The sequence below is a fragment of the Hirundo rustica genome, chromosome 2, assembly GCF_015227805.2.
Source record: "Hirundo rustica isolate bHirRus1 chromosome 2, bHirRus1.pri.v3, whole genome shotgun sequence".
NCBI classification, from domain to species: Eukaryota; Metazoa; Chordata; class Aves; order Passeriformes; family Hirundinidae; genus Hirundo; species Hirundo rustica.
Window position 1 is genome coordinate 78,968,346 of NC_053451.1, and position 246,392 is coordinate 79,214,737.

Genomic DNA, 246,392 nt, shown 5'->3' on the forward strand with positions numbered 1-246,392 from the left:
CCAAAGCATATTCTCGAGTTTTTGCAGGCACATCATAACAACTTGTGTTTGTACAGGCAGTCCCAGGGACTTGAGCAGCCTTCCAGCTTGCCAGCAGCTCCTTGGCACATGTCAGGGGAGTGAACATTGCTTCCTAGTTAAAAAAAAAGGGCATTGGTGTCCATGCTGCAGTTTAATTTGTTTTCAGAGACAGTCCTCCTTACACAAGGCTAGGTGTGGGGAGGAGAGAGGAAAGAAACCAATGGGAGGAAGCAAAACACCCTGAGAGCAGTGAGGCCCTGGTTCCTGGAGGACACCTAAGGGTATTTGGCTTTTAAAGGTGTCATCTGTCGTTAGAGCCCATGTGATGTGGGAGAGCCCCAGATGTCACACCCAGAGTCAATGCTGATGCATTTCCTAAGGTGTGGAGGAGCTCTCAGTAGATAAGGCACACAAAGCCAGGGCAGGTGAAGGTTCCCACCAGTCCCAGCTGGAGCAGGTGCCACCTCAAGCTCAGAACATGTTTCCCTCACGTTGTAAGGGAATCTCCCACAAAGGCTGTAGACAATCAATAAGAAAACCTTGATAATAAGCCCTGTGGTTCACTGGACTGAAATTACCAAAAGCCAGTGCAGCTCTACTGCGGGTTTTTGTCCATTTAATAAAATGTGTTTTCCATCTCGCTCTGGAAACACATGACGCCAGAGATTGAAAGCAGGCCAGGAGAAGCCCTAAGGAAAACCCCACTGTAACTATGGGATAAACTCCAGTGCAGGCAAGTTAGGTGCTGATTAGAGACCATAAACACTTGAATAGAAAATACAGGGCTGGAAATAGAAGCCAAGGTGCTGGAAAATCCATTTCTCATAGGAACCACAGGAGAAGGTGAACTGCAGCTGATAGAAGCCTCTGTTTGGCACCAGATGGCCATGGAAGGCTCCTTCATGTACCATTTATTGTAGAGGGGGATCTGGGGACTAATTCTTAAGCCAACATTTAGGCAGAGCAAGGATCTTGGTGCATTTCAGCCTTGTTATTCAGGCATTAAGTGAAAATCAGGAAGACATACACGTACCCAGAAAGCAGGTACTGTGGAAAAAGTTTTAAACTACAAGCTAGTTAAAGAAAAAAATGTATAGTAAGATGATTTTGGACATCCAAGTTAAAAATGGTTCCCACCAGTGCTGTCTTTATATGTTATATACCAAACCCAAGAAATAAAAGCAATAGATTCATGTTATTTTCTAATTTGGTGATCAAATGGTGAGTCTTTACTAATATTATCCATTGCAGCTTGGGCTAGGCTGCTGGTAAGACCTATTCCAGCCTTACCTAATTTCTGATGAGAGTTTGAAAGCCACATGGATTGACAGAATTCAATTAATTAGAGGCCGGTTCTAAAGATCACAGGTTTGCTATCAACAAGAAAGTTAATCCTAGTTAATGCCTCAATCGATCACAAAAATAAACAGTCAGAAAAAATCAAAAGCCCCTCCCAGCAATCACTCAAACACTTTATTCTTTTTGGAGCAATGTCAATGACTTCAATGTTTAGGGCTTTTGAATCTACCTAGGAAAATTAAATTTTGTGGCATTTTGACAAGTTGGGGAATTTTGAAATAATTGACATTTTTGTGGTCTAGAGCTTCTTCACAACGGGAAGCAGAGGGGCAGGCATTGATCTTTTCCCAGTGACGACCAGCAACAGAACTCAAGGGAATGGAATGAAGCTGTGTCAGGGCAGGTTTAGGTTAGGTTTTAGGAAGATTTTTCACCCAGAGAGTGGTTGAACACCAGAATGGGCTCTCTAGGAAAGAGGTCACAGCACCAGCCTGACAGAATCAAAGAAGCATTTGGACAATGCTCTCATACACCTGGTGTGATTCTTGGGGTGGTCCTAATCAGGGTCACAAGTTGGCCTCTATGATCTTTGTGGATCCTGTCCTACTCAGGATATTCTATTATTCTATTTTTCTATGAAAACACGACACATTTGTTTCTTGAATGAAATCACTGTGTTTGTGTGGGTGAGATTCAGGATCTCCGGACTCACCCACTTAAGCTGAGATGTCTGCAAAGTAGGTGACTTTGTGTGAAAAAAAAATTGAGCTCTAATATTCAGATGCAGACACTGGAGCTGAGGACAGATAAACATTCTGGAACTTAAGTGGATAAAAAATAGGAAAAAGTTACAAACTAGTAGCCTGGACAGTGAATTTAAAAACTGCACAGGTCTGTTTGCTGTTATTTCTTAGATTTGGGACGTAATCCTGCTCTGATTTAAGTCAACGGGAGTTCTGCTATTGAATTCAGAGGGACCAGAATCAGGCACTTTGTCTTCTCCAAACCTGACCACTTTATTTGGAAATATAACTTTTTAAAACACACACTTGTCTCTTAAAATGCTACAAAGTAAAGCAAGCAATTACATTAGGCTCTACCTGAAGCTCCAGAGAATTAATACAAAGGCTGCTTGACTCTTGCCAACTTTCACTATTACAATTTTACTAGCACCATATGCAGCACTACCGTACCTGCTTGTTTCACTTAATAAAATCATTGAGGTTTGTTTTTGTTTGTTTTTGGGTTTTTTTCCCCCCCAAAGGAACATGCAATATCCACAAACAAAAGCTCCAGGGAGCGGGTACCAGCTCAGACGCCCATATGGTCTTAGTATCAAAGTAACCAGAGAGGGAACAGGTCTGTTTGCTCAGCAACCCCACCCTTTTTGCAAACATGTGAGAGCTGGCTCAGGAAAAGGTGCTCTTTTGGGTGGTTTCTGCTGCCTGCTGTCATGCAAGAAACTGCAAAGTGAGATTTCCAGTGCTAATTTCAGCACCCGTGTAGCCTAAAAAGAAAGAAAGAAGCTGTGAGGTAGGGGGAAACTGGCTGTGTCAACTTTGAGACCATGGAAGGGTCGGGGACAATTTCCTAAGGACAGCCAGGAAAGTGTTTCTTCAGAGGAGAGTTTTAACCAGAAAAAGCTAAGCCTGTGATTCTCATTTGACTAATTCCAATGCAGGAGGAGAACTGAATGCAAATTACACGTACAAGGCTTCGCATAAAGGCCAAAGTGTCTGCTGAAGCAAAGTAAAAGTCAGTGAGGGATTTTTCACCACCAGACTTGAAAATATAGTGACTTCTTGCTGAAAGATGAGTTTTGAAGACCCAAGATTGTGCCAGTGTGCAACTTTGACAGGCACAAGTACATTAAGCTGTGACTACTGCAAGGCACAACCACGTGGAAGTCAGATATCAATGACTTTAAGACACTGACTAGCTAAGGCTGACAGGTTTGTTTGCAACCCTGGTTCTGAACCTCAGCATAGGCTAATGCACACTTGTAAGTGCTAGGCTGAGACCAGCCCTCAGGAGATGGCATCTGGCACAGCTGCCCTCTCCTTCTGGCCAGCTGAGCTGACTGATGGCTTGGGACATGCTTCTCTGTTGCTCTGGGAAAAAGAACTGCAGAATCCCAGAAATGTTGGCTGCATGAGACTGCTGGAGCTCACCTAGTTTAATCTTCTGTCAGAACAGGATTACCACAATCACCATACCATTAAATTAGCCTTATCTAGCTAAATCATAAAAAGCCTCTAAGCAAGGAGCCACCATCACCTCTCTGGAGCATCTGATGGAAAAGGCTAAGTTGAACATCTCCATCTGCCATGTGCGCCTGTTGTCCCTTGTTAAGTCCCCTGACATGACCAAGAAGGGTTTGGATTTGTCCTTTTTGTACCTGCTCTTCAAGCAAACCTGCTTTGGGTTTCCCTCTACTGGGGAAAAATAAGCCCAGTTCCTTCCACCTCTCTCACTGCATCTGCACTCCAGACACTGGACCGTGGTGGCAGCCCTTAGCTGGATCTTTCCAGTTTTTTTCACTTTCCCCTTGAGGCAGAAGTCCCAGAACTCCAGCTGTGGATGCACCAGTGCTGGGAAAGGGAAGTGCATGTGCCAGATGTTTGAGCCACAGCCTCATGTTGCAGGCCAATGCATGGTGCAGACACCATTGTATCTCCATCCCTGTTTCCACCGCTGACTGCCAAAGGGGACTAAACAGTTGATATAAACTAGGAGAAACAGAGTGATTTTGGTTGCAGCTACAGCTTTGGCTCAGTATCTGTATCTAACTTTCCATGCTTACTCAGCAAATGAGAGCAGAGCCCAACTTACATCCTCTTGTTCCTCGAGTTTGTCTTTCAGTCTAAGACGTAGCAAAACATAGTTTTATATGCTAATTTCCTCATAGTAAACCCTTTACTGTATGTCATTCATCGATACCAAGCGGTGTACATGTAAGAGTAGGCTAATATTGTGTGTATATTACCAACTTTATGAGTTAAAGAATTACAATGTGCTTGCTTTATTTAGGTGGTAAACTTTTTTAATGAGTCTGGAGGGTCCTTTACATAAAAGTAGTGACTCTAGCTTGGAATCTCTTTCCATGTTTATTAGAAATGTGTTTTACTTTACCATGAAAAAAGCCAAGGAAACATGCAGCCCTAAAGTCTAATGAAGTAGTTACTCGTGCAGTCAAAGTTCATAAATTTAAAACACATTTAATTTATAAATTGAAAACATAGCTTGCACTGGCTTTTTCAAGAATATTGCTTGCCACAGGGGTTTTAGAATAGTTGCTGGGCCATGCATGTTACCTCTTTTCTTTCTAGGCCAAGACTGGATCTTCATGATTTGCTCACACTCATGGGTTTTTGTTGTTTTTATTTTAATAAAAATCTTTTCAGAAAGGTATATCTTTAGAGAATTAAAAATCATAACCCATCCAGCAGTATCAGCAGTCTCTTTGTTTTCAACTTAGGATTTGCTTTTGAGCTGACATTTCGAGAGCTCTTTCTCCTGGTGAGAAGCCCTTTGTCCCTCTGGAGACTCATCTTCTCAGCTAATTGTGAAGAGAAGTCCCTGCAAAGGCAATCTGAGCTGGATTCCATTCTCACACCAATAAAACCTCAGTGCCAGCCTGGGTGAGGAGCCCAGCTCCCAGGAAAAGAGAATTTGAGGAAGAGGGGAAATGAAGATGCTAAATCCCCACTTTGGCCCTCTGCATTCCACAGGTTGCTCATCCATCCCTTGTGAGTGACTCTGGCTGCACAAGCTCCACCATGACTTGTTGTACTTGAAAAGCAGTCTCAGGTACAAAACGTTGCCATAGGGATGTCTGGCACACAGCAGTGCTCTGCCTGCTTCAGGAGGAGATGAGAGTAGGGTTCCAGTCTTATGCCAGCTGGAATTTCCACCAGACATCCTCACTGGGCACACTGCTTCATGTCGGTGCCTCTGTGAAGTGAGCCAGCAGATAGCTGATGGCTGCAGGATCACTGTTTGTTGACTCACATTCACAGAAGGTCAGTTCTGGAGTTTTGGGTCACTTTACATGGATGCTATAGAAATGACAATGTGCCTACGATAAGGGAAAACATCAAACCCACAATACCTAGAATAGCAGTGATGGTATTTAACTGTTGAATCTTTAGATTTACATGGACAATTCCCCCGAGCTTCTTTTAGCAATATGGCAATGCAGATAAAGAATTAAGGGTAGCAGGGCTCACCCTCTCTGTTTCCATGCCCCTAAAATGAACAATTATACCCAAGCCACTTCAGAAAGATATTAGTGTGTCACCCGGCCTCAACATCCACTTGCCACGACGTCCCTTGCCTGGATACTCACCAAGTCCCTGTCCCCACACTTACAAGGGCTGCTTCTGCATGGCTCATCCAGATGACTCCATCCTCAGTCGAGCAGGCGCCTCCAAGGGCTTCTGCAGAAGGCAGCTGTGAGAGGATGCCCTCCCAGTGAATGATGCAAGTCCCTGCTTTGGCTCACCTTTTCTCCCATCTCTTTCCACCCTAAGTCCCGCAGCCCCTGCGCCGCTGCCTGGCTGTTGGCACACACCAGGCCCAGCCAGCGTTGGGAGCAGGGCCAGTAATTGGAAAGGGGAATTGCAAAGCACCAAAGCTTATCAGCTGGCAGTGAGGGAGCGTTCAGCAGCCACTTCAGGGGCCAGCCCAAAGTCTGGAGTGGGTTGGCAGCCTTTTGTTTGGTAGCATGGGGCGGACACGCACGGCTGCTCCGCTCCGATCGGGCACGGCTGAGGTTAAAGCAGGGTGGTGGCCCGCTGGCTGGTGAAGCCTTCTCCTTCTGCTGGGGCTGCCGTGGCTGTGGAGGAGAGCAGTGCTGGAGCAGGGAACAGCCATGGCACAGCACTCAAGGAGCTCGCGCTCACCGAGTGAGCATGATAGCCTCAGGCGCGGCTTCTTGGCACCGGGAGTGCCACCAAGCACCATTACTACACACAGAAGTAGCAGCTATTTCCTTATATATCTTTTACTCATTAACCAGAGCTTCTAAATATAGCCCCGACTAGCAGTAGCAAGAGACGGTGGGTGCCCTCTGTGACTGGGTCTTTGCTGTCTGCCTACCTGCAGCATCTTCACTTTGTTAGGTGCCCTCTGCTCTCAGCCCTGGGACACACAGATAATTGACATCAAAGGTTTCCTGCTACGCACAGGAAAAGCATGCAGTCCCTGGAACGGAGCCAGCTTCTCCCGTGCTCCTGCCAGCCCTCAGTGCCCTGTGCAGCCCTCCCCTTCATTCCTGAGTCAGCTCCTGACCAAAATATATCACTCTCTGGGGGAAACCAGGCTCCTGGTGGAGCCAACATGGGTAAAACCCCTGAGTTCAAAGCCTGACTCCTTTGCAGTTGTTCTCACTCATTACCTGGGATGGGTCTATTGGGAGCTCTCCGTTCTTGGCAGGGGAGGATTGAATCTCATCAGGCAGGTAAAATGGAAACTATTGCCTTTGGTGGGAAACTTTCAGGACATATTGGGAATATCTGACATATGATTAGGTTCCTGACTTCAGCCTTGGCTTGATGGCAGGTAGTAGAATCTCCGTACCTGCCAATTACTCACTGCCAGCCAATGCTTACCCCTTCACTCAGCAATTTATTCAAAAAAGTGGGAAGCTGGGGAGGAGGGAAGACATCTCATGTTCCTGGATGCATTTTGGGCTGCATCCCATCTGTAGCTTCTGCAGGAGTTACATGCGTCCGTTCCTTCTCCCAGCTCTGTAAGAATTGAAAAAGACAATCAAGGGAGAAAAACTAAATGACTGTTTGCACTTTGTCAGATGAAGAAAGAGGTTATGGATGTTTAATAGTCTGTTGCTATATTCTAGGTAAAGGAATATGATTATGACTTCTTGCACACTGAAATATGATCTCACTTGACAGCTTGATATTAATTTAATTTTTTGCCCATTTCTAACAAAATGGGCTTTACAATGCAGTAAAAATTCTAGGTAGTTTCCAAAACTCCTCAGAGCAGCCTACCATGAAACTTCATAATCGTTCTACATGAATTCTTCAACTCATCCAGCTCAGCATGATTTCCTTGAAATAAGTGGATGACCACACTTTTCTATGCCTTGAATTCCTTCTGTTATAGTATTTGGGGTAGGATAGCATTTTATAGAGAGGAAAAAACCTTGTAATTGGCACAATATGCTCATCAGAAGTAACCTGCCTTTTAGTGAATGGCTTCTCATCCATCCTCCCTTACCCACAGATCAGTTTTCACAGTAGCTGGGAATCTAACTACCCATTTCTTCTCTCGGGAAAACTGTGAGAATAAAAATATGTCAGTGAGCAAATATTTGGTGGGAAAGCCAATGAAATCATGTTCTTTTGAGACAAAACTCTCTTTACTTACAGCTGAGTAGACAGAGATTAAGTTATAAGGAATCCAGGCTCCTTGCCAATTCATCCCCATCTGCTTGTCAGGAACAAATGCTTTGTTTTTTGGCTCGGTGAGGGAGCAAAGAGCAGGAGAGAGGACAGTGGGCCATGGCCATGACCTCCCACAGGCACTCCCCCACCCACAGGAGTTGCTCTTGCCTGGGACCTTCAGCACTAATACTCCATGCTAGTGACAGAGAGAAGTGGGCACCATTCAGGAAAAAAACCCCCTCTGGATAAAAAATAAATGAATGAAGATGAATATATGAGGCTTAAGAAAAATGAAGGTGGGTGTGGGAAATCAGTGTGTCACTGATAGGAGCTAAGAGACTTCAGGGGGCTCTCAGCAGCTGAAAGAATTGATTGGTAGTGCCTGGAGCTGTGTTGCTGTGTCACTAGTATTCTCTAAAAATGTGAAAAATTAGAAGAGCAAGTGCAAGAACTCTACCACAGCAGCAATCTCAGCAATCCTATGAAGTTCAACAAGGAGACATTAGAAAGTTCTGCATGTGGGGCAGAATAACCTCAAGCCGTGCAGTAACAGCTCTGCTGTAAAGGACTGGGGGCTATGGTGGGTGACAAGAGGAGTATGAGACTAGAATGTGACCTTATTGCAAATAACTAACTCAGATTGCATGATCAGAGTGCAGGGAGGAGGGTGGGTAGATTGAAGTGGATATCTGCATGGCACTGGTAAGTCTGCAGGTGGAGTACAACATCCAGTTTTGGGACAATTGTCTCAAGGGGGATGTGAAATAAACTGGAAAGGTCCAGCTAAGGGGTACCGCTATGGTCCAGTGTCTGGAGTGCAGATGCAGCATGAGACAGGGGGAGCCCAAATGGTGATGGAACAGCAGCCTATGTCTGCCTGAAAAGAAGGTACAAAGATGACAGATCCAGATTCTTTGTGATTTCAGAGAATGTAACAAGGGCAACAGGCACACATGGCAGGTGGGGAGGCTCAGGCTTGGTATTAGGAAAGCTTTCTTTCCCCGATGCTCCAGGGAAGCGGTGGCAGCTCCTGGAGAGTTCTCAAACTTGGCTGCATAAAGGCACAGCTGGCCTGACAGTGGTGGTAGTGCTGCTTTGAGTGGGGTCATCTTCAGGGAGCTGTCCAACCAACATTTCTACGATCTCATTTCTTAACATGAAGTTATCACTGTAGGTACTGCCTACTTCACCAGCACAGATGGAATTTTAGGAGAAGCTGCAACAATCAATGCAACACTATGTAGACAACTTGCTGCAATCCAAACATGTCACCCAGCCTGAATCAATGAGGCTGCATATTCAGCTGCATGTATTTTCCATTCAGCCAGATCACACAAATACAATTGTGTCCTTCATGAAGCTTTTCCCACTGCACCCAAGGTGCTGAGGCACTAGCTGTTGATTTTCTGTAATTGCTTCCAGATTCACCATTTTTGGCAGGCCAAGTCAGCACAGATTGCTCTTTCTTTTTTTTGTTCTTGGCTTGCAAAACTCCTGAAGCACTCAACATGCTTCAGGCACAAATAGAGTATCAAGAGGTCTTACAATCCACATGAATCCATAGATTGCTACATCAAATGCATTATCAGCCTGCCAGACTACCGCTCTGCACTTACTCGTTTATATCAAGGAGGAACAGTATGGAAGCTGATCCTTGCTGAAGCAGAGTTGTCAAGCATCCAACATACAACATACTGGCCAGTGTACCCACTTTCAGTATCTGTGAACACAGCTGCAGCACCATGTAATGTCACAATAGTAATTACCCTTTCCACACTTGAATTTTCTATTATTTTCATCTAGGAGCGTAACTGTTTTGCATGTTGCAAAGTCCTGCTGTTTAGGAGACCATTGAAACTGAAAAAGAAAGCTGACTTGCAAAATTCTTGGTGTTGCCAGATTTGGGGTTGGGTTACTTTCCATTTTCTCTATAGCACTGCACTGTATTCCTGCTCATCCAAAGCCAAGAGCGGCAAACACCTCTTTTTGAGCAGTGCCTTTTCAGACCTACCCACCATTGTAGGAGTGTTTAGAGATGATTTTCATTACAGGTATGCTGAGATTTGCATTTTTAGCTAATTCACATGTCAGGTGCAATTCTTTTCATCACAGCTTCTATTTCCTGCTCCTGCCTATTTGCACCATGACCCATACATCCCATGTTAAGTAAATGTCCTGAGGGGACTTTATGATGCTTGTATCCCCAGTTGTCTGTTCTGTCTATGCTGGATTTTAAGTTCTACACCTTTAAGACTGGTTCCAAGAGTGAAGGGGGAGAAAGAAGAAGCACAGAGTTTGTTTTTAGAATTTGCCCTCGCTCATCTGCATTCTGCTCCTGGACTGTGCTGTCTGCGGACAGACAGTGAGAGAGAGCCCTCCTCTGCTTTTAGTTAGTTCTTACCTAGCTGAGGCAGAGAATTTTCCTGGACTAGTTTTGGTTTTTTTTCTTTTTCCTGGGACTGTTTAAACCCGTTCTGGACTGAAAAACCCAGAAAGCACCCAGATATCACATCTGCAGCCCACTGGGGCCCAGGACAGCATTTTCCAATGCTGGAGGGACAGATAAGAGTCTGGGTGAGCTGAGCTACACCCCACAGCAAGGACGTTCTCAGTTTGCTATCTCACTTCAGAATGGCAAGAAGTTTTATTTTTTTATATTATTCATTTTTATACTTGTGAACACTTTGCTTGTGGAATAAACAGTTTTTTCCACTTTTCTCTAAGGAGACTTTTACCCGGACCAGTTGGGGGAGGGACGGCTTGAATTTGCTTTCTAGAGGGACCCCATTTGGAAGTTTCATCCCAAATTTGCCCTAAACCAGGACAGTAAATCTCCCAGGGAATGTACTGTAATTTCCAGAGAGAAAAGGTCACTGAGAGAGCCATCTTCATTTCACCAGAACTTCCCAAGCATTTCTGTCTCTTTCCTATGTAAATAATATGCATGGATTTTTTCACAATCCGATCAACATTCTTCCCATCAATCATAAATCAAAGAGGCAGTTTTGCATTTATCTGTATTTTACACAATCTTATTATCTTTGATGAGATATGGAAGACATAAATCAGCATGTAATTCAAATTGCCAGCATTCCTCTGGTTTACAATGAATTCATAATATAGACTAGCAGAGATAATAATTCCCCTACCTGGTGTTTTACCTCAATTTTTGACATCCTAATCCCATTGATTGCTAATTTAATTAAGTTTTACACTATCCTCCATTCTGTTATTGACTGGGATGTATTTACAAAAAAATTTTAAAGCATGTGATACTTTAAAAAATATCTCAGCAGAGAACTTATACAAAAATCTATAGGAGGACCTACCTCTCCTTATGCACTCTTTCCCCTGAAATACCTAAGCACTCCCAACACATCACTTTGAAAAGAGTAATGAGGGCACCTAAGAAAGAAATTTATTTGCAAATGAGGCCACATAACCTTATTAAACCTGTTTGTGTGTGGGAGCTGGCAAAACCACCTCTTGCACCACCCAGTAGAAAAATGCACATCTTGGTTGTTCCTAATCATTCAAATTTGGGTGCTTAGAAACCCCACCCTCTAAAAGGGAATTAATTATGGGAGGAGTTGCAGTAGGTTTGCTTGGTTTTTTCCCTCACTTGGGAAAACAAAAAGCATCATGCAAAGGATCTTAATATTTCTGTCTGCTTAGGGCAGGTTTGTATCGACTGATCCAGCAAATCTGGTTCTGTTTGCAGTCACACATCTTGCTAAGAAGGCAAAGGCATCTGCACGAAACGACAACACTAGATCTGTATTATTGTTCTAAGTTTTTAGTCTAGACATTATTTTGTTATTCTTAGAGGAAACAAAGTTACTCCCTTTTTCTCCACCTTCTCTCTCCACAACTTTCTTCCTCTTATGCCTTCCACATACTTGGTTGATTCCTTGCCTCCTTTTTTCCCCACTCTGCAGTAGTTTAACGAAGACCACATCCCCCTAGTTTAGCCATCAGAGTGCTATATGGGAAGCTGTCAGAAGCCTTCCTTGTACTGCCTGCCTGCAAGCCACCCTTTATACCACCTTTTTGACTGTCAGGTCATCTTCCTAGGTGGTCACACTGGCCTCTCCCCATTCCTGCTGGGAGCCTCCTGCATCAGAGAGCTTTTTCATCCCGTCTTCAGCGCCTCTTTTAGGAGCTGGGAGTTCTCCAGGGCTCCCTTTCCCATTAAAATTCCTTTCCACAAGACTGCATTCACCAATTCTTTGAGTGTGTTGAAGTCTACTGCTTTAAGTTCATTAGTCCACTGCTTCTGCTCGCTCCTCTCCTGAAACTCAAGAGCTCAGCTGATTTGTGATCCTTTCCACTCAGATTACCTTCCTCAGCAGCAGCAGCCTCTTATCCAGTTTCCCCACGTTTCCCACAGCAAACCACAAGCCACCAGGTACAGCTGCACACACCTCACGTCACTGCAGCAAAAAGCTACTCTTTATCCACAAAACTTCAGGGATGGGCTACACACTGTAATTGCCTCCTGAACACGTATCTAGGACAGTTTCCAGTGCTGTGGGGTGTATCCCACAGGAGTTACAGGCATCGCTTTCCCATGTTCCCTGCTGCACGCAGGGATCTGGTTCAAGGTGTAAGCTCACTGCAGTTAAAGAAGGATGCTTGTGGCTCTGCAATCAGACTCCTCCATGCAAGCAATTCCACTAGGAGCTAGGAACCAGCTCAAACACTTTGGCTCTGGGCTGTCCCCCCACCACGTCCCAGTAAGCCCTAGGGTATAACTGACTGGAAAGAGATGAATGTGGGAATTTCAAAGTGGTGTTGGCAACCCCGTCCCCGAACCAATGCGCTTCTTTCCCCAGTAACAGGCAGGCAGATATTCAGATGCAGATACTGATTTTGCAGTTCTCATCTTGGCTGCTGAACTTCTCTCTGAAGCCAAGGAAAGTGGCATCAGGAAACCAGCAACACTGAAGGACACACACATTGTCTTAAGACAAAAAAAACTCAACAATACACACACACACACACACAAAAGCACATATAAATCTGAAATGCAGAATTCACAAAAACAAGAAAAAATAATTTTTGCCTGGATTTCTCCCAGAAACAGCCACAAAATTCTCTGTTAGGCTGATGATCAAGAAAATTATCTTTTAGTCCTACCCACATCATCTTACGTGGTATTTTAAACATAATATTATTCACGATAATTTTTCACTTCTAATTGCAATGCCCTTTCACTTCTTTCACTTCTAAGTGCCAAGCTTACAGGAGCTAAGCAAAACTCTTCCCAGTGTCAAATTCTCTCCAATTTAAAGGCTAGTTGCACTGCATTACCATTTAACAAACATCCTGCTTTTTCTGGTTCTCTGTCTTGCTTTTGCTTTTCTCCACTTATTACTTTCTTTCCCTTCTCCGCTTTCTATTTCAGGCTGTCAAGGAGGAAGCAGAGTCGAACTCCCACAATAAAATGCTTCACCTGCAGAGCCTGCTGAGAGTGAAATTGATAAAGGACAGCACCAGCCCAGGCAATTTCACTCACAGCGGGCACTTGCAGGTGAAGCACTACCATAAAATGGAGCAAGGTTACTTGCCTGCTGCCTCCCAGCACAAGTCACCAGTTGATAGCTGCTTGTTTCATGACCTTTTCAGTCGGCTCCTGCCATGCACCGCTTGCTCTGACCCCAGTGTGAGAGGCAGGAATCAGCCATGCAGCCCAGTGTTTGGAGGCAGGGGCTGAGCCCAAGTAAGTGCTCCAAATGCTGAAAACTTGGCTGAAGGCTGGCCTGGCCACAGGACTGCTCAGGCCACCTTCCCACCCGGGGGATCCTCGAGAGGATGCCTGCAGTCCCACCCACCCCTTCATGTAGTACAGCAGTCCCGCAGAGCTCTCACCACTGCAGCTGCCTGGCAGGACATCGATGTTTCTGTAACATCTCGATGGGGTACCAGCCCGATGCCTGATGTCATTTAAGACAACCTATGTGATCACACACGCAAAGCAACCACGCGGAGACGAGAGATTTGCAGGGCAGAGATGTTCCTCAGAGAGAGCCCAAGGCCGAGCTAAGGCCCAGAGCCTCTCTGCCTGTTCATTTCTTACTTTTTATACATTTGTGGGTCTGGCTGTGGATTGGCTTCTGGAGTTATCACCTCCCAGCCGAATGGCCAGACCAGCTGTCAGTTACAATTGTTTTCAGGTTAGAAATATGCAAACAAAGGACAGGGAATGAAAAACAAAGGATTTGTTTATGTTACATTTGTGAGAAAAAGCAAAGACTGCTGCTAATATTGTACAGAAGCTAAAGAGACTGACTCCATCTTATGAACAATCAGAAGGCTTTAAAAAACTCAGAAGAACCAGGGTGACAAACCTATACATCATTTTAGCTGCTGGTTCCCATGGATTTCAACACAGGTTTTGATCCCAGGGGGTACCACTCTCACTGTCACTCCAGCATTGCTTTGCCCCAGTCCCATTTTCTTCACTATTTGAAAAGCTTGTGATTAAAGAACAATTTTAGTCAGCTGAGGATTTTTTAAATTATTATTATTTTTAATAGGAATGTTCCTCAGAGCCTGACAAATACCAGGGCTGATGTTTCTTCCAAGACAGGTTAGTGTAAGGAGTGTAAGAGAATTGTGGTGATGCAAAGTAGGGAAACTGAGCTCTGCCATCTACCCCTTTTTTCAATACTAGGACTCGGGAATGAAACTCAGAATTTCCGGATTTGAAAGAAAACCAAATAAACAAACAAACTTTTTGCATGCAATTCATCATGTATTTAACAAGGTAATTACACTATTTTATACCCAAGACCAAAATACTTTGAAATCTAACCAAGCTTAAGTCTTTCAGGAGAACAGTTATAGTTCACTTAGATCACATGGATAAAGCAAGCTTAAAAGTTACAACAGATCACCTTTCTCATACTTCAGGGCATAAAATTCCAGGCACAGAAGGGATTATTGAGAAACTCCCTTTCTAAACAGTGCTTCTTATGGAGTGCTATGTAGTCCTTGCTAGAGACTTGAGTACCAGGCAGTGCCAGACATGTGGCAAAGCAATTCCTGCAGCACTGGTGGGGGGAAAACCATTGCTACAAATATTCTTTCTATAAATACCCATCATACCATTTACAAAATTCAAGGACTGAAATGAAGACCTAAGGAGCACAGTGCAAACTCAATGTACTTGAATCCCCAGCTCCTAATTTGGAGCATAATTCTCAATTGAAATTAGTGGTAAAATAGGAGTCTCAGAAGGATTTAACTGCCTCAATGCCTTCATGTTTTGATTTCCAGTAGATGCATCTCAAATCAGCTCTGCAGCCTTCACTGTGCTGTTCCAGAAGGTTTCTCACAGTCTGAAGTGCAAAATTCACCACCAGGAACTGGCCTTGGGTAAAACCTTTATCAATGACTGTGGCTGATTACAAGTGTGATTATTGACATGCAATGCGAGGATACAGGGCAAGGACAGAATGCTTCAGAAATGTGGCCACAGATTAACTGCTAATAAGCAGATGGTCTCTGTGTGTTCCTAGCTATGAGCTAGAAACAGATTATAATACCTTTTTTAAAATTATTTTTTCCCAAAAGGTCTAATTTGACTCTTGTCAAAGATCCTGAGCAGTCTCTTCTTTAAGGAAAATAATCTACAGCAGATTCTTCTTTTCCCAGTTGATAGAAATCAGTGACCACTAAGAGTGATTTAAGTGATTGAAAACTTAAATAAGCCTGTGCATTTAAACTGACAGTAGAACTATTACTTGACCACGCTCACTGCTGAACTCACAGCTCAACCGATTTGGGGGTCACAGAGCTATAAAAAGAAAGCATTTCCCTTTGTTTTATCCACAAACATACCACAGTATAAGGGTTTGTTTCTTCGCAGGCTATGTCATTTGTACTGATGTTAACGGCATTACATTTTTACACCTTAATTAGCGCAGCCCGAACCACACCCGCTCCAAACACGGGAGATGTGAGCCAGGCAGGCCGCGATCTTCCCTCACTTCCTTTAGTGCCGGTTTAAAACCCACCGGGGACCTCACAGAGACCTTCCCAATAGCAGCAGCTGAAAGGAATCACGACCGTAGCTGCTCTGGCTGGTGCCACATGTCCCCTGTCCCTCCTGGAGGAGCCTGCCTTGTGTTTGCTGCGGGGCATCACCACCGCCCTCTTGGCACACTCCTTTCCCCAAAGGTTCTGCCCCGTCGTTCAGGCAAGGGAGTCGGCTGAGCTGAATTTAGCTTTAAAGATACTGTAATTGTCTCCGTGTTTTCTTTTTAGATGTAATTCATTAGCTGTTTTTACCTGAGAGAGCTCTTCTCTGCCTATTTTACTCAGTCCTTTCTCTTTTTAACTCAGAGAGTCAGGCATTGGAGCGATTGCAAATTTCTAGTGCCCTGTGCAACAGAGGGAAAAAGGACATAGGCCTCCATAGCATATCAAAATGCCTGAAAGGATTTATGTTAAATATTAATTTGAAGCTGGCCATAAAATCACAGGAAGTGCTGAATCTAATGCCTGAACAAAGATTAAGGAAAAAAAAAAAAAAAAAAAAAAAAGTGCCACAAAACCAGACTTGCAAGTCATAAAAGCCAAACAAAATCAGCAATGGCACAACCAGATGAGTTTCTACACACCTTGTGACTATTCAGAACACTGCCTTGTTTACTTAGGTAATGATGTGGCTTCTGTACAGAAGGACACGTTTTTCCTGAGAGTCTCGACTTGGACCTTGTGTGCCACCAAGCCTTGATGAAGTCTTCGCCATTACTTCTCATTTTATAGAAAAATGGCCAACCTACCGGTGTAGGGTTTTCTTAACAGCAGAGGATTTCCCCCTAAATATGAACGACAAATATGAAATTTGTCATTGCTAGTGCTGGTTGTCTAGGGAGAGAAAAAGAATGCACTTATTTACAAAACTCTGTATTTTAGTTGCTAGGGGAGCTTTGAGTACCAAGGTGCAAACAAATTGTTTATATTAAAGTTTAAATAAAATTTAAAAAAAAAAAGAAGTTGAAGTGACAATTAGCAGCAAAATGGACATCAGTTGTACCCAGTTAGCACTGTAAACATTATGCAACATAACATTATTTTGTCCTTCTGGTACTAAAATTGCAACAGAATTGTAACCTGTAGTGGGGGAAACAATGGTGTGCTTGCATTTGCCGCAGCAAGGACTATTTGTCTGTTCCAGAGCCAAGTGAAACAGCCTCACAGCTGGGCTGCCAAGGTGCCCAGGCAAACGAGAGAATATGTTAGGAGAAGGCATTGGATACTGAGCTATAGGATATGAGGGACTTTGGGGACTTTGTTGCTGCAATTAAGAAACTGTGAGAACTATGAGTACTCAGATGAAGAAGGCACCCCTTGGAACCCAGACACGAGCAGCAAAATGTGAGAACAACCACAAGAATAGCAAAAGTTATTCCCAACACTTTCTGATAAAAAGAAGTGGTAACACTTTTCAAGGAGTGACACTTACGTCCCCAGAAGTTTCCAACTGCTCTGTATTCTTATCTTTGTATTTTCTTATGACAATAATTTACCAGGAAAAAAAAAAAAATCGAAACAGAATGCCCTTTTGCATTGTCTTCTGTTGGTTCATTAGTCTCTGAAACAGTATTTTTTCTTGCATGTTATTTCACAGTCTTGCATAACCTTGAAATTTCTGACGATAAAGCCTATGATACTTGTTCTTCCGGTATTAAACCACACCTCCTGAACTGTAACCTATGGCTGTAAAACTCGTAGCAGGGAAATTCAAGAAGAGAAACTCTCAAGCATGTTCCCACTGAATTTCTCATTAAATTAGAGAGAATGGGTTTTGCCCAGCTTCAAACTGGATCTCAGGGACCATGGCCATTCCTGGGATTGTAACCCATGGTTATAGTTGCTCCAAAATAACACAGCCTACAAACTATTTTTCCACATCACCTTTGCAGAGCAGGGAGGAGGGAGCCTCACGGCATATGGTACCACATTCACAGAAATGCTGTTTGGACCAACTGACAGAGCACTCCTTAAAACAGCTCTGAGTCAGCAGGTTTTGCAGTCACGAAGGCAGAGCAAGAGCAGAGATATAAGAAGATCACAAAGCATTTATGCACACACCGCAACTCCTACTCATGGTGCAGCTTTCTGAGCGTTCTCAAGGAAGAGGAGGACTAGATGGGCAAAGGCTTTTAAATATTCGCTCATGCGAAGGAATGGAATTAGGCCCACAAAAGTAATTTGCTTGGAATATTAACCTGGGAAATGGGAGATACATCCGAACTCCCTTGTGGCAGAAAAGAAACTGAACTTGGGTCATTTACAACCTGATTATCCTAACCATGAGTAATTTTAAATAAAAAGAGGGAACTGGGATTTCTTCTCCAGCTGTGCTTGTCATAAAGCTTGATCTTATAATTGTGCTCTTAGGATATCTACAGGATGAGACAAGTAGGAATTGGAATGAGAAAGGTAGATGAACAACATATATTTTAAATATATGGAGAGTTCAAAAATATCTAATGTATATGCTATAAATTAACATGCATTTATTTCAAACTTGAACAGTGGTTTGTGTAATGTTGAAAATTCATAAAAATTTATTAAAATAACCTTACCTAAGGACTACATGATGTGCTCTAGGTGCTTACTCAACCCCGTAGCTGGTCAGATGCTGTGTGAATTGACCCACCTGAAGCTTCACCCTGCCTAGACAGGTTGGTTACTGTAGGATTGTGTGATCAACAGATGTGTCCCCTTAGCCCTGTAATAAACAGCAGAAATGAAATAAAAGATGTTGTGAGAACCAAGGCAATTAGTGGAAATGCTGCAGCAAAAAAGTAGTTTTTCATGAGAGGGTGTTGTTTGGAGTTTCTGAAGCTGTACAAACCCAAACTGATGGAATGCTTTAGGAAGTAGGGAAAGGTAAAATGATAATCTGAGCCAAGTCCTCTCCTACATTATCAAAACAGCCTTTTTATGCCTGCCCTTCTTATAGGGTGGGGTTTTTTTGGTGGGGATTTTTTTCAGTAGATTTTTGCCAGTGCTATATGACAGCAGCCATCAGTGATTTGGAGGGAATGGGGACACAGGTTGTTCTGAACACTCAGCTGCAATGGACAGCCACCACAGCCAACACCTGTGTGTCTGTCTGTCCACTTGCCTGCCTCCTCCCCAGCTTCACTCAGATAGCAGTGTGTCTCACCCCAAGAATTCAGTTTGAAAACCATGAAGAGTGGTCCACCCACAAGAATTAAAAACCAAAAAACCCGTAAGAATTAAAAAGACCAAAACCAGACAGGGATGTTGTCTGCTCTGGGTTCTGGTATGGGCAGTATCATGCTGTGGTCATAGGTCACCTGAGTCTGGAGACCATCCTGCCTCCTTGACCATCCAGCCTTCAGGGGTGGCTGCTCCCTGCTTAGCTGTGTTGTCATTAATTCCCCACAAGAGCCCATGGGAAGAGGAATAAAGACTGGATTTTCTATTTTAAAGAGATTATATTTTGCATGATTTTTTTCATATTTTTGAAAAAAAACCACCTCACTCTCCGTGCCCCCCCCCCCCCCCCCCCCATTTCCCAGTGACAACCATATTCTGCTGCATCCAGAAGAAGCTCCTGTTTTGTTTCAGTGCTTTGAAATTATATTCTAATTACCCATTCCTCACTTAGGAACTCTTGAACTGAAAACTATTGGGCATTCAACTGTGTTGGTAAGAGGGGCTGAGCATGGTAGTTCCCTCCTCCCAGTGAAACCCTTGAGAATGAAGAAAACACACACACACACACAAAAACAAACGAAAAACCCAAACCCAGACAAAAAATATTCTTCAAAAATACACAATTTATTTTTTAAAAGACAACATTTATTTTTAAAAAACCAAGGACTGCAGGACGGGCATGAAGCCAATGCAGCCTGACTGGAACAAGTGGATCCAGGCTTTGTTGGGATTGACTGCCCAGGTGCGAGGGTCCCAAATGGCAGCTGAGGACCATTCCTATCTATCACCTGTGGACATTCATTCACAGGATCACCGAATGGGACAGGCTGGAAGGAACCACAGTCCAATCTCCCTGCTCAGGCAGGGTCATCCCAGAGCACGGCACAGGATCGTGCTCAGATGGTTCTTGGGTATCTCCAGTGAGGGAGACTCCGCAGCCTCTCTGGTCCGTCTGTTCCAGAGCTAAGTCATGGGCACAGTAAAGAAATCCATCCTCGTGTTCCGGTGGAACTTCCCGTGCATCAGCCTCTGTCCATTGCCCCTGGTCCTATTGCTCGGCACCGCCAAGCAGAGCCTGCCTCCATCCTTTTCGCACCCTCCCTTAAACACCGATAAACATTGACGAGGTCCCGTCTCAGCCCTCTCTTCCCGAGGCTGAACGGGCCCAGCCCTCTTAGCCTGTCCTGGTAAGAGAGACGCTCCAGTTCCTCGATCACTCTTGTCACCCTCCGCTGGGCCCGCTCGGGGAGCTCCCGTCTCTCTCGTCCTGCGGAGCCCAGAACCGGGCGCAGCACCCGTGCTGCCGCGAAGGCCGGGATCCCCGCCGCGGCCCCGCCGGCACGGCTCCTCCCGCATTCCCGGAGCTCGGAGCCGCGCTGCCGTGGCAACGGGGGCGCCGGACGCCCCGGAAGCGAACGCGCGCGCCGGCCCCGCCCCCCGTCGGCGCTCGCTCGGGCGGCCCCGCGCGCGGCGGGTGACGACGTGTCGCACGCGCGCGCGAGCGGGGAGCCGGAAGCGGCGCGGCCGCGTCAGGGCGGGCGCGGGCGGCGAGAGACGGAGCCGCGATCCCGCTGCCGCCCAGCGACCCCCGGCCCCGCCGCCCGACATGGCTCTGCGGCGGCTTCTCCTCGTCTTCGCCGCCTTGGCGGCGACCGCCGCGCCCGCCGCCGCCTTCTACCTGCCGGGCCTGGCGCCCGTCAACTTCTGCGAGGCCGGCAAGGAGAAGCCCGAGTGCAAGGTGAGCCCGGGGGGCGCCGAAGGAGAGGCCTGCGGTGCCGCCCGGGTGCTGCGCGGCCTGGGTGTTGTTCCCCTGGCGCGGGGGCTGCGCAGCGGGGTTTGTCCGGAGGGTTCGGAGCCGCCTCGCCGTGCCGTGCCGTGCCGTGCCGAGGCTCCCCGGCGGCGCGGGGGCTGTGGCTGCGGGGACTCGGAGCGGGGTCCGGTTCCCGCTCTGCTCGAGTTGCTCGCAGAACGGTTAAGGTTGGAAAGGACCTCTGGAGATCGTCTGGTCCAACCCCCTTGCCCAGGCACGGTCGCCGGGAGTAGGTGACACAGGAACGCGTATGAATGTCTCCAGAGGGGGAGACTCCGTGACCCTTTGGCAGCCTGTTCCAGAGTGCTCTGCCACCCTCAGTGTAAAGAAGTTCCTCCTCGTGTTGAGGTGTAACTTCTCGTGGTTTTGTTTATGGCCGTTGCTCCTTGAAAAGGAAATTGATGAGACAGGGGACCCAGGGGAATGGCAGAGGTGCTTGCCTGGCTCAGCTCTGGCCTCCTGGGAAGTAACAACGATCGTTCCGAGGGAAGGAGAGAGCTGTCGGCTCGTCCTGTGAGTTACCGCCACGTCGGGGAAGTAGAAAGCTCCGGCCGGTTATCTCTAGGGCCCTTTCAAATCCCTACAGGAAGGCTGCAGCAAGTAAGGATGGCAGTGACAGGTCATGCCGAGGGGAGAGTGTGTGATTCTTGGCAGGAGTGAGCAGCTGGTGGCTGGAGCAGAGATCAAAGTAAGCATCGAGTAACGCTTTCCTTGCTGTGTCTTCCTGCCTTCAGGAAGTTGAAGTGTAGGGGCTTCTAGGCCCCAGAGTGTCAAGTGAAGCTTAAACTTACCTTCATGCCTGCAGAAGTGACATGCAAAGTTTATAACCAAATAACTCATTTGTAAGGATATTGGTGGGGAGCATTAATGTAAATCTCCTCTGACAAAAGATCATCTTTGCCTCTTTGGAGCATCTTTCGAAGTTGTTTCCTGCTGCTGCAATGGAAATTACAGCAGACTATGCTTTAATACTTGAATGAGAAAGTTCAAGACCGATCAGTTTTATGATCCGTGGTCTTACTACTGTAGAAAGTGGCTGTTTGGCACTTTCTTAGCTCTCAGCTTCTGTGTTACATGAAACACTGGTTCATAATTCTTCAGAATAAGAGCCTGCTTAAACTGTATGCTTTTGGTAAATACCATGTGCTGACTTTATCCTTCTGCTGTCCTGAATCTGCAGAGCTGGGAATAAGCCAAGCACATAATGAAGGCACTTCGGTTGTAGTAGTAAAATATCCTGTGGATATTCTTTATAGAAGCACAGAAATGGTGTTTGGAAGTGGCCTCAGCAAGTCACATACTGCAGCCTCGTGCCAACAGCATGAGAGGACAGAAAGCACCGCTGTTGTCAACACTAGATCAACTCAGCTCTACCTTTGTTTAAGTAAGCTTTGGAAGCATCCAAACATCCATCTCCTCCCTGGGTGACCTGTTATAGTGCTGCACCACCCTCTTGAGGAATGGGTTTTTTTCAAATATAGGCTAAAACTTTCAAGATGCCGTTTGTGTCTTTTCACAACATCGCTGAAAACATTGCTATGTGTGGGTTATTCCTGTTTTAAGTTTGTAGAAGAAAGGTTTATTTTTTTAAGTCGGGTGGACCGCATAGCCTACTATCTTTTGTAACCAACCTGAGACATTTATGGGGTGATCTTTCTCAGATGTCTCAGCATCCGTATTCCTCATGTAACACGTACAGAATGTTTGTCTTCTGAGAATTTTATCATTTAATAAATGTGAGTGGGGTGCTTGGGTATTGTAAACGTACCACCAGCAGGCAGCTGAACACCTCCACTGCTGTAGTAATGCAAAAATTCTTCCTGCAGTTAGCTACCTCTTATCAATTTCCATATTAGACGTAGGCATATGGACAAGTCTACAGCACTCTTCACACCTAATTCTGTCCATGTAGTCTGCAGCTGAATGTCCTCTGGTCCCTGGTAAAGAAAAACGATAAATGTTTGGATTATTGCTGTATCATATTTATATAAGTGGATAAAATTAAGCTTCCTTGGACAGACTTAGTTTTTTACATTTCTCACAGAATTTTTGCAGTTATCACTGTTAATTGCAATGTCAGTAATAGTGAATTTTCCTCTGCCTGAGAATTTTGATCCACATGCCAGATCTCAATACCTACTGTTTGTCTGTTATGATCGCTGTGATCTCCTGTGCTGTGTTGAGGAGATGGGATGAGATGTTGTTAACAGGGTGTGTAGCTAAGAGCAATGAGACCCATGGCTTTCCCCCTTTCTCCAAGTTTCTTGCTAATCTGCTTGGGCAAGTTATTTTGGCTGCGTCTTCTGGTTTTGGTTGGATTATCATCAGAAATGGAATGGGATCTATGCAGACTTAAATAGTAATTCTTGCCTGAAGATTAAGAATCCTTACTCAGTTTTAAAAAATACTGATTGCTCCAAAAATGTTTGGTGTTGTATGGGAAATGGTTTATCAAATATGCTGATCTGCAATAATGCATGTAATTCTTGGGAAAAAATGCAGCATTCATGTAAATCTCCTCCAATGAAAAGGCCATGGTTCTGTGGCCAGCTGAGGCAGTCTAATTCCCTGCTGCTGAGAGTGAGAGATTTTGTTCCTGTCTTCCCATGGGCAATGTGTTCCTGTCCTCTGCATTGACCCAGCTGTGTTACACGTTATTTTTTGAGCTTAACATGGCCCAAAGCTATCCAACTTTTTGCCAGTTTAGTTTCCTGCTGTGTTAGCGAGTAGAAGTGGCTTACAGTATCATGGCAAGTGTGGCATGTATCACTATGCAGAGGTGAGCAGCAGGTCTTCGTGGCTTAGGGCAGGGGAAAGATGAGCCTCAAGGTGTGTCTTCACTTTGTGGGTCATGCCAACAGCTCAGAGAACTTCCTGTGTCTCCCAGGACTGCATCCTGGCTTGCACATGGAAAGCTAAAATATATCAGTAAAACAGTACCCAACTGAAGTATCTGAGCACAGATACATGTGAACATTTCCATCTTTTCTTTTCCTCCAGAATTTCTTGGTTTGACTAAACTTGAGTGAATTTTCATAGGGAGGAAATGCTCTTCTATTGGTAAGAAAATAGATGGCTTGATGTTGAAAGGGATAGGGCTTGTTCTTGAGGGCATTCACCTTTGTTTTGCTCTTCAGCTCTTGTTTGATTACAGAGTAAGACAGCTCAATTTGTGTTGTGGTTTAACCCTAACTGGCAACTAAGAACCACACAGCTGCTCGTTCCCTGTTGACCCCAGTGAGATGGTGAGAATTGGGGGGGAAAAGTAACTTGTGGGTTGAAATAAGAACAGTTTAATTGAAATAAAGTAAACATACTCATACTACTAATGATAGTAACAATAATAATTTTAATGAAAAGGAGAGAGAGAGAGGGTAATAAAACCCAGGCAAAACAAGTTGCAGAATACAATTGGTCACCACCCATTGATGGATTCCCATCCCAGTGATCATCCCCTTCCAGCCAACTCTCCCAGTTTATATACCAAACATGACATTCCACAGTATGGAGTGACCCTTTGGCCAGCTCAGGTCAGCTCCTCCTGGCCATGCTCCCTCCCAGCTTCTTGTGCTGCCAGAGCATGGGAAACTGAAAAGTCCTTGACTCAGGGTTAAGCACTGCTTAGCCGCAACTAAAACTTCAGTGTGTTATCACATTATTCCCTCATTGAATACAAAACACAGCACTGTACCAGCTACTAAGAAGAAAATTCTATCTCAGCCAAAGTGAGGACAGCCTGCTAAGGCTACTGTTTAAAAATTTTTTGGATAAGCCTTTTGCTGTTTAAGCCTTTTGGATTGGTTTACTGTGCAAGGAGATAACTGCCAAAAGCAGTGTAAGGCAAACGCTTGAAATTTATTGGAGCTGCAAGACTAGAATAAGGGAAGGGATTTTGAGACAGAGGGAAGAGTGGGAGACCTCTCCCTTTCCATAGAAGTGGGCTCGCCCATCTGTAATTAATGTATGTAGACCAACTGAAACCACAATAGACTGAATTTCAGGTTCTTGCTCAAGAGTTGATAGTTACTGAAAAACTTTTATAGGAAGGTAAATGTGGGTGTCCTTGCCTTCTCTTTGAAAATAGGTTCTGTTCAAACTTACAATGTATCAGTCTGAATACCTTGTTGAAATTCTTATAGTTCAATTTTTAGTTACTACACAGATTAAATTGTGGAACATCTTAATTACAAGGAGAAGTACTGGTCTCATCTGCACTTTCCTTCGTGTTCTTTCATGACCTATTACGCAAGACTTGTGGTGATGACTAATGTGGCTCTAACTTGGTACATTAAACTCAAACACTGGCAGCTGTGCTAAGGATATTACTTTTGTGCATGATTTCCTGCTATCTTGTAGCTGGAATGGTTACTTAGCCTGTAAGTGTTTTTGTCGTGTGGTCACTGCTTTTGTGATGGTTAGATAGTGCTTTACTTAAGCTCCCCGGGGGGTATGGTTCATTACACATCAAGATGTATGATTACACAAATCTTAACGTTTTCAGCTTTCCTTAACCTTATTCAAGCAAATCTATTTTTATATATCCATGGGAATTGAAGAAGTGCTTTAAATATAACTGCTGATTATCTCTGCTCTTTCAGTCTGGAATCGAGCTGTTTGTGAACAGACTTGACTCAGTTGAGTCTGTCCTGCCCTACGAATACACTGCGTAAGTATATTATACTGTTTGTGCCATTTTAATTATCTGTTTTTCCAAAAAAGTGGATTTAATTTGCCTAAAAGTATTATATACATCTGTTACAGCAGTGTGCCACTGAGGCATGGCTATTTATTTTACTGACATAAGTTTACAAAGACAGAATTTTGAATGAGCAGATGGATGCCTACATTGCTTCCTTGGTCTCAGTTGTCTTTGCTCATACTTTAGTGCACGAATTTATAGGCCCCCATGCAGGTTGAATCACTGCTGTAGTGTAACTTAAGGTTAAAATATTTGTGTATAAATATATGCTACTTTACTGCATTAGTTGTCACTGTAGATCAAAGTATTACCTCTGTCTTTAGTAGCCGATTCCAGATGAGTTAAAGTGGTAATGAGGTGCGAACATCCTATCAATTATCTTAATGAGGTGTTAAATGTTTTTTTTGTACACATCATAGGAGTGCACAAAATGTATCAGTGCCTGGTACAACTATGTAGTTTCTGCTATAAAGAATATTTTGAATATTAATATTGAAGAGCTTAAGCACCAGTTATGTCTACACTTTAAAGAACACAAATGTGATATATTTAAAAACAGACTGGAAAAACGTGGAGGATGTGCTATTAAATGTGTCGGTGAATAAAACTGTAATAACATGTTTAACAATGTTTATTGTAAGGGAGCTGTCTCTGTCTGTGTTATTATATTGTTTGGCTTAGTTTCCCTCAAATTCCAGAATCTGGCCTGCATGCTTTTTTCTGAGTCATTATTAAACTCTAGACGAAGATTTAATTCTTGTCTAAAATCTAATATTCAAATAGGAAACTTCTAATTACCCAAAGAAACTTACATTACAATGTTCTGATTAAGAGGTTTGATTGTTGATTCTGCTTTGTCTGGTTTATTTTCAAACCAGGATACTGATTTTCACACTTCACAGGTTAAATGAAGAAACAGTTGTCTACAGGGAAAGCTGTATAGTTCCTTCACTTGTGATGAACATGTTGTTTTGAGAACATTATTTGCAGCTGAGAATATTTTATTCATTTTTATTTTCTCTAATTCAGGTTTGATTTTTGTCAAGCAGAAGGAAAGAAGCGTCCGTCTGAAAATCTTGGCCAAGTCTTGTTCGGAGAGAGGATAGAACCGTCTCCTTACAGGGTTTGTTCTCTGACAGAGTGTTCAGTGATGTGTGCATTCAAATGTAACCAAAGGAGATCAGAATCTTGAAGATGATTTTTCACAAGGGTTTTATCTGAGAAAGCTTCAGCATCTGAAATTTCACACGATAGAAATCTGACAGTTTAACCTAATTGTAACTGCTTTGCATCGTGGTGCTGTAGCCTAAACTGCTGTGCAGGATATCTTCTCTCCTTGGGATCTGACAAAATCTGATTATTGCTGCTCAGCACTCTTGTTTCTTGGAAGCAGATCTGAAAATATTGCATCCATAAAACAAAGGAATTAAAAATGATGTTAGCTTGCTGCTCTTTTCTGGTGACCGAAGCTCTCACATTCTCTTCTACAGAGGTAGTAGGAGAGAAAGTTATCAATTGAAGCTACCTGTGACAGCATGGCTACTGTGAGGTCGAATGACTTGTCTGGTAAATCATGACAGAAAATGTGTTTTAGTCAGTAACAAGGAGCTCTTGCTGTAGGGCTCCTGCAGTGAGCACAGGAGTGGTTTATAGCACGCACTGATATAAAAACCTCCTCTGGAGGGTTAATGTACCTAGTCTCAGTAATTTGTTAGGTGTTTTCATTATAATAGTATAGGCAATGAAAGGTATAGGAGAAATTGTTATATACTGAAATAAGGTGGTTTGTTACCACCTTTTTGCTCATGAGTCTTTCATTTTTCTTAGTTCACATTCAACAAGAAGGAGACATGTAAATCTGTTTGTACAAAAACATATGATACCACAAAGCCAGAGGATAAACAGAAATTAGACTTTTTGAAAAAAAGTATGCTGCTGAATTATCAACATCACTGGTAAGTTGGTTTAAAAATTCAGAGATTGGTTAATGTAGTATGTTGGTGGTAATTTAGTTTATACTTTTGTATTTGCAAGTTAATACAGATGGAACATTCGATATGTGCACCTAATTTTTTCCCCTTTTGTTTTTGCATAAAATGTTGTATTGTTGGTTGTCTTCATAAAAAAAATTACCTTCACTTGAAGGATAAGCACTAGGAACAATGGAAATGAATCTGTTTCTAAACAAAGTTTTGTGCTTACTGTAAAATACTGCTGCTTTTTTTCACCTCTAAATGTAGAAGTTAGTCGTGCCTTAGCTTGAGGAAAGTCTTACAGGACCTTTATCTGTTGCTATGTTGACTTTGTTTTCCTTGAAAGCCCTTGCACTCACCTTCGAATGCTGTGTCCAGGAGACAAGATCAACAGTTCTGAAAGACTTTTACGCAATGTTTGTTTCTTGTCTATGAATGTGGAAGGGAAAGGTGGCCAATGAAAACTAATTAATGAAATAATTTTTGGGAATGCATAAATACTTGGACCTTTCCTGTTCGCTGAGCCTCTTTGTAACCATCTGATTGACCTTGGAGCTTGCTGGGGCTCTTTTCAGCTCAGACGTTGAATCTGATGAGCATTAAGGGTGGGGCAAGGCTGAATGTGTGTGCTGAATCTCAGGCAGATTTTCAGTTTCCAAACACTGCACCCACATCTAAGAACTGGGAAATGTTTATCAGCAGGCTGTCTTGACACTTGCAATACCCTGCCACGTTATCAGTGTGTATTTAGTGCTTGACATGTTGGCATGCTCTGCCAACAGCAGCTTTCAGGTGCAAGGATAGAAGGAACAACTTGGGCGTGAGTTCCTGAGGCATGTCTTTGCAAGGAATGCATGAGCATCATTAACTGATGTCACTCAGAGGTATGCCCTAATTCCAAATATGGGCCTCCTGCTTTATGGGAACAAATGTGTTAGTCTCCATCTAATTGGATTTAAACTTTCTTGGTATTTTAGTAAAAATGCAGGTTAAGTGTTGCCACTGTCATTAACTATTTTTCTGTAATGTCATATTCCGTTCCTGCAAATTTGAAACAGATGGGAAGGCAACAAGTGCATTTTCTACTGCTTTCAGGAGCTAATATGGGATACCCTTTTGTGAGGATAAACTGTGGTTCACTGACTTAAATTCTGGGAAGCTCTTGAAAATGAATGTAGGAATTTGATAAGTTACGTCAGGAGAGTTCACAGGCAATGGTCATATGCTCATAGGTGAACAAGGAAGCCATAAAGAAACTCTGAAATGTACAGCTACTTTGGCAAGGATTTAAAGTGTATATGCCTAATGCTAAAATAAGTGGAGCTGCAAACATGCTGGACTTGATTATATTCCTCTTAAATACTGCATATGTTTGTAATATTTGCACCACTTACCACTCAGCCGTAATGCATGTGAGTCTGGCATAAAAGACTCAGCTGTAAAAGGTTGTGTATGTTTTGGTGCATAAGTTAAAAATAGCTTCCCAAGGCTATGAGGCTTGAAAGAAATTAATCTTTTTTAGGAAAGCCCATAACTTAAGCTGATATAAGCTGAAACATAACTGTGTAAAACTAATCATACAAAAAAGTACTTCCGACTGGCTTGGGTTTTTTTCCCTGCGGATAAAATTGTTTAAAAAATATACTTAGTGTATTCAAGTATACTTTTTTCTTTTAACCAGGACTGTTGAGATTTAAGTAAGATATGAGTCTGGTTTTCTGTGTGAAAACTTCCCTTGAAATTTAGGTTATTTCTTAGTTATTTTAATGGCATTTTTATTTTTTTTTTTTCATTTTTTTTTTTTTCTTTTTTTTTCTTTTTTTTTTCTTTTTTTTTTTTTCCCACTGCCCTAAAACTTTAGGACCAGTGAAAAATCCCTGGTTATGTCTGTTAGTACCCCTTAGCCACAGCTTCACAAAGTGGCAGTGGTTGGATTTTATGATTAATGATGGATGCTCCAGGAGCATGGTGCAGAGGTATGTTGTACAGTGATCAACAAGGTAGCATAAGTGAGGGTTATTATCCAGCTTCAATTTGTCATGAAATTCCTGGGGAACACAGATGGTGCAAAGTACTTTTAAGGTTTCAAAAGCCACTTAATAAGATTAGGAACTGACATACTGAATTGGACTCAACAGCTATACTGATATCTTGGCTGACAATGTTCATCACCAGATGTTCTTGAGAGACATATAAGAACACTGTTGAATAGCGTATTTGCTCCACATGTATAATCTCTTCAAGTCATTTTAAATTTGAAGATTAGCTGTGAAAAATGATTTGCTACTTAAACTATCAATTTGTTCCGGCATTGCTGCTTGAAGGCAGCTCAGTATGTCTTTGCTGCATAGATGCAAAGGAAAGCCTTTATCCATACCAAACTTACTTGGAATATGTTAATGTTGCTTTGATTTGATTAGGAGATGAAAACACTAGCAAAAGTGAGCAATTGCTCTAGCATATGTTATGGAGATAAAATTTCAAATATACCAGCACAAAATTGTTTGCATGGAAAAGACCTCTAAGATCATTGAGTCCAAATGTCTGGTGGATTGACCCTGGCTGGATACTAGGTGCCCACCAGAGCTCCTTCGTCACTCCCCTCCTCAAGTGGACAAGGGAGGGAAAATGTAGTGAAAGGGTCAAGATAAGGTAGGGAGATATCACTCATCAACTACTGTAATGGGCAGACTCATATTAGGGAATTTAATTTATTACCAGTCAAATCAGAGAAGGGTAATGGGAAATTAATCCAAATCTTAACACTCCTTCTCCCCACTACTCCCTTCTTCTAGGCTCAGCCTCACTTCCAGTTTTCACCACCTCCTCCCCACAGGGGCACAGGGAATAGGAATTGAGTCAGTTCATCGCACACTGTCTGCCACTCCTTCTTCCTCAGGGTCAGGACTCCCCATAATCTGCCCTTGCTCCAGTGTGGGTTGCTCCCATGGAAGAGTTTTTAATGAACTTCCCCAAGTCAAGTCCTTTCCATGGGCTGCAGCTCTTCAATAACTGCTCCAGTGTGGGTCCCTTTCATGGGGGGCAGTCCTTCAAGAAGAGGCTGCTCCAGCATGGGTCTCCCATGGGTTCACAGCGAGCCTGCTGCAGAGTGGGCTCACCTTTCCGTAGGGCCACAGATCCTGCCAGGAGCCTGCTCCAGTGTGGGTTTCCCGTGGGACCACAGCCTCCTTCAGGGCACATCCAGCTGCTCTGATGTGGGGTCCTCCATGGGCTGCAGGTAGTTTATCTGCTGCCCTGTGGTCTTCCATGAGCTGCAAGGGGACAGCCTGACTCACCATGGGCTGCACCACGGGCTGCTGGGGAATCTCTGCTCCTATGGCTGGAGCATTTCTTCCCCTCCTTCTCCACTGACCTTGGTGTCTAGAGAGTTGTACATATTCCCACTCATCTCTCCAGCTGCAGATGCTGTTGTGAAGGGGTTTTTTTCCCTTTCCTAAATCTGTTTCCCAGAGGTGCTGCCTCTGGTCACTTACGGGCTTGGCCTTGGCCAGCAGGGAGTCTGTTGAAGCCGGCTGGCACTGGCTCTCTCAGACATGGGAGCTCTTACAAAAACTTCTGATACCCCCCCGCCAGCCAAAACCTTGCCACACAAACCAAATACAAACACTAACCTAACACTGCCAATTCCACCACTAAACCATGTCCCTAAGTGTCATATCTAGTCTTAAATGGTTCTGAGGTTGATGACTCCATCACTTCCCTGGACAGCCTGTTCCAATGCCTGACCACCCTTTCTGTGAAGAAAATTTTTCTTATATGTAACCTGAACCTGTCTTGGCACAACATGGGGTTATTTCTTCTCTTCCTGTCGTTAGTTGCCTGGGAAAAGTGGCTGACCTCCACCTTAAACATATGTCACCCTTTTGAAGATAGCAATATAATGTCTCTTGAGCCTGCTTTTCTCCAGACTAAACAACTCAGCCACTCATCATAAGGCCCTTCCCCAGTTTTGTTGCCCTTCTCTGGACACTTTCCAGCACCTCAGTGTCTTTCTAGTAGTGAGTGGCACAGAACTGAACGCTGTATTTGAAGTGTGGCCTCCCCAGTGCGGAGTACAGGGGGACAGTCCCTGTCCTGGTCCAGCTGGCCACACTATTGCTGATACAGGCCAGGATGACACTGGCCTCCTGGGCCACCTGGGCTCACTGCTGGCTCATGTTCAACGTCTCTGGACCAGCACCCCAGGTCCTTTTCTGCTGGGCAGTTTTTTTCAGCCTCTCTTGCCCCAGCCTGTAGTACTACATGGGTCTGTGGTGACCCACGTGCAGAACCCAGCACTTGGCCTTGTTGAACTTCATGCCATTGGCCTCATATAATATAGTCAAAGTGTAATGCATCTAAATCTAATTTGCAACTTCGTTGTACCGTGTAGTAGCATGGTGAAGTGAATAGGAATTGGTTGGTGCTGCTGCTGCTTGCAGCTGTGACAGTCTTTGGAATCTCCTGAAAACCTGGCAACTCTTGTTTTTGTAGGGCCTGTCTTCACCTTTTCTACTGTGTCAATATAAACCAAGAATACTGCAGTTTATTTCTGCTGGGTAGCTACCGGTAGGGATTATGCAGCTCTCTCCATGTTGCATGGATAAAGGCAGCACCTACCACTCTTTCCTCCCCTGTCTGCTGATGTGCTTTGAAAAGTAGTGCTAATTTAGAGGCTGTTCCAATATGCAGCAGATTCAATAGTGCTTTGTTTTTGTTATCTGAAGTCATAATTCCTGTGTTTAATTAATATTTAAAAGTATCTTTAAGACACTTAATTGTAAAGACATTCAGTAGCTTGATAAGTTGTACAAAATTATGTTAACTTTGAGTGGGATGTCCTTTTTTGGTTTAGTGATGCACAAAATGTGGCAATTGTCTAATGTCTTCATATATAAAGTTTATTAATATACCTTTGAAAATACACAATGGGCAATTAATGCTGGTAGATACTGAATTTTAAGTCTTCTTTACATTACATATTTTGGGGATTTCTCTTTTAGCTAATTAAAATACTTCATAAAACATAAGTTGGTGTAGGGTCTTCTAGTAGTTCCTTTTATGAACTTTATAACTTTCTGCAGCTCATCATGGGAATGTGCACTTGCACAGATATTTCATTGAAACTGGCCTATAAACCCCCCTGGTTTTAGGTAATGAGTATAAATCATGTGAGACAGTAATACAAAAGCAGCAAGTTTGAAAGTTATTATTTCCCCAGTTGTTTGATGGCTTACAAATTTTTGGTAATGCAAATCATCTAATTAAAATATTGCATACTCTTTGGTAGCTATAAATAAAATTAACGATTAGGAATTCACTTAAAGAAACAAATAAAGAAAAAGTTTTGAGAGCGCCATGAAAAATGTATATTGCAGTGGAAGAACAATGAGGAAACTGGAGAATTAATAATATGTGATGTAGGCTTTTTTTTTTAATTTTGTGTTTTGTCTTAAACATGAAATTGTCAATTTTAACTGGTTTAGAAAAATTGGTGATTTTGGCCATTTTTTAAAGACAAAATAATAAGAAGCTAAATTGTTACAGCTTTGGACTGGACGAGTTTTCTGCCTTGAGCTGTTTTTCTAAGGGGTCTTCATGAAACAGTGCACTGAATAGAGTGGTTTCAGTTGAAGAGCTACATGCTTGTAACTCGTTTGGAACTTGGATTGTCAATCGGTGCAGTTCCAGGGGTAGTAGTATTCTTGTAGGTAATATTCAGTGATGAATGGAGCAAAGTTAGATTAATGTTAATCTGGTTTTGTTTCCATTGCACTGTGTATTTTGAAAAATTGTGAAGTGTCACTCTGTCATTTTCAGGATTGTGGACAACATGCCTGTGACGTGGTGTTATGATGTGGAAGATGGTCAGAGGTTCTGTAATCCTGGTTTTCCTATTGGCTGTTATATTACAGAAGATGGCCGTCCAAAAGATGCCTGTGTTATTAATGTATGTTTGTGCAATTATATATTTTTAATACCCCTTTTTACTAATTTAGGGACTAGCATTTCTCCTGTGTCAGGTGAGTCCCTGCTACTTTAAGTTCCCACGTTGCCTAAAAATAGGCAAGTGGTTTTGGTCTCTGCAAGTACTACAATTTGAAAGTCTGATCTAAGCCTGAGAACCTTGTTTCTGATGCTGCATAGTACAGAAGGACTCTAAAAGATCAAGGGATGAGCATGCATAGCATTTAGTACATATGGAGGGTAAAGGTGAAGGAAAGCATGTCATCCTTCATTGCCTAAGAAATTGAAACGTTTGAAAGCTTGGACTTTACATATTTGTGGGATAGAAGGCTTTTCATGGAAGCAGTTTTGCATAGGTGTGTTTGTACCTCTGCATACTTTTCAAAGGTTTGCTTTCCCTAAAATTGGGAGCTGATGGAAAAAGACATAAGATTTCTGCATGAGCAAAGATTCTCTTGTGATAGATGATATAGTGGTGGAAGTCCAGATACGTGCGCTGAAAGCATTAGGGAGATAAGAATACACAGAAAGTCCAGGAAGTCTTTAGGCTACCACAGACCTCTTCCATGGCAAGATCACTAAGAACTTGGAATAGGTTTTTGGGTTTTTTCAAAATGGTTGGTTTTACCTAATAGATCTTACCAGAGAACAATTTCTGTGGTTACCAATTTTGTTTAATTGCCTCCAAAATGAGTTCGTTTCAGGGGCTCCATATGAATGGATGAATTTATGAGCAAATATGTAATCTGGCAATATTATTTTAATTTTAATGCTTACTTTAATAAAAGGAAAATAACCTTTGAAGGAATAGCTGATGTACTGTAGAAGAACGCTTCATTTATGTAACTATTCTTAAAATGTGGTGCTTTACAGAAAAGGTGGGGATAGAGCCCTTTAGAGGTACTAACTGAATTTCAGCAGACATAGCTGTTGAATTTCATGTGAGTTTAACGACCTCTCTAACTGACCAAGTTCCAAGGTGATGTTTCTCTTCACCTGAGGTTTGCATTCAGCATTCTTGACTGCTGCTTGCTGTTCATTCCTGTGCTTCTTTGATTTCAAAGGTGGTTCTGCCACAGAGGGCATTTATTTGCATTGTTTATCTTGGGAGGTTCTGTTTAATTTTTGAAAAATATACTCATTGTTTTAAAATAGCTGATGTTTATGAAATTATTCTGATAACAAAAGTTATCACATAGTTATCTATTCAGTTTGCTACTTAAATAGGACATCTTCAGTTAGAGAAGTTTATTAATAAATATATATTAAATATTTTAAATTATATTTTCTACTTTTCAATTGTACTAGACTGTTCTTAGCATTAACTTTTCTAATTTGCGCTTTTAATGCAGGAAGGCAATTTATAATTCCCAATATCTCACATACATATTTTAGGAGAACTTCTGACAGAAAAACTGTATGCAGTCTAAAATTCTGTTATGCAAGCTTCTGTATAAGGCTTTGATATGTCTGTGTTTTTTATTGTTTAATATAACCTTTTGTCATTGCAGTCAGAATTTCATGAAAAAGATACCTTCTATATTTTCAACCATGTTGACATAAAAATATTTTACCATGTTGTGGAAAATGAAGCTCTGGGAGCAAGACTAGTTGCTGCTAAACTTGAACCAAAAAGGTTAGTAGCTGAAAGTAACTTGTCATCAAAAAGTGATCCATTCCAAGACACTTGCTTTGATCTGGGAACCTGTTGCTAGTCAGAAATGCTTTCAGATATGTGACCTGTAGATTACCTCCCCTGTTGATTGATGTACTGTAGTTAGGACAGTCTCATGTAATTTTGTTCTGAATTTGATGGACCTTGGTGCACTTTTTCCTATTTGGACCAAGAAAAGGTAAAATAAAACCTGTAAGTGTTTGTGGGGTGTGATGAATGTGTGTGTGCATGCATATAGAGCCCTAATTTCCCTACCAAGGAGTATTCTGTCTTGTATCAGAATAGGGCACCAGTGCCTGCTGCAGGCTTGACTGGAGTGCAAGATTTGATGTCTTCAACAATCAGGATTTGAATAGAAAAATTTCACAGATAGACTCATCAGCTGTTCTGGTATCTATGTGGCTTTTACACAACTGGTGTCTGTTGTATTATTTCTTAGCATCTTGTCTTTCATGGTATAACTGAGCTTGTTGCATTGTTGGTTCAGTTGAAAGTTTGTGATTTTTTTTGACAGAAGTCAGTAATTCTGGTGGTGTAACTTTTTTAATGCTTTGGAGGTTCATAGCAATACCAAGGCTTCTTTCATTTTTGGTACTTGCCTTAGTGCCTGTGCTCTTTTTAGAAGAGACAAGTCTTGTTTAAGAAGTTCAAATTTCAAAATTTCCTGAACTTAGGATATGTTCCTTATGAGTTCTGAAATTTATGAGACATTAAGTACAATTCTTACATGTAAGGGAAGAATCCTTGGTATGCTTTTCTAAGATGAATGAATTCTTTCTTAAGAACGTTGTCAGTGAAGTGGCTTTCATTCTGTGTCTTTTCTTCCTGCAGTTACAAGCACACTCACCCAGACAACCCCGACTGCTCAGGACTACCTATGGATATAAGTAATAAGGCTAGTGGAGAAGTCAAAATTGCCTACACATACTCAGTTAGTTTTCATGTGAGTAGTAAGATTTCTGTGGTAGTTACCTCCTAAAATCATGCATTAATACTATGAGTTGTAAAGATGGACAATTAAAATTAGCTCAGCATAGTAAGTCTGTAGTTTTAAAACTTTATTCAAACTGGAATGTCAGAGGTGGCTTGGAATTTAACCACATATATTACCCTATTGCATACCAACACACAGAGTGGATGTGAAACACATATGTGGTTTTTAAAAGAGTCACACTTTCCATATCTGCCTAGGTTGTCTGGTAGATTATTTTTCAATCCAAGTTCTTAAGTCTGAGAAATTGTGTGTTTCAGCAAACTACTGTTGTAGGTAGGTTGAAGATTACTGTTTTCTCTCCTTCTCCTGCAAAAGCTGCCTTCTCTCTAAGGTCTTCCTCCCATGGAAACCTGCGAAAGAGTAGGAAGCTGGCAGTCTTTGTTCTACTACTCTACTTACTATATAAAAGAAGAGCAGCAGTATCTCAGGCAACTGCAGGCAGCAATGATAGCTGAATATTTCTCATTCTGCTGACAAACAAGAGAGGAAGGTTTTGATTATGTTTTGTTTTTCTGTAGATGGAGTTTGCTGGACAAACTGTTTATCAAAGTTTCCTGCTCTTTCTCAAACTGTTTCCATGTTACTCTGTGTTCAAAGTACAATAAATAGTATAAGAAGGGAGGTATCATATTATGTATATGCTACATAATTGTCTTTGGAGAAATTATATCAGTTACGGTACTGAAATGAATTTGTATGCCGAAAAGCAAGTATTTCTGGAAACCTGTTAGGCATTAGTAATTAGGAGTGACCTTGGTTTTATATTATTTTATTGTTTGTCCTTAAAAATTACATGTCCAGTTGTGTGTGTGCAAATGTCTTGTGCACAGTTTTACATCAATTGGAGGTAGTCATCTGAATTTCAATTGGGTTGACAGACTAGGTCACCTCAGGAAGACCAAAAAAAGGCAGTTTAGGTATGGGGGAAAATGCAGTTCTGTCCCAGACTCATTGATACTTGTTTAGAAATTTGTTGCTTGCTTTGAGACATGGATTTATTATCTCAGTGATCTAGATACATGATTTTGACTAAATTTGTTAACCCACTGGGTTTTTGTCAAAAACCTAGCTTTACTGGATAGCACTCTTGCCCTTGTCTGTTATAAATTACTGAAATAACGATCTATCAGACACCTAGCCAATTTTATTAGTTAATAACAGTGTTTATGATGTTTTTAATAGCCATCTTCACCTTGATTAGCACTGTCTATTCCTTTTTTCCTGTTTATTCTGCAAAATAAAACCAAGAAATGTTCTTTTTGAGGTGTTTCTCATCAATGAATGTTCATTTTGAGTAAGTTTAGTCTGTTACTTGGAGGAATAATTTGCTTCCCTCTGCTAACAGTGTAAATAGTGCAGTATCGTCTCCTCACCTGTCCTGCAGTAAAAGCTGTTTGTAATGGGATTGGTGGTTGGTACAGAAATAAGATTGTATGCAAGCAAAGGATAATTTGGGCAGAGCATGATCTAGAAAGTGAGGTATTATGCTGGAGACTGCATAGCTTAGTTTCTCAGTATGTGGACTTACATGTGCTAAATAATGTATGTTCTTTCATTATTCTGCTAGTCCATTCCAGATGAACTAATACAGTTCTTGAAGGGAGTACGCACAATTAAATTAATTTAAGCCTTAATGTCTTAAGAAGACACGGGTGCTCAAATTCAGAAAATATTTTGGTTTAGATTCTCAGGTCAAATCTTATGCTTGCTCTAGGTAGCTAGTATCAAACTATTCCCTGTAAGACATAGAACTTGAAATTTCAGTTAGTCACGAGATTTTAGATTGCTTTGCTTGAACATCAACTTTTAAATGTAAAAGTTGGATACTGACTGTATCTGAAGTTCATGTGTTTACTCTTTCAGGAAGAAAAAGCTATCAGGTGGGCATCAAGATGGGATTATATTTTGGAATCCATGCCTCACACTCACATCCAGTGGTTTAGGTAAGAAGGAAGTTTATTGTACTGAAGTGTTTACATTGCAGTTTGAATGATGATTTTAATCTTTTTTTTTTTTTTTTTTTTTCAGTATTATGAATTCACTAGTGATTGTCCTCTTTCTGTCTGGAATGGTAGCTATGATTATGTTGAGGACACTGCATAAAGATATTGCAAGATACAATCAGATGGATTCCACTGTAAGTCAAAAATGTAGCTCCTAAAATTTCTTTGGAATGTAATTTTTTCAGTTAAATGTGTAGCTGTAACAGGCTATTTAAATTGCAATTTACTGTATTAAGATAGATGTATTTCTTTAACAGGAAGATGCTCAAGAAGAATTTGGCTGGAAGCTGGTTCATGGTGATATTTTCAGGCCCCCAAGAAAAGGAATGCTGTTGTCAGTTTTTCTAGGCTCTGGCACACAAATCCTAATAATGACTTTTGTTACCCTGTGTAAGTAAACTGGGAAGGATTTAGTTAATTGTACATGATTTTTCACTGCTAACTGCACGGCGCTAGTAAAAATAGCAGTATTGTTTTTCCTAGAAATTTCATAAAAGTCATTAGAAACAGCTGAGGTAGTAGACATGCAACTTAGTATGCACAGATTTTAAGGTAACTGATGTACTGGCTTTAAGTCAAACATATAGTCTAAGGTTTCTAACATATTTTCTAAAATTGTGCATCTCTGCTTCACAGTTTTTGCTTGCCTGGGATTTTTGTCACCTGCCAACAGGGGAGCTCTAATGACCTGTGCTGTAGTTCTGTGGGTACTGCTTGGAACTCCAGCCGGTTACGTTGCTGCCAGATTCTACAAATGTGAGTAACAGTTACTGAAAATGACAAGGCTTAAGTTCATTAGCGTAAATTGCCGTTACAGACCTGATTTTATTTTGCTGCACTGTTTGTAGCTTCCCTTAGGGCAACTTGGAGAAATGTACTTACCTTAACAACAGAATACATGTATACATATACACATACACACACACACATATATATATATAAAAATAAATAAAAAACACTTAACGTAGTTACACTGGTTTTGATGTGATCATGCCTAAAGACCCTGAATTGCTCTTGCTGCTGTGTATTTGTGAAATTAAATAGTATTAGTCCTAAAGTCATTACGTCTTTACATCAGACCATTTTCTGCTTCTGTTTCCTGTCACTGCGGGGACAGTGTAAACCTGCATTTAGTTTTAGCCGTGGATGTTGCTTCGTAACACACACCTGCACCCCCAAATCTTGAACCTCGGTTGTTGCATGCCTGAGATTTGTGACCTCTTTTTAGCTAGCTCCCAGGTATTTTGGAGAATAATGCCTGTCAGATTGTGGCTGGAGAAGGATTGTTACGTGTTCTGTAGTTGTAGAAACCAACCCTGTGGTGTTTGGGCCCCTGACAGGAGTTAGTTGTTACCATTTTCCCTCAGTGATCCCAGCTATTGTTTCAAGACCTGTCTGCCTACCAGCCTCAGATGGTTTATCCCTTTATCCTCCAATTTATTTTAAGGTGAAGCGTGGCATTCCACATACAGCTTGTTTTAATTACCTTACTCAAGGTGAAAGGTTTTTTGACTGAGAGAGATGGATCTTTTGGACTCTTTACTTGTGAATATACGGGGCTAGAGGAGAAGTTTATTTCAGAACTTCAGCCTGACAGTAGATATTGGAGTTCCTCCTTCTAACCATTTTGTAATTTTCATGTGGGGAAAACCAGTGGGAAAAGTGAGTTTGTATCTTGTAGGGAGTTTTTACACAGTGGTTGTGACATGATAGTGAAGTATTCCTAATATCCAAGCCAGTTAGATTTAAACGGAAGGAAATTTTAGTCCTAAGAGCAGAATTGAGGATAGAATTTTTCTTTATATTGTGGTGTCTACTGTGTGTTTTGAAGGATATTTTGAAGTGTATTGATGGTAAATTGAATCCTGTGTCTTTGGTGTATTTATTAATGATAAAATTTCGTATTTTACTTTCTGAGAATCACTTAGTTGATACTTGAATGTCGTGTTTAACTGCTAAGACAGTGAATGATCCAGAGATGTTTTTTTATAACAGGAGGTGGCTTATACCCTGTTACAGAGCATGTAAACATGAATGGGAGTTTTTTTATAGTATACAAATAAAGTAATGTGAGGCATAAACCAAAATGCAACTGAAATGGATAACCGGTTTTAAAAGTTGGGGTTTTTTATTTAAAATTGCATTTAAAAAGGGAAACGTGATTTGAAATTAAATGGTTAATCTTAATAACTGCTGTCACGTTCTACCAAGTTTTTATGAAGAAATAGAAACTTAATTAAAATCACTCTAACCATAATCACTTCTGACTCTTGAAATAAAGAAGCATGTCATTATGGCAGTGCTCAGATGAAATTATCAGCTTCACTGCACTCCAGCAGGGTATTTTCATTTGAAAGTACACTGACTAGAATTTTTATCAGCATAGTGCAAATTCATAAAGATTTTCTTAATAAAGCTGTCTTTAGTCTTTTGGTGTCACCACTGCTTAATGCTGTTAAGACTCAAGAAAACATCACTACTTCTCTAAGTGTGTTAGTTTTGACTCTTCTGTAAGATTCATAGGCAAGAATTATTTCAAGAAAACTGTTGAGCTTGGTTTTCACATATTCATGTATCTTTACCTACTGAAACCTGCAGTGAAATGCTAGAAAAAGCTTAAATTTCTTAATCGCTCCAGGTTTAAAATATTTTTAAACACTTGAGAAATACTGCAAATCTGCTCCCTCCTTTTAGTAGATAAAGTAGTCAGAGACACAGTTTTAGTTGAATGCCTTTCCTGACCTTGGTCTGAGACATTTTCCTTTGAAGTTCTGTAGTTAAGCAATAGGATACAGAAACCTAATTTTATTAATGAATATTTAGTTTACTGTTTTAAATTTGAGCATGATAGCACATTATTTGAGTATTTGCAAGCTAAGTATAACAGGTAAATGGACTGGAAAATTAATAGTTGAGCTTAATGCATGTTTTAATGTCTGTCAAATGTTTTAATATACAGCATTTGGAGGTGAGAAATGGAAAACGAATGTCCTGCTGACATCATTCCTTTGTCCTGGGTAAGTTGAGAATACCGCCATGATTAAGATAATTAAATTGCTTCTCTCATGTGCATAGGTAATTTTTTAAGTTTCAGCTGCACAAGTAAATCTTACATTGTCCCTTTATTCTGGAAGCTACAAGAGTATCATGGTGCTTTTAACAAAGATGAATATGTTAGTGGCATATCATCCTTAGATTTTTTTTTTTTTTTTTTTTTTGGTAAGCATTTGTTTACTTTCACCACATGAAAAGGTTGATTAGGAAAAAGCATTATGAAGTAGTAAGTTTTAGACCCGCTTCTTCTTTGCATTCTTTTATCCTCTGGACTGTTTCTCGGACCACACTGTAGTCACTCTTATATAGTGTCATATAATGTATAACCACTCCAATAATTTTTTCCACTTAATCACAGCAAGCAGTCTTACCCTGAAGTGCAGTTAAGACAAGCATATATTTGAAATAGCTTAGTTGGAACGTCAGCGCCTGCTGGAGTTCAGTCCCACTAGATTAACAAAGAATTGCTTGTCTGAACTCTTTGTTTTCATATTTTGCATGTGTCATTTGGTTTTAGCAGAGATTCGTGCTAAAATTTTAAAACAGTGCCATTGTTTTGTCAACATTACTAAATGTTAAGAAGTATTTCTGTGCTCTAAGTGTGCTGTGTGTTTTTCAGAATTGTTTTTGCGGATTTTTTTATCATGAACCTCATTCTCTGGGGAGAAGGCTCTTCAGCAGCTATTCCGTTTGGTACCTTGGTTGCTATTTTGGCACTCTGGTTTTGCATATCTGTACCACTGACATTTATTGGTGCCTATTTTGGGTTTAAGAAAAACGTAAGTGTTTCTGAGATGTTGCTTTTTTACGTATATACATACATAAACTCACAGAAATAATTTTCTTTGTATAGGCCATGACTGAGGTAGCACCTAAGCTAGTTGCACTGTTGGTTCCAGTTCTGTTCAATTACTTTAGGACTGCGTTAGATACCCACTCTTGGTATTCCAAGGCTGTGACACATTGCAGTGATACTTCTCTGCAGTGATTTGGGTTATCATTGTATTTAATTGAGTGGCTGCCACAGATAAATGAGTGATTTGAGCATTTTGATTTTAATTAGCATCTATTTCACATACTAAAACAAGTACTTGACCCAGCAAGCATTAAGGGAAAGCAAATTATGCATTTCTGGGTTTCGTCATGTATTTCTTGTTTCTGTCTGCCTGCTACATTGAGGATGTATCCTGATCAAACTGCTGGAGTTCTGTGAAATCTGTTTGCATAAGTGTTCTGTAAATGGTTATCTCCGCTTGGCAGACATTAATTGTGATTTACTCCTAAACCAATCAATTTTACATATTTTTATGAGGGCTCCTTGTGACCAAACATTTCATAATTTGGTGACCAAATCATTAAATAATGAGATTGGTTCTTCTTTTTGCCCTTAAAAAACAGTTTACTATCCCCTGCAAATAAATTTCTATAAACACATTTGTGGGTTTTCTCCTGCATAGGAAGCCAGGGTTCCATCTCTGTAGATCTCCTGTAATGCCTTCAGAGAATATTATTTTAGTAGGCACTTTTAAAGTCAGTTATGTAGTCATTCTGTTTTTCTTAACCAGAATTCAATGGTTTTTTTCTGATAACAATGTTGAAATTCCATTAAGTTCCCCTGCGTTGTACAGGTGTGTACATCTTTTAAGGAAGGAAGATTTGATAAGCTAATAAGACAATGTGGTAGGTGTCACAAAAACCTGAAAATCAAATCAGAAAGGATTTGATACTTTTGATGTAACCTTATGAAAAGGGAAAGAAGCAAAGTATGCATGTATCTTAAAATGCCTTACATTGTTTTCTCCCACCATGCTGATCCATGCATGTGTCTTAAATTAGAATTAAATTGCCAGATTGAATCCTTTCAGTAAGTTTATCCTAGTGCGATTCTTGAAGTAAATCGTGAAAAACAACATGCAGGAATTTTTAGAGGGTGAAAGCACCACCACTACCCCAGCTGAAATGTGGTAAATCAGCTCAGGCTCTGTAACAGATGATAGATAGGCACACATTAAAAGGGAAGTCTAAAATATCCGTCACTATGTTTTCAGTAAGAGCTGTCTTTTAGCGAGTTTGCCAAGCAAGTGTCAGTAACTGAGCTGGGAGTAAAAGCAAATGTAGTGTAGCTGGGTACGCACATGCTCGAAGCAAAGACTAGACTTTTTGCCACCACTAATTGCAAAAAGAAAGCAAAAAGGTTTGAAATTTTATTTATTTGTTTGCTATTTTTGTCTAAAGGCTATTGAACACCCTGTTCGCACAAACCAAATTCCACGTCAGATTCCTGAGCAATCATTCTATACAAAGCCATTACCTGGCATTATCATGGGAGGGATTCTTCCTTTTGGATGCATCTTTATACAGTTGTTCTTTATTCTTAATAGTATTTGGTAAGTTCATCTTAAATTGAATTTTCTCTGTCATAAAAAGTGGTAAATTCTTTGCGCAAGCTTTTCTTCAAGATGCTTTGCCTGATTTTTTTGAAGATGCAGGGTTACCATAATACAGGTTCAATAAAATTTAAATGTTAGTATTTTTTAATATTTTGTTGTTTTAAAGATAGTCAGTGCCCGTTGTGCTTGTTGGGGTGTACAGAGAGGTGGCTGTGATATGCTTAGCAATTTACAGCTGACCTACCTTCAGATAGTTTGTTGTTTTCTCATGCTACTCTTCTGACTTCATGTGGAAGTGGCTCTGAAGCTGATGTATGGCATATAACTTGACAGCAGTAAAGTTTATTAAAATAAACTTGAGATTTTTTTGGTAGTTGTTACTAGGCTAAAAAAGTATTACTACTCATGGGAGGAAAACAAAGAACCGAGAACAAATTCTTGTGAAACCTTTATTAAAAAAAAAAAAAAAAAAAGAGTAATTATTTTAAAAAATAAAGCACCATAGACTAGCCCAGCATAAGTGAATTTTAATGTGAGCTCACTGACAAACTAATCTACTGTGAACAATTTGTCTTCCTTCTGGCAAAATTTAGTTATTGGATCTTGTTAAACTGTTTCTGAACCTTGAACAGGTGCCTGTACCCAACGCAGACAGCTACAGCATTTGACATTTCTTGTTTTGGAGCTCTGCCCCTTTGATTGAAATGTGAGGTGAAATCCAGGTTCTGCTGAAGTCAGTGGAAGAGGTCATGCTGACTTCACTGGAACTGTGATTTCATTATTATGTTTAGTCATTTCTTTCTCTAAAATCCCAACCAGGGCATGCTTTGGCCTTGCTTTCTCAGTGTTCTCAGACTGAGCCACCAGGGTTCCTCTTCTTTAGTTAGAAAATAAATTAGTCAATTGTATGGCTACACAATTGACAGTTTTTTAATAGGAAGGGGAAATACTTAAGGTGAAGGTGATGTTACTACATATGACAAAATAATAATAGCACAATGGCCATTTTATTTTTTTTTAAACTCCCTTTTATAGGTCCCACCAGATGTATTACATGTTTGGCTTCCTGTTTCTGGTATTCATTATTTTGGTTATTACATGTTCCGAGGCTACAATATTGCTCTGCTACTTCCATCTATGTGCAGAGGTAGGAAATATTTCCTCTGTTTTCAAATTTGATAATGTTCTAAGGATGCTTCAAAAATTTTTAATACTTCTGTAATTGAAAATAAGTATTCCAGAATTCAACATGAATACTACTGCTGGATGAGATGTACTCAAACAATGTCTTTAAAAAGTGAAGCAGGCTACTTTTGGTAAAACTTGTAAGAAATATTAAAGCCCTGTACTGGATATTGCTGAGTCAGATATCACGTCTTTATATTCTCACTCGCTGTTTTCTGAAGGTGCTAAATTAATCCATTAATTTTGTTCAATCAGAGTGCATTTTGGACATGCCCAACCTTGGGGGAAAAAAATCTCTATGACTGGAAATAAGTACATCTGGCTTATTTGAGGTTTTAGTATTTTGTGTATTTGCTATTAATCTTTACGTTATTTACCTCTAATTTTGAATGGTGTAATTAAAGCAGTATTGATTATATATAGTTCTTGTCCCTCTAGATAAAAAAACCCTACAAAAACTTACTTTTGGATAAAGTCATAATAGAGAAAGTAGCTCTGCATTCACTAGTAGGGTCAGTGGGCTAGAGGTGTACACAGTATTGCTCACACATTTGTATTTTTTCCTCACTCCCTCTAGGACTATCACTGGCAATGGCGTTCATTTCTCACTAGTGGCTTCACTGCAGTTTATTTCCTAATATATGCAATACATTATTTCTTTTCTAAACTGCAAATCACAGGAACAGCTAGCACCATTTTGTATTTTGGTTATACCATGATTATGGTTTTGATCTTCTTCCTTTTCACAGGTAAGTCTGTTGAACCTGAGTTTTGAATTTTAAATCTGCCTTTAGTTTTGCACAGTAGAATCCTTGGCAAAACTGATCTTGGTACAGAATTGTAAATTTATGATGGCTTTGATTTTTTTTCCAGGTGTAGCGTATTGCAACTATGTGATTACAAATTTTAATAAAAGAGATAAGTGAGGATAAGGCAAAACTACTGCTAATCTGAGGTGTGGCCTACAATTAGGTCTATAAATACATGATAAATACTTTTCCAGATTTCATTCTTATGATAGTCATATGGCAAACTCAGTTTTTTGATTAGGTTTTTTTTGAGAAGCACACTTCAAGTAACACACAGTCAAGTATAAAGTTACAGTGTCAAGATAAAAACTGCAGATTTTATGGAACAGCTGGAAGGAAGAGAGAGGAGTAAATGTTGACAAAGAATGCCTTTTTTTTAAAATTTGCTCTCTTCCAGAATGTATTTCCTTTTATTTCAATTGCATTGAAGTGGCATGGGAAGCAGACAGAATTTCTGTAACATTTTGTGTATAATTCTTGTCAGAACCTTGTAATCTTCATTGTGAGCGTTTGGAAAAATCATCTGTCTTAGGTGCTGCATTTCAATTTCCTCTTCAGTAATTGAGATGAGGTCACAAAATCTTCCATTGTAGTCTTCAGTCAGACAGAAATAGTCCTTGTTTAGGGGCAAAAAATGACAGTGAAAATGCAAGAAGTCTCCTTTCAAACTGATGCAAGAAGGCAGCAACCGCCAGCTCCTCAAAAAAATCTTAAAAATTCTGTATTCTACTTCTACAAAATGCAGTCCATCCTTGTATACTCTACCTTACAGAGCAGTACTTCTGAAACTACTTTGAACTGATCAATGGTTTAAATAATTTCAGGCTTCATGTTGATGTTGACTTTTAATGATTCCAAAGGCTTGTATATTCTTTTTGTATGGACACTATCTTTTGAGGTCTCCTAGACTACAAATGGCTTGTCATCAGGGCTCTTAATACAAATCTCACAATGATTATTAAGTAGAATTTTCATTTCCACAGAACATAGGAGAACAAAAATAATGAAAAAGAGAAAAGAACTAACAATGGTGTTAATTTTAAGTGTAGCCAAATATTTCAAAGACATTTCCACTTCAGCTAAGGAAATATTGAAGCTGTTTGTGCACTATGACTGAATGCAGATGATGATGAACAGGAGCAATAGCCTGCAAGGATTTTCTTGGGTCATTGCTTGTTAAAAGGAAGAAATGGGACTTGAGTGCATTACATAATCTCATTGAAAAGTGATCAGCCTATGTCCCAAAAGTGGTCAGTTTTATCCTCCGTCCTTCGTTTTAAGTCAGTCTAATGTATTTTGGCATTGCTTGCAGATGGTTTGTAATTTATACATCTCTATTTTTATTCACATTTCTGTACCAGTTTACAAGTCATTCTGAATGCATAGATCAGAGATTCTGCCTCCCTTGCTCACTTTTTCTTCTTTCTCACCCTGCTTTTCTCTTAATATTTACTTCCAGTCTGGGTGTACCGGTAGTTTTATTGGACTAAAAAATCCTAGGATGTGTGGTTGTTCAACTAGAAATGAATGTGTACTGCTGTATGCAGATCGATTTTAAATGCAGTGCAAACTTAAGTAGTGTAAAAAATAATAAGGCCTTAAGTAAGTGTAAGGTCAATTAATTTAGTTTCACCAACTTTCCCAACAGATGTTTAGAAAGTCTGCCTGTAATAGTAAACAGTTTTGCCCAAAACCAGAACTGTGTTTACCCTGTCTCCTTTGTTCACTCTGTCTACTTTGGATGCATGCAGTAATTCTGGAGCATACTCATGATAAGGGGGATTTACAATAATTTTCTATGCTGAGACTTGGTTTAGCTGCCTTTTTGCATCTCAGATACCCATAGAATTTCCATCTTTTGCCCTTATTCTTTCAAGTCAGTCATGTCACATGACATTGTCTAGAGGCATTAAAATGTGTCCTGTGCATCCCCTTTTTCCTTTGCTCACATGTTCACTTTCAGTTCACCAAGTGGCTGTGCAGCACCTGCCAGCAAATTTTGAGGGTAGGTTCACAAGCATGCAAAAGAGGTGGTTTATTCTCAGCCCCTTTCAGTTGCTTTTTGTGGCAATAATTTGTTTGTAATTGGGACAATGGAAATGCAAGTCGTCCTGTGCAACTAGAGCTAAGTTTTCAGTGTCTGTATGGCCTTGGTTTTTTTAAATTATCAATTTCTGTGTTGAAATCAGGGGAGGATACATGTGAAGTTAATCACACAGAATTGTAAAACACTGTGTGCTTAATATTTTTTTTATCTACTTCCCACAAGGTTAAGTGCAAATTACCTTTTAATTTGGGGAGATAATCCTGTTTCTTAACATTTAAGAAGAATTTTGTCCATTTAGGTTGATATGAATGTAACAGCAGATTATGTTCAGTTCTCTGAGATTTACTGAAGTGCTCTGAGGTAAGGATTTACAGAAGAAATCAGAGGTAGGGTAAAGGGACAGGCAGTTCTCCATTTTTTTTTAAACAAAAGAACATATTAGCAATTTAGGCAACTGACTTCCAGTGTCAGGATGATTAAAAAAAAAAAAAAAAAAAACCACTAAAAAGAAAGAGTCATAATTGTTGTATGAAAACTGTTCTGCTGCCGTTTACTCATCTGTGAAAAATTGTCAGGATGGGGAGGAAGGGTTTTGACGGTGCCCTGCTGCTATGTCGGTGTAACACATGCTTCAGGCACTTGCATCCATACTGCATTCCAGGTCATTGATCAGTCTCAGCAGGCAGAGTACCGGGAGCTACATGACAAATCTTAGATTCACAGCTGGGATCACAACTATGTATCATAGTAAATGAGTCAGTTAAACATCAGTAGTTTAGCAAGCGTAAAGTGAAAAAAAATGACCATGATATCATTCATGGTTACTTTCCAGCTTTTATAGAGAACAAGTTACCACACAACTTTTGTTGTCCCTCTTACCAGCTCTAAAACAAAGGAAGTTTTTTTCCCCTATAAAGAACTTCCTTAACGCTTGTATAAGTTAAGGATATGATTTTAGAAGAGGTACTTAGGCAAAAATCAGATAGTCTTCAGGGCTTTTTTCCTGTTCTGATTTTTGTGGGAAATTAAGGTTCCTGTAACAGGTGTTCTGAGCTGCTGTTTAATCCAATCTGATACAGACCGAATTTTGATGTAATCCAGTTAAATTAACAAAGCCCAACTATATTAACTATTTCACATTGAAAATAATATTTTTGTTAAAAGTTTCTTTTGGAGTTACACAATGAGAAGCGATTAAACTGTTTTTATTCTGCTAGAAGGACAGTAAGTTATCAAGGAAATGGTCTTCATCCTTCAATTTTAGTTCAAATCTGTGTGTACCTTTTGACTGTCTTGAGTGTTTCGGAAGTGTGTATTTTTAAGGTATATAACACATGTTTTCAGTAGGACTACAAGTTGTGTAGAAGCTATGCTATGGTTTGAAATTTGTATTAACTCAGTCTATTGAGAAGTAAAAATAGTGCTCTAGTTTTCCAAGACCTTAAAGTATTGCTGAGTAATGGGAATGCTGATGCTGTTACTATGTTTATTAAACATAACAACAATATTCTGACAGCTGAGCAGATCAGATAAAGTGTGTGTGAGTAGTCACTGAGAAAGGGTGAAATCTAGCAATGTGAAGGAGTGGGAATGCAGCATACTGGAACAACAAGAACAAATATGAAAGACAAATAACACAGAAACATCTTACAACTAGAGTCTTCCACATGATCTGTTCTGTGTTCCTGAAAATAATGAGATGGGTTATAGAGTAGTTCGTGCCTATAAGGACCAGGTATTGTCTGTAACTCTCCATTATCTGATCTGATTGATGTACTGAAGGCTAAGAACAGCAGATCATATATACACATATCCTGACTTATAAATTGTGGATAGAAATTAATGTCTCCTGTATCAGTGTTCTAATATGTTGGTTTTTTTTTTTTTTTCTTTTTTAGGGACAATTGGATTCTTTGCATGCTTTTGGTTTGTAACCAAAATATACAGCGTCGTGAAAGTCGACTGAAGAAACCCACGTAAAGAGTTAGCACAGAAGAGGTTTAGTCTTCATTAACCTAACTTAAAAACCTGGTCTATTTGATGAACTTGAGCTTTATCAGAAGTATTGGCATCTTATTCTTTGAGGATGATCTGAAATTCACCTACTTTTCCACTAACACGTTTGTATTGTGACTTAACAACCTGTTTTCATTCAAACCTTAATGAAGATCAGAGTTAAGATATTTATGCATTTGTAAATACAACTATACTTTAAAAGAAATGTTAAATTCTAATGGCAGAACAGAAATGGCTGTGTTACACAACTTAATGATACTTCTGATCAAAGTATGACTGTAAATAAGTTTTTCTAGCTTGGTAGGTGGGATGAATTATTTTTCTTTGAGGGAAACGAGAACTTTTTATTATGCTAACTTTGAAGGATGACTCTAAAGAACTGTTGCTTTTAGTCTGGATGTGATTTTTATTTTTTACTGGTGTTACGTCCATAAATATTCTGATTTCTGTGACTTAATTAGTTTGGGTGTTCTTGGCCTTTTAAACTATGTGCCTCTGAGTCCTTGAATTTATAAATTCATAATCTAATAAACGTTGTAAAAATGTCTTCATTGACTTATTACATATTATAAGTTCATAAAAATATGTAAATACAATTATACTGAAGACAGATGCTTAAAGATTGCATAGAGTATTTAATGGCATTTTCTATGGTTTAATGTATAGTGACACACATTTAGATCTGCAGGAATTATTTGTGCTAAATGGCTATAACATGGACATGTGATTGTGGCGCATGAGAACTAAATGATAGACACATTTAACAAAACCACTCTGCAGCATTAATCCACTCCTTAACCCAGAGACGTTTCCAGAGACTGCTATGGAGTTGTCACTATGTTGAGAAGATCTTAACAATGCATGAGTCAGCATTCTCTGCTGATCTTGCTTTTAGATCTCAATGATGCATATTCTATAGAGCAACTATTGCTGAGTGTACTTAATGTAGGTTAAAAAATAAAAGAAAATTACTATTTTTGCCTTATATTAAAAGACTAATGTCAATTTTGGATGACTGACATTAAACCTATATTTGCCTTTTTTTGGAAATGGAGTATTTTGTTCAAACCTTGTTCAGTAGTTTTAGACTCGTAACACAATTTGGCTGGTAAAATTTTATGAAAAATTAAACTTCATATACCAATTGCCATTCGTAAGGTTGGGAGGTTTTATTCTTACCAGTTTACTTTTCTAAAGGACCTTAACCTGATGATGCTTGAATACTGGACCAAAAAAAAATATCCTTGGTTAAGGTAAGTTGTCATTATTAACCTCCCATCAAGGCTTCAGGAGGCATTCCCACAATTGCAGTGCTCCACAGCCCTTCCCAGATGAACCACAGCACTTGTGCTCTGCCTGTCTCCAGACACAACTCTGCTCACATGTGGACAGGTTTGTTCTCGTGCCCCTGCCAACATGTAGTCATTAGGAAATGCTGATTTTAGGTAAATCTTCCATGCTTTATGTTCAAAATAGGAAAAGGGTGAGTATGGTAAGTGTTTGCTCTTTACTGCTGCAGTGAACTGTAGTGTGACTCTTGATTCAAATGTTTAAAACTATAAAAATTAGTAGTCTTCATATTCCTGGTTTTGTGATCACCTGCATTGTCACTGTCTGAAATCATCAGTAGTTTTTACACAAATAGGGATACTTAGTTTGAGAAACATGAATCAACTGCCTGCTATTGAAATTCAAATTCAAAAAAGCAGATTTTTTGGATGTATTTACAATTGCTGTTTAAAAATTAGGTTAATAGGAGTTAGATGAAGCCAGTGTGGTGTGTATGTGGGTTTGAAACTGATGGGTATATTTTTCTGTTTTTTTTGTTTTTCTACAGACTAGTTGACAGGTTGTGGCAACCTCTCAAGTATTTTATTTTCAACTTTAAAGTGTGTGAAATGTGTCACTATCTTTTGGAATCTGAACCTGCTGCATGCACAGCTTTTCAAGCAGCTTTGCTTTGTAATAATTGCAGCTGTTTTGCAATTGAAATGTTAAACTTTGAGTGTGGAGTACTTGAGACAATTCAGAAAGTTTAATACATCACAGATTTTACAGAAGAGCTGTTCTGAAGTTGTTTTTGCTCTTGTAACACATTACTGCCTCAGGTAATTTAAAATGTTTTTCTAGAATTCAGGCTTCTGGTGTGTGTTAGGGCATCTAAGCATTCTACTGTGTAGTGTTACCTGTTTTTCAGATCTCTTGGGAGGCCTGTTTTTTTGTCTAAACTTTCAAAATACTGAGCTTTTCCAAAATCCTACTGTATTACCCAGGATTTTCCTGTGCTTACACCATAAATGTCTGAGAAAATGTAAATTAGTAGGAGGGCTAAGAGGTAGGACAAATTGCTGAGCTGCAGGAAGACAGGGCAAATTTGGACAAAACACTTTAGAGAAGTGTCATTTTTTTTGGTGGCTGATAAATAATTTTAAAACTTACTGTTCACAGTCCAAAAAAGAGTGGCCATCACTTCCACATTTAGTCTGAAAGGAATGCTTGGTCCAAATCATACTTTGAAAACATGATATGGGAGCTGGTGTTCTGATTTTCTTTCTCCAGTAGAAATAAAAAAGCAGCTTTATGGCAAGCTGCCGCTCACAGTAAGCTCATTGGGCCATCTTGAATCTGTAGTTTGCCTTCTTATTCAAAAGCTTGGCTGTGTTTGGACACCCATGACAGTCCTCAGGTTTCTGCAGTCATACAGTTTGTGTGTGCCCTCAGCTGCTTGGCTGGATCTTATAAGCAATATCATAAATATTAGTTGACTGTGAACCATTCATAGTGTCGTGATGCTTTTTGTGCTATTTTCAGGCAAAGGGCTGTGAGAAATTACTTCAGGACAAGTCTGGAAGTGAGGACAAGAGGTGAAACAGGACAAAATTCTGGCAGGCACTTGAGGTGCTCAGTTATACTTATCTGAATATCTGTTTTGAAGGGCTGAGGGGCATCAAGTCCTGTTTGAACTGATACACAAATGAAAAAGGTGAAATGTGGATGTGAAATGTTGGTTTGCTAATACTGGTAAAGGCAAAACTACCAATCTCTAAGTAGGCTAGACAACATCTATATTTCAGGCAAGGTAGGGGAGAAGTGAGAGACCTTAAAAGGGAGTGGTTTTAGTGTACCTGACTTAAGTCAATGGAGTGAAATTGTGGCCAAATTCTTCTGCAAAGCTTTGTGAGAACGCTGGGGAGGGGCTGCTGTAGCCAGTCCTGATGACATGGGTGCTGCAGAGTAAGTCAAAACAGGTTTCTCACTGAATTGTTATTCAGCTGATTGAGATCCTGAGCTTCACAGGTAAGAAGTAAGTTATATGAAATTTTGTAATGGAAGTATGGTAAATCATTAAGAGCTGTAGATGTTTTTGTGTTTAATGCCTGATAATGCACAAGCACTGAGCATAGAATCACAGAATGGCAGAATAATCCAACGTACTCTTTTTTCCCCTTTTTGTTACTGTATTGGGGGGGTGGCTTTTGGTTTTGGGGTTTTTTTAGGTTTGGCTGGTTTTTTTTTTTTTCCTTTTGAGTGTTGCTGCAGTGTTTGGTTTAGTGTTCCTGCTCCAGGAATTGAGCAAGAACTTCAGGAAACTTACCTAGTGTGGGACACACATGTCCATGAGGTTTTTCCATGAAGTTCCAAGCTATCCTCTTTCTGTTTGGGCATCTTTGCTGGTTTGGACACCACCTTCATTTCTGGGGGCAGCTGTATCTCAGCTCCAACAGCCCATCATAACTGTTTTTTTTCTTAAAGGAAGGGAGACTACTTGTGTAGATACGTTCTTGTCTTGTCCCAGAGATGCTGCTTCCTACAATTCACCTCTAATTTAATTTTTTTGTTCTCACTACCCCACTGTTTCTCCTTATGTCAGACACTAGTGATCTGTTTATTTCCATATCTCCATAAATACATATTCCTAAACAGACTCATGAAATACTTCTCCTGTTAACTTACAGAATGACTTCAGGTACATGTGCCTACACAAGTGCGTGACACTTCAGATTAAAGCACAAACCTTCAGGGACTACTGAGAGACTTAATTTATCAGTTGATCACTGTACAGCTGCCATCATCTTGTATTTCTTCTTATGTGAAACATCTGGAACTTGATGAGATGAGAGTAGTTAACTGCTTGTAAATCAGATATGCCAGCAGATTACAAATGAAACCTGTCACGTCTGGGAAGTGGCACTTGCTAGCCACTTGCTAGGATTCCAGGACTCCCAATGAAAATGCAGTTGAAGTTCTCCCTTCCCTCTGAGGTATTTGAGCATAGCCTGCTGGCCACAGCACACACACACAGGTACTAGGAGCAGAGGCAAGGGGATGATAGGAGGGTTTGACCAAAGCAGTCTACTGGAGGGATTTAGCATTAGATCTTTATAAATATGCATGATCCAAAGTTTCTGGAAGTGCACAGCCAAAAATCCTGGCGAAGAACAGTAACAGTAATTACACAAATAATTTATCAGTGAATGTGCTAACATTGTGTCTCTTGGATGTACTATGGGTGCACTGTTAGCAAGGGCCCTCTAGAATTCACTGTATTTATAAAGCCTTGCCTTACAAGGATTAATTGTCCTTACTCAGGAGCCCGTTCTGATACCTTCAAACAGTTTCTAATTTCACTACAAAAGGCAACTTCAGATAGGAGCCCACAGGGTGTCCTGAGAGCCTGTCTAGCCTGGGCAGTGAGATGGGCAGAATGCCACATTCTAGCTTCTCGAGTTCAGTAGTGCCAGGGCCTTGTTTTCGAACAATTCATCATCACTGCTGTTTTGCTGATGCTGCTGCAAGACTCAAGACTTGATGTGGCTTGTGTGGGTGGTTTGGTTGGGGTTTGGGGTTTTTTGGGGGGGGTGATGAGCACAGTTTTGTTCAGGGTTTGTTGGGGGTTTTTTCAGTAATTATATCAAGTCAATTTCATCTCTCTTTTGGGGAAATTGTTCAGGTAGAGAAGAAGGCTTTCCTGATATTTTCCCAACTTCCCATGACTGTCTTTTGACTACAACTGTGCACTTAGTTGAGATATACGAAATCATTAAACTGACTTGGCTGCATGATACGAAGAAGGGAAATGTGCAACTGAGAAGAAAAGTGATGTCCCAGCAGGACAGGCACATGCACAGTCCAGCCTCTGCTTGCTCTCTGTGTTGCAGAAGGTGAGAAAATTTCTCATTCTCTGAAGGCTGGTAAAGGCAGGTGGGCTGTGTTCAGCTCCCACCTATTGCATGCACCAGTCATTAGTTGCTCTGGGATATGACTGAGGAGGTCAGCAGGCTTCCAGGATGGCCCGTCCTCTCCCTTTGTAGCCCAAGGACACAAGAAGCAGTAGGGTTGTGACATTTTTTCTCCAGTCTTGCTTAGGAGCTACGAAATGGAGCAATGTTTCCTACATTTTTTTGCAACTTCTCACAAGGAGCCCTTTCCACTTTTCTTTTGGAAACTGCTCTTATCTGCCCACTGGAGGAAGGCTAGCAAGACAGCTGAGAAGAAGTTGATGTTCTGTTGCTCTGTCTCCTGCAGGCTGTAGTGACAGCAACAGAGCTTAATCATACATGTTCTCCTGCTGCATGATGTCAGATCAGTGCAGCCCCAAGGCAGGTGGAGGGCAAGGAAAAGGAGAAGCAGTAGGTAGCCTTAAATTTGCTGTTTTCCCCAGAAAGCTGGGTGACCATAGTAACACTGGATAAAAATTAGAGAGAGGCTTCCTTCCCTTCAAGAAGGACAATAATCCACACCCAGGGGGCAGAGTCCAAAGAATGGACTAACATACCAGGAAAATGATGGTTTATTAAACTCAGGTCTTTTTGGTCAGTCTATTACTGTTTCAAGTGGGGGGTTTTGCTGGAGGAGATATCTTAGATCCAGAACTGAATTTCTAAGTAGACCGAGAGTAGCAGACAAATGTAGGCAGATTAAGAATGTGCCTAAATCCCCAGAGATTTTCTTGACCAGTGGATTATTTTGAGGTTACTGTGTCTATCTTTCTGTCTCTTGAAACAGCTTTACCAACAGGTTTGTGAAGGCCTGTTGCTGCACAGAATGGGGCAGAACTTGCAATCTCAGTTTTGTTGCATGGGACACTGTCTCCTGTCCCACTCATACCTGACCCTTCATAGAATTGCTGGTAAAACAACCTGAGCAAGCCATCTACCATGTACTTTGATGCAGAAATACATTTCTCATTACTCCAAGTGTACAATGTCCATATAAATACCCAACAGAAACCCCTAAAGTTTGGTGTAACAAAAAAAGAAAAGGAAAAAGGGTGGGGGGAAATAGGTAGGAAACAAATTTTCTAAAAAAGTCAAAGTTCTTGGGCTGCTAACAGACGACAGCGAGGACAAATACTCCCTCTTGCAGTTTTACTCAACTTTGAATCTCACAGCCTGAACAAATACAGATAAAGCTGCAGCACTGCTCGTTCATATACAGTATATAGCAGAAATCCATCTAGGTTGGTGCTTGTCACACCAGAAGTTCATGGAAGAACAAATAAATATGCTCTTAAAAGGTTTACAGGAATCAATAATAGGAGTTGTATTCAACACAGTTAAGCTTCAAAAGAAAATCCTGGGCTGTCTGGAATGAAAGGGAAAAGCAGAGGACAGACTTCCCCAGGCGCAGCACAAGCCAGAGGGTCCAGTTTGGTATGGACAAGTTCCAGCCCTTTGCATTTATTTGTGTGAATGCAAACATTTCTTTTTCTTTTACTTTTTAGCACAACTTCAATGGAGTGGTGAAGGCATAGGAAGAAGCGGGTATTTGCCTCAATATTTTGCCGGCATTGGCAACATCCACAACTGGAGTAAAAGAGATTGGACAGGGCTAACAAATTAGAGAGCAATAATTATTATCCACTGCTTTCTTTATAACTTTGGGCCATTTTTTCCATCATCTCACTGCCTGCCCTGGCAGCTCAACAAATTGGTTGGGTGTTTGTTGGGCTTTTTTCCTCCTCTCTGTTAGCTCTTGTTCATTGTCACAGGAACCTCTGTCAAAATCTCAGAACCTGCAGGTTTGTCTTAGCAATTAGCACCTATTTGTCTTTGGGAAGCAGCGTGGAAGGCTGTGGTAGAGGATCACAGATTGGTATCCATGAATAGGTAACATTACAAATTAGATACCTAAAATTTAGCATTTCTGAGGGGCCAGGTTTATTCCTGTTAACACTGACAAGATTTTTATACATGGAAAAGACTGAATTCATTCTATGGTCACCAAGCATAACTGTCTCATTTTCAACTATTCTGTTAAAAACTGAACAACTGAAGGCTACTTCTAAATATCCCAATGCCACAATGGTTAATGAGGCCAGCCGTCGTTGTCTGGGAGATACACAGACAGCTGTCATAGTAGCTGTCACTCACAGCAGCATTAAGTATAAACCACGGCATTAAAATAACAAACAGGAGAGGAAAGCTGGGCTGCAGAAGGATTATCCAGGGTCCTGTCCATGCTGAAAACACCACATGACCTTCTTCCCAAAATGGTAGGCATTGCCTGTCGCTTGGTTGCATGGCAGTGATTGATCCCTGGGTGAAACTCTGGAAGGCAGCCTCTTCTCGAAATTAGAATCTCTCCTGCTAGAGGTTTTTCTTGTCTGCTTAGAACACAGATTTCTCTTGGAAGTTTATTTCATTATTTCTGAATATGCTGATCTTTTTTTAAAGACTGTGCTTCCACCATGCATGACAACAACTTGACTTTCTGTTTGGTGTGTGGTCTACATCTGGCCAAAATTATTTGTCATTTTTACTTTCAGTTTAACTTAGGTTTAATTGTCTTGATGTAAGCCTCTTGCACTAACACTAAGCTGCTTTTGTTTTTACTTTGGATCCAATAATTTTAATGTTTCCTCCATATGGCAGTGAGTTTTTGAAGGAAAAAACAAGGTCTGAGATGAAGTTATTTGAATGGATTGAAATTTGGAAAGTGAAACTAAAAATATAGATAGGAAATACCAAGTTAATGTGACATAAATATAGGGAATTCCTGTGTGATATTTCAAAAAATTACAAAATTTTTCACTTCTTTTGATGCCTTATGCCTTCAGCAGCTGAATAAGCAGCACACCTACTCCTCTGGGGTGAATGCCAGAGAATAACAGTTATAAAATACATTTCAGCGATTCTAAACAATGAATTACACCTCCTTGTCAAAAGTATTTTTGTCAAGCATAGTTGGCCTGTGGGCTTATTCTGTGAGTGTGGTATGTTTTGTTAGCCAAGTTCCTTTACAGTCACTGGGATCATCAGCACAGGGAGGAATATGGATGGGTGTGTTGACCCAGCTTTTTAGTCCAGTAGGTATATTGGTAAATATTCCCTCTTTGAGAATATTTAACCATTTGTTAAATTGGTAAAACCAATCTTGTTTCGCCAGAATCTGAAATTGGGTCCTTGTTCAGTTGCGGCTGTGTCTTGCAAGGCCAGGCTGGGGGGGACTTTGCTCCCAAACATGGTACATCAGAGACTACATTCCAGTTAGATCTACAGGCTGAAACATTTACGTGACCACCCTGAGCTCATTCCATTTCAAACACACTTGGTTAGCCAAGATCTACTTAAACCAGCTGATTTCAACTAAACACCTTGGGGAGCAGTCATATGGTCTCTCCTCTCAAGTCACCCAGCAGGCAGCTCAGGGGGGCCTGCAGGTCACAGTATTCCACTTACAACCACAACTGGTGCAAATCTACCTGAAGCAGTCTCTATATCGCTTACCTGAAAGAACAACTCTTTTTTTCCCTGTAAAAAAAAAGTGTGAGACACAGGAAGTGGCACATTTCTGCATCTGCTTACACTCCTTTACTTACATTTAAATCTCAAGTTGCTCTCCCAGTTTTAGGTCTGGGCTCTAAGGTGGGAATTTTTTTAGTCCTTGACTGATCTAAGTTGTTAGAAGGATGTATTTCCTGCCATGTGATAGCCATGTGGCAATATCTGTAACGATGAATGATTCTGCTCTACTTGATGGCAGAAAATGTTTGTGTCATTAAAATCATTGTGAAAACAACTACTTTTCGCACATTGTCAGTCACAAAACTGGAATCAATTTAAATAGGGATTAAATGGAAAGTGTATTTCCAAGGTATTCCTGTCATGTCAGTCACTGTGACGCTACTGAGATGCAGGGTCTCTGTGTTCTTGGTGGGCACGATAAACGTGGATGACAAAGTCAGCAGATACTTCAGTTCAGGATCTGGGACCAGCACAAAATTTACATCTGCCTTATCCACATGGAGAGCTATAGAATATTCCTAGCTTAATTCTGCTGTGGAATATGGCATGGAGCACTGGCACAAGTCAGTGAGGGCACTATCTAGCAAATTCACTCAATGAAATGAACACAAAACCCCACAATTTGAACCCCTGCAAAGGGGAAAGGCAAATTTAGTCATTAAACTTCTAGCTGATGCAGAACATGGGAGGCAAGGTGCTTCTGTAAATTTGCAAGGGGTTCTGTGTTTTCTCAGTGGCTTGAGCCCTCCTGAGTGCCTGTAATGATCCTGAAGTAGTTCTGCTGCCACCATTAATGGTCTGTGCTTAAGGATAGAGTGTAATAAATTGTCCCACTATTCATCTGATGAAGAGTCCCTGCTTTTGGCTGGGATGCTCTGGTACCTGGCTCATTTGAGGAAAACAATTTCACTTGGTGTTTCACACATCAAAAACATTCACAAGATCTAATCACACTTGCCAAATCCTTTTTTCCTCTTTATAAAAATGAGAATATTACCTTATTGAAGTAGTGTGAGACACTAGCCTTTGGATGTTTAATGGTCTTTGGAAACCTATTTTATTTTGAGATCCACTGCTTTCTGATATGACAGAAAGCAGCAGCATTGAAATGATGTTTCAAACTCTATAAACAATAATATATTCCAAATATGCACTGTATTCAGAACATCTACTCTTACTTTCTTGATCTTAGCAAATTTACTGGTTGAGAAAATCTTACTGGAAATCACTGAAAGCTCTATTTCCTGGTTTCCTTTTTTCTGTCATTTTCAACTTTTGCCATTAAAGGATAATGTACTATGTATAATCTTTTATGCAGGAACTTCAGAAATGTTTAAAAATTATGCAGTCAGTCCAAGTGGTAGGTAGACTGGCTAGTTTCAAGTTCTCCATGACTTCTTTAAATGTTTCTTTCATCTTTTGTATTTTCTTACAGTGCAGCATAACCTCTGAAGCCAGTAGCAAGCAAATATAAATTGCTAGTACCACAGGGCTAAGTTATAAAATACTTTTTAACTAAGGAGATGTAAAGGCTAAGTTATACAAACCTTTACTTTAGAATTAGATAGAAATTGGACATTCCTTAAATGTTGCCTCATGGAGTGCAGTGCAGGTAAATCAAACTTGCTAGCTTTTTTTTTTTTTTTACGTATTTTCTCCTACAGTTTCCCGGAGCTGATTCCGCAGTTCTTTGGCCACAAGTGCTTTTTTGAAGATGCACTGAAAGGCTGCCATAGGTCCTTCTTTTCTTTCATTTTGACTCTAGGATATGCAGGTTCCCAGTGCCTGCTGCACAACCCTGGGCACGAGCATTCATGGCCTACAAGTGCCACAGTCATCCCTGCTTGCAAGTCACGCCTTGCGCTGGCTCCATTTGCCGTGCCCTTCTGCTTGGGGTTTCATAACCTTCTTACAAACCACAGCATCATATGCCCAGGGGCTGTGCAGATGTAGGAAGTGGACCTGAGACCTAACAGAGATGATCAGCTGGCGGATAGTCTGTGGAAGAGAAATATCCAGCAAGGCACGCTCGCAGGAGCCTAATGTCCTTGATATTAAAGTGTCTAAACCTCCATTCAGAAACATCGAGACTCTTCTGTAAAGTACAAGAGGGACTCGGACTAGCAGCAACAGGGCTAAAAATTAAAAACAAACAAAACTACTGCTAAAACTGGGATTAGAAACTTTTTTTTTTTTTTAATATGACTTGCAGTATAACTGAAATTTAGTATAAACGTGTTCCACCTTGGGCCAAAAAATGGCTCTATTCTACTTACCTTGTAAAAATCATGATTTCTATGCACAAATCTTTTTTACGTGTTGGCACCTCGCAAATGAACTTTTATTTTGCCTCCTAGTTTGCTTGAAAATGAGTGTCAAGCAGCGTTCCACTCTCCTTTACACATAGTGAGTTTTAGACAGCACTCCACGTATGCATATAAACAAACAAACACGAGGTTCTCTGCCTTTTAGACACACCCATTTCCCTCCCCCTCCAGCCAGTAAACAGCTTCTGGCTGCAGATTTGATCCTTTATGGAAGAGATTTTTAAGATGCTGGCTGACCTGTCCAGCACCCTGATAATCCTCAAATCATCTGCTCACGTGGAGTTGTCACCGAAAAGGCTTGTTGACAACCTTCTGTTGCATTAAAGACAAGTCTGTAAAACTGCCACTATCTTACTTAGTTCAACTTCACCACATGGTTGAATAAAACTTCTCCTTCTGACAATTTCACCAAGACAACTGACAAAAGAAGATTGTATGGAAAAAATACTTTTGCTTTCCAGCTCACTTTGGTTTAGATTAGATTGGCACTGATCTGTATAACAGTTTGTGAATTATTTTTTTTTTTAAATTTATGAGTTATTATTTGGAACTCTGTATGTCCATTCCATGCACGTTCTCATACAATACATTTTAAACAACCAAATACCATATTTTATATTTGTATGAGGCTAAAATATTTTAATTAGATTTATGTCAGTTATTCAGTTTTTATTGTTTTCATATACAGTGATTAATTCTCAGGTCTTAACAAGAGCTCGTATGGCAAAAAGTCAGTAATTTAGTGATGAAATAAAAACTGTGATATTATAAGCACCTATGAATCCTTCAATCAAATTTTGCATTGAGTAACAAATACTAATCTCAGCTAAACTGTTTTGTTACACATACAGCATGCTCTGATCCCAAGCAACTCCTTAATCCACTATTTTAATAATAGTCTATGGATTAAGGGATCTATACTGTATACTGACACAACGTATTGAGTTCAGGTTCTATAGATGAACATTTCTCTGATCTATTTTAATGGCACACAAGCCACCATAGCATTATGGTGTCAACAATCCTGCAGATTATCTCCTGGCTTTCAAAGCATCCTGCAGGAAAGCGTGTTTAATGGATCTCCAGAAAGGTGAAAACATTATCAAATCTATAGGGAGACGGGACTTTGAAATAAAAGTGATCCAATAATTACCAACAACTATACATAAACAACTATACATAAACAACTATACAACAACTACCAATACATAAACAACTATAAGATACACAGAGTGCTTTGAGTATTGAAATCTGTCAAAATAATGTCAAGAAGGACAGTCTGCTTTCTTGGCCCACTCCTTCTCTACATGTGCATCATAATTTTCTCTTAGCATCTTCATTTCCTCTCACAATTTGCCAGTATTTCATGTCGGAAACCCATCATGACGCATTTTACTCTTTTTTTAATTAACTTGTTCCAAATAGCCCCGTAGTCTGTTATACTCTTGCTTCTGAACTACAGTGTTTCTGTCTCGCTTTATGCCAAACTTCTGTGCCTGCAGCAGAGGTTCTCCAGCACCATGCAAAGGAGAAGAGTGTCCCCACCACCCACTTCACCTGGCAACATCACCATGTGTTTAAGGTTATTTTCCCCAAGCTCTGCCTGTAGTCAGGGAGAGGACACGCTCCTGCTGGAGTAGGAGCTGTTGTTGCCAGCTCCTAAGAAACCCAATGCAGAAACCACACCTCTTTTTGTAATAGATCACCTGCTCCCACCTGGAGAACTGGCAAGCACATCTCTCCCAAGCCTCTTACAAACTCTTGTTTTCCAGTTGTTTCCCCTGTTTCCACACCCCCACTTCCTTCTAATCTTTCCCAGCCAGCGTACAGAGCACCCAGGGTTTGCTCTACTTCCCAGCATGAAAATATTATGACTTTTCTGAATTCCAGTGATTCCATGGAGCCACTTTTCAATAATGTCCTCCCAAAATTGCATAGTACACAACAGCATCTGAATTGTATGGCAACAAATTCACTGCAATGTCCTCCTGATGTCTGGAAACAGGAATTCTTCACATCTCTTAGCAAGCATTTTCTTCAATTTATGTTCTCATAGTTAATACTCCCTGCACCTTCACCTCAGCTACTGGCCCCTTGTTTTTTCCAGATGTTCCTGCCTTTTTGACTTTCTTTTTCTATCTGTTGATGATGTTTACCAGTATCCCCAGCTTACTGGGGAAGGGAAGAGTTTGATTTCAAAAGTGAAGAACCAGACTTGGACAAGCAACCTCTTGAGAACACCTTGGATAAGCAAGGGTATTTACCTTTCCTGAGATCTGGAGAGTATCCAAGAGCATAAAGCTGTGGATTTCCCCTGGTTCAATAGGATGATGGTGGCAGGGGCTCTCTGCCCTTCCTAAGTGGAGGAAGCAGCTGCCTGAGTGGTGCTTTTGTGGTAGTTGAAAAAGGGAAGCTTTGAGCCCTTCAAGACCACAGAGAAAGCTTTTCTTGACAAAATGATCCTGTCTCAATATACCAGGGCTACTCAATCCATTTTCACCAAAATCCACCTTTTATCATGCTAAATGCTCCAGATGATGTACTCTACATGAATTTATGGTGAATTAAAACACCATGCACTGCTGAGATGCAGCATGTACTGCAATTCCATTGCACATAATGGTGCAATGAATAGACACTGGAAAATTAATTTTTCATCATGAAAATGCTAGTTTATTTCTAATTGTATAATAACACAGTTTGGGGAGAGGTTCTCAGATTTTTTTTGTTGCTCGGAAGCACATTGGTCCTTTGGCTCTCGTCCTGTGGGAGGAGACATGTAATGGGAGGGAGTGCTGTGAGCTGTCTGGTGGCACAGGAGGCACCGTAGGAGAAAGCTCCCTGGGTGATCTGTGGTCTTGAAGCCAGGAGGCAGCAAACACTTGGGCAGGTAGGAGTGCTGCCCAAAGCAGCACGTTCACCACAGCAGCACTGTGACACTGCTGGCCAGCAAAAACGAGTGCCTGTCGGAAAGAGGCACAGGAGCCTCAGTGAGACTGGTGCCGACAGTTATTTGTTTCCCGTTCTTGCACAATGAGCTGAGGAGGACATCCTTTTGTGCTCACACAAACACAAAGAGGAAGGCACAACCTGCCTCGGCTGTTATGATGCTCATTTCTCTCTTGAAAATCAAAGTAAATGTCAAGAGGACACTGACACGCAATAGCTTCAGGCAGCAGCACAGCTCATTTTTTCTACTAAGATTCCAATAAAAAGATTATTTCTATCAGCATGGTTTATTAATAGTTCTTTAGTACTGCTGTAGTACACTACTTCTTTCCCCCTTTCTCATTCAAAAATACTTGTTTTAGTCACTATCATACCATTAGAGATCATCATAGAATTAGAAAATGCTTGTAGAACAAGGACCACTACATATCCTGCCAAAATATTTGGTTTGCTCTTTTGTGGCAACCTTATTTGTTCAACGTCTCAGAAGATCCTAGACCAAGATTACAAAAAAGGTGTTTGAAATCTGGCAATTGAAAAAAATACTGTACATGAAATGTACACTGTGTTTGGTACGACGCTTTATTGAAATAAGGAAAACTTTTTACTGAAATAAGAAAAAAGGTAGTTACCTTTTTTTTTAGAATATTTTTCCTAATCCATTATAGTTGCTAAATGATTTTCACCAGCATAGTCCATGAGTCATTCGACCTTCAATTTATTTTCTATCTGAGAAATTGCAGGATCTTTCTCTCTGATTAATTTGTGTGCAGTTATCTCGTGTTGAGCTGAAACATTTGTGCAGATGAAATCTTGCAAGGAGACAGAACCCACAGAAGTATCGTAATTCTGATGTCCAGCCGAAGATGAGCTCAGCAATCCTTTTCTGCACATATTCTTCACGCACACACAGCTCCAGGGGTCTTAGCCCCAACCATACTGCTGCTATAGGACTCACAGTCTCTAAAGTACCTCATGCCTAATTCTTGAGAATGCCAGTCAGAGTTAGGCTCATAAATATCTTCTGAGCATCCTGGAAAATGTTACATTGGCTTAATCCAATTAAGGGAAAATTTAGCACCTTTAAAAGGCTTCTCATTTTTAAAGGATGAGACAAATGAACAGTATTTTCCCCAGAATACAGAAGGGAAAAGATGGTAATGAGATTTAACTAATTTTCTCTGTGTTCCCATTATCATTTACAAGTCAAAGGGATGCAACAGGCTAGGATACTCCAGGCTTTCCAGCACTGGTTGATGCAAAACCTAGTAGCTCAACTAATAATGCTGAAGAAAGGTTATTTGGACTTCTGACAAAACCTGAAAGCTGCTTATGTCAGCACAGCGTCCTGCCTCCCCCTGATGTTGTCACTCTAAATGCTGTTGCTGCAAGGAAGATTCTTCTCTTGTCTCTGGTGACCAGTGACAGGACCCAAAGGAAAGGCATGAGGTTGTGTCAGGGGAGGTTTAGTTTGTATATTAGGAAAAGGTTTTTCACCCAGAAGGTGTTTGGTCACTGGAGCAGGCTCCCCAGGGAAGTGGTCACAGCACCAGCCTGACAGTTCAAGAAGCCTTTGGACAATGCTCTCAGGCACATGGTGTGACTCTTGGGGATGCCCTGTGCAGGGCCAGGAATTGGATTTTGATGATCCTTGTGGGTCCCTTCCAACTCAGGATATTCTATGGTTCTATGATATGCATTTCAGGGGTTCTGCCTGATCTGGCTGTACCCCTGCTCACATCCTCTCCAGTCTGCTCCTCTGCTCTGCTCTGCTTTACTCTGCTCTCTCTACGGAGAGCCATAGAGAAACAATAGCCAAGAGGGTCTATCAAGTGCCACACATCTCTTTTTTTTTTCCCACTGCAGGCCATCCTCATCAGTGAAGTGGGGCAGGAGAGCATTATATACACCTCGAGTCTTGGAGCTGCAAAAGACAAGAGAGGTGCCAGGAAGGAAATAAAGAAGGGCAGAAATAAAAGAGGGGCCAGAGACAAGTCCAAGGCTCTCCTCCACCATCTCCTGCACTGTCATCCTTCATGAGGAAGTTCCCCAAGGAGGTAAGACTGGTAGGAGGAGAGCGCAAAGGGAAGGAGGCATCAGTGGCAGGAGGGAGAAGGAACAGTCTCTGCCACACACAGCTCACTGGAGCTGTGCAGAGAAGGGTTAACACTGCCATGCTGCTGGTGATTATGAAATGTTTGTTATCGCAGTGTGTCAGATTCAAGTGGTATCTCCCATGATTTGCACGCAAGATTACATACAGGAGGGAAGCTGAACGCAGGTCACGTTCACGGTTCAGCACAGCTCTGCAAAACAGCGTATTTTATTTTTGCTAGGAGGGGAAACTCACGCTTTGCTGACACCACTTCCCCAGTAAAGTGATGCTAAGCCAGACTGGAAAATTTCCACACAGCTCTCTGACAAAAAATTGTGTGTCAGGAAAAGAACAACGTTATATGGCAAAACACAATGACCCTAAGAAATAAAAAAACCATTCCATGAAGACTTGTGATGAACCTACATGGATGTGAACCTGGGTTTTCCAAGGAATGGGGGCACCGGTTTGGGTTGTTTCACTATCTGTCTCCTGTTTTTATAAAAGCTGTTGCAGTTGAGCATCTTGGGGATCTCTCTCTCACGGCCAGGGCAACATGTTCAGCAGTAGTAGGAGGGCAGCAATGAGAGATGACAAGACACAGAGATGGCACGATTCAAGCTGGTGTCCTTTGGAAACAAAACTGAAATATCCACAATTTTGGAGGAGCTTGCTGGGATTATGCTTTGTGGCTCCGGCATCATGGCAAAGAAAATTATATTATATGCTAAGTCTAAGTCTGGACTGACGGAAAATAGAATCAGAATCCCTATTTCCTTTTCCGGACCTTTTTCTTCTCACGTTTGTTTCTTTCCTACTCCATCCATTGCAACTTCCTATGTTTTTCTTTGGCCTTGTCTGTTTATCCTCTGCACGAACGAGCTATTCCCCGTCACGGCAGTCACCTGCACCCCGAGAGGAGCGGAGCCGGAACGCCCGACCCACAACACACTCCCGACGCCGCCGAGGCGCCGCGCCCGCGGCCGAGCGGGACCCCTCCAGGGGCCCGCCCCCGGTGACGTCACAGCCGAGCGCGGGCGGTGTGGGCGTGCCGCGGCGCCCCCAGCGCAGCCAATGGGAGCGCGGGGCGTGTGGCGGCGGCGCGATGGCGGCGGGGCTGTGCTGGCGGGCCGGGCTGCGCGCGGGGAGGCGGAGACTGTGAGTGACGGCGCCGCGCGCGGGGCGGGGCGGGCGCGGGACCCCCGGCGCCGCCTCCCCCCTCGGCCGTGGCTCCCGCCGGAGCCGCGCCCGGGGTCTCCCTCGGTCCCACTCGTAGGGCGGGGGGGAGGCCGGGCCCGGGGCCGCGGGGCTGGCGCTCGGGCGCGGGCAACGTGGGAATGGGAGCCCACTTCCTGCTCTAGTGGACGGTGTCCCTGGCCACGGCAGTGGAGTTGGAATGAGATGATCTTTGAGGTCCCTTCCGACTCAAAACTATTCCGTGATTCCTCCAGTTACCGGAACATTGCCCTTGCCCGCTTTGGTGCAGCTTCTATCTGGAGAGTGACCTTGGGTCCTTCCCCGTTGCACGCCCAGCCTCGGACCCAGCGGGCTCCTCAGGGCCACTGTGCCCCATTTCCCGCAGGGGGAACCGGGGCCGAGGCGGGCTGGATCCACACCGTTGGCTTTCCCGTTGTTTTAAGAGCACCCTGTGTCGCCTGCTCCATCGGTGGCCCAGCAGTAGCGGTGATGTGGGCAGAAGCGCGGCTGTCAGACGCCCCTCAGCATCCCTTATCCTGGGCCTTGGGACCCCCTGTGAGTCCGGGGGCTGTGGGGTCCCCGTGCTCCTGTGGTGGCAGTGCCTGGATGAGGGAAGGTTATGTAGGCAGCCTATGTCCACTTGTCAAGGGACAAGTCACCAGGTGCTTTCCCACAGGTGGGTGACTAGCTGTCAGGAAAAGCACGGATTTCGGGCAGGGTGCTAGGAGAAGCTCTGCTTTAAATAGAGGATCGTCACAGAGGTCATTGTGCAGGATCAGGCTCCAAGTGACAAGGGTCATAGAAGACAAAGGCTCTGTTGCGCCTTCCTCCTGGAGATGTGTGTAGGTTTGATGTCCAGCTTTCTGCCTGCAGCTGTGTGCCTGCCTGTTCCCGGTGGGCAGAGAGTGACTTCTGCCAGTGGGAGTGATTGATAGGTCTGTGCTCATTTAAGGCAGGTTTTCAACAGCACTGCCAAAAGGAGAACACATTTTTTTTTTTTTTTTTTTTTTTTTAGTATTGATATTAGGAAGGCAATCAAGTGTTAATTCATTTTAATATCAATATTTAAAGCTTTAAATTCTCGCGTTCTCTGCTGAGACCATGGTTCTGTAAATATTTTATAGCTGAGTGACAAAAGCCTATGCGGTCTGTAAAACTGTAATGTAGATGTTACTGTGAACATGCAATATTGATGCTGGTGTTCTCAGGGACAGCTGGAGTGCTTTGTGCTGTGCTGGAGGCGCAGTGAAGAGCCCAGTTAGTCCATGGTAGTCATTCCTGCCCAGAGTAACTGTCCTCCATAGCACCCAGGATCATTTTTCCAGCCCACCTCCTTCAGCATACTTTTACAGCCCGCATCTGGAGAAGATGTATGCATGAAGGTGCCTTTTTCCCCCCTTGTTTTCATGCCCTTTCCCGCATATTAGTGCAGAATCATAAATGCTATGTCTTGCTATTTCTGGTCATGAAGAATTTTGAATATTCATACTGTGAGGGGAAGAGGAGTCTACAGTGTGAGGGCAGTCGGGTGATGACATTTATGTGTGCACAGCATCTGTTCAGGGCTGGGAAAGGAGGCAGCCTGCATGCCTGTGGTGAGGCTGCTCTCTTCCAGCTGTGGCTCAGAAGGGGTTTCCTTGGCTGGTGCTGCTATGTGTTGGGACATGGCTGCCAGGCATCACAACACCTGCACGACTCCCAGAAGACGCAGTGGCCTTCCTGGTGGTGGGATTTGCCTGCTCCTTGTCATCAGTGCTGCTGTGGAGCCCAAGAGGCCACTGGGCAGGTAGGGATCACAGAATTTTGGGCACCCAAGCAGAGACCAGAGCAGGATGAGGCACGAGGAGTCCTTGCTCACCTTTGAGCTAGGCAAGCCATGGGACTGTGTGCACTTGGGAGAGAAATACAGGGATTTCTTCAAATGTCAACAATCAATGAACATGTTGATCGGATTTAATTAGCAGCTTCCTGGTGTTTAGCAGGAACTGGCAGGTGCCACTGGCTCCAGACTGTCCCACAGAGCTCTCTGTCCCACAGAGCTCTCTGCCGTGCTGTTGAGTTGGGACCCTAATTACAGCAGGTACCTCCAATGTGGTGTGTCTGCCTTTCCAGCTGCTGCCCCTGTGGAGCTGAGGGGAAGCAGTGCTGCCCAGAAAAGGTGGACAAAGTATTTGTGTCATTATCAGACAGGTACCCAGAACCCGATTTTCTTATTTGCCATGTTCCAGAGCCTACTGGGCTCTCCCTGCCTGTGAAAGATTTTTGTATTGGAAGAAATAAAAAACCCCCTTCATCCAGCTGCGTTTTAGTAACAAATGCAGTTGTTGGGTTTGTTTTTTTTTTCTGTTGTTCTCTCTTTGCTTGGTGATTATGCTGTAAGAGAAGAGCATTGCATAAGTAAGCACGGTCACCTCTTTGCCCTCAGCGAGCCAAGCGTACGAGAGGGTTTCATTATATGTATTCATTTACATGGCATATTTCTGGCAGATCCACACCCACAGGCCTGTACTAAATCAGTCGAAGGCAGCATCCACAACTCAGTGGAATGCTGCCGAGTATGGAATATGCATACTGTGAGCCTGTCGTGCCAAAGGTGCGGACACTGGCATTCCTGCTAGCAACAAAAGAATGTGACGAGTACTAACCCCGTGTCAGATCTTCTTCACAGACTGTGCCTATCTCATTTAAAATTTCTATCACTGGGAATTTCTTCTCTCATCACCAATTGCCATCCTCCCTCCCAGGAATCCACCATTCTTGTGTCTTGTGTTTCAGGCTCCAAGTCTGTGCGTGCTTGGTAAATTAGTGAAGATGCTGTTTTTCATGTATTGGACACTGGAGGGTGCTAATGGAATGGGAGCTGAAATTGTTCTAGCAAATTAAAGGGTTCCCCTTTGTTAGTTGTGAAATAGTTTTATTCTTTGTTGCAGGGTTTAAATAGAAAGACATGAATTGTGGTCCTTACCAGTAGCTGATCCCGTTCAGCACGTGTAGAGCTGTGACCAAGAATATCAATAAAGTGTTATGTCTGTGAGGGATTTCTTTCCTTAACCTCTATCAAAAAATTTACTCATTTTATGTTCTACACATTTTTAAGTGTGTCGTTTGAGATTATGGCCTCAGGGTGAAAATTATTTGAAAGTGTGACTTTTTAGTGATAAAAACACTATCTGGCAGAATTGTTGAGCCGTATGTGCAGAGTCTGCTTTTCTACAAGGTCACCTAAACTAATACTGTTGTGTTGCTAGTGAGGTGAGAACCTGATAGTAGCTCATGCTGAGGAGGGAGGGGACACCCTGAGCACCATTAATCAAGTCCCTGGCACTGTGATCCCGTCTCTGGGGGAAGACCTGAAGGAGCCTCAGTCTGCCTTCCAACCAGCATCGCTGGGCTGTGTGTGAGGGCACGTGTGGGATGGGGCCTTCCATCAGCCATCACTGCTAGGCCAGGTGAAGCACATTATAAAACTGAGCCTTATAAAACACAGCCTCTGGTGTTTCAAATTCACTCAAACATTTTTATCCGGTTAAAGTTGCACTGGAAGGTCTTAGAGTGAAGGAGGTATTATTACCTGTTCACTCTGCTCTGGCTCTGCTCAACCAGGTGTCTGCACTCCTTTGCTGTTGGCACAAAGATCTGGGGCCGATATAAGGTCCCTGTTGTGCACTCTGGCAACTCCACAGTTGGCATTAAGGACTGTGAAACTACTGCCCGAGCCAGTTTTCATCCTGGCAACAGTAGAGGTATGATGATGGATAATTAATGCTAATGAGAAGCAGGGTGCAAAGCTGAGTGTGTCCAGCTAATCACCACTGGCAACTTATCTGGTCTTCTTGTGCTGTTCCGGACAGTCCTGTGTGCTCTTGTACCTTTGCAAACTCATTACCCAGATGAAAGTCAGTATTTGTAAAATGAGTGAGCAAACAGAACTGCGTACAAATACATCTTCCTTAGAAGCCTTTCTTGTTTGATATGCATGGCAAATGAGTTACTCCTCTGTCTCATTCCTTTTGCAAATTACCTGGGCTGTTCTCTCTTGGAAAATGTTATCTTGCTGTACTATATCAGTTTTATTCTCTACCAGGTATTGAGGTTTGCTTACATATGGCTGGTTCAATTTTTATTTCTTTTAAAAATATGCAGTTTTTTTCGTAATTCCTCCTTGACCTGAAGATGTGTATGAGCACTGGAGAAAGAGCCCATGGATGAGGAAACCAGAATCTCCTGTTCTGTTACCAGTAGGGGCCTGCTGTTCATCTTGCAACCAGAAGCATGGACAATGTCACAGCAGAGTTGCCTGGGTGTTTATCAGAAGCAGCAGAAATGAATCCAATTAAAAGTTTTCACTTTTTTGCCAAGAGTTTTAGTATCTTACCAGAATAGGGTTTTAAGGGGATGTGAGCAGAAAAGCTTTTAAAAATCATTGTAATAAGTAGTGGTACCGAATACATTCTGTTTAAGAGTAGTCTTAAGCACACAAGTGAACTCTTAGGCAGACAAAAAGAGATCTGGTTGACTCTGCTTTTAAGAGAACACTACTTCTTCCATCACACCTCCTTGCTTACGAGCAGAGAGCCAGGGTACGCATCCTGGCATAATTTCCAGAACCAGCGTGCTAGCTGCGGTGCCAAAAGGATTTGAATTCGTGCATTTTATGTAGATGGTGTCCTAACTTAGGGGGGGCAGACCTTTCTCCAGGAGGGAAGGTATTAACCTTCCACCAAACCTCTGTGTATGATTGCGTTGAGTTTAAACACTGCCAACTGCGTGATGGCATCTTGAAGTCCAGTGCCACTCCTGCTCAGTGGCCCTGCATGGGGAAGGCGGGTGTGTGTTCCCATGGTGGATGCTCAGTGCCTTCCATCATTGACCTTTCACACACTTGTGCAGTATTTCTTGGCTACTCATAAAGGCTGGGTGAGTGGGGTCTCTGGAGTTTTCATGCCTGTTGGGGAGATTGGGCTGCTTTACTTGAAGTCTCTTGTCTTAAGAGCCATTCTGGTAGGTAATTAATGCTAAGAGCTTTGTCGAATTTCTGCTGATGAGTCCCCGTGTATCTCCTGTCCTTTGCACATCATGTGAGCTTCTGGTGGTGGTTTCTCCTGGACCCCTTTCTCACACCTCCCTGAGTTCTGAACCTCCTTGTTTGGAAAGGGGAAATCCTCAATTTGCCCTTATTTTGTCAGCTGGGCTGTGCATGGAGGTGTTTCTCCAGCCACTGCCCTTTTATGCACTTCCCTCTTCTGCCCCACAAGGCTGAGGAACACAGCAGGTCTGCAGAACTTTGACTGCAAGTGGGTCTGGAGGTCAGCTTGTGGTTACTTAGCCCCGGGATGTTGAACAAGTCTCTTTCAGGTATTTTCCCTTATTTTCTGGTCAGACCTGTATTTACTTCTCAGGTCTCCCTGTGCCCTTTAAATCTCCTGGCATCATTGTGTAAATAGGATTTGCCTGTCCCTGTAAAACAGGCATCCCTGTGGCCACTTGCCCTGCCTTCTCTAGCTCTTTGTGGGACAGAGCTGTCCAGTTGTCATTGACTTTGTGGCCAAACCCACCTTCTTCTCTGCCTTTTTAATTAAAAATTGTTGGCATCAGGGGCTCTGCAGCAATGAAAGGTAAACGATGAAACTTTGAAGAATTTGGGGCATAAACTTGATCTCTAAATTTTAATGTACTCATTGCACTTAAACAGTTGATACATTTTATTATTGAGCATTCAGGTGACCTAATTTCCCTTAGTACTGTACATTTAGCTTTATACATCTGCACCTAATTTGTAAAAAAGGACTTAATGAGAAACTTCAAACAGTTTAAATGTCAATTACAAAGAAAGCGAGGTTTTAAAGTTCCAGTAATCTGTCCATATTGGTCATCGAAACATGATCCCAGGTGGACGTTAATTCAAGACAGATGGCATTCCAAAGGCACAATTACAAAGAGCTTATATATTTTCAACACTAACAAGCTGTCACGCTATGTTGTAGCTACACTTCCAGTACTGTATAAGCACAATTGCTGCTTTATCTGCTGTAGACTCAGTAATAAAGGGGTTTGATTCCCCACTCTCGATATTGTCAGTGGGATTTTTGCGGGGGTGAACTGGAGAGTGGGTTAGTTAGTGTGAATATCTTTCATCTGCTCAGCCTGTTGGGTCAGGGGGTTGTGGTTTTTCTATGGTTTTTGTTAAGTTGGTGAAATGCTCTTCAAGGAAAGGAGGGGAAATATTGAATATGGGCATAACAAAACTATCTCATCACAGCTGTATTTCTATTTCCTGGCAACATTAATTAACTTCAGCCTTATCAACTGCTGGGCAATAGCTATGATGATTTGTTAAAACCCCCAACATCCTGGATGTTTTCAGTTAAAATGTCATTTGAAAGCCTTTGGAGTAATGCACATGTTACTTGGAAGTCCAAGGGATTAATAGTAGCTTGACTTGCAGTGGTGTAAATGGGCAGCAGCTTGGCTGCAGCCAGGCAGGAGTGCTACACCCTGGGAAGAAGGCAGTTGGAATTATTTTCAGATTTCTGAAAATATTCCTAGGCCCAAAGGCAGAGGAGCCAGGTCAAGGACGAAGCAAGGTCACGGTAGGGTTTCCATTAGACTGAAACATCAACATGTGCAGTAGTTGATCTAGAAGGAGATGCCCCTGGCCATGGCAGGGGGTTGGACTTGTTGACTTTTAAAGGTCCCTTCCAACTCAAACTATTTTATGTGGTAGGTGGCAAGGTTTGTTGTAGAAGGGCGATGTTTGGTGTCCAGTTAGTAGCTGAGGTGGGCAGTGATCTGTGTAACTGAATGACGAAAGTTAATCTGGCATAATTTCCACTGACTTCTTGTTTGTTTCTTGAAATCAGGTCACTAAAACGCAAGACTTGCATGTCTATGACTAGATGGTGTTTTAATAGGCTTTAAAAATTCTGTGCTGTTAGCAGCAAGATTAATAATGCTCCTCAGGAAGGTTTTTAAGCTCCTATGAGCACATGTGTCTTCTAAGAGGTGCTGAGAATTAAGAGCTTATATTTCTGCTCATTTATCTACTTTTCATTGGTAAGTGGAGAAGAAAGCAGAAAGGCTAAGATGTTCATCCTCGGAAGGCAGGAATTAAATGGTAAGCTTACACTTTAATTTTTGTTTTTCATTAATGAATGTTATATATAATATATATATATATGTATATTTTAAAGCATCTTATGTGGCTTCCATTTTTAAAGGAGTTGTAGGTGCTATTTGAAATGTGCAGCTCCCCAACAAGTGAATTGGACTCTGGAGCCACACTTGAAACAAAATACCAATTTTACCTGCAGTTTTACTAGGTTTCCTGGTTTATGCAGTGGCATTTGAATGGCCTCTAGTAATTGTTTTTAGCAGGAAAAAAATTCTAACAAAAATGAAAAACACAACTCAAAGCTCATTAGCACTGTATTTGGCATGCCATGAATCGTTAAATCTTTATATAAATGCAGAAGTAATTTGTAACAAGCAAAATCCTTTCTTTTTTTGGAAAGACTTTATTTTGACTTCTTGTTCATACTGATATGGTGCAGTATGTTTTCCAAACACTGGATATTTTTACCAGAATAAGGGCAGAACCAATCAATGTTTTAATTAAATATTATCTATAATCCTTGAGTGTTAGATAGACTTAGTTGTGATAAGTGAAAAGTATTAGGTGCAAAAGAAAAGACTAATAAATACTTAGATGGGGTCTTTTTAGCCTAATTTTTTAAACCTAATTGTGTGTTGTTCTCAAGTAGTTTCCCTTTGGATTTTCCCAGTGCTTATCAGGGGAACACACTGAAGTCTTTTTATTTAGATCACGCTTCGCTTTGAGAGTAACTAATTGTTCAAGTCCAAGGGAAACTTTCTTGCACCTGGAAAATTAGGAAAGCAAAAGATGTCCATATCCTTTCCCTGGTGGTTCTTCACCTGCAAATTTGAACTGCAATGGTAGTAAAAGTTTTGTGGACCTCATTTTATGTGAGATCATTAAGCGACAGGAGAATTCAGGACTAGCTGCCCTTCATAATTTAGGACACTGAAAGGTGCCATTTATAAGCTCAAAGTGCCTGCAGAAAGGCAAAACAGGCTTGTAAAACCCATGCTCCAAACACTGGAAGGGAACTGGTTTGTACTGCTGTTTGCAGCCTTGGAGTAGCAAAATTGCCAAGGTGGTGGGGTTTGGTTTTAAAAAATGGGAAAACACCTGCCTTTAATATTTCGTGTAATAACTTGAGTTTTCACACTTTTTGTGTTGATAACTCTTTTTTTTTTTTTTTCCCAAAACAACCCCAAAACATCCCAGGCAATGATCCCAGTAAAAACCTTAGCAGTTGAACTGCTCAGCTGTTGGACTTGCTGTCTTCCCTGTTACAGCCCACTGTTTTGCTGAGCTGTTAATTTGACTATAAAAAAACTCTGTCCTGACTTTTTAGTAATATTTTGCAACTGGAGACCTTTACCCAAGATATGGGCCAGGCATTTCGTAGGGAGAGCTCCTGCTCCTTATTGCTTGAGGAGTAGCAGCATATACAACACTTGAAAGGGGGTGATATGGTGATATGCCATTGTTACAACTCTTAACAGGCAACGTAATCTGCAAAATTCACAATATGCTGTGGCTTTACGGACTTAGAAAGCCTGACAGGCAGCCCAAGGAAACACTGAGCCCAGGGTTTTCTCTCAGAATAGGTATTGCTTTCCTTACCTGCTCCCCTTTTAATCCTCAAATAAGAGCTGGAGCTGTTGCTTTAAAGTTAATGACCAAAATGTAGCGATTGCTGCCTGAATGAGCCATCTGTATTCATAATCTTAAATGGCTGGGGATGAACTCTCTTCCAGTCAGGCCAGAATAAGCCAACTATTCATGGCTACATTAAAGTCCTGTTACTGAAGTTACCGGGGTGCCCATTTGCACCATCAGAGCCCAAATGCCAGTGGAGACAAGAGGTGACTGCACATCAAGTCTGCCTGCAGCATCTTTGCTTTGTTAATGTGGATTAGTTCCACACCTGCCTGCTTTTGCACACCTATTCCAGCAGCATGTGGCTGTGCAGTGTGGTATCCAGCCTCTCATCCCTCCTCACGTAGGAGCCAGTGGAATGGCTATGCTTTGGAAGCACATCAGTATTATTCCATTTTCTGACACTGCTTTTGTTGCCCGGATTGACGTGCTCAGGGCCCCAGACACTGCGCTGTGCTCATTGTGACCCCAGGCCTCTGCAGAGCCGACTGCAGGCCTCAAACCTTTATATCCACTATTAAAAGGCAGTTATGTGACTGTTTATGTTAGAGCCAGGTGCTTTGCTGCCTGTGGACATGCTGTTACTTGACAAAATTTAGTATTTTTTTAAATTTATGATCCAAATGTGATGAATATACTTATCTGAGGACCTTACTCTGCATAAATAGCTTGGCTGCCTTCAGCCACTGGTCAGATTCCTGTGGGGGACGTGAGTCAGGTTTTTCTGCCTCTCTGTAGAGATGTGTCCATGACAGCATTCCTGTTATTTCTTTGTTTCCTTTGTGAAGGACATAAGGCTTGTAGATGGCATGTCATTAATATATATATTTTTAATTACATTTTGGGGAATTTGTTGTTCAAGTTCTCTAACTTGTAGTACATTTCTGAGTTCTGTGGGTTCGTTTATTTAGGCTTTATATATGAATGCATGTTTTGTGGGCTTATTGCCTTAACCATTCACGTGTTCTGTTAAATCTCTAGTGATACTAAAGCACTGAAGGTGCTTTGGGTTGGGTCAACACCAAACAGTGACTTCAACATACTGGAAGTATAAAATCTCTTTTCTTACCGACTGATTTTTTTTTGAGAAGTTGATAGATGTGAAAACCATTTAACAGTTGGATTTTTTTTTTACTCTCCTGTTAAACTAAGCTACTGAGGAAATCTTCCTACTGCTACATGCTGCAATATGTCAGAGACACCGTTATGTTATAGTTGCATCATTATCTAAAGGAAAAATTAAGTGTGGGTTTAAAGTTGACAAGTGATGAAAGTAGCCCTGAGGTTGTCAATTAGAAAGCTAAGGCCTGGAACTGATAAGTCAATGGCCAGTCCCCTTCACACCCCCTGGCTTTGCTGCCTGCTCCCGCCTCACCCTGCAGCAGCTTTGCTGCTTGGAAGAGAAATAAAAGGCTCCCATTACTTTTTTTGTCCCAAAATTTATCTCACTGATCCTATTCACTTAAAGCCTTGGCTGATTGTGTTCTTAGTATGGACAGATAGATAAATGAGGAGAAATGTGATGTAGCAGATAGAAAATACAAACTCAAAATAATCCCTCTCCCTTTTTTATTTTTTAATTAGTTTATTTTTGTTTAAATGTTGAACTGTTAACATGGATTTTTCAGACCATCTTCCTGCAGTACACACAGCAAATTTATCAGCAGTGCATAATTTTAACTTCTACCGTATGTTTGTTTGCAGGTTTTAAAACCTGAAACTTAATGGCAGCCAGTTGGAACCCATGTGTGCCTGCTAAAGTGTGTTGCATGAGGGCAACATGTGTGGTTTTTTGTGAAGGGAAATACTGGTTACCAAAGTTTATGATATAATGTAATATAATACAAAGTGTTTCTATTTTGCTTGGGCAGGAGCGATCTAATTTGATGCCATTTCTCCTGGGAAACCCATGGGCTTAGATAAATAGATAAATCATGTCAAACAACAAACAGGACTTAGATTTTAATGATTCTTGGTGTGCCGTGTGGTGACAACAACAGTAACTTTATTAAAAGATTAGTATTACAGGTAGTTATAATTCAAACAGGCATTGTGCAAAACAAAAAATGTAATTCATCTCCATTTTTTGAAACTTCATGTACAGTGTAAGTTTTTAAGGCTTGTAAAAGTTTGCCGTTGGGCACTCCCTCTGCAGCCTGAAGTTTTTCTGTTATTGGCACTGCTTCAGTGGCAATGGAGAGCCAAGATTTTTTCCACACAGCCCTCTCTCAACCTAGAGCAGATAAGTAATAAACATGAGTTTGAGAAGGCAGTGTAGTTAGTAAGCACATTCAAGTTTTTGACCTTTCTGGTAGTTTCACTGTAACCAGCAAACATCTGTTGAATAACAAAAAAATTGTAGCTGCCACTTACGTGCCACAATCCAATGAAATGGTGCTCTGAACAGGACTGCTGCTCTGGAGTCCGTCTCTCCTCCAGCCAGATTTCAAACCATGGAGTAGATCTTTTTCTAGCTTAATTTGCAGGAAAAGAGATGTGGCATTGTGTTAAACAACTTGGCTTGAGATGGTGTTTGCTCCTGATGTACCAACTTTGCCCGAGACCCACAGGGTTGAGCTTTTCAGTACTTCCCCACAGAAGCAGTGCAGAAGAGGTAGTACATGATTTTCCAAATCTTCCTTCCAAATATTCCTTCTGTGCCCTACTTTAACTTACTCCTTGAGAGATATGTTTCACAGTACCCATAAATAATGAAAATATGCAATGACATTTTTAGAGGCTTTGTTTTCTTACACATTGTGACACTGGTGTTTCTAGAGCTACAGGATAACCTCTTGCGGTGGCCTGCTACAAGAGAGGTTATCTCAAGATGAGGAGCGCTGTATCTAGTTTAGCCTGGCTGGTTCAGGTATCACATCTACCAGAAAGTGTCATTCTACAGTTTCCTCCTAAGATGATCCTTCCCTTGGATTGCAGTTTTGTCTTTGCAGGAATCTCCTCTAGTTTTTTGAATGAAGTTCTGAAAGTTAATGGTGTTGAGTAAGAAAAGCTCCTATCTTTCTGCATTTTTCTTCTCTTACCTTCTTTCATACAATTTTACTCACTCATTTGCCCAGCAGGGCTGTTGTGCAAGGTACGTCCACATGCTGTAAGGAAATCTGTCAGCCAAATTTTGGTCGAGCCAGTAACGGCTCTACAAAAGGCAGACTGATGCCAAAAACCATCCATGTCTCTCAGTGAGTTGGACTGTGCTCCTCTGGGATTTTATTCCCGTTCCCATTTGGTTTTGCTATTGGTTAAGTGTTTTCTCACCCATGACACTCTTTCAGCTTGACAGTCCCCCTCTTGCCTTGTGTTTCTTTACTTTTGTCATGCTTTAAGCACATCCGTGTCTTTCAGTGTGGATGGTTTGACCTGTGTGCTCTTTGCTCACCAGTCTACACCAGTTGCTTCCAGAGCACATGAAGCACAGCATGCTGAACAATGCTCATCGTAGGGTAAAAGCTGCCCTACAGAGAGGGTACAGATTGAATTTGTCTTGGTCCCCCTTTCTCTACCTAAGGAGAAAGAGACTCATTTTAGGAGGAGAAGTTTATTTTTTGTCTGCAATGCTGGATGCACAAAATCTCTTTGACTCTAGAATTTGGCTGCATTGGATCCCATCTGTCTGAAGGTATGGAAGCCTGACGTCAAAACTTTTGATGCTATAAACTTTCTAAGGCTAAAAATCAAAGGGGCTCCTTTCCACCTACATACTGTAGCTTCTTTGCCAAACAGAACCTGAGCAGTGCTTCTGTCCCCTTTGAGTGCTCTCAAGCCCCATTTCACATTCATCTGGCCAGGTAAATATAGGAAATTACTTAGCAAAATGTGGTGTGGCATTTTCTAATATTTCTTTTAATTCCAGTAGAGAACCTTAAAATAGGGAAAATCTTGCCTTGATTCGGTAATTTGGAATGAATAGAACCATATCTTATGCACAACAAATCTAAAAAAAAAAAAAAAAAAAAAAGAAAGAAAGAAAGGAAAGGAAAACACAGTGACACAGTGCTTGCACAAGGACACATTCAGGGTGTGAAAGTTGACTTGGCATTTCCAGATTTGTAATTTCTGAGACAAAATTGAAGTGCACTGTGGTCTTTATGCAGTCACAATGGATTTCCTTTGAGTATACCTGAAATGATACAGAGCTCAGTTAAGTCAACCTCATCTTTAATGTCAGTATCATCATCTAAGACACATGCCTTTGGCAGCATGTCTTCCCACAGAAACTCAGCACTGGTGTTCCTGAACAAGATAAACCAGACAATGAATGTGCTCCCAAAGGGCTGCATTTCTTTGGGCATTTTTGCTTTGGGTTATTTTTTATCAGCTTCTTTGACCACTTTTGTGTGGTATATTAACCTGAAAACACAACCAACAAATGGCAGAATCTAAGAAACAAAAATACAGACATGATACTTTAGGTTTGTTATTGTAATCTATATATAATGACATTGATTATGCAACGGCAATGGCAAAATTAAAAAGTTTTGAACCTAAACATAAACTTCCTGGGGCAAACAAGCAACAGTTTGGGCTTTTCTGGTACTGTAGACTGCAAATATATTGGGAGACCTTGGCTTCAGAGACAGGAATATATACCCCTGCCAGACTGATCAGTTGCAATGCCTGCAGTGTGGACAGTGGTGCCTGCAGCATGTCTTCACTCCACAACCATGAAGGGAATTAGTTTAGAAAAGAAAGACATTGAAAATTTTTAACATTTTAGACACTACCAGATTCTTTTTCAGACCACTTTCAGCCTGTTTACAACTGATAAAAATTATGCTCTGGCATCTTTATATAAAATACATGAGATATAGGTCTTGCTGCTTTCTGCCACCAGTAATGGTAACGCTGGCATATTCCTTCATTAAAGGAAAAAATTCTGTAACTGAATGATAAGCAGAGAGCTGAAGTCAATGAGATGGCAACAACTTTGTGATCAAGAAATAAATAAGAAAAACAGTTTTCAAAATTTATGCTGGGTGTACTTATTCTTAAAAATATGCCTATTAAAATTATAGCAAATCCTAAATTTACTACAATCTGTTTAAATAATAATCCCCAACCAAAACAGAAACAGTGCTTCCAAGTTGTGGATTGAACCATTCAGCTGTTGAAAGTCAAAATCTAAACTCTGGAAACCCAAAGTATTTGAAGTATTGTGTTGGCTTTTGAGATCAGTAGCCTTCTCTGAAAGTACCAAGAGAATATTTTCTTCAATATATTCAATTAGCTCAGTTAAATGACTAATTTATTCAAACTTGACCAATTGGGAGTTGAAAGAAGCAGAAAAGCTTGTTCTTCTCTACCAATCTGTGAATAAAAGCTAATTATGAGAGGATTAGATTTGCTAATACTACAATATTGGAGGACATTAAGACCAAATACTAGATTGGTGCTAATTCTAGCTAATACCAAGTTATTTTAATAGATCAATTTTTAAATCTAATCACAATTTTTTTACAAGTCTAGCCTCTCTCAGATAGTGCTATGCAAGCAATAAACCATCTCATTGGATTTTAAATTGCATTCCAGTTTTCCTCCAAAGAAACATAAATCCTAAGTAAACACAAAGAGATCAACTAGTAAATAAGAATTGTGCCATACATGAGTTTCTAATAAAAACAGTAAAATTAATCTGGAAAAAATATATAATGAGGTATAGAAAAGTTTAAATATATATCAGCACAGCTACTCTGGCCTTCTGGCTAGCAATAAGAAGTGCCAAATTTAGTGTAAAAGCTATATTTAGTTACAAAGCAACATACTTTAGTGGTTACAAACAGAGAATTAACCTTTCTCCAAGAAAATAATTAAAACCTTTACATGGGAAAACACGCTTCAAATTAATTATCTAACTTAAGGTTTCCCATTTGATAATTTAGTTTATTTTTAAGAAAAATTACTTGAAGGATTTAATCCTGCTGAAAGACATCAATAACTGAAGTACCTACAGGTGAACATAAATATCAGTGCAAACTTGACATAAGGATTCAGAAATTCAGCCAAGTCAAGATAATGTGAGGATACAGTTTTTCAGTCCTGTCCATAAACATTTGGTACACGGGACACCCCACAATGAAATTTAATTACCTCTTCTGCTCATAGGATCATGAGAGAAAACCTTGCTTCAGGCACCAGCAGAATGAGGTAGGGAGCACAGGATGGAGTGTCCCGGTCATCACGCCTTTGCAGCAGAGACCTTGCTGAGTCCTGCTGCCTTTGGTCCCTGGTGTCCCAAACACTGGGACAGAGCCATCATGGTTCCTCTTCACCTACTGGTCATGTTGGAAGCTGTTCCTGTAAATGCCAATTCATAACCTGTCATCAAATGGCTTTGAAAAAACACTGCTTTCGGTTGCTGTTTAAAAATCATTTCAGCAATTCCCCACAAACAGAGTTCCCAGGAGGTACTGAGTTTCTGAGAGGTGGTCTTTCTCCAGCAACTTACTTGACAGGGTGACTGGATGACTCTTCCTCACCTCTCAGTCAAGATGAGTGACTGGAGCAATTGAGACCACTGCTTGGAGCAGTGCTGCCAGACCAAGACGCAATCTCAGGGTGCTGCAGCACCCCATTTGTGCATCTGCTGCTGTGTGCCTGGGTAGGTTCCTTATATTTTAAGCTCTCATGAATATGGGTTCCTCATCTCCAGCAGGTCAATAAGATAGCTGTGTAACTTAGAAGCAGCTCACTAGTAAGTAGAAAAGGAATTTATGATGACGTTTTGCTGGGTAGAATGGCCTGTTTCCCCCAGCTCCCCATTTTCCCCCAGGGTATTTCCCAAGGTAGCCCTGTATGTGCCCTGAGCCTCCAGGAGCCTCCTGCTGACCACTCCTGTTGCTGACAAGCCTGGGAGAGGATTTTTCTTAACTAGCCACCCAGCCTGGTGCTCACTACTGGAGGCACAGCAGTGCAGCAATGATGGGTTTTAAGGGATGAAAAGCCCAGATGATCATGTTTACATCCCCAAAACTATTAAGATGAACAGGCTACGGGTTCATCCCAGCCTCTGTTCTTCTCTGCAGTGTCCCTTACTGGGCTCTGGGATCCACAGCCCTGCTTGGGCATTCAGCGTGACAGCGATGAGGCTTTACATCTTTATTGAACTGTAACCGCCAGTGGAAAGGGCGCTGAGATAAAGGCTCTGTGTTACCTGCCCTGTGTGTCTGCCCAGGCTCCAGATTTTTAAATATGCTATTTCTTTGCAGCCCCTTTCAAGTGAAAATCCAGATTTTGCCATCCCTCCCTCAAATACATCCCCTGTGAAATTTAGCACAGTATTTAGGTCTCTCTGGACCGATTTTCAGGACAACTTGGACCTTGATTTTTTTTTCCCTTCATGTTTCTAAAACTGGCAGAAGAAGAACTTTTTTTTTAAGCCTGCATATGCTGCAATGAGTATTTTAAAATAAAGATTTTTTTTTTTTTTTTTTTTTTTAAATCTGTAAGCATGTTTAATGCTTGTATAAGGTGCCAGATTTTAATTACAGTTGGCATTTATAAGTGTGGTGCTGGCAATGGCAACCATATTGCTGAAAAAAGGCATAAATTTTGACACTGGCAATATGGGAACCCAGCATATGAGACTGTAAACCTCATTGCTTCCTGTTTTAATATGCTGCTTTAAGGGAAGGACTTTTAATGGTTAATATTTAACTAGAACATTTAGGGTTCGATATAAAGTTGTTCTCATTTCAAACTATTTAGTAATTTAGGTCCTATCAAAGATCAGCTTAGGTAATAACTTTCTATTAAATAGCCTTTAAATAAGCATGCTTAAAGTAGGGAAAATAAGATGCTTCATTACAAGAAATGAGGTTGGCATCTACCAGGTTTTCCATTAAGTTCCAGGTCACAGACAAATAAAGGAAGTATGTTAGAAAAAAAAACCTTTTTAAAAATAATTAGGGAGATGTCTGTTTTGTTCACCAGATGGAAAATCAGTAGTTGTGGGTGGTCTGTGCTGGATGGGGCATCTCACAATTGGCAGAACTATGCCTTTAACTTTTAAAGTCCTGGGACAAAATGTGAAAGTAATTGACTGTTCCGAATGCTCTCTCTCTGGATACCTAGAATGCTTTTAAAACAAGATTTGGTGAGTTTCTGACTTTTTTTCCTACAAATGCACAAGCTGTTGTGTCTAGTATTAGGCCAATTGGGTATATTTTTGGTAGCTGTTTAGTGGGGCTGTTGTCTTTTGTGTTTATGCCTGTGTGTGCCTGGACCTGCCTGCACACAACTGAAATGCCACAGCTTTACACTTAATTCTCCATTAACACAAGATTTTCATAATATTGCTGGTGTTTGCTGTGTTCAGGATATATATAGCTGTTGATTAACATTATTTGTTTCTTTTCTTTAGTTCATTCCATTTTAAGAAATTTAAATCTATCCACTTGCCAACATACTAAAGAAAACAAAGTTGCAATCTCATTTTCACAAACAAGAAGAAAATTCCTGATTTAAAATAATTCAGGCGTTTGCAGAAGTATTAAAAATCCACAGTATTTTTTTAATGTGAATAAATAAATCCAAATGTGCACTTGTGGATAGTATGTGTAAGATATGCATATTAATTACGGTCATTTATAACCATATTAGCATCTTTTTAATGCAGTTTGTAATTTTGCTTGCTGTTTCAGAACTCACACTTTATAATTTCAGATTAATTTGAGAAAACGGTATTTTGAATGTGGAAGATGGGTTAGAAAATCCTTGTATTCACATTAAGAATAACAGATTTTATTATCTGCACTGCCATCAGAATGTATTCTGTTCAGTGGTGACCTCTCAAAGAATGAGACAGAACCCATTTATATCACAGGAGGCAATTGCTTTATATTTACTTTACTTTACAGACAATTTTTTTGCAGTTATCTATATGAATGGTCACAGGGAATTGTGTGTGTGTGTTATATCTATATTGTAGCTTGTGTTAAACCGATCCCCACACTTATTATGTAGAAGCATTCTTGAAGATAAGTGAGGCACTCAACTTAGTGCCTTCTTTGTAAAATCCCTTTTGCTATGCATGACATGTAGTCTGTATTTTTTTCCTTGCAGTAAATTATAAAGCTTTTTTCTTTCCATGAATCTCCTTCCAAGAAAACACATACAGCCTAATAACACTCGCCTTGAGGACCGTGCATTGCCTCCACTACAAAGCCGTGTTTTCATTGAAGAGATAATTATAATATGGTTTAATGTTCTTGTCAACCCTGAAACACTGTCCCTAAAGAGTGCTATTCTGGTGGATGTCTTTTTGTAGAGAGCTGAATGTGGCTAAGAGAACATACACATAGCCACACACTTCTCTGATAAACCAGGACACATTTTTAATGCAATAAATGCTCTCTAGAAAGAATTGTATGTTTTCTAAGGTACTAATTCAGAACTGCATCCGCCACCAGATTCCACTGACAAAAATACAGAACATTTTCTTAAATTTATTTACTTTCTTCTCTCCCCATTCCCCATAATATTTATACACTTTAAATCCATATGAGAATATAAACTTACAATAATAACGAAAATGTTTTTGATGTGCTTTGAGGCACAGACTTCAGATGAGTAAAAATGCCCAAACTGGAACACAAATGGTTCTTCCCAGGCAACAAACACGCTTGGCTGTTAATATGCTGTAATTTTCTGCTTTACTTAGTAAAAACAGCAATTACTTATTTGTTCCATATCCCCCCCAGCACAGATGCTCCTCAGTCTGTCCACGTTCCGAGCACCAACGGGCTCTGTGCGCGGGGCCGCGCGTGCCTGCGTTGAGCGCGACGCGGGGCGGGTTTGCTCCCCGCATGCTGCACTGCTGGCAGCACGCACGCACTTGCCACGGATGCTGCTTTGCCACCAGCCCAAGACAATGGTGTGCTGGAAGCGGCTGGGGCTCGGAAGGCCTTGCTTTGAGCTGTCTCCCCTGCTGAAGGCGAACGTTTCCAGGTGCTTTGCCAAGCTGACCTTGCCAAAAGCTGGACGGTCACACCAGTTAAGGCTGAAGTCCAGTTGAAGACATCTTTAACATAGTTGTCGCTGTCTTGTCTTTTGTGGTGGTGTGGTGGTTGGGAGCAGTGTCTGGTGCTGCTGAAAGCAACACAGTGTGAAGCAAAAAGGCTTTGAGGGAAATGGAATCACGAGGTGGCTGAAGGCAATGCACAATTCCCCTTGGCTTCAGACTGTCTGGGATTTCCCCCTTGTGTTTCAAAGACCAGTTAAAGGCTGACACACCACAAAAAGTACATATGACCAAAAAAAACCCCAAAAGGTACGGACAACACGATTCCCTATCTCTTTACACTGTTAGTGTAGACAAGAAATTGTGTGGCTCAGCACAATGCAACCTGCTGCTGAATCAGGTGCCTGGGATCTTGAATTTAATACCTAATTATTTTTAAAAGCTACTGTAAAATGAGGAATATGAAAGAATATGTTAACGAATTGAAAGGTATTCTAGTAGGTATTTAATTAGCATAATTCTGGAAAGGTAGTACAAAAGAAACACAATCCCTGGCAAAAGTGTATCATTTGAATCTTCATTGCAGTTATCCCATCGTAAGCAATCAATTTGCTTGCTCTGAAACCAATGGGATTCATTTTTTCCTTTGAGGAGGAATTTAAAAGTAAGGTGTTAAATTAATATTGTAAATAATCTCTCTAGAGAAATTTTTCACTGCAAAAATTTCCTCAACAAGCAAATGTTAAAATGTTTATGGTGCACAGTTTAAAAATATCCTTGAGATTTTCCCCCACAGGTTTATATGTTCAAGATAAAAAGAATAAGCAAGTGTTTCTAGCAGAATCAACATTTTACCATCATGACAAGTATGTTTTGGTTTCCCCACTATTTTTCTTTCTTCTTCTTTTTTATTTTTTTGATGGAAGAAAAAAATAGCAAAAAATTACAAAACCTTAGTTAATGAATGCAGACAGAAAGGGGCACAAAAATGAAAAATGCCATTTTCCCTTTGCCCCTTCTTTTCATTGCTTTGAATTTGTTACTATACACACTACCTTTAGAGTTTGTTTTCTTTTCACAGGATACCCTGTGTTCCCACCTAATCTTTTTTTATGCAAATAAGCACTTAACATTTTGTTAAGTCTTGGATTTGGGGTTGTTTGGTTTAGTCTTTTTTCCTAAACTACCCCTTTTCTTTTTTGAACAAAAAAGTCATTGTGGGATCAATATCTGACAAGAAAAATAGAGGACTTTGCCAATAGATGAATATACATTAGTTTGGTAATTGCATTTCCTCTTCCCCCCCCCACCCCCCCACCCCCCCCCCCCCCGGCTACATGCTCGATTTATTTTAAATGTTGTTTTGTCTTGTTTTAGCTACGATGATGTCACTTATAAATCCACTGTCACATTAGATGCTATTGCAGTCACAGCTAGAGCTTGGTGATTTCTGTCCAACAGACAAGTATTTTTGTTGCTGTGCGCCCTCACAAATTTCCCTCTCTGAGGATGACTGTATGGAGGGATATCTCCCTCCAGCCTGTTTTGTGCAGTCCTCCTCCTGCTGCCCAGAAGCACTCATGCCAAGACAATGTTCCTGCTCTGCTCTTAACATATCCTTAATATTCCACTCACCTTTTCCATGGACCCTTGCAGATAAGGAATCTTTAAGCTCTAAATGCTCTCAGTGTTTTATTTAAAGTATTTAAAGTAATCTTGATTTCCAGCACTTGATATTTGGGAAGGCACTTAACTTCCAGTTCACATCCAAATGCTGATATGGAGAAAGCAACTGCATGGAAGGCTGCATTGTTGAATGCTGATGACCAAATCTGGTTTAAGTATGTAAATACTCTCTCTACTCTCTAACTGCATTTCCTCTGGAAATTCCCACTGATTGCATACCATTGTTGTGAAATGTAAACTGATTCACTGATATTTTCTTGCCTTTTAAAAGACTGGAACAAAATTTTGCTGAAGTTCTCTTTTGGTATTATTAACATTGTTTTCTTTTATGATTCTGGCATTCTTTCAGCCTCTGTATCTCCCTGCACACAGCATTCTTAGAAGTGTTGCTTTATAAGGGAAGCTGGCAAAGTCTGCAGCATCTCAAAGGAGCTTGATTAAGGCTGGAGAGTAAAATATTCAGAAGTTAAGAAATGTCAAAATCAAGATAGCTGGTGGAGTTAAGTTCAGCCCCCTTATATATTTGCTTGATAGCATAGTCTTTTAAAATCAAGATCACACACAGCTTTTTCCACAGGACCCCTGCCTCAGCTAGTGAACAAGATGGACGATGCTGAGTTAATGAGCAGTTATTCAATATTTTGTTTTCTCCTAATTTTTCAATGTGTAGCCCTAGGCCTTATTTACTGCACACTATTGAAACCCTGCTGTGAAGACAGAATTGGTAATTTCCTTATGAGCTTTTCTATGGCACTTATTGCTATAAATATCTGAATGCTTAACAAACGTTAATTAATTTATCTTCAGAAAACCTTCATGATAAAATGGGCTGGTATTACTTCTGTTTTACAAATAGGGAGCTAAGGCATACGGAGATGAGAGTCATGAGTGTCCCATAAATTTGTGTGCTTTCTTGTCAGCTTACAGTTAAGGAGGTAGGGATCTCTCTTCACCTGCACTATTTTACTTTTGAACATCCAAATATTTTTAATTCTGTGCCAAGTAGAAACTTCTAAAGAGACTCACAGATCATCATGGCAGTTGACTTCACTACACTTGAGAAGAGGTGGAAGTACTCTCCTTCTAAGTGAGCAGGGAATCACTTAAACCTAGACAAGGGGACCTACTGCAGAATACCATTCCTTAAATCACAGCCTTTTCATGGATTTAGTATCTTTACTGTGGCTTTCAGGAAAGTAGTTTCTTCTACTCAAGATTCAGAGCTCTTAGGCCTTCATGTTAGAGTCACTTATCTAAACTCCTGCATCCAAAAGCAGTTTGGAATTTGACTTAATTAGGTAAGATCCTTCCAGAAGAGGACAGAAACAAAAATGTTGACAGGAATGTCCTATTACTTTAGAAGTTGCTTAGTGATAAGGAGCAATGGCATGAGTTCATTCTTATTTTTGAGGTTATTCAAGCTTGTATTTTCAAAACACTGCTTTAACCAGTAATGGGTTAAACCATGACTTCCTAGATGAATAGGTAGAGGGATTTACTTGTTATGGGGCAGACCCAGTTTCCATCCTTGCTCCAATTAGTTATCAGAGTAATTGGTATTAATCAAGTATTGGTTACAGTAAAAAAGTAGCTTTTGTTTGAGTATCATAAATTATCCTCAAAGGTCATACTTGGGCTTCTGTGGATCGTCCCCCTCAGATGCAGTGAATTTGTAACTGTGTACCAGCGAGCAGCACTTCTGCTGTGTGTCCGCCAGGAAGGGCAAGACCTTAAAAAAACTTAAAATGAACACACAAACAAATAAAAAACCTCTCACATTACTACAGACAATAATCTTCCTTATCAGTCATGATTAAGGTCTGTCGCATAGAACATCTCTGCGGGAATATATTATTGAAGAGAGTTTCATAAACTGTGTGCCCTGAGGGGTGAATTTGGATTACACAGAAATGTTCAATCTGGCTGTTTCCTAACTTTCTGTTAGTTTACCTCACTTAGTCTTTGCAGAAGTATTTTAGTGGTTTTTTTTGCAGATTGCTAAGAGGAGATTTTAGCCTGAAATGATACTGGACCTCCACATAATTTGTCAGCATGTCTTCTGAGCTGGAGAGCACCAAACTGTGGGGACCAATGTGCAGGTAGTGCTGCAATATTTCACTGACCAATATGCATATGGTACCAAGATGTTGGGTACTGATACACTGTTGGCATCTTCTGCACAGGCATTTCGTCTCTTTCGAGTGGCCTGGGGTCCCTGGGCAACGGGCCCCTGCCACTTTTGTCCCCAGAGCATGGTCTGTATCCAGTGCTGTCTGTGGGTGGGAGGTTGCCATGCTGCTTCTTCAGCACAGACCCAGGGCAGGCAGACAGGAGCCTTGTCCTCCTAAGAGCAGGGGACAGAAAACAGGACCGCAGGGAGTGGAAGGAAATGGGGATTGCAGTGCCTTTAGGGCCCCTTTCTGCTGCAGTTTTTCGTCACAATATCTGAGCCCCCACAATGAGCAGATCACAGGAGCCGCTGCCTGCCAGAGTCTCTTTTACTGTCTAACAACTGAATTATAGCTGGTGGAGCTATGACACTTCTGGATTTTTCACATGGGGGGAATCTCTGCAACTAAAGATGCCCAAGTGCAGCAGGGCCACTGCAGTTGATGTGATGCTTTCTGCTGCAGAAGAACCTCACTCTCTGAAATTGCCTGTTACCACTGTAAAGTTCTCAGAACTTTAGCCCAAAGTGGACATGTAGCCCTGGTATTTCCTTTTCCTGCTTGCAGGGGAATAGCATGCAACTGAAACTGAGAACTATATGGCAACTTAGGCCACAGTATGATCCCACTGTAGATAGCCCACTTCCATGAGGGAAGCTGAATGTGAATGATGTTGCTGTGCTAAAGGAGAAACAAAACTTTCTGCAGACTTCCTGAGAAAAATGGCTATTTTTCCAGTCTGCTTAGGCTGCAAATTCTAGAACTTTAGAAGAATGAATTAAAGCTGTAGGCAGTGATACCCCTCTGCAGTGCTCAGGTACAGAGCTCACTGGATCTGGAGGTTTGAGGGGTTTTGACAACAAAAAGACCAATGTTGCTGATGCAGAACCCCTGCTATTGAAACCCCAGAGTGTTGGACTAACAAATTAGCACACAAGAAGTCTGCAATTGCGAAAAAACTCGGGTGTCATGACTGTAACAATTGTTTACATCTTTCTACAGCAAAAAGGCTGTTTAATCATGTTGAATTACAACCTTGTGTTCAGATAGTGGGCTCTCACATTACTGTCTTTGTGAAGATGAGTTGTCACTTCTCTGATCTAGGTTGCTCTCACAACAAAGAGACACTAAGGCTTTCTGTTTGAATTAGAAGAAACAGCGAAATTTCATTTGGTGCTAGGCTGTGCAACAGTTTCCCTAAAGTTGAGCCTTTACTAATTGGTACTGAAATTAATATGAATCTGTGTGAGAGAAGGGAATTCACAGCTAAATTTTAATTATTGCAGAGAAAGCAAGCAAAACTCTGCTTGGGCTGTGCAAAAGCATGGCCTAGAAGTAAAATGCTCAGCTCAAGCTTGTTAACTGGAACTGATGTCCTGGAACAGCAGCTGGTAGCTAGGTCATATCTGTGCACTTTGGAGCCAGCCATGCTGGTTGAGAGTGGCACTGTCCCCCTTCTCACTGCCGCTCCAGGAGAGGGGATGGCTCCCGTGTGTCTGCCTGGGAGAAGTTCAATACACGCTGATGGGGCTCACAGGGGCACTGATGCAGTCCCTTCCCACCAATGCGGCTCTGGAGGCAATCGCATCCGGCCCTGGGTGATCCCAAGCACTCCAGGTTGATGCCATCCCAGGTTAGGTTCAGGAGAGGATGTCTGCCTGCAGCCTTCAATCACTGAAAGCAGTAGGTGTCCTGTTGGTACACATTTTATGGCCTCTGCTTTGTACAGAGCTCCCTGGAAAGCATTTCATGTTCCTCTTCTCCCTCTCCCTAGCTGAATAGGCTTTCCTCCTACATGGGCACTCAGTCAATGGAAACACGTATCTATTATAATAAAAGTGTTTGTTTTTTATATATCTCCACGAAGAGCAAATTCATCCTCTGACTGATGGGCTACATCTCTACTAAGCTCCTGTTTAGAACACATTCAAGCTGATTGATAAACGTAAAGCAAAGTATCCGGGGTTTTGGAAAAGGACTCTTTTTCCTCTTGGCATTTCTGTTGTTTAAAGAAAAAATAATGGGTTTCTTTCCTTTTTCTTTCTTTGCTTCCTCTCTCTTCTTTTTTCTTATTTTCCTATTTATTTTTTTTTTTTATATTAGTTGCCTTTTTGAAAATAGAGGGCCAGTGAAAAGAAAACAATAGATCCAGCTATGCCTATATTTCTTTGCCTTCCAATTTTGACTGGAATACCAAAATAGCTTTGACAGTGGGATTGGGCTTTTTTTAAAATTTATTCTTCTTTAATTTAAAAAAGTCAACCAGCCCTAGCGAGTAATGGCTTTAGAGGACTCCTGGAGGTTGTTCGTAAGCAGCAGTAAGATGGTGATGAGATTCTGTAGCAGCACTTCATAGGCTGTACCCTTCTGATTTGCAAAGAGGTCATAGGGAAACACAGTGCTGAAGTCATACCCCCTGTGAAACGTGGAATTACTGCTCCCCCCAACATCAGCTGTTACTGTAAGGGGCAAAACCAACCACAACTGGAGGTGCAGAGTAAGAAAAGACGACGCCTTTTGCAATCTCTTTTCTGGAAGACTTGTAAGATTTGATTTATGTTAGCAAATGGCAATACATGCTGGGTTTTACAAAAATATTTTTTAAAGGACTTACAAAAACTTGAAAATCTGATGACAAAAATACAGGTGTCCATCTGATTCTTTGGCAAATGCTCATTTCCGCTCTTTTTCTCTTCTGGAACCGTGGCATTGTCTTTGTCCTGCATATTTAGAGGGACTTAGGCAGAAGAAAACAAGAGGGGCTGAACTTCACAAAAGCTGTACTTGGCAATTATCTTTGCCAGTGCTAAAGTCTATTAAGTGTTGATTTTTTTTTTTCTCCAATAAAAAGTAGAAATTAAATCCTACTGTGCCCATTGGAGATTTTTTCAAAGGAAGAGTTACTGATGAGCTATTCTTCCATGATTGTGCTGGTTTCTCCAAATAACAACATTGCCGTGTGTTTTTCTCAAAGTGAGTAATTTGCATAGCATGCTTTTGGGGGTTTCTGCTGCTGCCAAAGCTAATTTAATACTCATTAAAGTACTGAGCAAGTCTAATCCAAAGCCTTATGTGCTTTCAATGCAGGCCCATAAAATGTGCAGATTTGCACTTGCTGGGCTGCTCCAGGGAAGACATGCTGTGGAAGGAGGGGGCTGGTGTGCATCCTGCTATCACAGAGCTGCCACTGCATAAGGGGGAATTCGGACAAGATTCCCACCACCGTGGGCAGGGGCATCTATCTGTCCTCCGGTAGCAATCCTAACTGCTGACTGTGCAAAGGGAACTAGGGTCCAGCTCTGATGATGATGATCCCATCCCAGCAGGCTGCCCAAGCAATGTGACTGGAATTCCGGGAGGAACGGCTGGCTGGGCTGGTGTGATGCCACGGTTGCCCTTTGCCTTGCGCCCAGAGAGGTGCTGGGCTGTGCCCCTCACCAGCCCTGCTTTTCAGGAGTGGAGCCCGACACCAGCTCTCCCCTGACATGTCCATCTCGTGAGGAGTCTCTGCACTGCTTTTGCTTTACATGGGGCCAAGGATTTACCCAGCTTCTTGTAAGTGCCGAGTAATCCAGCTGCCCGCACTGTACACCATGGTTCGGGCCATCCTCCGCGAGCAGACGTCCGAAGGTGGCGCAGGCATCGTGCGAAAAAGCCACGCGCCTGGGCGATGCCAGCTGTGGCTTCTCCTGACGGCACGAGTGCTGCCGGGAGCACGGAGGGGCCGCGACTGCCATCGCCCGCGCCAGTGACCCCGTGGTGGCAGCTGCGATGCCGACTCCTCTTGTGGCTCGCGTGTGCACCCCACGCAGGAACGGTGCGAATTAGGACATGGCGGCGCCATAAACACCTGCGCAGCTGCGCGGTGGCCAGAGGCAGCCGGGGGTTACCTCGCTCCGGACGGGGCACGGACCCTGTCCCGCGCTTCACCTGCAGCTTCGCGGCTGTCTCCCCGCAGCTCGTGGTTGTTCTCCAGGCGGCTGCCGGCGGGCGCGGTGCGGGCCCGGCCGCGCGGGCGCCGCTAGATGGCAGTGCCGGCCCGGCGGAGCGGCCGCGCCCGGCGCGGGGCCTGCTCGGAGCCGGGAGCTTCTGCCGGCACCTCAGGGCCGCTCCCGGGGCACAGCTGCCTCCAACACTTTACTCTTTATTTACCTATTTGCTATTTTAACCGTTTATTAAATATCACGCTATTGGGAAGTATAGGTAAATTGTTCCCTGCCAGTCGCGGAAACAGCAGCAACGCAAGGGCGCTTTCCAACCAGCCAGGATCTCTTATGTCCCTTCCGAACCAAGCCATTCTGTGATTCCAGGAAAGCATTAGTTCCGAGGCTGTTCCAAGCCGGCCTGATGGAGAAGCAGAGACAAAATGTCAAGTGACGCTATCTAAATGCCATAGGCCGAAGTCCCTCGTGTTACAAACTGAGACGCATTGCCATTTAAAGCAATCACACTGTTAAATTACAGCAGAGATAACGGCTAGAGAATTTTATATGTGACCATAGTAATATAATATTTAGGAAATCCCTAATTTTCTGTTGGAAAAGAAGGAACAAGTCTCCTTGAACCACCACCTCCATGAAGTGGTGGCTGTCTGAGGCAGCTCTGCTTCTGCTGCTTGGTGAGATGTTCAGAGCCTACATGCGAGAGTGATTCATCTCTGTGCTTCTGGGTTGAGATAACAGCATCTCAAACCCGGCTGTTAAAGTTAACCTGTACACTGCATAAGGACAACAGATGGGAATTCTGGTGCAGAGCCACTGCAAAAAAATAAAAACAAGTTTCAAAGGGAAAAGGAGCTTGTATTTCTGTGTTTGAACCTTTGATCTTTGCTCACATCTGAAGGGAAGAGTAGATCTTCTGCTGAAGACACATGGTTTTGCATCTGTGAAAACACAGCTGTATAGAGCAAAACAAAACTGGTGCAAAACAATGGGTTTGCTGTGTCAGTTTAACTGGTGGTGCTAAGATGCTTTAAATATAGTGGGATTTTTTGTAGACTTTTTCAGAAAGTCTCTGTCTTCACACAATTGTTTGTTGAGACTTTACTCTGTGGATTTTAAAGTTCGTCAGTGATCGAGAGACAGCTGCTACCTAAATATTTAAAGCGAACTCATGGGAAAGTCTGGCGGTCTCTCAACAATCCTGTTTTAACAGTTTTAAAATATATATATATAAATGAGAGCATCAAAATTTACAAGAAAATCCACGCTGGAAAATTCACCTTGATTCTGAGAAAAAAAACCCAAAAAACACCACAATCCATCCATCATCAATGCTGAAATTCTTAACGAGGTGTATGCATATACAGCTATTTCATGGTAACATATTGCTTTATATGAGTTGCCCCAAAGCACCCCCTGAAAGTAAAGGGACGTCACCCGATGTCCTGAGTCACATTGTTTTGCATTTGAGCGTGATGGCAAAGCTGTTCCCGGATGCCTGCCTGTTGTCTCCTGCCTCCCTGCATTTGCAGCAACACATCGCTGTCCCAGCAGTGTTCCCTGCAGCCCTGCTACCTCACTGCAGAGCCCAGCAATACCTGTACCCCTGCACCCATCTGTGTGTCCCCCCAGCACTGCACGAGCACACTTGTGTCAGGAGCCTGGCAGCATCACTTGTTTTGTGCCTTAAATCCCTGCTCACTCCAGTTGGTTTACTACAAAAGACAAAGAGGAGCTAGAAATGAGGACCGCTAAATGGGAAGACGCAAAATTATTTCTTTAAATAGAAAGAAGTGTTCTCTTATTTCCTAACCATCAGATTCCTTTTAGGACAGAGAAGGAATCTGGCTTTGTTTTTCTAATTCTTGACATCATCACAACAACACTTTGCTCTTAAAATTGATCCATCCTGGAGCCTTACAATAAATTTTCAAATGTGTTTGGGTTCCTAAACATGCAGCTGGCACTTAATAGGATTTTCAAAAGAGCATAAGCAGGTTAGACATCCTCCCATCCACTGAAATCGGTGGGATTTAGGCACCTATCTTCCTCCGTCGCTTTTGAAAATCCTGCCAGGTGCCTGTCTGCCTCTTCAGTTGCCCTGGAAAATCTGGTCCCCATCTATCTCCGTGACACCACCCCACCCCACCTCACCCCAACGGCTCCCATGAATATTTGTCTTCCGTCTCTGTCTCCTGCACTCTGGCCTGTATTGATGCTGGAGTCTCGTCCTTTGTAGTTCCTAACACCAGGGACATCCCTCTCCTTTCTCTACACCAAACTGGCTCTTCAGCTGGTTAAAAGCTCAGCTGAGCAGCTATGACCGTTCCCATATTTTTCAAATTAGTTTTCCTCTCCTCCTAATGATTTTTAATTCTTTCTTGGTGTTGTTTTCACTGTGTAAAGCATTTGAGGGTGAAAGACACGGTGCAAGCGGGTGTGAATGTGAGGGAAACTGCCTGTTATGCCGCTGTTAGGCTTTTTGTGTCTCTAGGCTGAATGCAAGATGGGGAATTAATTTCTCCATCAGGCTGTCGTCCCGTCCCCCCCCCCCCCCCATTCCCTTGGAATGGTAAAGTGGTCAATGGGATGTATATTTAAAGACGAGAAAATTGTTTAATTTCTGTCTCGACTTCGGTGACTCACTGGCTCTCCTCGTGCAAGCAGTTCCCCATCTGTAAAATGGATCCCCGGGTCCCCGTTTGCACGGATACGGAGCACGGGTAATTAATTAGTGTTCGTGCAGCCCTTTGAAAATGCTCAGACAGAAGGTGCTGGAAGGTGCTGCGGGTTGGCCTGGGGCAGAAGAGGCTCACCCCGGCGCCCTGCCGCTGTCAGAGCCCCTCGGGGCGAGGACGGGAGCAGAGGATCCAGAGAGCTGCTGGCCAATTCCTTCGCCGGAGATATTTTCCATTTTCTTCAGGAGAAAACAAATTGGAAAGGGAGTTACCGGTGTGCACGCCTCCCTCGCCGCGTGTTGCCTTCTCCTTTCCCAGGAATAACAACAGCTTCATTAGCAAGCTGACAAAAAAAAAAAAAAAAAAAAAAAAAAAAAAAAAAAAAAAAAAAAAAAAAAGAGAGAGAGAGAGAAAGGAAAAATAAAGAAAGAAAAATACAAGGAAAAAAAAAGGGGGGGGAGAGAGAGAGAAAGAGAAGAACGAGAGTACTGAAATATTAATAACAGTAATAGTCCGGGTAGTGGAGAGACACAACAACTCTCGTCTTTGCCTCACGCAGAAAGTTTCCTCTTTGAAGTGGTTGCTTCCCTCCTCACCCCGCGGGAGGGAAGGGGGAACAATTGTGGAGATCTAAAGCCAGCCAGGAATGCTGAGCTGATGGCTTTCCTGCCTGCCCCCTGCCCGCACCCCTGCACACATTCCTCTCTGCCCCTGCCCGCAGCCTGACCGAATCCCAGCCTGCCCCATCCACATCTCTGCCCCCCCCCCCCCCCCACCTTCGCTACGCCCTCCCAGCGCACTGCCTGCCACAGCCCACACTCCTGCCTGCCACTGCCCACATCCCCGTCCACGTCCCGGCCCGCGGCCCTGCCCGGATCCCGGCCCGCGGCCCTGCCCGGATCCCGGCCCGCGGCCCTGCCCGGATCCCGGCCCGCGGCCCTGCCCGGATCCCGGCCCGCGGCCCTGCCCGGATCCCGGCCCGCGGCCCTGCCCGGATCCCGGCCCGCGGCCCTGCCCGGATCCCGGCCCGCGGCCCTGCCCGGATCCCGGCCCGCGGCCCTGCCCGGATGGCGCCCGGCCGTGCCCGTCGGGGCGGGCGGCCCTGGCCGCAGTTCGCGGGCTGGCCGGTGGGTGTCGCCCCGGCCCCGCTTTCCCGCCCGGCGTGGCGTGGGCGCGGGGCCCGAGAGGCGCGGGGTCAGCGCATAGCGAGCGGGGACCGTCCCACCCCACGGAGCGTCCGGGAAAGAGACATTTCCACACAGACGCGTCGCCCTTTAAAAGCGTCGGTGGTTTGGGTTTGGCTTTTTGGTTTTGGTTTGTTTTCTTACTGAGGGGGTTGTCGAGCTTTTTTCCCCGCGTGGGGAGTATTTCCCTCCCTTCTCCTGAGCGTGGCGGGCGCCCTCCGACTCGTGCTGCCAAAGCGGCCGCTCGGAAAGGGCGCGATTCCCATCACGTTGCTTTAGCAACTGTGGAAATGCCACCCGTAAAAGCGGAAAGGGGAAATTTTCCCCTTTCGAGGTGCAGGTGTGCAGGTGTCCGCTTGCCGTCGGCAGCGAGGACAAGAAATATTTACTTCGTGCTAAAGGTCGTCAATGCACGTGAGCAAGAACTCCTTGTCTGGCTTGGACCAGCCAGTGAGACGAATGGATATTGGATCTTTTGCAAAATACGCACTCGAACCGTTCTTATCCCTTGAAGTTTCTTGCGTGTCTCACGGGCACACTTTTTCCCTGTCTAGGATTGTTTTCCTAGAGCATTACTGTTTCTCCCTCTTATTTCCTCATTTAATAAATAAATAATAAAAAAAAAAAATTAAAAACCAAAACAAGAACAATAAACCCCCCCCCCCCCCCAAACCCAACAACTCCTGCGAAAAAAACTCAAAACAAAAAACGGGGGGGGGGGGGGAGGGGAGGGGGGCAAAAAAACCAAAAAAAACACAAAAAAACACCCACCCCAAAGAAAGCAAAACAAAAACCCAAAGAAAAATACTTTTAAACATCTCCCAATGTTATGGGCTATTCACGTTTTGCAATGTATTCCCAGTAATTTGCAACTTTTGAAAGCCGGGCATTGTTCATCTCAATTTATTGAAATGCACAGATATGTTAAATAGGAAGGGAAAGAATCCCAGCCCCAATGACTTCTGTTTGGCTGCATATGCAAAGAGAGGGCAGCTTGACTTTTCCCTCGGCGTTTGTTAGTCACATCCTCTTGGCCATTGTTTTGCTGTTTGTGCTGGGAATCCAATTTATTTAATGGTAAAGAGCCAGGGGTTGTTTGATGGGGTTGTTTTTTTGTTTTATTTTTGTTTTTCTTATTCCACTCATTCTGAGCTGCTCTGAGAAAGAAATTTTAAAAAACAAACAAACAAAAAAAAAAATTAAAAATAGCCATGCCAAGGAACAGCTCTCGAAGAGAGCTCTAGTTGCCTTGAGGGAGGGATCTCCTAAAGGACAGCATACAAAATATACAGCGTTATTACACTTCCTTAGTAATTTTTGGTTGTATCTTTAATTTTTGAAGATCTTAAAACCCATCCTGTGGATACGTGGTGAAAACTTGGCTGTTATTTCAGATGCTGGGCTGCATATACAGTACTTCTTTCCTTTCTATAAGCCTTAGGAGGTGGTCCCCTTGCTGATGTAGGTTGCCTGTTTCTTGAAACCCAAGTCCCCCAGAAAAAACTGTTTATAGCAACAGGCCTGTTTCCAAAGTCAAGGGGAGAAGGAGGAGGCATCACTTTCAAATTGCCTCTTTTTTTCTTTCTTTTTTTAGGGAAACAGAAACAAATAGGTTCCTTGTGAGAAAGGTGTGAGCTGCTTAAATTGAGAAAATGTCCCGTCTTTGAAAGCTCCAAAGTCCCAAAATTATTTTATTAAAGAGGACATCGAGGAACAAATTTCTGATGTTGTTATGGCAACCGAAATAGTTGGGTGGCAATGTGGGTATCCAGAACGTCAAGATTGTAAGAAACCAGCAAAATAAGGAGCGTGTTGTATTTGGAAAAACAAATTGAACGATGGTGGCCAAGTCTTACACTTCTTTCATTCAGTGTAATCCCCATTTTCTTCTGTCCAGCCATGCCGACAGTGCCTTAACGAAGGTGCCAGCAAGTCATTACAGTATTTATTGCTCTTAAATGTGACCCGAGATTTCAGTTTGTTATTTTTTGCCGTTGACATACTAGGATATTTCCTTATGTTTTATATTTAATCCTTCTTCAGTGCCTCCAACTTTTTTTCTTTTTTTTTTTTTTTTTTTTTTTTTTTTTCTTTTTCTTTTTGCTGCCTTTCTGTAGCGACACGTGCTCAAATCCCTTTTTGTCCCCGTGCTCCCTACCTCGCCTGCCACAGGACCGTCGGCAATCCCCCTGTAAAAACAGCCGGACGTGCTCCCCTTAAACCTCCGCGATATTAAAATTTCACCACTGCTTTCATTTCGCTCTAGCCGAGGGAGCCCTGAAACCGCAGTCCCGCATCCCCTGGTTTAGAAACAGTCAAAGTATTTGGGAAGATCCCGGGTCCTTACTGTAACACGCTTCAGGGACCTTTTGTACAGCAGCCGAACGGGATGAATTTGCCAAGTTTCAAATTTCAGGGGCAGGCAAGGCATTTGTAAGTCGGTGGTTTTGTTATTCTGGAAAAGTTCTTTGATTTGCACGCTTTTTTTTTTTTTTTTTTTTTAACCTTACTTTTAATAAAAAGGAGATGGAGTGTGACATTAAGCAATTTTTACAGCCTTAGCAGCTTTGGGCTGTAAACAAACAAACAAACAAACAAACCAAAAACGAATCCCGCTTACTTTAAGGCTCAGAAGTTTGCTGTCAGTGGGTCCTAAACTGGGGACTCGATCTTACGGGACGTTATTCAAGCAAAACACGGCTTGAAGTCTCGGAGAGCTGTGTCTGAGTAAGTACCCGGGAATCAGCCCCTCTGCCTGCTGGAAAAGAGAAGTGCTGGTTATCTCCTTTAAAGTTCTTTAAAAGAATGCGGTCTTTTAAAATGCGATCGCAGACTTCATCCCAAAGCTTTTGATTTGCTTTCAGATTGCCTTGCTAAGGCAGCGTTCCTGATGCAAAAACTGGAGAGCAAAAGAGAAATTAATGTTTTTTTGAGTAAGGCTGGGTTTTTTTCTTTTATTACGTGTAAAAACATCTCCCCCTCCAAATAAAACAAACCAAAAAAGCCTTTTATCGAACCATCTGATTTTAATTTGACGTGATTTTTGTTTCAAGGTTCCTGAAAAAATTAAAACATACTCCACTCAATGATTTGGGCTTCAATTTTCAGCATTTTACAATGTAAGATTACTTGACATTATTTAATTGGACATGAGGGTGTAATACAGGAATTTCCGTTATGTGATGGATTAATTGTTTTCCTAATACTTTAAAGGCTGAGATCCAAACATTTTTCCATTCTATTGCAAAATTAACTGCAATAAATCTGTCAGACCCAATTATTCATTTAAAACATTCCACACTGATTAAATCTGCACATTTGCCTGCGTGCAAGTGCGAGCAAGGGAGAGGAGGTGCGCGCCGAGGGGGGAGTCCAGGTTTATTCCCTCTCCTCGAAACGGCAATGGTCTTAGAAACGAGTCCTTTAAATTCAACCTGGAAAATGTGAATAGCTAAATAGTCTAGCGAGAGGACGAAGAATACGTGGATGCACGTCCCTGAGCCTCCCCGCCGTATCTCCTCCTCGCTGCCGGGTCCGGACAGGCAGAAGCGTCACGTTTGGACGTTTGATGCTGTTTGAAAAGATCATATTTTACTTCTAGTGCGGGTGGGGTTCTTGATTTTTGTTTTGTTTTTTTCTTCAGTTTGTTGATGTTTTCAAAGTCTCTAAACAAAGTCAGATGTGTTAACAGTCTTATTAACAATGTTAAAATGGAATTAACAGCTTGTGGATACCTCTGGAGTACAATAGCATGTCAGCCTACCCTGCCCCCTTATAAATCGCGTCCCGCTGTCTTTCTTTTGTTTCGTGCCCAATCAGCAAACTAAAGTTTTGTTGAGACAGAAGGGCAGTTCAAGTGTTCCTGCTCCGGCGGAGGAGGAGAGGCGGTGGGCTTTCTCCTCGGCCCCGGCGAGGCCCCCATGTGAGCGAGCGAGCGGGGAGACGGAGCGACCCCCAAAACTGCAGGCAGGGCTTTGCTGACCCGCCTGCCTCCCTGACCTCTGCCGGCCGGTTCTGTCAATTTAAAAGCCTTTCCCGAGGTTGTAGTTTACTTTTATGGGCCTTTCAGCGCGGCTACAAAAGCTTTTGTTTATTTTAGATGTAGCGCGGTTCAGATTTCTATTAATCTTCATATAACTTCGGTGGCTTTGCCTCTTCTGTAAGTGTTCATCGCTGAAATGGTGTTGTGCCTGGTCTGAGGCAGCCACCATCGGCTGGGTAATTACAGCGAGTTTGGGGACTTTCAGAAATAATTTGCCTCTGAGAGTGAAAATTAGCACCAACACATGCTGTTGTTTAACTCGATTTCACCATCATTTGGGATCAGCACGAAGGAAAGACTTTTGTTTTACCTTTTACTTGCTTGAGTTTTTACTTTTTCACAACAGAACTCTTTAGAAGCATCACCCAGCCAATTTCAGCATTCAGTGCAAAGTGAACATTTTAAAAAAATCTATTTTTTTTCGTCTGGCTAGAAATTAACCTTGGGTTAATTTGCATAAAAATTTATGTAAAGCAAGAGGCATTCCCCATAAGGAAAACTCTTAATTGTTTTCCTTTATGGTAATTATATTTTTATTCCTTTCCTCCAAGAATCTCCAAGTATTTACAATTCCTCCTAGAAGAGTGGACAGGCAGGCAAGCATTTCAAGTCCTTTTATTGGTCAAAAAACTGCAAGGCACAGACAGGTTGCAGTTCACCCAAGGACTGCAAAACATTCTCAAGCGCAAAATAAAAAATGTATTCCCTTTTGTTGGGGTACTCAGCCCCCATGTGCCCTCGGCCAGCCCCACAGGCTGCCCCAGCTCTGGCGGTCCCACCCTACTCGGCTCCCTGGCCCCGCAGCCTCCGCTGGACAGGGAGCGTACCCACTGGAGATGCACCTGCCCTCCATGGTGCCCCAAAGCAGGCAGTCTCTGTGTCCAAAGGCTGCTATCTGGAGCAGTAGTTTTGTCTCTGGCAGCCCCTTGTACTGTGCCCTCTCTGAAGTAATTTGGCAAAGCTGGACCTTGCTTTTCCCTTGCTGTCCTTGGGCTTCCCAGTGCTGGCTCCCACTGTGTGCCCACGTGCATCCCACAGACCAAGGTGCTCCACTTTTGCTTTCCATGTGGATAGCCAAGGGATTTTTGGGTGTCCAATGTCAGAGCTGCAGCCAGACTGCCTGGCCTTTTTCTCTTTGCTCTCTTGTGTGTGTTCACCCACAAACCGCAGCCTAAATCCCTGCTGCCCTCCCTTCCCTGCCCTTCAGTTTACACAGCTGTTCTGTAAAGGGAGGAGATGATACCAAATGCAGTGCAAATGGATTGGTAGCCTGTGGGCCATTTGATTCCAATCTGGTGCACACCAAACATGGCTTGCCCACCACAACACATGAAAATGTTTACTCTTTCTGCAGATTGTGTCCTTGAGAAGGTGTGCAGTGATGACGATTGAGTTCATTATTTTCTTAACTAACCAGTACAAAAACTCTCACAGGGAACCTTGTACCAGTTTTGCACGTATAAAACACAGTATATAGTCTTAACATGGAAAGAACCAGAGTGATAAAGATTAAATTATGTAGGAATAAAATGTATCTGGTTAATAGTATAGCATAATTTACTGTATTGTGAAAATATGATATTTAATAGGCCATCCAATAATATGAGAATATATAAAATATAATATTTTCTTTCAGCTTAATTGAAGTGCTTTGTGCCCATTTTTGCACTCCAAGGGTTTTAAATCAAGAATCTACAGAAAAAAAGATGCATTTTCATCTTATTTTAAACTTGATGGAGCTGACAAAACTGATGAACAAAGAAAAATTTATAAGCATGTGCTGGTTTACTCATAGAGAAAAAAATGCCCATTTTTGGGAAATGGATTCATTTTTATGCAACATCTGCTGAGAGAACAAACACATCTTTTGTCTGACTCCTAGGAAATTCATAAACAGTATTTAGTGAGAAAATATTTGTTGTTGATCGTAATGCTGTGTTACGAATATTATGTTAGTACTTTGCATTTTTTGTCATCTTGCAAAACCAGGGCATCTCAAAGTGTCTCAGATAAGCAATGGTCCCAGGAAAGGTGCCTAGGAATGCCAGGGCGAGCTCCACCGGTCACCCTCTGCGCATGGGTGCTACGCTTGCATTGGCCATTCCCATCACCAGGGCCTGGTCTGCCCATCAATTACTGTTCTTCTGTCATTATGGCGGTTAATCTCATTTATTTAAATAGCAGACTGACAGCAATGAAGGAGCACAGAGTCGCAGGGCAGTCCTTGCTGTCTCACCTATACGGGGCACCAAACTCAATCATCAGAGGTGCTGAGACCTTCCCGTGGAGTAACTTTGACAGACTGGTGCCTGCTGCCTGCTGCTTGCCAGCATCAGGCCCTGGCATCATTTTGTTGTAGAGAAGCTTGGTCTCCTGTGTGATTTTTTTCCAGATTCCTTAATTTCTCTAGTTATGCAGAGATCATCTTCCTGCTAGACATCTCCTGAAAGAAAATTTAAGAATAATCACATTTCCCCCTTCTTATTCCTATTCTTTATCATTTGTAGCAAATTCGTATTTTGTGAAATATAGTACAGTTTGTTTACTTTTAATGTGTGGCAGTTTTGTATATGGAGCTATGTGGAAACTCATCGTTTGCACTGTTATCTCGAAGAGCTCTCAGCAAAGCCCACAGGAGTTTGCATGAGTTTTCTGACCCCTACAAACTACACAACAAATTTTCTAAAAAGGAAAGAATAAGCAAATTCAGTGCCAATTACTTAAAAGCTATTTTAAATTACAGAATATATTATCTATTTGCTTACCCATTTGGGTCCAGATAATTCTCATACAAAAATGTACACTGAAAATTGCACCATAAGAACAGGCTCCAAGAAGTGCTACATTCTTAATCCAGAAGAATGTACCCGCATATTCCGTATTACAAGTGCAAAAAGATCTACTGAATATCTAGATACTGAAAAAAAAAAAAATCTTTCTGGGACTTAGCCTTTATGCAAATGTCTCTATTTGAAATAAGCTAAAATATCCTACAGTATGATGCTATCTTTTACTGAAGTCTAAAACTACTAACTAGTACTTTTTGGTCATATTTCCTCCTGGTATGTCTGGGCAGTCTCTTCCAGCTGTTGGACGTAGGCAGGATGGGAAGAAAGACTCAGTTTCAGTGAAAAGTGGCTGTGCGAGAGAGGTGGTGGTCACTTGTTGGCTGGAGAGGAGGATGAAGCAGAGTCAAACCCTTTGGAGAAGCCCCTTCTTTAAGACCTCAGAAAAGACCCACAGATGCCGACGGCAATCTTTCCTTTGCCCTTAACAGTAGGAAAAGCGAGCATGTGGCATTGGGGGAGGAGGAGAGGGTATGGCTTTGATGGGTGCCTGTTTTGGGGGTTTTCTTCCTTTGGGTGAGCTCCATACAGGTTGGATCAGTGTGGGGGTCAGGGTGTGTGACAAGGGCAGAAGCTGCCAAGGATAGAAAGTCCCATCTTTCCAGTGGAGCAAAAGAGGCACCTTGACACAGAGAGCACTGTCCTGAGCACTGGAGCACAATGGTGCTTGAGAACCAGTCATTGTCCATTCGATCACTTGCCTGGTGCTCAGCCGGGTGGAGGGTGGCACTCTGGCTAGACTCGCAGGAACTTCACCGGAGTATTCCTCACCTCTCTACTTAAATCCACCTGACTAAGCTTTTCTGGGCAAATAGTTGTGTTCATATTCAGCGTTCATCTGTCCTGGATGATTTCTTTATTTACCTTTGCCGTGCCAGGCAAGTTTTACTGAAGACATCCCGCAGGTTAACTAGTTGCAGGTGACTTTTTTGTTTCGCATGGCTTCTGGCCTTGCAGTGAGGTGGCTGGAGGGAGGTGCAGTTGAGGAGACTGCATTTCATCCACAGGCAGATCTGCCATGGGGCAGGTGCAGGTGAGCCGTGGCTTGGGAAAGGAGGAAGGGAAGTTGTGGGTGCTAGAATGGCACTTTGGCTTTGCCAAATCAATGGAAGAGTCCTATCACATCCATTCTTTTCTGTCACTTTATTTCTATGAAAACATACTCATAGTAGGAATTGCTGTCTCACAATGTGTACCTCTCTAGAATACCTCTCCAGAGATTTTCCCCTAGAGGTGTGATTCTTTAATAATGTATGCAAAATGTATGAGATACATTTTGAAGATGTAATACTCTCAAGTCTATATTCTTTCCTATTACAAGATGATTTTTAGATTGGAAACTTGAGAAAACCTTGTAAAGGAGGCTGCTGGTTTATTTATTTATTTGTTTCATTTCAGCTGAGACAGATGGGATTCTCGGATCATGCACTGTTAAGCCTTCCTTTGGAATTCGCGCCACTGTGGCCACAGAGCCCAGATGGTGCTTAAATCTGTCATTTTCTAACAACCCGACTTTCTTAATTTTATATCCAAACACATTGAGCATTCAAAGTGATTAATTACTGTCCAGATATGTCTGTGCTGCAGCAATTTACTCGTGTGTGCCAAAGATCATTTCGTTTTGGAGTAGGTAGTTTGGTGAGGGCTGAGTGGGTGGCGAGAGACTCACCAGCAGACGCTTCATGTTGGAGGTAGCAGCACAGTGCTCCTTGTATCGTCCTCCCGTGAGAGCAGCTTAGCAAAAAGTTTCTATAAGGAAAATGGAATTTTTGTGCACGTGGACATTTTACAGCTTCTCTGGGGAATTTTCACTATTGCATGGAAGTTTCAGTCTCACCAAATCTTCCATTTCCCACCAAAACGGAATTTTTTGTTCCCTGACATATACCAACATTATTTTTTCAGGATTTTAGTTCCAGACACTAGAGACATGGCCAAGATTATAATGGCCAGGTATCTAGCAAGAGAAAGCGGAAGAGTTTTCATCAAGAATCAGACCTTGCTCCAGAGGGTTTTGTTTGGGTGTATTTTAAAGTGGTTATTTTTCTGGAGGAGTTTAAATATTATTTGCAAGTTCAACACTTGCATCAATTTTCATTCTTGCAGAAGGCTGCCATCAATTTTTCAATTTTGGAAATGAGGGAAGAGCTGATGCTGCATGGCCCATGCAGCTCCAGCTTTACAGCAGACATCAGTATAGCCTGTCAAAATCCTTGAACCTGTGCTCTTTGACTGATCACCATTAGGCAACCACCAGAAGGTTAGTCTTGGATGTTACTGCATATTGTTTATTTGGTTGTGCGGGTTTGGTGCAGGTGGAAGTGCAGTTTCAAAAAAACCCAGAGAAGTGGGAGCATCCTCCAGCCTCAAGTCAACCAGAGTTTCTGGGACTTCCATCCCCCTTGTGAAAGAATTGTAGTGCTTGTGCTATGGTAAACATTGGCAAAGCAAATGGCTAACTCTTTCCATGCTGGGGGATACTGCTCAGAGTCAGGCTGTGTCACTTCCTCTTCATACAGTCTTTATACTTGCACAGTCTAAACTGTTAGTGCTGCTGTTTCGTGTCTTACCCATGGTGCACGCCACTGCTGAGGGCCACTTCATGCTCAAGAACAATTTGCACTTCCTTAAGGTGTAGAGGTTTAGCTGTGATGAGTTTGGGCTCTTCTGAAAAACCTAGAAAAGGAACTACTCCTCACCGAATTAATACACTTTAGAAAGAGAGTGAGAGTGTATTCAGTCTGAATGTTCCCGATTTGAAACATACCGTAGCTTCTCTTATTTAACCCACTGCTGTAGAAGGCTTTTGTTCCTCAAGCAGATACATCTTGGACTAGACATTTCCCTTGTTACATTTCAGTTGAATTTAATTACCATTAGTAATTACTGACTGGCATCACTGTTGCAAAATTGATAATAAATATTAAAAAGTTAATGTGTAGGATTAAAAAAAGAAAAGTCTTTGGAGGAGGGAGGTTCCTTACCACCAAAACCTGGTGCTGCATGATAGCATTGCTTCTGGAGCAGTGAACTTCACCTCTTTCACATCCAAATTTTCCTCCCATCTTCTAACACAGTCTAGGAGGTCTTACAGTAATTATACAAAGTAGCAACAATGCTTTGATTTTTTTTTTGGTTTTTTTTTTTTGTTGTTTTGTTTTTTTTTGTTTTTTTTGTTTATGATTTCATAAGGCGGGAGAAGGCTGAGCAGGCTCTGGTTTTTAGGAGGAGAAATTTATTAACTTTCTTGGCAAGGAGTTCAAGTTACTGTGTGTTTCCTCAGTCTCTTACTGGTGATATGGGTATCTGGCATGACATTTTTCAGACAGGCTAAGGGTTAAAAAGGATTTTTTCTGTCCTTTCTGGTTCGTACTCTGCAGTGTACTGAGAGGTACTTACAATGAAACCTTCTATAGCATTGAAATATTTGGTTAAATTTTAATGTAAGTTATAAACCTAAAGTTTATATAAAATGGATGGATAAGCCTTTAACCTAACTCCACTATAAAAAAAAAATCTGCTCTGCATAATTAGTATTAAGCTAGAATAATTCCAGTTAGTATTCCTTTTTTTTCCTGTTTTTTAATTTTTATAAATAATTCAACTTCACAGCAACTCTATAAGCTGTAAATAGCATCAAATTAATGAAATAAAATAAAATCAAATTAATTAAATTTAAGTTTCCATTAATTTAGTGAATCCCAGTGGTGTGGTGGGAACTTATTCTTCACTCAGGAGGTTCAATTCTCTACTCAGGTTGCTCCTGGGTACTTAAGTTTCAGGAGCCCAGTAAGTGCCTTTACTAAGCATCAGCAGTCACTTCTCTACTTTCTAGGTGCCCCTAAAATGTAATAATCATAGTTTCTTAGACAATGGGTGTGTCAGTTTTGTGAATTTTTTTGCTCTCATTTTTTCGATAGAAACACAGGCAAATTTACATCTAGCTCCAACCCTATTTTGTCCTTCCTGTATAGAGAAAAATGCTTTAAGTTCCATGGGAAAGCCCTGATTTCCATTCCCTTTATTTGTAGGTAGATATAGAAAATCACGGTTCTGTAGAAGAAATGTTACCAGGTGTGCATTTTTCAAAATACTTCACAGCAATTTCACTCTGAAGGAAATTTACTGCTGTTGACACATTAATATTGCATGTTTGGTTTTGACACAGAGATAACTTGGAATGTCTCTACACCATCTTCCTTAAATCTTGTTAGCCAAAGAGTCACCTGGCATTGTTCACCACCTTCTGACACTTCAAATGACTGAGTGTGTCTCCTCCTTGGTACACCTCAGGAAATCCAGAGGTTTGATCTGACTGCTAAAAATATACTAGTCCTTTGGAGAAGTAAAAGTTAAACCAGATTATCTAATCAAAATTCCAGAACACAGTAAAAGGTATGAAACTCCCAAGACCTTGGTTCCTACTCACCTTTAAAAAAGAGCCCACATCACAGACTCATAGAATCACAAATGGTTTTCGTTGGAAGGAGCCTTATTCCATCGAGTTCCAGCCCCGCTGCCATGGGTAGGGACGCTGTGTGCTAGACCAGGCCCTAAACACTTCCAGGGATGGGGCATCCACAGCTTCTCTGGCCAACCTGTGCCACTGCCTCACCACTCTCACAGTAAAGAGTCATCAGATTCATCTTATTTCAGATCTGTCAGCTTCTATTTTAGTTATTCAGTGCTAAAGGACAATATTCCTAGCAAAATCAAAAAATGTTAGGCTATGATGCCATTTTCACTAGTCCCCTGTCAGGGCACAATATAAAACTTTTATGGGAAAAACTTCAAAACAATTTCCTTTTTTCTGGAGCATACTTTTGTCATGGGAAAAAACATGGCGAGGAAAAAGGGTACCCACCCTGCCTAGGGCTTCTCTCCCCTTTCTGTGGGAGCACTTCTTCCCAACACCTCAAATGCTGGACTCTCCAGGATGCTGCTCTGATTGCAAAAAAAAAAAGCTGTCTTTCACAAGTGAGTCTTTTAAACCCTTTGCTAATGAGTTCCCAAGTGCTTTTTGGCCATAGATATTAAAGCTTGTGTGTTTGCGATTTCCCTGGCAAGCTGCCGTTCGTAAAAAGGATATAGTGTTTTCTTGGTCCTTTGCCCAAAGTAATTTTGCAAGGAACTGTAAGTGCATTTAGTACATGTCATTCATTGGAGAGAAGTCATTGTAATTGCATTTGATCACAATCAGTTTATGGCTCTTTTATCATGTTTTCGTGCTGCATATCTACTCAAACATCATAGCAAAACTTAATGGCTACTGTTTTACTTCTGCGTAAAACATTTTATGGCCTTTTTGTGCAGCAGACATTAGGTTTCAATCACCATTGCCCCATAGAGAGAGAAAAAAGTTGGATGAAGAACTATCAAAAGTCCTTAACTACATAAAATTTTATTTCAGGTCAGCTTCCCATAAAAGATATTAAATGTATTTTGTGGTTTCTTCTGCACGTTAACAATTTTGGAGGAGCTGCAATATTTTGGGGGAAGCAGTATGAAAGGGGGAAGTTAATTCACAGAAGATGTTTTACATTTGGGGTAGTTTTCCTTTGTAAAAGGATGAATTTGAATGTGGAGGGGGTGGCTGGAGAGTGCTGCTGGTGCATTCTTGCAGCAGCTTTAAAAGCTCACTATTGCCTCCACAAAATTCAGTTTAAATTTTTGATGTCCCATTCATAAAACCCAGCACAATTCTTATGCCTTAAATTATATCTTTTGCTGCCTGAGTGCTGCTGAACTTCCCAGCTGAAAAGTTTAATTAAAAGGGAAACTTTGACACGCTGCTGAGAAGATTAGTTCGCATTAGAATGGTGAGATAAAAGAAAATTTACTTCTAATCTAATTAACACCAATTAAAAGATGTAAAAGAATTTGCGTCAGCCAATTGTTAATTATGCATCAATTTGCCTTTCCCATGACAAAAAAAAAGCAGTACATGACCTGTTTTGTTTTAGGATACCTATAATGTGATGATATTGCCACAGTCATTTTTCATGTGAATTGGCTAAGATGGTAACACTTGCTTTGCATCATCCTGGCGCTTTGGTTTGTGTTCAAGACTTTAGCAGAAGGTTATTTCAGCTTAATTGGTCTGTAGCTTGACAACTGTATGTAGGGATGATGGAAACAAAAATAAATCCCAGTTTTACAGAAATCTATTCCATGCTTCTTCTCCTTAAATGTGATCGTTTTGACGTGTGAGACAGGGATATCTGACCGCTCTAAAGTTTGTCTGTGTATTTACATATGCTTATATTTATCTTGATTCACATTTTTAAGATTATGGCTGGGATTGTCTGGTAATAAATGTGGGTTTATTCCATGTGCTTTGACTATGCTTTTATGTGGTATGTAATATTTAGTAGAAGTGGTATGACTAGTGAGCTTCGCAGTTTGCTTCCAGGTGGAAGGCTGAAGGTATTTCATCACTGTATGAAAGGCACTTGATGCATGCTTAAAACATTCTTTTTTTGTTTTATGTGCATTTGCTTTCTTTTGTTATATTTTTTTGTTTCTAGTTTTGCTTTTGCAGCTTTACAATTTAAACAAGATATCGAGTTTGGTATGAACAAAAGGCCTAAAGAAGACTTGGGACTGGAGAGTAAGTCCTGTGAGGAGCATCTGAGGGAGCTGGGCTTGTTTAGTCTGGAGACAAGGATGTTCAGGTGAGCCTCTGCAACTGCCTGAAAGGAGAGTGTAGCCAGGTGGGGTCAGCATCTTCTCCCAGGCAGCAAGTGACTCCATGAGTGAAAATGGCCTCAAGCTGCAGTAGGGGAGGTTGAACATCAGGAGGAATTTCTTCACAGAAGGCATTGTTAAACATTGGAATGGACTACTCATGGAGGTGGTGGAGTCACCGTTCCAGCAGATACTCAAGAAATGACTGAACGTGGCACTTGGTGCCATGGTCTAGTTGACAAGGTGATGGTCAGTCAAAAGTTGGACTTGATAATCCCAGAGGTCTTTTCCAACCCAAATGATTCTGTGATTATGTGATTTTATGACTAAGCTGTTTACATTATGTTAACTACTTTTATTTTTACTGAGGTTATGATATTACTTTTTTTATTATAAAGATACCACTTTTTGGTAACATGACCAGACATATTTAGTTTATGGCCTTGGTTGCTGCTTGTGCCACTAGTAACCTGGAGATAAATTTAATACAAGTTTCATGAATTCATGTTTACTTTATTTTCTCTCCTAATATTTGTACTCACTGTCTGTCTGTGCAGCTGATGATGTAGATACAGTTTGCCTTCAATGTGGCAAGCCTAATTGAGTTATGAGAATGCCAAAGCTCTAAGCAGAAAGAAGGTTGTGTATGTCCAGAAACCAGCTACAGAGGACAGCAGTCTGAAAGAGCAATTATGTCAACCTGCTTTAGGAGAGACATTTGGAAAGGGGATTTTATAGCCACATTGTAAGTTGTGGGGACAAAGCGGACAGGGAACATGTCAAAGGAAATAGAAATATTTGTGTTACAGCACTGCTTGCAATCAAATGGTATAGAGTTGTAACAATGTCTTAATTAAGAATTGCCCTGAATTTGCTGATAATATTCAAAACTATAAGCAATTCCTTACCCCTGTAAGAATGTATCAAGTAACTGTTCTGTATGTCTCTGTGTTATGCCTTGCTGAGATGTTCTTTGTGCTTTATATCGCCTTTTGTGAGAAGCATCACAAAAGTTCTTTCTAAAGAAAACAAACCAGGAGCTAGAACATTAAGACCATATTATATATTTGACCAATCACTTTTATAAAGTCTGATGCAAGTCTTTAATCTGAGATCCTTGGAGAACGCTTTAGTTTTTAATATTTCTATGACCTTCTCCAGGGGACTAAAAAATTACTTTGAAGTAACAAAGTGGTGCATGGAGTTTTAGCAGTGTGATTCCCATTAAAGTCAGTAGGAGCCAGGTAGCTAAAACTCAACACAACTATGAAAACACACTCCTTGTGCAGTGTTAAGTAGTAAAGCAATTCTGTAACATGGCAGTGACATTTTACTGCCTTTGCTGGCTTTATAGGTCCACTTAAGGCTTGCATTTTTACTGAAGTTTTACTGTTCAGTGAAAATAATAAAAGAATATTCAAAAGCAGGTGTAAGCTATTCCTAGTAAAATGCACAGCTGTAAGGAAAAGCTGGCAAATTACCTATGTTTTTAATGTGAAATGACAACATCTATTTTGCAAACTCTAGTTCATCACCTGCAGATGAACTGGCCATACTGTAAGCATTTGTTTGAGAAGCCTGAAAATATTTTGCATACTCTCAGCCCAGGGCCGAAATCAGCCCTTGATGACCAATGGTGTTGGCAGGTGATAGGGACTTCTCATCTCAGCCATGCTCCTGTCCGAGGAGAGAGATGAACCAGTGCTTCCCAGAGATACTGACAGGCAAAGCAACCATCCAGAAGAGAAGCCTGATCTGATTAATACAGTTTCTTTCTGAAATATCACTCCATTTGTTGGATATTTCTACAGAATAATACAGAATAAGCATTCATTCAGCAGCTGGGGGCATTAATGCCTTTTTTTTTTTTTCTTTTCCCCCCAAAACCATCAGGGCAGTGAGAACCTCCAAGAGGGCAAATTTTTTCTATTTCATGTTATTTCACCTATGGACCAGGAGGACAAGGCTTTCTTTGGAAATTACAGCCATTTTCAAGACTTTCAACTGGAAATTCCAATATTTAACTGGAAATTCCAGTATTCCAGTATTGTCCTGTCGATTTGTGTTGGACAGATCTCAGGGAAGTGTGTCACCACATTTTAATCATTGTCACCACTTTCCAGTAGTGTGTTTTTACTTTCAGTTCATGCACTACAATTTTTAGTTTTGTTTGTCAAAGGTCTCCATATGTTGTATTTTAAAAGATCTGATTATACTCCAAACCTTGCTGCAATGTTTCATCCTGTATAAAACCTTTATGTTTTATTTTGCATTAGCCATGATAATCTGTCCTATGTTTTTTCTAGGAAAAAAAATCAGAGGTATTGGTTATTCTCATTAATATTCTCAATGAAACCTTTTAGCTCTTCTTGATTTGCAAGTACATAGCTTGATTCCAAATTATAAAATCCAATTGCTCCATGAAATGTTGTTTTTTTTTTTTCCTCCAGAGCTACATTCAGAAATCCATAGGGTTGTCCCACACCAAGGACCATTTAGAAATAACTGATAATACACTAGAGTATTAACTATGCTTGAGAAATGACAGTATCACAATATATAAGCAAAAGATAATTCTAAATTTTTCTGCCAAGGCTATCTTTTCTTTGTCCATGACTGTACAAGGAAAGCAACTGTCACAAGGAGCTGGCAATCAGAGCTCCATTCATCTCCTCAGATGTGGACTTTGTCCATGCTGACTTTTGTCGAGTCTGAAGTACCTGGAACCAGCACATCTCCTTAGCTTTCTAGTGTCCAAAATCAAAACACCCTCTAAAAAGTCACATCACAATCAAGTTGTTAAGTGCTGATGAAGTTTAATTTACACCAGGGTGAGACAAGAAGTCAGTTGTTCTATACATCTTTCCTAAAAACAGAAAGGAGGATTTAAATCTTCCAAATCTTGCATTTCACAGCAATGTCCAATAGCCATCTGGACAGCCTTTTAATGGCATCCCTACCTGGGCCTGCCATGCCCTCCTGATCAAGGAGCAGAGCTGTCTGCCAATGCTGCTGGCTGGGACGTGCTCCTTGGTGCACTATTAGCACACAGATGTTGCTTCTGAGAGAAGCCCTCCAAATTTCAGGAGATGAATGGAATACCTTATGAGGTGTACTGTCGCAAAAGGTTGTTGAGGAAATAAACTTATGGCTAGTTCATCTGTTCCATAGGAAGCACTGAAAAATCAAAATCAATTATTCCAGAATCCTGGGGCCAGAGTTCATCTCTGACTGACATGACAACAGCCTACAATACTCAAAAGATAAATCTAGCCATTAATATCTACTACAGCTTCTTGATATAGCCAATGACATGCCAACATTTGCATTTTCACCCCAAAATTGTGAAATGTGCATAATGCATCACATTACCTCAGTAGCACTGTGATTTTTGTAGAGCTGGGAAATGTATTTATAGTGTTTGAGTTATAGCATATCACATTTTATAGCATCGAGTGTTTTATCATTAACACCATTTCAACTTTTCTCAAGCTGACTGGAAAAATTTCCGGAATTAAAAATTCCTAAATTTTAAATTCCTAAATTCCTTAATTCCTGAATTTTTATTATGTGGACCTCAGCACAATTTACTGGGATCTCCCCTAGTGGTTTTTCATAGAGAAGCAGTGGTAATTTATCTCTAATAGGGGCATGGAGCTCCCAGAAGCCACAGGCTACAGGATATAAAATGACCCAAAGAGCAAACCGCAGAGACAAAAAAATCTGTGTAAAAGTGGGGTTTTGCAGCACTTCTGTTTTGAAAGAGGACTCTGCATTTGACAGTCAGAGTGCTGACTTCCACACGTCCATCATTTATGTGAAATAGATTCTCTGAGCTTTCTTGAGGGGTTTTTAAGTAGCATTTTCAAACCTTCTGAAGAGGCCATAATGAGAAAATATTGAGTTATAGTATAGGAACCAGGCACAAGGCCAAGGACTTGCTCAGCTTTCCTCCTCTGCAACCCCATGCATGTTTATAGTGACCTCTTGGGAAATGTATATTGATATTTCTTGCTACATGACAATACAAAATAACTCTTCTCGTATGGTTAATACAAGCTTACGTTTCTGTAATTTTATAACAACACAGTGTATTGAGAGTGCATCTGTATTTTCATGATTAATTCAATTACTAGAAAAATCTTGCCTTCGATTTGCAATACATAGCAAGCATGTGAAAAACAGAAGCAGTAGTAGTATCATTGCATTAGCTTGGTAGACTTTTCAGGCTTACAGATGTAAACAGCTTATGATTTTATTTAATGGATCATTATTTTGTCATTCATTTCTCTTTAATTGAGAAGTATTTTGAAGTATGCAGAGACTGAATTGAATTTTCATTACATACCTGGTCAGGGATCAGTCTAAATGATTCTTTAAGCAGTTTGGGGAAAAAAATACTCATTGAAGACTTGTTAAGTCGTGTGAGAATATGCATTAAATGCTTATCTCTCCTGTGGGTATGTAGGTATCAGCTACTTAGTTTACTGTGTGAGGTTTAATGCTTTTCTTCTAATTTCTAATGAACTTTACCACCAGACTACTTGATCATGACTAAGCCTATGAACAATGCAAATGGAATTGCCCCCTGATGGTGAGGAATGGGGCCCAGATGGCCTTTAAAAGGTGATAATTAGGAAATATAGCATATCTGAGTAGTTAGAAAGAGAGAAATTTGTTGAAGACAGTCAATCTGTTTGAAGCAATGGTCTTTCCCTTAATTATATAGATTTTCATTTAAAGCTGCTTTAAAGTAAATTTTCCCAGAAAATTTTATTTGCAACTGGAAACTAGAAACCACTGACTCTGCTACTCCCTGTTTTAAATTATCTGTGGAATCTTTCTGAGTCATGTTGTCTTCAAAATTTAGATGACAGGCTGGCTCTGTGTGTTATGGCTGTATTTTGGGTTGTTGGTATTCTTCTGCTGCAAAATGGCAGAAAAATGGGAAGCACCAGAGATACCGCTATTGGTATGTTGTAAAACATATGTATTACCAGAATTCAACTGTAAACTCTGCTGGATGAGGATTTACTTGCTTTTAGAATGATTTGTCAGTGTTTTGAGCGTTTCATTGCCTTTCGGGGGTTTCATAAAAGCTCAGATTTTTATTTCTCTATTTAACTTTATAACTTTATTAAAACACTGTCATTTGGAAATATATCGTTGCTTTTTATTACGGGATAGATGCTAATGAAATAGTACCACAGGTTGTTTAAGGCTTTCCATTTTAGCTCTCCCTTTACAGCTACCTTATGAAACAAGGTTTTATGTTGATTGTATTTGCTGTGTTGTGAGAAAAATGCCCTGTGGGGAAGGGACATCCATATTACAAGCTTCTGGGAGGATGCTGGGGGAAAGGGTCAAGTTCCCCATCAATCCACTGCTATTCATTTCCTACATTCAGTAAACCCTATCCCTGAGAGCGATGTGACTCAAGCACATATGAGAATTTCAGAGAACAGGTAAATAGATGTAAAGGGAGATGCATATGACAGATACCGGTTTCTTTAACATACATACATATTGACTTGAATTAAAATGTTGAACTCAAGCCTGTGTTAAGTGTTGAGCAGTAAAATCTGTTGGGATGGCCTGCTTGTCCCAAGCCTACATCATGATTCACCATGTCAGAAATAATTCTTCACTAAAAAGGTTTGGAGCCTTGCAATAAAACTGTGTTTTATTGCTGTGAGGCGGGACAGATGTGCTGACAAAGTAGGGAAGAATCTCCAGGAGGATGATTGTGTCTCGTACAATTTTTAATTCTGTCTCATATTTTGTGTTTTAGGAAACAGTACCATGTTCTGACCCTGTCACACTGAAATGGAAATACAGAGCTCAGCAGTCACTATATTGCCTGGGCCCAAAAGTGCTCTGATCCTCATTGCCTCTGTTACCCTCCCTTGTGTTATGTATTGTCCTTGGTTTCTAAATGCATTTTCCTCAGCTTCTCCTAGGCTGAATTGGATCATTGAAAGGTTCGGTTTCTAGATTTTTAAATATCAGTGCATTACTGGTTCCTCTTCTGCTGGATCATCCTCTTGCTAGGAACCAAAATCTAGCGCTAAAGAAAAGCCTGAGAAAAAAGCTATAGGAAAATGTTTTCTCCGTGATTTCTTTTGATTTTCTAATTTCCAAGTCTAAGGCAGTCTAGTGCATAGGATGATACCTACATTCAGTTATCACTTCTAAGTCTGGAAGTCTTACTGCAGAAAGTAAAAATATTTCCAAGACTTTGAATACAATTGTTTGATGATAGAGATAATATTAAATGGCAGTATTAATATGAAGTGCAATTAAAAACATAGTCTTTGTTACCAATTCACAATAGGTTAATCTGACATTGTTGATATAGATCCATAAATTGCTCCTCAGACTGATAGACTGATAGCTTCAAGTGGCTGCTTTTTTTTTTTTTTTTAATTAAGAATTTTGAAGCATGAAAGCAAAGTTTGTGAAATTCTCATTTTAGGAGACTTTTAAAACTATTAGCTATTACATGTAAAACAATGCCAGTTATTAAGAATAGCTCTGGCTGGCACTATTTAAATTCAAATGAATATAATTTTAGGAGACATGTGACTACTGAAGTGCCAAAAAACTACCAGCTGTAAGCATGTGTGTGGGTGGAAATAGTAAATCAAAACAACAGATTTTGTCCTCCCTACCTTGTGTATCACAGTATACTGTAAATAAAAGTATAATTTCAGCAAGGCCTGTGGGATTCACAGTGTGTCTGACCCAGGAGTGGTCCAGACACAGACCCCTCCAATAAGCATCCATAGCTACAGCCAGATCCAGCGTGCAAGTGAGAGCAGTCATGGTGAGAGCTGCCTGTGGCCCTGCATAATTTAGATGATTTTGTGGGTGTTGGAATAACGCTGCATATTCGGATAAAAGCAGTTTAGCAAACACACGAAAGAGGTTCTTGTTCTTCTTGAGTGTGAGTTTTCCACACGCTCAGCTTCACGTCCATCCGAAGCAAGCAGCACATACAAGTGCATGGGGTTAAAGGCGTGTAAACGGAAAGCAAAGGACACAGACAGTCGATGTCTGCACCTAAGAAGCTGTTTGCCTGTTCATCCATTCCAGAAGTGACTTTCCTTTTGACAAGTCGTGGTTATCTTCCCACCTTTCCCTCCTTATGTGCTGCCTACTCCAAGAGGCTGTGCCTCCTTCTCTGCCATAAGGGAAGGCTTTGTTGCCACCCCATTGTGTCTCCCAAGTCTCCTGAGTGCTGCATTTCTTTTTGTTCTGTCTATTTTAAGCCAACTAAGCAAATCTCATCTGCTAGGCATGCTTGCACTGCTTCCCAGTGCTTCAGTAGGGTCAACATTTTGGGTTCCCTTCTGCTTTGAATGGAATAGTTGGGGTTATTCTGCTGCTCTTTTGCAGCTGGTATAAAAAAGAAGAGAAAAAGAGACTCTTAGTGCCATTAATGTTGTTTGTTATTCAAAAGTGGTTTTAGTCTCTCTGTCCATCCCAGCCTAACAAAAAACTTCCAGAACATTCCAGATTCTGTCATTTAACAAGTAATTTATTGCAAGGTTAATTTTACATGGCAGGAAGTAGAAGTCAGTGGTGGAGGGTTACTGCATGGTGCTCTGATGTGATTCAGTGTGCTTGCTCTGTTTATTATAATTGATTGGGAATGGTTAAAGTACCTAACAGCTGCCTACTATATTGTGCTGATATTTATATGGTACTTTTATATTCTGTCTGAAACCATAAGCACAAAGGGTTTCTAAAGAATTAATATAAAACTTGCTTGTAAAATTCCAAGGTTTATAGCTCGATTTGTTTGGTGCAGACCTGTTTGGTTTCTGTGGGTGGATTCTACTTAACTCTGCACAATCCTTTTTTTATGTTTCTCCCATACAGAAAAACTCCAGGTTTTGAAAAGCTTAAAACATTTTTATATTAGTGAGACAAGCCTAACATCTTTTGGTACGGAATTATTTCTAAAGAACATTACAGGTATACATGCAAGATTAATGTGGAGTAGATACCCTGAAGTATTTAAATCGTTGGGTAACCAGTGGCCACTTTTCCCTAGCACTTGAAACCTTTTGTTTAAGATTAACTCTTTCAAAGCTTGCTTCTTTTTCCTTGAAACAGACAGCCCATGGTTCGATCCAGGACATGATAGCAGTGCAAACTAGCTCAGGACCTTCTTTTCCCTTTATCCAGTGACCACACTTGTCATGAGACAGGCCTCTTCTGATACTTGCTCCAAAGCTGGAGTTTTGATTTTGTGTGTTTTACACCTAACCCTGGGGTTGGGGCTCCTGGTTTCCTGCTCTGGTTGGGGTAAACCACAAGCTCTTTTCCTCATGAGCCTGTAGCCATTGCAAGGCTTTGTACCACCTCCATCCAGCTGCATCGGCCTTTTGTTGAAAAAGTACAAGAAGCTGAGGGCAAACCTGCAGCTGTTTTAGGTGTTGGCAAACTTAAATGTTGCAAATGTTTCCTTTTTAGCCTCTCCCACTACTACTGTGGTCACTTCTCCAATTTCAATGACTTCCTGGGAGCCACTGATTTCAGTCCCATAAAAAGAAAGCAGGCGTATTAGTCCCAAGTCAGTGGCTTTGCTAAGGGCAAAGGAGGTGTAATGTGAATTTTTTCCAGGTCCCTTCTTACTGCAGGAGGCAGTGGGGCTGTCTCAGACATTTCTGTCTCTTGGAAGGCTGCTCTTTCCCCAGCCCATAGCCTCTTGGAACTTGCCTTGCCTTCAGGACTGGTGCTTGATTGTGGAAAAATTGCAACAGGTGGGCCAGACCTGCCCCATGACAAACTGAGCATGGCTGAGAAGCAGGACTGCTTGGAGCTGTGTTAGCTGTGGGTGGCACTGAGCATTAATCCTACCTGATGCTGCAACCCCACTCAGTTGCCTTGCTTTGGTGTTGTGTCAGCTGGAGCACTTGAGTCTCTGATTTCCTCCGTGAATGAAGTTTCAATGAATTTGCACCTGCAACGTTAACACTCACAAGATTCTAGCATGTGTAATAATAATGCTGAGAGTATTCTAGCTTTGAACTGTGGGGTTCCCACATTTCCAAACTTTTGTCTGCAATCAGCCAGTCCTGAGATTCATCCTCTTTTAAAAATCACCATGTAGCTCTATGACTCTCAGAATGGAAGGGTGAACAAAAACCAGCATACCGTGTTTTATAATGCCAATAAATCCCAAGGGCACAGTGAGCATCCTATATGTTGACGAAAATGAAAACAGGAAAATACCCCTATGATTGTGGTTATTTGTGCCCATTTTCTCTTCATGGGCTGGATTCAGTTTTAGTTTCATGACTGCATCAGTGTGGCAAGGTCATCCCTGCTTCTTCCCACCCTTCCCAACTACCCCTCTCCTGGTCCGGATGTTATTACACAAGGTTAAACATATTCTTTCCTGGACATTTGCAAAAGAATAGGAAGAATACCTTATTTTCATGTCTATAGCCTGAATCACAGATAACTTGTGCCCTGTTAATAGAACTCATACTTGAAAATAAGGCTGTGGTTAATCAGCACCCACAGAAAACCTGTATTAAATAAAGAAGCAGAAGCAGGGCGAGATTAGAGAAAGGAAGAACTAATTGGTCACACAGAAGGAGCTCTTGGGCAAGTGGAGGAAGAGAAAACTCCCAACCAGATGCTCTCATCTTATTTTGTTTTGGTTTGTATTTGAACAGCTAACCCATGGATTGCAGACATGAAAATCAGAGACTAAGAATTTGTGGTCTGAGTAAGCAGCAAAGCTGCCTGCTTTAACACAGTGCTCCGTAGTGGGATATAAGGATTGTCTTCACTGGGAAAAGCAGGTTTGAGTTCAGGTAGCTAATATACATCTGCTGAGCTCAGGTAAAAACACAGTGAAGATGAGGCACTTGGGTTTTGTTCTGAGGTCATACCCTGACTCCACATGGAGTTAACCTTCTGACAAAAATCAAGTGCCTAGTTTCCACTGTCTTTCTACCTGCCCATATCTGCCATGCACAAGTTATTTCAGTGAGGGAAAGAAAAAAAAAAGGCAAGCTGCTTTTTTATCAGGGAGAAGCCTGAGGTGATGGAATCCTCAGCCTTACAGAAGTATAAATGACCAGGCTTTGATTCCTGCAGAAGGTTTAAGGCTGATTATTTTAAGAACCGTTGAAACCTGAAGCCGCAGCCCTCTGATTACAGTCCTAGTCTGTATTTGACATAGTGCAGTAATGATTTCTAACATCTATTTTAGTTTGGATTTAGGGAGAGAGAGGCAACCTACATTGAAGTATATTACCATGCTCTGACTTGTGTGCATTGTGTAGGAGGTTTAAGTCAGATTATTTTAAGAACTCAACAAGCCTGAAACAGCATTTTTATGATTATAGCTTTCCATCCCCCCCCCTCCTCCTGCATCCTTTCCACCCAGAGCAGTAGTGAATTCTAACATCTCTTTTAGCTGGCTTTAGAGCGGAGCCAGCCTACACGGAATTGGTCTCTTTTGATGCTACAGTATTGACTGAGGGGAGGGACAGATGGAACAAAAATCCTAATTGCCCAAACTTACAATAGGTTCCCAGCAGCAGCCACCACAAAAGAAATGTTAATGCAGTAAAAGGTAAATGGAAGGAAGCTAAACCCAACTTGTGGACAATTCAAAACCTACATCAATTTATTTTAAACTGCTTCCTGCAGTTTGTGAACACCTTCCTTGTCATGGTAGTATTATATTTGTTTTTACATTAGTCACTGCTCTGCAGAAGTCTTATCGTGCTTCTGCAGTTTGTAAAGTAACTGGAAAATGTCATCTGGGATGAGGAACAAATGACTTCCTATGGTCCAGGCCAACTCTCTTGAAGTTATTTTTTTGCAAATGGTCAACTTCCCTTACACAGTCTTCACAGCTGCAGCTGAACACTATCTTTTCTAGCAGTGAGAGTTAAGGTCATCTGCAAGCACAGCTGATGGCAGTAGTATTTTGATGCTTCAGCCATGAAATGAGGGGGCAAAATGTCATTACTCATCCATCTCACAACAATTTTACTAACATATCATTCATCACATTTATATTTGCTGTTTTCTGTTCCATTTCCATTTTTTGATACCCTTACCTGTACATTTGCCTTCTGAAATGTAGATCCTGTGGATGATGTTGCAATAAAATAAGAGCATGCTGTAAAGTGAAGAGTGCATTGCAAGAAGCATGTGTCCCTGTTCCATGCCATGGAAAAATTCCACTCATTAAACAGATTTTAAGAGTTAGTTTCTTTGGATGACCATAATTACCTTTTTTAATAATGTGTACGACTGAGGATTACTCTGCTGGTTCTTAGACTTTCAAACAAGGCATTAATTCAAGATACTACTTCAATATGCTTTTTTCTGGAGTGTAAAGGATCTGTAATCATGGAGCAAGCCCCCTTGTATTAGACCAAATATTTATTATTTGGGAAGCGGATCCATTCTCTAAAGAGACGTCAGTCATAAGTAATTTTCTTAACTTGTGTTTGGGATATTTTTAAGAGACTGTCTGGAGTCCGCTGTTTGAAAATTGATGGATTCCTGTGATTACACTCTCACGAGGAGCAAATAGCACTGTCTTTTAGAACTAAAAGTGGGAACTGATCCATATTTAACCCAGAACATTTTAAGTTTTTTGTTCCACCCTGTTGATGAAAATCATTCATGAAAAACAGTAAGTTTACAAGGCCTGTGACTGGAAACTAAATCCTGACATGACTGACTCATTACCTTACTGAATTTGGCAGTCAGGTTCCTCCCCTTGCCTTCACATGATCACACATCGCTCCAGCAAAGTCTCTCACGTGGACAAGAGCAGAGGACAAAGCCCTCAGCCAGTGGGCAAGGAAGAAGAAAGTTATTAATGTGATTGCGTATTTAATTAGAAGCTTTCTTAGTTGCTGGACATACAATTCAATAGACTCTGCCATCATGATACTTTTCTAAGAAAAATTAACCTCTCAGATGCAACTGTATTTGTCCAGCCATGGAGTCATGTTCAGTGACATAGTTGGTGTCTCCCTGCTCCTCTGCACCCAGAAGGAGGCAGTCAGAGTCTTGGAGATGAAGCAAGAGATGCCTTTACTTTTGCTGGTTCTTAATGTGAACATGCTTACATGAACATATAGGTATGATGATCTGTGCTTTTATTGCACAAAACCCCCCCAAAGTTATCTGTGTGGTTTGACATTATTCCTCATGCAGCTCCAGCTGGGTTCAAGATTTACAATTTAATTATGAAGTGCTTTTTCCTACTTCTGCCTGATTATTAACCCCTTCTTTGCCTGGCACATGCACCACTGGTGGGAACACTGTGAAAACAGCGTTCCTGAGGTCCAGTACCTGAGGTCCCTGGGGAGATACATCTGGTGCTACAAAGAGGTCACTAGCAGAAACATCTCCCCTTCTCCCATTTCCCTTTCTGCCTCCTTTTCCAGGTGACAAGGAGTGAAACTTGGGTTCTTGTGAGCCAAATTACTTTCATCCTGTAATGGCCCACTGTGGTGGGGTACTTGGTTTCAGTGCCTGGCAGCAGTGTCGCTTGCTGGTCCCCTCCACGGTAACAATTCAGGGTCTGTATGTTTAGTTATAAAAGTCAAAGGTTAAGTGATTTGGGAATAAAATGTCGCTTAATGCGACAGAAACACGACAGAACTGAACCCGCTGAGGCTTGCGTTGCTCCTGGGGTTTTCACTTTGCATGCAGGCTCAGTGTTAAGTAATTTTATTAACTGAGGAGGAGGAAACATATTATTCGCTAACATTTTTATCCTCATTGCAAAATTTATTGCGTGTTGCTTCATAAGGTTTTGAAAGCGACACAATTGTGAAGGCAAGGAAAGTAAAAATGAAACATGTTTGGGGTTTGTTGGTTTGGGGTTTTTTTTTTTGGAGGTGTTATTTAAAACATTGTGTGATTAGTTAAAAGATTAATTGTTGCTTGTGGCTAAACAGATGATAAATTTAAAAATTATATTATTACAGTGTGTCAGCACAAAAGCTCTGTGTCCCAAGTGTGTTGCCTTTTTATGTTTCTGTTGACAAGGTTCACATTTTATAGCACACTACCAGAAAGTGTTGACACATATTCAGATCACTGATTAAATGTTTTAAAAACGTGCCACTCAGAAACCAACCCTGATGGTCTTGGAGACCGGCATTTTAGGAGTCTGAATTAATTTCTCTTCATCAGTTAGGCTGTAACACAGTGAACAGTATTAATTAATTTATTTTTTTTTTCTTACACTGTAGTACATTACTTAGGAACAGAGCAAGTTGTAATATATTTTTAGTCACATATTTTTATGGTTGTCTTTAATATGGTGTCAAAATTATATGTTAAATAGCTACTCAGAAAGATACTTAGACATTGAAATGGGGGGGAAATAATCTTTCTCATGTAGGAGTATATGAAGGTGTTTTTTGGTTTGGAGTTTTTTTTGCTTTTGCTTATTGCTAGCACTTTGGTTTGTCTGTCTTGAGACCATTGGACAATATTAAAAAGTACAACTCAGTGTGTTGGTAATTACAAGCTGGAGATACTCTCCTTATTTTGAAGTTTCACCTATGACTTGTTCCAAGCTGATTTGCCACCTCAGATGTTTTCTTCTGCATGGAGTTGCCTGCAGATGATCAAGCCTCCTCCAAATCCACCATTCAGGTTTGCTCCAAAACTTTTTATTGTAAGTCTCACAGGTTGCTGGGCAGTTCCAATTCCCACTCCTTTCACAGAAGGGCTACTTCTTTTCACAGAAGACTCACGGAATAAAAATCCACTCCTGTGGATGTATTTGAGCCTCTGGAGCCTGAGCCTGAGCCCAGAGGGAATCCCAGCTCTTGCTCTGGGCAGCAGCTTCTGGGTAGCTTCTTCACTGTCTGTCCTTCAGACAGTGGTATTATAATTCTAATAATTAACCCTCATTAGAAGAGCATTACTTTTAATTTGAGATTGGCTGAAACTTTACCTGGTAACTTCTGTTTTTCTGAGGTTGTGGAAGTATGAAACATGCTATCTGTTAGTGATTGTGACTACTATTTCCTTTCTCAGTGTTTGTGACTATTATTTTAGGGGTGAAAAGTTTAGTCAAGTAAGAATATCCGGTTGACAAATTACTCTTGCTATTTCATGGAAAAGGAATGTTTAAAATACTATGAACATATTTATAATTATCTCATCTCCTGGTTCACTGGTAGATTTTATTGTGCCTATTATTGTCCATCAAACTCTATTCATATTATGAGTGCCACCTGTATTGTTTTGTTGTCTTGCAATGCAACTATTCAGAGATATTTTTGGTTTTATTCTTGAAAACAGTACTAAAATTTTGGGCAAATTCAGAAGCTGATTATCTGAGTGAAGAAGGAATTTTTAATTGCACTATTTATAGCCTTTTACATGTTTTGTTTCCAAAATATCATCCCTCATGAAAAAAGGTAAGGCTTCAACTTCAGTTTCTAGTGAAAACTCTCTAAACATTTTTAATTAAAAAGCATCTGAAAGAAGACTTCCTCCCATCTTTATGAATTGAAATAACATGTTGTGGGGCAGATAAGTTCTGTTTCTACATCTGAACGCCCTGGAAAACATCATATATGTGCTCAAATAGAGCAGATGAAACAGACCTATCAATCTCCCTTCTGCTCTTGATGTTGACTTGTCCCCTGTCTTCCTTTCCTGTTATGCCACTTAGGAGCATGTTTCAAGTGTCTGGACTGTGATACACGCCTCTCCCTGGGGCCATTGTGCAGCCACATGTACAAGTCCCTCTGGTCACCACTTCATCTGAGAGCCACCCTTCTTGTTTTGCTCCTGCCATCTTGAGGCTGCCACCCTTCTGCTTGTCCTCTCTGCCAGCAGGAAAATTGGTCAAGCTTATACAACACAATGTGTTGGGTGTGTATTGAAAAGAGAGAAACTGTGATTTTCCTCAGGAAGGTAGTTCAGTCCATCCCTGAGATAGCAGTGATAAACCATTCCATGCAGAGCTGCCTCTTTATCAACAGACTGCCTGAAGGAAACATAACTTGTGTAGGCTCAATATCTGATAATTAGTTGACTAAAGAATGTTGAAAGGCAAACTAACAAAATTCGGGCTCCATTAAACCAGTGAGGTTTTGATTTTGTTGAATTGAGACGTTTCAATGTAGTTCTTCATAGTGCTCTGGAAAACCCCGCTCTGGCAACTGTGTAAATGGCTGGGCACAGGGCACCTGAAGCAAACCTCTTGTTTGGTGAAGTGACATGACTGACCCAGAAATGCAGGATCAGTGGACTCAGCTTGGGGTTTCCCAAGATAAACAAGAAAGTATTGCTTCAATATTGGCTTAATTTATATTTTTGAAAAATTAAATACCTTCTGAGCCATAACAAATGGAGCCATCACAGCACTAACAGACATGAAAATGCATCCATCGCTCTGCTCATGCTACAAAAAAGCCTGCACCCAAACTCCCAGTTGGGTATTATTTCCTGGATTTACTACAAAAAGAACAATGCATGTTTATTAAAAACAGAGTGGCTTTTAGCAGCAGCAGTAGCTCCGCACACAATACACCAAAGCACAACAGGGGCCTTCTCTCGGCAATTGATGTGGAGAAGACCTTTGGCAGAGCAATATGGAAATTCACATTCAGCGGCTTGATTAATTTGGAGTTTGGAAGCCACCTTCCCGAGATGGATGACAGTGGCTTATTAAATAAATAAATAAGGAGCAAGCTGAAGTCGCGCCGGCGTTATAGCATCAGATTTATGTCATCTGCGCAGGCAGAAAAGGCCTTTGTGGCCGCTATTGTTCGGGCTGTCAGCGGAGGCCTTGGCAGCGGCCTTTTGTCAGGACTTGTGTCGGGGGTAATGATGGGGAGATGACGGCGGTTGGTCTGTTTGATGTAACCCAGTTTTATGGACGCCGGAGTTGGCATCCGCACACGCGGGCGGAAGAAAATAAGCGTGCCGGGGCGCCGGGCCCGCCTGCCCTCGGCTCCCCTCCGCAGAGCCGGCTGGGGAGGATGCCAGCCACGGTTCTGGGGCTCAGCCCGCGGCCTCGGGCAGTCACCCGGGGAGTTGAAAGGGGAGGAATGGCGCCCCTTGAGATCCAGGCCGTGTCTGCTACCCACCACCACGGCTCTGGAGCTGGGGAGCGTGTGCAGGTGCGGTGGGAATATCAGAAGCAAGCAGCGGGGTTTCGGAGCACGTGTGCCGAAAATTGTGTGGAAGTAATTAAGAGTTGTCTGGTGCAAATCATAATAACGTGGTATGTGATAGTAACCTGGCACACCCAGCATAGAAGCAGGGCAGGAACATTAGAAAAAGTGCTGCACCACAAGTTACTGTTTGACACTTTTAGAGGTGCGAAGGAACCCTAATTTAACATCTTTTCAGGAGAATCGATCTTCAACCCCTGTGGTTTTTGCTAAGATCTTTGTACTTTCGACTTGATATTTTAATGTCTTATCCTAAAAAGCAAACGACTTTAAAAAGCAAAACTTTGTTTGGAGTCCTGTGTGATTCATTTTCTCTACAGAAACATAAAAGAAGTTTATGTTGCTCATGTGGGAATCACTTAGCTCTTCCACACTAAACATGAGAAGTAGATAGATCACCGCAAGTGATCATCAAAAAAATATGAGCACACTTACCTGAAGGTAGGAGATAAAAAAAACATTTTAGAATCAACTAAGAGCAACCCACTTTATTATGCCACAAAGCCAATATCATTGGGTAAAAAAATTAAAGACTGTCTACACCCACTGAGAGTACCTGTCCAGTCTGAGCTCTGTGGCTACAGACGAGTTTGCAAGAAGACTGAACAGTTGCCATTCACATTAGAGATCTCAGTCAATGAAAGTCAGTTAAACTCCACTAATGCAGAATTGAATAACTGGGAATTTATCATAAATACTTCTTGAACTTCCTGCTTTGGCATTGCTTTGGATGGAGGCAAGTACCTAAACATGAACTGAGTTTGGTATCAGTGAACCCAGTGAGAAAGACTCGTCATCCAGAAGCTCTTTTTTGAGGGGTGTAGAGAGAGGGGAGAGTGTTAGAACAAAGTCATTGAGATTCCTACTTAATTTCTGAATAGATTTTATACAAAGTTCCACAGTCACAAACAAACAAACAAACAAACAAAGAGTAAGCCTGGATAAACTCTTAGTGTCTCATGGCACTACTAACTACATGCTAAAGAGATTTACCAGGGTGGAATTACAGCACACAAGTTTGCTATAAAATCCACTGGGCAGAATTTAATCTTCTTAATATAATACAAAATCTATAAAAGTACTGGTCATTATTCTGGATTATGCCCAAACTTTATTCTTTTTGGAAACAGGATGTTAGCTCTTTGTTGAATGCATGGAGAATAACAGAGAAAAGTGTTAAACCAACTTAATTGCTCTTAAGTTGGAGGGGGAGTTGAATTTAAAGAAGAAATACATTTTACTGGCTAGCATTGTCCCATTAGCTAGATGTGTGCTCCAGATGACCACGTTGCATGAGGATGTCAGAGCAATGTTTGCTAAGGTCTGTGATGTTACTAAGATTGCATGGTATAGATTTGGTATTAACTGAGATCTGTAATAAAGTAATTTCATTTAAGAAACTACACATTCTGTTCATCTTTATGTGACTGACTGAGTTCAGTGTACACAATGCCAATTTGCTTTGAAAAACTGTGTAGATTGGTAATACAGAACTGCTGTGGTAATCTAACAAGGTCTATACTACACGAAACGTTTAAAATTTTAGGGCTAAACATTATAGGTAAACATACAAGTCTTTTAAATTCATCTTAGATATATAACTTTGGAAAGTATTATATCTAACTAACTTTGGAAAGTATTCATGTTATATATCTTTAAATTTGGAATATATTTTAGTAGCATTACGTAGAATACTTTGTGTGACTTTTAAATAACTCCTGCAAACACAGCATCAGCTTCTCAAAGTGGTTGATGGTTGTCTTGCTGCAGTTTTCATCCACAGCTGGAACAAGTTGTCATCCACAGTAACCTTCTAGAAATAGAAAATCCTCTTTCCAAAAGGTTGTCTTCACTTCTGTGTGACTTCAGTTGGTGAATTGAGAGCTGTGGATATTTTGGAAGGAGATCTCATTTTTCAGCATTTATCTACCCTAATTTACCCAAGTAAAAAACCACAAAAACAACAAAAATCCGAAATTGTTTTTGAAACCTCCTTCTGCTGTGCATGCTGTGACTTCTCGTTATCTCTGGAGCTATTCTTGCATATGTCCAGTTGTAAGTGCAAATTACTGTTAGACAATGTCTTGAGGTGGTATTCAAAATGTTTTAAAGAAATTAAGGCATATATCAAAAGGAGAGCAGCTAGTTATGGTTTGCACTGAAAATAGCACACCAAAAAGCTGCAATGTTACTTAGGGTGAAACAAAGCCCATATTTTCATTTTGCAGAAATATCAAGAAGACCTTCTAACCCACTCAAATGTTGCTCATTCACCACGACTGTAAATATGAATACGGGCCAGGCAATCACAGTGATCACCAGTGTAATGTTCAACACCTGCACATATCCAAGATTTTGTTTGTGTTTGACAGGCCTTGGGTATACCATTCTCTGAAAGCCTTTGTTTATCATCGATATAGCCATGCAGACTCAGAGGAAGAAAATATATTTAAACAAGATGGCTCTCTTTAAATGTGTACCAGGAGTTAGCTAACATTTCTCTTTTTCCTGTCATGGATATCAATGGGGATTTTACCAGAGCAGTGTTTTATCAGGAATGTTGGGCATGTGGATTTCTAAAATATTGTCTTTTGATAAAATGTTCGGGTTTGTTTCCTGCTCTTATATTAACTATATGGCTCTGGTGTCCTATCAATCTTCTCAAATCTCCTTATTTTCTCTCTATTTGACTACATTTCCTTTTGTACTGTTTAATTCTGTAGGATTTGCTCCTTTCTTGTTTGCTTGTTTTCAGCAAATAGTTCCAGTTTCATTTCTTGGGGGATGGGAAGGATTTTTAGGTGAGGATTGGGTCCCCCAGATCACCATTTCAGTTAAAGCCTGAATTCTCAAGCAGCCCTTGGAGTGCAGTCAGACATACATTCCAGGAAACTATGTCCCACTAGCTGGGTGCAAAAACAGAGCAAGGCTGTTACCTTGGCATTTCCTTTTTAGATCCTTGCACCCCTCTCATCTGGCCAAACTGATTGAATTTTATTAGGCAAAAAACATTTAGCACCTTCAAATTGCTAAAATGTTTTTGCTAAAACTGTTTTCCAGATTCTTGATGTTAAGGGATTAGAAGAAAAATTAAATTCCAAAATTCCTCTTTGACCTATGCATTAATATATCTCAAGACCCAAAAGCAAACAAAAATTCATGGACACTTATGTCTGAGAAGCAATGACCACTGCAGGTGTGTACACCAAGTGGTAAAAGATAATTCCGAATCAGAAAACTGTTTGTGTTAAAACAATGCACTTGGAGGTCCTTCTACCACTGTTTTGTAATGTGCTGAAATGTGGGGTTTTTTTGCTTATTTCTGAGCTCAGTTTCTGTGTCCTAACCAAATTTTCCAAAAAGAGAATGAAAAAGAGAGAAAATCTTTCTGGAGTATGCCCTGACCTATAAAAGCACCACTCTGCAGGAGTTACAAATGGCTTTTTGGCTAAGTTCAGCAGCTGAAAGGGCCTCTACTTTTGTCTCCAGCTCCGACAATAGCTGTGGAGAAGAATGTCTTCTTTAAAATTTCTGAGGATCAAGCTGAACCTTCAGCTGCCAGTTTCATCTCTCCTCTTCCCTGCACACCCCATCCCCTCCCCCTGCCCAAAAAAAAAAAAAAAAAAAAAAAAAAAAAAAAAAAAAAAAAAAAAGTTAAAGGGCCTAATCCTGCTTCCATTAAAATTGATGTAACTTTATGTCTTGTCAGTATTTTTTTTTTTTAAGGTAGGCTCCTCTTTTGGGCTGCTGGAAGTATTTTTTAGGTTACTTTTCAGTATACTTCTAGGCTGAAACCAGGTTTCATATTTAACAATGCAATATAAAAATAGCTAAGGAAAGGAGACAAGACTTCATTTCTGTAAAAACTCTTTGGGTTTGGTAATAAACAGTAGGAAGGTGGTGTTTTCTACCTGGTTGAAGACAGTGTAAGCTCTCCTATTATCAATTCCTAGCTTCTGTATCTGGGCTGTGGGCAGCTGTCCCCCAGCACTGGGGATCCAGCACCAGCAGGCCCTCTGGAGTCGGGTAAGTAAAGCAGTTATTCCAGGAAACAGCTGAGCTGTCAGCAGGTCTCCTTGTTTATTTTCTTTGAAAGGAGTGCCTTGGTGCCTATATTTCTGATGTTCCAGTGGTACCCCACTTGCCCTAGCAGTGGGAGCTGGGCTCAGTCTCACCATCACTCTGACCAGATTCAAACTCCAAAAGTGCCCAAGTCATTCAGCCATTTGCTGTTTTGATCAAGGATCCCTTATTCTTCCTGTTGAAGCTCAGCAAGACAGAAATGCCAATAGCTTTTTATATGGCAGAAATGGACCTATGCCTCAGTCTTCCCTAAGACAGCTGGTATCCTGGTGCACAGGACTTGTTGGAGAACATGGACCACAGGGGAGACCCAGGATCCTCTTCCCTGGGACAAACCCATATACACAGTGACCTGCCCCTCCTTTTGTCCAGCCATGTTTTAGGACAAAGAGGTGCCTGTGAGGTAGCTCCTGCTGGACTGGAGATGTTCTGCACTAGGGAGGGGACCCTTCACAGCACATTTAGCTTCTCCATCCCTTGGTCCTCACAAAGAGCTGCAGAGGACTGAGGACAGCGGAATACAATAGGAAGGGTTAAAAGCCTCCTTACTTGCAATTATCTTAAATTGCTAAGACAGAAGCCTGTGATGTAGTTGTAGCTTTCGAAGTGCAAGTTGTTAGGGTAGCTTCTACAGTCAGTAAAGGGAGAGGGGTGCATTGGGAGGGCAGATCTTCCAACCCAAAGACACCAGGCTTTTTCTTTGTAAATACCTGATTTTCTTGGTTGATAAAATAGGGGTCACCTACACAGGTAATGCTTTAGATTACTGATGTGAGATGCAATGAAATCTGCTCCTGAATTGGTAAAGATTTAAATTGCAAAAGTTGTGATGCCACTGAAAAGGTAGCAGTCCTGAAGAAGCTGGGGAAGCAGAAAAATCATTCTGTGCCCAAAATAAGTCTCATGGTTAGCTGATGAACAAAAGAAAATATTATCCTCAAAGATGTGGATTTCCAAAGGACTGTATCTCTGAATACGTATCTGTAAATTTGTAGAACTGCTAGAAAAATACATTATGTTTTGCAGAGAAATGTAAAATGGGCATCAGATTGACAGATTTTGAGAGAATAATTGCAAGGGAATAAGGCCATTTTTTCATTATTCGTATTTTTCATATCAAAAGCACGGATCTTTGGTTTAACAGCTTCTGGGTTTTATTTTAAGGGGGAAAAGGACATATAGAGACTTCAGAGAGACTTACCCGGTAGCAACAACCATTTTGAGCAGAGGGCTGTGTTTGCTGGGTACAATGCAGTGTCATGTAGAAATGCTTAAATTACTTCTGAGTGAGCTAGCTCAGGAAGTCAGAGCAACGTAATTGCATTAAGTGCTCTACTCAAGCTAATGTTATTTTCTGCTTGTATCAGGACAGCTTTGATATGTCTGATGGCATTACATTAGGTGTGTCAACTTGCCTAAATCACAGAGTAATGCACGGTGCCTAAAGAGCTGGAAGACCAAGATAGGTGCCATGAAAGGAAGCAACTTAGTGCTTCTGACACTGTTGCAAACTCGCTTTCCTACAGCAGGGAAACATCACGTGTGTGTTTGCAGGTGCTGTATGAAATCTATATAATCTATTTCATATAATGTCAGGCATAATGTAAGGCCTCAGAGGAGGATTAAATCAGAAAGAAAAGGGAACAAAAGTGGGATCATTTGGCCTCCTAAGGCCCTTAAGGGAATAGAAATCAAGTGTAACAATGTGATGATTGTAGCTCCAAGTTGTCTCCTTGGTGTGACACCGTTGTGGGGCTCCCTTGTGTACCTACGAATTGTGGGATTTGTCTGTGCACCCCACCAGTGGTGGCTTTGGATGCGCCCAGCGCCGCTCCAAAATCACAGCTCACTGGGATAAAATGGAGAGCAGTGAATTTCTTTAAGGGTAGAGAAGCCCAGAGGATAATGCAGTCATTTAACTGCCTTGCCTGGCTTGATGTATGAAGTGGATTCTCGAGTAGTTCCCATAACATTTTGCTGGTGGTTTAATCATTACCAAGAGAAAAGCCTAAAGAATGCAGAGAACAGGACACTACACTTGTGGGTTTTTTTCAGGGGTAGTGTTTTCTTCTGTTTTTAAGAAACGCATGTCTTTGATGAGATATGGCTGCAGGCTACCATTTTACATTTTATGTCAGCTACCTTTTGTCAGTGCCTCATTATTGATGCTGAATTCTGTTTTAATTCACACTGCTCTGCTAATCAATTACAGCATTTATCCATTAATCAGGTGTTCTGACAGGGTCAATAACTGCTTTGCAGTTTTGTGGAGTGTTGGACGTTATCAAGCAAGTAGCAACAGTCAGTGGATTAGTTTAGCACCATGTTGTTTTCTCTGGCTGCTGGACTTTCAGGGGAGTAAACACCTAGTGAGGCTTCTGGCAATTATCTGGGTTTTTTGAATTCCTTGTCAAAAGTCTCATCTGTTTGCAAAATTTGTCCTTGCTGGTGGGTGTGCAAGAGCAAGTGCATGAATGAGTGCGCTCACGCATGTGAGCCTGCATGCACCCCTGTGTGCCTGCCTTCCTCCATCTGTGTGTGTACAAATAGATGTAGGTACCCTGTAGCCTAAATATCCACCTTATAAAACGTGCCAGTTCAGCTCCATGGTTTGTAACAACTATACTGGTGGTAAATCATCACCAACATTAAAGGTTTTTTGGGTTTTTTTTTCATTTTAGTAAGTGGTATAGATAACAGAGGGGGCAACACTTAATTGGACAGTTACAGTTTTGGTAGTTAAGTTAACCATCTATAATGATGGTAACAGGTTTCAATTATATTTTTTATGACAGATGTACCAACATTTAATTGTTTCTCGTCAAGTGTGGAAAGAAAAGACACTTCTGTAGATTTTTCAATTCTTCTACATGTCACTTAGCTGTCTACACCATTGTTTGAGCTCCTTTCTCTCATCCTTTTTGCAGCAATGAGTTGTGTCATTCCCTCATGATCAGCACTTTTGTTGTCTTTGTTTTTTGCTGTACCTCAGAAGTCCATCTTTTCTTTCATCTCCTTCCCATTCATGCATGAGGGAACAGTTGTGCTCTGTTGTGGGGATGTTCCGCTGGATTTCAAACAGTAGGGTTTCTTTTTATTCTCTTCTAAGTAGTACAATGGGGCTGAATGTCTGTTGCAGAATGCACACACTAATATGCCAGGTTATTTGGTTTCTAAGAAGTCAATAAAAATGCTACATTTAGGTTCAGTACTTGGCTTGCTTTTTTTCTGCTGTTTGCCTTTCGGTCTTCAGTTATAAATCTGTTTGTTTGTTTCTGGTTGTAAAATATAATCCTTGATATTAAATCCAAGCGTGGAATCAACAAACACTTCGGAAAAAATGTTACTGGCGATGGAGTATTTTCACACTAGCAGATTTGGCACACTCTGTCTTCCCTGATAAGGAAAGGAAAATTGCCGCCAAATCTAATTAATGGGGTCTATAACAGGAAAGGAGAGAGAGGGAGTACAGGGCGGGGGGTAGATGCAATCATGAGTTCATCTTGGCAAAACTTTCTTGTTTTTTGGAGACGTAGCTAGTCTTTGCATTTAAGAAAAGGTAACTTTAGTAGATTTCATTTTAAAGGACTTTTTTTTTTTTTTTTTTGCTTTTGCGTGTTCTTAGTTTATAAACACTTGTTCAAATCCACTTCAACAGCAAGAGGCTAAAGACATAAAAAGCTAGAGATATCTTCAGACACTTTGTTCTCATACTCAGGAACAATCTTCAAAATCCTTCTTAATGAGGTCATAAAAGAAAAAAAATCGAACAAGTGGTACTTGTGTACCTCTCTAGGATGTGTCATCGGGGTCACTTGCCACTAGGTTATCCTATTTAAAAAGGGATTGGGATAGTTCAATCAAGCATTGCATTAAGAGAGAGACTTTGATTAATTCCTTCTCTTCTCTATTGTGCTATAGATAATTTCAGTAAATTTGTGATACTTTCTTCTTAGTCAGTGTTGAGGCTTAGCGTTCTCAATGCGTCATGCTGAGTATTAGCATTTATTGGGCCTATTTGGCTGAAGTAAAGACGAGTGTAGGCTGCAGACAGCCCTCTAATCTTTGACAAGTGAGGCCATTCTTTCAACATTACCGTTATCTCAGGTCATAGAGAGAAAGTGTTCTCTTACAGGTTTGCTGCAGGAACAAATATGTCATGTAAAGGAAGGGGAAGAAGAGAAAGTAAGTAGGCTGATGATTTATTACAGATTTCTTTTTAGAAAAAATAGACATGACTTTTACGGAGAAAATTACTGTCTTGAATAACTTGTTCCTTTTTTTGACACAATGGGAGAGAATTAAAGGAAGGCAAAGCTGAGCCTTGTTACCAACTTGTGCCGTGACTGGAGACTTGAAATGCAGCAGAACTGCAACTCAGAACCCAGCTGTGATTGCATTATATCTATACTTCTTGAAACCTAACTTTTTATTTTTTAAAGCGATTGGCTTTGGTAAGAAATTTCCTTTTTCATTTAATTCTCCTTTAAAAAAAAAAATAGAGAAAAAACCTCAAAGGATCTGTTTTGACAATGAAGAAATCATGTTATGTCCTATTTCTCAATTTAATATGCACTTTTTTCCATTTAAATATAGGTCTTTAGATTTTGCATGATATGTCTTTTACTCATTGTAAAAAAATTCTCTCTTTATGTTGTTTGGTGTAATCTCCCTTCTCTTCCCCGGCTGATTTTGAAAATGTGCGTGATAGTTGCTCCGGAGATTCAAGGCCCTGTTGGGTGTACACATATTTAGGCACTCTTTGAAAAGTGGATTTTTGGCCTGATAGACCGTAACGGCTCCCAGGGAGCCACTATGGTCATTGTGTAAATCCTTCTTAGTTTTCGGTTTACTCACTTGATATACCGTAACGGCTCTTAGGGCCGTTATGGTCTTTTGTGGTAATCCAGCTGCTGCACATGCATGTGAAGCTTTTGTGCCTGAAAATCCTGGGGAAGTTTTGTTGGGAGCGTAGCGGGCACGTCCAGAATTGCTTCCTTTCTGGTGGGATGGGATGAAATGGCTGGAGGAAAAAGTGATGGCTCTTCTTCCCTTCTGTCTGGCAGTTGCCAAAAACGCTGGGGCACCTAAAGGACTAACAGCCTGCCAAAAAATGTATACAAAAAAGCCACAAAACCTACTGTTGGATGCACAAAATATCTTATGGAAAGACTGATTTGATTCAAAATGTTCATAAGTGTGTAACAGCTGATTTTTATTTATGCAGTTGTTTCATGTACGTCTAAGATGTGTCAGGCTTCTGCCCAGTGGGATTTTTGACAACTGAGTTATTGACCCTTGAAAACAGGGAGTTGTAAGTGAAAGGCTGATATAGTCGTAACTATAGCAACACTGTCAGTGTTCCTGTAATTATTAACTTTTTTTAATAAAAAAATTTAAGAAGCTGTTTCTTTTCTTAAAGAAGCTTCTATTACAAACTGATGATGCCACCATGGAGATGTGATGTGTTGAAACAATGCATGTCAACTAATTACTAAAATAATGAAAGTACTGCAAAAGTATCAAAAAGAACCAAACATCACTTGCATGTAAGAATGAGGCCTATCGGTTCAAACTGTTCGTACGAGACAGTGATGGCAGACAGGTTTAGCCATCATTTTGTCCAGTGTAAAGCTGTTAGAAGGTTTCGTTTTCATTACTTGTGCAACTTTTCATGGAGTGGTCCCCTGAGAGAGTCAATGTTTCTACTGAGGCTGCAGTCAGAGATTCAGAGATTTATTCAGAGTTAATTCTTTTTGTGCGGGACCAAGAGAATTGACTGCAATGTGTGTGCCTGCTCTTAGCATGGAGAGTGGCTACGATTCCCACAGATGCAGTTTTACATGGGCTGCTTGGCAGAGAGCACTTCAGGTTGCGATGCCAGTGGATTGTCAGAGCCTGTGCTGCACCTTCCCTCTGCTAAAAGTTGCCAGAGGTTACTGATCTCTATCCTGGCACGACTCTAAGCACATGAGACACATCTTCCTTGTACCACTTCCCATGCTTTTGTCCCAGCTCTTGCTCAGTGGAGGCTGTCAGCTGATGTGTTTCAGGTGGGACACCTTCAAAAAATGATGCTGCTGTTCCAGCATAACCCTTCACCCCCACGGTGACACAGCCAAAGACTGTCTGTCTCATCTGAGTATGGTTTTCCAGGATTATATGCGTACGTGTTTCAGGAGGAAATCAAGAGGGGGGGAAAGGACTGTCATGTTTCAGCATGATCTCCTGAGCTGAAGACCACTTGCAGAACACTGTTATGGTTTTCTAAGACATGTCAAGTCACTAAAGCTTTTATTATTGGCCTAGGGTATATTTGCATTTTATAACCCACCTTCTCACAAGGATGAGAAATGTCTGTTTCTGTATAAAACTTGCACACCTTAATATTTAATGTAAGCACAGAAAGAATTTAATATTGCCACAAATGACAGCAAGTCCTCTATTTTCTTATTCCTTATGGTTCAAACTATTGATAGTACTATATTTAATTGAGTTCTTTAATTCCTTCTGTTGAACAATCAGTCGCTAAGATTTCCTTAGCCAGGTTTTAGATAATGGCTTTTGTTTTTGCTTAGCCATCTGTCCCTGTATTAATTGTCCTTTTTCCCTAGCATTCACCCATAATTTTGGCAAACTGGTTCCTGAGGTTAATCTAAATTCCTTTTGCTTCATTTTCTATTGTTGGACACTGTTACCTTTAGCATTTCACACATTTAATAGATGCAGTTCTGGCTACTGAAAGGAAGTTCAGTCACTCGCACTGCGTTGCAGGGAGCTGAAGTTTCTTTATTTTTATGCAACATTAAGTGCTGGCAAAAAAATCTAGAGGCCTAAATTAAAATGATTGCTTGTGTGCAGAAATCATGTGTAGGCCAAGTAAAAGCATTTTTCTATTTTCTCTATGAAGTGAGGTGACAGGTCACACTTACAAGGTTTCGGAAGAGCTTCTTCTGGGATGAACATCAAAGCTCCCATTTCATTTCCATTCTCAGTGCTGAACCACTGCGTTCTGTGTGTCTTATACATCTCCTTCCCCAGTCTTTCACTGGAAGGCTCCTGAACCAGGCCCTGATTCAGGGTGGTGGCTAATCAGGTGTTATTACATGAGTGCTCAGCCTCTTCACATTATGCTGAGCTTATTGGCTGAATCAAGATCCCACTGTCTTTTTTTTGCTTCCTCCTCTTCCTCCCCTGTGCTTCCATCCTTGACTCTTCTTTCCACTGCTTTGTTCCTCAAAGACTTATGCCACTCTATCCATTTTCCTTAAGTGATACAGTTGGCCGCCCTGAGTTAATACATCTTCTCTGTCTCTGATGCTGCATCTGATGTCCTGCCTCACTGATTATTCCCTCACCAAAATCTCCACTGACCTTGTCCTCTTCCTTTTTCTTCCCTTTTTTTTCTTTAAATTACATCTTCACCTTGCTCTTTTAATCTTGCCTTTGACCTTGTTTTCCTCAGACTTTCTAAGCAAATGTCTATTATGTCTCCTTTCTTGCATCCCCGGTTGATGGTGTGGTTTCTTTTCCATGGTCTCACCTTCTTTCCTTGTTCATCTCCCCCACAGTCCTTCCTTGTCTTCTGTCATGGCTCAGTTGAGGACATATCCTGGCAGAGTCTGCCTTGCCACTTGCACAAAACCAAAACCCATTCCTCCTTGTGGTGCCCGAGGGCCATCTCACCAAGACCCTAGGCATTTGTCACCCCTCTCCTGGCCAGTTGGGCCATCCTGCCTTGCTGTGTGCTGGCTGTTCAGGACTGCCTCTCTTGCTTTGACTCACCTCTAGAGCTGCCTGTTGCATGTTGTCAGCTTCAGTTTTTGTGTCTGTGGTGGCTAGGTCCTGGGCTTTCCTCACTTCATTATTCTGCCAGACCTGGCTTCTTGCAGCTTGCAATTACTTTTTCATTCTCTTCCTCTTGTAGATGGTTTTTAGGCTTCTTCCTTACTGGCCCTCAAACATGAACAAAGTCTTACAAAGTTCTCCATCTTCCCTGTTTTCAAAGTCACCTTAATATTCCTTGTGGTAGGTTAAACATTGGTGTGTTGATAGCTGTTTCCAAGCAATGGAAAATGTATAGAGACTAATAAAAGTGTCTTTTGAATCAAGATGTGAATGTCTGTTAAAATAACAGGATAATAAATATACTACAGCCACCGGAAACCTTATTTGTCTCTCTAGCCACTTTAGTCTTCACTTCTCCATAATTCAATCTGTCCTGGTCTAGAATCTGTCTTCTGTTTGTTTTCTTCATAACAGGAACATTTTTGCAGAGGTTAGAAAATAGTGAAACAGAGTATTTGAAGATTAGTATAATTACAACCACATGCAACTTAACTACTGTTTATTTCTTTTTCAAGCTAACATAAGCCACAGAGGCATGAATAAATGTACTTATTAATAGTTATAATATCCTTTGTGTGTGGATCTAAATCTAACAACATCTTCAAAATGCTCAAGTTAGCATGTATGACTGCTGTCATGGTGGGAAAACAATTTACATTATGTCTGCTTAGGATAGGAACACAGTCTGTTTTTCTAAGGCCTCGACTGCGGTTTTCACAGCCCAGACTAGGCCCTTAGGAGAGGGAAGGAGAACATAATTTAGATTGGAAAAGACCCTTAAGATACTCATGGCAAGAGTATGCCCCACCTTATCCCGGCACTTCTCAAAAGGGAAAAAGGAAAGAATTATTATCTAGTCTCCCAACCCCCCACTTTTGTGGTTCAGTTTAATGCCTCTGGGTACTGCTGTAAATGCCTGTTTTAGGCATTAGTCTCTCTTCCCCACCATTAACCTGGACTGGTAGAGAACTGGTGAAACAGCCCCTAAATTCCCTCCTTTGCCTCCAAAGTAGTATGACCAGGGTCAAGAAAAAGAGAATATGGGAGTGTTCACCTTTTCGTGGCTAAAAATGTTGAGCTCCAAGAGATGAAGTGGAAAGAAGGAGTGTCACTTGTGGCAAAAAAAAAAACCCAAAAACATGTGACTTGTTTATTCTGGCAGGGATTTGTCAAAGACAGCTGTAATGTGAGACATGGCTTCAGTCTGCAGCAGCTGTAAATATGTGGGCTCACACCTGAACTTGCAAGATACACAGGATGCCCACAGTGTGTGGATGCAAAGTGTGTGATGCAAAGACCTCAGGCCTTACAAAAGCAAGGCAGGGCCATGAATAAACAATGGTGGAACAGCCTTCAGTCTAGTGTATATGGGCTCCTGGGGACCCTTTGTATTCCACTGGAGAATTCCCACTCTAATGTCTTTGCTAGATATGCAGGAACAGGTAGTTTATTCCAGCAAAGTATGAGGAGTGTTTGAGACTAAAAGTTGGAGAAAAAAGTTTTATTATTCCTTGGATTTATGGAAGTCAATTCTTTTTGCCACTTTCCACTGATCAGTGCTGCTGGTGTACTATGCCATGTTGGGTCTTCTTATATACATACATGTGTACATATATGCACATTTATATATGTACATTTATATGTGCACAAATACATAAATAGATTGTGTATGTAGATAGATACATACAGGCACTTAAAAATATAAACATAAGCATACACACATATAAATGTTCACTTCTGACTATTGTGGCTGCAGGCCAAAAGAAAACCTTACTTTTAAGGGTGGGCCTATTTTAATGTCTGCTTGGAGTCTCACATTCTGTTCTTGCTTGCACACAGAACTAGTGAAGTCATTGTTTTGCATCTTCTCCTTTAAAACACAGATGATACAAAAAAGGAGGAAGGCTTTGCCTGCTGGATGTGCTCTGAAGAAGAGAGTGGATATGCCACAATTTTTTTTTCACCACATCTGATGTTAATCTCTGTCAACAAGTTTTGCCATTACTGAGACATCAGCTCAACTAAACTGTTATTCCGGGAGAAGATAAAAATTGAAACATCCATGACATTCTTTCTGTCAGCAAGGAAACAGATGATGGCAAACAAAGCACCAAGTGATACTAAAACTGGTTCAAACCATCCACATTCCTTATATATAATACCAACTTTGGGAGGTACTGTTTCTTAATATTCTTACAGATTACTGGCATGCACTGTGGAATTAAAATGTATCTCAAGGCCTTTTCTCTAAAGTATATCTAAAATGTTACCCAAAGAAAAAAAAAGTTGGCTGATTCAGTAATGGAATAATTTTTTCTTTATCCAGGACAGGACAAAAGACATACATCATCTAACTGTCTTATTTCCTTAAGACTAAACCTGTTTTCATGACAGAGGTTGTTAAAGAAGACTTAAAGGCGAGCCAAGCCATGCCTTTATGCATTTTCACAGGGGTTTTTTTTTCTTCAGAAAGTTATATATCAGTGAGTTGAGAGAGTCTGTCTGTCGTTCAGTTTTTACACAGATGTGGAATGCTATAACACTTACTTAAAGAAACACAGCTGCTCATTTAAATGTCATAAAAGCTGTTATGTGGAAGTAGACTTAATCCTATTTCTCCTTATAGATTTTATTTTCATGTAATCTAAGACTTTTGCTCTATATGATGTACCATCATTATGAGCTAAAAGCCATTATCTTTATATGTGCAGATCGCAAGGGTGGCAGTGAATTTTTCTTCTTCACATATTTTTAAATAAATATTGAATAGCCAGTGTCAGGAATTTAGAGGGGGAAACCCCTCACTCTTAAACTAAGGCAGTTGGCAGAATTTCTTCTTCATGGGTCTCTCAAGTAAGCTGTGTGCTTGGTGACCTCTTCTGTCTCTTTCTTCCTTTCCCTGTCTGCCAATTTCTCTTCTCTCTAATGTCCAACTCTTTCCTCCCCTCTAGGCAGCCATTAAGGACAGGGCTGTTTTTAAAAATTTAGTTTTAAGAGAGGGGAACCAATGACGAAGATGTGTGTTGCGATGCAGTGAGATAGGAAATCCACTATAAAGAGAACGGTGATGTTCGGGAGAAAAGGGGCATCCTGTGAAACAAGGCCGTCAGTGAGGGGAGCAGCTTTCATTCTTCAGCTTTGCCTAAGCGTCAGTGGGCTTTTCATGTGTCCAGTGGCCACACTAAATATATGTTATAGGAACCATAACCACACAAGTAATCTCATAGGGGAAATACAGATAAGAAACTTCCACAGAGCGTGTAATAAAATAAGAGTGCTTGCACTTGCACTTGCACAGGCCCATCAGGTGCTTCCAAAAAGAGCTGCTACCTGATAATTAGACTTTTTTTTTTTTTTTTTTTTTTTTTTTTTTTTTTTTTTTTTAAATGAAAATAAAATCATACTGATTTACAGAGAAGGTGATTTTCACCCCATCTGACTTTCAGTCTGGATATGATTTTTAAAGCGTCCATGTTGATGATAAACCGACTATAAAATGGGATGGGACTTTCTAAAGTGGGGGATCTAAAACAGGGGCCTGGGAGCCATACTTTTAGGGCAGGTCTCTGAGTTTCCTGGGATGTGGCAAAGCTGATCTGAGAGTTCTGTGAAAATGTTAAGAGAATTAAATTATAATAGTAATTTAGGAAATTACTAAAAAAACAGCTATATGTAAATGTGTTCCTTGGCCAATGTTTATCCTCCATCACACATTCATATTATCTGCCTGGTGGGTTCAGCACCTTTATGGTCTCTGAGCTTGCCCACACAGCAAAGCTTATGCCTGGTAGGACCGGGTGTAATGATATGACTGATGTGTTCCTTGAAATTGGTTCCCTGCTGTGGGCACCTGGGGGTGGGGTTCACCTCCCCCAGGCATGCTTACCTCCTCAAGGGACACCAGGAGCTGCCTGAGTCAGGAGGAGAATTATGGCTGAATCCACCCTTGAAAGGTGCAGCCAGAGCTTTGACCACATCCCCCAAATATGCACCCATGGGGGTGGCAGGACCTGACCCATCAGCTCAGTAGAGTGAGGGGTTTGTGCCTTTCAGGGTAGCAAATGCTGATCACTCAATATGGGGAACTCTGTGGATAGAGAAGTGCTGAGCTTAAAGAGACTGGTGGATGCTAAATTTGCTATTTTTCATTTACTGACTTTACTGAGGAGGTGGTTTTGGAGGGCCATTGCTGAGTTAGGGTTTGGTGTGCCTGTTCCAGTATAATAAAATTATCCTTCAGCTGCTTATGTAAAAGATCAAAATGAGCTGACAACTGTCACCTATTTATCATTAATGTCATCATATTCATTGTTTCCTTTAAACCTGGATTCTGGAAATCTCACCTTTAGCTTATTTTTTATTTTTCAAGAAAATTTTTGTCTTTGAAAAAGCTTGAAAATACAAAGTCAGGGACACAGAACCAGAAAATAATGTTTCAATACACACTTTAAAACTATTGCAATTTTTAATGCATCATGTTGTTTCATGATTTTTTTAAAATTTTTGGTGATGTTAGCAAATAAAATATGAACAGCTTTTTTTCCAAGAGATGTATGGAATAAGGGGCAGATGCAGGACAAATACTGAAGAAAGTGTAGATGTTTAATTGTACTCTGTACAATAACAGTAATAATGTTAAATTTTGTAATGTACTGGAAAAGGCAGGGGGAAAAAAGAAGTTTCATTATTGGATAATAAAGCACATAAATAAAGTGTTTATTTACTGGAGATCATGAAGGTTCTGTCTTTATAATGTTTTTTAATCCACCCACTGCTACTAGTTTGGTATGTTTTAACATTGGATAATAGAACAGAGATATAGTTAAAGGCATGAAAATATAGAAGTCATAATTTGGGGGAATTCCTTGCTATATTTTGAACTTAATAAAATAAGAGCTGGTTTACAACTGATATACTTTTCAAAAGAAATAGGGTTGGGCTTATTATTGTTACTACCACAATCTTCACAGAAAGATTCCAACATTTTGCTAATATTGAATAGCGCTAACAGCACAGAAGATTCATTTGATCTTATATAATGTTTTCATGGTTAATAAGATTTGCATGTGACATTTTTGCATGATTATAAGTGCTGGAATGTCATTGCAGTAGGCATTAACTCCTGCGATTGAAGTTAAGGGAGATTTTTTTTTTTTTTTAATGGCTAATCAAGAGTTTAACTGCCTCTGGGGCATTTTAAGAAAATGTTATACTGTACTTAACGAACATTATACTACAAATAAGAATGATATTCCTGTAATTAAAACAGTCTGGATATTGCTTAATGAATGCTTTTCTTATCTTAATGTGTAGGCAGTAAGGATTCATGTAGTTGCCTTTATTAACTTGTGGAGTTAGTTAAAAAGCTGGTTAAAACAGTAAGTCCATATCAGGTCAATATAAAATGCTTATGTAGGGATTTCATTGCTCTTATAAATCCACTAGTTAAAAAATAAACACAGATGCTTGTTTGTGCCATCCTGAGCCATATTGCAGGGTAGTATTTCTGCCTGTAGACATTTCCAAAGTTAAGTGTTGCCTGGAGCACTGCAGGATTTGTAAGCATTCTTCTTTATCGTCTGCTTAGGAAATATTTTAAAATTTCCACTAGGCTTGTAATCAAGACTAGAGAGAGGTTGGTTTTCAATTAGTGTGGCTACAATTGCTGTTGAACTAATAGCATTGTATATTCATTCTTTTTTTCTGTCATATTGCATCAGCTTTGATGTAATTACAACATTTTCTTTTTTTTATGTAATTGCAATGCATTGTAGTTTTATGGTTCTGTTCTTCAGTGCTTTAATATTTACTAATTGCTTGCTAAATTGTTCTTCACTGCTCAGTTATTTGGCGCAGAAAACATTCTGAACAAGACCAGTTTAATACAAAATAATTCTTTGACTTAATAATTCCTCTGCATGATATAATAATTCTATAGAATAATGCTTGGCTAAACATAAATAATATTTTCACTTTTAATCTTATTCTGAAAATATCATGCAGCTTTGGGTTTTTCCCCCAGCTGAAATTGAGCATCTTTATACTGTTTAAAAGATATTCACCACCTGGATTGCATCTGTGTGCATCTAAGTCTCAATTTTGCACAAGTCTCTATATGAAAACCTGAAAAAAGCATGTTGACCCATGTATAGCCTAAGAACACATGGAAATCGATCAGTTTCATAATTCAAAATTAATTCCCAGTCCTGCAGGCACTTAAGCACATGATTAACTGTAAGTGTTTGACTAGCCCTTTTGATTTCTCTGGGCTAGGCACATGCTCAAGTGGGTTTACAGGAGCAATTTCAAAATGCAGAGAAGACTGCAATATTATTTTCTTTTTCCTATATTGTAAAAAAAATCTATGTTTTATTTAGTATTTTAATTTACCTATGTTTCTAAGCACAGGAATCATCAAAATGTTTGTGGCTTGACTGAGTGTTGACTGACGTATATTACAGATCAAGATAAAATTTGGTTTACCAGTGAAAAATTCTTAGAAGTGTGAAGGTACCTTGAGTTTGTAAAATATCCCCACCACAATCTTGAGGACAACAACGTATAATAAAAAAATCATAAATTCTGAAAGACCGGAAGTGGATGACAAATTCCTTCTTTCTTCTGACTTCTGCAGCACTAGAATATTGACACTCCATTAATCTTCTTCTAAATATTGTCAGTCACAACTTTAGTGTAATTTTATTTTAACTCAGATATAAATCAGAAGTGATTTAAAGGACTGTACTGTTTTCCATTTCTTTCACACCACACAGATATGGATATCTAACCTGCACGGGCTCTGGTGAACGTAGTGACTCTGTTACGGATGGCAAGACCATTTTAACAGGCAGGAATGGCACTTTATTGATTCTGACTTTATCAAGTGCCTGTTTCTTATTTTGTATATAACTCATTAGCAGCCTGCTCCTAAACTGCTCAGGAGTCTTTGGATGAGTTTGGGACTCGGACTTTAATCACATTAATTAGCGTGGAATTTTTGAATCTTGGTCTCGATCTTGACCTTGTACCATTTAGCCAATGCGCACACAGCTGGACCAGTGGCAGGGGCTGCAAGAGCTCAGTGTTGGGGATGCTCCCGGTGTCCTGGTGTGGGAACCAACGTGGAGGGAATAGAGGGGAGTGGGGAAGAAAAGAAGGGAAAAGCATGTTCAGTAGGAAAAGAAATTCTGCCTAAACATAGTTACCAATGTTTGTGTATGTACACTGAGATGGGTGGGTGCAAATTCAGTGTGTGAAAAGGCTGGGGCAGAATTAGGAGCAAGGGAAGTAAGTAGCTGATGGTAAGATGGAGGGGAGAACTGGAAGAGCCAAGAGGGGTTTTGCAGTGACATAAAGAACCTCTTCAAAGTTCAACTTTTCTGCAGAGGCCACCAGGATGGGTCTGACTGTATAAAAGTGCAACCATTGCAGGTGTATGGGTTTTATATAGTCACTTCCTAAGACAGATTTTGGCATGGGATGTTCCAAGACAGCTTGTTGCTTATATATGCCTGGTCCTCCCCCTGAATTGAAAGATTCTCAGCCTCCAAAGGCATGTTTTTTTCTTTGTGCCACACAGCTCTGATAACACTTTGTGCATATTTGTCTGTGCACAAAACCCAAAACCAAGTAAATCACAACAAATCAGACATCAACATCATACATCCAAAGCAATATCTTCTTACTTCTCACTTCTCAATACACACCTTAAAAAGGCATAGTTTTTTCTAAATCTCTTGATATTGGTATTGGATATTCATCTTTTTTGTGGGGTGTTTTTGTTATTTAAAACGTTTTGCAAATTTCTGTTGCAGCTGCTAGTTGCAATTCTGTTAAAAAATGTAATGCAAGAGTTTCCCTTAAGAAAACATACAGCTAAACAAAATTTTGCAAAATCTCTTTACAGTGTTGCAGATTTTAAAAATGCAAGTTAGAAACTGAATTAGTTGAATAAATGAAAGCTCTGAAAATTTTCTTGAAACAAAACCTGTCCATAATTGGTGTTTATTTCTATATCTTTGTATTTAGGAAGACAGGGAAATTAATTGTTACCTTAACTACGTGTTCCTTAGGTGCAAGTGGCAAAGTGAATGTGTTACAGACAGACAGAGTGCTTTTCCATCGCCCTGCAGTGCTGTGGGTTTGATTAAGCAGCAGAAAGCATCCCAAGAAGCCAGATACTTTGTCAATGGTAAAAGCAAAGCGAGATACGACTCAGCTCGAGAATACTTTATGGGCATGACGAGTTATTCAGAGTTATCCACACCGTAAGGAAGGGAGCAAAGGCTCAACTGTATGTCACATATGCTAAAGCTCCCCAAGACAGGACACCAATTAACCTTGGATGATAGCAAACACACACACACACACAGGCTGCCCGAGAGGAGCAGCCTGTTGCCATTAGTAGGAAGCAGCAGCCCTTGTCACCCTGAGCCATTATTTAAATCTCTTTTAAAATTCACTTTTTAAGTCAAAGAAGCGTAGCGCTCTCCTCTTCCTCACAAACAGATTGTTTTTGCTGCCCTGAAAACAGGAGACGTTAGTAATGTGAGAAGCCAGTGGTCCTTTTATTTTTATCCTAGCTGTCTAATTTAGCCATTTTGAATTGAGAAGAAAAAAATGCCTGATCTTCAGTCAAAGCAATTTAAGGCATGATGGAGCTCAGAGTGAATCAAAACAACAGGGTCAAATGTAGTTGAAAGAACATGGTGGGGTAAATAAAAGGTCTTTTTTTTTTTTTTACATTTAGTGCTGGTGGGAGGAGAAAGTTTGGTTAACTATTTAACCTATGATAGCCTTTTATCATTTTATGGCTTAGGGGGTCCATGATTTTAAGCCTTTGCCAGTAAGTTCCTGGTTTTGTATTCAGTCTTTTCTCTGGTACCCAGTTATATGACTTTACATTGATTTACTGAAGATAGGAAAAAATTGTAAGTAGCAGACAAAGACACGTGTTTTCCTAAAATTACTTTCCAGCAACTTTGGATTTGGTGCTCAGTTTTCATTTCCACTCACACTTCTCTGTGTCATGTTTTTGGAGGTTTTGTTTGTTTGCCTTGGTTTAGTTTGGGTTGGGTTGGGTTTTTTTGGTTTTTTTTTTGATCAGTGGGACTCTCCTTTCCCATTTGGTACAGCTCTCTGTTTTTGGCTATAATGCAATGTGTCCTGATCAGTTGGAATGAGTGCTTGTGAAAGGTCACTTGGAAGCCCCCTTTTCATTTCTTCCTGCTACAGTTTTTCCAGCAGGCAAGCGCTCTCAGGAGCAACCCCCTCCAATCTGTCCCTTTTGATATCCAAAGCTGGTTGTTACGGGGGTTAAATTTCTTAATTCGCTGAGTTTTTGTGAGCACTTCTTCAACTCGCCACTCTCAGTCCCTGCAGCTGGCTGCAGACTGCCTTTCTCCCTTAGGATGCTGTGGAAGTGTTAGGGTTTATTCTTTCACCTTCTTCACACTTTTAGGGGACCAGTTTTATACCTTTATGTCTTCCATCAGCTTCAGGGGAATTAATCTTCACATTACATCTGTGTGAGATAGTATCAGCCTTATGGTGGGAAGTTTAAAATCAGACAAAGCCTCTCCTGGTAAAGAAAACTGCTTGTCAAGAGATCTCAGCCCATGAGAGCTGGTGGCTTCTGCCTGCCCTGGCAAGGGCTTAGGTTTGGGGGGGTTTCTTAATTAGTTTTTTGAGGGTCAGGGAAATGACCGTACTGAGTCTGGAACAAAGGAAGAAATCAAAATGTAAAGCTGAGTGCTTGGTATGTTGATAACCCCCCAGTTTTAATTTCAGCATAATTGGATCAGGGTTAGCAGCAGTTGTTACGTAAAGTTCCTTCCCTTACATTTTATTCAAAAGTAAATATCATAACTCTTCGCTTTTAACCTAAGTATTTTTATTTTCTTTTTCCTAAAGAAATGCTGCTAGCTTTACCCGGATTTATTTCCAGTGCTTAGGAGAGCACTAAGGTTTTGGGGACCTGTATTCTGATGATAAAGCTTGTGACATGAGCTTTTGTTTTCCGTTCAAGGAAACGTTAGCATTTTTTCACATGTTAACTTTTTAACAATTACAAGGAATTTCTTTCCCTTGAAAACTGCTGTCCTTTTCTTTTTCCTCCCCTTTTCTCTCTTCTTGATATTTTTATTTCCCTTTTATATGGAGACTTGTAGATTTTGTCACTTCAAACGTTAGCTGTTCCTCCTCTTTTCTTTCGCTTTACAATACACACTAGGAGTTTTTTTTTTTTTTTTTTTTTTTTTTTTTTTTTTTTTTTTTTTTTGCATATTCCTTCCCTTTCTCTGTCAGATATTGTAGTTCACCAAATTTAAAACACTACAGTATTTAGAATCCCCGCAGTGCCATTTTAAGTATTTGGACCTGGAAAATGCCCCAAGTAATAACTACCTGAATTGCTTTTAATTACACAATATAGCTGCATCATTTTACTTCAGATTCTTTTTGATTGATGCTGTAAGGCAATTGTAACCATGGATGATGGGATTAAGTGCCTCTTGAAGTGACTTTAGCTTCTTGTGGGAACAAAGGGAAAGAAGAGAACACTTAGTCCCTTTTTGAGCGAACAGCCTTTTTTCACTTGCTATATAAAGAAATACAATTAACAAACATTATCCCCAGAGGTGAATTGAAATGTACATGCGGACAATAACCGCTCTTGACTGCAATTAGACATATATGATCCGAGGTATTTTGGCCATTCATTAGTGCTAATTGTTTGAGAAACAAGCCCAGAGAACAAATGATTAAAATGTTAGTGCCATAACCAGGATTATTAGCATGTGTGATAAAATGCATGTGCCGCAGCTGTACCAATAAAACTCTCCAGCGAGTCGCTTTGATTCGACAAATACTCAGCGCGGCTGCGAGCCCTTCGTATTTGCACAGGGCCTGCTGATGTTTATAACAAACAACTTGTATCTTCTTTTCTTAATTAGAAAGGATTACTATGCAAATTGCGGGGCTTTGTAATTCCGTAGAAGTTTCCTTTGTTTTTGGCAGATTATTTGTGTGCGGTGGTGCGCTACTCCCCGGTAAATTCAGCTCAGGAAAACGATGATGTTTTCTCCGGAGTGGTTTTTGGGTTTGTTTTTGGGTTTTTTGCACGTATTGCAGAAATAATTTGTAGGAGGTTTTCCTGCTCTAGCTGGGTTTTGTTCAGGGGGTGTTGTGGTTCTTGGATCACTTCTGTCCCTCTTCCACAGCTCATATCATGGTATGCAGTTGCAAGCACAGAGGTCAAAAATACGTGTTGTGGAAATTATCCAGATTTTTCAATAGTTTTAGTGAAATGTCTAAAAGGGCTCTTGGCTAACACTTTGCCAACACTACGCCGAAGATTGTAGAAGGAAAGATTTGGCCTATTGAGCAACGAGTATTTTTCTATGTGTTTGGCAGATCTTCCAGGGGTGATTCGATTTAGCAAATAAACAGAGAACAGAGGCACAGGTTAAAGTGCTGGAAATCACTTGTGCAAGTTCTTTACTTTGTGAGCTGTATGTTGTTGGCTCCAATGTGACTGCACAGGTGTGTGCAGTTAAGTATGTGTATGAGTATGAGCAATGCTGGAATGTAAAAATGCCGTTTACAGCAGGGAAATTTGCATAATTTGGGGTAATTTCACTGTTCGTAGTCACGCTGTATGGCTGCCATTGCAAACTGCAGTGTCTCTTAGTAGTCAAAGAGGTTTTCTTTTCTCCTTCCTGAGGATGAACTATTCACTCTTGGGTGAAATGCTTCTCAGAGGACCATGAGTAACTTTAACTTGCCAGCTACTTTTACATATTTGATGAAGACTTTAGTAGAGTGTTATGTTTGCTGAAGAAATTTAGCTTTATTTCCAAGACCCAAGCGCACCCAGCATGCTGCCAGATGCTATGAATGAAAATATGCTGCTGTAAAACAATTTAATGAGCATTACCCAATAGCCTAGTCCTTGTTTTAACTTACAGTGCTTAAAGGAAGAAACATTGTCTTAGCAAATTCACTTGGCTTTTGTCCATGTGTTTAGTTTAAAACATAGTCAAGCTTAGTTTGAATCATTAAAATACTTGGAGCCAGGAAACATATGTAAGATTTTCCTCCTCTTTATGGCACAGGGTTAACAGTATAATCGAGACTGCAGTGCTGTGTGGGTTTTTTGTCCTAAAAAAGCAACTGCTGGGGATTTTTTTATTCTATCAAAATAACAGAAGTCAAGATAATCAGGAGAGTGTTTCCTACCAGAGTAGCTAACTGCTCATACGCAGAGCACCCCAAGCCTTGCCACTGTTTAAAATAAGTCTATAGACAAATGGATCTATTAATTAATCCATGTCTTCCTCTGCTTTTTAAATTGTAGAACATAAAATATGACTTTGCAAGGAAAATACACAGTGATGATTAAAGAATATATGTCAAAGAATGTATGTTAAATGTGATACCATTTACTGCAGTCATGCCTAAAGATACTTGTTGAAAACTCTTATTTTATATTAATATTTCTAGAGGTCCTAGTTTTGAAAGGAGAAGGATTCTATGTTGGTCCACTGACACCAGTTCCTGCTGCATATATTTTTTTCCTGGCTATACCTTTTGAAAAAATTTTTTCTTCTTTAAAGCTAATAATTTGACACACCAACAGTATATTTTTAATAATAATAATTTGTGACCTGAGAAACCTGTTGTTTGAGCTCATGGCTAAAAGTTGTTTAGCTGAGGAGGAGATACCAATAGGCACCAGGCAGTAGCATCTCCAGCATTAAGCCTATTAAGTGATGGCATTTTAATGGATTAAGTCTATCACTTCTTTGGAGTCAGATGGTCTGATGAGGAAGCTGTTCTGCCCCTCCATCTATGCACAATTGCACAGACCTGGATGGTGACACCCGACTAAATCTGGTCCGCAGGTAATGGTGCTTTCACCTGCGCAACACTGCACGCCGTTTGCGTGTGGTATGCGGAGCAGGGCTGCCTTTGTGAGCGCCGCAGCGAGAGGGAAAACGGCTGGTCAAACAGCCCTGGGTTTGATGACAGCCCAGAAGAAATCCTGGGAAACATGTGTGACAGAAGATACATCTCATCTCAGCATGCTCTGAGATTATGGTGTTAGCCACGTCTATCAGGTTTCTGTCGGGTTGGAGGGTTGGTGAGAGGCAGTCATTAAGGGTGCTTCAGGGGCTGCTTGGCTCTAGGCTGGAGTTAACTATTAATGGGCTGAGCTCTTTGACTCCTTTGTACCCTTGGGAACCACAAGGCTGAAGCCATCAGAGAAAGAGAATAGAAACTAATCACTTTTGTTCTCTCATATATGTTTAGGGAAGGACTGCAGACTTCTTTACTGACCTCTGTGTCACACTGAAAAAAGATCCTCCTCTTCCCGTTTGAGATAAACCACTCTTCCACCTAGTCCTTGCTCTCCCGAAGTGTACTACTGCAAGAAAATGAGATTAAGTGGATTTGTCTAGCAGCCACTTGAGTTGCCACAAGTTCTGTTACCATCCCCACTTCAGGCTGAAGCAGGAAATGTGAAGTAGTTTGTGAGAGAGAGGCAAAGACAGTACTTTGGAGGGGCTCCGTGGATCTCAGTTGCGTGTCTCCGGGTGTTGATAGGACCTCCACCACCCGAGTCTTGAAGCTGTTGCTGTTATTAACAAGGGTAACACTGGCACTTTTAATAAAATGGTTTCTGTTTAACTGCCAAGGCGTTCCATTTCTTGAACTGAATTAAGCATTACCAGAAGAGCCTGGCAGTGGTTTTTGTAGGCTCTTAAAGTGGATCCACACAGGACAGGGAGAGATGCAGCAGGTGAGATGACGGAATAGTTTTCCTTTTCGATTTAGTTTACTGAGGTAAAATATGATAAAAGCTTTCTTCATACTTTTGACCCAAGTTCCACATTCAGCTTTTAGGGTGCACACTCTCTGGAAAGAGAGGGTTCCTCAACGGATTCAGCTTAGAAAGGCGAGTATTACAGCGGTCTGGCAGTGACATTCCGCATTGGCTCTGATTTAGATTGACTGAACTAATTTCCGAGCATTTGAGAGTGTTAGTCATGTTTGCTTTGAAGAAAACCCACGTGTATGTGTAGCCGTGTGCTGTCCAAGTCTAGCAACTCGGGAAGCATTATTAAGAGGGGCATAGGAAAATGATGCATGGGTCCCTGACATGATGCGATAATGACATGTTCAGCATGGTGCTAGGAAAGCTTTGCATTATTCAAAGTGCTGAATTATATACATGATAATGCATAGTGGTGTTATATGGTAGGATTATTTAATGGTGTGAGTGCCTTGTGCCTCATATGAAGGTAAATTGTCTAATTTTGTCCTCATCTTTGATGTAGCAGAATAGGCTTGGGGGTACAGCATGCAGTGGGGAGGAACGGGAGCAGGCAAGAGTGATTTTTTTTTTTGGAAGGCCAAGAAACACAGTGGCACCCTCTATAATTTATTTCTCTGTGCTTGTAATTATGAAGCAAAGCAAGCTCCCCGTGGCACTCAAGAACAGCCTCCTCTGGCAGTCCCACAGCCTCCAAGTGCACTCCTGCCTGGAGTGCGTTAGCTGGGCCCTCACCAGGAACATCTGCATGTGATGGAGACCACCCCAGACCTCACACCTACGGGCCACAGGGATGTTATCCTCTCAAGCCATGTGTCACCAAAGGCTCACACCTGCACTGAAGTGTGGCACACAAAGCATTTACAAATTCTGAAAGACGCCACAGCCAAAAACCTGCTGCTGATGCTGGTGGGTTTATGCATTCTGTCAATGGAAGTCTGTGCTGTGGATCTGAAGGTCTGAAGAGAGTGGCAAGGTTCCACACTACATGGGGTTTTCATCTGTTTTCTTCATTTCCCCCTCCATCCATATTGTTTATTTAAATTTTCCATGCAAATACATTTGTCGATATAATGCTAAGGTTGTAAAATGAACTTCACAAACTTGTGCTTGTTTTAACCAGGACCTCTGCTTCGTTCACAGCGTGGCATCTAGCTCCTGGAGGAAATGTGGCAGATAGCAGCCTCCTCTCCAAAGCAGTCCTAATCCATTCCCAGCGTAGTCTGCATCCTGCAGAGGAGTCCTATGACAAGGAAAAAAACAACCACCACCTTTCTGTATTTCATACTTGCTATAGCACCCAAAATGGGCAGTGTAATTAAGGCTGCGTGGATAAACCTCAGCCCTGGCAGGTCTTCAATTATGTTTGCAGCTTCTATTGAACACGGTGGTTTTGGAGTTTTATATTGTAATTAACTCTAATACTGATATCCCCCTAACTTGGCTCTTCCAAAGGGAAATATATATATATAAATAGCCCCAAACCAGCCACTATCTAGATAGGAATGTTTTGCTTTTAAAATATAGTCAAGTATTATTTACAGCATTGCTACCAATAATCTAATTTCAACAATATCTTTTACAGGGTGGATTCTCCCCTGCCAGCTGGTGTTCCTAAGCTTAGTTATCGCTTTACATCATCACACAAGTATGTTCCCAGGCGAGCTGTGCTGTACGTACCTGCGGATGATGAAAAGAAGATAAGAAAAATCCCATCACTAAATGTAGATTGTGCAGTGTTGGACTGTGAAGATGGTGTTGCTCTGAACAGAAAGGTAATTAAAAATTGTCTGTGTGATATAATCAGCACTAAAGAGAACTTGTGGAAAAACATTGCCTTTGCCTTGGGGAAGTGACAACCAGAAAGACAAAGATAACTCTTAAGATATACAAAGTAATGTCACAGTGATAGGCTTTGTGAAGGCGGTGGGAAAATCTGGTTACCCAGAACTCAAAGAGATCCCGTGTGAGTAAGCAGAGAGGGAGATTTGCAGGAATACAGAACTGGGCATAAGCTGTCATCACAGAAGAGTGGGAGATACTGTTATTATTGCAACACATTTCTTAGGGAAGAGGAAGAAACAGTCTGTAAGAAGAGAAGTGGGAAAGGAATCGTTAGTTCAGAATCACCAGGTGGGCGATTTGTTATTGAAATAAAAGCATCTTCAGATTGTGAGCAAAACAGCGTGTGTCTGAGTTTGAATCTTGGGGTGTTTGGAAAGATATACTTTCTAAAATATGAATTTTTGGGGGAAAATGCTGTTACGGATGTTTCTCAAGGAAGGAGAAGGTAGATCCTGAGCATATCAGTGCTTGGAATGTGGATGGAGAGGAGAGTGGGAGATAGATGTAGATGTGTGTCAAGTACCTGTGCCAAGTTTTTGTTAACATTAAACTGTGGAAAAAGAGAATGAATCTAACGTGCATTCAATTTCACTAGCAAACTTTTTTTTTTTTTTTTTTTTTAATATAAAGAAGTAACCATTTTGGTATCCACATCTTAGAATCATAGAATCATTTAGGTTGGAAAAGACTTTTAAGATCACTGAGTCCAACCTTATATGTAACTGCCAAGTCAGCCATCATAAGCAATGTGTACAAGAAATTGGTGCAAATGTTTCCTAGTGAAAGCTATTTCTCAACAGGAATGTAAGTTTGCTGTCACATTATTTTCATATTTGTTGGTTTTCCTAACTGTGTGTCCATGCTTCAGACTACAGCAAGCAGCGTTTACGATTTGAGTATAAATGTCTTGTCCAGAAAGTTAGGAAAACAGGCTTGAACATTTTCCCATGTCCTTTCAAAAATGCGGATGAAATTTAATTCCATTCTTTTTCTTGTGAGTTAATGCTTTCCAGAAAGACTCTCTTGGATAGTGCTCTCTTTAACCTTCAGCTCTTTACAGGTATGTTGGAAAGGAGAAGTTTTACAGAGTTTGCATGTACCTATTTTAATTCTGAAAAGTGAAAATAGCACTGCTGGAAGTTCCTGTGTGCTGCTGAAGATGAATGGGAAGCATTTTTCAGTTGCTAAAATTCTGTGTTGAGAGACTAAGATTATATCTCCTGTCACAGTGAATCAGCATTGTTTCATCACATTTTAGTGGCTGCTGCTGTAAGATGATACAAGATGTAGTTGTGTATCAAACGGAAGTATTTTTAGGTGCAGTTTAATTATATCAAATAATTTATTGCATAAGCATTTATTTGTAATTAAAAATGACAGAAAAACAAAACTTTATTATCAAGATGACAGAGTTGATGGTGGTGATTTCTCAAAGGTGGTAAAATTCTAGCTCTGTTGAAGTGAAGTTGTGCCACTGGGTATAAGATTTCAAAGAAATTAGGGGGAAAATTGGTAATGGAAACTTGAGACGACAGATGAGCCCTTCCTGAGCTTAAATGCAAAAAGAAAGCAGACAGGACGTAGAAGTGGGGACAAGCTACCAAGAGGCAAGAGAAAAGTGTGGTCCAGGCTCATAGGAGCAGAATGAGGAAGTTCAGAGCTTGCCTGGAATCAAAACTGGTAAGGGGTGAGCAGCACAGAAGAATTGGCTACTACAAGTGTATCAGCAGTAAAAATGAGAAGGAAAACCAGTCAAATGGATGCACTGCTCCATGAAACTCTAGGCTTTACTGTCAGAGTCTGCCCAGTCTCAGGCCTAGAAGCGAAACTCAGGGGAGGGAGGGAGCAGTCACAGTAGGGGAAGATGGAGTTATGGTCTATTTAAATAAGGTGGTCTATTGGACCAGACAGGACACACTGGAGGGCTCTGAGGGAGCTGTCGTGGGTCATCATGAAGCTGCCGTCTGTCATCACTGAAAGGTCAAGGCTGGGGGCTGTTCCTGAAGACTCTGAAGAGAGAAAGGCACCTCTGCCCAAAAGGCCCTGGGTGCTATGGTGCTACAAGCTGCACCAGGGTCAGGGACATGTCCTTGCAGCAAGGGTGGCCAACCACCCCTGGGGCCTTGCTGGCACAGCTGCACCCTGCAGGTCCAGGGAAGGGGTCTTTCCCCTCCACTTGATTTCAGCAGTCTCTTTGTGGAGTCCCTGTGCCAATCTGTGGATCCCAGAACAAGAGAGAGGCTGACCAACAGGAAGGAGCCCATGAAGGGCCATTAGGCTGATCATGGCACTGGAGGAGAGGCTGAGGGGCTGAGTTTCTTCATCCTGTAGATGAGATGGCTAAGTTTGGGTCTTGATGGATGCTTTGCTTCCTGAGAGGAGCTGAAGGGGTGCAGAGCCAGGCTCTTCTCAGAGGAGCTCAGAAATGGTGCAGGAAAAAAAAAAAAAAAAAAACAGGCACAGGTTGCATCAGGGGAGTTGCTGACTGGAGACAAGGGAAAAATGTCTTACTCATGCAGTTAGTCAGAGACCAGAAGAGATTGTCCATCGGTGGTGTATCCTCCCTCCCTGAGGGTATTCAAGCCTTGGCTGGATGAAGTTGTGATCAGCCTGGTGTAGAGCAGTAGTTAATACTGTTTTGAGGTGATCTCCTGGGATCTCTTCCAACCTGAATTAGACTGTGATTGCACGATTTAGTAAAGAAGCCTAATTCAAAGTGATTGGAAGTTTGAATTTCATTTTTAGATCTGCCACAGATATTCAGGAAGAGTTTGAGATTTAGGTTCTATGAATGTGAAGCTGAAATTATTATTGCTCCTGCAGCTTAATTAATTAATGTTTATGAGGTGTTTGGAGACTTTGTGTGAAAGATATGTCAAGAACATGCATTGAAGTACAGTGTTCAGTGGCCCGTTGCAAATGGGTCATTTCAAACTGAGGGGGAAAAAACCTACTAGGAAACACAGCAACATTGAGTCTGTCCTTTATTCATTATTCTTAAATAGTACTGATGAATTTGACTATTAATTGCTGTGTCTTATATTACTTAAAATGCTACTTTATGAACTTCCTTCCAACTGCTGCAGAAATGTTGAATTTGGGGAAAACCAGGACCTGACTGAAGGTTCACAGTGCCTTGGGCCAAACTTGCTTGTCTACTGATCTTCATTTGCATGAAGTCCAAGCAGCAAGTTTGAACCACATCTGATGGGTCTATTTTAACAAGATGCTGTGTGGTTTATATTAGGATTAAGTTAAAATTTGACAGATAATAATCTGGCATGTCAGCAGTTCTATTTGCTTGCTCATTCAGAAGGAAATGAGGAAGATGAGATTCCTAGTACTGAAACTGGTAACATTTGCAAAACTGAATTTGGTTGCAGTAGCAGCTTTGGAAGCTGCAGCCATAAAATAAAAATATTTAACTATTTTCTATACAATATTTTCTCTCAATGAAGTTTTGAAAGTTCTTCTTTCCTGTGCCTTACCCTCACAATTATGTTTTCTACAGAGAGCGCCAGAAGAGGGGAACCCATGCCCATACCCTAATCTCCTCACTATTTCTGTGCCTGCATTTCTTACCTTCAAGAGCTGCGGCACTGACCACAACTCCAGATGTCATGTCTTTCTCCTTCTTTTCAATCTTGTTTTCTATCTGATATTTTGACTCAATCAGAAAAACTGAAACAACCCCACAGCATCCACTAGGAAAAAAAAAATTCAGTGAATTTTCTGAGGAGAACCAGTGGGAAGAAATGGCTAAAAAGCAAAGTTGTTATAGTATGCTGAGTACTAACCCTGAATGTAGGGTTAGACCTGATCCTGGGTGTGAGTAGCACAGGGGCTTTCGCAACACCTTTGGGGCCAGGCAGAGCAGTAGGAGGTCTTCAAAAAGTCAGAACAGGAAAGGTGATAGGAAGATACGCTGGTGTTGCTGAAATTTTCTTTTACAAAGGTAGCTTTAGCCTTGCTGACCATACCCTACAAGTCATGGTGTTCTCAAATCCTGGCTGGGGATCCACATGCTGTTTTTAGAGGTTCAGATGCATAGTGTCACACGATGTAGACTGTCAGCTGCCTCTCAAGGCTTCTGACTCTGAAAAACATTGGGTATTTCTGCAACAGAAATTTAAGTTTTGATTGTGGGAACAATTGAATATTAGTAAAGGGAAGTTACCTTCCCTGAGGTACTATTCACAGATAAAGATAGGATTTCTTTGTCACTGATGTACATGTGAAGTTTCTCAAGTGTTGTTATACATTCAAAAGAAATTACTCAGAATTACGGGCTTCATGATGTTTTAAAGTGAACAGTTCAAATAAAAAATCGAAAACTGTAAAATTAGAAATAATACAGATTGCAGTGTTTAAAGGTCACAAATGCATCACACTCTTAGTTGCAAAAATAGCCTGTATCTATTTCCGCTCTTCACAGGAAGAAGTCTGAATATACCTTCATTTTGATTGTAAAAAATAAAAAGATTTTTTAAATGGCTGCATAGACAGGCTTGTATGATTCATATAAGCCAGCAAGCTGAATTACATCTTATGAAATTGAAAGATCTCTATGTAGGAGCTGAGTTGTCTCAAGGGCTCTCAGCCAAGCCAGCAGTCCCTGCTATAGCTTTCCTCTGTAGAGCTGCATTACTCACTGTGCTTGTAGGTCAGGTGGGTCTATTATCAGGTGGAAACGTTTTCCTGTTGGAGTAAGGAAGATTTCGATGTCAGTGCGTTCATTTTCCAAGGACATAGTGAGCCAAGATTTTGTTTTTAGTTCCCATGGGTTATGTAAAATTACTGCCCTCACAAGAGAGTTTTCTAGATCTGCATTTTTTTTCCATCAGGATCCTGTCTTGGTGGTGCTGTTCTTCAGAGCATCCAGGAAGTGTTAACTGCCAGGTCAGCTTAGCAAGAGAACAGTTGGGGTTGCTACTGTACTCTTTATGTATCTTTCTGAGTCCTTGGCAAGAATTTTGGAGAATTTTGATGTCTCCAAACCAATGCTGTTTGTGGCTTTATCTTGTTTGTGGTCTGCAGGGTGGTTTTGAAAAACTGGGATAATGCAGTGCACTCTGCAGCTCCCTTTAGTGTGCCATCAGGCCAGGTAGGGCACTCCCCCTCCTGCCAAAGATGGCCTTTGAAAATTCTCTCAGGCAAATTTTGAAAGTGCTAGGATTTGGCCTTTTCTTTCCAATGGGAATGCCAGTGTTATAATTAAGAATCAAAACAAAGCCCCATGTTCCCTCTGCTCATGTTTTTTTTTTGTATCAGAGGTGTAAAAGCAATCCCTTGGAGTGTACATATGGCTGAGAAACGTCTGTGCACTCCTTTAACATAAAACACTTGAAAATGGGGAATTTTATTGTTGATCCTTGAGAACTATATACACCTCATTCATCCAATAAAAAAATATTGATATTCAGGGCTGCACTGTAAAATTATGTCAGACTGATTAGAGTTTAAGCTCCTAAGCTTTATTTAATGTGAATTGTCATTATGTCTCTTTGTCTCTTTAGAAAAAATTTGGTCTTTCCTCCAGCACTTAAGCAAGAGAAGCTGGTGAAGAGGAAGCCTCAGCTCTGTCCTTTCCCCATGTCCTTTCCTTGAGAGGGGAATGGTGGCTCCTGAGCCTCTCCTGTTCTCCCCAGTTTCCTCAGCAGTGAGGGGAAGTTTGGTTGTGTTAAGGGGAGGTATAGGGAAGGACCTATTTGACTAATCTGAAGCATGTCCTCTTAGAATCATAGCATAAATGTGTTCCTACCTAATATCATGAAGCCACTTAAAAACTGGTCGTGCTCTGTCATGGAAGAAGGAAAAATCAGTTAATTCTTTTGAATTGTCTGTTCTAAAAAATAGGATTAAAGTCTGGCCACCTTTCAAAGTGTTCCATTATGAATAACACATATGTAAGAGATGACTCTTAGTTCATTAAAGAGCAGATCATCCACAAACATGCTGATTTTATGGAGATTTCTCCCTGTGAGAATGCCTCCTCCATCTCTCTAGTGATCTGATCCTGGGGTCAGAACGCCAGAGAGAGGGCATCCTTGCCTACCATTTTCCCCTTAATCTGATACCTTCTGACCTTTTTATTCCTTATCATTGATGACAAGAGTCTCTTGCATATAAAACAACACTTCAACTAAATTCGGGGGTGGAGATAAATACATAAAATGGGTCAGTGTGGTATACAAAAAAAAAATTTGAGGCTTTCTTTGTTGAGATTAATTTCCTTATTGATATTATTGAAGGATTTTATAGTATTAGTGGAAGAAATCTCCTGTTGGTTTCCATAAATCTCTAGTTACTTCAATTAAAACCAACAGTTTTTCTGTATTATATTATGATAATCTCTCTCTCTCTCTCTCTTTTTTTTTTTTTTTTTTTTTTTTTAATAAAGCCGTGTTAGGATTTATCAATGCTGCAGGTATTTCTCTAGGCTCATAGTGAGACTGTTAGCTAGTACTTCATAGGCACCGTTGCATGAAACATTGATAACTAGGTTATTTTACCAGGTCTTTGCTTTATTTATAATAAATTAGTACTGTACCTAATTGTATTCCTCCTACAGGGAGAAGGCTTGCTGATAAAGTGTGTAGAGAATGATTAAATGTACACAGGCGCATAGTAGGGTGACTTCTCTTCAAAAGATGCACAAAATTAAAATGGGAATGCTGCTTTCCCCAGTGGCTTGCCATTATTAAAAGTCTGAGTAGCTTGGGAAATTTCTTCTGTAGGAATTGGGGAGTCCAAAAGTCTCTCTGGTTTATTGTAGGGAAGCTGAACTGTATGGTGAAACTCTGCAAGGCCTTTTTGATCCTTGAAGAGTTCTGATGAATATACATTTTTATGGAAGTTGTAAAGTGTTTTCATTTCCTCATTAATCCCACCATGGTCCTGGAAGAACTGCCACTCCTGAGTACTGACTGTGACAATAAAAGTTTTTGTTCCTATTGTTTTACTCTACAAGCCAATCATCTTCCTTACATAAAGATTTGAGGATTCATAAGGAGATTGCAATATTCAGCAATTTTCTTCTTAATGAGCTCAGTAATGCCTGTTTCTCTTCGAGCAGAGCCTTTGAATTGCCAGTTATTTCTTTTCCACTGATTCAGATGTATCCAATTAAGTTTGACTCGGACATGTACTGATACAACTATTACTGCTGACAGAACGATGTCTAGAAACTTTGGGAAAATGTCTTGGCTCAGTATTAACAGAGATTTCAGACAGGAATACATTAATAGACCTGGGAAAATATTTTAAAATACACAGTTAATATTTGCATGGACTTGTAAGTCACAGTCCTTCAGCTTTTGTGTAGCTGGCTGTCTGCAGGCACATCAGCACACTTGGGTACTGAAGGCTAACTGCAGGACTAGAATGTGTTGCTACACATTTCTGGACCAAGTTTCAGTATTTCACCTGTTCTCGTAGCAGGAAGGACCTGGCTGCACAGCCATTGAGCACCTATCACTTAGTTTGATGGGAACTGTTGAGTTTCAAGTGCGCTTCAGAAAACCAAGCTAGGACTAAAAAGTTCAGTTTACGTGGGTAGCTGAAAAACAATCTGTGGGATCAAATTTGGGCGCTTTTTTGTGTGTGCAAAGCCATGTGCTGTGTTGTTGCGTTGTGTTGCATTTTCAGGGCTGCAATGGCACCAGTCTTGAGGAAACGATAAAGGTACTGCCCCTGTCTCAGTCACAGGGGTACTCAGCACTTAACACTGTTTGCTCCAGATCTCCTTTGCTTTTTTTGTTGGCAGCGAGTAGGCTGGAATGTGTTTGTGTATCCAAGTTTCTATTGCAGTTAATCTTGAAACTTAGTCTTGAACTTAAGATTTCATTATACTCTTGAACTTAAGATTTCATATAGCCAGTAGTCCACCCTGCTTATTCTTCCTCATTGCAAGGCCCACACTTCGAAAACAGAGTAGAAGATGAAGAGTGAGGAAACCCACAGACCCCATTAGTAGGGACGTGGACCAGAAAGTGGTAGGACACACAGAGAATACAGCCCTTGCCCTCTTTGGTAAACTTTTCTACAACTTCTCTCTGTGGTCACAGCCAGTGGTACAGTGGTCCTGTGGTCTGATTTGGGCAAGATAGGTAGGGAAGGAAAGGTGGAAATGCATGGTACTTTTCCCAGTGCATTGGTGCCATCAAAGCTGGATCTGTCCCACTGAAGAGTAAGAAGAACCTCTTAAGATACTCAGAAGATTATGGGGAAGTCTGTGGTTTATTTTACCAAACTGTTTAAACAATACATGTCCACCTGGGGTTTAGTAGTGTTATTAGGTAGTTATGTGGTGAGATGCTGGGTAAGAGAAAGTAATTTTTGATGTCAGGTGGAGAAACAGCATAACCATATACATGGAAGTTGCAAATGAAGGTGAGGGTGTGTGTTGTCATGGCTAGGCTTGGGAATGTTGGCAGCTGACACCTGCCAAGATTCCCCAAAAATATGATGTTTAACATCTGTATCTTTGGGCTCATCCACTATTCTTCTGGAGACCAGATAAAAAGATCCCAGCACTCAGTGGTGGTACCAGCAGTACCTATACAAAAGCCTCATTTCCTTCCACTGTATGTGCAGGTGTCCACAATACTGACGGTGCTATGGATTCTGCTGTCCTTATTCAGATAACATTTCACAATGAATTAAGGACATTTGTGTCTAAATTAGTAACTCAGAATTAAGTCCTTAGGGAGTTTGAGCTTCTTCCTCCTATACACCACCATATATTGAATTGAAGGCATGTGAACTGTGTTAGTTGCAAAATAAGCATAGAACCATCTAAAGCCAGCCTTTTATTTCCACCGTGAATCAAACCCATGCCATTACATCCCTTTAACTTGGAGTGGAGCAGTTTATCTCTGGTTTTTACATATTCTGTGAATTACTTTCTTCTCCAAATTCTGAAAGATTCTAAAGCTGTACTTTATACACCAAAAGAATACACTTTTGGTGCATAAAGCTGATACCCAAAATCTCTGGCTCACTGATAGTGGAGGGTATCCAGAGCCACAAATCTAATGTGCACTCACATACAGAATTAAACACAATATGCAAGTCTTGTGATTTTTCTAGTCCCTATTGTAAAAGCCATAACAAATGGGGATGGAACATTAGGAACTATATGCATTTTTTTATTCCCATCTAAACCTGCACAGCTCTGCTGGCTCCATAGTATGCAGTAGGCTCCAAGGGCTTGAGAGCTCTTAATGCATCCCTAGGTTACACATTGCCACGCCCAGAGTTTGGGCTTCCAAGCAAGAAATTCCTTTACAAAGGAGTGAAAAACTTGCCAGTTTTTTTCTTCATTATGGGTAAGTCAAAACATCCAGCTGCATTTGAAAAGTTGCTGTTTTGACAGTGGTTTTTATAGCTGTATGGAGCATGTGCAGTTGTTAGCATATCTAAATGTACTGTCCAAAGTATATTGTATAACTCTCCAAAAACAACTGCACACATTTGCAAAGCCAGCCTACAGATTCGGATGTTAATGTCAGCTGCTTTGCCAGGGTTGCTCATCTTTCTTTTTGGCTATAATATCACAAAATGGAGTCTGATCAGCACTTTGCATCTTTTTGAAAGCATAAATGAAATTCTAGTGTTTTCTGAGTTTGACTAACAATTTCTATCTTTAAGGCAGCTTGATTGCTCTGAGATTGCTGGTTTAACTCCTGCATAACATAGTGCTGCCTACTGTGGATCGCTGTAATGACTCTTTTGCTATCCTTCTTTCACTGCAGTGCAGTAGGGCTACCCTCTCCAGAACAATGTACTTACCAGTTATTTCAAGACTGGGAGAAAATAATTATAAATACTTTTCTTTATTTTGATCACTGAGCTGCAAAAGACCATAAATCCTTGGGTTGTTCCTCATTTGGGAGCAAGTGGTTATAAAGATCCTGGCTGTTCATTTTAGGATGATTATAAACCATGGCTTGCTCATTCTTTCCTCCTTACTTGTTACAGCCTCTTGCTACATTGCCTCAAAATAGCTGCTTCTATGCCAGACTTAAAATAACTTTATCTTCTAAGGTTTCACTGTACAATTGTGTGTTAAAAGGGGATATGTGGAACAAATTGGTATTTTCTTCCAGCTTAGTCAGGTTATTGGTTACATTTTAAGCTTTGATTCCACACAGACCAAATCTTCCACTCATTAACCAATTATTTTTAAATAGAATATTTATAGATCATAATTTAGTATGCATTTTCTTGAGAAAAAGGGCAAATTAATACATGTAAACATGGATGAATCTGTTTAAATACGCTGTCCACAAAATCCTTACAATATGTAAACAACATTTGTTATGCCTTGGAGATAACATATGATTGGACTCACGAGACCCTGTTTATCCTAGCAAACAGTTTCTTTTATAACTTCAAAGGGAATTTTATATATTTATGGCAATAGCAGGGTGTTAAGTGCAGCTAGATAGAAATTATACCTCAGCTATTTAGTTAATGCCAATAGGGATTAAATTAGATTTTATAGCTGTTAGTAGAAGTCTGTTTTGTACCTAACAAGTGGGATTTTTAAATCCTGGAAAGCATAATCCTATTATAAAACTGGCAGCTGAATTAACATTATCTAGGAAGCAAGTCTTCACGGATTAACATTTTTTGACATTAACAAAGAAAAACTAATGCTACAGGGATATTAGATGCTTTTCCCAAAAGTAGGGGAAAAAAAGAAAGTGAATATAGGACAAGATAAATGGCACAAATAGTGCAGGAAGGAAAAATGGAGTGAAATATGCATGAGGTGAAATCTGGGAGTGGTCATGTTCTGCCTCAAATACAAAGAAAATACACTGACTAGGAAGAGATCCCACAATTGATAATTCACATATAACCCACAGATTGATTTATACGTGCCTTGTGGCTAATTCTCAGTTATCCAAATGAGCATGGGATAGCTCCCGAGGCCTTCTCCTGTCCTGGGAGGCTGTTTGCATTCCAGCTCTAGGAAGAGACTGACAGCAGTGCAGAAAGATCACTCATCCCTTTGCTGAAAGGCCCATCGAGCTGTTCCACAGAGACCCTGACGAAGTTCTCCTTACACACTTTGAAGAAATTTCTGGGACAGTTGCTGTAGGCAGTGATAAAAGGCAGGAGTGGGACAATGAACTTGCTTGTCCTGCAATACTCAGACTGAATAGCTATAAGGGTAGGTACCATGTCATATTTAAATTTAAGAGGCTTTGTCCACATCATAGTTGCAGAACAAAACTTTTATTACCTAAAATTGTGAATTACGCATCTCCTGTAAATTAACTTAAAGGTTTTGTTGTTAGAATCCGAGACTTTGCTTAATCACAGTTGCAGCATTGAAATAATGAAATTAGTAATCTTCTTCGTGGAGGGCTAAGAAGAGTCCACTTAGTAAACTTACCAGTCACAAAAACATGACAAACAATTTCTTCTAGATTTTGCAACATCATATTCAATGTTGTTGATGCAATACAGATTTTACAGTAACTTCTTTTGGCTTCCATCTTGTCTCATAAATTTCATCTTTCTTATCAAAGAGATGTGCTGGCTTGAAGGCAAAACCAGCGAGAGACTCCAAGTCAGAAAAAAACAATTTAATAGGAGAGAAAAAAAAAAAATAAAATAAAATAAAACACATGCAATGGTACAAAAGATCACTGACAGAGTCAGAATACAACCTGAAACCGTGGTGGTGGCAGTCCAGATGAAGTGGTCTTGTTGAAGCAGTGTTCTTGCAGAAAGGTCTGGTAGCTCTTGTCCTCTGGGAATCCAGTGGGTAAGGCTGCCTGTGCTGTCCCAAGGCCCCGATTATATCCAGGTGGGAATGCTTGGCTCCTCCCCCTGGGCGGAGCATCTCACAATGGACTGATATCATTTTATCAGTTTTGCAATGGGTCCTTGATTGCCTATTAAACAGAGATAGCTCCTGGGGAGAGTTATCTATGAGTCATGCAGGACGGCATTGATGGGCCATTAACAGAAGATAGTCTGGAGGGAGGGGGCACGGGAAACAGTGGTGCACAACAACATTTCATGTAGATGGTGATAGAATACATACTTTGGGCACATTTTACATTGTAACCTAGGACATAATCCACCCCTTATTCTATGACCATCTACATTATACCTAAATTAATACATTCTTACAGCTAGATAGATAAATATACACATATACATAATGAAACCCTACACTCAGTTCTCACTTAAAATTAGGTCTCCCTGTGGTACACAACGGGTTTCCCCATCTTTCTGCATTACCCACCAAGTGGAACCAGGTCCTTGAGCAAAAACAATCCCACGGATGAGTCTGCCTTTGCTTGATGTGGGATTAATCCAAACAGTTTTTCCTAAGATGCCTTTCATGTGTACCACAGGGACTTTATCTCCATCCACTGTGTGCAAGGGTTCAGACTGGGCAGGACCAGCTCGATTGATTGACCCTCGAGTGTTGACCATCCAGGTGGCCTTTGCTAAGTTCAGTTCCCAATTTTTGAAAGTCCCCCCACCAAGCGCCTTCAGGGTAGTCTTAAGTAACCCATTGCACCGTTCAACTTTCCCGGCAGCTGGTGCATGATAAGGGATGTGATATATCCATTCAATGCCATGTTCTCTAGCCCAGGTGTTTATAAGGCCGTTCTTGAAATGGGTCCCATTGTCTGACTCGATTCTCTCAGGAGTGCCATGTCTCCACAAGACCTGCTTTTCAAGGCCTAAGATAGTATTCCGAGCAGTAGCATGAGGTACAGGGTAGGTCTCTAACCATCCAGTGGTGGCTTCCACCATAGTTAGCACATAGCGCTTGCCTTGGCGGGTTTGGGGAAGGGTGATGTAGTCAATCTGCCAGGCCTCCCCATACCTGTACTTCAACCATCGTCCACCGTACCACAGAGGCTTTACCCGCTTGGCCTGTTTGATTGCAGCGCAGGTCTCACAGTTGTGGATGACCTGTGAGATGTTGTCCATAGTAAGGTCCACCCCTCGGTCACGGGCCCATCGGTATGTTGCATCTCTCCCCTGATGACCAGACGCATCATGGGCCCAACGGGCTAAGAATACTTCTCCCTTGTGTTGCCAGTCTAGATCCACCTGTGATACTTTCACCTTGGCGGCTTTGTCCACCTGCTCGTTGTTGTGATGCTCTTCATTAGCCTGACTCTTGGACACATGTGCGTCCACGTGTCGAACCTTCACGGTCAGCTTCTCTACTCGGGCGGCGATGTCTTGCCAAATCTCAGCAGCCCAGATGGGTTTCCCTCTGCGCTGCCAATTGGCCTTTTTCCAGCGGTTCAGCCATCCCCACAGAGCATTAGCTACCATCCACGAGTCGGTGTAGAGATAGAGTCTTGGCCACTTCTCTCGTTCGGCAATATCTAAAGCTAGCTGGATGGCTTTAAGTTCTGCAATTTGACTTGATCCACCTTGTCCTTCAGTAGCTTGTGCAACTCGTCGTGTGGGGCTCCATACTGCAGCCTTCCATTTCCGGTTAGCGCCTACAATTCGACAGGAACCGTCAGTGAAAAGGGCATATTGTCTTTCAGTCTCCGGTAGCTCGTTATACGGTGGGGCTTCCTCGGCACGTGTCACTTGTTCTTCCTCTTCTTCAAAAGATAATCCAAAAGTCTCACCTTCAGGCCAGTTAGTTATAATTTCTAGAATCCCAGGGCGATTCGGGTTTCCAATACGGGCGCGCTGTGTGATGAGGGCAATCCATTTGCTCCATGTGGTGTCAGTGGCATGATGCGTGGAAGGAACCTTTCCCTTGAACATCCATCCCAGCACTGGTAGTCGAGGTGCCAAAAGCAGCTGCGTTTCAGTGCCAATTACTTCTGAGGCAGCTTGAAGTCCTTCATAGGCGGCTAAGATTTCCTTCTCTGTGGGAGTGTAGTTGGCTTCAGATCCTCTGTAGCTTCGGCTCCAGAATCCCAGTGGTCGGCCCCGAGTCTCCCCAGGCACCTTCTGCCAAAGACTCCAAGACAGGCCATTGTTCCCGGCTGCTGAGTAGAGCACATTCTTCACCTCTGGTCCCGTCCTCACTGGGCCAAGGGCTACCGCATGAGCGATCTCCTGCTTGATCTGGGCAAAGGCTTGCTGCTGTTCAGGGCCCCAGTGGAAATCGTTCTTCTTGCGGGTGACCAGGTAGAGAGGGCTCACAATCTGGCTGTACTCAGGAATGTGCATCCTCCAGAAACCTATGGCGCCTAGGAAAGCTTGTGTCTCCTTCTTGCTGGTCGGTGGGGACATGGCGATGATCTTATTGATGACCTCAGTGGGAATCTGCCGCCGTCCATCTTGCCACTTTACTCCCAGGAACTGGATTTCTTGGGCCGGTCCCTTCACTTTACTTCGCTTAATGGCAAAACCAGCTTTCAGCAGAATCTGGATGATCTTTTCTCCTTTCTCAAAGACTTCCCCTGCTGTGTTCCCCCATACAATGATGTCATCAATGTACTGTAAATGTTCAGGAGCCTCACCTTTTTCCAGTGCAGTCTGGATCAGTCCATGGCAGATGGTGGGGCTGTGTTTCCACCCCTGAGGCAGTCGGTTCCAGGTGTACTGTACGCCCTTCCAGGTGAAGGCAAACTGGGCCCTGCACTCTGCCGCCAAAGGAATGGAGAAGAAGGCATTGGCAATATCAATGGTCGCATACCACTTTGCTGCCTTGGACTCTAGCTCGTACTGAAGCTCCAACATGTCTGGCACAGCAGCACTTAGTGGTGGGGTGACTTCATTCAGAGCACGGTAATCCACAGTCAGTCTCCATTCTCCACTGGACTTACGCACTGGCCATATAGGGCTGTTGAAAGGTGAACGAGCCTTGCTGACCACCCCTTGGTTCTCCAGTTTCCGAATCATCTCATGGATAGGAGTCACAGAGTCTCTGTCGGTGCGGTATTGCCGTCGGTGTACTGTTGTTGTGGCGATTGGTACCTGTTGTTCTTCAACTCTTAGTAGTCCCACAGCACACGAGTCATCTGAGAGACCAGGCAAGGTACTCAGTTGTCTGATGTCTTCTGTCTCTACAGCAGCTATCCCAAAAGCCCAGCGATATCCTTTTGGATCTTTGAAGTATCCATTTCTGAGGTAGTCTATGCCAAGGATGCATGGGGCCTCTGGGCCAGTCACGATGGGGTGTTTTTGCCATCCATTCCCGGTTAAACTCACTTCGGCCTCCAATACAGTCAGCTGCTGGGACCCTCCTGTCACTCCAGAAATAGAAATGGATTCTGTTCCTACATACCTTGATGGCATCAGGGTACATTGGGCACCAGTGTCAACCAAAGCCGTATATTTTTGTGGGTCAGATGTGCCAGGCCATCGGATCCACACAGTCCAATAGATCCGATTGTCCCTTTCCTCTACCTGGCTAGAGGCAGGGCCCCCCTATTCCTGGTCATGGTACACGTTGCTTTCTTCCTGTAAATATGTCTCTGAGGTCCCTTCAAGTGGATCAGTCATATCATTCTTCTTATACTGTCTGGGGTTCTGTGCCTTTGAGACTGGAGCAGTGTTGGCTCTAGATGAGCTCTTCGTGGTAGGTGTCTCTCTCTTCAGTTCACGTACCCGGGCTGCTAAGGAGGAGGTGGGTTTTCCATCCCAATTCCTCATGTCTTCTCCATGTTCCCGAAGAAAAGACCAGAGGTTACCCCGTGGAGTGTATCCTCTCTCCCTGGCTGGTGGGTACCTGCTCCTAATGGCAGAGACTCTTGTTGGTTCTGGCGAGATGTGGTAAATTTCTTCCTTAAGTTCCTTTTTTAGTTTCTGATGGCCCTCTTCAATCAAGCTCCGGACTTGCTCAGCCAGCCTTGTTTCCACTGATGAGACATGGGTACGAAATGGGGCGGTGACAGTATCCTCGTAAATTCTTAGTTTATTGACCAAGACGCCCACCTTGTCCTCACCTTCCCTCCATTGCAGCGTTGCCAGGTAACGGGAGTACATCTCTGGTCCAAGCCGTGCAAATCTCAACCACATCTGCGATGTGCACTGGACATCATCTGGGCTTTTAGGAAATCTCTCGTCTTCTGAGAAAATGATCTCCAGCACAGCCAATTCCCTCAGGCATCGGGTACCTTGTTCCATTGTGCTCCATTTTCCTTGGTGCACCTGGAGGTCTTCTTTACAAAGGTATCTGTCCCTCACACTTGTTAGCAGTCGCCGCCAGAGGCTGAGAGTTTGTTGGGTTCTCCCGATCCCCTGGTCAATGACCACATCCCGAGACAGCGATCCCAGTTGCCTGGCCTCACTTCCATCCAGAATGGTGTCATTGGCTGCAGCGTCCCAGATGCGGAGCAGCCAGGTTAGGATGGACTCGTTTGTCTGGCGGGTGAATTCCCTCCGCAGGTCACGCAGTTCACCCAGGGATAGAGAGCGGGTGATGATCTCTGGTTCTGTCTCTTCTGCTGGGTGCGAAGGTCCTGCCACATCCTCATCAGTCATTATGCGGACTGATTTGCTCTTTGATTTCTTCTTCTGAACAGGGGCAACTGCCACTGGTTTAGGTTGTTCTGCTTCGGTGACAGTTTGTGTGGAGATGCTGATGGCACTTTTGGTTTCTTTCTCCTCTGTGACAGCTTGTGTAGACACTGACACTGTTGCTTTGTTTTTGGTTCCTTTCTCCTCTGTGATGGTCTGAGTAGATGCAGAAACTGTTGCTTTGTTTTTGGTTCCTTTCTCTTCTGTGATGGTCTGAGTAGATGCAGAAACTGTTGCCTTGTTTTTGGTTCTTTTCTCTTCTGTGACAGTCTGCATAGATGCGGTTCCTGTTTCCTCTACGACAGTTTGTGTAGACACGGATGCAATTGTTTTGCATTTGTTTCTTTTTCCCTCCTCCTCAAGGAGACGCTGCACCACCCCATGTAGTGTTTGATTTCTAAACATGGTGCAGGCCGTGCAGAGAAGGCAAAGCAGAACTAACAACAATATTATGCTGTCCTTGGCACCTAGAGAGAACTCAATACTTTTGAAAACTGCTGTGCCATACCTAAAAGACTGGAAAAAATCATTCTTTACCCCTCCCCACAGGGGCTGGGTGCGATTATTGAGAGCCCAGATGTAGCATTCTGGACCAGGACAAGAACACAAAATAGAGTATATATTCCGAATGATGCTCATTGCCTCAGAGGTTATCATACAATAAACATAATAGACCAATACAGCAATTCTGGTACCATACCCTGGTCTACACATGAGCATTAAGACCGGCAAATACTGCCCCATGTGTGGGAAAATGTAGAGAGCTAGGTATAAGATATATGAAAGCATGTTGAGCATCATAGCGGACAGCTGTTTCTTTTTTCCTCACTACAAAATTGTAATTCTGACTTTTCTCAGTACCTCCTGCCCCACGTTGGGCACCAAAATATATGTGCTGGCTTGAAGGCAAAACCAGCGAGAGACTCCAAGTCAGAAAAAAACAATTTAATAGGAGAGGAAAAAAAAAAATAAAATAAAATAAAACACATGCAATGGTACAAAAGATCACTGACAGAGTCAGAATACAACCTGAAACCGTGGTGGTGGCAGTCCAGATGAAGTGGTCTTGTTGAAGCAGTGTTCTTGCAGAAAGGTCTGGTAGCTCTTGTCCTCTGGGAATCCAGTGGGTAAGGCTGCCTGTGCTGTCCCAAGGCCCCGATTATATCCAGGTGGGAATGCTTGGCTCCTCCCCCTGGGCGGAGCATCTCACAATGGACTGATATCATTTTATCAGTTTTGCAATGGGTCCTTGATTGCCTATTAAACAGAGATAGCTCCTGGGGAGAGTTATCTATGAGTCATGCAGGACGGCATTGATGGGCCATTAACAGAAGATAGTCTGGAGGGAGGGGGCACGGGAAACAGTGGTGCACAACAACATTTCATGTAGATGGTGATAGAATACATACTTTGGGCACATTTTACATTGTAACCTAGGACAAGAGAGAATTTCAATAATTACAAATAAGAGTGTGAAATATCTATGTTGCCAAACTGTCCATCCTCCTCTGAAGGCAGTGTCATGAGGAAGAGCCTTGGAACCATTATTTCAGTGGGAAAACTCACATCATTTGGCATCAACAGGACCAAGATTTATACTCTGTTTTGTGCATTTTGCACCAATGATAAGAACCCTAATAGCAATGGGAAATAGTTGTTCACCCTCTGTTGTGGCTCTTTTTCAAAAATCTGTCCTCCAGATGTGTTTTTTTATTCCATGTGCAATAGACCGTAAGCCTGGTGCTTTAAAGCACACAGGGATCTTTTAGCCATTGCCACAGCCCTCTGAGATACTGAGAATATTCAGAGAAACGGGAGTACAATGTGCCTGTGATTTCTCACATCAGGAAGGACATGAACTTGATGTCTCCCAGAATCACACGGTCCTTGATAAAGGATCTATATTTCCTTCCCCCTTAAGTAATGAGCAATGCTACGGCATTTTGTTTCCAGGTTTGCTGTCAGAGTTGGAAGGTATACAGACTTGGCCCATAAGAAGGGTTGCTTTTTAAATGTTCCTCTATCTTCTCAGCTTGTGTCAATAGGCTTAGCTCTTCATTTTTCATATGGAAGCAGCTGTCAAATGAGAAAAAAAGAAAGATTATGTGGAATGAGGCTGTTATATGACCAGGGAGTTGCAGCCACATCACCTGACTGGATACTCATACTCAGAGACTGCCTTCAGTCTCTGGAACTGAGAGATGGAGATGCAAGGGAGCAATGGGCTTACTGAGCAGAAGACCCTTCCTCCAGATGATCCTATGCCTGCTGTGGCTGGCTGCTTGTCTGACTGTGAAAGAGGTCGTTAAATGGGGAGGGAGAAATGAAAGATGCTTGACTCTGCCACCCAGCACTCTTGTATCTGAGTATGTGTTTTTCTGGAGTAGATGCTTTGTAGAAGCTGGTTCGGGGCCAACGTGGAAAACAACAGCAGCATAGCCTGAGCATTGTCAGTCAGCGCACCTGACCTCCAAATCTGGCTTCATGTTGTCAAATTTGCTTATCATCCATGAGGTACAGTGGAAGTGCTGAGGAGAAAAAGAAATGCCCAGAAATGTGAAGGTGGATTGTGGTTTTCAGTGCTTGAGGCTGTTACAAGCAGCCCTGCACACATATGCTTTATTTTGTAGCTAGAGGTGATTCATGCGCTGAGCAACCTCTGAGTAGTGCTTGATGTGAATTGACAGAAACTAGCAGAAAGAGCAGCTGGCTTCTAGCATCTGACAGCAATTCCCATTCCTGCTCAGCAGACATTACCTCTTTCTACATCCACCTCTTCATTGAGGTGTGGTGCTACATAGTAAAACACTGCTTGGCTCAAGCCTTCATGGGGGTGATGTTTCCTGCAGGAAGAGCAGCAGCTCTTTGCCATAAGCAAGAGCTCTCGAAGACTTTGCACCCCCCCCCCCATTTTTTTTTTTTGCCATGGAATCTCTGCGATTTCATTGTGCTGATAGTGTTGAACAGAGCCACAAGTCTCACCTTTCAAAGCTACATAGTCTTGGAAAGCAGACTAAGCAGACAATAAAAATATTAGAATAATAATGTACATTGTGCATATTTAATGGATAGTGGCAGGAATTTCAGATAATGGCAGAAGCGACATCTATGAGTTGGTTGTGTCCCCTGTAGCTGGAGGTAAGGAGGCTCTCTTTTCCAGTGTGGTCCAAATGGAGGACAGGGTCTAAGGAACTGCTAGGGAAGCACATGAAGTGCTGCTAAGGAGCAGTGGAACAGAGCTGCAGCCTCTCAGCTCAATGAAATCTTGCCTGGGGCAAGTTTCACGTGGGGCTGCCCTTTTTTTACTCTCACTCTTCAAGAAAAGAGAACTTGTGCTACCTTTTTAATGGGCTAGTTACACACAGGAAGTTCCCACTTTGTCAGCCAGACCAGTGGCTTTCTCACACCCTGAATTCCATAAGTGCTTAGTAAACTTAGTATGTGTAGTAAATTTGCTATGGCTATCAAACCCAATTCCTTGAGTAAAGCAGAGCATTTACAGAATTGTGTCCTTTTTTATTTGTTTTACTGTTGAATGTATCTGGCAGGGGAAACTAGAACTTCCATTTGGGATTGTTTGTCGCATTAGCACATTTTATTTGAAGTTGCTTTATGCAGCAGTGTCAAAAGCTTTCTCACATCTTGGCTGCCCTCCACAGTCTCTCAACACCTCTCTGGAAGTAAGTGGCCAAGGCTGGAGATTGTATTTCAGGAGCAGCTTCACCTATGCTGAGTAATACTCATGAAATCATGGTGGCAGCTACTTCTCTCCTGTCTTCTTCTTTACCCAGCTAGGATCAATAGATATCATGAACTATAGACTTTGTCTTACTTCATCATGCAGCTTTCCAGTTTCAGGTATTTTGAAGCATCCTTAGCACTAGAACAGGTTATAGTTGCCTTGAGTTAACTTTGGACAGCTGCATTCAAGAGTGCTATTCCCAGCCACACTGGTAATCCCTGAATGTGCTCTTAAATGCTTGAAAGTCTTCTTTTGTGTCTACTCAGCTATGTTTCTGTCCTCTTCTGGTAGCTTGTTGTCTCTTTCATGTCAAGGTTATCAGACATGTATCTTCTGTCTGAGGCCCTTGAGCAATCAAAATTTGCCTAGTATGTGTCTGACAAGAGACATATACAAAGCACATAACCCATGGCCTTTTTTTTTTAAAATGGCTAGGATAGAAAAGAGGAAATAATGGTCATGTCTCCATGGGTAGAAGGCTTACTGAAAGCTGATAGATCAGGGTCAGAGGGGAAGCCAGAATACAGGCGTGTCTTGATGGTGACTGATGAAGGAGAGACTGTGGACAAATATTTCTTTAAACAATTGAAGGAAGTATCTCAAATTCTTTCTTACTCTCATGGAGAACTTTAACCATGCTAGAACCTACTGACAGGAGTATGTGATGACCCAGATTTCTGGAACGCAAGAAAGACAAATTTTTGGTGCACGTGCTGAGCAACTAACTGGGGGAGATGCTTTGCTGGAATCCTGAACGAAAATGAACTGTCAGTCAATAGCAGTTTTGACTGCAGGAGCTGTCAGATGCTGGAGTTTATGATCCTGAAGGCAGCGAGGAAGGCAAGAACACAAGACTTCAGCTGGTAGACAGAACTGATTCCACATTAAGCTTCCCCTGAAGGCAAGGGAGCTCATAAGGGCTAGTCAGACTTCAGTGACAATCTACACAAAATCCAAAAAATAATCATCTGAAGGGTGGAATAACAGGCAGGCATGACAGACAGCCAGCTTGCTGAACAGGGAACTTTTGATTTAACTCAGACACAAAAAGGAAGCATACAGGAAATGGATGCAGGAATGGGCTACCAAGGAGGAATAGTGAAATATTACCTGGGTATGTAAGCTTGGAATGAGGAAGGCCGAAGGCTGGCTGGAGTCAACAGCCACAGCTGGCCTGAAGGAAGATGCTGACTGAAGACAAAGGGAATAAAGTCTTTCCCATGCAGGTGGTCAGACATTGGAAGAGATTGTTCAGAGCACAGGTCTATCCTTGCCCCACAGGGATATCCAAGCCCTGGCAGGGTGAGGCCCTTATCAGCCTGGTGTAGAGTGATAGTCAATCCTGCTTTGAGGAAGCAGACGGATGAGGTGGTCTCCTGAGGTCCCTTTCCTTCCTGAAATAGACGTGTGATTGCATGATTTTCTTAGTGGTTAGAAAACTTGTGCAGGAAGTTAGGAGCACAGGCCTATTTTTCCTTATGTGGAGTGATGACAGCAGCACCCTGCTTGCTAAATAAAACTCTGGTGCTCCATCTGTATGTATGCATCCCTGTGGCAGAGACATCCTCCACCTTGCTTTAAATAAGAAGATATTAACTGGGCCACCGACCAAATCTAGGCCTGAAGCTGACTTTCTTGCTTAGTGGTCAGGACATGAACCTAAGAGAAGACAGACCTGGATTTACATCTGTGCTCCAAGGTCAGCTTGTACATTTTGGTCCATGGCTGTTTTTTTCAAGCATCACAGTGCATGTGTCCCTGTGGGGTTCTATTCCTAGTTTGCTGACATCATCAAGAAATCATTCTCCACAGGCATGAAACTGGTACCGTCGCTATACTACTAGAGAAATTTTCATTTATGTGTTTTCCTAATAGCCTGCCAGCTCCATCAGCAGCTTGCCCTGTTTAAAGACCTTGAAACAATTTGTGCAGCTTTTAATTTTCTAATGCATTTCTAACTGTAACTGGAAAATTATATCTTTTACTTATAACTGCCAAGAGCATTTTTACCCTCACTCTGCACTCTTCCCTCACCTGTTGCAGTTCAACAAACAATTCAAGCCAGTTCCTCCTTTTGTTGGATGTGCCTGGATAGACACTGGAAGGATCAGAAAAATTAAAAAACAATGTGCTTGAAATTGCTGAATCCAGCAGCGGGTTACTACCAATTTCACCATCAGTGAGACTGAGCAAGTGTTCCCCAGATCTCATTAACAGGTCAACTTACTTTACCATTAGCCTGAGAATTACCACCTTTTACTATCCATAGCCATATATATTGTTAGCAAATTAAAGGCAAGATTTCTCAAAGACAGAGATTAAAGGAAAGAAGCTTGCTGTTACCTTTTTTCTCAACAGAAGTTGGGTGTTAGGCTGTTCTTCCAAATTCTGTTCGTCTACAGATGTAGCTATGACATGAACAGTGTGGTGTGCTTGAGCATTTTGTACGATTAAAACAGAGACTTCACTACATGTTTTATTTGCAAGTAAAAATTCAAAGCACTGTATCACTCAGCTGGGTTGACCCACATGTGAGTGTCTGCATGTGCAGCATGTTTTACCAATCCTTCTGTAGAAGGTGATGGAGGAGGAGGAGCAGCTCAACTGGGTTAAGCACAGTAGATGGTTTAGATAGGAGCTTCTGGCTACCCTGCTGCTCTTGCAGTTGATTAGCTGTTTTCAGTAATTATGCATTTCCATCAGGGGTGCAATGGTTATCACCTCTGGTAATGAGATTACTCCCATTTCATACAAGTGTAATGTTCTGCCAGTTCCCTTTTGGCACTTTACATGTTTCCGTGGCTCACGCTTTCAACACTTGCCGAGGTTGCACACCATCTTCTCTCCTATGGACCCATCGAACCATGCAAATGGGTTCCCCAGCATTTGTCAGTCTTGGGGAAGTAACCTGTAGGCCTGCCAAGGTAGCCTCACAGCATGTTCAGTAAAGAGCTTGCTTTGCAGTAACCACTGTGAACTAGTTCCGGGTTTGTTTTTTGGGGTGGTTTTTTTGTTGTTGTTGTGGCTTTTTCCCTGGTGGCTGCACCAGGCTGTCAACAGAGTGGGAATTACGTGTTTTTCACTTATCTGAAAGCATCTCTGTAACCCATGACATAGAATCCCAAAGCTTGGCTTTGTATCCCATTCACAACAGTAGGAAAAGGCATCATCTTTTCATCACAGTATTGAAAAACTTGCCAACTTTGCTTGGATTTCCTAAATACAGAGTATTCATTCCCCAAAGCACTGTTAAAAATCATTATTGTCAATTATAGGACAAGCCAGAGAGGTGGATGCTGATGTTGCATCTGACTTAGACAAATGATTTGTCCACTCTTCTGGTGCAAATTTCCCTGGAGTTTTTCTAAATGGCAAGAGAGAGAGATACCCTACAAAAAGAGAAGTAAGTCATTGAAGAAGGTACAAAATTGTAATGCAGGATTCTGGAGCATAAAAAAAGAGGAAGGAGTCCGCAGTGAAACATTATACTGCACAGAGCTGCGGATTCCAGGCATTCCTTTTGATGGAGCCTCTGAAGGAAGTATAGAGGCTGTGTATCCCTTTTGAGGCAGCATTACAGGTCACAGATCTGGCCTAAACAAAAGTATTTTTTTCTAAACTTCTCCTTTCATTTTCCTCCTCCTCATGTCAGGACTCCAGCAGAGTTTTGTAAGCAGTCCAAGGGCCATCCTGGCAGCATCTACCTCCCTGCCTCTGGGGACTGATTCCAGGTCATAGATCAGAGGGAAGGTATACTTCACAGAGTGCCTTGGCACAAGCACACCTCTTTTCATGGGGTTTTTTGGGGGGTTTTGGTTGGGTTTTTTTTGTTTGGTTTTTTTTGTTTGGTGGTTTTTTGTTGTGGGTTTTGTTTTGTTTTGTTTTGGTTTTTTTGGGGGGGGGGGTATGGGTGTGGGTGTGGTTTTGTGTTTGTGTGGTTTTTTGGGTTTTTTTTGGGGGGGGGTTGGGGGTTTTTTTGTTTTTATTTTTGTTTTGTTTTTTGGGTGTTTTTTTGTTTGTTTGGTTGGTTTTGGGGGTTTTTTGTTGTTGTTGTTGTTGTTTTTCTCCCAGAGTGTGGCATGAAAAGGGCAACACTGTAGGCTACCAATCAACCACCTCCTTAAAATAAACCCTATCTTCACAGTATCTTTCATGTAGACATCCCAGGGAGTAAGCTGCATGGTGCAAAGAAGGGCATCTGGTTTTCACCCTGTTCTGGAAATTGAGTGAGTACATAAATGCAGGTTTTGCCAAGAAATATAAATGCAAGTGCTTGAGCAGCAGCCTTGGAGTGTGGAGACATCCTTGACTCTCCATGTGGTTCCAGAAGCCATGTGACAAGTTCCTTTAATGCTTTTTGCCATTAAAATCGATCCAAGATCCCAAAAGATAAGCTATGAAATTCCCCTTCCGTGTGAAGCTGCCAGATTTCCAAAAAGAAAGAATCCTGTCAGGAGACCAGAAAACAGTGCTAGGTCTGCAGAAAACCTCTTCTTATCACTTCCAAAAAAGGTCTTCATCCTGAAGGTGCTGCTAAAACGAAGTGCTTCCAAGCAATGGCATTTTGGGGATAAGACAATGAAGGTGCCTTCTTTAAGAATGGGAAGACCTGAGACTACCACACCAAGAAGAGGCACAAAGGAGCTGCCAGACGAAGCCTGCCACTCAAGGAAGCAGTCTCCTCCCTTCCTACTTTTCCATGTATCATTTCTTACCCAAGGCCCGTGTTTGCAACATGCTAAAATTAAACAGGTTGGTGCAGTTGCTTTCTTTGAGCTTTAGAGAGTCGGGCTTTTGGAGGCCAGGCACCAGTGTGACATTAAATTGATAAGATCTACATTTCAACAGAATAAAACATATAATTCACTCTTGAAAAGTCAGAAGCCGTATTTCTGAGAACCGCCTATTTAAGAGAAGATTTAACTATGCTCTTTAATTCAATCTAATCTACTCAGTCTAATTATATGCCCATTTCTTCTCTAGCTGAGAATAACATTAATATTAAAAAATTGTATAAAATTTGAGATTTTTTCAGCATTGCATGAGGTCACTAAACCAGGGTCATGTAAGTGCTGTGAAGACAAAAACAGATTTTCATTGAAAGGATTTGATAAGGGACTTGTATTGTTTCAGAGGGAAACACACTTGGAAGATCTCACTACTGGACTTGTTACTTCATGTAAAGCAGTAGCTGCAATAATAAGAAAAAAATCACATCTAATTTCTTGAAAAGGTGGGAAGTGGAGAGAATATATTTTAATAGCAGTTGTATTATTAACTCTTCGAGATTCCACTGTATTTCAGTGATCTCTAAACACAGCTGTACAGTAAAAGTGCCAGTGCTGGCACAAGCAGCATCTGAGAAATTCCCCGTTGTGCCAAGACTGTGACATTGCGTTCTGCTGGAGATCTCTTTGGCTTCATTTCATGCATACCTAGCAGATTTCGCAGATTGTGAAAATGAATGTTTTCCATTCTCATGGCTGATTTTTGCATGCATCTGTTCACTCATCTAAACCTTAGTTACATGCTGCTATGAGAATGAAAGGGTATAATTTTTTCCTTGGAAATTGGGATTGTTTCATGCACCACAATTTCTGCTTAAGGATCCTGCACAGCAATTGTGAAACACTTGTCTCACTAATGTCTTAGAAAAAATTATAGCTACAGGGATGCATTTCTTTCTCCTTCTGCATGCATATCTGGGTTTCATGTAGTAGGAATTATGTGCATAAATCAAGAGAAAACTACTCCCCCTAGAATGGAAAATACCTGTTGGCAGGTACCAAAAGATAAATATTTAAACATGGAATTTGCATATAACATTAATAAACCCACACTGATTATGTCTCAAATTCTGTATTGTAGTTCACGGTGCTTACTTCATATACCAGGATGCAAGTTACTGTGAGTGCACAGAGTTTGCCAAATTGTTTGAATATTGTAACTGTGCTATATTACAGGGCTTACACAGGCATTTATGTGCTAAATGCTCCTCTTTTTTTTTTTTTTTTTTTTTTTTTTGAAGAAACATAGCCTGGCAATTAGGTCGATACAATGAGCCTGAATAGGGTTATGAAAGAAAATGGATGCATGTGACACTCCAGAATTAACAGTGTTTGCACTCTCGCTTCTTCCAAGTTACCTTTCTGGCATGTAATATTTTTATGCTGTAATTTCTCTGTGTTAACCATTCTAAATAACCTTTAGTATTATTTTTTTTTCCATAAAGGAAGAGTTAAAATGGCTTAACCACATTCTCGTAAGAGATCTAGACAAAGACAAAGGCTGAGATTCAGATCGCTCTCAGCCCACCCAGCCCTTGCAGCATTGCTAGTAAACAGTACAAGTCTGGAGTTTTTCTTCAAATAATTTGCATTCTGCAGATTTGTATTGCCTTTGTTGCAGAGATGTACTTCTCTGAGCCTTGTCCCCATGCCACAAAAATTAACATGCACCATCTAAAAGGTAAAGACAAGGATACAAAGGCAAAAAGCCATCAGTAGGAGCATTGTGCCCCACAGCACTCTTAGCACGCTCTTCTAGTGCATCCAAAACACTCATTAAACCTTTATATCACTCTTCAGAGACTGTAATTTCTTTTTCCATAGCATAAAGTTTACTGGTTCTTCTCTTTTCTAAGGCACCCTCTTTGCTGAGTAGTCACACAAAAGGAACAGAGCTAAAAAGTGAGTCACATTAGTCATGCTGCGTAAGGTCCAGTGAAGTGGATTTCCAATTATTGCTAATTTATTCAAGGGTAAATTGTTGCACTGCGAGGGGGCTAGCAGTAGGGGTGGGTGCAGCGCCCAGCGGGTGCCTGGCAGGGCACGTCGTGCTCAGGCTGTCATGGTTGCTGCATCTCCCAGGGCCTGGCTTCAAGCTGCAAGCGCACACATGCAGAGGCCCCTCTGCCGTCTCACAGAAGGACAAAAAAAAGATTGGGTTTCATCCTCTCTTTACTCTTCCGTGCTGGCTCTGGGAACCCAGATTGCGCGCGGGAGCTGAGCTAGACCTGGTCACGGGAACATCAGGTCTGCCCTGGTGGCTGGGTCCTACCAGAGGATAGGGTTCTTCCCACTCAGCTGTGTCACCTGAACTGCGTGTTCCCTCCTGTCTGAGAGTATTTTGTGGAGAAGGAGAGTACCATGACACAAGGCTATCCCCTAGCAGTGCTGCGGGCAACATCCAGGGCCCCAAGAACTGGGGTCTACACAATCGCCACCTCGCACACTCCTAGCACAAGATAAATAATTGCTGCGTGTTTCTGCTTCTATCAGTGGTACTATTCTTGTGGCCGTGCCCAGTCCCGATGCTCAGTCTCCCTGCCAGCAGGTGTGGGAAGCTCAGCGAGGGTGGTCCAGCTCTGTGTGCTCTGTGAGGGGATCTCCTGTGTTTCTCAATAACAGCTCCTCCAACCGGCAGATGAGCCCCCGAGGGAGTCCTAGACAGTCCTGTGCTGGGCAGAAGAAGTTGGCAGCAACACAGGGCCTCAAGGATGTAGTTTATAAAGAGGTCTCAGGGTGAGCCTCCACTGTCACACATGCTTGGCTGTGCCCGGCCACAGAGACAAATGAGAAAGTGTGGCCATCAGCAGCTGTGTGCTTCAGCTGGCATGCTGTAGTCCAGGGAGCTCGTTGTGGAACACCTCTCTCCGGCCTTGTGCCCTGACACAGTGTTGCTCCTCTAGATCTGTCATCAGCATGGGTTCCAAACTATTGCACACCAGGCGCTGCTCAGCTCTCCATTATCTTCCCTCCAACATCCATGGCTCCAGTAAGGACATGTAGGAGAATTTGTATTTAATTTTCAAGACCCCGTCTTGTGCAAGCTAGTACATATGCTGTCCGTGTTCTGGCAATGCAGGGTAGGAAACGTCCCCACTTACCTCTTAGAGCAGCTACTCAGTGCTTTTTTATGCAACTGGAAAGCTCACGTGTGTGGGCACCTCAGCTAGTATGATCAGAGCACTGGATAAAGACACCTCTGTAATTATTAGCTACACAGCCTTGTGGTTGAGAGCAGGTGGTTTGGTTTTAGTGGTGAGCTGTGCGTTTTTGGCTGGGCAAAGCCAGTGCTTTCCCATTAGCTGCCCATGGGAACCAAGTCTATCGGGGCCCTTCCCCAAGAACCACTCTCTCTGCTCTGACTGAAGGGTATTTCCTAGTTGATCTTGCTTTATCTGCAAAGGAGCTAGCTACTAATTTTCATAAGCTGTGTCTTAATGAACTTATGAGGACCTTCTAAAAAGCTGAGGATCTTTTCAATGAAGTTTAGACGTTACTTTAAAAGTCTCATTTAGCCCATCCAAACCTCTAAGTCAAAGACAAATAAAGTATTGTTTCATAACAATTTTCTCTCTTCAGGGATCACAGTGTTACTTGCAGAGCCAGAAAGGCTGTATTTTCCTTCTTAGACTAGGAAGAAATGCAGTGAAACAGGTGGGGTTTGGAACTTTACAGGTTGGAATTAATCCTGCTGTCTCTTGCATTGATTTAAGATTTCCATTCTGTTAAACTGAAAGGAAAATCATGTTTCTTCAAGGAAACAAAGTGCCCTTAGACTTTTATGACCCTGCATGGTAGGGGGTAGCAACAGTAAGAATAACCAATCTTATTTTACCAATTCTTATATAGTCTATGATGCTTTGCAAAACTTTCCTGCATTTTTAATATGAGTGTGCTAATTTGTCATGGAATTACAGGTTTGGGCAGAATGTTGTAAAGTGTTTACATTTGTGAAGATTTTGTGAAACTGGAATGCTGCTGTATTCTCCACTGGTCTGATATTTTACATAATGGAGATGTAAGTTTTCTTGCCTTTCCTTTTTTTTTCTTTTTCCATTATAAAATGTAAGAGCTGAGAAGCAATTAGAAATGGTGTTTTTCTTTTGGCAACTAAAAACTGTTAATAGTCGGAAAGTTATGTTTGCAGCATAGATTGCTAATAAAATTCGCCTCTTCCTGCCAAAATCAGAGAGTCCAATTTTCAACATCTCCCCGGTCTCTCTCTCTGCACGAGCCATTCACACCGAACTCTCTGCACTTCTGGCTGTTTTGCTCGTGCACTCTGTCAAAAAATATTTTCTGCATCTCTAATTTCATCAAGATATGCTTGACTGCGAGTGTCAGCATCACCGAGCAGTAGTGTTTAATTCAAAATTCACTGCGTCCGTGGCTGCGGCAGCTGAACAACTGAAATATCAGTGAGGAACCAGACCACCGAGGTGCCGCGGTTTGTTGGCGTGTTTGTGCAATTAGGTGGGAAACGTCACTCTTGTGTGACTGCCCGTGCTTCAGCAGTCCTCTGTTGACCAGAGAACATCCATTTCTAGTATTTATGCCAGCAAAAGGTTGTATGTAACAGCTCAGGACGTAATGGTTGTGTGTACCATATTATGAGAAATAAAAAATTCTCTCTTTTCCTCTCCCTTAAGTCACAATAACACATTTTTAAATGAGATACCTGTAGAGATATCTCGTCTGTGCCATTGCCAGGGTATTTCTTACGCTGAGATGAAGTCAGCAGTGTTCAAGCTGCATTAGTCCTAAAGTCAGATGTGGGTAGAATGGCAAAGGTAAGAGCAAAGATGTGAAAAAAATAGATAGAAAGATGTGGGGTGTCTGCCTGTCTCTTAAACATGGATTGTCTTGAGGAACATCAGTATTTTTTGAGGTGAAGCTTTAACATTCTTGTGTCCTCACTTTCACTGTTGATTGTGATCTACCTTGGACACAATGGTGTTTTTCTCCTATCCTGGCTGTTTTATTGTCTTATTTTATTGGCCTGCACGGGCTGGTTTTTGAGCACTGGTGTGCTGGGAGAGGTAGGTGCCCGGGTTATCAACTGAGTGACATCAAGGCATTGCACTCCTATTCAGAGCTGGCTTTGGACATGGTATTATATAGTGAGGGGTCACGTGTTGGGAGCAGGCAGCTGCCTGCTGGACCCTGAGAGGTGTGGGATACAGCTGGGCTGGTGTGGCCCAACATGGAAAACAGGCCAGTGAACTCAGTTCACATTGTGTATAAATCCAGCCATTGCTGATCTTCCCCTGAATATATTTAACAAGGGAATTGGGTTTAGTGGATGATGGTTTTGAATGATGAGCTGTTCATTACATCTGTTTTCCTTGACTGCTGATGTGAAATAATTGACAAATGAAACGTGAGAAGGTAATTTCATGTTTCACACCAGTGAGTCCATTTTATTTGGTACCCTTCTCACATGATTGGGGAATTCTAGTGTCATATGAATCTTTTGCCTAACTGAATGGTGAATCAGCAGGTCAATGATGAGGTCATACCAAGACCTCTTGAAAAGATTTTTATTGTTGTTTGGGTTGGATTGGGTTTGTGTCTGAGTAGGTTTCACAAGGCAGCCTGCACTTTAAGTATTTTCCTCTTGGTTCAGATTTATTCCTGGTTGGCACTGCCAAAGATTGCGACTCTCTGACAGAAACAATACTTGGTAGCAGCCCTTTTTCCAGCACGTTTAGCAGAGTTGCCAGCAGTTGGTCAGACATAGACAGTGGTCAGTGCTTGCAGTCCAGGGATAAAATCTTTATCTTCGGGATGAGCAGTACTTGCATGAGCCTATGTGATACATTGTTAGGGAAAACAGGGTGCTTGGGTTCTGCCTGTGTCAAGCAAGCCTAATAAATAATGGGATTTAATCAGAAGAGAAGGCCCAGATACAAGTGGAACAAAACCTATGATAGGTTTTATCTTGGTAGACAGGCCTGAAGTATCCTTAGCTGTTTGTTTTGCTTCAGATGCAGCTAGCACATAGCAGAGGGCAGCCCTGTGTGCTGTGAAATGAAATGACTGATCCAAACCACAGCAGGTACTCGTGATGGAAATGAGACCTTAGTCACCAGGAACAGCTCCCCCGAGCAGGGAGCAGTGCTCACGGGCTGCTGCCCAGTGCAAGAGCTTGCAAAGCAAGGCAAAAGTGCAAAAATCCCCCTACTTTCTCCACTACAGATTGGAAGTTAATTTTTGTGTTGTAATCCGGAAGCTTCATGGAGATCAATAAAATAGTGTTTGTCTCATGTCTTTCAGTGACAGTGCTTGACTCGGAAAAGATAACAGCATTTCCTTCTGCTGCCCCATGACAGAAGAGGGTGGGGGAGTAGAGCATGGCTGCTAATGTGAGCACAACATTGGTGACACCATCCTGGCATTCACAGTGCCAATCCTTTCCATATTTCTGAGGTACCTGTCAGTAGAGTTTCCTTGATGCACCAATGCTCTGGGAATAGAGCAGATTTCTAACTTACAGAGAGGTCTGCGCAATCGCCACCTCGCACACTCCTAGCACAAGATAAATAATTGCTGCGTGTTTCTGCTTCTATCAGTGGTACTATTCTTGTGGCCCTGCCCAGTCCTGATGCTCAGTCTCCCTGCCAGCAGGTGTGGGAAGCTCAGCGAGGGTGGTCCAGCTCTGTGTGCTCTGTGAGGGGGTCTCCTGTGTTTCTCAATAACAGCTCCTCCAACCGGCGGATGAGCCCCCGAGGGAGTCCTAGACAGTCCTGTGCTGGGCAGAAGAAGTTGGCAGCAACACAGGGCCTCAAGGATGTAGTTTATAAAGCCGGGAAAAATCTCCCGTGGTGCGGTGCTCTGTGCCAAGGCCATCATCCCTCCAGCCAAGGCGGGCTGGATGGGTCTCCCACAAGACCCTGTCAACCCCTTTCATTAGGCAGCCGGAGGAGCTGCTGCTGAGTGATGCACGGCACCTCCTTCCACCCCATGCGTGCTTCCTGCCAGCCAGGGGAACGAGAGGCTGCGCTTAGAAATCAAACTCCGGGTTTTCTGCATGACTGTGCAGGGCATATTGGTATTAAAAAACCACACACCTCCTTTTATTTATTTATTTAAAATAAACAGTTTGAGGTTGGTTTTTTTTCCTGGCATCAGTGGTTTTATTCTCACCTCCCCCATACCCTCCTCCAGAGGCGTGGGTATGTGGGGATTGTTCAGGAAGTGGGTTTCAGGGTTTTGTCCGTCTCATTACAGCGAATGCATCACCTGCGTGACTCAGTCATTCTTTGGCTGCCTGGGGAGAGAGGCCTTCAAGAGCAGTTGCAACAATAATCCTGTCTCATTACGGCCCATGGCACTGCTGCTGTGAAAGTAGGCAAGCTAGCAGATCTCCTTCTTAGAAAATACCAGTCTAGCCGTGCGGAAAAACTGCCTTCTATTACTGGGTAGTCAACACTATACTGTGGGCTTCCGTAGATGGGGTAATTTAAATCACAATAATTAAAACGAAAAAGTGATGCCCAGATAGAGCAATTTCCTTTTCCTTCATCTGATATCTATAGTGGTAAAAGAAACTGCAAAAAATCTCTTTTGATAACAAAAGAAAAAATTAAAAATTATACCAAATATTTGTAAAAAACAAATTTACAAAATCCTGATAATTCTCTGTGTTTGTCTGGTGATCTTTTCCCCTGCATTTGGGGAAAGATGTTCGGACTGTATGCAGTCAGTGGGTCCTACTTTAAGTCACAAGCTCAGTTTGCCACTCTTGTGGTCTGCCAGGCTTTTCCAAACCACAGCCCATTCACTGGCATTTCCTTCATGCCTCATGTCTTCTGGTGAATACCCATCCTTCAAGTACAAGGGCTGGAATAGGTTTAGGTGAAGATTCAGGAGATCCTCTCCATAAAGAACTGTGAACTGTCACTGAAGGCTCTTCCTATGAATCCATCTCTTCCTTTAAATCCATCCACTGGGAAGTGTGGTTCTATTACAGCCTTTGTCCTGCTATAGCCACCATCATGGGGCAGCATAAAACTGCTTCCCTCAGCCCATCCTGTGACCATGGCTTCCCCGGAAGGTTTTCCCTTTACCTACTTCCAGGCCTGACCAAGGAGCTCCCTGGAACTGCATAGGGTCCTCCAAATGGGAGCTTCTGAAGCTGGAGTTTGGCTCACTCGCACTCCCGCTGAGTGGCCAGAATGGCACTGCAGTATTTTAGTGAATTCACTGCGGGAGCATCCTCCCAAACCGTAGATGTCCTTGCCAAGGAAGGGTATTAAAGCTTATGTTTTCCATAAGAAAGATGTTTCCTGAGTGATTATTTTTTTTTCTCTGACTCTCTGTATTAAAATATTTTTTTAAAAGAGAAAATATTTCTTCACGCAAGTGACTGTGTATTTTAAATATAATTAAAGGGAAACTAGTCTTTTTTTCTCCCTCTAAAGAGTTGAATTTATACATTTTAATATGAAGATATTCTCAGTAGGGAGCAGGAGCCTATCATTGGCTCCTACTACAGGCAACACAAATTGCAAATCTAAAAGAAAGGGCTATGGCAGAGAAAGAAGGAAACGAATTTTAGATGCAGAGGGAGAATACAAGTATTTAGACCATATCTGTAGCTATAAAGCTAGAGATAAAAGGCTTTTTCCTTTATATTTTCTTTTTATTGTTTTTTATAGTGCAGTACAATACAAACATTACAACCTGGCTGACTCCTGCAGAGATGCCAGGCACTAGCATCGTGTCCAAAAATTAGCTTTATACATATGCTAAATTAAAGATTGGCAGCCGCAGCAGCACAAATCCCATATTGGCAGCAGTTTGCAAATCCCACGTTGGCAGTCTTCTCCACATGAAAGAAGAGAGGAAATACAAAGGGCAAAAAGCCCAAGAGTCTTTCTCTAGCAAATAGCAGCGAATGGAACACAGAAACTATCTGCAGGGAAAAAAACCTCCAGATTACTGGAGATAAAAGAATATAGCTGAATCTGTGATGAGCTCAAACGAGGGCCCATTTACACCTTTCAGAGAAAGAGACATTAGTAAGCAAATGTTATTTTGGTGGAAAGGGTGGGAGTCTGCTGCCAGACAGAGGACAGCACTAGCCCCTGTATGATCTGCAATCAAGGGGGCTGTTCTTCAACACTTGTGCAAAGATTCCTTTAAATCTCTTTAATTCAGCTTTTGCTAAATATATTGGACCTAAAACATATAGGATGTATTGGGTTCTCCTTTACAAATTGTGTTATCTGCAGAAAAAAATGAATTGCATGTTTTACGAACCAATCAAAATTGTCATTGCTTTTAATTTGTTCATCCGAACATCCATATTTTCGTGTTAATTCTGTTTATAACTGTGTTCAGGATGCATTTTACAACAACAAGTGGTTTCTCTTGCATTTATGGTTGGCAGGAGTTCTATCTCGGTCTCCTCAGTTGGGATGGATTACTTAGCTCCTCCAACCTGCCCACCAATGTAATTTTGGCTGGTCTGGCTCCCTTCTTTTTGCCAGTGTTGGACATAGGTCTGGTGCATCCTCTGCCTGTTGCATTTGTCTTTCCTACCCTCTCCAGTGTGAGGCACTGGCCACCACATCAGATAACCTGCCATGGAAATGGTGCCGTTTCCAGGACCTTGTTAGATTTTCAGCAGTTCACACAATACAGGAGCATGTGCTGGGAGAAAACAAAGACCCTATAATGGGGATCAGAGCTGTGCTTGGTGTGTCCAGCCACCAGTACCATCTCCTGTGCCCTCCAGACCATGCACGGGGAGAGACAGACTGCAGGTAGATCTGGAATTACAGAGCATTCCAGTGTCTGTCATGCGGGAGAGGAAGAGGCAGGGAGTCCAGCAGCCGCAGTGAGGAGAGCTGCAGGATGAGAAGGACCACATACATAGCTATCAACTGCCTTGCAAAGAGGGAACAAAACCACTGCCATGACCACCTGGAAGCTGGTGATTGCACAGATTTCTCTGCTATGCTACCAAACATTCGTGACTGCAAAGTGAAAGCCAGCAGAGCTGTTGACTCTCTCTTCCTGCAGGTGATAGACACATGGGTTGTCAAAGTAGTCTTCTCTTGCATTGGCTTTCTAGCTGCATCAAGAGATGGGATCTAAAGGCTGGAATGGGATTTAGACAAGGAGAAAGTGTTGCTACTCTATTATTCATTAACTGACCTCTGCTAGTCATGTTCTGGACAAGAGCCCCTACGTTTTCCACTGAGGCACTCACTGAAGCCTGGCTGTGCTCCACACTCATGGTGGCTTTCTCTGCCAAGTCTGATTTTGCACGTTCACTGTGTGGAGTCTTCTCTCAACTCTGCAGCCCTGGTTTTGTTCCCGGGGTTTCTCTAGAGCCTGTAGCACCAGCTGTGTCCTTGAGTTGTCTGCCTTTGGCTGCGGATGCCAAGATGCTTCAAACAAGAAAAATTACCAAGGAGCATGTTCCAAGCAAATTGAAAAGCAGCTCTGTTTCACACAATGAGTAGTTAGATTCATTTCCCTTTCGATAGTGTGGAAATGAACATCAGTCAAAAAGCAAAAGTATACTCATGAAATAATCCAGTCAAGGACTATTAATCACAAAGGGCCTGCTACTCATTCCAGGGATCTCTGATCCAATGCAGGTAGAAGAGAAAGGTATTTTCTTCTTACTCTTGGGAAGAGAGAATTTTTGACAGCCGCTGTGAAGGACAAATGCATCAAGACCAGCTTCCAAAATACAAGAGAGTGAAGAGAAAGAGTGACTTTTTGGTGATGACTCTGACCATTTGAAGGCATCACACAGACCAGAGGATGTGACTTGGATCCATGCTGTTCTAGGCTGATGAATGTGCACCTTGGCTCATGCATCAAAGTGAAGCCACTCTCCTCATAAATCCTCATGGCCCTGCACATAAGGGCGGGTAACCACATCCAAGGGACAGCCAGGTGACTTTGGAAAGGTGGGAATGGAAGGGGAATAAGAAGAAATCCATGAGAAATCCATGGTTAGTTGAGGGAAATCCAGTCATTTTTATGCACACCCACGGCCTCTGATCTGAGCCAAAGTTACCCTTTCAGAAATTTTGAACAGCTTTCTCCTGGCAGAGGGACTTTATATTGCATCAGTGCTTCACATCATGTGGTCGAAATTATTTTTAAATCTTGGATCAGGTGCTTTAATCATTAGGCACACTTCCCCACTGACAACAGCTTTGGATTTTGTAACTTCTTCATAGTACTTATCCAAAATGCTAGTGATGCTTCTCTTTTATTGTGTTCAAGATCTTACCATTTTTAGTGAAGCGTTCAAATGCTTTTTTGTACGTACCTTGCATCTTGATTATAGTTAAACCAAACAGTGCATATTTATCTCTTTTAACCTCTTTTTTAAACTTTGCTCCTTTTTGCTTCTGTAGAACTTATTTCTATTCATTGTGGTCTTTCTGATGACAAAGTGACCAGAATTTGAAGTAAAAACTGGCAATGCTGTTGTTGCTGAGCTGTGCAGAGATGGAGATGACACGATACAGCTCCATTGGCCCTTTTTTTGATTACTGCACAGTCGTATAGCACATCCCTCTCTCATTCTCATCCCTCATTAGCCACACTGCCACTTCAGCTTTGTCTTTCTCACTCATGGTCTGTGGCTTTGAATTTTGTTTTATCCTTATCTCTTCTTTATTTAATTCTCATCCTCTTGAACTGTTTTTGATTTTATTTCTTGTTATGGCCACTAGAAATTTTTACTCGGGTGATGTTCACATTTTCTTCAAGACAACAACATAGATGCAAATTAAGAAAAAAATCCAGCAGGAGTACCCTGGACACTTTTCTTAACTCAATCTGATTATCTTACTGTTTATTTCAACTTATGATCTGCTTGACAATCTTTTTCAGCAATGCATCTTTTTCCCCTTGAACATTAACTTTGAGTGCTCAGATCTCTGTGGTAAAATATGTAAATTGCACTGAACATGTGAGAAAATCTTGAGCAGTAAAATGCTGCTGCAATGCATAATTGTTGGAATTGTCCTCCTGACTCCACTGTGTTATTTTCCTTCTATTATATCACAATGGCATGAGCACATATATCAAAAAGCTGAAACGTGCAGGAATCGTGACTGTCTACTCCTCCCCCAGGTCCTGTCAGTTTCTTCATCCCAGATTAGTGTCTGTTGGCTTGGGTAGCAAAGAGGGAGCAGATGGACCACAAAATGAGATTCTGTAACCTTCTTACCCAATAGATCTGCTTTCTGCATGTATTCAGACATATTTACGTACTGTAGTGACAATTATCAGTTTTATTTCTTTTAAGAAAACCAAACAACTTCAGCTCAGTATGAAAGAGCAAACTAAATTGTCTTCTGGCACGGTTACTGTCCATATAATTTCAAATCAATTAGGAGAAATGTGGCTAGATTCCTATCTGCACAATACCTGAATATGCCCATTAAATTCATAGAGATGCTTAGGTATAAAGGGACAAACACAGCATGTACCTTCTCTGGACCTTTAGGTAACTTTTTATTGTTCATAAGACAGGTCAGAAGAGCACAGTTGTTTATTTTCTGGTGTACTTTGTTTGAATATATTATTTGGACAGTCAGATGAAGCATCTTTTTATTTGCGAATGGAGGGAATCGGATTCAAGCATAACCAAATAATATTAACTACAAAATTTCACAACCATTCTGTGATTCTATGAAAATGCATCAAACAAAGAATTCCATTTATTCAGAAGCTTGCGTGTTTCCTGTGCCTCGTCAAAGTGGACCCGTTCAGAGCACTAGGTGTATTTTAAATGAGAGGAAATTAATAAATGTTTGGTTAGGGTGTAGCTGTGAATGGAAGCTGCCCTCAGCCATGCAGCATGGCAGTACAACCATACACTGAGCTCAGATCCACTGCTAGTGTAATATTCTTGTAGTAGCAGAGGTCTCTACCTCTGCCTTTCATATTAGCAATGAGATGTGTGTCTCATCTGGGATAGGAGACACCAGCCCTGAAAACACTGACATGACATTCAGCTTGACTGTTGTAGCTCTCTAGGAAGAAGGTGCTTCAGCTGAGGGAGCTGGGTGCCTCCAAAGAACAGATAACCTCAATGCCTTAGGCAGCCACTTTAGGAGATAAATCTCCTTGCAGATATATTGACTTCGGTAGCAAAACCTCTAGAAAAAGCCTTAGAGCAGACACCAAACTAGTAGGTGACTCAGGATGGATGCAAGGAATCCAAGTATATTGTGGCAATGCATTTGGCCAAATACAATGCAACAAGCTCCTGTAATGAAAAAAGTGCCTTCACTCTCACGCTGAGCAAATGGGACTTGTCCAACAAGTATGTGGCACACATATGGCCCTGCACTGGAAGCACTGGGTATCTTCCTTAGGAGGAAAAAGGAACATGTTAAACCTAGTGATTAGAACCCAGAGTTTTAGGACATTTAGGAACTGGAGAAAATAAAATCAAGAGGTAGAGGCTCTGAGTGCAAGAATTGCCTGGCTGCCTTATATACACGAGTGCATTGCCAAGAGCTGCAGGTGTTCAATCAGACTGCTTTTATTTGAGGTGCCTAACGTGGATTTCGAAACCACCATGTAGGCAACCCGGCTTGAAAATTGACCTTAATTTCTTCTAATTGCATGTCTTATTCTTCATTATTTTTCTTGTTAGAGACAGAATTTTGAATGGCGATTCACTAGTGCAGCTATTTTTGACTCATCGCTGCCTGTCTTATTTTGTGTTATTTAATGGGTTCCAGTGGCCATATGCTGCAGAGAATCCTGGAACAAAGTGAGTAAACTGGAAGGCATTGCTCAGAAGGATAAATTTCACAGTTGGAAACACAATTAATACTAAGCCTACTAACCAGTTTTTCCAGAAATCGCAAGCTTGATTGCCATGATATCTGAACATGGCATTAGCTACTCTAATGAGGAAAATAATTGATATGCTATGGAAATTATGTCTAATTAGATCTTGTTAAGATAAATATCTCAGTTCAGCTGAAAACTTGAAGAGATACATTTTGCAGCATTCTAGATTATAAATATGACCCTTGTTCTTCACCCCCCTCAGCGTCTTGGGTTACTACTGGTAGAAATGGATGTGAAAAACCTCCTTATTGCAATCACTATATTCTAAACCCCCTTGACATGGAATAAGGGACAAAGATGCTGGATAGTTTAAACTTTACATAGCTTAAAACCATTTATTTTTTACATTGGCATTAGACAGAGCCAAACTTCAGAACTGTGCAATAAAATGTATCCTGCCTATTAATTTTCTTATATTAAACAAATACAATAATGTTTATAAATTTTCAGATCCATGGCAAACAATGCTCTTCAGTGCTCTTTACCACTGTTTTCAGTGACTTTAGAACAACATGCATGCCAAATTATATCAATACCATCTTAATGGAAGACAGATATTGAATGCAAACGCTAACAAAATCAAAGTTCCTTTTAAATTTAAAAGGAAAAATAAGAAAGAAAGTAATATATATATATATATATATATATAGGGTTGGCCACCCAAAAGGTGGCTAAATTGCGTTAGTATTTAGACCAAACAGGTGACTGAAACCTCCATGTATACTTTGCAAGGTACTGCCAAGCCATGGGCCAAAATCATTTCATCTCTTCAATAGTGGAGTTGTCATGGGACTCAGAGCAAGATGAAACCTTGTAAGCAGCTGCTTTTGTTTTCTTCCATCTTGCAAAAAACCACAGATCCAAAATATTTACTGTCCTAGTGGGCTTGAGTTTCCATCGTGCACACTGACACTTCTTCTTGCAGTGCAAAAAGGGATGGGTATCAGTGTTCTGCAATAATTCTAGTTTGATGTTTTTTCTTATTCTCATAGAATAAGCTATTTAAAGTGCACCCTTAAAAATCTGCCTTCAGATATTATTTTTTCAGATCCCCTGACCTAATGACCTACAAGCCCTAAAACAACTTACCCTGTAATATCAGAGGCCATTTAAAAAACATAACATATCAAGGAGCCCATTTCTCTTACTTGATGCAATTCCTTTGTCATTAGCCTGGCAGAGCTGGCAGCTTTAGACAGCTGTTTCCATTCCCTGCAGTCACCAGCTTGCCTTCTGGGGAGCAGGATGTGCTGGGGGGTGACTCTGCAGAGCCCTGGGGACACCACCTTGGTGCACAAATGCCACTGGGAGCCAAGGGCATGAGGAAAGCACAAGGGACCGACCAGTCGGGGCTGGGGGACTTGTCCATGAGGACCACCACTCCAGATCCACCAACTGGTCCCTGCAGTGATGAGGGTCTGATGGCAAAAAGCACAAAGGCTTTTTCTAGGCAAATCCACTCCCTCTGAAAAACAAGAAGACAAAAGTCTGTCTGTATGTCCTCTTCGTGGCATGTCTTGAGCAAGGGGAAAGGTGAATGATCTGATGTTTGCAGTCATGTTCCTGACAGCTTTTCAATGGCTCTGTGTCCTGATAGATACATACCTCTGTCCATTGACCTTTTTCCTTATGAGTAAGGGGGAAACTAACTCACAGGGCAGCTACTGTGTAATTTCCCTGGATGAAGGAGAATAATAAGTGAGTAAAACAAGATTACTCTTCCTATGACCTTTAAATATTAATAAATTAAATATCTATTTGCATTACTCATTTTCTATTATTAATGTAATTCTCTTCTGTTATTCTTGGTGTGTCTGGTCATTACCACCAGAAGATTCTGCATCTTCCATTTCAGAAAGTACTTGGGAAGATTCCCAAAGATTCCCTCCATGTATATGTGTACATACACAGTCACTGGATGAGATACCATGCAGACCAGCAGCAGATGTATGCAGATTTCTTCTGTGGTAGTCTATAGCAATGATTTCACTGTTTAAGTCACACAGCACCAAGGCAGCAGTTGGGATTAAAAAAAAAAAAAAAAAACCTATTTACTCTTTTTGTGACAAACCTAATGATTGCAGAAATGAGAAAACAGCCTGCAAACAGTCCAAATTTAAATAAGATCACCCCCACACTAGACTATAACAGTGGCAGATGGACAGAGGAAGAAAGTGTATATAGTCATATTTTTTGCCATTATAGTATAGACCCTTTCAGATTGCAGCAAGCAACTTACCATCTGCAAATCAGAGTCTTTCCTTTTCTGCTGAGGCACTGATTCAAAAATCATGATTTGTGAAGTTTGAGTTAAAGTATTAAGAGGCTTATCTCTCATTTTAAAGGCACACCGATCTCCTGATTTTACTTCAAACACATGGGAAAAGCATCCTGAAAATTTCCCTTCGGCTTCTTCTTAAGGCAAAACCTAAAGCCACTGGCTCACTCTTAGGTATGTGGTGAGGTAATGGGTTCTGCACATGAATAGCTTTTTGTCAAATAGTCTCTTATTGCTGTTGTTCTCTAGCTTTTGTTTGGTTTACTCTTTGAGGAAGTGATTTGCTCTATGCCTATAGGATATGTAGATCACGCTGGGCACCTTCCTTACAGCAGCACACATACTGACAGCAGCAATGAGCATTCGGTTTTAACAGAGACCCTCTGAAGAGAGAAGAATCTGATCACTGCATAAATCTCATGGATTTTTTTAGGGCCGGATCTTCATTTAAGTGGCCGATGATTTAGTAGGTGTATCCATTTAATACAGATTTGCGAACAAAATCTGGGCACATTTTAAAAACGTTTCAGTGTGTCCACCCGCCTCTGCTTTCCACAGTTTTATCAGAGGATGTGGCCATCGCAGAGATCAGACAAACATACACAATTTGCAGCCTACCGGGGTTTCTGATACTTTCACACTATGGGCAGGGAGTTTATTCATCTAAGGGCCAGCACTCTTACACAGGTTTAACTTACCAGTAACCAAAATATCGCCTCTAGGTATGAAAGCCTATTTGGAACTTGTTTAAGAAGAGGAAGATGCAATTAAATTCTGGCAATTCCCTTTCAAGAGGTGCTGCAGTATGCTTTGCATTGCAGTATTTCTAATTTTCACCAGGTCAGAGTTGCTCTCTGTGAAGCAAAAAAAGAAAAGGTTTATTTTGCCAATCATACGTGCAAAAGCCATGTACAAAATAAAAAACTAAATACAGTAATTACAGTAATTTTTGTTAAAATATTTTTACACAATAAACCTTTGGCTTTGAAAACTCTACCAGAAGCAAAAGAAAAACAAACTGTAATGAAAAAACTGAAATCAGAGGCCACTAATAACACTAAAGGGAGCCCAGAAGCCAAATTAATGTTTCTACAAAGAAATACTTTTCTACACCAGGCAAAAACCTAGTAAGACCTTTACCTGGGTCGTTATAGACAGGATTCAGATTTCATTTTGAAGTATGTTTTTTACAAACTGTTTAGTGTTCATATGTCATTACCACTGTTGGGCCAGATTGCACCTGGCATCGATATAAACAAAGCTTTGGCAAGAGTTCTTTCCTTTGGGATGGAGACATCTGATTTTCAAGCTGAAAACATGTCAGTGTTGCAAGACACTCCAAATAGCCTGTTTTACCAGTGCAGTAAATTAACCCGCCTGGTGTAGTGTTAAATGCTTTACAAACATCGACTGAAGGTGAGGGAGGGAAACACCAAAAAACAAACAAAAACATTTCAATAACTTGTTTGACTACAAGCAGTGAAAAAAGTACAAAGAAAGCTTGAAGGGAGGGGGGGATGCCAGAGGGAGACAGAACAGCAGAAAAAACCAAATTCTCAGAATTTTGTCCCGTATTTAACCCAGGGATTTTGTGCCATGGTGTGAGAAGACACAGAAGGAGCAGAACAAGTTATATAGATAATAGAAAAAGCATCTTCATTTGAAAAACAGATCAGGATAGCAGCAAACAGAGATTCTAATTCATCATTACCTTGTCTAGAGGGGGAAGGCTTTTTGATAGCTGTTGCATGAAAGAGGTTCACCTTTAATGCCACAAAACACTGGTGGACAAAGACTACGTAGGCAAAACAGAGGATAAAATATTAGGCTATCCCCCTTGCTTCCCCATTGTTCAGGATGAAAAAGCTGAGCTGAACTTCTGGGCACGCAGAATTGGCTGCGTGAAAGCTCTCGTCGCTAGATCGTGCGTTTGTGCTAAGCTTGAATGGTCCGGAGGACAATGGGGTTCATCCTGCCTGTGGCTCTGCAGTGATTCTGCAATATAGATGTGAAACAAGAAAAGCTGGAAAAGTAGGTCCACATGCGTATGGAGTCGAGCAACAGCCTGTCCTGAGAAACACAGGCAGAAGTAGTATTCTCAAATATATATATTTATATAGTTGTTAGACTGAAGCCATTTTGCTACTCTTCTTGCTATTTTAATTGTCCTAATAGCTGTCTGTTTACAAACATGCATGTAAGTGGGCTAGAATAATTAATTAACATTCATAAGCATTCATAAAATGTGACAAAGTTTATGTTAGGGCAGATGTTAATTCCCAAGAGAATTACATTTCTGTTAAGTGTAAATTTATATTAGTAAGATCCAGCATGATTGATTCTTGCTTGGCCAGCAATAGAGGACTTAGCATCCGTAATGGCAGAGATTATATCTGGTCAACAGGAAAAGAAAACTGTCCAAGAAAATGCCAACACAGAATCTGAAGCTGTGAAACCTGGTCAAGAAGAAATAAAGCCAAATAAGCAACAGATGAAAAATTATCTTAAAGCAAAGATCAAATCACTCAGTTGGAAATGAGAATTGTATTGGAAAAGGTGATGCTGAAATCATGAGAATTTTAAAAACAACAGTATTAATAAATAAAATTGAGTGCTGAATACTAGGGTTTTTTTTTTGTTTTTTTTTTTTAGTGGACCTTAACATTAAAAAAAAAGTAAATAGTTTTAATATGCTCAAATATGTCTGATGAAGAGCAGACAGGACTTCTAAACTTTCCAGTCATGTGGAGGAGAATGCCAAAGGCATCAGTACTCAAGAGCCATGGACATACTGGAGAGACCTCAGGAATGGGCTCCAAAAAAGTTGAAGGAACTGGAATATCTGTCCTCTGAGGAGAGGCTTAGAGGGCTGGGATTGTTCAGCTCAGGAGAATCCCATCAATGTCTATAAATACCTGCAGGGAGGGTGCAAAGAGGGCAGAGCCAGGCTCTACTCAGTGACTCCCAGTGACAGGACTGGAGACAGTGGGCACAACCTGAACCACAGGAGGATCCCTCTGAACATCAGGGAACACTTTTTCACTGTGTAGGTGACTGAGCATTGACAGGTTTCCCAGCAGTTGTGAGTCTCCATCCTTGGGGGTATTCAAATGCTAGCTGGACACGATCCCAAGTGTGCAGCTCTGGGTGTCCCTGCTGTAGCAGGGGCATTGGACAAGTGACCCCCAGAGGTCCCTTCCAACCTCAGCAATCCTGTGATTCTTTGACTTCATCTGAAGTCCAGTGGGGAATGTGAAAGATCAAATGAAGAACCAGGAAAGAAGGAGACTGGTAAGATACAAATTTTACAATTGTTTTCTGGTACTGTTGTACCTTGTAGAGCACCCTCAAATATTGGAGTGGTCTAGTGGGTTCAAGAAGGACTTGTTCCTGCACCTGTGCTGCAGAAATCGACTGCCTCTAAAGAGGAGACTTCCTAGGAAGTTTATTGATGACTGCTTGCCAAATCGATGAGCGAGGAGAGAAATGGGTAGGGAACTTCGCAACAGATAAAGTCAGAGTATTAATGACACCGTGGCATTTTGTCCTCAGAACAGAAGTGAAGTTCTCTAGATGTAGAGTCACTAAAGGACAATTTTGGACTGTGCTGGCTACAGCCCCATCGTAAGCGAAAGCAAAGACACCTTAATCAGGAAAGGACACGAACAGCCTCCTGCATCCAGCAGCATAAAAACACACGAGCACGAGCACTCAGTGCCCAGCTGGAATGAGAAAATGGAGCCAGGGAGCTTCCAGAGGTTGCAGGGGTGGCTGCCAAACAGACGCAATGCTTGGTGGCAGGCTGGCAGCATAGGGAGAAGTCACTGCCAAGGAGAGGGAGGGGAGAATCACCTGAGTCCCACCAAGGTTAACCTGCACCTGATGCAGGTGATGGGAGTGGGGATTCCAGCTCGAGAAAATGTCTCTGAGCACTTTGAGGGGGGGAAACTACCTTCTGTTCTCAAGACAAAAAACATTATTGCTAGGGCGATCAAAAAACGTAAACAGGTTTAGCAAGTTAAGCAGAATGGTTTCCCAAAAAAAGAGATTTTTTTAGGTAAGTAGAACACATTTTCAGTGATCTCCTTTGGCAGTCCTTCATTCAGAACAAGAAGGAGAATCACATCAAGTAAAAAGGATTAAAAAAAATTGCTAAATACATACTTTGTTCAGACAGTTACACAACAATAAAGCAAGTTGGGCAAAAATATGAGGAAAAGAAAGTGAGAAAAAAAAGCAGTTTAGTGGGTGTCAAACTTGTAAACACTGAATTCTGTTTTATCACTGTTGGTTTAAAATTAATATAAGATAAACAAAGCAGCAGTACTGTATTAATGGAGTTATATTGCTGTAAAATCCTGATTGTCCATGAATTTTATTCACACAGGAGAATAAATTATACTGCTAGTAGCATTTTAGCAAATAGTTTCATGCCAGACCATTGCATCAACTTAATGTTATTGATGTCAAATAAATCTGAAGTAGTTAAATCAGTACAAAGTTCAGGCTGACCCCAGCATTTATTGTATGTTTTTAGAAATGGTTCAAAGCTGAACCCATTTTCTTATTAGTCTTTCACTTACACTACATTTGGCAGAGTCATTGTCCAGAAAGTGAGAGAAAATACCTGATAAGCCATGTGTAAAGAATTTGAATTCAAACCCTGACAGTCTGCTTGAAGTGAATGAAATTCATGTCAGATTTGGACAAATGCAAGAGTAGTTAACAAAAGCACAGGTGAAGGAGCCCTGCATATTCAGGTCTGGAAAAATGTTATGAAGGGAACCACATAAATGAAGACAGAAGTTGTGTTAGTCGAGTAATCAATGATTTAACAAGGTGCTCTGCTTCCAGATGCCCCTGTTGGTTGTGCTGGGGTAATTTTATGGGGAAATATATATGGATGCAAGAATGGGGCCTTGTAGTGAGGGTTGTTAAAGGATGCAGGCATTTGCCTGAATCCTACCTACTACTCTCCTCCTGCACAAACTAGGTGCAACAGTGGATGCTCAGCTGGCTGGGCTCTGGTGGAAAAACAAAAACAGCTCAAGAAGTTCCTTCTTCCATGCTAGCTGCTTCCTAGCAGCTTTTCTAGCTATTCCTAGGTGCTAATTGTCATCTTTTACCATGCCCTTGCTTGAAGTGCTGCAATTGTTTGTTTGGCCAAGCTGTAAACAGGATTGATTAAATGGGCTGGAGTTAAAAAAATACAAATTTCTGCTCTCCCACACAGAAGAACTTGAGTTTCTCTAATGGGATTGCTTCAGTGATCCAGTTTGCATCTCAGCTTGAGAAAAAGTTGATCGGAAATGCTTGCATAAGGAAAAAGCGGGGCATGGAATGAGAATTAGCAGAAGATAGGAACTGCTTAGATGTTGAAGAAATAATCATATATTGGTTTATTTTATTGTTTTATTGGGAAATATGCACCAACTTTGCTTTAAAATTCATAGATATTCCAGAAGCCCCACTGGGGAGCACTTTCTCAGTCAGCCTAGCATTTAAAAATAATTTATTTCATCAGGGAAGTAAGTTGAAGAAAGCTTAGGGAAGGAAATGTTACAAGGTCCAGTTACTTGTTCCACTGCAATCAGGAATATCTAAATGAGGAACTTAATCAGGTTTTGAAGAGCACCAGTAGACAATTCTCACCATGTCTATAAAGGTGTGTATTGTATGGTACCAGTACAATACATCTATCAGTGTACAAATATCACCCTACAACTGTAGGATTGACACAGGTGAGATCTGAGCTAGAAAACAACCACCTTCTCAGGTCCCTGGCAAAAAATCTCAGTTCCTTTGACACCAATCACAGGTCTAGGCAGGGAAAAATTCACATTGTCAGGTTTTGTTTAGACCACAGAACACAAATGAATTAATTTCTGCAAGATTTGTACTCCTTGCCATGAATACATGAGTTATGGGGTTTATTTTTAATAATTTTGTTTTGTATCAGGGATCACTCTCTGCCTCAACTAGTCACTGCCAACACGGGGACACATGGGACATGGCATTCTGGTGCTGTTTCCCCTCTCCCACTTCTGGGGTGGGAGCAGAAAGTAGAGAGGGCAACTGCTTTTGTGCTACTGCCCATCCTTCAGGGACTCTGCTAGAAGGTGTAGTGGGCATTGCCTCATCATATGGAGTGTCTGAGAGAATGTTGCCTGTGGGACAACATTTAGTTTTGTTGCTAAAATCTGCATTTGGGGTGAAGTGAGATTCTTGGGCTCCTTGACTCATCCCAGTCAGCCATCCAAGTGGGATTTCTATCAAAAGGAAGCCCGTCTTCTGGTAGAGAAAGAAGAAGGATTTCTGGCAAAATCCAGCTTAGTGAGTTGGGTCTTTGTTAAGGTGAGCACTGGCTGAGAGATACAATTATAAAACAAGGTGGCTTTGCAGGAAGACAAGAGTTGTGTCAATTTAGTGCCAAGCTCGTTAGATCAAAGTTTCCTGTGTTGAACATCTCATAACATTATTCTCCCACAGAAGTAATTACTGCAATTATAGGTTACTTCTACGATGCTAAATGCATGTGATCCAAGGAGAGATCCCTTCTGCCCTCACCTAGTGTAACAGAGGGGTTTGCGCCTGCGTGGTATAGGGGCAAATCTCTAGAACAGATTAAGCAGTGATGGATAAGTAGGACATGGGTGCTCTGTGTCTCCTCATGGGGTTTTGATGGAATAGATAGGTTTGTAGTATGGTTGTTTTTTGGGTGGTTTTTCTTTCTATTTCCAGCCTATGAGCAGGGTGGCATACCACCATGAGGTTTTTAAACTTCAGCTGAGGATGTGTTGCACACCCTGGGGCCTGGCAAGACGGCTCATGCGAGTGTTTGGAGGGAAGCAAGCTTTGCTGTAGCTGTGTCACAGGAGCAGGGTGGAGGCAGCTGAACTTGGTGCAGTCCTGCCCAAATCACTCTCTGGGCATGGTGCCTGGAGAGATCTATCTCTGGAACCACACCTGGAGGAAATAGATGATTGGGTCCCCCGAAGGAGAGTCTGCATGTACATGAGCAGTTGTGCCTTGTGGGCAGCTGAGACTCAAAACGTCCAGGGGAAGCTGGGAGCTAAAGTAATCCAATGGTGTAGATTTTCTCAGAGAGTCTGTACGTGGAAATTCATGTGAATGGCATGATCTCACAAGGGCATATTCAGTACTATGTGAGGTGATTTCTACTTTTAGAAAAATGCCTGTGGGGTGAGAAGGTTTCAGAAGTCCTCTTCCAGATGGCTCAAGAACCCATCTTTTGGGAGGACTTCCTGGGAGTGCCTTGCCCAGCATAAGACACCTGAGTGAGTCATTTTGGTTTTGAATCCCCAGTGCATGGATATACATGCATCTACAAGGTGACAGCACTTAACTTTAAAATATAAGTTGAAAATGAAGAGGTGAGAGCTTTTTTTTGTATCATTACAGTTTTGCTGTGAACATGAGCCGTGAACACAGGGACTTGGGGCATTCTGTGAGGCTTTGATCACATTACAGAATATTAATTTTCTAATTTACCAATGCAGATAAGGCACTTTATGAAAACTGAGATAAGAGCTGTTAATCAGTGTTTGCACAATGACAGAAACCACAAGCCTTCTCTTTGAAACACATAGTTTTATTGAGTCTGTAGGTAAACTGGGACAAGTTTATTCCAGAAAAGAAGAAGGAGAAAAGATGCCATGGCACACCTAACCTGATTTTTCTTAATGCCTTCCTTATTCCTAGGAGTGATTAAGCAGCTTGGGGCAGACGCTGGTTCCTCCAGTACAAGCAGGCATAAAGTTCTGGCCAGCTGGGTTTATTTCAGGAAGCCTCTGTTTACCTCTCTCAGCTTTAAGTGTGGGGTTTTTTTTAAATTGATTTATTAAATAATTGAGGCAATAATTTGCCAATCTTTAAAACATTTGATCCATATCTCACTTAGAATCATCACATCTGAAATCAGTTGCTGAAGAGGGATTGATAGTTTGCTAAAGCAGATGTATTTTTGACAGATGGCAGTGTATTTCATTTGCAACATTAACAAAAAGATGCACTTGCAAAAATAAAAAAATAGATGTCTAAATGTACACATTTTCCATAGTTATCTATTACATACTGCCAAGTTAATACATCTTAGACTGTAATATTTTAAATAAAAATTAACATACTGTTAAGTTCAGATAAAAGAAAAGTATAACCCTTTTTTTAATTGATATATTAGATTGCATATTTTATGGCCTTATTTCATCATGCAGTAGCTCATTTGGACTGTCCAGGAAGACTAATTAACACTGATGCTTTTTAAAGAATTTTCATTTGTGATGCTAATCTGTCACAAATAAAAAGTATCTTCCGAAAGCCAGTGGAAAAAAGTAAAGACACAACTTCTTGCAGCCAGCTTAAATTAATGCTAGCTTGATTTGTGTTAATTGAAAGGTTTTTTACATCTCTTTTGTAAGTGTTTATACAAGTTGGCAGACAGAAGAATAGCTGCCTACCTACAAGAACAAAACTGATTTATTTAAGCTGCTGTATATATTACTATCATTTAAAACCTCTTGAAACATTTCTGTACAAATAGTCTTAAGGTGTAAGCCTGTCTCTGTGTTTATGTACACAGACACACACACACTTGTACCATGCTGTATCATTTTTGCTACTAAGACATTTATACTCAGTCCTCATATTATGTGAATATTACTAAGTGCCAGTTCTTCCTAGCAGACTACTGGCCTCTCTTTAAATTTCTCTGAGATATGTGCAAGTCAGAAAAATACCTTGATGACAACTAGTGATGTCTTGTTGCACTCATATCCACATCCTTGGACAGTCAGCCTTAGCAGAAATTCAGTACTTCCATAGCTGAGCACCCCCAAAGCTCTATTGGGATTCATGAGCCCTGGATCCTGGCTGCTGGATGAGACAACCTCAGGCTCTTGTTCACTGGTTCTCCACACTCCGAGTGTCTCAGGACAGGCCACCTGACCACCATATGTGGAAATTGCCCAACTCTGATGGTGTTGGATAGGCTCCCACCTAATATCTTCAGGATCTATATTGTCCACAGTGGTAGAGGAAGGGAGAGGCTTGCTAGGCTTACATGGCAACAAACACTCCCAGCTCTTCCTGGACAGCTTTTAGAGGTCCTGCCTTTTAAAAATAATGGGTAGCTATTGTTGATAAGTGCACTGATGTGATCCCAGACCTTAAACAAAACTTATAGAGAAATGGGCAAAGAAATTTGGTGTCCTCAGCAGAGCATAATTAAACTGCTGCTTAGTTCACAATGCTGACTACTGACGTTTGCATCATTTTAGTGTTGCTAGACCGTGTACTGCATGTAACGACAATTAGCAGAGCAGAAGGAAAAGCAGCAGATGCTAGAAGTGCACAGAGTTAGATGACTCATTTTGATGTCATGAAGGATCTTTTTCAGACAAGTGAAAAGATTGGTATTAAAAAAAAAAAAAAAACAAAGAAGACCAAATAATTATTAAAGAAATAATATGAAGATTTCAGGGAAGAGTAGCAGCAAAATCAGTGTCTTGCAGTAAGCAAAAACATATGTTTACCTCAAATACAGAGGAGAAACACCAACATCCATGATGGAGACTCTATTCTCCCTCCTCCTCCCCACTCCTGCCCCTTTTCTCCTTAAGGATTGGTTACATGGTGGGTTTGGTGTTTTTCATGTTGAACTGAAAGAAAATGTGTTCTAAAATTTCTTAAATCTTTAAAAACTCATTGATTATCTGCTCAGAGGTAACAATAAGAAAAGAATAATTCATAACCACTTTCTGGAGATTTTGAGCATATTTTGCAGCAGTTTTTCAGTCTAACAAGACTAACTAGAAATACGTACTTGGCATTTCAAAGATGTATTCTCTCAAGTTCCTGATACGGGTAAGATAGAAAGCAAGTCTCATGGGACAAGTACCTCCTGCTCTCAGAAGCTCTGCTCCACATTAACGGTTCTCTTTGTTTCCTTAAAAGCAAATGTAATTTGTCTTTTCTCTTGCTCATCCCATTTGTGAATTTGAAACTAAATGGCATTTGCATGCTATCATTCTGTATGACATCACTGATAGAGAGTTAAGTATGAAGAAAATGTCAGACTTTTCCTCTGCTGAAACTCTATTGTGCACAAAAGCTACTATAGGTACATGATATCTATATCTGTATCTATATCTATATCTATATCTATCTATCTATCTATCTATCTAGATCTAGATGTGCATTTCTGCAGAATCTTATTTGATAGGGGCATTCATATGGCATGCACTAATGTAAGTGACAAAAATGCAGCAATGTCAAGTTCTGTAAACAAACCGCTCCAAGAAATTAACATTAACACATAATTGTATGCTTTTACCATGTCAGACATGTCACAAAAAAAAAGAACTTGAATTGTGATTGTAGTAATTAATTTTTCCTCTCCCATTTGAAACATACCAACTTATTATGGCATTGAGGATGATAGATTCTGGCCTTACATTTTAGTGCATCATATATTTACATTTCCATATAAAGAACGGTTACCAAAAGATATTAACAGGATGAGATCTATATACAAACATATATATAAGTGTGACCACTATCTTTACATTACGACCTGGAGGTCTTAAGAAAAAAAGGAGGAAAACTAGGCAAGAAAAATAAAGCAAAGCAGGGATTTTGTCCTCAAAATCAGGAAGGTCTAGAAATTATATTGCTGAAAAGCAGGATTGTAGGGAATTGTACCAGATAGAATAGAAAGAAGAAAATGTAATTTTTCCATCTGCTGTTAATCTGAGCATTTTTGCTTCATTTTTGCTGTATTAACAGTGTGTCCAAGGTGAGTGGGTGGCTGAACTTCCAGTTCTGTGATATTTTTTCTTCTGTATCTTTTCTGTTCTGAAATGGAAATTTCTATGTTTTGACATATAACGTAAAGGAAACAAAGATGTGAGAAAAAGAAAAAAAAAGGAAAAATGGAAAAAATGGAAAGGTACTGATTCAGATGATGGGAAACTGTTTCCAAATACTGTCACCAAAAGTACATACTTAGTGTGGTTTTATCAACAAGCCCAAGGGGCTCCTTCTTTGCTGCCACCCCCTTCCCCGAGTCTCGCGATATGCCTGCCTGATCCCATCCGACAGTAGAGTTGATACTGCACTAATCCCCACAAGTTTGGGACTAATGAACTCACTGCTGGGCTGCCGCCATGGAGCTTGGTCCCAAACTATACTGTACTTCACACTCGATTTATTCTCCAGATGGCGAGACTGCGCAGCCCCGCCGCGAGGGACCACCTCTTCCACTGGAGTGTAAAAGTGGACGGATGTTGTTTTCTTTGCAGATTTGATAATTCAGAGCTAGAAACTCAGGAGGATGGTTAGTTATTAGTTTTAATGGGTGCCAGTGGAGCCAGCAATGTGCATATTCTCATTCTAATTTCGGTGTCTATGTGTTTGGGTAGCAGTGGATTTGTGAGCAATGCTGCGTCACCGAAACCTTTATCTTCACCAGTTGGCATAGCTGCACGTGGTACTGAACCTCTTCCTGTGTCCTCCTCAAACAGAAGGCGTGCAAAAGTAGCCACCCTGACCATGCCTTTTTTTCCCTCAGTGAGCTTTCCAGCACAAGCTGCAAATTTAGAATATTTTAACAGTATCACTATTTACCATGAAGCTCTCTGTTTTCTTTCTCTGTTGTTTAGTTTGGTAAAGAACCCAAGTCACATGGGACCCAAGGAGGATACCACCATCCCAAGCTACCTGAGCATGAAATATTTTATTTAATGATTTGGTTTATTTCTTTATCAGCTATTATTTAATGACAAAGTATTACCTGATGTTGTTGTTTTCATGTGAAGAACAAGGCAAATATTTTTCTCAGCATTCCTTAAAAATTTTAGTTTTTCCATTCTTGGCAGTAAGGATAGTATTGTATCAAGGACTACCTTTTTCTCTGTTATAATATTGAAGTAGTTTACCTAGGTTGGGATTTTAGCTTTTGCATGAATTCTACAAGAATAGCATCTACATTTCCCTAATGAGGCAGAAAGGGGTCTCTCCCTTTTCTCCATGTTTTTAGTACATTTGGTCAAAGGTTTGAGTGTATATTTGTTTTATTTACCCATGAAATGTTTTATTGGAAATGTTTATGGGAACCTGATACTCCCCAACTAACATCAGTTGGATTTCCTCCATTGTAGGAAGGGTAGGCACTAAGTCAGCCGCCTCACAAGCTTTGGCTTTGGCAGTCAGGTCCCATCAGTTTGTTCCACAATTAAAAACATACATTGATTCTTGCTGTGGAAACGATAGTGACTAGAAGTATTACATCATGGAAAGAAAACATTTCCATTCCTAGGGTATCTAGGCAGACAGATCTAAAACATAGCAGTTCTAAGAAAACTCATCAATTCTCAACCCAACAGATGGCATGGGTGTGTTAACTAACATAGTGACATATTTTCTATTAAAATATGGGAAAAAAACAACAACCCCCTCCCCATGTTTGTTGGTTGGTATAAATTCAGTGAAGTTGTTGGTTATTTTTGGGATAAGTACCAGAGGGCTGCACATTTAGTTTATGTAAATTGATAACAGCAACAGCCTGTTAATAAGTGTTTTGTATGGAAATATACCTAGAAAGACACGATCTGTCTTTTTTGGGAAGGGAGTTTGCAGACTGAGGAGAAAAATAGATATGAGATGGTCTGGTGCCCATTATTATATTCTGAAAAAAAACCATGACAAATTAGGCTGCAAGTTTGCTGGAGATGTGCCTTCAGCTGGAATTGAGTGCTGCCTTAGAGGATACTTTGAGAAGATCCCTCTTTTGCAAATGCATTGGTGTGTGCTGAAATGGTGATAATCTGACTTTAGTTAAAAGCATAAATTGGTTTGGAGTGTGTTTTTAAGCTACCCTTCTGCATCATATCCAGAAACTTTCAGCCCAGCCCTAAAATCCGTTACCCTAGGTCAGAGAAGGGAAACACAGGGGGTTTGTATTTCCCGGTATTGGCATCATGTGGTTGGGTTTGCCTGATTTGGAAGAGCCATTTCAGACAGCCGTGCGCTGGAGCTGTCTTCCAGATGTATGTGTTTGTACTGAACTGCATGAATCTTTATGTGGCTTTCCTAATGGCCCCAGACAGAGTCCATTCACAGCAGTTTGAATGTTTTGGGTCGCATTTTCCAGAGATTACCTCTGAACATGCCCCTTGATAGCAACCCAGGGATACATATGTGGGTGCCTTGTTCCCGTCTGTCCGATTAACGGGCATATGCTCCCAGCCTTCGGAGGAGCATGGCTAGCAGCCCCAAGCTGAAGGCTGTTCACTTCAGATTTCATTAACTTTCTGCTCCATTATTCCTTCCTTTTAACCAGTTAGAGCCACCAATTGCTTTTCTCTAAACTTACCCTAATTATCAGGGGTCCCAGCCCTGTAAATCAGTACACTGCTGAGCTGTCTTAAACCGGCCTGGAAGACCCTGTTCTCATCGGTCCTGACAACTGTAAGCTACTGTTCCCTCACACTGTTTAACTCAGACCACATTGGGAAACCACCTCTGCCCCTCTTGCCGGCAGAGGTTTGCATCCGTCTGGTTTAAATCTACTGTCATGTGCTCTCTTGCTGATTTGTATTAGTCTGGATATTAACTTTGATGATTTTTTTGCTGTTGTTTCTCCCCCTTGAGTTCGCCTGTTTTCTTGAAAAGCATCTCTATTCAGCAACTGTATATTGTTAAAGTCATTCCTGAGCCTCCATGAGTCAGGAGCTTTAAAGTTTTATTAGCCCCATAAAAACTCTTCACAAATTAAATGACTTTTGATAAGTGTGCATTTTGACAATGCAAATTTGTTAAGGGCTGTTGGTGAGTGGGAGGAATTTGGGGTTGAAACTTCAGTTGGCAGGAAACAGGGAGCCCAGCACCTTCCTTCAACCCCTACCCCTTTCTCCAGGCCAAGAAATGCATTTCATTTCAGAAAAGCATGCCGGTATACTTCATGCAAATCAACTATTAAACAGACTTGTAAATTTACATTCACAAAAATTGCAAACGGCCAGGGAAAACACGTGTCTTTGGAGATTTTATTTTGTGCCAACAGAATACCCTTTTATGTGGTCTAAGAAAAACCTTAGAGTTATTTCAGCGTTGTTTTTATATGCAAGTTGTGAATTCTATTACTGCCTTTAATGCACTTTGAATACATGGAGTAAAGGAAAACCAAAGAAGTACATATACATCTGTACTTTCAGGCAATATAGAGCTAAATTGCAAAAATAATTGTTTTATGCAAATTTAAGAATATGCCATTTTTGAGAGAGCAGACAGTTAATGCAACACATTATGTTAGCATAAAGAATTGTGGTTTGCACACATGTTCAGCACTAGCAGACACAAAAATCTTGTTTTCTGCAAGTGGTAGAAACCCCACACATTGAATTTACCAGTTATAAAGAAACAGTAAAGAGGAAGGTAAAATTGTGAGGTTCTGGTGATGACTGCTTCAATAAAGTCCAAGAGTGACAGACATTTGGGGGACACCACTATCTAAGGCTGTCTAGCTTTTCCCTGGTGTCATTTCAACAAGTTGTCTTCTCAGTGCATTTTTCTGTCAATAGAAAGTATGCTTTCTTTTTCTTTTCTTGTGCATCTGGACTCATATATATTGTAGAGAGAAGCAAGACTGACCATCGTGAAAACCCTTGCAGAGTTTGACTTTGGCCGTGCTGAAAAATGTGTTAGGATAAACTCTGTGTCCAGCGGCCTTGCAGAAGAAGATCTACAGGTGCTTTTGCAGTCCGAGACCCTTCCTTCAAGCATGATGCTGCCAAAGGTTGAAAATGTTGAGGAAATAAGATGGGTGAGTACCAGCAACACAGGAGCTTTTGACTGAAGCTGGTGGGCCAAGTTCACACAGGCACAGAGATGAATGACTGTGAGTTAAGAGGAAGCCTGCAAATACCATACTGTTGCTTGGCTGAGGTAATTGGGAAGTGCATCCACTTAAATGTGTGTGTGATGTGCTGTATAAAAAGCATATATGGAACACGTTTATAAAGAAAACCAGGTGTATTTCTTCCACGGCTGACAAAGAAGCAATATTGCTGTCAGAATATATTATCAAAAGTAGAAGGGTAAGTGCCTGACTCCTCTCAGAGTACCCTAACAAGCAAAATTATTGTCTGTCCAAGAGCTTTAGTTACGTGCATTCGAGGCAGGAGATGGGAAACCATGTTAGCAACATATGAAAAAATGGGTTGGGGGGAAGGTCACTCCTTGGGGCAACTGGAGGAACAAACAGGAAGCTTTTAACTAGTGTTTTTAATTAGCACAGATATTATTTCCTGAACAGTTCTCTACTTCTTCCTTTTTAATTGCTGACAGGTGTGTTTGTGTTTCACAACTGACTTTTCAGCCAATAAAAACCTGAAATGTAAATGGTTGGCATGTCAAATTACTTAAGAAAACTTTGAAATAGGCCTAATTATGCCATAATTGTTTTAATTGTCAAAAAAGAGGAATGCTTGTTTGGATATACCATTATTACTATAACACACCAGTAAAGGAATAATGCTTAATTATTCACTTTATATTTTTGCAAACCACTAGCTGAGCAACTAGCAGGCGTGCAAGCTGTGATGAAAGGCAGGCAGGCGTATTAGGATCTATTTTAATCTCAGCATCTAACCTTGATCAAGCCACTGAGATGGGGCTGAGCGCACAATGGAGCGCAGCCCCATCCGCCGGGTGCGTGACCGGCCCCGTCCGTTCTGTGGCGCTGCCCCTTCGGCCTCCACCACTCGCGATGGAAGGTTCGCCATCGCCTTCCACCAAGGGGTAATTAAATTAACTAGAGTGCACCTCTCAGGGTTTACGGCCATGTAAGTGTTAGACGCAACTTGTCGGTGATGAATATTCATGATACCAAAATGGCAGAGCCCTTGCTGCCGCCAGGTAGGTTGTGCAGGGAGATGGGATGCCAGGGCTCTTTGTCCCCTCATCCTCTTCCACTTTCCCTCTCACTAACTTGTGTTTCTATCATGGAAAACAAGCCAGCCCCAGAAGCTTCTGCCTCTTTGTCCTTCTTTTGCTTCGCTCTCCTTTTGCCCAACCTTTGCGCACAAAGAACATATTCTGCCTAACACCACTGCCTTCCTTTCCCAATCCTCCAAAAATTCACTCCACCGTGATTTTTCAGCCTCCCAGAAGCTGTTGCTTTCCCCCCACGCACGCCCGCTCCCCCCCTTCATTTTTATTTATGTGCAGCAGAAAACCTGGAGGCTGATGCACAACTAAAAGATGGGCTTACTTGTTTTCTTTTGTGTGAGAATCTCTTGCTTTCCTTTTGTCCCTAGTGTGGGTACTTGTTTGACTGGCATGGCTTATTGGACTATAACAAGCGTAACTCTCCCTCCTTTGTGGCGGGACAATTCTCCCACAAATCCCGACCAGTGTGCATTCTTCCCGACACACTATTGGGTGTGCACTGGAATTGAAAGAATTGCTGAGGCCTTGCTACTTCATCCCCTCCCCAAGCTTTGTGGGTTTTTTTTTTTCCTCCGCCTTCTTTTTTTTTTTTCCCCTTTTCTCCCTGAAATGAACACTTTACCGGGCCGGAAACATTTAATCGTCTCCTTTTGAAAAAAAAAAAAATTAATTGAAACTTCTCCACTCGTTACCTTTTGTATTGGTGCTTATTGCAAATCTTTTACAAGGGAAAGGAAGGCAGGCAATATTTAATTAAATGTGCTTTTTTTTTTATGCTTTGCCCTCAAAACAGAAGATAGCAAGAATTCCAGGAGTGTGACTTTAAAAATATTTTAAAATAAAATGAGAACTCTGCTCTTTAACTTGCACCTAAAATATACACACAACAGCACTTTTTTACTTTCCCTTTTCCTTTTAAAAAATAAAAAACAGATAGAAGTCTTAAGAAGATGTGCTGATACCATTATATTACCTCATTTTCTGCATTTGCCTGTGTGAACTTTACTGTTTTCTGTCACTGTAGTAACCTGCCTTACTGTACAGAGGGAATTGAATTGGTTTTTTTGGGTTTTTTTTTTTTTTGCACATTTTTGAGTGGAATTCTCTTCACTAAAGAAAAGTGACCAAGAGGGCCATGGTGATGATGCAGAGCAGAGATGGGAGCATAGAATTCTTCATCAGAGAAGGCTGTGATCTATTTTGGCATAATTGTAAAGTTACTGCAAATTGCTGGAAAGCTTGCTCTTTTTTTTTTTTTTTTTTTTTTTTCCTTTTCTTTTCTTTTTTCCTTTTCTTTTTTTTTTTTTTTTTTTTTTTTTCTTTTTTTTTGTTTTTTTTTTTCCCCTTTTTTTTTTTTTTTTCTTTTTCCCAAGATCTGGGTGATTAGATTTTCCTCCTTTTGGGGAGGGGTGGTGGGGGGAAGCTAAAAGGGGAAATAACACCTCTAATCCAGCTTCTGGTAAATAGGCTGCCAGCTTTTAAAATGAGTTTCCTTTCTATTAGTCAGAATATTATGCTAAGCCTTAAGCATTAGTTTTTTATGTTGCCATAGCAGCCTTATTCCTGCAGGGTTGTGACCTGCGATGATTACAGTACAAAGCTTATAGGGTCTTGAAACCCCCTTTGAAGATGAAAAGTCTTTGATGGTTTATATTTATGCAAATCTCTTAGATATGATTTACCCAACTGAGACTGAATGGAGAGATGATTAAAATTCCCTTTCCTTTGATATCCATTAATAGTTGAATATTCCTTAAATTTAAAATATATGCATATGTGATTTTTGTGTTTATTTACTAACATTTTTGCAGTACCTGAAATATGTTTATCTTGACACAAATTACTAGATCTGGACAGACATAATGCATTTACAATATAGGACTGAAGGTTTTCCCCTTTTTTTTTTTTTTTTTTTCCCCTTTTGAAAGGGGAAAAAATCTGTGCAAGAGCTTTTGTATGTTTCCAGATGATAGATTTTGGAATTTGGGCTACCCCACTGGCAGCTCAGAGCTAGCTGTGAACTGGTCTCATGGAAAAAATTGGCAAGCTTTGGTCTTCAAAGAATTAAACTTCCTTTTTAAGGCCTTCCTAGGTAAGCTAAAAAATTATGAAGAAAAGCCTATTGAACAAAAGGGTAACGGTGCCGTAATGAATAATACGGATGCCACTTAGAAGGCTGGGGAGAGCTTCCAGTGATGGCAGTGCTGGACCTGAAACAAAACCGGACCTCAGGTACAGCAGCACTTCATTGTTTTCCAGAGCCCACGGATTTGCATTTCACTAAGCCAGGGTGAGAGGTGCTAAACTTGGGGGTTTTTTATTTTTTTTTTTTCTTGCAAACCAGCCTCCAAATTTAGAAATGTATGGGAATGCTGCAGTTTCAAATCACAGGCCTTGTTAAAAGCTTTTTAATTTTTTTAGTTATCAGGTTTTTGGGGTGGGGAGGGGTGTTTGTTACAGTCAGGTGAATATTTGCCATGTTGTGTATACATGTAGACTGTTCTCTTTTTTTCCCTCTGATAACTCATTCTGTCTAGTTTTAGTTTTCAGACAAATTCTTGCATCACCTAAAAGGCCGAACACTTGTAGAACCAATGAATTTTATCCCCTTTGTGGAAACTGCAATGGGCTTACTCAATTTTAAGGTAAGAAAGTCTTTGCCATCTCAGCAAACTAGGATAAGCAGAATACTCCTCAGTCTCTCCCTAATTTCACCAAGGAAAAGTGGTTAAAAAATACAAAATGTATTGTTCAATCCCCAAAAACATTTGCATGTTGAACTCTGATGTTTGTATTGTAAAGGCCTTCATAAATTCAAAATATTCAAGTGACAGAACAGTTCCAGACAGTCCACACCAAATAACAAATTATCTCTTCATTACTGTTACTGTTTTGAAGACACTTGGAGTAGAAATGGGCCTCGCCAAAGATTTGGAATACTCAGCGTTTGCAGGCTATTTAGTAGCTGTCGGATGCAACTTTCATGTAACACTTAGTCTGAAATAAGAGTTAATCATCATTTCACTATTGCTAAACTTGCATCTTTATAATGGTTTCTACTCATAACAACTAATTACAACCAAATTCCATGTTATCATTTCTTTGTGTATATGATGGAGTGTTTAATGCTAAGATTAGAAACAGAATTTACTTTGAAAATACCTGGAGAACATGCTCATTTTTTAGGGGGAATTTTAGATCAAATCTAATTTATAAATTTCATTTTAATATAAATCACTCCCCAGCCATTTACTACCGAGTCCAGGTTTTTCAGTAAGGCAAGGTAACGTGGTAATGAAACGGAAGAACTCGTGCATGCACAAGGAACTCTGCATCCCCTCCCAAGCTCTAAGGGAAAAGTTTCAGACCAGCTGAGGACACACAGATCAGAAGTACCTCCAGAAGTACCTCACAGGCAGCGTGATCGTTTGATACAGCCATTTATCTTACAGCACACACTAACCTATGTGCGAGCACGATAAAGCAGTAACCAAATGGACACGCGCTCCTGTCCGGTGTGCAAACACAGAATTAGATCATACATTAAGCCACTGAGGTTTTTCTTCCCCTGCACTATTTTATAGTGGAGGTTTTAATGCTGCCGTTGCTGATACTGGCAGGAGAGTTCCCTTTTAAAGCACGCTCTGTTAAAGAATAATTCTGTGTCCCACCAGCTGCTCTAGAAGAACATCCATTACTAGAGCTGGTAATTATATGTGTCTCTCCATGCACCTTAGTCTTAAAAGATACTAATATTATCCAAACATCAATATAAAATAGCAATACTACTCTCCTCATGAAAAAAAGCTACAGCAGCATTTTTTTTTTTTACTTTTATTTTAATGTTTTTCTGAGGCACTTGTTGCATTTTTAACTTCCTTAGCTAATTTTTAGTTATTTGTAGCCAGAGACTTTAAATGGGCAATCCTTCTATCCTGCAAGGAACTTAAAATAATTGTAAACCTTTCATATTATTTATTTCATAAAAGAGATTCTGATCTTTACTTCTGTTTCTCATGCAGATATACTCCATGTCAAACTAATCAAATTTAATGCTTTTTGTTTGTTTTTACACAATATTTGCCAAATGTTTTGTTTCATATTGCTACATAAATATCTGAAGTAGTCGTCACAGTAACACCCAAGGCATAAAGCAAACCAGAAGGTGGGGAACCTGTTATTGATGTTCTGTATTTGCTATCTGAGTGCTTAAGGAAAGCAAAATACTTTTTCTCTCTTGCTGAGTCATTTTAAAGCACTGTGCATTGTCAAGCAGCTACAGTGGCTTTGCTTCATAGAAGCAATATTCTCGGAAGGATATTGGTAAGGCTGAGTTGCTGCAATATCCTCTGTAGTCTCTCTGCATCCCACATTTCTGTAGATATTAATTCTCTGTTCTCATTTGAAGGCTGTCTGTGAAGAAGCACTGAGAACAGGATCCCAGGCTGGCTTTCGTTTGGATGCAGTTGTCTTTGGAGGAGAGGATTTCCGTGCCAGCATAGGTTGTTACTTGTCTCTTTACTGTAAATGTTTATGTATGGCATTTGCGTTGGAGAAGCCTGTGAAATTTCTGACAGCAATAATTAAAGTAATGACACTTGAGTCTGCATTTTTTGTTTTCATTTTTCTCCTTAATTTCCTTTCAATGCAGAATGTACCACTAGCAATTTAAAACATGGTCCTTGTGCTACAGGGCATGGAGACTTTCTTGTGCCTCTTGCCAGTCAGTACCAAAAATTAATGGGGAAAGAAAAAAAAAAAAAACCACAACACGTCCCTATTGAATCACTGAAATAATTTTAAAATATTTTATCCATAAACAAAATTTGCATGCTTTTTGGAACTACATTTGACAGTCATAAAATTCTGGTGACTGCTTCACCACTTCTTTACATACAACTATCACTCAGGCTTTTGACATCAAGCACAAATACTGTCCTGCTACATTTTGCTTTCATAAATTTATTTTTTAAATGTCACATGTCAATACAGTTACATATTCACATGAAAGCATTATTAGTCTTCCTAAAAAATAAAAAGCGCTTCACCATTTCTTTTATAAGGGGGCACTTAGCTTCTGTTTTAAAGATAAAAGATAAAAACATAGTGCTATGAACTTCTACATTAAAAATACGCATGTTAATGTAAAAATCAGCATTGCTTTATAAAAATATTCCTTACAGACTGAAAATCTATATCTAAATAGTTATCTTATGGTTATTATTGTTATTATTTTTTCCCCGCTAGCCTTCACATGAGTATGTTGCTTAGCTGGTAGCCTGTGAGCACATGAAGTCTTATGAATACTTTTGCTTCTTCTCAGAAATCATCTACCATCAATTTTTCATTCAAATACTAAAGCTTAAATATTCGGCTTAGGACATCAGTTGTGACAAGAATCAGAACCAAGGAAAGTGCAATTCTATTCCCAGTGTGAATTTTTTAACCATTTAGTTGGACACAGTATATCAATTTGTGTAAATCTTCTCTTGCTGTAATGCTTCTTACTGTACATGCAGTGTATAGTAAAATCAAATAATTACTTTCGTTTTAGCCAAGTCAGCAGTCTTTACCAGACAAAGCTTACACTGACTTCAGGCTTTCAACTTCTGATTTAAACTAAATCAAAATCTGAATTTATAAGCTTGTGTTTAAAGGGACATTATTTTTTATTTTTGCAAAAGCGGCTTTTTTTTTTCTTCAGAAGAGTATAATTTTGACTCTATAGTATAGCCTTACACCCCTCTTCTATTTTCTGAATCAGTTATATGGAATCTCGAAAGTTTCCCCCTTTTTTAACATAAGAAATATTTAAAACAGAAAGGTTTAAAACACTCTTGTCAGCTTTTCTTTGTTCTCATTATTTTCTTAGGTGCAACGAGCAGTAAGGAAACTCACGATATTCTATATGCCAGGCAAAAAATAATAGTCACAGCAAAGGCATTTGGCCTTCAAGCAATAGACCTTGTTTACATTGATTTCCATGATGAAGATGGGCTCCGCAGGCAATCGAGGGAAGGTGCCTTAATGGGATTCACTGGTACGACTTTCTGCCGATGTCTCAAAAGAACGCGGATCTTGTTCATTTTAAATACGTTGTGATGTTTACTGTCACTTAGACAAATAACTTGATTTTTGTTTCAGGTAATTTATTGAAAAACTCATTGATATCTTCTGTGTTTATTACTATCTTAAAAAATTATGTCTGGAAATTTTGCCTGAAAAGTCACAGGCTGCTTTTTAAAACTGCTTGTCATGAAGCATGTGACTGGTTTTGAAGAGAAGTTGGTGTAGAGGCTGTGCAGTGATTCCTCCCTTCACAGAGCACAGGAAAGGCAATACTGTACTCTGCAAAGGCTCCTCCACAACTGGAGCCCTTTCTCTTTCTTTGAACAACGGTAGCAGTTAAAAAATACTTTTTAGGCAAAAAAGTTGAGAAGTAAATCTCGTATATTAACAGCTAGGGGAAACTTATTTTCTGATTGGGGTTTTTGGTGTTTGTTTTTCATCTCCTGGCTTTCCCCCCCAGGAAGGGCTGGTGACATCTATGGGTATTGGCAGACAGCGAGAGCAGCAGGCTCCTTGCCCCACCGTCCTGTAATGCAGCCTGTTACCCTGCGACTGCTGTACCAGGTCACTCGGACACCCCACTGGGACAGTGCAGCCACCAAAGTTTGGGGGGGTTGCAATAGAAATCAGCCATTTAACACATGCACTAGAGAATTTGAACACACAGGACGAACATTACATTCTTTTTCTCTGATCACCATCCAGGATACACGTATGAGAATAGTACATCCCTTAGGTTTCTTTACCAAAAGCAGGGTCCTGGCAATGCCGCCTAGCAAACTCTGGTTTTACAGTTAGCTGTAGATGGTATCTTAAAGCACCAAACAAAAAAAAAAAATAAGTGCGATTTTAAGTGACTTTGGCATGCCAGTGAAAGAATAGCAATCGATGCTTTTCAACACAAACCCTGCTTTACTGTCTGTTGAGCTTTGACATTTGCAAACCCAAGTCTTGTTTTGGAGGTGAAATGGTTAGCTCCTCACAGCTACATTATCCACAGCCGTGTGGACTTCCACTCTTCACTCAGCTGCCTTTGAAGTTGGGAAAATAATAAAGCTGCTGAATGGTAGCACCTGCTGACGGCTACCTAGTCTCAACCAATATTTCCTACCTTAAGGAAAGGCTTGATTTTTGAAAAAAACATAAACGTCCGAACCTCCTGTTGACAAAAGATGGAGTTGCAGGTGCCTAGCACCTTTGAGAGCACTCTTTTTGAAGGCCTAATGTGCATTTAAATGCTTAACTGAGGCTGCCAATTTAGGAAATTTAGAAATGCTCGGCATAACCAATGCTGATGGTGATTTGGACTCCACTGACTTTATGGTGGAAGTTGTCTGACCTTAGAACAGGGTCCACACAGAAGATGAATGAAAAGGTCACGTAGCAATTTAGGGTGTAAAATGACTTTCTGTCTTGGCTGTACATGTGTCATTCTTGCCTTTCCAAACAAGGAGTAAAGGTCTGTGAAAAGACTTTATTAAGGTGCACTCACAGCACCTGCCCTTTGCCTCCTGTCTTTCTGCAGCTATCATCAACACATTTCCAAAATTCAGCAAACAACCTGACAATCAGTCCAACTGTAATTAGAGATGGGGCAATAGTGACTCTATTGATTTGGGGGGGTGGGAGGGGGTGGAATTTAAAATTGTTTAAGCTAAAACAAAATAGCATTTCTCCTTTTCTTTTGCAAAAACTAAAAAATATTTTAGGTCAATCTAAAATATTTCACTTGTTCTTTGGTTTTTTGCTCTCAGTTTATCTAAAATTTTTTACAATTTTTCCTGCTTCTTTTGATTGAAATAAAATCTAATTTTAAAACTGATAGCAAAAATCATGGTTTACCAAACCTATACAAGTGTTTTTTCCAGATCAATATAAGTGAACCATTTTAACATTTCCAATTTCACAGTCATGACAGAAAATTACAAGCGGGCCTTAGCTTAATCCATGACCTTGTACAAAGCAGAAGCACGCACATTGTATTTGCAACTGACAGTCCTCTGAAAATGTGAAAGTACTGAAATGTCGCCCTAATAACGAGTTCAAAATGTGCAATTCTTCTGATTTTTAAATGTAAGATCCCTCCTTGCTACTTTTTTAATAAAGAATTGGAGTCATTGAAATCAACGGAACTAAAATGAGCTGAGTCTTGCAAATTGCTCTCATAGCTGGAGAACACTCACTTATTTGCATGAACAGGGCTGAACTCACCACCCCCCAAAGAAATGCAAATCCAAAATATTCAGCAAAGTTGTATGTCCTTAGATGTTCCCATATTAAGCCAGTAAAATTGCTCTTAATATAATCAAATAGCCACCCTTAAGATTAAACAAGCAAAATAATATAACGAAGAATTTACCAGGTATTTATAAATGTTATTGCAAACCTCACTGCTTATTGCAGCCAAGTTTTCTTTTCCAATTATCTTAAAATCAGCCTGGTTTTCCATCAGTGAGTGTATAAACATAGAATCAAATGTTTTCAAATATAATCCAGCCAAATGAATAGTCCTTTCATATGTATATGTACAAAATATATATGTATTTATGTAACCATAGACATCCATCAAGATGTTCTACACTACCCCTACCTGTAGACTTTAAATCAGTGTGTTGCCTATATAAATGGGCATAGGTTTTAGGAATGTTTATGTAAAAAAATTAGCCATAAGCTTTAACAGCTGACTTAGTCATTATAAAAAGTCCTGTACTACATGCTGAGAAAGCAGGTATAAATACGAAACAGTCTAGATGTCCTCTCTTTTTCAGTCTTTTGTAGAAGACTAAAATGACACCGTCATAGAGTTACCTAAAAGACTTGACAAGTATTGATTTAAAACACAATATATCAAGTGGTACTGTAAAAAGGATTTCGTGGTCATAAATTTTAATGTCTTCCTATTTTGCACTCTTTCAGTAACTTTTCAATAGCAACAATTCTGTTTAAAATATTTACTTCATTCCTGCATGGCATTGTGTCTGTTATACAGTTATTTGGATAGGTAGTCTGTGACAAAAATCAGCCGAGTGCTACAAATCAGAAGATAGATTTTATTCTCCCTAAATTGTTCAGTAGTGTTTTAGTTATTAAAAGCATAATTTACTACTATAGGTATCTTTATCAAAAGCAGGTCTTTTTACAGAAATGTTTTACACTTTAAAAAATTATATATATGTATTTTTAATTTTGTTGTAATTAGATATTGACTTCAAATGTAATTTAAAATATACTCAACCTTTTTTTTTCAGGAAGTTAAGCTCCTTAGGATTTTTCAAGAAATTGTACACACTTCAGTTTTGGAATTAATGGTTTAGCTATGGAGAATTTGTTATATTATAAATAAGGATCATCATCAGCTTAATAATTATGACATTTTATTAAAATGACTAAAAAAAGCTCTGGGTAGACCTACGGTAAAACATATTATTTTTAAAAAATTCTTTGTGTAATTTCTTTCAAAAATCATAGTTCTTAATGGAGTTTAAGTTTCACCTATATTTAAGGTATTCTAAAAATAGTTGTGATATTGAAATTTCAACCCGAATATTGGCATGCCTGTAAAATCATAAACTAAACGTTGTTTAACGAGAAATAAAATTGAGCTACTCGTGGCTTTTTAGCAAAGGAACGTAGCAACACTCAAGGACTTCTATGTCTTTGCTCATTTAATTAAGCAGAGCTTCTTTGTACTCCAGGTTATCACTCAGACCCACTGCAGTCTGATGAAAGTAATCCCAGGGACTTTTGCAGGGGTTATTTCATTGAAAATAGGTGTATTCCTGCGCTCATGCGTGAGACTTCTCAGATCCGGCGATGGGCTGGTTCCGAAAGTACAGCTGGCTGCATGTCAGTAAGAACACGGGAGCAGACCCTGCTGTGCAGGAAACCTCCTTGGGTCCTGACACTTCCAACTTTTCCTGGCGAAGCGCAGAAGTCTCGCTCGCGCAAGAGGCTGCGGCGGCGGCAGGGCTGTGGCACCCTCGGTCTGAGGGGCACCGCTCACTTGCTGGCAGGTTTGCAGGATCAGGCTCCTTCCTCTAACTAGTTTTGTTATCTGGCACCGAGGAGAGTCGCTTATTCCGAAGGAAGCTGGGAATCCTGGTACCCTCTCTTTATTAATGCACCTTAAAAGCAAACCACAGAAATCACACTGGTCTGTGAAATTCCCATAGAAATGAACTAATAATGTCAAAGGCTGCACTTTTTAAAGTGTCAAACAAATTAGACATGTATTTGTTTTAAGGCAGCTAAATTCAATCGCAGATTAGAATGGATTACGTGGCTGTCTATTCACGTTTGAAAATCTCTAGTGAAAAAGACAACATCTATTTTTATTTTCTTAACTTGTGTTTATACAAGAAAGGATTAAAGAAACTGCTTCATAAAACCTCAGGGTTCTGCTGGTGGTTGTTTGCTATACCAGTGACTAAATAAATATTGTAGCATAGCTGCAGCTGCCAATAATTGCAGCAACAACAGTTTAAGCAACACCGAGGATTATAAAATGCTAAGCCAATACTGAGAATTTAGGGAATGATCCGTAGGGTACTGGTAACTTTCCAGCCCTACAGATCTTTTGCCGTCTTCTTCAGATCTCATTTTCTGAACACACTTTAATGCAACTTATTTAAGAGTGGCTGGAGCTGATATTTATATAGTCAAATTTAGAGATGCATTATATTTAATTTTTATTGACTGCCCAGGATAAACAGTTGCACCTTAACCAACTGAGAGAAGATGTATGGATCAAAATGTGTAGGGAGGAGAAAGAATTGTGGGTTCTTTCAAACTATACTGAATGTAAGCATAGCACAAGGTATTCTTACTCTTAGAATTATCTGTCAAAAAGCTGCCTGTTTTCCAGTTTTAAAATAAAAGAAACCAAGTAAAATAATTAGTTAGAGAGCAAGAAAGTCTGCAAGGCATATGAGAGCCTCAAGTGGTTGGAACATTTTGCTTGAACATCTGTTTGTCGATGCATGATTCTGGTGTTATTAATCTTCTTTGTAGGTAAGCAGGTGATTCACCCCAACCAAATTGCTGTTGTCCAGGAACAGTTCTCTCCGAGCCCTGAAAAAATAAAGTGGGCACAAGAACTGATTTCTGCTTTTGAAGAACATCAGCGATTAGGCAAGGTAAATATTTTGTTAATATGCCATAGTGGAACTAAATTTGAATGATATTTAAGATTTAGAAACTTCGGTGATGGCTCTTTGCTTTTATCTTACGAAGTGTGCTGTAACTAAGAGTATTGCTTGTGAAATCTGTCTCTGGATAGTGCATATCATAAATGTATCACTTCACAATATATTTAGAAATAGAATGACTATCATTTCCTTCTTCCCCATTTTAACTTTAATTCTTTGATTACACAGCCTTTTGAGTACCTGCAAGTATCTATAGCATCGGAGAATTAAAACTGCTTCTCTATTATGCCACAGAATGAGTGTTATTGTCAGAGGAAAATATTTGCAACCAAAACTCAGGTAGCCTGGCAGAGGACTCAGACTGCTTGCACAGGCATCATTTATGGAAAGAAGCAAATGGATTAGGAAGCCTTCGGTTTCAAAAAAAATCTCTGTGTTAGTAGACCTGTTTCACTTTTAGGGGTTTGATCCCTCAAACGTGCCCTGTAATAATTGAATGTACTTTTGAGTGAAACTGCTTGCAGATTGTGGTTCTTAATCATTAAAAATGGGAATGTGTTATGTGCATTTGTACCAATTGCTGGACCTGAATTTTGGATAGAGGAGAAAGCAAATTAACACTAGAATATGATTGTTCCTAATTTAGTGCATCATTGAGTCTCACGTTTCCTGCTCTGTGGGTTTCTGCTATGTAAATATTGCGGTGGTGATGCACAATCTGTCTCCACTTTGTGCCAGTAATACTTAAATTAGGGGTCGCCTGAAGGAAGATTTTATGCTAGTTGCGGCATTGTCAGTTAATTATCTTAAAGGTTATTTGCTATAATCCAGTTTGCCTCTTTTTGAAAGAAAAAAAAAAGTTGCAGCCAAACATGTTTATCTTAGTCTTAGCCAAGCCTGGGCTAGATAAAAAGGAAAGTCCCAATGTCAGAATGGGGAGTGCAGATGAGTGGGAATGATTCACATGTGCTTGTGTGGAATTCAAGTAGGAGATAAACTCCTCCAGTCGAGAATTTAATCTATAAGACTGTGCATAGGATCTCATTTTCACTGGTGCCATATAAATGTTTTCTGCACATTTTTTTCCACTTTATAGTGGGTAAGAAAAAATTGGGATGTCTGCCTTCCCTGTTCCCCTGATTTCTGATACTGTGAATGTTGTGCATTAAGAAATGCTGCAAAGGTCAAAACAGAAATTTTGCTTTCTTCTCGGGGTTAAGGTGTGACAAGGTATTTGCTATTGCTCTGCCCTTCTCCTCACTGGGTTATTGCATCCCCTTTGTGGTACCTGGGTGTTTCCAGTACAGCCATGACTATGCTGTTTGGGTGCTGTCCAGAGCAGTGATTTCAGAGTCCCTATTCGGACGCTGTATGCCTGGATCTCTTTGTTCTCTCCCCCTTAATTTTGAAATGTGGCTCTCTTCATACAAACAATATAGAAATAGAAAATATGTGGCTGGGTTTGCCCGTTATTCCGATTTACGAGGCTTGGCTCCTTTACAAAAGGCATCTTTGCAAACATACTGCTAGTGCAAATGTGTAGGCAGGTACATGCAGCAAGAAAAAAGTCAAACTACTTACTCAGCCAAATATTTTTTATTATGTGTTTAATACTATTCATTCAGCTGAGTTTAGTGTTAGAAACTCATCTAAGGAACACCCCTGTCATATGAACAGCAGACTAGGAGACAGGACCAAATTTAACTCTAGTCCCAGTATCACACAATCATTAAGCCAAACATGTTTAAAACTGAATAATTTAATGTCAGGCAAGCATTAGTCTTCAGGTTTGTTTTGAAGCTGCTATTTTACTGACATAATGCTGAGGTTTTTTGTTTATATCAGCCATTCAGGGGGGTATATTTGGGTTTGGGCAATTTTTTTTCTCTCCATAAATGCTTTTCAAATATGTTATAAGCTTCTGTAATCAGCTGCAAGAGCAAATTTGCCGAGGGTTTGTGGTGCAGGCTATTTTTTTAACCAACCAGGTTCCATGGTTCATATATTTTTGCATGTAACCGTCTATCAATAAAAAAGGACTGGCAGGTTAATGTATGAAATTCTGGATCTCGTAGCACTGTCGTCTTACTGGATTTTATAACAAAATTGGAAAAATACTTTTCCATGTAATGCTGGAAACTCATTAACTGAGTTTCTAATTTGCTGTTATGACTGCGTCAGTGAGAGGAGCTTGGACAGTCTGATTACTTAATATTTTTTCCAAAGCAAACATATCTCACTGAGGGATCCTCTCGCTCCACATCCTAACGACATGCTAAAATGTGAGTAATAACTCTTCCCCTACCACCTCCTGGCAAATGCTCCACACAGCGGTTTCAGTAATCCTCGTGTCCTAATGAAACACCTCTTCTGTTTTCCTTTCCCTTTTATTATATTAAAGTGTTCATGTCAGTAAGACTAAAAATATGGCTGTGGTTAATATGGCTGAGACTTGCATGGTTTTACCATGTTATTAATCAAAGTTGAAAGCCTGGAAAAAATAAATGCGAGGGATTTGTGCAGCTGTTTGTGTGGTAGATGAGTTACTGGTCTGCAGTCTCTGGGATCATAGTTTGCTATTAATTTGGTTTAAAGTTTGATGCCCTTAGTTAACAATATTCTATATTAAAATACATTAATAAGCTTTTATAATCTATTCTGATCTGAGACCCGCAATTAGCATAACAATCTTGTTTTGAAAGAAGGCTGAACCAGTCTACTTCATCCTGGACGCTGAAATGCTTTGACATAGTAGCACCCAAATGTGAGCGCTGAGGTCAGGAAAAATTAGGATCTCAGATGAGCACTGTGGAATTAGAGATGCTGTGGCAGTGTCCAAACAGAAGGAAATTAGAGAGCTAACCAGCTAGCCAGAAGTATTTGGGCTTGCCTTATGGATATAGTCCGGTTTGAGGGGTTGCTTTGGTTTGGTTTCTAGGCTGTTTTGTTTGTGGGGCTGTTTTTTACATTTCTAATCCAACTAAAAAATGGCATGTCTAGGAAATAAATGGTAATGTTGTATTTTGGGCAAGTAGAAACAAATGTTGGAAAAGTACATTTTGTATTTTATTCAACCATTTATTAAGTGCTCTCTTTTGTCTAAAACTTTGAGATCTAAAACTGAAAAGTGCTTAAAAAGAAAAGTGTTATTTCCAGTGTCATTTCAAGTGTCATTTCAATATTTTTCCAATAGAACTGCATTACTAGGGGATATGATTTTCAAAATTAAAATATCCATCCTAAAGAAAGCAGATATAGTTGTCAGCCTAACATTAGATAGATGTCGGTGTGCTCAAAAATAATTTTAAAAAAGGGTGAGAAACATCATTCCTGTGGTCTAAAGGACAGTTTCTGTTAGAAATTTCCAAAGCATTTGTGCTACATTAAACAGGGAAGTGATCTCATAAATACAGATTAACTGATTCTAAGGGGGTAGAGTTAGTGGGAGAAGCTATTAGCCTATTTTAAGAAAAATATCTGATTTCTAACAATGAGGACATAATAGTCTTTACTATTTAGGTAACTCCTGAGTTTACATTACCAGTACACTGGGTACAGGACTGTATCTCTTCTATAAGTAGTTAGTGTTTATATATGACAAAAAAGTAAGACACTGAAAATGCATTTTTAAGCCATTCAGTGTGTAAGTACATCAGGCACAATATCATTATTGAAACTGAATCTTCCCAAATTGCCTTACTTTTAAATAAAATTCAAATATAAGGAAAAGCAGAAGAATAAAGTAAGAGGATGATTACACATTTATCTCACATACTAATTTACAAATGCTTTCAAAGCACCCACATATTAAATTAGGGAATAACTAAATGCTGCTGCTGCCAAGATCACTTGTCAGGTAAGGATTATTTAGAGTTAAGGAAAGTATATCACAAGCCCAAGTTGTAATATGGGTTGAATATTTAAATCCCATAGAGCAAATCAAAAGAAATATTTGTACATGCCACATAGAAATGCACAGAGTGCTTCTAAGAAGACCTTTAGCATATGCTTCTTGCATTATATTCTGTGCCATTGTATATCGTGTTCCCAGCAGCTGAGGAGTAATATATATGAACTCCAGTGATTTGGCAAACTATACAGTTTCACTTGCAGACCTTTCCAGGATTATGAAAAATCTTAGGAATGCATTTATTTACACAGCATCAACCCAACAAAGGAATGGAAATTTCCAGCAGTGGCTCTCTTATAATGCTCTTTGTTTAGGAAAAGCTACCCCAAGCCACTGTATCTTAGAGACGATGCGCCCTCGTGCTTCGGCAGCTCCAGCTCCCACCGCCTTACAGGGAGGTCTCTCCCAGCTTTCTTCTGCCTCCTGGCTGTGCCGTGGGCCCCAGGAGGGCTCCCCAGCCAAGTGGGATCCACCCTATCTCAATCCAGCCCGTGGTTGCTAGGAAAACTGGGGCCATGTCCAAGGGGTGCCTCCTGGAAGGGATGCACGGGAGCATCCCTCTGGCGTGGGGTTGTACCAAACCCCATCAATCCACAGGGATTATATTGCACTTTACAGGGCATTAAATCTCAGGGCTTTATGTAGAGCTGGGAGTGAGGGAGCAGCCCAGGCCCCCGCTCCCCTTGCCCACGACAGACTGCTGACTTTTGAGGTGCCACCGACCAAGCTGGATCCCATCCCAGGGTGGCAGTGGCAACACAGGGTACCTCTGTGTGTGCTGGGCTGCAGCGCTGTCAGCCCTCCCTCCGAGAGCTCAGGGCGTGTGCTGTCCTTTATGTTAATTAGGCAAAGTGTATTCCTTTCACCGCAGAGTGGGGGATTCAGGAATTTGTGATATTTTGCCACCTTTAAGGAGCACCAGCCTTAAGGAGTCTCTAGGCTCAGGTGCGTCTCTATGCAAAGATGAAGAGTGCTGGTGGGATTTAAGCATGGGCCATAGTTATGTTGTTTGTCTTTTTTAAAAGTGGCAAAATGAAATTTTAATGCCAAAACTGAGATTGAGAGAGCTCATATTGGTACTCAAAATTTCTCTTTACACTCCTAGGATTTGAAAAATGCTTTATAAATGTGTTTTGTGTCATGGTTGAAGGCTCTTCTCTTAGAAAGATCCATCTGGGGCAAATGTTGAACCTCCACAAAAGAGCAGAAGGGGCTGTATTAGCTAATTGCTTGTGCTATGCTGGTTCCTACATTGGTGCAATCAGTCCTGAGGGAGTTATGCCAGGTGGAGAGAGAAGGAGACAGATTTTACCACACAGGGCTGCAAAAGCTTCTAAGCAGGGCAGAAACTCATACAAAACCATTTTCTTGCCAGCTTCCGCCCTTTCCACTCCTCAGCAGGCATTCAGTGGCTCTTAATCTGTTTTCCTCCACTCATTAAAGACCTGTGTCCAAAGCGCAGAGGGAGAAGGACTCGGATGGCACATTGCTATTTCCCGCGGGGAGAAGTTTCACCAGGAGCCAGGAGCGGGATGGATCTGTGCGCCTCCGTGGCTTTTCCACCCAGAGGTAGCCCCTGGAGGAGGCAGCTGCTCCTGTCCCAGGGGACACAGGCCCTGCAGAGGATGGCACCTCTCTGGGCTCCTCCTCAGCTATTGTCAGCTCGAGGAGGTAAACGCAGGCTGCGTTGCTTTTGGAAGGGCCGTGCTGTGGCGGCACATTCCCGGTGCCGGCGATGCTTTGCCATGAGCACGGAGTGGGAAGACACCCGGCGCTGCAGACACCTGCCCACCGTCATTCCAAAACCTGCTCTGCACCAAGCAACCCACCAAGGCAACTACCCACCTCCAAAATCCCTGTTTAAAAAGCATTAACAAGCGCTCATGAGCCTCATTTCAATTTTCAAAGCAGGATCTAGCTAGAGAGGTAATGTTCTGACCAGATGGCTCTTTTTAAGCCTTACTGAGGGAATTCAGAAGCCTGTGCAGCCAAAATATTGTTTCAGTTAATTTAAGTAGCAGCAGTCTTGCTGCCTTTTCACTCCTCTCTGTGCTAGCCAGCTTTTTCAGGAACCTGGTGTGGCTCTCTGCAAAAATCTCTGTCAGTTGAAATAGAGAATCACAGTAAAAAATGGCTGTCCAATCCTATTCAGAAAATTAGTCTGAAATTAGAAAAAAACATAGAATACAAAAATATGGGCAATTCAATGCTTGTTGGCAAAATAAGCCTTACTATTATTGTTTTTCTCAACTCCATTGTATTTTACAGCTACCTTTCCCTTCGGCATCAAATGCCGTCTGTGTGCCCTGTAGTCATTTACTTTCAGATTGAATTTTCTAGTTTGTATTTAACAAATGTCTTCCACGGCTATAAACCTCAAGTTAATTCCAAATTACTAAATGAAGGACAACTGAGGATCCTTAAGTCTTAATATCAGTTACTTTTCACTTTTCCATGTAAGAACCATGAATCTCGCTAGGGAGAAAAAAATGCATGGTTGGATAGGCTGTTTGTCCAAGAAGCTGCTTTTGTGCTATAAAATAAAGATTTGCTTGGCAGCAGCAAGTGTGCTCTCTAGGATTCTTCCATTCCCAATACAGTATGAGACAGAGAATGAAAACCAGTGGAGAATATTCCTGATTTCTAGAACTTCCCTATGCTTCCTTAATTTTGTTCCTTCCCGCTCTAGACGAGCATGCAGGAAGGCAACCACCACGAGAAGGTAACTAAAGAAAATGCAAAGAGAGCAAGAAAAACCCCTCACATCTGCCTTTCATTCAGGGATCTTAAATAGGTTGTTTGCTCAGGCAGAGGGAGAGACTTTAGTGGCATTAGGAGTTTCTGGAGCTGGAGCAAGCAGCATCCCCAGGCCCTCCCCAGCTGAAAGGGCTATCCCTGGTGGTTCAGGCGGCTTGGGGCACTGTAAGATGGAAAACCAGCTTGTCTGACTCACACAGCAGGGCAAAACCCTTATATATGGGCTGGAAACAGTAATGCCAGGTGGAGAAGAAATGAAGGACCTTGTAGGTCCTTGTTCTTCATCTTTCCTGCCCCACTGTGGACTTGAAGGATCACAAAGTCCTTTCTACCTGTTGAGCTTTAGAAAGGGTTTCTTCTGTCAGAGTTCTTGCACTGCTGCTCAGGAGTTATTTGAGGCAAAAATCAATCTCTATTTCATGTGGTTGTTGCTCTTTCTTTCTTGACCTTTTGTGTCCTTCCATCTGCTCCTAGGAGGCAGAAGCCTATCTCAAACAAACAGGGCTGCTTGTGGCTTTACAAACTGATTTATCCTCTGAACTCACTGACTACTTCTACTCCAGTGGAAGATTACACTGGCAAAAAGAAACAAAAGGTAGTGATTTCTAATGTTTTCTACATATCAGCAAAAAGGCTACAGACACTTAATGGTGATGATACTTTGCAGAATTCCCTCCCGACGTACTCTTCAACAGATCGAGACCCACTGAGCATCTCCTCTTGCCAAACATATATCTCTGACAAGCCTTTTCAGGGATCATTTCTTTTCCCCAAAGATTTTGTGAACAAGTGTCTATCCACCCATAATGTCATTATAAAAAAATGGTGAATGTGAAAGGGTCCAGATGAGAGGCTGTGGAAATACATAGCCCAAAAAGCTGTGTCCATACCGCTCACTGCCTGTGAAGTCTTCAGTTTGTCATACGTGACTACGCTTGGGCATTCCTTACCTACTGCAAGGACACTTAAAGAAAGCCAGAGTTATGTGTGAGCCTGCTCTGGAGGCAGGACAAGCCTGAGCAGAGAAGAGAGAGAGGCATTATCTTGTCACAGTCTGGAACACACTCTCAGTTGACCCAGATTTCACTGAACACCTCCTAGCAGCTCACTAACCTTTGGAAGTTCATTATGAGAAGGTAGAATCATGACCCAGGTCTTTATGACAGCTCTTTGGCTACAATACTTGCAGAAGAAAAAAATTAATTAAACCTGCATTCAGCACCATCACAGCTGTTAGCTCTTGACTTCCCCAAAAATATGGTCTCAACCTTCTGTTTCAAGAGAAATCATTCCTTTTTACTCAGGATAATCACTCCTCCCCCAGGCACAGACCCAATGCCATTTGCTGTGACCAGGCTCCTCTTCTCCTTTGTTCATTACCTGTAAGCAAATCCAAGCCTTCTTTTTAAGCCCCAAAGCAAAGACTTCCAAATTTCCTCTGCAGGGAGTCACTTAGACAACGTGTGTTTTCATTAATCCCAGGGGAATTATCTTCCTGAATGCCATGCTTTTTAGGGGGAGCCTTTGCCATCCACCTGCTCCCTTCCCTCCTCAGAAGACCAAATCTGCTCTGCTTGTAGAACACAAAACTCTTATTTCCTTATAATAGCTAATATTGTGCAGGATTAGAGATAATGTTCTCAGACCCAAGCAGATTTTAGTGCATTTATTCCCTGTGGTTTTAGTGTCTCCAAAAAGTCATAACTAGACCTCTGGGTTTCAGAAGTGGGCAAGACACTGAACTTCCACATAAAGAACTAGTGTTTCTCAGGTAACTGTGGATCAAAGATTTCTTGCATCTGTGGGCTTGAGGCCGCTTGTCTGTATGGGTTAGGAGGTACACAAGTTTTGCCCTGGCCAGCTGGCATCACCCCTTCTGCACCATTTAGCCTGGCATCTGCCCACGAGTGCCAGCACAGGTCACCGGGGTTGGAAGGGGACTTACATAATTACTTATTTACACAATGGCTGTATTCACACACAGCCTCTGGCCCGTATTACCCGAGCAGTGTGGGAGTTCTGTTTGACTCACGACATCTCCTAATGATGAAGGGGGTGGAAGAGAAGGGTGGCTGGCTTGTTGGTCCCCTTATGCCCATTTTCCCCATGTCCTAGATGCATATCCCCTCCAAAGGCAGCCCAGTAGGACAAGGAGATAACCAGACTGCAACACACTCTGCATGGATTTGGTCTGCAAAGGAAGGTATTGCAAAACTGTGGAGAAAAATAATTGGGAAAAAAACCCCAAATATTTATCAGTGGGGCACTATTTCTAACTGTGTGACAGTAGAGTACTGTCTCAGGACCTCCCCTCCCTTGTGAGACTGTCATACAATCAGTAGTCCCCTAAGTAGTGGAAGAGGGGGTTTTGGCAATTCCATAAGCATTGGATAACCCCTATTTTAGACCCATACTTAATTCAAACTTCAGCAGCAGGTGATTTCTTGTCCATATTGCAGTTCCTGGAACGTGATCTTGTCTTGCTTTTCCCTTCTTTCCACTGACCTAACTACCCAGAGCGTCCCCCATGCCAAAGCCTCACCTACTCACCAGGATCCCCTAGCACCTTCAAGTCCACAATCTAAGTAGCCTGACTAGGTTCCCAGAGTAAGCTACTTTTGAAAAAGTCAGCTGTCTCTACACAGTAGCCTAGGACAGCCCATGTATGGACACACACTACAAATTAACCTAGCACTATTAGCTATGTTCTTTCATCTGATGCAAGACAGTTGGGTTTTTCTTAATGCTGTAGACAAGCCACGATCTTAATGTAACCTATATAAATATCTTAGAAAATTCTGGCATCCGTCATGTGGGAGTTAAAGTTGTTGGCTACATGTATGATGAGATCAAGGCATCCAATCAAAGGTTTATTAGCAAAGGCTGGACAATGATTGAGTGGACCACAGCAGTGGTTCCAAAAACAGAGCACAGAGTTCTTAAAACCGATCCTCATGCTTGGAGTCCCATGTGCCAACACACAGGAGCCAGTAGACTTTTTTGAATTTACAGGAGTTATTTGGTACTTCAAAATTTACGTATTTTCTGTGTCTTAGGAAAACCAATGCAGGTGATTAATAGATTACAGTGATCTAAGAACCGAGGGTATGCAGTAACCCTCTTAGTGAGCTCACTGCAGTCATCGGGATGAATGTGGTTAGAGGCACAGGTAACCACAGATGGAGGAAACGCTAGGAAAAAGCTGTGAGCATTCTCAGGTGCAGGAGTATAATTCTTCTGTATTGCCAGCCAAAGGGGACTCGCTCATCTGATCACTGTCCCACATGTCCCAGAACAATTATTGTTTGACTTTAATTAACTCAAGTACTTTAATACACAACTCGGAGATAATTGCATCACATTACTATGAGGTGCCGTAAATGTTCTGTATCATGATAGTTTTATCCTCCGTATTTCTCTCCTTAATCCAGTGGTACATAAAGAAATAAAAAATGGTGAGAGTTAAACCCCATGTAACATTGTGTATCATATAAAAATGTTTCGGTGCAGATGAAGTATAAAACTTTACGTTCCCTGTTCATATGGAAAAGCATAAGGGTACCTCACTTGCCATCCTATCCATCCCCTGTGCAAAGTCAACACAATTCCGTATATAACATGATTTCATTATACCAATGATAAACACTAGTGCCTGTACCATTTCTTCCCCTCTCCTGGTTCCACCATAAAATATTGATCCCCAGACAACACTGGAATCATGGACCCTGAATCCTGTCCATTTGACTTCTAGAAAGGTAAAATGCTTCTTACCACTAAAAAACAGTATTATTCTGGTTATGAAATGGTCTTACAGATTTACCAAGCTCTTAACTACACCCAAAAGTTTCACAAAGTAAATGTTCCTGAATACAGGAGGGACATGCCCAAAAAGAGGAGGTCTTTGTGTTCTACGAAACACTGCATTAATGTGTTCATCTTCTGCCATGGCAAATAACAGACCAACACTGACACTCTTTTTGTGGCTTGATACATGTAATTTCTTATAGGTAAAGGAAATCTTTAACGACGTGTATATATATATATATATACATAAAAAAAAACAAGAGCTATGTTCAAGATCTGTGGTAGCATGTAGCCAGGATTGTATTCTAAGTTGTTTAGAAAGAGAGCCCTCAATTTAACAAGTTCAACAATTACATGCTGAACTTTGCTAGGTCTGAGCTGTGCTGGAATGGCTGCATTTAAAAGGAAGTTCATATGCTACAAGCATAAAACCTGCCAGACTTGTGTGTTACAAAGTTTGGTTCTGCATCTCTTCAGTCTCTCCACAACCACCTGGAAATTTGTTGCATTTGTTATTCTTATTGCACAACTGATTTGCCCTCCTTTATCATGAGCCTGTATCTTCATGTCCTGACCTGTGAAAATTACGGTTCTCTGTCAGCTATGCCTTATGGCTTCTCTTGGCTGTACGCTGGATCCTTGCAGCACTTGGAGCTGACCATTCCTATTTTTCCAAGAATATAATTTGCCATTACCTTCTGAGGGAAAAAAACAAAACAAAACCACCACAACAAAAAAAACTATCGGCTGTCTATAATTTTAATTCACTTGCAGCTGTTTTCTGTATCTACTAAATCCTTTTTCCATCCTCACAACACTTTAGGATATACTGAAATTTGAAGTAGAGCTGATAAGACCTTACTCAGCCTGGCCTGAATCTTGCATAAATTGCTGTTCTTTTTTAAAATGTCACTACTATCCTAATAGAGCATTAAATGTCATAGTGAATAATATTTCATGCCAGAAGGAAAAACCTTGAGTCTTTCCTTGCTTGTCAATCAATTGGGAATGACTTTTAGATAGTCTGCATGATGACCCAAACAGGGAATGTTGCCCGTTCACTTTCTTCCTTGATTCCTCCTTGGTAGTCTGCCCCGAGAGAGCTGTAGAGCAATCAGGCTGAGGGAGCAAAGACATTTTGTATTTACAAACCCTTCTGCTGTGTTGTGCTGTCTTCACAGCTGTACAGCGTGGACCAGCCACAGTGCCCTTACAGCTCCCATACTGCAGAGTGGCGAGTGCCAAAGTCACCCCATTTCTCACAGAGCTTTGCCTTCAGGACATTCTCGGTGTGGCTGCGTGAAGGGTGGCGCTGGATAGACACAGCAGAAATCTCTGCTGCATCACTTTAAACAGGGGCAGAGCCTTTGGCCCACAAGTCTCCCCACTCCTCAGTAGGGCTGGACTTCCAGACTGCTGTCTGGTGAGTGCCACAATTGTCCTCCATTCCCCCATTTCTCATCCCAAGTGAGTTATTTGCATCCAGGTACTGTCACCCAGAGGCTGTGCCCATCTTCTGCCCCTCTGCCTCCTGGCTGGTCCTCCTCCCCAATTCTCCAGCAGCCTTTACCTGGAGGACCAGTCTCTTCCCAAGGCAGGTCGGACACATTTGATTAGCCTGATGGCAGGGTCCCTTCACAGGTTTCTGAAAAGGCTCCCTCTGAATGATTTGTATGGTTGCATGGTGAGCAAGAACCACAGCCACCAAAAGCGATGGATGCAAATCCCAGCCTTGCATTTCCCACCTGCCGTTGTTCCCCTTCATGCTGCAAGCTTCCTTAAGAGCAGGCCCTTGGTCCCATAGTTGAACTACTGAAAATCTAAGTACAGGCTGGAAGTGTGAGATTGTTGAGAAAATTAGCCAAAAAGAAAATTTAGATCTATGACTAAATTAATCCCCAGATTAATGCTATCAAAGCAAATGGTGTTTATAGAAAGTCTTGTTTTCTTTATATTCATGTGAGAGAAAATCAAAAGAATGCTAGAGGCAAATTTCATCTAGCAGAATTGGAAAAGAGAGCATGGGGACAAAGCTGTAATTACTGGTATTTCCTATCTGTTGAAACCTGTGGGTGGAAAGAGAGTCAGTGAATAGGGTATATTCAATGGCATTAAAATTGGTTTCTTTTTCTGGACTTTAGCTCAACACTGCAAATTAGCAGGGGGAAAATAAGCCTCAGAGTGAACAGGCAGAGAAGCCAACTTCATGTTACCCTTTGCTGTAAGGGAAAAAAAAGGCATTTTTTTCCTTCAAGAATTCAAATTCCTAGCAACCCGAAGTACAGCTGCACACTGACAAGCAGGGAACATACGGTATTTCTCACGTGGTTCAGTGTTTGTGTGTCCATATACACACCATTATCCTGTTTTCCTTTTAAACATACTACTTTAATGATGAGAGTACAAGCATGCTGTTTAATTAGCTCTTGCTTTATAAAAAAGACATTCTGACCCAGATTCATGATGGTACAGGTTAGGTACCTGCATGGGTATCTGGCTTTAGATCATTCTGTATCCAGTCAGTGGAAGGGCTGAGACCCTCCCCCCAGATATGATTTGGACCACCAGAGATCAGAATTGACATTGCTAGGCACCCATCTTTTTCTGCAAACCATTGCAGGTATTTGGGATAACTGTTCTCCTAAGTCAGCCTTTCACAGAACTAGGAAAGGTGATTTGAGACTTTGACATATTTCTACTTATGACTGTCATCCCATGTGCAAGTTTCTTCTGCAAGCAATAGCTGTTACTGAATTAGCTTTCCTCTTTACTTTGCTACTGACTTAGCTATTACTGAATGCCTACAGAAAAAAAAAAAGGACAAGTAAACCATGTTTTTCTTACAGTTAAAAAAAAAATGTACCTTGCAGTTTGAGATCACTGCACAGACCTGAATTATTCCAAGTAAGTCTTATGTCATAAAATGTTTACTTAGTTCCCTTTTTTTTCCCCCACAACAATTAATAAATTGAAGAGTTAGAGACTGCATTTTCTTTAAAGTTTTAAAAGTATAACTGAAAATTACAGGGATGTAGCTATAATTAGAAGTGGTACATTATTAATAGCAATAATAATAATAATATTGATGTTGGTTTTAAGGTACAGTAGGGTTGATTGTTTGCTCAGTAAACAAAAAAATTCAATTTGAAACTGCAACCCTTGAGTAACTGTCGGTCCCATTCTCCAAACGTACCTGAAATATTGCAAATTATAGTAGGAAAATCCACTTTGAATAAAATAATGGTCTTTACTATTATGTTCTCCATGGCTTTAATATAGCCTACTTTTACATGCAAGAATATTGATTTGTCTTAGATTACTGTTTAAGGTGGATTTTTGTCTTAAGTATTCCAGAGCATGATTTAGTATTTAATTAATACTGCTTCTGTTTAGCTAGATGTGCCACTAGAGCAACACATTTCCTAAATATTTTTCTAAATGCGTTATATTTTCACTTTACATTCTGGAGTCCTCTACTTAATAATCATCAAGCCTCAACTGAAAACCAGAAAAAGGTTTGCTCTCCTCTGCACGTCTCTCACTGCTCATGCACATGTGCTGCTATGGACCGTGCCCTGCTCACTGTCAAAGCCGAGGCCAGCCTGTGATCCCGTATCGATTGTGGCGGGACATTAAAGGGGTGTGCAGTGCTTCACAGAGCCGCCCTGTGCAGCGCTGGGGCCAGGCCCTCGGTTCTGAGTTCTTCAGGGAAGGGACTGCGCCTTTGTACTTGGATATTTGGGTATTTTGGGTTTGTTGTTTGGGGTTTTTTTAATGTGTCAAACTACTGTTAGAATTGCAAATAAGATAGATATAGATAGACATAGACATAGACATAGACATAGACATAGACATAGACATAGACATAGACATAGACATACACACACATATATATATATGTGGGTTTTTGTTTTGTTTTGTTTTGTTTTTTGGTTTTTGGGTTTTTTTTGTCTGTTGAACTTCAGCATGTCTTAATGCATTGTTTTATCTTCCAAATTCTACCTCAGAGACACATGGGGATTAAAGCATCTAAGGGAACAAGTCAGGTTTGGCGCTACTTGAAGCATGTTTAAAGCAGAATTTAAAGCACTATTTAACGTCTTCTGTTTAAGATTTAACTGTGCTTCATAGTTAATTGTTTTAAACTTGTCACCACGGTACCAACAAAAAATCCTTAGGAATACAAAGTGACTTTTGAAACCTATCCCGACTCTCAGATCGCCACCACTGAGGCACTCTGCATCCACCTGGGGAAATTCCCGATATGTGGTGCTCAGGTGGGCTTTACCTTGGCTCCAGAGGAGATTTGGGCAATATTATTGCACCACCCACTTGGTTATTTCAGCTTCCATCCCAGTCCCTGACTCTTGGCACAGGCCCAGCCTATCTTTAGCGCCGGAGACATAATGGAGAGGTGCAGCAGCAGCACAACCTCAGCAAACCCCCGAGCCAAGAAAAGTTCCCTCCACCCCCACAACCACCCATTACTGTTTACTGACAGGGATAACTCCTGGCTTTGCCCTCTGTCTGCAGGCAGTTTGCCGCTGGCCCTGTGGCACAGCCCTGGCTGGATGCTGGAGGTGGGGAACAGAGCTGCCCCCCCAAAGTGTGGTGTCTGCCAGCCCCTCTCCCCAGCTGGCACACACGGCCTCACTGCTCTTGGCCCTCAGTGTCTGCCAGCTAGAGAGGCTGGAACAGGCCAGCTGCACCCTGGGCTTCCCTTTGCTCTCTCTTTTTGCCTCCTCTTTGGAGAGCTTGTTGCCCTTCACATTTCTTTAAATGCACTTGCCCCATCTCGATTAGTTTGTCTCCTAAAACTTCTTCAGGATTCCTGTGGGCGATGATGTTTCTTGGCAGACAGATGTGTTTGTAAAGAACAGGATACGCCAACTACAATTTCCAAAGGTGTCTCAGGAAGTTCATATTCTCTCTTTTCCAGGGAGCATTTACTTTCCGCGGGAGCATGATCGACGTGCCATTACTGAAGCAGGCACAGAACATTGTTACACTTGCCACAGCCATCAAGAAAAAATGAGCTGGTAAATGAAGCTCTCGCCATGGGGCCCCAGTAGCTGTTTTAAAAGATGACTATAATACTTGGGGGTGGGGTGGGGGGAAGGTGGAAAATTAAAGACGTCAGGCTTAAACAGAAGTTCATTTCCATTTAGCAGATCTGTCATCGTTCGCTTGCCGAGATCGCTAATTACTAAAAGTATTCCCATCTCGAACCACTGCTCACTCCTGCATGGCCCAGGTTCTGCTCATAGCCTGCAATGAAGTCACATCACCAAATCTGTGACATCACAGTAATTACTACAAATGCGAGCTTACGACTTCACCGAAGGAGAAAAGCAAAACATAAGCCGTGAGCTCTGTTAAAAGAGCAGATGGAAACTAATTCAATTGTTTCTGTTTCTTTCTGTGCTGCTTCCCACTCTGATGCAGAGCTCCTGGCAGAAAGGAGAAAGCCTCGAGTAACTGCGCGCCGGTTGAAATAACTGCGATGAAAATCTTTACCCTTTGTGAGCTTTGCTTTCCCCCCACACCGCCCTTCTGTAGATGTGCAACAGCCATTAAAAATAATGCTCCAACAATGCGGGACTCTTGACTTTCTTCTCTTTTTTTTTTTTTAGGCAGTCGCTATTCAGAGAGTTTCCTCCTGGAAGCGTCCAGCCCGCGAAGGGTTGGACGGCAATAAACTTGTAGTTTTTGGAGACACAATGCAGCAGAACTTGCGCATATGGTCTCGAGTCAGATTTACATCACATTAGGGATACGGCTACAGATCATGTGGGCTGTGTGGTTAACGGGCTTAGTAAAGCTGTTTTGAAGAGGTTAACCCAGCTTGTAGTAAGGGTAAATAAACATAACAACCAGGCATTGTCCTCTATTCAGCATGTACTCTTATATGGAGGGCTAAAGGGTATTGAAGCTGCAGAGGATCAACTTGTGGTTGCCAGAGGACTCCAATGAAGTTTGAAACACCAACAATCAGAGATTTTGTTTCTGTTCCTCATTAAATCATGAGCTTTTGTGCTCAGACTATGAACGACCGTTCTTTAAGAAATTAACAGAATGGGAAGTTTTAAACTATGCACCAACCTTTTCATGACCTACACAGCAGCAATGCTGCTGCACTTAGACAAACACCGCGGGGAAGGCTGTTCTGTTTATTTAAAATCGTAAATAGAAAACAGTTGTTTTTTAGTTTCATTTCTCACCGCCTCCGTGGGCATTTCACGTATGGAGCCACGGTGCCTTATTCCTCCCTTCTCCTCGCTTAGTGTGCTTCCCCTCCGTCTCCGAGCAGCGATTTCACTTATTTCGGGTTATTTTTGGTTTAATTAAGGGCAGAGGAAAAGGGGGGGAGGAAGAACCCCGCCATCCGGCCCGCGTGGGAGCGGCGAGGAAAGGGAGCGCGGGGGCGGCGGGAGCGCCTCTCCGCGGCTCCCCCGGGAACGGCGGGGACGCGGCGGGGCCCGGCCCGGGGGCGCCGGAGGAGCGGGGCGCGGGGGGGCGGCCCCCGGGACAGCGGGGGCACGGCGGGGCCGGCGCCGGGCAGCGGCGGAGCCGCCCACCTCCGCCCTTCCCCGCCGGGGCGGCCCCGAGGGCGGCGGAGCCCCCGCAGCCCCTCGGCGGGGCCCGGGGATGAGCGGCGGGGGCCGACCCCCCTCTCTCGCCTCCGCCACCCGGGTCCCGTCCGAGGCGCTGCGCCGGGGGATCCCTTACAGCGCGGGGACCTCCGGGCTAATCTGATTAATTAAAGACTACCTGCTTATATTGCGGCTCCCCCTCATCCCCGCGCGTTTCAGGACACCCTCCGTTATTAATTCCAGGCTGGCTAAATTATGGGCAGCGCTATTAAAACATTATCAGGACTAATGAGAAACAATTACTTAGGAGACGAGCTGGGACGAGCCGTAGCGGGGCACGCGTGTCGCTCTCCCCGCAGATTGCGTTAATAAATCATCAGGTGCACGGCACGGCGGCGGCGAGGCCTGGCGCGGGGCGCGGAGAATAAGATATATGAGATAAGGGTTGTTTGGGGCTTTTTTTGTTGTTGTTGTGGGTTGGTAATTTTTTCCCTTTTTAATTTTTTTTTTCTTGCATAATTTTTGCATTAATCTCAATAGGACGCGCGTGGTGTAGATGGTTTTATTCCCTCAATACCGCGCAGGAAGAGGGAGCGGGAGGGGGGAGGAGTAGGATGAGGACGATTTTAATGTCCTCCTTGTTTTCCTGAACTCTTCATGGCCAGGCGTGACGAGCCCGCGGGAGCTGCGCGGGCGCGGAAGGCAGCGCGGGGGGCGGCGGGGCTGCGCCTCTCCCTCGGCAAACCGAAGGGACGGCAATACAGCAATACAGCAATAAACTCTCCTGAGGTGCTTACGCGCCCCCGCCCTCCCCCGCCGCTGACTGCTGAAGGAACTTCGTGACCCGTACGCGGAGAAATCGAATATGCAAATAAAATGCTGGATATATTCAGATTTTTTTTTCCTTAAATTTCCCTGACACACACCCCTCCAGCGGAAAATCCTACTTCCTTTTAACAGCCTTAACGATTTTTGCTTTATCAAAAATAAAATCCGATTTATTTGGCTTTTCCGTTTACTTTCCGAAGCTTTCCGTGATTTTCCGGCTTTATTCTTCTCCTCTTTCTTTCTTTTTCTTTCTCTCCTTTTCTTTCCCGCCTGGTGCTAGGCAAGCAATTGATGAAACAAAACAGATTATAAGATTAGCAGCGGGATTTTGTGCATATTAATGATAGGGAAGGGCACCGAATGGGTTTGTAATTGCAGATCTTGCGCTTGGGATTGGGAACTGTAGCCCTGCTACAGCAAAGACCCCCCTGTGAGGTTTTCACATTGGAACTTAGGGGAAAAGTGAAAAAGTAATTACCAGAGCACAACACTGAAATGTTAAAGCACTTATTCTTTCTTTCAGCGTTCTGTTTTAAAGGGGGAAAACGGGCAAAATGGAAAATAAATTACTTTCAAATAAGTAGGTTAGCACCTGAATGCTGGTGCGCATTTTTTTTTTTCCTTTTTTTTTTTTTTTTCCCCGAAATTCTAGCAATTATTTAGCCGGGCATTGCCGACCATCCAAGCAGCAGAAAAGGGGGAAGGGAGAGCAGGGAGACCTCGGGAGCACAGGGGTTCTGCGCCTGTGAGGTTTGAGACAAATATCGCCAGCAAAGCTGTTCAAAGCTGCGGTTGGAAATGTAGTAGGATTTTTTTTTATTTTTTTTTTTTTTTCCCCTGGGATGTTTTGGTTGGTTGGTTTTGGTTTTGTATTTTGTTTTGAAATCGGGACTTAAAAGGAAAAAAGATTGTTTTGGTTTTCTCTTCGACACGAACATCAAACGATGTTTTAGCAAGGGATGCATTTCACAACCACAAATCCCTTACAGGAACGGCATATTCCTTGCAATATCGAGAAGTAACCTAACACTGAATTTTAACTCTCATTAAGGGTTTCTCCTCGTTTCTTGAGCTGCTTCAGCCCCCTCTGAGTTCACTCTTCCTAAACTCCGGATTTTTGCGTTTCAAACCCAGTGCTCCTTTACCGACTTTTCTAATCCTTCTCTCCCGTGATTAACAGCCAGAGATGGTTTAGCTTTAATGGCACCTACTCGCGCGTATTGTTTTAATTCTGTTTTCAACGGAAAATCAATGTATCTGGTGGAAATTAGGCTTTGAAAACTTTTTTTTTATGAGCCAATAAAACGGAGTATCTGCTCCTCGGGCAGTAATTTCTGATTTTGAATTGGAGGAGGTGGGGGGGGAGGGCGGGGCGGGGGGGGGAAACTTTGACTGCATTTCATCCATCCCATCCCTCCAACCCACTTCTCCCACTTGCACCTCCCTCGGGTTCAGAGCATGGCAAAGCCCCGAGGCAGGGCTGGTTTATAACAACCGTTATAAAGTTTAAAAACTGGGAAGAAGGGAATAAAAGCTCGTGCGGGTCCATTGTCTTCTATGGATAAAGTCCATTATCTTCTATTTCTCCCCACTGCCGCGGCTGGGGAGCCGCGCACTCGGCGGAGGGGAGCCCCGGGGAGCGGCGGGGGGGGAGCGATGCGGGTGCCTTCGGGGTGCTGGCCCTTGCACGGGGTGCCCCGCAGACGGGAGGGGTGTCCTCCCCACCCGGAGCCGAGAAGCTGGCAGCGGTGCCCGGGCGGCAGCAGGAAACTCCCGGAGCACTCCGCACTGCTGCGGGACCGCCGGGCTGCAGCCGCCAGACCGAGCGTGGGATGGATGGATGGATGGATGGATGGATGGATGGATGGATGGATGGATGGATGGATGGATGGATAGCCCCTTGCCCCGCAGGGATCGGGACAGTCCCATCACTTCCTGGGCTGGTGCCAGTAGCCCTGGACACGGAGGAAAAAGGGAAGGAGGGAAAGGAAAGGGAAAGGAAGGCAGAAAGAGGAAGAGGTCATTTAATCACATTCATTACTCTGCCACAAAAACGGTCTCCTCCAGCCACCCTCAGGCACGCAGTATCCCTTCAGTGGGACCAGGGTGCCCATGGAAAGGCCACCTGCAGAGTGATACAAACACACACACACACACACACACACACACACACACACACCAGCCTGGCACCAACGGTGCCTGCAAGGGACAGCACAGAAATTAGTGCTCCGCATTTCCATCACACCTTGCCTCCCCATCACCATCCCCTGCTTGGTCTTGTCCTCGTGGTGCTCCTCAAACCTCCCTTTGTCTCCCAGCACTGGGTGTCCCCCAGTGGGAACAGAATGGGGGCTTTCCTCCTCACACTGGGGTGCAGGGAACAGGATGCACAGTGGAAGTGTCCTGCGTGTGCCTGCACTGCAAGCAGGGGAGAGATCAGATAGATTCACTGTGTTTAGGGTTATTGCTTCCTCAATTAATTCTGAAGCTCCCAATATGTGATATCAAAGCCAGTACCGTAAGGTGATGCTCAGAATGATGTCTTCAGAAGTGCAAGAAGCCCTTTTTCTAAAGCTGTTGTAGGTGCCTACTGCCTGCTGGCATCAATTGAAACTGATCATCCTGATGAGAATGAGGAGTGATAAATGCCTATGCTACCTTCTTGGGCCTCTGTAATTTAAAGTGTGACTCCATGTAGCTTTGGATCTTATGTTTAAAATTTTATTCCTACTTCTTCTAGTGCAGCTAATGATATTAAAATGGTGCTATCAAGCACAAACACCAGTTAAAAATTTTCTGAGCTGCAACTTGCTGAAGGTAAAAGACTTGTCTGTGCGAGACATGGCTGCAATAACCTAGAACTTATGGCAGATGTTCATGCTGCTGGGAAGACCTAGTCTAGGGTTCCAGATACCTGACTTCCTTCCTGGCCTGCTTTTGCAGTAGTCCCTAATATATTAAGTAGTGTCTGTGCTTGTCTGTTACTCTGTGGGATGCCCCTGAAGATGCTTCATGTCCTGCTCTGTCTGAAAATGTAGCTCAGATACAGTCAGTAGAGCATGAATCTCTGCAAATCTGACCATCACTGACAGCCCTGCTTCCAAATTTGCCATCAAGAGGCCTCTGCTTGTACAATACAGAATTAAATACTTGCAAAATGAGAGGGAAGCCACTGTCAGTGGACGTGAAAGAGCTGTCTGGTTACATCATTGGTGTTATTGAGTGGGAGCACAGGCCAGGGGAAAAAATCACTTCCACCCTTTTTAATAATCACCACTTGGGTCACCAGTGAAGGTTTGTGTTTTACTGTAAGCTACTGGAAGAAGGTTTTACTGTAAACCACATGGCTCTTCCCTGCACTCCCAGGGCTGTGGTCTCTGCCCGTGAGATGCCTCAAAAGGAGCTCGCTCTGCAGAGGCTGCTCATCTCTGCCTGCCCTGTGTGACTTCTGGGCTCCTTGTGAAAGCTCCCTGCTCCTTTGAAAGCATTCAGGCACCTTCAACTCCACATCATGACTCTGCTAAGAGATCATTGAAAACATGTCTCCAACTGGAAGAGACATCTGTTGCTTTCTTTAATACCAGTTTTCAAAAAAACCAGTTCCTCCTGAAAGAAAAGGCCAGTCCTGTGCTAATGGCAAACCCTCTGTTGGTGCAGTTCTAAGGTTTTGCAAAGATTTGCAAAATCCAGAGGCAAGCAGTATTAACTTACTTCACCAAATGGACTAGTTGGTGTCTAACATTTTGTTGAATATTAAGAATATGCCATAATTTACAGGAAAAGGCACACAGTAAGTTCAGTAATAAAAGGTAAATATGTCTCTACATTGTAACTATATTAGGCAATTCTTTCTTTAATGTTTAACAAGCATTTTTTAAAGTGGGTATGTGAGGGTGATGTGTACAGAACACATTCACTGACAAACCTAAGGAAAAAAATATGGTTTTGTGCCTAGGTTTTCCTGAAGCATGCATATTCCTGAGTATAGGCAGACAGAGAAAATTGGAAGGCTCTCCCATTTCACAAGGAGGGAAGATGTAAAGACCTGTGCTTGGTCCTTGCCCTTGCTCCCCCATCACTGACATCAGTTTGTGTCAAGTTTACCAAAAACCCTGCTGCTGTGCCACTCCATTTGAGAGGCAGGGGGGAAAGGATAATAAACTTTTTTTTCAAATTGCTTCCCTGGCTATAAATTAGCATGCATTGGGCTAATTTTTTTTTCCCCCATGAACAAAAGCACAATTGACAGCAAGGCTTAGGCAAAAGTAGGAAGGGAGTTCTGAGCCTCAAGGCTCCCCTGCATATTGAACCTGAGCAGGGGGAGGTCTTGTCTGTGCCCAGAAGTTGAAGGGCACCGAGAGCTACAACAAAACAATAGGGATTTTTATGTTTCACTGACTGTTTTTGCAGCTGCATCTTCCCCCCTCCTCCTCTCCCTCCATTATTTCATGTAAGAACCAAGTACGAAAATAGAAGCCATGGCTTTCCCTCCGGATACAGTCAACATGCATAAAACCAGGGCAGACATCAGCAGAGAGCTAAGGTTAGTTAAAACTCAGTGTTACAGGCAAAAGCAGAAATCGTGTTTTGCTTCTACACCATATTTTATACCTGTTAACCACAGAAGTAAATGCAGGGCTGAAGCCCAACTGCCTTGTGAGTTCAACGTGCTCCTCTCTGCATCACTGAGGTTCCTGATGGCATTTGAAGAGAAGCTGGCAGAACCCACTGAGTTCTGCCTTTACAGGTCCCCTTCCATGCTTGCCTCCCATTCAGTCCTAGAATATCTGGCAAACCATCTTTTCCCATGGCAAAAATCTCATCTGAGGTGGTTTTTGTCTGGAGCTGTTGGTGGAAGCCCTTATGCTATTCTCTTCTGATGCATCCAGTTAGCAGCCTGAACAAGGAACCAGCTCCAAGTAAAAGTAGATGGGCATGTAAAACAACTTTCAAAGCAAATGTTAACAGAGATGTGGCCAAAGAGGTGGGGGAATTACTGGTAGAGAGAGTGGCTGAGAAATGGCTGAGGAATGGTGGTGGAAAGGACAGATGCATGCCTATTCCCTCATACCCTGCAGTGGAGTCATCCCTTCTTCTCGGCATCCGGCATCCGTGAGCATCCTCACTATTTGTAAAACAAGAAAGAATCTAATTGAAGACCAGTTGCACAATGAGATGAGTTGCTAAATAAAAGGGATGAAGTTTCTCTAGGTAAGGCAGGCAAGGTAAGCATTTGCCACAGGGCCCTTATGAGGGGTGGACTTGGTGTCTACCTGAGGTATTTTCTAGGAGATTTTTATACTATAGCAATTTTTTGATGCTGTAAAATGTACAAGGATGAAACAAAAACAAGAGGACTAAGAGGAATCTTTAAAAATGAACAAAGGAAGAATAGGAAATTTGCTCTCTTATCCCTATATTTTTTCAAGCTGTTCTTGCATCTTAGTTTGCTGCCTAGATAGCTACACTAATGAACAGCTTCTCCCTTTGAAAAGGGAGAAAAAACAACCTTCCTTCCTTTCTTTCTTTCTTTCTTTCTTTCTTTCTTT

At 41.4% G+C, this 246,392-nt stretch overlaps 2 protein-coding genes and 1 long non-coding RNA gene across 7 annotated transcripts; 2 read left to right on the forward strand and 1 right to left on the reverse strand.

The window, feature by feature from the left end:
* Nucleotides 1-4,667: 4,667 nt before the first annotated feature.
* Nucleotides 4,668-18,401, reverse strand: LOC120749160 (uncharacterized). 2 transcript variants are annotated; one of them, XR_005699563.1, is made up of 4 exons: nucleotides 18,332-18,401; nucleotides 16,358-16,558; nucleotides 6,933-7,070; nucleotides 4,668-6,157 (listed from the first exon to the last, which is right to left on the reverse strand). It is a non-coding gene; the product is annotated as an uncharacterized LOC120749160 (long non-coding RNA). The 2 variants fall into 2 exon arrangements; XR_005699562.1 differs by lacking the exons at nucleotides 16,358-16,558; nucleotides 18,332-18,401 and adding an exon at nucleotides 13,602-13,740.
* Nucleotides 18,402-20,435: 2,034 nt separating this feature from the next.
* On the forward strand, nucleotides 20,436-50,104 carry TM9SF2 (transmembrane 9 superfamily member 2). Of its 2 annotated transcripts, XM_040055407.2 has the most exons (17): nucleotides 20,436-20,673; nucleotides 25,344-25,411; nucleotides 26,474-26,567; nucleotides 27,272-27,399; nucleotides 33,238-33,367; nucleotides 34,896-35,020; nucleotides 35,891-36,002; nucleotides 37,917-37,996; nucleotides 38,082-38,190; nucleotides 38,314-38,446; nucleotides 38,693-38,812; nucleotides 41,016-41,073; nucleotides 41,730-41,889; nucleotides 43,346-43,497; nucleotides 44,536-44,647; nucleotides 45,263-45,434; nucleotides 49,440-50,104. In XM_040055407.2, the coding sequence occupies exons 1-17, from the start codon at nucleotides 20,542-20,544 to the stop codon at nucleotides 49,505-49,507; spliced, it is 1,953 nt and encodes a 650-aa protein (XP_039911341.1). In that variant the 5' UTR covers nucleotides 20,436-20,541; the 3' UTR covers nucleotides 49,508-50,104. The 2 variants fall into 2 exon arrangements, with proteins under 2 accessions (XP_039911341.1, XP_058275296.1); XM_058419313.1 differs by lacking the exon at nucleotides 38,693-38,812 and having other exon boundaries at nucleotides 20,521-20,673.
* A 16,658-nt stretch (nucleotides 50,105-66,762) lies between these two features.
* Nucleotides 66,763-239,019, forward strand: CLYBL (citramalyl-CoA lyase). Of its 3 annotated transcripts, none has more exons than XM_058419445.1 (9): nucleotides 66,763-66,833; nucleotides 154,376-154,565; nucleotides 210,420-210,608; nucleotides 214,279-214,380; nucleotides 216,144-216,237; nucleotides 217,608-217,775; nucleotides 222,815-222,939; nucleotides 238,362-238,461; nucleotides 238,591-239,019. In XM_058419445.1, the coding sequence occupies exons 1-8, from the start codon at nucleotides 66,781-66,783 to the stop codon at nucleotides 238,455-238,457; spliced, it is 1,017 nt and encodes a 338-aa protein (XP_058275428.1). In that variant the 5' UTR covers nucleotides 66,763-66,780; the 3' UTR covers nucleotides 238,458-238,461; nucleotides 238,591-239,019. The 3 variants fall into 3 exon arrangements, with proteins under 3 accessions (XP_058275428.1, XP_058275429.1, XP_039912409.1); XM_058419446.1 differs by having other exon boundaries at nucleotides 238,594-239,019; XM_040056475.2 differs by having other exon boundaries at nucleotides 238,868-239,019.
* Nucleotides 239,020-246,392: the final 7,373 nt, after the last annotated feature.

Excerpts from the sequence above, each read along its gene's own strand:
- CLYBL (XM_058419445.1), top strand. The coding sequence starts at position 66,781 with ATGGCGGCGGGGCTGTGCTGGCGGGCCGGGCTGCGCGCGGGGAGGCGG. Across the intron at positions 154,566-210,419 it reads GTGTTGCTCTGAACAGAAAG|AGAGAAGCAAGACTGACCAT; the intron begins GTAATTAAAAAT and ends TATATATTGTAG. Across the intron at positions 210,609-214,278 it reads ATGTTGAGGAAATAAGATGG|TTTTCAGACAAATTCTTGCA; the intron begins GTGAGTACCAGC and ends GTCTAGTTTTAG.
- TM9SF2 (XM_040055407.2), top strand. The coding sequence starts at position 20,542 with ATGGCTCTGCGGCGGCTTCTCCTCGTCTTCGCCGCCTTGGCGGCGACC. Across the intron at positions 25,412-26,473 it reads CTGCCCTACGAATACACTGC|GTTTGATTTTTGTCAAGCAG; the intron begins GTAAGTATATTA and ends TCTCTAATTCAG. Across the intron at positions 38,447-38,692 it reads AATGACTTTTGTTACCCTGT|TTTTTGCTTGCCTGGGATTT; the intron begins GTAAGTAAACTG and ends TCTGCTTCACAG.